This window comes from Anomalospiza imberbis, chromosome 2 (genome assembly GCF_031753505.1).
Source record: "Anomalospiza imberbis isolate Cuckoo-Finch-1a 21T00152 chromosome 2, ASM3175350v1, whole genome shotgun sequence".
NCBI lineage: Eukaryota > Metazoa > Chordata > Aves > Passeriformes > Viduidae > Anomalospiza > Anomalospiza imberbis.
The window spans coordinates 49,432,264-49,720,621 of record NC_089682.1 but is presented as its reverse complement, the minus strand read 5'-3'; the positions used below and the strand labels follow the sequence as shown (position 1 = coordinate 49,720,621).

Genomic DNA, 288,358 nt, shown 5'->3' with positions numbered 1-288,358 from the left:
CTTCTGAAGTAATGATTCTCCTAAAGCACTGGATATAATCCTGGGTTCTTCTGTTCCAGAAAGATATTGATAGGTTGGAAGATTTTCAGAGAAAAGTAACAGATGTGTTTAAGGTGCTGGAGGGACTGATTTACAGAAGGAAATTGCCAGAAATAAAAATGAACATTATATTGAAGCTTTGACCAACCCAGGATGAAAGGGAGGCTGATGTGACAACAATGTATGGGGTTTTTGAAAGGTGCAAGGCTCATTTATGGAAAGGAATTAATATGCAGGTCATCCAAGGGCTAAGATAGTAGGATGTGAAGTCATGGGTAGAAGTATCAGGAAAAAAAAAAAGAAATATAAATTATTAGTTAGCAGAGTTGCATCCCACGAGAAGCCACTGACTTATTTTAAACAAGCTTTGATAATACACTGGGGGCTGTACCAAAAGGGAAAAACCCTACATAATCAGGGAGAGAGATTTAGTAAAGTTTTCTCTTTCTAATTTCCGTGACTCAGCACCTCACTTCATAATATCTGCTGTCACAATTATCCTTTTCTTTCACTTTTTCAATTTTTTAAACTCACACGTGCCACTCAGCCAGTGGCACAATGATTTCATACATTATTCAGCAAATGGCTTCACATGTCCTACACACAAATGTCCAGTTGTCTGTCATAGGAGTTCCTTGACCATGAGGAATTACACCAAGTCTCTGGGGAGAGTGCCTGCAGTCAGATCCACCTCTTCCCATCCAACCTCTCTCTGCAAATTTGATTCAGCTTCTGGGCCCACACCATTGAAATGCTGAGTGTGCTTGGTTTGGGTTCAGTATAGAGTGCATGGCACTAAATCATCATATATTGAGTCTGGTACTGAATTTGTTCCATAATAACTCTTCTTGATACAACTCTACTGATCTTGTCTCAGTCTTTCTTGAGTTTCAATACTTTAGCTGCATGATTGAAAGCTCCCATTTTTGGGGCATAATTTCCAGAATATGAAAGTGATCCTGATATTGGCTCCTTCTCTGCTTTCAAGTCATTGCTGCATGCAATTTTTCTGTAATGTACTTTTCTAGTAATGGATTCAAGCAAACATCACTTCAGCCAAGGTAAAAATTTTGGACTGAGCAAGGTAACAGATCTGTTTATATGCAATTCCAACAAAAGCTCTTACAAAGACAGCAGTTTCTGGTATTAGCAGAGCCAGTTGTGACCTGATCTTGCAAGCTCATCCAGACTCTATGACTTTGTCCGGAGTTTTTGATACACGAGGGAATATTTCACTTCACAATCCCAGTTAAAATGAGGATCCAGTTCCTGAATGGATATTTTGAACATTCTTCCAGGAGTAAAACATCAGTAACAGTTCCAAACTCAATTCTTTATATAAGCTTTAGAAAAACACTTTAGAGAATAAATTAGTATCATTGCCTCTATATCCCCTTAAGAATTCTACTCCTTGTCCTGAATGAAAGACCAGTGATATTTTTTTCCTTCATCACACATATTTTTTAACGTGTCCCTAAAGACCTATAAATCTATTCTGTCATTTTAGTACTCTCGATTTTAAAACTTTTCTAAACTACAGTTAACCCAAATATTTCTGGTCATAATATAAGCCTGTCACTGCCTGTCTGCCTTGCTGGGGGCTTTGAAGAGTCACCCATGCCTTTGCTCTCTGCTACAATCAGAACTCATTCAATCTGCTGCCAGAGATTGTGCTTTTCTATGGTTTTTTTCATGAACTCCACTACATTCCTTTCCATTGATCCCTACATTTCTTGAGGTGCTCTGCCCAAAACTGTACAGTTGTTCTAATATTCAGCTGAAGCTCTATGGAATTCTGAATAGAGGTCAAAGTCTATTTCACTTATTCCTAGCTATACCTTCTGATACAGCATCAAATTTTTACAAAATAGTATGAATATACTCTTTTTTTCTTTTTTTTGAGTGTTTGGATCCCCAGATCTGTTCTGTAGAAATGCTACCTGTAGTGATATTTCTGAGCCTGAGTTTATTCATGGTGATGATTCCTCTCCATGTACTATCTACTTAGCCCTACTGAATTACAGTCTTTTTATAACTCCAGTTCTATCCCCCTTCTAGGGCATTCCAGATTTATCCTGTCTTCTGACACACTTGTAGGTCCACTTAGTTTGGTCACCATCTCCAGATTTTAATATACTCCATCCTAGTAGTCATTGATGAAAATATTAAGTATCACTGCATTGCAGACAAACACTTTTAAAACTCCAGAATTACAGTGTAACTTGCCCTAAAAACACTCATGTTTTCCCTCCAAATATAGCTTTCCTACCAGCTTTATTACTCTGCTCTGATATGCTCATCCATTCGGTACTCCCCTAGCTTGTTCATGTGGTCTTCCTGAGATATACCACAAAAAAATGTGTTAAACTTAAATTACATTATGTGTATATTTTCCCTAACCACAAAGGAAAAAAAATGTTATCATCTTCCTGAAATGAATGAGTTGTTTGGTATGGTTTCTGTCTAACAAATACTCACTGGCTGTTGGCTCATCTTCTTGTTTTCTTTCATGCCTTTACAGCTAGGCTGTGGGCTTCTTTCAATAATTTTCCTTCCTTCCCTTTCTATAAGGTTAGATGCTTTGTTTGCCTTTCTCCTGTCATTTGCATATGTTGTTCTCTGTGAATTATTCCTTCCTACAATCTCTTTTGTGAGTTCCTTTACATCTTTTTTTTTTTTTTTTTTGTCTGAAGATGTGATTTTTGCGTATAGACGAGAGATGTATGGCGTGGAGCATGTTCTGTGTTGAATCAATTTCTGCATGATTTTGAATAAGTAACCTTAATGGAGGTTAATATCAGCATCATAAAGCTGATTTGCCAGGATCATTCTGATTTTCCTGATATTTTTATACACTGGCTGAAACAGAAGCATTTAAAAATAACGATCTTTTAAGCCACAAGCATACTACTTCCAGATTATACTCAAGCATAGCTAAGACTCTCTAAGTGTTCTGGTATATCTGGATTCTTTCAGTGTCTGAAACAAACACAATGATTGTTTTCAGGAAAATGTAGACTCTACATTAAAGCCAACTTTCTGCAATATTTTGCTTCCAATAGTTCACTAATTTCTAGGAAGGAAATAAAAAATCCAGTAAATGGTAATAAAGCACTGCCCTTTTGACAATGAAAGTTGTCATTTCATCCCCAATGTTACTTTTATAGTTTCAAAACTTGTTCTTGGCTACATTTCAAATATTTATAGCTCTCATATAATATGTCTCAAGCAAATAGCTGGTCCTGCCAACTCTTCCACATGTGCTAAATTTTGCTATGTGAGATAGTTAAGCATGGGAGTGTTAGCAACAGCAGAGCCCCAACATTAGAAGACTACAACTTAAATCACAATGACAGACCAAAGCAACTGCTGCATGTTTCAAAGACACATGTGGAGATCTGTGCAGGACTGGAACCTTTACAAGGTGAGAAGAAAGGGAGATAATGCAAGACCACATGGAAAAAGTCCAGCATAAAGATGGGACATTGGATAAAGTGACTTCACAAATTCGTTCATGCAGTCTGTACTTAGGTTGCTGTTTATATTCCCTTTTTTTTTTCAATGGTCTAAAGTAAGCTTGTCTTCTTTCAGCATCATGAGGAACTCAGAGAAGAGCAAGCTCCATTTCTCATAAGCCACTGAGGATTTTGGAAATGACATTCAGGACAGTCAGATCTCTGAAACAGAGAAAAAGAATAAATAAATGCATTTTTCTTTCTTATACATTCTTCTGTCATTTCAAAATGGAAGTCTTTTCAGCAATCTTGGTAGTTGAAAGAAAGGAAAACAAGCAAATGGTGGAAATTTGCTTCCTGTTGATCTGGGGTGAGTTTGAGAAAGGCTAGCTGGCTGTCTCAGCTCCATGGGCTCGAGGAGAGTGGAGTTGGGTGCCTGGCCTGTCCCTGTCTCAGAGGTCTCAGTGGTGAAGTTACTGCTGCCGTCAGCACTGAAGAATCAGATCTGCACAGCTGACTGTGACTCCATCTCTTGGGGGAAATCTAATCGTTCCGTGCAAACACACTGAGCAGTTCATCACCCCTTAATCTTGCCACAGCCCCTGGCTGTGGTCTTGTTTATTGATCCATGCTGTTGACCATTTTGTCCAAACAGCTGCTGCCCTCTCTTGGGACGTGATGCAGCTTGGCCTGAGCATTGTGTGAAGGGTGGACATATCATCCTCTTTTAGCCTGGAGGTGTGTAAGCAATTGACCATAATGCACTGGTTTACTTCATCGCTGCTGAGCTCAGTGGCAGACAAGACTTTGCATACCAGCTTTGGACCTCACTTTTCTGCCTCTTTACACACCTGCACTGTCCCCTGTGTTTCCTGTGGTACCCACCTCCTTCCCTGCTGCCACCATGTCCCCTACCGTACAGGTCTGTGTGTTCTGCTGCCACAGACCTGTCTCCCTACCTCCCTGCAGCCTTTGTCACAGCTTCTCCTGCCTCCTGTTCATGGGCAGCCTTGTCTGAGATCACAAGCATGCAAGCAGAGCAGGTGTCCCCCAGATAGCCAGGCTGAGCAGGAGAGCCTCCAAACCAGCCTGAGACATATCTGCTCCTGACTGCCTGTCAGGCTGTGAGACATGCTGCCACTCAGCATGTCTCACCGTCTCCAGACCAGATGCTCTGAGTTTCTGCTTTAATTTGGTCTGAGCTGTGGTGCAACCTTTATTTTTGTGTCTATTTTTTAAGTGCTTCTTCATCCCGCTCTATGATTTTTATACACCAGTTTCTGTTTTAACCCTTAATCTACCGGTGACTGTTCTGCATGTACACTGGAGACTCCTGCAAACACACCACACCATTTTCCTGCATGCTGTTGCTTTCCTTTCTGTTAGTTTATAGTGAATTTCCATTTGCTTTCAAACCATGTCAGAGGAAAAGGAATTCCTGCAAATTTTTTAAGGCTCCTTAGTTTTATAGAAGACTAAACCTCCCTTAGATACCCAGGGACTTGAGTGAATTTAGATGAGAAAAAGGAGTCAGCTGCTTAAGGCCAAAAATCTTAAAGATGTGTAAATAACTTTAGACTAGACTAAAAAAGAGTTTTTTAAACCCATACCTCACATCACCTACAAAACTTCCAGTAGATTTTTTTAATCCCACTAGACATTCATTTTTATGTATCAACCTTCATTTATAAACCCTTCAGTTTTAAATGATCCCAGGATACTTCTGAAAATGTTTTCCTTATACTTTTTTTTACCCGATGTTTGAGGCATGGCTTTTTTTTTCCCTGCAGCTGGTGGTCTCTACAGATGTTTAATATTTCTTTGGGGGTAGAAGACTGACAAGTCTGATAACAGCAGGTTCTAACCTAGTTATTAAATGTTAACCTCTTGAGGTTAAACAATTTCTTCTGATACCATTAAAAATGTACAAGGAGTCCTAATGTACTCTCCTCACATTTTCATCACTTGTTTAAGGAGAAAAATATTGTAGTTCTTCCCACTCCAGCCACCTTGTGCAGAACAGTCAGACAAGACTTTGTGCCCTTAACTCATTTTTTCTTCCTGTTCTGACAGGACCACCTGCCAGAAAAACTCCCCAAACCATCTGCAGTTTGCAGGGATTTTAAGGTATAAGAGTCTAAGAGGGCCTATTGCAAAACACAGTAAAGCAACCTCCCTTTAGCAACACTTAGTTCAGAAAATCAGGGCCTCTTTCAATCCTTCTGCCAACAATCCCATACCAAGGTGTGCTCCATCCCTGAACTATTAACCCCTTCAGAGATTTTGGAAGAACGGCACCCTACAATGTCAAGAAGCATTACAGCTGCTTGGTCTTTATGACTGCTGAGCCAATTATCGATGTGCCTGTGTTCGGATTTATGTGTCTCCCTCAGATAGGAACAATTTAGCTTATTACTCACCCTCCCCAAAATAATATGTCTACAGACTGACATTTAATGGTACATTCACCCAGAAGAACGGATGAGATGTCCAAAGCAGTTAAAGGAAGAGACATTTTCATTTCTAATAGCAGTCAGGATATTGGGAACGGATGACGCATCCATGAGTTAAGTCAAACCTCTGGATTTTCCTGTTGCAGTCCAGACTTCTATTATAGCCTCATTGATAGTGTTCAGTAATCTCTCAATAAAGTGCACTGTATACAGTAATTGACGAGTAACCTTTCTTCAGGACAAAAATTAAGTCGATGAATAAAAGCTGGCTGTTTAGGGCTGCACACCAAGGTCTAGGGTATAGCTCCGCTATCTCTCATTTCCCTGATGCATGCAAAAGAGGGAACATCTGCAACTGCTTGGCAGGAGGGTTTTGTGACTAAAATGTTCTTTTCATGAGGGTGAGAAGCTTCTGACTTAAAAAAAACTACTTTTGCCCTTACGTAAGGGTCCCTCAATGGACTGACATCCTGTGTAGTTGCTTTGGTTTGTGCCGGGCTCCCTTCCTCCTACACAGTGGTGTCACTGCCCTCCTTCTACCATCATGGCATCATGCCAGAGCCAAGGAAATGGAGGAAGGAATGGAGGAAAGCCACATTTCCATGCCTGAGTACATGAAGGTGTCAGTGGAACATTTGTGAGCATTTTGGGCCTAGCCAGTTTATTCTCACTCACCTTGCTTCTGTACTAAGCATGTAGAGCACACATTGCCTATTTTGAATCTGCAGGACCTTGAATTAGCCTTGATATGCTGCAAAAATTGGCTTGAATTCCTTCCCTGGGATTTTCTCATTGTTCCTTTTTTAATCAAGGATGGCTTCTGTCTGTTTATCACTCAAAAAGATTGTTGTAAGCAGCAGACATCATAGCTGAGAAGAGGACTGTAACATAAACATGCTTTTTGACCAAATGTTTGAAAGATTGGAAGTCAGTGCAAAAAGTATTGCAGAAGTGTTGCTTGGCTGTCTGACAAAGTGATCACTTTTTACTGTTGCTGCAAAATTGCCATATAAGGTTACTTTAAAGTTGTGTACTACATCTAACTTTCTCTTTAAATAACCAGGACATAGGGAGAGGAAAGCTAGAGGGTGGGGAGATTGCACCAAGGCTGTCTGTAATAACATGTTTGATGATGTTTACTTTTTGCTTTTGGAAGAGGAATGAAGTGCCTTCTCTTTAGAGAGAGACAAGAAAACACTTCTTTCTAAAGTACCTGGGGCCAGGAGCAACTTCTGTTCACAAACACTGACACACCATTTCCCTTGTCTTCCGCAGGAGCTGCTCATACATCTGAACAGAGCCCCTAGGCTCTACAGGTTTGATAACTTCCCAGCCAAGGAGTGCATGTTTCTCCCTTCTCAGTTTTTATCATTTACTCACTATCCTCCAGACACATCCTTTGCTAAACTGAAAGCCTTGAGAGAAAGAACCCGTCTCTCCAAGCCCCTGCTCATGTGTGTAAAAGGCAATTATGATTCTTCCATGTGGAAGATATAATAGACATCTTCTGCCTACAGCTTGATTTGTACGCTTTGCCTAGCCTATCTGAGAAGCCAGAAATGGAGAGCGCACATTGATTGAGTTCCTGCATGGGTCTGTGCATGGGAGTCAGCACACTGTGGAGCAGAGTCCATGCTCAGCAGTGTCAGTCGCTGTTTCTAAGGGACCTTTTCCCTGCCTTCGCCCTTGTAGCTCTCTGTTGCCTAACCTCTGAATAACCATTAGCAACAGCCAGACCCTTGAATTTTCAGTAATGGAGTAGGGTATTTCTCTTAGTTGACAGTTTTAAAGGCTTCTTGCATGTCAAAGGGCTTTCTGCCAGAACCACCTGTGTGAAGGGTGGGATCAGCTGAGAGACTGAGGGCTTTCTCTACAAAAAGCCCCAGAATTACCTGACATTAATGTGGCACTGGCGTTTTGCTTCTGGCCCCAGGTACAAGTACACCTCTTTTGACATTGCTGCAGAGTTTGTCACCTACCCTACAGCTGTGCCCTGGCAGATACACATGTGAGATGCTCCTCTGTTTGACCGTCCTGCCAGTCTGTAATGTGGGAACTGCTCTTTAAACTCCTAGCATGATAAGTTCTACAGGCTATCCTGTCTACTCTCCTTGAACACAAGAGAGAAAAATTATGATCTTCACAACTCAGAGTTAAGAGCTGTAAATCATGAATGAAACCACACATAAATCTTAGGAAGCACCAAGATTTAAGAGGCACCTTAGCTTTCCCTTTTCCTGTTGTCTTTCTTAAAAGGTTTCCTGCTTAATCTTCTGCATGTCTCAGACCCTGTTCTGTGGTGTGGAATTCTCCCTGTGTACATACAAGGTCCCTAGTTTGGACATCACAGAGCCCACAGGTGCTGGAGGGGACTGGATATGATTAACAACATGGGTGCTGCTTTTCCCAGTCTCTGAACACAAAGCATTCATTGTGCCATTAATACTATATATCCTTGGGTGTAGTATGAGCCTGTACAAGTCCGTACTGCTCTGGGATTGAAGGCATAGACTAGTTTTTCAGTCTTACCACAATAATGTGTGTTCCAGCATACTTTAATACCTTCAGAATTTTGTCAACATTTCCTAGCTGGGGGATCTTTTCTGCTTCACTTGTTATCCATATGACAGTAAAATAAATAGTCCGTTGGAAGTACACAAAGATATTTTAGACTTAAAAGCTGGAATGCAAGGTTTTTTTTTTTCTTTAAGGGAACTCTTAAATTTTGTTTTAGGAGATGTGAGGTTTTGCCAATTTCTCGTTCATATTCATAGGGTACGAAGTCTGAGTAATATATGAAAAATGCAAGTATCCATGTCGCTAGGAACTGCAAGCCAAGAGTCATAGATAAGAATATAAATAAGGATCCCAGTAAAATGCTTCCATGCTGTTTAAACTCTGACATTAAGTTACTTCTAGTGAAAGATGCTGCAAAGTGAAGTTTTCCAATTTTTGGAAGAAAGAGACACAACACAGTCAGTGACAAAATAAGCCTCCTGCAGATTTTTCTTTCAGGCTGTCTTCACCAGCTGTAAAAAGCTAAAACAATATGGAGCTGAAAATCCTGTTAGACCATCAAGGCCCTTTCCCTCCACTTCTGACAGTAGTGGCAATTGTGATTCTGAATCCAGAGAGTGAAGAAAATGTTTCTTGCATGTTGGCTTATTAACAATCACCATTACAATGCAGAATCCAGAATGAGAGCCTGGTCATGTGTAAATGTGTTCAATAAACATGCAGAAAATCAGGCACTTTTTATTTTTTCCAGTGAACATTTTGTCAAGGATGCTTACAGATCTGCCTCAGACATAAAGGTCTATACAGTAAGCACAGCAAAGAAATTTTAGACGTTAAAGTTGGAATGCATAAATCCTAGTATTTTCATATTTTCTCCAAAGCAATAAGTATCCTTTCAGGGTGCTCAATAGCAGCCAGCATCAGAGTGTTCACTGAAGATTACAACACTTATAAATAAATACATGATCTCTTGGCTTTGAGGGAAGTTTGTCTGTAACCCAGGAAAGTTGCTAAGGGCCTACTGCAGGAACAAGGATTTTCTTCAGAAAATCATCCCATGAGTAGTATGAAATTATTTTTTTATTATTTCTATAATAAATATTTATTATTATAAATGGATATTTCTATTATTTTTAGATATGACTACATCCTTTCAGTAGCCTTTTTTCTCCGACTCAGTTTTGCTGAGGTCGGCAAATACAGGAATTTTCCCTTTTATCAGTCTGACAGTTATTACCTTTTTTATTTTCTCCTACTTCTTCTATTACAAGATAAAACCAAAAAAAAGGAAGCTTCTGACCTTTGTAGAGCCATCCAGTATTTTGTACACTCCTATCTGCATGGCTGCAAGGGCTAACAAATGCCTATTTAAAAATATTTATTTTTTGCTGCTGTAAAGGCAAACATCAGTCAATTTTAATGTGAATATTATATGGAAAAGTAATTCTGGTGGAACATGGCCATCAACTGGAAGAAGCTCAATGAGCTTCAATGCTCTGTATTAATTTGTTTGAATGTTGCTAAAAGAGCATTATCAGTATCATGTGTCTGAACAAGGTCTATTTAGATTGTATTTCATTTCTAGAGGTGTAGGAAAGAGCTGTCCCTTAAACTGGTTGATTTCCAGCCATGGTTTTCATGTACTGTCAGCATGTCTTGTTCTGCAAGTATATTTTGAAAGACACACCCTCAGCTGTAGCATTTGTCCATTCCTCTGAAGTACGACATTCTTAGGGAAAAAAAATTACTTCAAAAATCTTAGAGAACCCCCAGCTGGAATATATGATTAAAAGATTCTGCAAAGATATTATATCCATTAATGCTATCCCAGACTGATCCTTCTAGAAGCTAAGTATTTTTCTTCCAAATTTTGTTTATAATTTCTCTGATCTTTCTCAATAGACATTTACTCATCTGTTTCTCACCAAGAAAAGTCATACACTCAGTGTCTACCAACACCAATGACTTTCAGAAGCCATTGTCTTGTGGGTGCCGTGAAATATTCACTAGACAGCTCAAGCTATTTTCCAAATATAAATATCTGTCTGTGGATTGCTTCCAGAGGCAGATGGGGCACAAATCAAAATTCATATGAATCTTATTTAAAAAAAAATAGCCCTATAACAGAAGAGCTTGTTTGGATGAATTACAGAATAGATAAAGGAAGTTATCACTGCAAATAAAGTACTCATTAAATTAAATCTTTTTCAATTATTAAAAGAAATCCACATTAATTTACTAGGGAAAAGTTATGTGCTAAGGCACCAATTACTTTGATTTATGCATAATTGGATATAAAAGAGCAAAATAACATTGAGCTTTCAGATGTGAAAATGTATCTTAAGAACAAACTGAAGGATTCTTGGACATTTTTACAGACTAACAATAGTCAGTGCCCTTAAATTTAATCTTTAAATCATAATATCAAAAGATGCAATCTACTTCCTCGAGCTTCAGGAATCCAGCAACATGGCACATAGCTCATGCTTATCAAGGAAAAAATTGGGCATTTTCAGAGAATAATTATTGTTTGTATTTGAGACTCCTCAAATGAGGTGGAAGAAGGCAGCTGCCTTTTCTTGAGCTCAAGAATGCTGAAAGGTTACACTAGATTGCCAAGTGCCTGCACTTCTAGTTAATGATGGAGTAACAGAGAGACGTGGTGCACCAATGAAAACATTGGCATATTCTGAGGATTGAGACATCTCAATTTTACTGTATAGGAGGGAGGTGAGAGTACTGGAGGAGGGGAAAAAGGTGGGCCCTGGGCAGTGGGAAATGGGACTGGTTACTGGTATTGATCTGGGAAGCTAGGAGAGCTTATGGAAACAAGTACAAGTTCAGGATGTTCTGGTCAAAAAAGGATTACCCTTTAAGGAAATCTAATCTGTGTTTATGGGTGTATGTGCCGTGTTTAGGGGAATTTGGGTGGTGCACAGTCATCAAGAGCTGTACTAAATGTTGAGCTGTGAACACCAGAACTAGGCACCCCCAGCTTCAGTTCCTCTAGATCCCCTCTGCTCCACTCTGCAACAAAAGGAAAATGGGAAAATGGGTGGGTGTGGGGCTGTAGGCAAAGTATCAGGCAGCTAAGACTAAAAAAACTTGAATTTGTCAATCTAACAAGTACAGCCTCCAGAATAGTGCTGTATATCAGTAGAAGCATAACTGGTATCCTGCTCTCAGATAAGAACCATTTTACCATGCTTTCATAAATATATCCCCTTGAGAGGATGTGGATACTGGGTGAAAGTATCTTGGGTACTCAGATAATGGTACTGGGCCATAGTGGATGGTATCCAGTGTATGAAGCAAAACATCTATCACAGGAATTTTTATCTTGTTTAAATTATGAGAGATAATGCTAAGAATACATCGTCAGTTATTTGTCCTCTACACGTTTTTCCCAAAGCTTGCATTAACTAATTTCAGAGCCATTTTCACTTGCTTTTTAGTCCATACACGTTCAGGGCACATCTTTGGAAGGCAAAAGAATAAATTAACGGCATAATGTCAGCAGCACTGGTAGTACAGCTAGAAAGGTCAAAAATAAATAAATCCTTTCTGAGTATAATCTGCTTCATTTGGGTACTGTGTGAGTTATGAAGTTCACTTTTTGCAGAGCTCGAGAAATCTCAGACATCCTTGTGACCATCACAAAGCACAACAGGACTTTTCAGTCTGCAGGAGGGACTTGGTATCCCCAAAAGTCTTTCTTGTTCCTCTGATTATTTAGTACCTGCCAGCCCCTAGCTTAAACATTGGTGACTATAGGATGAATAACCAGAAACTGACTATTTTTCGAGGGTGACAGGGAGAGAGCAGCAGGGATTTGCTTGCATATAGTTTTCCTAACCTGTTTTCCACCATCTCAGTGTTTGGGTTATATGGTCTTTACAGACACTGTTTCAACCAAAGGTAATGACAAAAAGGAAAATAAAAGCATAACTCACGGATGGGAACTAGTCTACCACCAGCCTGCATAAACATATGTCAAGACCTGTGGCTGGGGGAGTACAGATCAACTGCTCAAATGAAATGGCTCATCCACCTACCAGTCATGGTTAGAAAGCAAAGGAGAGATCAGAGTCCCACTAAATGGAAATTATAAATGCCGTATTATGCCACAATAAAAAGCCCATACTCACCTATTCGTCAATCTTTTCCAGCAGGAATTTATATATATATATATATATATATATAGGCACATACGGGGTTTTTTGGAGTTTTTTTGGGTTTTGGTGGTTTTTTGGTTTTGTTTTTTTTGGGTTTTTTTGTCTTTGAAAGTGATAGTTGCACCAGATTTCATCACAGTCCTCATGTGGCAGCTTTCTTTGAAGCTGAGCAGAAAAATAGTATCTTCAGGGACTCTGTCTAAACTCTTTACACACATTTGTTCGAAATGAAAATGTGAACTGGCAGCAAGCCAGACTTCCCCCATCTTCTCCTGCTTTCTTTCTGACCCCCGAGAGACACCACGGATGTGTACACACACTGCACGTGGGCTTTTCCGTCCAGAATTCTGATCATCTCAGAGCTGGGCTACTGCTAGAGAGAGAAAGCCTAGGTGTTCAGCTAATCCCTGGATGGTTTTACATTTTATGGCTACTAAATTTATTCAGAATTCACCTTTCCTTTCCTAATTGCATGGCAATGTAAGCCTGTACATTTTAGGGGGTTATGTACCTCACCTTCAGAGGTGATTTGCACAGCTTCTGTTTCCTGTCATTTGCTTTACTTCTAGAGCTCAGTATAAATCCCTGCTGCAGGTCTACTCAATTATTGTGGAAGGGCCACTGAGCAGGCAGAAGCAGGAAAATTGGCCATCAATAAAAACAATAAAAATTCAGTAGAACTTTTGATGCCCTCTGCAAATCAGTGACATTGTTCTTTTTGATGTCAAACAAAAATGTGTTACCATTTACAAGATAAGCTTAGAGAACAGCTAAAAATCAAACAGAAATTTCATAGCTACCTCCTTGTCAGCTGAGAGCATCACCGAGACTGTGTTTACCAGCATATCTAGTAAGCTTGCTGCATGCAAATAGCACTTGATTTATTTCACAAGCTCCCAGATAAAGCCAGTGATCATTTGAATTGCTGTTAGCCTGAAGCATACTACAGAAGCACAGGGAGTACTCAGGAAACAAAAACTCAGGGAAATATGTGTGAAATGTAATCCTGTTACCATTCGCCACATACTGAGCTCATGTGTCATCAGCACAGGAAATGAATAAGCTATAGATCAGGAATATCCCCTGGACCTAGGAGACAAGCTGTAGATGATTTTTTATTGAGCTAACCTCATAATCTAGACAAGCTTTCAAAATGTGTAGACACTGCTCTCCTTATCCTGGCAATACTGCCCACATTTCTTTCCTTGCTTCATGTTTATTATTGTGCTTAATTGGCCAAAATGATTGACATGTTTCTGCTTCAATACAAATTCTCCTGGGTCGAGGGCTGGGGCTTAGCAAGGGGATTAGAGATAGGCCTTACTTGATGTTAATGGATTTCTGTAGAGTACAAAGCAAGCAAGGATGAAAACAATAATACTACATTTTTCTAGTGGAATCATTCCTGCTTCTTTTCTTCAGTTCTCAAAATTAAAAATGTTCTTTATATTTCCATTTTTGATGTGGCATCAAGTCTTGATCATTAATGTTTGCTGCGATGCAGTTTATAATCAGCTTGTTCATTATTTAATGGTGGACTTATTGCTTTTTTTCTCCATTCATATCGAGGAAACAATTTTTACATTAAATTTGTCACAGAAAATTTTAGTTTCTGAAGATATAATTGATCTAAGCATGTGGTGTACAAAGCAAAAAGCAGATGGGGTTGTCACCTGTGAAGAGATTGAGAACAAGTGTATTTCCCTCAAGGAATCTTCTGTCTGTATACCACTATCATGAAAATGTCCATTTTCTGTCTCAAAGCTTAAGACAAAGCTCCTGCCAAGCAATTACCTGCCTGTTTTGGAATTCACTGCCTGCTTTCTGTCTCACAGCCATACATTCCTGCAAGTGGGGCAGGAAATTCACAGGTTGGGATTGTCTAGGTGACTGACAAAACCAACACTGTGATGATACTTCATACTGCCATTATTTCTCCTTAGCAATTGAAGCTGTGACCCTCCCTGTGTTCTTAAAGGGGAAATTTCAATGGCACTATGTGGTACAGTTGCAGTACTAAATACACTTCTAGTTAAAGTCATCCTTGAGCTGAGGGTGGCTGAGCTACCTAAATCCATGGGACTTGAAGTGTAGAATTTAGTTACCAAAGATATCTGTATCTACTATGATCATCAGCAAAACCACTGTCCTAGTTCTGCTTACTGCTGTTTCCTACCCCTGCTACAGGTGCATGAGTATGGAGGTGAAGGTCTGCTACTTAAAAAGATGCCCCAAATCTTCTGAGATCTCATAATGACTACAAGCTCAAAATGTCTGTTTTTACCATGTCTTTGAGAATCCTGCTGTTGTATTTGCAATTCAAGTGAAATTCTCTTTGGCCATCTTGAGTCTGCACACATCATGTGCCAAGCAGCAAGGGGTGCTCAGGAAAGCCGGAATTTATTTTTGACATACAGCGTTATCTTAGCACAGAAATTTGAAAACACTCAAAAAGGAGTTTTTGAGTGTTTTGCACTTTTTTTCTGAAGTTCACAGTGTCAAAATCACATATGTGGCAGTGCCTCCTTCCCCCCGCTTCTGGTCATTCTTCCACTGGCTGTCACAGAGCTCTGAGACAATAATCAGCTTCCAGCTACCTTGCCTTGCAGTTCACACTTTCAGCTATGGATAAGAGCTCTGACCTTTATATTCAGAGCCTAAGGAACATCTGTAGTAACAGCTCTTTAGGGAAGGTAAACTATAGGTAGGCTAATCCCTGCTTCTGCTCCACAGGTAAGCTGCAGCCTGAGTGAGAGCTCTGTGACATGAGCATCATCCCCCCTAAAGGAGGAAGATTTGGCTGAAGAAATCCGGAGCACACCCATTCCTTGCTGTAGTTTGCTCCTCTACTGACTTTTTTTTCCTGTGTTATTGTGAAAATCGGTCGTGGGGCCTACATTACTGAGATAGAATGTTAGGGCAGGTGGCATTTAATCTGACTGAGGATGGCATGTATATCTGTTCTCTCTTCTTGTTTAAACTGTGAAGAGTCATTTGTGATTAATAGCTCTAATGGCCCTGTGATAACTATACTGCTGGGTTTTGGTGTTCCAGGAAGGTAGGGTAAGGATTATTGAGGCTTTACAGAGGAGATTAAGTGTAACCCACACTGAAGATATAGTAAAGAAAGCAAAAGCAAAAGAGAAAAAAAAAAAAAACCCAAAACAAAATACCAAACAAACAAAATCAAAAACCTTAAAGAAAAATTATTGGGAAAAAAAAGTTGGATTATTTCTTTTCATTTTGTGATTCAGGAGTGCTTAGAAAGAATACACCTTATGGTTATGCATTTTAATTCTCATTGGCAGCAAGACTAGAAACTCTCTGGAAAACACTTGTGGCCTGAACTTCACAAAATACACCAAAAAGAGTTACTAAAAGGCCTCAGAGTACTTGATAATTTAAAATTTGTCTTGGAACTGAACTTTTGTGTCATTTGATATGTCACAACTGACATGCATTTTCTTTTGCCACTGTTTCTACATTAATGTTCAAGTTACAAGCAGGGGGAATGTAGGAAGAGATGAAGGCAAACAGCCAGGAGTCCTAGTCTTTGAAATTACCCTCCCAAGAGCTTTAAGTGAAAACATGTGTAGATTTTTAAAAAATGTAAATAAATCTTTCACAACTGATCTAGAATTCTTACCCATTTTGTTCAGCTTTGCTTCTAGCCAAGAAAATGTCTACATTCTCAGTATAAACACATCCTCCTTGTCTTTAATTTTTCATAATTAAACACATTTTCCATAGTGTGTAATCCAACTGGGGCAAGTCTAGATGATTACCTTTCCATGTTGTTATAATTTGAGACCCTTGCTACAGAAAGAGGGGAGAACTCTCTGAGCATGCCCAAGTAAAACATGAACAAACACAAGACCCAAAACAGATTTTAATGTCTCTGCAGCTTGCCAACTCCTTCTATGACCCCACAGCATTTGGCTGTAACAATAAACAAGCGCAGGCACATCTGCTGCATTTGCTACAGTCCTGCATGGGCCTGGAGGAGGTGCATTCTTGCAGGTTGTGAGCAGCCCTAATGGCTGCAGTGCATATCTCTTCATTTTGAGATATGTGGGAGTGCTCCTGGAATGTCCCAAAAGAGAATGGTGGCTTGCAGATTCACCCTCAGTTTTTCCAATGATGCAGATTTTTTTCTACATTTAGGTGGCAGCCTGCATATGTCAGAATTTCCTCATAGTCTGTGACAGACAAGTCTGAATTGCCAAGGCATTTCTTGTACCTCAAGAATAGCTGACCAAGCATCCTCACAAGACTGAGGTAAAGAAAGATTAGGATGACAAGCCTTCATTTGTCTGCTTTAAAGATCTGACTTTGCTCATTGACCATGATTTGAATATGAATGGAGTTCTGGTTGAGGTTTGGAAACATGCAGCACAGACTCTTAAAATCCTGCCAGTAGCCAAGGAGAGTTGCCCTTTGCAGTTAGATAACTTCAGTGCTCAAAATTTTCAAGGAATTTCCTGTAGTAAATAGAGAAAAGTACAAATTATACTGAAAACTTGAACACAGCTGTATCTGCTTATCTTAAGTAAAACTGAGAAGTTCTCAAAGGATGCTGTTCTTTGTGTCTTTCTACATCTGGTCACCTAAACACAGTGTTGCAAAATAAATATTTCCACCAAAACCAAAAAGGATGTTTGCATCATTTCAGTGTTGTCTGAAAGCAGATCAGTTCTACAATAAGAATTTCAGAAATATCAGAAGAATTGAGTATCTCTAGAATTTTGTAAAGTCTCTCTAGTTCAAAAAGTACTCTTCTCTTTGATCTGTTTATCTTCAATTGAACAGATTCTCTGTATTGCTTTTAGCCTCCTTACTATTTAGCTCACTCTTTTTAAAACTTAATTACTTTGCTGACATAGAAGATGGTCTTGTGTGAAGAGGTCTGAGACCCATTCCCAAGTAGTTATTAATTTCAGATGTTCCTTCTTCAAAATCATGAGATATACAGTTTGTAGGATCATAATCCTCTGAGGAAAATAATGCCAGGCAATGCTCAGCACCTTAATCCTGCTAAGAAAATGAGCAGCATCCTTCAAGGGTCCTGACACAAGGAACCAGAGGCTCTACTGAGCAGAACATATGAGGGACAGAGCAAACTTAGAAAAAGCCTGCTTTCTCAAGTCTTTCACTTATTTAGGAAAACCACAACAGCACTGTATACTCTTCTAGTATATTTGTTATGTGCTTTGAAAGCACCTGCTCATCTCCACTACATGACTGAAGAGCTCTGTGACCAATGTTATAGTCACTGAAGCAAATAAGTACAAATCATGTAAACTTAGACCACCATCATTTTGAGATTATTCCATCTTTCATTTCTTATATCTTTTACAGATGATCTGTCTCCTGATATTTTCTTTTATTCTTAGTTTTACAGAGAGTTTACATCTGGAGTTTTACAGAGATTAATTTTACTGCAGACATTTCTTGATTATTTGTCCTGTCTTGTCCTGTCCTACACTAATTTCACCATGGTTCAGTGTTTCTGTTGTTCTGCTTCTGTGGAAGTTACATGGTATATAGTTATATAGCCTATTTCTAATATTCACTAGTCATGTCTTCAGAATGAAGGACTTTGCCTTCTAAATTTTGGATTATTTATGTTCTTGCTTTCTTCTCATATATCTTTTAAGGTTTCTTTAGGAAAAAGAAAAAGCATCCATGATATAAAGCTTGGCATGCTGTGGACAAACACTGGGTATAATCAGGGATTAAATTACACAGTGTTTCAAATTGAAAAAAAAAAAAAAAAAGAACCTTGTGACTAGAAAATTTACCATCCATCATGATGTCTCTGCACAACTGCAGATGTTATGTCAGTCCTATTAGCAACGCTAACATCTAGCAAGGTAGAGGCCATCTCTCTCTCACACTTGTGAGACTTGAGACCATATTTGAGATATGGCTCATATTTGATGTCCCTGTTTGCATTGCTTTCAAAATTTTCAGTGCAAACACAAGCTACAATAAATGCCTTTCTTTACATGCAGCTCCCCTTTCTACCGGACCGTGCTGCTAGGAAAGCAAACAGCCACTTCTTGCCCCGTGAAAGGGGAAAAGGCTGTTTGAGCAGCCTGTGTCTGTGTGAGAGCAAACAGGAATGACTCACCAGCTGGCCTGGGTGTGCTGTAGCAGAGGGCATGTAATCCCCCTTTGATACCTGGTGATGGATTTGAGCGAGAGAACCTCTGTAGATCCCTAGGTCATTTCACAAACAAGCAGAGCAGGTTCCACCCTTGGTGTGAGCTAAACAGGCACCTAAGTGTGCTGAAACCCAGGGGGCTTCTGCTTAGATCCCAGCACTGATCTAGCTTCCTATCATCAGTGGTTATTAAGCTAAGCACACTCTCCAGTGCAGGAGAATCCTAAACTGCTCAATGGCAGCAGGGAAAAGTGAATACCAGAGGAAGGAATGCTCTGTTGTGCCCTTCTTCTCATGTTCTTTCATTAAAATGATCTAACATCAATGACATGACACAGGGCAGGATCTAGTATGCCATTCCTAAAGTTCATTAAACCAAACTACATGAATTAGGTGATAGAATAGTCCTCTTGGCCACTGTAACTCTGATTCTACTAGCATAAGGAGACACAGTGAAAAATCAGATCCACTGATCAATATTTACTTGCTTTGCTGATCCAAAAAGACAATAAGGAAAAACATGGTGAATGTAATGGTGAAGAACAAACAGAAACTCAGGACAAATGGACATGAACAGAATATTTAAAAGTCCATCTTTGTCTGTGCAGGTGTTGGGTGTTCCCAGTTTTCATTCTGACGTGCAAACAGAAGAGTTCCCACCTCCAGCCCCACAATTGCCTCATGCTCTTTGCAGTGTCCTGGTCCCATGAAGAACCCTAAAAGAACCCTGAAAAACAGAGTCAACAACATTTGAGAAACTGGCTGATGATGTCAATAGACAGTACTAACTTTCCAGCCCAGAAGGAAATACAGGAAGATGAGTGAAAAATCAAATAAATAGAGCACAAAGACAAAGAGGGGGAAAAAACCCAAACAAACCAAATAACTCACCCACACAACAAACAAACAAGGAGTGGAGCAACAAAAACACAGAAGAAGGTGTCTGAAATCTGAAAGGCTCCAAAAGTGATATTGTTAGAGACATAAACTATGATTCTGTTTTCTTTGAAACAGAAACTTAGCAAAATCTTAAAAACTTTCCAAAACTTCTCTCCTTTCAGAAAAATTACTCGTAAGTTCCAAAAGAACACATCATGTGTTCTCTCTCTTTTTCATTTCATTTGTTAACTGTAGCTTTCTATGTTTTTTTCGTTTGCCTAAATCTTGTCTTTTCTAGCCCAATTTACTGGATTAACCTTGTTGCTCAGATAGCAAAGTTTAACTCCAAGATAAGCCTCACAAGGGGATTTATGTGAAAAATAATTTTTCAACCTCCAGAGCCTCCTCCAGCTCCGACTTAGTCATGGAGAGTCCATACCAGCTGACCTGAAAACCATCCTGGCTTGGTGCCTGACTATAACTCAGAGGTTTCTGAGCAGTGGCCAAAGGAGTCTGTCAGAAAGCAAAACATATGTAAGCTGTTTTTCTCTAAACTGTGGGGCCTTCATACTGAAGTAAGAGGTCCAGCAAACAGCAATATGGCTCATCTTCAAAGCAGGAAAGGAATAGTGTCTCATCATGCCTGAGAAATGCTGTGGCAGCAGTTATGCAGAGAATAAGTGTCAGGAATTGTGTGATTCATTGGTATCATGCTGGTCCACTCAAAAGAGCAAGCTGCTGAAATGAAGGTGACTATGAGTGAATGAAAGCTAATTTGTGTCTTGCTTACGATGGAAACAGGGGTTAGTGTTCCTCATGGTGAATTGCAATTGTTTTGCCTAGATCTGTTGTGAGTTCTGAGTGAGTGGCAACTCAAAACTGCATCACAAGCTAAAGTAATGTGGTATGCACATACCCTCTGAACAGAGAGAGACTTAGCTTTCTCAGGATTTCTCCTGAGAGAAGCTGTGAGAGAAGCAGAGAAAAGAGAATTAAAACAATTCTTATCTCATTCACTGCTCCCTGTTTATACCCATGTAGAATGTGGTATAGAGTTTGTTTACCCAAGGTGATTGCTTAATTAGATTCTAGCGATAGTTGTTTAAATTCATTGACCAATTGGATACATGTGTATAACAGGACTCTCAGGAGAGAGTCATATGTTTTCTACTTAGTTAGTTAGTGATAGTTCTTATTAGTGTAATATAGTGCAATACAGCTATAGTATAATATAGTATAATATAGTATAATAAAGTAATTAATTAACCTTCTAAAATCATTAGAGTCCTACACATCATTCTTCCCAGGCGTTGGGGGTCACTTTTATAATAAAAGTAACCTAGGATGGACATTGAAGAAAGAGCTCCCACAAAGACCAGAAACAGAAGGACACAATTATGTGGGTATGTGAATTGCACTTTTTAGCATATGAAACATCCCTGAACATCCCTGGGTTCCAGTCTTCTGCTATGTCATGACAGAGCAGCCCAGAGATGCTGATGTCAGAGAACTGGCCAATATTCTGGCTGCAGACAGTCTGATTGAAATGATGTTTGCTTAAAATTGCTAAATTTTGTAACAGGGAGGAAGCAGGACCACCTGCCATTCTGCCCAATTCCAGCATTCAGAAACCTTGAGTAGCACCTTCCCTTCCTGACACCCTCTCCTTTTTCAATCAGTCACAGGACTGACTTAACGCCATGAAAGCAGACAATTTCATTTTACAGTCTTTTTATGTGTGTTCTGGTGCTGGAGCATTTAGAACTTTCATTTCCAGGCACTGTGAGTGAGAAACATACTCCTTTAAAAATAAAGTGAGATTTTCAGGCAGTAATCTCTGTGAGGCAGCTATAGTTTTCAGAAAAAAAAATGTTCAGACTAAAAGTGCAAAGCCTGTGACTGCTCATAAATCCCTGTCTGCACTGGGCCTTATGCAATAAAGCCCCAGTCTGGCTAAGACCCCAAAACTCACAAATTTTAAGTTATAATATGGTAAAGAAATAATGCCTTTTTTTTTTTTCTCTGTTCAAGATAATCCTGCATGAGCACAGTTACCAAACTAAAGAGATCTGTCTTGAAAACCAACTAGAAAAGATATTGACTCTCCTGCACACCAGTTGCTAACTGGCATATTTCCAGGCTCTCTTTCTTTCACCAGTTAACAGAGCAATAAATGGGAGATATTTAAGATTTTAATTTCTGCTAAAACCTGACCATGTGGGAGACAGTCCTATTTTTTCAGTGATGTATTCCTTTTATGTGAAAAAGTAAGATTAAGTTAGTGCTGGAGTCTTTGCAAGATGAGTGTTCATTGGTGAGCAATTCATATTTGAAATATAAAAATACCATTAAAATATACCTTCTTAAAAAGAGCAATTGCCAAATGCTGTCTTACACATTGCCCAACCACTTTATTTAGTTTTTTGTAAATGTTGTTTATGATTTGGTCTACACTGCTGCCACAATCTCATTTGGCTGTCACTGTCACTTTAGATGATGCTGGCCTGAGCTGTCCCATTGCAGCTCACCTGAACTTCTCAAGAAGCTGTGCTCACAGCCACATCCAAGTGTGCTCAACTCGGAGATATGCCCCAGCTAGGCAGCCATGGCACAGTGCTCCTCTTGGCAAAATCAAGCCCACCTCAAGACGAAAATTCACACTTGGTTTGATGTAAGTCTTAACTCTTGAGAATTAGCAGTGGAAATTGTCTACCACTATGACTGGCTGGACATTCAGGAAGTGTCTCCAGGAAAGGCCAAGCTGTGGACGTCTGATCCATGTGCAGATATTTTTTTTTCCCAGCACAGCCATTCACATAAGGTACACAGTGCAAATGCTACACAAGGTCTCAGAGCTGAGTGTTCAGCTATTGATTCTGAGCCTTGCCTGGTTTTCTTTAGAACTACTGAACTGACAAAGACAGGCTGAAGGGTCTATCTGTCTCTTCCAAAAGTGTGTGTGTGTGCATGTCTGTGTGTGTATTTTATGGACAGGAATTTCCTGCAGAGTTTCTTATTTACTTTTGTGATGGGCACTAGGCCAGGATGACTGTCTGCCTCCAACCTAAATGGGCTTATAACGTTATCAAGCATTTTCACGATGCTTTGGGGATGAGAAAAGTGGACAGGCTGTGCAACTCCAAAGACCTCCAAAGAAGTGATGACTTGGGCAGCTCTGAGTGCCTGTATATGCTATTTGCAGGCCAAATATATATATATAGGATTGATTACTGGTTTTTCAGTGTGACAAACTTACGAGGGTAATTTTAAGAACATTTGTATGTTCCTTTGATAGGGGGAAAGATTATGTACAACTTAGTTTCTCAATTTTCCTTCCGTGCCTGAAGAGCCTGAAGCAACCCTATGGCCTGTTGCACCAATTCCCCAAATGGAAAATTTAATTTATAATGTTGTCCACAGGTCCTGACAACAGAGTTGTATCACTGAATTAAACAATGGCCTGTTCCCCAGCAGGAAAATTGATTAATAGAGAAAAGGGCCCAGAAGTAAAAGAGTATAAGTACATAGGAATCTTGCTCTCTACTCTTTGCTATTTCTTCTATCATAGGTAGATCCCCTGTACAGCAATTTTATTTTAACAAGGCATCCACTTCACCTTGGCTACACACTTACATCAATCACAAATATATAAGCATCTCCATAATGAGTTCCTGTACCTTCTTATACAGTAAATAGAAAGTAAAAGACATTTAAGAACATATTAAAGACCTGATTGAAGTAAAAAAAGAAAGTAGGAAAATTTGAAGATAATGATATGCTTACTTCACCTACAGGTCCAGAACATTATAGACATCATTTATGGTATCCACTATTGCTGTATAACATGCTACAATAAAAGAAAACACAAGATGCATTGTAGTGGCAATGGATTGATTTAATCAAAAAGTCTGAGCATTTACTCTGAATTTCATTCCCTTTGGCAATTTATAGAGAGAACATAGGGCCTCCAGCCAGCTTCTCCCTCTATGCTGTGGGTACAGAGCTGAGGCTGTCTCTTATGTATAATGCATTTTAAATATCAGATATCTGCCTACCTGTCTGCTCAGAACTGCCAAACCCAAGCACTTAAATAAAAATTGTGGTCTCTTATTGGTTCACGCACACCCCATAAAGACAACCAAGATATTAGGTTAAAGGTAACAAGTGTTTATAAATTATACTCGCTACAGACCTTCAGTCTCCAGCTGAGAGATGTGCAACCATGTCAGAAGCTGCTCTCTGCAGAGACCTGCAGTACTTGGAATTTGCTGTGAGAAAAAAGGGAGGTGAGCTGAATTTCCCAGTAAAGTTGCCTGCTTCCCATAGCTGAAGCCTAAGGAGAACTCCAAACATCATGGAAAGTCTGAAAGTCATGCTGCATTCTTCCACATCTGCAGTGCTGAAGGAAGCCCCATACATGGAAGAACCAAGAGACATGTATCTATACAACTTCTCTCCTCGCCCCCTGTGGAGCTCTGACTTTAGTTCTTTAATCTAAAATTAGAAAAAAACAACCACCCAACAAAAATTTAAAAAGGCATATAAAGAATATGTCCTGCTCTTGTATGTAGAAAGCTTAACAGCAGACAGAATTATTACTGCCATGGAAAGAACAATTTGACCACAAAAAGCTCTCATGCTAAAGGTTAGAAAAGCCTTTGTGGATTTGAATGGGGTGTGTTGAGGGAAGTCAGAAGAAGGAAGTTCCAGGTGCAAATGACTCTTGTGCTCTTACATTTCCAGTCTATTAAAAATAAGATAGTTTTCTTTCACTTCAGAAACTTAAAAGCAAGACAACACTAATATAATGGCACATTTTAACACAGGGAGTGAAAAAATAGGATTATATTCATTTTGAAAAGTCACATTTTCAAATCCTTATTTCCACTAAATTGAAAGCAAGGAGGGAAGTTAACATCTGATTTGGGTTGGCAGCTTTGCAGCCAATAAAATTTCCCTTTCCGCTACTATTTTCTAACATATCTTTTGCCCCAGAGAGTCTCTCTGTAGCAGAATGCTGGCAGCAGCAGAACCCAGAAGAAGGATCTTGGCTGTTTGCAGCAAAGGATCATTCTCATTAGGAGATGTCAGCTGCCGGCTGGCTGCTGAGATTAAAAAGAGCTGGTTCCAAAACTCAAATGCTAAGTGCCTCTTCCTCTGCTCTCCATCCTACTTCACACTGGAGCAAGGAAATTTAAGAATTAAAATGGAGGAAGAAAACTCTTCCAGTATTGATTTGTCAAATAGAGCTGAAAGCATTAACATAAACAGACAAGCATGCTTTCTCCTGCCTGGTAGCATCAAAGAAAACATTCACTGAACAATATCCTCTTTCATAATGATAGTCACTACAGTCCTCACTAATGAGTGCTGTTCCAGGAGCCACAGCTACAAAAATGTATGCATAGTTGTGATCTTGTGGCCTTTGCAAGTCTGGTTGTGACCATGACTACTCATTGTATGAACTTACATTTTTCTTTAGACCATTGAAGGAACAGGGTTAAGGTCATTATACTGAACAATAATCATGAAGAAATCATTCCAAGGGGATATGGAACCAGAGCCTCAATTACACTTAGTATTTATCTCCAAAAATATCTGCCAGTTTTTTTTTCGCCTGAAATCAAGCTATATTTGAGAACCAGATCTGAATGGCTAAGTGCTACTGGTGATGTTTTTGTGATGTATGCATTGTAGTGTGTCTGTCAGGCTTTCAGTGAGACTGCAGCTCTGCCTGAGGATGAGCCAGCTACTATATTGCAGACTTCGGGGTTTTCCTGGCTCATACCCTTTGGGGTTTTCCTGGCTCAGAGGCACACAAAGTGCATCCTGGGGCTATTTCTAAAATTACTACTTATAATATTCCTTCCCTCTGGGTCCTGTAATTGGACTGATGCTAGTAAGGTGTCTGGCTTTTCAGGAAAGTACTTCAGAAGAAAAATTCTAACATTAATTTTAGAATGTGTTTTTAATTATATTCTATTACCCACTGCCATGACCCCAGGAAGGGGTTGAGTATATGGCAAAAGAATTTTGTCCTGACTTGACTATGGGTTTATTACTTGTCAGGTAAAGGGCAAAGACTGAATTTTTATACAGCTCTTTTGAATGCCAGGTGACGAAACATACAGAAAGACATACATATAAACAAGTTTATTTTCTGTACTGCATATACCATATGCATGTGTATTTGCATCTTAAGGGAGATGTTCTGCCCTGCTAATCTGTCTCTACATGCAAAACCTAGTGCCTCCGATTTAATTCAGTGGACAGACCCAAAGGCATATAGATTTTCTTTCTGTTCCTTTCCTCCTTTCTGATACCAGTTGGAAATACAAAAAAAAAAGGGCCCTGTAAATAATTAAATTAATTATATAAAATAACCAGTCACATCTGTATTTAAGTGAGAAAAATATAAATAAGCCCAGAAAATGGAGGCATGGCTTGCCTGAGCTCCCAGGCACTCTGCTATGGTATTACATTTTTGTGAGATCCTACATCCACAAGAGGTATTTTCCCTAAACAAATCATGCAAAATAATTTTTTTTCCCCAAAATCATCATGCAGGACTTCCATGCTTCCCAACAGCTGCTGAAGATACTTTTGAGGGCCAAGTTGCTCTGGTGGTGAAAATCCTGCTGCTGGAGATTCCCAATGTGGCTTTGCATGAAGCTGCCTACAGCAGAGTAGCACCAAGGGCTGAAATTGAGCTCTGTGGCACTGTCTTTCCCTGCCATCCTCCTCTCCTTTTCCTAAGCATTCAGGGTGTGGCAGGGGAAGCTTAGTACATAGACATTGGCAACAAAGGACTAAATTGTACAGGAAACTGAAGCAGAGACAGAAATGTTCATCTGAGAGCTCCAGGTTTATCACCTGGGTTTCAGCTCTCTTGAATGAGGGATCTGACTCATTAGCCATGAGATGCCAACTCTTACAACTTCACATGCATTTCCTACAGCTGAGAGGCACAAGACATGTACAATACAATTTGGTGAACCAAGAGAGGAGGAGGGCCAGCAGTACACTGAGATTGTTGTCTCCTCAGAGACCCACCTTTCCAAAAGAGTATGGAAATGGTTCAAGCCTGTAGCGCTGAGTGCCTGGGCAAGCTAATGATGGCTCCCTTGGGAGCCTCTGATCACTCTTTCCCTCTCCCTGCCAGGTATACAGATTAAGCAGCATCCACTGTTGGGAGTGGACCTAGCAGTGTTAGGTTAATAGTTGAACTCGATAACCTTAGAGGTCTTTTCCAACCTTAATGAATCTATTATGATTCTACAAGCACTGTGGCATTATAATATAATGAGGTCAGACTTTGTGTTGCATTAAAACTGTCAGAGCACTCAAAATTGGTAACATCCCTCCTCCTTCCATTTCTCCCTGGTTGCCTCTGACCCAGCATAAAATGTATGAAATGCCTTTTCAAATTTTGGATCTAGTTGCCAAAGGAGTGACAGAGGAATTGCCCTTTATCTCACACTGTTGTTCTGAGTACACAAAATATTTTGAGGCATTCAGATAAGAGCACAATGGCAAGATAAATAGCTAGGAATCAACATAAGCACTGCCAAACCCTCATGATATGGTGGAAGCACACAGCTCCTGAGGTCCCCACTTCTTTATCAAACACTAATCCAGTACTAACATTGTCCGGAAATTTAGGGGGTGTGGAGGGAGAGGGGATGTCTGTTTTGGGAAAGGAAGGAAACTCTTCTTTGATGGATAGCTTGAAATATGACAGTTATATGACACTACCAAGATGTCTTGGATATTTGAATTGAGCAGGGAAGATGGATTATTGGTCAGGGTTTGATGAGCCAGCTATGAGTGCTTGACAGATTTGTGAACTATATGATGAAAAATGTATACTTTACAAATTTTTTTGGATTTGCTTTTCATACAGATATATATGGGGAGGGCACTTTTGAAAACTTCTGTAAATATTAATCTGTGATAGTCAACTATCAGTCCAGTCCAGTTTACTGTGATGTGAAATTTCTACTATACAATACTGGTGGCACTTGGGTTGAACTTAATTACAGGTGTGCAGCAAAAACTTTCATGCTGCTTTTCCACCATTTTGGAAATTAAGATGTTAATAATAACAATGTTATAAATAAATTTAAAGTTGAGTCTTTCCAAATTTGCAGCAGCATTTGTCCTTTAAAGAGTGTCACAATGGATATGGCTCCAAAATCAGATCTATTATAGCTCAGGGAATCTATAGTCTTCAGTTTAGCTCCTTTTATAACTACAGTTTTTAAAGTTATCACCAGATGTATGCAATTATTCAGAGTTGCTGTAAAATCAGTCTCAGGGAAAGGAATCTATTCTTACGAATGTAATTTTTTTTTACAAGATATGGAAGCAAATTTATGCTTTTAAGGTTCTATTCTTTGATTAAACTCATTGCTGACCTATTAAAGAAATTTCACTTTTTTGTTTATGTTAGGAGTTTGTGTTTGCTTAAGCCAGGGCCTCAAACTCTAGATTTTGCCAGTTTATTCACTTGGATGGTGCTCGTGTAATTGAGGTCATGATTTTGTTTCCTCACACTCAGCTCATCAGCCCTACCCAATGATTAAGCTGTTGCACTTTGTCTCAAAAACCTAATGGAATGAATTCCTTTAAAGGGGGTTTGGTAAGGAGGTTGCATATTTTTAGTCCTTGATCTAAGTTTTGCAGTTAAACCAGTGGATCTTAATTATAGAAGATTGGAAAGTATAAGGCTTGAACCTCTTTTCTTATCTAAGTTTTTCTTGATAATACCTGAAGTTGTTACACATATAGCTCTGCTCTAAAGCATTTTCCTGGAGTACTTGGAGGGTTTTCAAAGGCACTTAGGGTGGAAGGGGATAAGATATTACAAAGAGCTATTAAAAATATCCAGACATGATTATCTAAAGAGCTTCACTTGCACTAAAACGAGATTCTTCAGTACGACTATACTTCATGAACTGTTATTCACATACAAGATAAACATTACTGTACACATGTTTTCCCACTTTCCCTGGAAAAGCTCAACTAAAAGGCATGGCAGGGTCTCAAATGCTCCACAGTCTTATTACTCAGGCTGTACGAAAAAATAAAATATCAACAGAACACAAATGCTGAAAGAATGCTCTGTATTTTGCCTCCACAAACACTGTTTGACTTTCTCCTACTTTGCTGTAAAGTTCTCATGAATCTGCATTTCAGCATCGCATCCCTATGAGCTTGGCATTAAAATACACACACTTTTGAACTGTTGTGCTACATATAAACCAGACAGTATCTATCTCATAGATGTGAAGAACATAAGCAGCGTGTTTTACATACTAAAGATTGCTTATCGACTCATACGCATTTCCCCTTTCTATTTAGCACTCTAGAGTTTAATATATGGCATAAAGGCCAAATGCATTACTTTCCTTTTCAGATCAGAAGAGATAACACAAAACTTATAAAGAATGCATGAAGCTCTAAATATAGAACTGGATTTCAGCTAGTTTAATGCTGCTTCCTGTGCAATAGAAGCGTGTTTTACCTCTGGTATGCAAAAGCAATATGTACCCAGGGCTGAGATACAGCATTTAAGGGTCAAAAACTAACTGCCAGGCATTGAAAAAGCATGGAAGCACTTCACAAAGGCATTAGCTTGGCTGTTAATGGCAGCTTTACTGTTGGCTTTGACCAATATAAAAATAAAGTAGGTCTCCATGGAATATTGCAGTCAAGTGTTCAGAATCTGGTGCACTTAGAGACTTTTTAAATAAAATGACGACAATAATGAACTGTGGTTTGGTGCAGTGTAGGCAATAAACTCTATGGAGTCTGAAGCTAGCTCCCAGAAATGAGGCAACCAGAGTAAAATACAGTGACTAACTGTTACATGACCAAAGCAAAGTACCCAGGGAGTATATTCCCTCACTCCTCACACACACATTGCTGAGGGCACTCAGTAATGGGAATAATTCTAGATAGAAAGGATTCTATCATTCAAATGTCAGTGAACCAACCCAGGTATCTGCTGCAAATCAGTGCAAAACAGAAGCAAATACTTACCCCTAAATGAAAAGTACACAAAAATAACACAGAGGACAGAAAGCCAAATAGGAACAGCTGGACAGTCTGGGAAGGATTCAAAACTAGACTTTTAGGAGCTATTTTTCCCTGGGTTCCACAGGCTTGACCATAGACTTGTGGCCAATGGGTGCAACATAAATGAAATCAGAGTAACAGTAGAAAGTGAGGGCGGCAAAACACAAGACCCATCAAGGTGGTACCCAGTTAACCGCTGTCAGTTTTCACACTGGAAATAGGCATAGGAAAATACACCTTCTACTCCTGGAGAAAAGTGTGACTTTTTTCCCCAAAGAAGCTAATTTTTTAGATAATAAATCCAAAAGCACATGAAAGAAACAGAATCTCAAAATTTCAGAAGACCATTTACAGGGGTAAAAAAGGGACCGTGTGTTGCCTCACCATCCTTAGATAATGAGCTTAGGTGGTGATAAGCATCATCACCCAGACAGACCATGTCACTTTAATTCAGTAACTGGAAATTTCAGAGACAGAAATTGGAGCCTGGACTCTGAACATTGTATTCTGGCAGCTAAATGGATTTATTGTGCTTAGGAAGTCTCAGAGCTGGATTCCTTTTCATATCATTTCATGGGGACAGGGCAGTGGCTGGACTTTTGTGAACAGAAAAGGACAAAACAGGGTTTTTCACTTAAATTTCACTCTTTGCAAGCAACGCCAGCATGCCAAAAAAACTGAAGAGATGCCAAAATGAGGCTACCAAACTTCATTCTTAACAGAATTTTGGTTTAACTCAACAAGGACCAGCCCTGCTCATTGTGTTACTACAATGCCCTTTTCTTGCATTTATTGTGTTTTCCTATTCTTTCAAGGAATTTTCTCCCATGCAAGACATGTAAATTATCACAGCCATCAGATGGCAAGAGCCTCTTTCTCTGAAAAGACTTTTGCATTGGAGTAATCTTACATATGTTAATGCTCCATGGCAGTACAACCAAAGCCAGCTTAGCCAGGCCCGAGAGGGGTTAGAAAATCTAAGTACAAGGTCAGGCAAATTAAATAAAAAAAGATCAACCAACTAAAAATGTTTAGGAAAATCTGAATAGGAAAAGGGAAGTAACTGAAAGTGGCTTGCACATTTCAGACAGCAAATACCTCATGAACCTTGTCTGCAATGGTTGGGTGCCTACACAGATATCTATCCACACAGATATCCATCAACAGAGAAATCAACATTTGACTTTTACAAAGAGCACCTCTGAGACCTGCTGAGCATAATGAAAGAATTATTTCATGCACCTGAGAATATTTGTGTTTTATTTCTTGGGGCCCCCTTGCCCTATTGACAGAATTATTTGGGAGGCCTAGTGAGCAAAGGCTGCTTGGAGGTATTCTTCCACTGTGACTCAAATCAAGGAAGGACAATGCTTTCCCTCCTAACCTCACTTTCTTTTTTTCAGCAAGGGAAGAAATAGTGGAAGTGGAGTGGAAGGGGATAAGATATTACAAAGAGATATTAAAAATATCCAGACATGATTATTTAAAGAGCTTCACTTGTACTAAAATGAGATTCTTCAGTACAACTACACGTCAACCTTGATTTAAGATGCGGGACATTTCCATCAGAAAGGGAAGTCTAAAAGTAAAAGAGAACCCAACAGTGGAGTTCAAAGGAGTTAAACTCCAAGACTCAAGAGCCAACCTCCAACCATACATAATGCAGTGTCTTTCTATAGAAGCTTGCTACTTTTGACCCCTCAGTAAACATCATTCTAGCACAGAGGTGTGTGCTAGGCAGTGTAAGAGTGTGCTGTACTTAGCACAGCAACAGCAGTTACACTCTACACTATACTGCCTTGTATCTAACTGAAAAATAAAAGAGAAAACAGACCTCTTAATTTCAGAATTGGAGTGTTCATACCAATCCTCTATTTTGGTATTTTTAGATACCCTTTGGGAAACTAAAGGTGCTATTCAAGAAAAAAAGACCTTGATATACACAACTGACTGTGGCAGGCATGACATAAAGCTCAGTGGGGCAGGGAAGAAGCATCTCCAGCTGACCCATTCACCCATCAGTTTTCTGCCCCTCCATATCCCTAGAGATGTGTGTGTTCTTTGAGCACATGCCATGACCTGGCAGAGAAGTTGTTAAATACCAGCTCAGGGTAGCAACACACAGAGTAACAAAAGTCTCTTAGATTAGTAAGACTCTGTGGATGAGTGATGATGATGAACATAATTGGCAGGAGGAACCTGATTTCCTGCAAGCAAAGCATGTAAGTGAGCAACAGGGAAGGTATTCAAGTCCTGGAGTCATAAACTGTTCTTCTGGATCAAGGGAAGGATATTCTTGGTATAGACTTCAGGATAAGACAGAAATTGTATCCCACTTTCTTACATGTCCCCAGTCTTTAGATTAGATTTGGCTGCTAGCAACAATTGAGAGTGGCTGGAGATTTCTTGGCTGAAATTTTGCACTGCTTGTTAAAGGAGAAATAATGGATCTGATATTTATTGTCTGCATTCTTTTCCAGATCTAAGAACAAGTGGTTTGTTTCTTATCTGTACACAGTGACACTAACTAAAGATCAAAATATGATTTCATCTTTTTTTTTTCCATAAAATATTTTCAAAAGGTCATTCAGGTATTTTGACACATATTTCCCCCGAACTGGGCCATAACATCAAAATCATTCCTATTTTTGCAAATTTTGTCAATGTTACTTATTATTTTAAAGATAAAGATGTGTTTTGGCACTGCTGACTACAAGGCTTTGTTTAAAATAGATTTCATTGGCTTAACGGTTCATTTCTGTACTCAATCATGGAGGTGATAGGGAAAATTTTGGCAGCTCTTTACACTGAGACATTAAGTGCAATCAAGAAGTGTTTGTAGTCTTTTCAGTTGCATGAAAAAGTTCATCTTCTCCTAATCCCCTTCCTAAAAATACGAAGCTTTTTTATAGAAATCAATTATTTTCATCAATATATAAACTAGCTGAAATCCTGTTTTCTGTCAGTAAAGTGACAAAAAAGTTTTGAGCAGACCTAAGCTTTGCCTTGTGTTAAAGTGTGCCCAAAAGTTTGTTCTTACCCTTTTTTCTCACCTACCAGCTTCCCCAGGTTTCAAGAAAGCATGTGGTTTTCCTTCCCACAATAACGTGATGAATTGTGGTTGCAAACACTTGGAGCCCCCTGTGCCAGCACAGGAGGTGCTATGTGGGCCCACAGCTGCAGGGCACAGCCATAGGACTGCATGCCCTCAGCAAATGGAGGGACAAAGCTCAGCAAAAAGCACATTGCCACTGTCATCACTTTTGGAAAACCTTCCTTTGATATCTTCAGTCCTCCTTCACCGAGCCCTCTCTCTTTAGGTTATATGCAAAACAGCTGAGTCTCTTCACCTTCCTCTGCTCTGTTTTTCAGGAATAGATGCAGGCAGCATGCTCAACTCCTTTGGCTCCTGTCATGCCATTGCACTCCTGTCAAGCTGCTCCTCTGAATTCTTGCTCAGTAGTCTTTCATCAGCAATGACCTCTGCACTGCTTGAGTCAGCTAACACCTCATTTGCTTTCATGTGAAGTGCCTCCTGGACAGAGGATATGGCCAGTGGCAGGTGGGTGAACTCCTGCTCAGCACTGGTGTGCTCAGGCTGTCAGTCTGCCATACCTACCCGCACCCCATACCCCCTACATCCAACTCAGTTTGCAGGGTCTGGGCTATGTGTGTGAGAAAATGCATCATAGATGTGTGGGCAGTATAGTCTTGAGTAGAAGTGGTTTTCTCACGCTGACATTGAAGAGCTCCTTCAGCTCTGTGTATCTGGATCTTGTCATCGTGTCTTTTGAGATCCTCAGACAAAGCCATTCTTTTTTTGGCCCTCAGATCTCTCCTTTTTTCCTTCTTTCCCTATGCTTCTTCTCTTTTTAGATATGTGCTTTAGTATACAAATGTGCAGGGTACAAAATTCAGTGAAACACATCACTGAACACATCAACTTTTGGAGGGTTTATGTTTTTCCTCTCTTTCATTTGACTTCAGCAAGGTCTGAGTTTAATGTCTCTTTTATTATTTTCTGCTAGATAGAATAGCCTGGTGATTTTTAGCCTTAGGACAGACATTGTGGAGTATTTGCCATATTCACATGGTCTCTAATATCTATATTTTTAAATAATCCCTTAAACCTCATTGAGAGCCTAAAGATGCTCAGAGACAAAGACTTCAATACGGTTGTGTCTCAAACAACTTAGAACAATGCTCTGAAAATTATTTTTTATTTATATAATTTGTTTGAGATTGCAACTTGCTCTCTGGAGATGATTGAACTTTCCATTGCAGTAGACTGGAAAAGTACATGTAGTCAGCTCTGCCGAGGGAAAACAGAATTTCCAGATAATAAGGGGCAATGTACTAACTTGATTGATAGCAGCCAGCTCAGAATATGTTGGCTTTCTCTGCTACTGATTCTGCTTTTGTATTTTCTTCTTTCATTTTAATCAGTACAGTCCCTGAAGATTGTAACTGCTGTCCTCAGGAGGGGTGTTTCCTGTGGAATTCAGAATATGCAGCATTTGTTTGACCTCTGCCTTCTGTTGTACACAGTCAAGTCTCACAATTCTTGTCAGCCTTTCTTTATGGCTAATAAATTCAAATATTAGAGAAAATTATTCTTCCTTTCTGCCAGCTGGTCTTGCTTTATGCAAAGATGTTTGTGATGCCCCAAGGATTGTGCTTGCATGGATAATCCTACAGGCTTCTTGTTAGTCTTATGATAAGTATTTCCTCAGCTATAAACAACTGGCCTGCAGTGTGACACCAATCTGGCACTTCTTGAGTGTATCACACTCACTCACAGACACACACAGACACAGAGCTCTGTTTGCTGAGCACTACTGCTATCTAAACTAGTTTGTTTGTACTGTCTCTAGGTCAGATTGATAGGTTTGATATATTTCACTAATATCTCAGCTTGCTGGTTTATTCATCTCTAATTGTGTGGCTCTCAGACACAACAAAATTATCCCATTTTTCCCTCATATATATTTCTTCCTACTTCCATGTGTGAATACATTAATATTTGAAGAGTCCTCTCTCTGTTTCTTATCTGTTAGGCTTTTCTGAGAGAGTTACCTTGATTTTCTTTTGTTCAAAACCACACAGAATCAAGTTTTTTGAGGGCTCATGGCCAACATTACAAGCTCATCTGTCATGTACTTCCCATATAGTATCTTTTACAATGGCCTCAGTGTCGTGGTTTGACATGGAAGTGATTTTTCAGGAAGTTGGGTCAAACCAATCAGTGGTCAAGTTTGGATATTGGCACCTGAAGTGACCACTGAAGATAGGGATGCGCCTCTGAGAACACAGGGGGTTGAAAGCAAGAACTCCCAAGAGCTCGCTCTCTTTGGTTCCGGTCAAGGTGCTGTGCAGATCTCCCCTGCCCAGCCATGGGGCTGGGTGGGAGAGGGGGAGCCATGAGACCTGGTCGAAGTGAGCCGAGGAGTAGAAGGACTAGAACCGAGCCAGCTCCTGTAAATGGAAAAGTGGAAAGAAGCAGAGATGTCTTTGTCATTCCCCCCCCCCCCCCCCCCCAGAGGAAAAAGATAGAGAGTCCAGACGGCACCTGTAACTTTGCCAGCGCGGAGAAAGGGGGGGGGGGGGGGGGGAAAGCGCCCAGCCTTGGCCTTGAGAATCGGCTGCTGGGCAGAGATATCAGCCATCCAGGAAGTCTGAGCTTTTAACCCTTTCCTGAAAAATGAAGACTTTGTAAAATATTACTCCTCCTTGATTTAAAGTAGAAGAGAAACAGTCTGGAATCCGAGATGACGGAAGAAGAAATTCTTGAGTTGAAAGGAGATGATAGAGTGGCTTGTGGCTAGACTTTTCTTGTTAGCCGTAGACTGAACCAAATTCTCTTAACAGAAGATGCACTTAAGAAGGTGCGTTGGTGAGTCAAGAGACCTGTTTCAGTGATTACCAGCAGAAGAGTGGAGAGAACAGAAGAGAGTTGAAGAAGGTGTAGAGAAGCCCTCTATCTTCAAAGAAGAAAAAGAAGAGAAGAAGACCTCTGTTCTTGAACCCTCAGCCCCAGGAGAAAATGGGGGGGACTGTAGTCCCAAAATGAAAAACTGAACTGTTGTCTCTTTTAGTCCATGGCAAAACATCCTTAAAGGAGCCCTATGAGCAGTCTGTCCATGCACAGTGGTGAGAGCACTGTGACATGGAAAGGAGAGTGTCACCATGGCAGATTTTCTCCGGGCGGTTGCCATGTGTGACATGGAAACACAAGGGTGGCAATTGTGTTTCCTGGAGAGTCTGTGGTGCAGGAGAGACTCCTGTCTCCCTTAAAAGATTAAGTATTTAAATATCTGAAGGGTGGCAACCTGATCAGGATCCTGGGTGGTGTCTCACTGTTAAGTTTGTTTGGAAATTAGGTAGGAGGAAGAGGGTTGTTTTGGAAAGTCTTCATCCGGGATTTAGTGTTTGTAATTTTTATAGTAGTAGTAGTTTAATAAAATTCTTTTCTTTGTTACTAAGTTTGGGCCTGCTCTGCTCTATTCCTGATCACATCTCACAGCAATTATTTAAAAAGGTACATTTTCATAGAAGCGCTGGCATTGCGCCAGTGTCAAACCATGACATTCATGTGGTTCAGTATTTTAGGCAAATAAACTTCTGTGTTTGACTTATACAGAAAATGAATTAGGCCTTTTCTTCCTTGGATGCCTAGATGCATATGAAAGTCTGTACCATAATAAGTTTTCAAATATTTTTAACAATAATAATAATAATGATTTTGTTTGTTAATGTATACCCTTTTAAAAATATGATAGACTTTTTTGCATAAACTTGCTAATGAATTTAGTAGATTGTGGAAAAAAAACCAAAAAACTTCATGAGCAACCCAAAGAATGAAACCTGCCTTTCTCTGGTTTTGTTTCTCAGGGCACACTGTATCAGTTCAGACTCACTGGTGCCTGATATGGCTTGTGCTCATACTGCAACAAGAAGACATTATCAGGGAGCTCTCTATCAAACTATCTGTACGCAATAATTGAGTAGGAAGAGTGCATATCTGAGACCTCTGTCCCTTTGTCAAAAATCACCAGTTGATTTAAAAGGCAAGGCATGAGAACAAAAAAGAAGTAGACAATCTGAGTGTTTATACAATATTTCGTTGGGAAATCCAGCTTAAAAACAAGACCAAGAGAAAACACCACTGCTAAGTGTAATCTTTTATATGAGATCAAAAATATGCTTTAAGGTAAGATCTCTTGCTGGAGATTTTCACTCAGCTGGGCTAACTTGTTCATTGAATTCTCCTGTATGGATAACTTCTCTTTCACTTCTTGTCCGACTCATATTTGATAAATTGTGCAGTCTTTTAGGTAATTGACAATATGTTTATTCGTTGTCCTGCAAGCATCAAAATGATCAACTTCCATCTGAGCTGCATTTAAGAAACATTTCCCACTTCAAAGTCCCCTAGCAGCATTTTGTCCATGTTGTCAACACATTGCTCTCTCATTTAACTTCTGACCCTTCCTGTTGCCCTAAAGAGATGCTACAAAATAAATTCTCCTCAAAAAAAATTCCAGAAAGAGTTTTTTCTCTGACTGCCAGCCTAAAGATATGCCTACGCCAGGTCTTCCACTTGCCTTCTTGACATTAGTTCTGGCAGCTGTGTCTAAAAGATGCTGATATATTCAGTGTGCTGGAGGAAGGCTGCATTAAACAGAGGTGTCATACAGCCAGCAGGACATAAAGGAATGTGGCATTGCCATCTCAGTTTGGCTGAGTGTTGATTATAAAAAGCATCTAAGGAAAGCAGTAAAAAAACTTTGTTTCCTTATCACAATATACCTCAGCATAGCATTAATATTGGCACTCATGTGAAGCTGTTAAATGCTATCATTATCTGTAGAGCAGAAATGCTTTTTACTACTTTTATTAACCCTTTTAAATACAGGAAAATTATTTTTTTTAATATATCTGTGCAAAGAATTTTAATCAGAGGTTGTCAGAGAATTGAAATAAAACCCCTAGATTTTCTGTGTTGTAGCTTATAGTCTAAATACATTTAAGAGTCTAGCTAGGAAAAAATATGAACTAGGAATCTGATTAGACTCAGTGGAAAGCAATGTCATTGAGTTTTTTCCTTTCTTTCTTTCATTTTTAACAGGAAAAAAACACACCTTAGAAGCAATGAGTGCTGCATGTGTAATACATCTCTATCTCAGGACAAGGCATGCTGGAGCCGAAAAGATCTGTTAAGTGTTTAGCTCCTATCCACTTTCAGTAGGATTTGGGCATCTAGCTGAGATTTTCTCCACATATACATGACCTGACACTTATCCCTTTCTGCAAACACTCTGCTGCCCACTGCTAGTAAAGGCTGGCTCACCAAGGGCTCTTGGTATTGGATAAGAAACTTTTACAATTATATTTATTTATTTATTTATTTATTTATTTATATTATATATATATAAAATATAATATATATTTATATATATGCAATTATATTTATAGCATAAGTACAGGCTTGCACTCTACACCTCTGGGACCACATATGGAAAGAGGTTGTCTAGACAAGGAGCACGTGAGTGAAGGTGTGCACCCACTTTCTTCTGGGAACCCCAGGTAACTGCAAATTCTTCCAGCCGGCCGTGGAAATGAAGGGAAGAGAAGGAACCTATGAGAAACACTGACAGAAGTGTGGCTGTCTTCCTATTGGAAAGGAGGTGAAACATTTGTTTGCGCTTCAGAACATTTCTTTTCTTCTTGACCTAAAACCAGTGGCTTTGCTGATCAATTTAGTTGGCCAGAACAACTAGGAATAAGTCTTGTTTTGAAATAAAAGAGGAGAAAACCACCTCTTACATCTTGAGAATGCAAATTCCTCCCCACTTGCCACTGGAGAACACATGACTCATTCTTGCAGCTCTCTTGAGCCTATTGCTGCTGCACAGCTGTCGAGATCCAGAGCAATTCTAACCTTACCTGAAAGCAGAATGGATACTGAAAAATCCCTGTACTGGTACTATCTGTAAATGAGAGAACTGGGGGTATAAATCAAAGGCTTTTGACTCTCATTTCAGTGAAGCAGAAAATAGAATTGTCCAACTCTAAAACAGGAAAAGAAGAACAGCACATGGGTATAGAGAACATGGACAATAGATAAGCTTAAGGATTTAAAGAATCACTGCAGGAGCTCACACATAAGGCTTTTCAGTACACCTGTGTGTGCTTGGAGGTATATCCGGCTCCACAAGTATTCCCTGCCCCAAGATTTCAATAGAGAAAGGATGAAAATAATAGAGGGTTCAGCTATGAAGACCAAAAAATAGTGCCAAAAGAGAAGCAAATAATATTCTCTCACAATACTAATTTCTTCTGCTGCTTTTCTATCAGTCAAGAAATAGACACTTTGTACAGATTTTACCTCATTAAAAACCAGTATTGTATGAAAAATATCAAACGTGCACTTCACATTTAAAAAGTGTAAGAACAAAATCTTTCTTTTGTATTACATCAACAGTGATATTAGCTTTTAGAGCCCTGTAGAAAAGCTGAGAAGTTTTGTAAAAGCTACTTTAATACAGGTATACTGTAATACACTTGTTCTTACATACATAGCAGGAAGTATGATACTGATTCGTATGCCATCAAGATTACATTAAAGAAGTATTTTTCTTTGGCCCATGAATAGCCTCCTGATGGGCTTTTGGTAGATTATAATTAATGCTTAATAAGTCCTATCTTCACCTACATACACTCATGATAAGTTATTTTTTAATTATATTTCAGAACCTCCCAAAGAAGAATAGACAGTAAGACATGAAGTCTACCTATGCCTCCTTCGGCTTCTGAGCTCATGCTTTAACATCAGGTATTTTGAGCATTATAAATCGAGAGCTATCTTCCTTAACCCTTCAAGATAAGTGAGAATATAAATTATTAATTGGTTGTATCAGGGTCATTCATTTAATTAGTGCAGGCATATCAATTTTATTCCTACATTCTTTTTGTTCTGAAGTAAAAAAAAAAAAAAAAAAATACAAACGTACAAAGAGTATGGAACAAAACTCCAGTGTATTTGGGCATATATGCATTAGGCTTAGAAATCAAGCTCAGCTGTCCCCAAAGCCTAGGCATTGCTTCCTTACAGATTTTGTGGTAAAGGTATCCAAGAAAAAAGATACACAAGTGTCTGAACAAACTCAGGCAGAATTTCTTTCCCTTCAAATTTTATCTTTCTCAAGCATCACTTATCACCAGTGAAATATTACTTATAACTATTAAATCTGCAGCGTACTTTGAAACTCCACTGTCAGCATGAGTCATGTTTCATCAGGAAAATAGCTCAGTTCTTAATAACTGCTCAATTTGTTCCCTCATTTTTCCTTCCATTTAGAGGTTGTAGCAATACTTCTCATGAAGTCCACACATCGAGAACACAGACCGTGGAAGGGTCCCAGTAGCATGACTTTAAAATTAATTACAGGGTTCAAGATACCAGTTCTTGTAACCAGATTACTCTATGCCTTCCTCACATGATTCAGAGCATTCCTTAAAAATGTAAGGATTTCACACTTGTGAAAAAATTTAGGGGAAATTATTTATGTCTAGCCTAAATTCTCACAAGCTTCAAAAAAAAAGAAAAATAAATAAAAATTAAAGCAATGGATAATTAGGACACAAAATTCCCTGTCTTAAGGAATTTTCATTACATTTTGAAATAGCATACAAGGCAAAAGAGAAAAAAAAAAAGAGAAAATTATCAAACTGACCCTTCTTAGAACCATAGGACCATTTAGGATAGAAAAGGCTTCCAATATTGAATTCAACCATTAATCTTGATCTGATCCAGCTTTGGATCTGGCCTATAATGTTCCAGGTTATGGTGAAGGAATTTCAACTGGATGCACAAGACCATAACAAAACAGACTGTAGTTGAGTACATAAGATTACTTACAGACATCAGATTTTGTCATCTTGAGTATCAATGCCCATGATAAGGGGCTTTCTCTCTTGTTAAATAAATGTTTAAGATTCCTATTGTGACATTTTCATTTTTCTCCTGAAATTAAAATAGATGCTTGTGATTCTAAGACTGATAAGCAAGGTACTAGATGCTTCCAAAATACATTTGATAATCATTAGGCTTCACTATCAGTTGGAGGAGAATAATATTTCCAGCACACACCATAATTTTTATACTGCCTAATATCATTGTAGGATGTTCTAGGATAGGTTTTTATATTCAGTCTCTGAGGAACTGAGCTAGAAGGGCTTTTCTGGCTCACTTGTTAATACAATGGTGCTCAACCATACTGTAATGCACCTAGGGATTAATTTATTGCCATTAACAGATCCATGAGGGAAACATAGGTGGCTAGGAACAAAAATTACCTATCAGAAAAGGAGGAGTATTAAAACCTTTTTGAGTAATGAAAGGAGAAAATAGATTGTGAGTGAAACTGACAATAATGCTAGAGAAGACTGACTGTTACGGATGACTGCTGACGAGTAGTGTGATCCAGCCAGTGATGAAGGAAAACCAGACAGAGATATATCTCTGATTTAAGGGATGAAATCACCATAACACAAGAAACCTCTAGGGAGAGTAAATTTGGCTATACTGGAGTGTCTTCAACTTGTGTAACCATAAGTAAACTAAATTTAATGTAACAAGGGCAGGTATTTGTAGTACTGTAACCATGGCAGCAAAGAACTCAGAATAAAAAAGGCTCCACCTGCTAAAGGACTTGCATAAATACTTGCCATTTGGCCTCACAGAGCCCTTGACTACCATAATTACACCTCTAATAATATCTAAGCAAGAAATGTTGCACATAATAACCACAATATAAATGTTTCTTCAGATTAAACTCCCTTAAAAGGATCCAAAGGCATTTGGTGTCCCTAGCATACTTTCCATTGATTTCAGTGAACTTTGTCTCAGGCCTTTTAATGTTAAAGATGAATGTAACATATTAAATTATTGAACAGAGTACTTGGTCTTAATAAGAGCAAATTATTTCTTCAGGGTAATAAAACTGATTCAGCTGTAGTGGGATAACAGAGAAAACAGACTCAGGGAAAACTAATTAAAGCATTTTGATTACTAGAACTAAGTTTCTCCCTCCCTGAAATAAGAAATTATTTTCAGCACTTTTATAAAACATTTATTCTCATATAAAGAAGGTAATAAAAGTGATATGCTGTAGCCTTCTTCCCTAGCCAAGATCAAACTACCTACCTTCTGTGAAAGGGAGCAAATTTCCCAAAGTGTGCCTCCTGAACACAGAAAATAATTGTTTGCTATTGAAATGTGAAAGTCTATTAAATGTTGGGCTGTGATTTCTTCCCAATTAGCTTTTTCAGAGTTCTAAGGAAAAAAGAAAGACAAGGTGGATTCTCAGCCAGCAAGACAACTATTAGATTTCTATGGAACCAAGGGTCGCCAGATGATTGTGCTTTGTTCTATCAGCTGGACATTTTTCTATTAAGGAGAAAAGGATTTCTAGGAGGAATTGAAGGGCAAAGCTAGAGAAGATGAGTTGTCTTTAATTAGTAAAAGCCATTGCTGGCTCTACTGAAGGCCAGCACGCCCCAGTAATGGACACAGACCATTGCAGTAAATATGTGTGGGTACCAAGGAGGTGATTGGAGGGGTTGAGTGGGGATATTTAGACTGTGGGGGATGAATTTGGGCCAGTGAAGCTTTGGAGCCGGAACCACAGCAGTGTGTGGCAAGTCAAACAGGCAGTAGAAAGAGAAAAGCGATGTGTTTACATGATCAACAGAAATATGAAACAAGGCCCTCCCCTACAGTGACTACTGTGGGTACTTCAAGCCTTAATAGAGAGGGGTTAGATCTAAATAATCATTTATGCTGGTATTTAATTGCAGATATGTGAGAAGCCCTCTTGACATTGCCAAGCCAATTTCAAAGAGAAGAACAGATTTAAGTGCTTTGCTGGATGAGGGCCAGAGGCAGCTGAAGTTAGTAGTAAGATCACTTTGGAGAGTTCTTGTTATTTCTGAATTCTCAGAGCACCCAGACCTCTTCCTGGATAGTCTTGGGAAGGATTATCAAGGTAAAGCAGATTTAAAACATGCAGATTGAAAAACATCTGGAACAGACCTTCAGACCTTGAGACACTAGCTGAACCCCTTTGCACAGACAAGAGAGAATTTAATTTAGCTCTTAAACTGAAATTTTATATTAGACTTTCTAACAGCTTTAGGGGCTATTTGTTGCTTTAGAGGCTATTTGTTGATTGAGACTTTTAAAGCAAAATATCCAGGTAAATTTCTATTTCTCCTCATTCAAATTACTTTATAATCTTCCAGACCTTATTTTTGGGTCAGAAAAAGGACTGTGTCCAAAAAAATTTCTTCACAAACTGGATTGCAATAATAAATGCCAGCCAGGTATACCAAAGAGCCTTTTTTTTTGGATGCCATCCCTTGTTTTCAAAAGTTATTTGAAATCAATTATCATGCTGGGAAGGACTGAAAAGATGGGCTTCAGTTCAACAGAATTGGCTTCTGTGTTTTCTAATCCCTAAAAGAGAAATTTTCACCTTGGTTTTACATACCTTTCTTTCAAACTGTGCTATTTGCTTCCAGTTGCCTTAGACAATCAAGAAAATCCCACTCCAGACATGGCTGACTACAAATTTTCTACTAAATTCACAAGAGTCCAGAATTTTTTTCCAGTAGAGTTGTTTCTTAACCCCTGGGTCAAACTAATAGAAAAGGACAAATTCCTAAACTCAAACGTGGTCTGAATTGTTATGGACAATTGTTGAGAACCAAGGGCCCTTTCATCCATTCAGATTTGGAACGATGCATATTTCCAGTCTACTAATTTTTGCTACTTTAGGATATAATGCAGTGCTGGAACATCTTTTTACCACTCATATTTACTTGAAATTGTGTCAGGTCTTACTTGGTCAGAAGCAAGGACTTTGCCTTTTTTCCTTCCATTTCTTTAAAAAATAGGCTTCCCCAGGTTCTTACTGAAAATAAAGTATTCAATACAGACTTCACAAATCAATTTTGTTCATGACTTAAAGACAAGCACAGTATTTGGAGGAACGTTGTAATGCAGCACTCTCTGTTTACTCCTGCAGTTTATGAAGAGTTCAGGATATGGATGGTGCATATGCTCAAAACAAACTCTTACACAGAGAAAAATGCAGTACTCCTGTTCTCCAGTACAAATTTAGAATGTATTGAAGTCTATTGTCCATCACTGCTTAGCTGGCACTTCAGGAATTCTTAGCTAATTGACAGTGATGATTAGAAAGAATAGCATTATCTCATGTTTAGGGGAGCTACAAAATTCCAGCTTCAGCATTTCTGTGACACCTGTGTGAGAAAACACGGACAACAGATGAAGATGACTCTGGGAGCCTGCTCTGAATATCTGTATTCCGGGAAAAGGTTTTGAATTGGGTTTATCTTTTTGTCATGATGAAAAGCTGTGTGATTAGGGTGGTATTCTTACTGGGACACTATTTCTCGTTGCTTATTGCTGCAGTAGATGTTCAGTGCCCCAAAAGCAGCATGATTCATTTACTCAAAGGGATGGAAGTTGTTTTTTTTTTTTTCAGTGGGTGAATTTCCACAGGTGTCAAAACAAAAAAGCTATTTAGAAGCACTACCGAGTTTGTCAAGACATTAAAGTTAGATAAATTTTCCTGCCACAATTGCATTAATGGCGTTTTACATTAACAATTAAGTTCTATAAGAAAGAACTTGTTCTGAAGAGGTGTCCCTTTGGTGCACAAAACATTGCATCCTGCCAAAGATCCGAGTTGCAGATGCACTGGAACTCATATTCCTTCCTGACTTCTGAAGCTTGGCCATGATTTATTCCCAAGGGGCTTGGCATCTGCCAGTGTCTCTTATTGCCTTGCAAATTACAAAGTTTTCCAACAAACTTTCTTTCCTCCCTTTTAAATCTGTAAACTGTATACTATATAGACATTTATTTTAATTAGTATTTTTAATGCTTCATTTTCATTTAATTTGTTGTGTTATTTGGTTAGTATTTGCAGTGACTTTCCTTTAAAACTGTTCATTTGGAATATTTTGTTCCTCTGGAGTTAGCTTTTCCCTTCACCGCTGTGGCTCCCAGCTCATGTCTATGGATAACAACAGTGCATGTACATGTTCTCAACGCCTTGGGAGGTGAGCTTCCGGAACTTATCACCAGATCAGTGCTCCAACAGGGGTTTTTAAATGTATGCAGTCTACAACATTTCCTTCCTCACAGAGCTTCTCTAGGCCTGAATCACTTCAGTGTTTATTATCTTTAAAAAATAAGAGAATAATTATTTTTTAATTATTGAGGTTTTGGTTGAGCACTGTGAGCACTGTGCTTAATACAGAGTTTGATATATTGCAATAATTTTTGTGAGGTGTTATGCCCTACAGTGAGACATCACCTTTGAAAACATTGAAAATCTTCCCAATTTTCACAAGTTCAGAGCACTCCTGTATTCCAGCAGCTTTGGTAGAAACGCTGTGTCAGCCCTGGCCTTCCCTGCAGTCAGGAGGATTTTTAGCACAGGTTGAGTTTGGCCTATACACTTAAGCAGTATGATCAAATCACGTTCTTTTTGAGCCTAGGTAAGGATTTCAGTTCCTCTTTAATGTACTCCAGTCTGAAACATTTGTTCTTAACAACTGTGAAAAGGAGGAAATGCTCAGGAGAAAGTTGTGCTTTATGCTGGAGATGAACTTGAAGTGATCTCCTGAGATATCTTTTATTTGTACGTTAAGCAGAATGCACATTTATGGTGCTGTATAAATAATAATAATAATGCTATCACCTCTCTGTATTCTGTTTATTATAATCTGTTTATTCTGCAAAACTCATCAATGAAAGTAAAAATAACCTCACTATGTGTTTTCAGTGAAGATCCAGAGCCATTTTTATCTCATACAAACTTGTTCTTCCCCAGTTATAAGGTACTTTGTATTGAAAGCTATCAAAGGAAAACAAAACCAAAAAAATCTCAAAAACAAATATTCTGGCATCATTAAGTAACTCAGCTCCGTAAAAACACATAGCCCACATAGCCATATAATCCAGTAATGTTCTTAAGTACTCCACAATCAAATCAGTGAAGAGTTCTCCCTAAAAAATCAGAGGTGGTTAATGGCCAAAGGAATTTTAAAAATTTTAAAAATTAAGTGGAACTGTAAAACTTGAGGAATTAGTAATGATACAAGGAATCTTTTACCTATAAATCAGTGTGAAACCATGTCAGTTTTAGTAAGTAGCCACACTAGTTAGGGATTGATGGTCTACAGGGATCAACATTAAAAGGCAATAGCTACAACATTGTGGTATACAAGATATTAAAGCTATTTCCTGTACCCAACAGAGGAAATCAAGAAAGCATTCAGATATTAATGTCAGCCAGCATTTGTGAAATGAATAGGCTTGACCTCAGTCCCCCCTCTTTTCCAGCAAAAACGAGAAGCTGCAAAAAGTGTCTCCTTATTTGTGACCTTGAAATCACCAGTTCTGTGAATGATTAACTTGTACAGGAGAAGGAGGACAAGAGCACTGGTAAAAGGAAGAAATACAGAGTTGTGCAAAACTTGCCCCTCATAACAACACCCTTTCCATGGATAAACAGTTTTTTCAACCTCTTAGGCTGCCAATCCTGCTCTTTTATCACCTGCAAATATAGTAATGGCATGTAAGAAAACCTCCTGTAATAATTCAGGGAGAAAACATGAACTGACACTCTGGGCATTAATCACAGTATTTTATATTACCCTAGAATGAAAGTCACCACCTTTAGATACTTTCATACATCATGCTTCCCTGTTTAAGCCATTCACGGAGGATTTGCAACAGCTTCCTCATTCCAAGTCTCAGAAATTGCTACAAATGAAGTAATCAACATTGGAAACCCCCAACAGCACAATTTTAAAAGCAAGAACTCTACACTGCTGCAGGAGATTTTAGTGTGCTTTAATGTTGACAGACACCAGCCTCTCACTGAGCAACACATGCAAGAGCCAGGGGACACAAGTTTACTCTGGGAAGAGATGGGGATCACATGTTTTTAAATCTGGCCACACTGATAATTGAACTCCTCCAAAATAAAATACAGCAAACTATGCTGCATTAACACCTCATTTGAATACGGATCCTAAAGGCTGTATGCAAAGAGAGTTTAGCTGAAGGCATGACTTCCCCACTGCAAGCAGTCACTCGATGCAGCAACAATCCTAATGACTCCAGGAAAATTAAATTTATGTTCATCCTTGAACAGCAAAGGCCCTAAGGCATCTCTCAGGATGCTTCAGCTGTGGCTTGGGGGCGTGGAATGGCCTGAATGTGCATCTCTCAGGCTGATGGTCAGATGAGATGCTGGGCTACATCTTAGCAGAACCCCTGGCTAACTTCACCTCAGAACGACCCTTCTCAGCCCTAAAAGTTTCTTTATTGGTCAACAGTGTTTCTGAAGTCACCACCCAAATGCTGAAACAGAGTTTGTCCAGCATGGAAGATGTCTGGGCATCAGAGAGCAGTATATGTGGTGCCCTTTGAGCCAGTTCCAAGCCATCATGCCTAAAATGCTAGTGGATGGCTCTAAAACTAGATTGTATTTCCCTGGGACTAAGGGAGGTGCTGTTCCTCCTGCTGCTGTGCTCTCCGTCCAGCTGCTTCTCCAGGGTGATGGAAGAAGCTGAGTGTCACGTCCTTTTGGGTGGCAGCTTCTGCATAGTCAGTCTTCTCACACAGTGCTGGCCCTTCTTAGGTGCCACACATTTTGGGGATGCAAAGGGTTATCTGCACAAAGGGTTACACCTCACAAGCCCTGCTTGCATGCAATGCAATTGCTGACCTGCAGTGTCTTTTCTTTCTTCCCTTACTTTAACTTTATTAGCTAAACATAGCAAGACCACATCCCCCCACGTGACCGGGGCTGCTTACTGCATCTTGCAGCATCTATCCAAATTCAATACCTGCATCACTTCTGACAGCTTTTGCTGCAAAGACCTCTGTCTTTGCAGCCTTTTTGTCCCATTTAAGATCTGTCAGTCCTTTGTTTCTGTCTAGCCCTTCCTGGCCCTTAGTTGAAGTACATTATTAAAAATTCCTTGCAGACCTACATTAGTATAAATTAAGAGGTAGAGGACATTATCCTGTGTACTATGTGAATTTTTATTCAAATAATTCTATTAGCATAATTACCTTTTTCAGAAATTAAATGAATATTATTACACTTGATGTGCTACAAATTATAAAAGCAAAATTTCACTTGCAAGGTTGCACAGTTCTCAAGCAATTAGCCATATTGCACCCAGCAAACCAAAATTAAACACATAAATTAAACCAGCAGTGGGGATAATAATGTTAGAAAGGGGGTATAAACTTTTTGTGGTTTGTTCATTCTGAAGCTCCAACTAAAGAGAGTTTTGACAGAAGCAGGTCAGACAAGTGGGGTTAACAGGTTCCCTCTCACTTTTCTAACTTGCAGTGTAAAAATCTTACTTGACAGAACAATTATGTTGACTACTTTCACTAGGAATAATAGCATAATCTAAACAAGTCATATCCTTGTGTGCTCCATGTATAATCTTGCAATCTGTCCCTAATTTTTACAATACATAGCTGTTATTGACATTTTAATCAATAGGCACATTTGATCTGAACTCAGCATTCACACTTTTTTATGATTATTGAATGCCTGTCGTGCAGCTACCTACACAAAAAATATACAGCAATTTATAGACACACCTTTTATTCTGCAGATATTAATTATTAGAGCTGCCAAAATTTATCAGCATAAAGAAATATTTCCAAGATTGCTAAAGCATTTAGATGACAGCAGTAAATTAAATAGCTTGGAGAGACATGTGAATGCTACTGAATGGTCTCTAAAGGTGTCTCGCACTCACAGAGTTTGCTGAAATTCTTCTAGACCAGCTTCAACATAGGAAATGTCCTGTGTTTGAAAAATGCACATTTGTTCAACCAAATTTAGAGTTATGTCAGTCCCTCAGCTGAGGGACCCATTCTGTCCGTTACTGTGCAAGTGCTCACCATGATGATATGGAGGAGCACTCCTCTTCTGCTATCTGGCAAATTGTGGTCGACAGGGATCAAGAGCGTTTACAGCATGCTCTGCTCTCTCAATCAAATGACAATTTTCTTTGAGGCCAAGCCTGGAGTGTGCAATGGATGGCTATAAAGTCTTCAGGAGGGACAGCTGTTTAGCCTGGAGAAGACTGAGGTAGGACCTCATCAATGTCTCTATGTATCTGAAGGCAGGGTGTCAGGAAGATGGATGTGGTGGTGCCAAACAATGGGACAAGAGGCAAAGGGCAGAAACTGATGCACAGGAGTGCACAGGAATGCACCTCCACCTGAACATGAGGATGAGCTATTTCACTGTGCAGGTGACTGTGCATTGGAACAGGTTGCCCAGAGAGGCTGTGGAGTCTTCCTCAGTGGAGATACTCAAAAGTTGTCTGGGCACATTTCTGAGTAGTGTGCTCTAGAGAACCCTGCTTGAGCAGGGAGGGTGGACTAGATGACATTCGGTGACCCCTTCCAACCATTACCATTCTGTGACAGGCAAGGAAAGAGGGGTGGTGGGGTAGCCCTGTGTTTTGATTGGTCAGAGATGAGTCATGGTAGCTGAATGTTTATGTGCAGGAATCAGAGCGAAGGCCAAGAAGGCAGAAATCAGGTTGGGAGTCTGTTGTAGATCACCTAACCAGGATGAAGAGGCAGGAAAAATGTTCTATATGCAGCTGACACAGCTGGTGAGTGAGCCAAATAGGGAAGGCATCCCACTGGACCTGCTGTTTGTGAATGGGGAAGGGCTGGTTCTTGGGGCTTCTCTTGGGCATAGTAATCACAATTTTGATTCTCTGAGAAGTAAGGAGATTGGATTTCTGAAGGGCAGCCTTTGGCCTCTCTAGAAAACACTAGTTTGCAGAGTCCCTTAGCAAGCTGTCCTGAAGGGGGAAGGCGTCCAGGAAGGCAGGACAGTCTTCAAGAAGGAAATCTTAAAGGCACAAGAACAGGCTGTCCTCAAATAACAAGGCTGCCTAAACAGGAAATTTTGTCTGAAACTCAGGAAAAAAAGTGCATTTTAAAAGAAGGGACTCATGCACTTTAAAAGAAATGGCAGAGAACACGGGCGGACTACATGGATATTATGAGATTATACCAGGAGAAAATTTGAAGGATCAAACCCCAAGTAGAATTTAATCTGGCTAGTTTTGGAGAAGACAATTTTCAAATTTCTATAAATACATTAAGAACAAATGGAGGACGAAGGATAAGCACCATCCTTTATTGGCTGTAGGGGAAACATAGGGACAAAAGCTGAGGAACAGGCTGGGGTGCTTCATGTCTCCTTTACTTCAGTCTTACTATTAAAGACCAGTTGTTCTTCAGGAACCCAGCCCCGGCGAGCTGGGAGAGAAGGAAAGAGAGCAGAAGGAAGACTCCTTAAAACCAGAGGAAATGGTCAGCAATTTAACATGCCACTTAAGGCACACACAAATCTATGAGACCAGGTGGCATCCACCCAAGAGTACTGAGGGTGCTGGCTGAAAAGCCACTTTCTGTCATTTACCAGCTGTCCTGGCTAACTGGGGAGGTCCCAGTTCACCAGAAGTTAGTAAATGTAGTATTCATCTACAAGAAGGACTGGAATGAAAATCTGGGGAACCACAGTGTTGTCCACATGACCTTGGTGCTGGAGAAGATCATGAAGCAGATCATCTTGACTGCCATCACATACATGTATCAGAAAATCAGGGTATCAGGTCCAGCCAACACAGGTTTATGAAAGGAAGGTGCTCCTTGAGTAATCTGATCTCCTTTTATGACAGGCTGACCCACCTGATGGGTAAGGGAAAGGCTGTGGATGTTGTGTGCCTGAGCTCCGGCAAAGTCTTTGACACCAATTTGCACAGCATTCTCCTGGAGAAGCTGGCTGCTCAGGGCTTGAATGGGCATGCTCTTCTCTGGGTAAAAATTTGAAAAATTTGTCTGGCTGGGCTCAGAGTGGGGCATAAATGTGCTGCCTTCTGCTGGCAGATAGTCACAAGGGATCAGTACTGGGGCCAGTCTTGTTTAATATTTTTATCAATGATCTGGACTAGGGGATTGAGCACACCCTCAGTCAGTTCACAGATGACACCCAGCTGGGTGGGAACGTTGATGTGCTGGAGGACAGGAAGGCTCTGCAGAAGGATCTGGACAGGCTGGAACCGTGGGCTGAGGCCAATTGTATGATGTGCAACAAGGCCGAATGCTGCGTTCTGCACTTGGGTTGCAGCAACTCCAGGCAGGGCTACAGGAGAAGGAACTGGGCATGCTGGTCAACAGCAGCTGAACATGAGCCAGTGTGTGCTCAGGTGGCCAAGAAGGACAGAAAGCACCCTGGCCTGTATCAAAAATAATGTGACCAGCAGGACCAGGGCAATGGAACTGGTGAAGGGTCTAGAGCACAAATCTGATGAGGAGCAGCTAAGGAAGCTGTGGCTGTTTAGCCTGGAGAAAAGAAGGCTCAGGGAAGACCTTGTTGTTGTCTACAAGTACCAGAAAAGAGGTTGTAGTCAAGTGGGGGATTAGTGTGGTGCTCAAGGGACATAGTTTAGTGGTGGAGTTGGCAGTGTCTGGTTAATGATTGCACTTGATGATCTGAAATGTCTTTATTAATCTAAAAAATTCAATGATTATCATATATATTTTATATTGTTCTTCTCTGAAAAAAGAGTAAAAATTCACTCTTTTTCCTGTCTGTTTCATAGTGCTTTGAAGAGGAAGCAGATGACATGCTTACCAGGAAATGTTCTGGGGTTTGGGTAGTTTTCTAGCAGAAGCCAGGTTATTTGCTTTGGCCTGAAATATAGTGAATTGTTTGGAGGCAGGCTGCTTTAGGGACCATCTGTCTCCTCATGGTGCTGCAATACCATAGTGATATAGAAGTGATTTGCCAGTTAGGAGAGATTTCAAGAGAGAGGCCTTTGACTTGTTTTCTCCCCACTCTTCCAAATTTTAGCATGCCAGAGTTTTTGTTTATTCAGGTTCTTATGTCACACACTCTTCTTATTTTCTTTTCTCTTTGTTGGAGTGCCTGCTCTAATATCCAAGAAGGATTTGATTTAGAGGGAATCTTTTACACATTAAGTTTATGTTGTGAGTATTTGTCTAATTCATAGTAAATGGATGGAGTTTTGTATGTATTTGCAAATGCATCTGGAGAAGAGGAGTTCCTGATAAAATAAATGCAAGTGTGTTTAAAATAGGTTAAGTATTTTTGCTAGAATTGTTTTGTGAAAGAGACAAAATTCGTTCTTTCCAGTGTTAAAACTGAGCGTAGGAAGGAAGAAAAAGGAAAAATAATTCAGAATTTCTTTTAAGTTTCTCTAAATGACATTAAATCCAAGATTACACAAAGTAATTAAAACAAATTCATCCAATCACTTTTTCATTGCTTCTGTTTTCCAGCTTAAGAAGGTATGCTTTTGCAGAAAAAGAAATGAATATTTAATTTAGTCATACAGGTGTAAAGCCTTCTGGGCAAAGAGAAGTAAGATTAGTGAGTAAGACTGGCCTCAGTCAGGCCACAGGGCCTGTGCAAGAAAATGCTCAGGGAGCTCAGAATATGCCATCATTTCAAATCCCACTGAATGACTGTCACAACAAATATGAGCATTTGCAGCAACTGCACTTATTGAGCTTAGTGTTGATCTGCTTCTGCTTCAGGAGTGTGCCAGCAGGAAGAAGTGTGAGGAGATAATAAATTTGGCCTGAAAAGGGACTTTTGTAAAGCCAGGAGGAAGATGTTGAGTCTCATTAGTGTGGTGATTCCTGAAGTGCTGTATAATGGGAATAGCAATAGGGGTGTAATTTGGTTCTGACTACCCCAATTTGTTCATATCCTGAGTACATCAGCTTCCAAAATAATTAATTTAGTCCATTTCCCTTGTATTGGTGTACAAGGGGAATGATGTAGTTGTTGTGTCTACAACAGTTTATCATCTACAACACGGTATTCTCCTACCCTCCATCTACCCAGTATCAGAGATGGAGATGTATCCACTTAAATCTACCAGTCCCTCTTTTCAGCTGTGACATGTATTTTACCTTCTTAGCAGCAGTAATGCCTCCCCTGACAAATACCTCCCATCAGTGTCCTTCCATGCTTGCCTCATGAAATATTAAAAAAAAAAGAAAGAAAATAGAACAAAGACAATAGCAGTAATGTGAAATCAGAGGTGGTGCAATTTTGCTAGTGTCACATCCATCCAGACAAAATGACCAGAAATGCTCAAATCAGCCCTAAAAATTTCACTTTTCTGCAGAGCTTTATGCAAATGAAACTTGAAGACTTTTACACAGTTTTACAAAGAATCCAGCACAATGCTGTAGTTTGATCTATGCATTGAAGAAGATCAGTTTGAATGTACAAGGGTTTCTATTCCTCTCATTATTTGGAAAAGATCTCTTTAAAATCAATCTGAAAACTATATATCCACTATGTTTTTTATGATTAAAGCATTAATGGACTAGGTACCACTAGTTCAATACAGCAGGATTTCTGTGTTCCTCTAATGTTTTTTATTTATTGGGTACAATGGAGAAAGAAAAACAGTTAATGAAGGGTTATTTTGTTCTGAAATCATGCAAGGAGTCTCACTAAAACAATGAGTTCAAGTCATGTAATTAGTATTCAACAGCCATAATAAGGAAACGAAGAGGGGCAAAATAATGCATGCCATATATAGATGTTTCACAACACCTAGGTTTCAGGTATAAATCTTACCTTACATGTAGAGAAGCTGTGATATAGGGCTTATATGATTTTCTGAGGGAATTTTTGTCAGGTGCACATATTCCTGCCTTCTATTATATTGCTTTAACCACTAGACTGTGCTAAGTTAAAGATGATCATAGTCTACTGAGATTTAACTGGGCTTTTTCAATTTTTTTTTCTTTTAATAAATAAGTGGAGGGTACTTTAATGGAGTTGTTGCCGAAGGCAGCTAGAAGTGGAACAGGAATCAAGAGAGACTTTCAGAGTTAAGACAGAGGTGAAATGAAAATGAAAATATTATAACCAAAAACCTTAGATAATCATACAGTTTTTAAAATATTGGGAGAGTTGGCGAGAAGGGGAAAGTCTTCTAAAAGGTCGTCTCTAGTGGCTCCATCATCCAATGGTGGGTTATTGTCCTCAGCTTGACCCTGTGGGGGGAAGCCAGGCACACTGGGTGGGACTTGCAAATGCCTCTTGGGGTGTGACAATGTTTTTTTTGACCCATGAGGATCGTCATATTTTCTCAGAGTTTTTCAAACTTGGGAATGTGACTGAGCTATAAAGATCTAACAAGTCAGACTGAAGGTGCTGAGAAGAAAATACAAGGTATACAAAATATAAGGAACGAACTGGCACAATCTTGTTTTTAAAAGTGCCTTTACTACGCATTCTCCTTCAGGCGCTAATTGTAGAGTGGAGAATTATGATATCCTATAGTATTGCATCTGTAATTTCAGAGCAAACTGTGTTTTTATAGGAATGAAATACAATGTCTTTGACATACCCATCTTTCTTTGCCAGTTTCTGACATCAGTTTAGATTTGCATGGGAGTGAAGTGATTAAAAGCAGCAAGTGGCCTAATCATACTTCACTCAACCTTCGTAGCTCAATTCACTGCTAAGACTACATTTGAAGATCATTTCATTATTTTTCAACACTGCTGAGAAGATGGCAGAAGCATAAGTTTGTCTGAAAGAACTAGAAGAGAGTAAAACACTGCCTGTAACCTGAAAAAAGTTGTTTCAAAAGTGGTTTTGGGTGCTTTCTCAATATATAGATACAAAGGACTTTTAAAATTAGTGTCTCCAAAACAATGAAAATCCATATTATATGAATGATGGTACTCCTTTATTAGCTACTTATTCTTCTTGCAATTAACTGAGAACAACTAATCACAATGATACATCTTTTGAATAATTGACTGATTGAGGTAATGACTAGCTTTCAAATATATTTGCCACTAATTTGTAACTCACATAGGTAGAAATGTGCAGTCAAGTTGATGGCTGCTTGGAATCTGAAGAGAACACTCCTCTGTTCATGTCCGTGTCACACTGCTGCGATGAAGTAGCTTTTTAAGTGCTCCTCTAGGGAGTTTGCACATTTGCCATTTTGTCATTAGTATACTCAACTATCTTCCCTCACAGGAGATTGACTAAGGTGTGGTTGGCATCCTAAAAGGGGGAAGATACTCCTCTGTTTATCTGGCGTTTTATTCATATGCTCTCTGAATTCCCCTCTGGTAAAAGATGCCAAGTTAACAGCCTGAGTAACTGAAATTTGTGTTTGTCCAAAAACGATGGGAAAAACAGAAGTTATCTGCTTCATTCTATAGTTGGCTTTAACCTTGAATATTTTGACAGCAGACTGCTAACTTTGATAGAAAACAGAGATCCAAGGCAACAAAAAAACCCTTCACAAATTTTATCAAATAATTTTAGCCAGAAAAATAGAGAGAAATGCAGCCAAATGAAATACTGTTTACAATATTGCTTAACTATCAGAGTTTGCTTTTTCTTTTTATCAAAATGTTAGAAGATTATGAGAAAATTAAAAATAACTGGCATGAAAGACATAGAAGCATATTAATGTTCAGGTGAAATTAGGGTCTTCACCAGCACTGAGTGTTCATAAGCCTCAACATAACTAAGCCAGAAAGACAACTCCTCCAGGAGCTGACTCAAATTTCAGGTGCCCCTGCAAAGGCATCTCTGCTTCCACTGATTGTTCAGTAGGCCCATGTAGACAGGCCAGCTAAATTAGACTTGTCTCAGCTGTCTAAAATTCAATGGTGTGACCTCTAAAACCATGTCACTCTGCTTAAATTAATTAATAGAAAAAAAAAAAAAGGGGGGGGGCTGTCTCACTGAAATTGAAAAAGTATCTCTATTCAACTCTTCTTTTTTTTTTTGGAAGAAGGGGGAGAGAATGGGGGAGGGAAGAGAGGGAGGGAGGGAAGAGAGGGAGGGAAGAGAGGGAGGGAAGAGAGGGAGGGAGGGAGGGAGGGAGGGAGGGAGGGAGGGAGGGAGGGAAGGAAGGAAGGAAGGAAGGAAGGAAGGAAGGAAGGAAGGAAGGAAGGAAGGAAGGAAGGAAGGAAGGAAGGAAGGAAGGAAGGAAGGAAGGAAGGAAGGAAGGAAGGAAGGAAGGAAGGAAGGAAGGAAGGAAGGAAGGAAGGAAGGAAGGAAGGAAGGAAGGAAGGAAGGAAGGAAGGAAGGAAGGAAGGAAGGAAGGAAGGAAGGAAGGAAGGAAGGAAGGAAGGAAGGAAGGAAGGAAGGAAGGAAGGAAGGAAGGAAGGAAGGAAGGAAGGAAGGAAGGAAGGAAGGAAGGAAGGAAGGAAGGAAGGAAGGAAGGAAGGAAGGAAGGAAGGAAGGAAGGAAGGAAGGAAGGAAGGAAGGAAGGAAGGAAGGAAGGAAGGAAGGAAGGAACTTACAGCATAGTCCAAGTATTCTATTGTAATTTTAGCATGCAAAACATAATTTTTCCCCCACACACATCTAGGTTGACACCTCTGACTCTCTTACCAAAACCAAAACAGATGATGGCTGCAACATTTTCATCACCGTTGGCCTGCCATGGATATCTTCAGGCCATTAAACCTCATGTATGAAAGAATATTTTATTGTTCAAATCATGCAACATGGAACTTTGCTACAGGGCCAACCACTGTCTGGTGGGGAAAGGATCTTGTAATAGATTTCAGATTTGGATTTGCAACTACAAAGTTAGAGACTACTCTTCTGTGGGAACAGGGAAGGGAAAGTGGTATAAGTATGGGGTTATTGCTAGTCTAGAGAGAAAACCAAGCATTAACCAGGAATAACTTGGTGGTTTCCTCATTTTGGGATATCACTCCAAATTCACAACAAAAACACTACTTGAGAAACATCTAGCAAAGCTGGATGAAGAAAAAAGGCAGTTACATCTGAGACGCAGCTAATTCTCACCACTCCTCTGACTTGAATGGTATGATTGTGAACAACTAAGTGTTGACCTTGAAAGAGTTTTCATATTTGCATGGAATGCTCTGATTTGGGACTGTGGATGCACAACTTGGCCAGATGTCAGCCTGGATGGTGTGAATGTTGATTTGCTCTTTCCTGAATACAGTTACCAGGGTGGTTCCTGTGCATAGTCTCAGGGTCATGGTCAGCACTGCAGCATGGAAGGTTTGCAGGCACAGGGCTCCTGATGAAGGCAAAAGCCAATAACCCAAAAGCTGACACATAGCCCTGATCACCGCTGGCTGGTGGGACCTGCCACCAAGAGACAGATAACTTTAACTACTAACTCACCCAGACAGGACATATTGAGCCTAGGCTTTGTATGGTCTAGACTTTGTGTGTCATTTGGCACTCCTTGAGGCAAGTACAGTTTAGCCCTCACCACTCTTGTGCATTTTGCCTGCCTTTGTAATGCTGAAATAGCCTCTCTCAAAGCCCCTGGTTTGAGCAGTCTGACTAGGGGTCAATTCTGTTTTCAAAATAGAATATCCAACTTTAAAGGATCAGAGAAAAATAATAAAATCCCATCTGTCTAACCAGACACCAATCACTGTGTTATCTGAGTGCCTCAAAAATAAAGCCTGTAATACAGAACATTTGTTGCCATTTATCTCAGGAATGGTGTTTGCATATCAGTCTTTATTTCGGGATTTTGCAAATTACCTAAAGGCATTTGAGTCAAGGCACAGAGAACAAGGTGAGTAGTAATTGCAGTCATTCAGACCTCATGATACTTTTCACAACTGTCAAATAACAAAGTTAACTAATGAGATAGTCCACACCTTTGGAAAGATTCATAAAGGAAAAGGACCCTATCTTCTCTTCCTACACTAACTGCTTAGTTAACTGCCAAAAGGTTCCAGCTGACCACCACAGAAAGTCAATTCTGTGCATGTAAGAGTACCTAAAAAAAAAAAAGCCCAACCTGCCACAGAGACAATGTATAAATTCATGAGAGAGTTTAAGACCATGGATGTTGGTCGAATGCAAAGTAGGATTCAACAATAACAGACCATCCTCAGTCCTGTAACAACCCTACACCCAGAGAAAACTAATTCCACTTTTCCCTCCACATCTCTACATTGAAAATGGAGATAACAGCATTTGTTTTACTTCTTTTGACATTGGGAAGACTTTGTTTTTTTAATTGCTTTCAGAAACTTGATAGATGACACTTCTGAGTTTTAATTGATCAGAAGCACTTTTTTTCAGATAATAGGACAAAAATAATGCAAAAGCAATAGGTGGCAGAAAAGGTTTCAAGTTTGGATTAAAACTATGTAATTTGGATTAGAGGTCCGTAGGATGTAGACAACTGGGATGAGCCCTCCTGCGGGAGGTATTGCAGAAACACTTCTACTTCCAGGGTACATGCTGTACTACTGCAGAAAATTTCAGTCATTGCTCAAACACTGACCTTTTTTTGTCTCTCTCCAACTCAGTTGCACCCCAAGGGGCCAGAAGTCTAAGTGTTTTTTCAAGCAATTATACATGATTACATAGTGATGCAGGGTGACATACAATGAATGAGTGAAGACATTTGCAAAGAAGTGCTCTTATAATCCTTGTGATGGTGCACAATGGAACATTTTATCCACACTCAATCTTCATATTTCCTAAATTTACATAATACATCATAGTTGTATTATAGGCAATACGATCTATTGAATTGTGCATTAATTAGCTTGGCTTTTCTTCTAAACAGAGGTCATATAATTAATTATTAAGCAGTCAAAGGAGTCAGAGAAGTCCTTTTTATCATGTTCTGTTCTGTAATCTTGATAGTGCAATATCTTCTGGGGAGGGTGCAAGGACCAGTCTTAGAAGTAGTCAATAGGCATATTAGTATTCTCCAGGAACTACCATCGAGGTAGCTCTGGCAGCTGCGAGCCAAGGTCTAAATTAAACAAGGTCTGTATCTTCAGGGACTCTGAAGGTGTCCCATCTATTCAAAAGGGACAAGCTTCTATGATATTGATGACACCTTATATGGCAATACTGTTGAGCTCTACAAAGTAAGGACACAGGATTGGAGATATCATCATGCAAAGGAGATACATTACTTATCCTGTTGGCTTGGCTACTCAGTGAAGTAGGAAGGATAAGAAAGGAGATTAATTTATATTGCCTGACTTACCTCATATTAACTACACAGCCACATTTTCTTGTTTGTGGTACATGCAAGGTAATATTTTCCTGCTAAAAAATTTATATTCCATCGTGACCAATGGAACCTTCTTTGTAACAATTCCCCAGATGCCTGTTTCCTAGAGGCATCCTCTCACCCCTCATGGTAAACTGCCAGGGGTTGAGATTCTTTCTGGGGATTCTTCTACACCCCAAAGAGACACACATTTCAATACATTAGGAAAAAAAAGTCCCACTACAGACAGAAAATTTATGTTTTGTTCAGAAAATAAAAGAAGCAAAAAAGGACAAATCAACAACTGATTCACAATTTATGACTTGCTAAGCATTTTGCTTCATACCCATAATCTGTTTACATGAATTGCTTTAGTGTAGAAGTCAGAAAGTTAATTGCTCAATTGCAGGAACCTTAGATAAAAGCTGGTTCAGTAGCTATAATGCACTGCAGCCTACCAGAAGTCTGGAAATAAATAAGTTTATACCAAAGTCATTCTACTGCTCTCTGATGCTTCACAAGGAGCAGAAGGGTTTTGAACCAAAAAGAGCTTGTTTTACGAAAGATAATGTTCCTGGTCATAATTTATTCCAATCAAAGCTCCCAAGTAGCATAATTTCTGAGCTCTTTATTTCTCTGAGTGTCCATTTCAAGAACATCCTGAAGCTCACATCAGGTTTTTTGGAAAAAAGTGCCTGTGCTGCTCTGCTCCCCAGCCAGATTCAGCAGTGATATCCTTTAAATGCCACTACCTCACTCCTGACAGTCTATGTTTTTCTACATTCCACTAGAGTCCAGGAGCCTTTAAGATAATATCCAGAAGTGATTACATCATGTCCTTCCTTTTGCTTCCCATAAGGTGAAATGTCATCTCTATAAACCTGCACTCCCTTTTAGGCCCTTTGGGCAGCATCTCACTCACTTCCCTTCAGATCAAGGGTCTGCAGAAGTAATAACTCCCAACAGCCCTCTGCCCTTTGTCAGCTGTCATTGCAAAACTGGACAAGGGTTTTGTGGAAGCTGCAGAATGCATCCCACAAGAGCTGTATTGCTGCATGAGGCAGCGTGAAGATAGAGCCCAAGCCCAAGCAAGCTTTCTACCCTCCCTGTTGCATGGTTAGGACCTTTTTTCTTCTCTGCCCAAGAACAGCCTTTCGTGGGGACCTGTGGGATTGCTGACTGCACAGGGTGGTTTCCTGCTTCCACAGCAGCCCCTCCTTGAAACACATACTTCTCACAAGGCAAAGGCCTAAGGCCCTGTCTCTACCTGCAAGAGCTGGTAGAGGGGCCTTGGGTTACCATGTTACAAAGATGTCGCTCATATCCTCTTTGCCTTTGTAGCATGTTTGAATGGATTTAGACAATTGAGTTGTCACCTTGAGCTAGTGCATTTTTGTCCCTTTAAAAATCCCAGTCACCTCTGCCCTGGCATCAATATGATGTGCAATAACTGTATTGCAGACCTTAAAAATAACAGTCTAGGCTTGTTCATGAATGCCTTTTATGGATATTGAACTCAGAAAATAGGTAACTCTCACTTGTACCTTGCCTTTCTCTGTGGCTTCTTTGCTTTGACAGACATGTTTCCAATATCCTATTATCTTATATGTTTGTACTACAGTAAGTAGGCATAACTGATTTACCTTTTCTCTAGCATTCACTGCTTTCTATACTACCATCCTGCCCCTTATTCCTCTTTTCTTCTACACAAAGATGTGTGTTTAAAAAAAAAAGAACAAGATTATCACTGAAAACTACTGTGAATCTTTCTTCCCTTCACTGCACAGCCTCCAGCTACAAACCTTTCCTCAGCTATCTACCTACCATTTGAAGAAACCTTTCAAGCCTGGATATTTTCCTTTCTCTTCCCCAACATGAGCTCTCTGGGAACACAGAGCCACATGACTTTCCAGCACCTTCATCTTCACAGCAAGATCCCATACCAGCCCTGTGGGTGGGATGGTTTGATGGCCTTTGGCCAAGTGGAATCCACAAACAGCAAGCAGCATTGTAACAAATAAAATTGTCCATTAAATGCTTTAATCATTTTAATGGATTTTGACAAGTAAAAACCCTGAAAAATGTCCCTACCAAGTCACCAGCAAGGTCTGACAAACTGTGTGTGCCCCTCTCAAAATTGTAAACTGACTATGAGGCCACAGGTTTAAGGAGCCACGTCTCACCTGTCAGTGAGACTCTCATGATGCATATGGTCCTTCCTTCTTGTAAAAAAGAGATCTTTTTCTTGGATTTCTCCAAAGATGCAAAATTATCAAGCAGGAAGTGAAGAGGCTTAAGAGATAGAGAGGGTTATAATTATAGAATTAGTACCATCACAGATGTCTCCAAGAGCAATTGTACTTAGGAAAAAAGTTACTCAATGCACATATGAATCCTTGCTAACTCAAAAATATAATTTGTTAGGTACCAATTGTCAATAACTACTGTATGTTTGTTCTCAATTTTTATTTATTTCTTCTAACTCAGATAAATAAATCTTGCTTTGACCCTAATGCATGACTCAGTGTTCAGTACAAAAAGCAGGTTAGCAGCAGCAGTTGCCTTAGCTGGGAAGTACTCTCTCTATTTCATCACTTTTGTAGCAGTAGCTATTTGATGCCATGAAGATAAGAGAAATGCTATTCAAGAGTTCAAATGCTCCCTGTGAAACTAAAAATTAGTGCCAAAAACAGCCCCAAATTGAAGACCAGATGTCAAAAAGTCCCCTTCAAACCATATGAGGGGGTAGAAAAGAAGCAGAGGAAATGAGAGATAAGTGGATGACCTCTTCTTTCTGTGCTTTTTCACTGAATGATTCCAATAAACCTAAAGCTTTCTTTTTTTTTGAAAGTAAATAAAAAGTTACTTCAATGAAGGCCATCTCTTACAGCCACAGGATTCATTACTTTAAAAAAAAATTAAAAGTTACATCTTCCTTTTGCTAGACTATAAAGGTAAAGGAAATTAAAGTTACAGGGATTAAGCCTGCTGTGACATCTATGCATTAATTCATTCACCTCCCAGCTGAATTTCAGACATGTTGCAGGGCATGGCTCAGCATGAAACTGTGAACCCATCTGAGAAAGGGACAAAGTGGTCTCCCAACTTATTTCCTGTGGGCTAGAAAGGGCATCATCACTGCTCACAGTGACCAAAGTTGTAAATGTTAAAACCTGAGGGTGTTGGTCAATATTATATTGGCCACACTTGAATGCCTTGGTTGTTTGTTGAGCAGCTGAGGTTTAGCAGCCCCATCTAGATCCCAGCAATCTCATTGGACTCCCATGTACATCCACTTTGAGAGTGCTATTCATGTTAAAAAATGGTAATGTTAGGAGAGGAGTGGAGAAGGGATGTACAGGTTCTTGGAAGTACAGGAGGATTTCAGCTTCCCAGCAGTGACACTGGTTCTGCAGGGACCTCCACTCTGGAAGACAGGTAACTGGTAATATGGATTTCAGCATCTACCTCAATAAGCATTTAACAAAGGAAGTGATATTTATGTCACTGCATCTCCTGAAGGGTGAAAAACCTTAATGAGTTTAAAATTGGCTTAGTTAGTGAGAAATGTCTGCTCTAATGTGTTCCTCAGGTAAATGTGCCTTCTCTTAGCTCAGTGTAATTGCTTAGTCCCATGTGTTCGTATGTGTGTGTGTGTATATGCATGCTTATACATAACTAAATACATGCTTATACACAACTAAAGTAAATTGCACTCATACAGAAATAACGTCCTCTGCCCTCACAGAAACTTAAAACCATTCTATTGGTTGAGAGAAAATGAGCAAGAAATCGATAGGGTACAATTTTACACTTATGCAATCTTTTCTATTTTCAAACCTTTAAACTACATCTTTATTGGCAATGCACGTTGAAATTTCTGAAATCCTTTTATAGACAGAAAAATTCTTAAGGAGTTTTCTTCTTTTCATTTGATCCACAATACTGCACACAAAAAGAGAAAAGCAGAAATATTTCTGTGAGAACAAGGAGATGCTTCAGGCTGTGCACTCAAGAGAACCACAGCTGAGGCAGGTTTTGATTTGTCATTCTTTTCTGGCAGTGTGTTTCCTGCTTGCTGTATCTTTATGACAGGAAAGTAATGTGAAGAAAGTTTCCTACAAAACCCCTTGTCCTAGGTGACTTGGAGATCACAATATATTTTAAGACTCTTCTCAACACCAGATAGTACCTCTATTGCTTACAGTTTTGTGAGGCTACAACTATTTTGTGAAAGTATTCCCATCATTAGTGGTGGTGGTGGTGGTGGTGGTTAGTGGTTTTCTTTATTTGTGGTTAATATGATTACTCTTTATCTGAGGTTAGGGGGAAAAAAAATTATCCCCATTGGGCATTGGCGTTTTTTGTTTGTATTTTTGGAAATTTTTTTGGGGGTGATTTTGTTTGTTTGGTTTGGTTTTGGGTTTTTTTTGGTTTTGGGGGGGGTTGGTTTGGTTTTTTTTTTTTTTTTTTTTGGTTGATTGGTTGATTGGTTTTGGTTTTTTGTTTTTTGGCACATTCACCTAACCTCAAATTGAAAAGAACCCTTTTGCTCCTATTTTAAAGAAACTATGATCTTCATGTCAGGAATGTAATTTTCCCACAAAAAAAATTCCCAAATTTCACCTCATTGTAACCCATTGCAAGAGAAAAAGAGAATCTCTCAATTCATATGTGCAGGGAAAATTTAAGTAAAAGCCAAATGTTGGCCCTGTTGGACATAAACCAACCCAGGACTAAAGTGTGATTCTTGCAGTTAAGTTTCTGAAAAAAGGACTGCAGTTCAAATGTTAAAAAGAACAGAGTAAAATCTTAGATGAGTTGTTTCGTGGCGTCTCGCTGTGTTTTCCTGGTCCCCGGGCAGCTCCGGCACCTAGAGCGGTACTGCCTGTCTCCAGGACCCAGGATCACTGCGTGTTTCCGGACTCGGCTCCATGCCGATGTCCGGGTGGGGGTGCCAGCAAGTTCCTTGCCACTACAAGCAAGAGACACCAGTAAAGAGCGAAGGAACGTCTGGATTCCCCACGTGTGGAAGGCTGAAAATCCTTTATTGTCATGGGGAGCTGCGCTGAGGCCCCGCGACCCGCTCCCAGCTCACGCGTGAGGAAAAACAGCGTCAGGCACTCTGAGGTGCGGGTTTATATTGGGGATGGGGTGAGGAGACCAGGGGCCCTCCCGCCCAATGGAGGCAGGTGCCACGGCGATGACGTGGACCACGGCACCCAACGGGGACGTGACCAGGGCGGACCCCGGGCACTGGGGTGAACAGGGGATGGGCATTCAGAGTGAGGGGCACTGAACCCTCCGGGCAGGATGGGGAGTGGTCACAGTAGTGACAGCGAAAGCTCTAACAGCCAGGGACCCAGAGTGAACAGCCATGTTGGGGGGGAAAGGGGAACAGACAGAAGGGGTGCACAGGGGTACACAGATCACGGCTAGCTAACAGATCAGAACCCCTAATCTAAACCCCAAACCGCGATGCAACCTTGTTTATTGGGAAAAACATGCTTGTGAAATAGAATGGTGAGGAAACTGCAGGGTAATTCTGTGGGAAAGACACTAGGAATTTCCTTAGTCCAAACTCCTTCTGGAAGCAGGGTTAGTCAAGAAGTCGGGTGAAGCTTATCAGTGCTGTATCCATTTAGCCTCCTTCAAAACTTCCAAGGATGTAGCCTGCTCAGCCTCTCTCAGCAACCAGCTCCACAGCCTGACTGTTCTCACTGGGAAATATATTCTCTTATACCCAGGCTGATATCCATCTCCTTTCACTAAATCACCTGCCCCTTTCAGCAATGGGTCCACGTTTTTCTTGTTCATTCTTTTACTGCTAAGTAGCACAGAAGCTTGTATTGTTTTCTTTGATCTCCCTTACAAGTATGAACTCTGAACACTGTACTCCATCTGAACACTGCTTTTCTTAAACCATGCCTACACAACCAAAGTTTCTACATCCCTCCTTCAAGCCCCTTCTTGCTGTTCACCTTCTGAGTTCTGCCTTTTGCATTGCCCAGTCAGCTAATGGCCATGCCTGAACCTGGTTCCCTTCATTGTGCCTGAGAGGACACAGGGCAGCAGTCAGGGATAGGGGAAGGGGTCAGGGAGAAGGAATGGATTGGACAAGAAGTCAGGAACAGCAAAAAGCAAAGTTCCTCTAAACAGAAAGAAATTCTCTGTGTTTTATATTCTGGGTATCTGACTTCACATTCTGGAGCCTGATTTCCTGAAATGATGCGTATTCCAGCTGCAACGGAGCTCAATAGGACCTGAACTCTGTTTTAAACAGATAAAACTGAGCACACTGGAAAAATCTGGCCATAGGTGCCTCAGACTGAAAAAGGAGAATTTTGTCTGTGAATCAATAAAATAGGCCTAATAATATCTCTCATTCTCACAAGGGTCTTGTATAAATAAATGCATTCATTGCAAAGTGCTCAGCTACTACATAAGGGATGAGCTCAATAGAAAAGCCCAGGAGGCAACTGAAAATTCTGTCTTTAGAGAAGGGTTTGAATAGTGTGCAGCAAATAAGGCTTGAGTCCTCTCATCTGTGTAATATGGAGTAAACAAGAGACTGAATAACTGTTGATTAAGTGAGCAACATCCATCCTGCATGATGAATGAGGTATGGTCCTTTGGAAAAAATCTATATGCAGCTGTGTCATTAAAAACTATGCCATGATACATAAACACAGTGGAGCGGACATTTATCTCCTGATAATCATTGTAATTCTGACACTTCCCGATTTTTTGGTAAAGGGACTCTGCAATCTTAAAACGGTTCTTTTAACATAATTTCTGCACACACTTGCATTTATGTTTATTTAAAATACTGTGGTTTAATATAGCTTTGAAGTGGTCTATTTTTGGCATACAGACTTATTCCAATAATTTTGATAAATCAAGGAACACTGTCACAGTTTACATTTTTTATTTGTTGCACTAGTTCCTCCGAGTTTACACAAATCCTTCTAGCATATCAGTGATTGAAAATTAGTTTCTTCTGGGGTTTAGTAGTTCCCATATTTAATCCATTGCATCAATAATTGCATTACAAATGTATGTGTTAAGTGTGTATCTGGCATAAAACAGGCAATCCCATTAGTTAGGGAAGCTGTATTCATGTCTGCATACACAGAAAAATCCTGGGTGATGTGTTTGTTATATACACTTGTAATGAGAAAGGAAAATTGTGTTGTGGGTTGCTAGAAGGAGTTTAAATAAATTGCTTTATTGCTATAGAAGATTTCAAAAATAGCATGCTTTCTAAAGCAAGGTGTTGTATTGTGTTTTTATATCTTTGTAACAGTTCTGTAATGTTAATGTTCTGTAATGCTAACAGTTCTGTAATGCTAACCCCCCATTTTCTCCCAATGGTTCCACCCTGAGCTCTCCCGCCCCTCCTTCAATGCCATCCCTCCCTGGTGCCTTGTCCATCACACAGCTCCTAATCCCACTCCCCCAAAATCTTCCACCTTGGGCATCGAGTGAGTGGACAAAGGCCAGGGGTCCCTCCCTTAACCTTCCCCCACTGGTTTCTGTTTCTGTCTGTCCCTCTGCCTTCCACTCCCCCGAATTCCCCCATTGGGCGGTGGGCGTCCTTCCCCCTTGTCTCCGCCCCAGTACTTAAGGTGATTACAAAAGCCATGTGACTCACTTTCGGCCACAGGGACATGGAACTCAGAGCTCCCCTGAGCATACAATAAACCTGAGACTTTTCCCCGGCCATGAGTCGACTCCTTCATTATCTTCTCGGACGCCGCCTCTTCTCCATACAAGGCAGACAGCGAAGCGCTCTGTCTTAGCTGCTCCCCAAATCTGCCACAAGAGACAGGGAAGTGTCCCCCGCTGCTGACCGTGCCTCTGCCGGGCAGGCAAATCCAGGGGGGGCTTCAGAGGGAGCACAGCGGTAGCAAGGTGCAGTACTGATCTCAGAAAGGAATTTTGCTTACTTTAAGCCAAAATAATTTTTTTTTTTTAACTTCAATTTCAGTCTGGTCAGGCAGCTGCATTCAAAATGTGTCCTACTATAGAAACAGAGTAGTTTTTGGGTTACTTGCAGTCTGGCTAGGTTTAATATTACCTCTTTCTTGAAATGGCACTGTACTATCCTTGTACAACTTTCTGTTAAAAGACAACCCACTGCAGGGGATTTACCCATCAGTTCTTGGGGCAGCTGCTCTAAGCACTTTTGCTGGTTTGCAGCAAGACTTTTTACCCATTCCTATTCACAGCTGCCAAAATTAAGCAGTCTTTGTTCTGCCTACCTCTTGGGAACAAGGTAAACACACTGCCAAGCCAGCAGGAGAGCACACTGCTGCACCTGAGAGCTAACATCAGGCTCCACCAAAACTCTTCCAGAAAGAATTCAAACACCAGCCCCTAGTGTCTGCTACTGCTAATTGCCACATCATTAAAGCAAATGGGTTTCTACAACCAAAAGCAAAAGCATGTTTACAAGAAGGTAAAATGTCTGAAGACACAAATAAGCGTAATCTACAAGAAGGGCTTTAAAGTTCATACCCGGTCAAGTCTAGCATGAAGAAGAGCAGATGGTATGTCAGCACCAGAAACAGCAGCAATATTTTGGGATTAACCTGGCTTTTCTGTAACCAACAAAGTGCAGGGATTATCAGCTTTCAAGATTTTATTTTCCTGCCTGTGCTTTAGTGTCACACAATTTCACAGAAGCTGCATATGACAGACAATGCTGCTGTTTCTCCTTTGGATTTTATACTGCAATGTTATTGGAAAATTCAAGAAAGAGCTGAAGATGGCTGTCACCCTAGGACAATGTCTTAAGCTTTCCACACCATCCTTGTCATCAGACCAAGAACTTGTGCAGGCTCATGGGGGAAAGAAGCATTACATTGGTGGGGGAACAAGTATATGAATATTTTGCTGTCCTGTAACTTTTCTTGCTTGGGAGGTTTTAAGGATCCTGCCACACATTTACTGTCAGATTGAAGTCCTGCTGCTGAAGTGATCTCTACTCTCTCATTGTCCACTCGGTCACTTCCTGAAAACTGCTGTCCCTGTAGCTGAGGTGACTGCGTGGCTTTTGAGCCACCTCTTCACCATCACATTGTGCAGGGCTATATGTTGCTATGAATCAAAGCAGATTAAAATCTCCTTTAATAAGCCTGGCAGTTAAATGCATGGATTTAGGAGAAGCCCCACAGTCCATATTGCAGAGACAGATGTTTCCCAGGAAAGGGCAAGGCAGAAGCTAGAGAGGGAAACTGCCCGCCACAGTTCTATCTGCTTCTGAATGCACATCAAAGTCTTCAGTGGCATATGATGGAAACATAAAAAAAAAAGATGAGGAACCTACACAGAATAAGAAGATTCATGTGATAACCCAAGACTAATATAACCTAACCTACAAGATCCCATCCCTCCCAAGAATTATGTCACTTTTCCCAGTGACACGAATCACATAAGAAATCATTGCTTTTGTGAACAAGGAAATGTCATTTAAATCTAAGCATTTAGCCTGTTGAGGGGAGCTTCCTAGGTGTAATGAACAAAGTTTCCAGATGTTCCCCAGAGAGGCGGGCAGGGCCTTCCTAGTTCCCATGGCAACACTGGAATGACTGCTGGCTACCGATATTGAAATATTAATTAGTTAATTGCTCTGTTTTCTCTAAACTGCCTAGAGATAACCTGCCTCCCCCCCACTACACCAACACTCTGAGACTAAAATGCAAATAAGAAAACCCCCTGGGATCATGGGAGTATTTTTGGGGGGATAAAGACACCCCTAAATAAAGAACTAAACACAGTAGAGGGGGATAGACAAATGCTCTAGCCGAGGAAGAGGGGAAACACATTCCCTGATTGACTTTTGTCTTTCACCATCACATAAAAGCGACTAGACTAGAGTAGGCTGGGGCAAGTGGAGACGGAAGAGACAGAGCCCCCTGGGGCTGCCACCAGGGAAGGAGTGGGGAAAGCTGTTGTTCTGGACTTCAGCAACAGTCTCTGCACTCCATACCTCCTCACCCTTTTGGCCACCAGTTGTGCCACAGGGAAGAAGAAGGGACAGCTGCTGCTCTGGACTTCAGTGACAGACCCTGCACGCCTCCTTCCTTTCGGCCACAACTACAGGGGCGAGCTCTGTTCGGGACCCCTGCCTAGCTGATCTTTTTAATAAAGAGCTGAACATTAAAAAAGGCATTAGTCCTGTTCATTTCACTAGGGACTGGTGGAAGTTAAAACAAGGGTAAAAGCTTTGAAGGATTTTGTTTTCATTAAAACTGCAATTGATACTGGTTAGTATAAATATTCATTTCTAATTTAAAAAATAGAAACTTAAACAACAAACAGGACACAAAACAAGAAAGTGAACCAACCCCAGATAACATCTTTACTCATTCCCTTGTCTTTTGTCTGGATCAAAGTCCAGAAAATAAGGAGAAATGTTTAAGCTAGTAGGAGACAATTATAGCAGTCAAGCTTTTCCACACCTACCTTTTATGCCCTTCCTGATGTGTATTTGCCACCCAGACAAATAGCAGGCAAGATATGCCATCTATTGTTTCATTAATGATAAAGGTGGGTGGAACAGGGTCTGCTGCCTGACCCCATGACAGAGAAAAATTCCCTGTCACTACAGTGTGCTGGAAACCTTATGTCTGACAACCTGTCTTGTGCCATCACTTCCTGTAGACTCTCCTAGATGGGGGGAAGTGGGCTCCCACTAGAGCAGCACTGCAATTTGGACAGAGAGTGAGGCTCTCTCTGGGGCTTGTGGATGTGTTTCTAAGGCCAAATCCCATCCTGCTGCCAGGCCCAAATTGCTCTCCTCCATGCTGGTTTGAAGCTTTCAGCATGAGACCATTCTCTCCCAAACATAATCCAGAGATAAAAAAATAGTTTGAACTCTGCAGGTCTTTGCACGATCCAGGATCCCCTGGGCTCAGCAGAGCAAAAGGGATGGGGATCTCCCAACTGGAGCTTGCACATGCTCCAAATACCACAGGGTTTGCTATAATTTGTAATCATCACTAGCACACCAGTGCAACGCCTGATCCCTGTCAACCCTTTAGCCACATCCCACTGCCTGGGCTGCAGCAAGAAGCACCTGTGTGCACTGCAAAGACAGCTTTGGAGGTCTAGGAACCACCAATAGGCAGCCACATCCTCTGGTGCTGGGGCACCCAACCATTTGGGGAAGCTGTGTGCTGACCAGGCTGCACTACTGCTGAGATCTGCCCACCTGCCAGAAAGAGTCCTGCACGGCTGAGCAGAGGCTATTGAGATATATGCCATGGGAAACCTCTTGGTATTGTAAGGAAAGGCAGCAAAAATCCATACAGTAATGAATAGATGGTTTCAGCTTTGCTTTCTCAAGCTGTACATTCTGCCCTACGAGCTAGAGGCAATGGAAAGTAATTGGTGACTACTAGATAGAGATTTTTAGAATTGCATATAGCTTAGAAAAGCCTAAGTACTATTGATACCTTACTCTAAAAACCCACACCTTTTCTCCCCTTGCACTGTAGAGGATTCAGACAAGCAATCCTCTTATCAGGTATATTAATTCTAAAATATGGAACACATATAGCTGTAGAATTTAATATGGTTATTGGAATGGAAAATGGTGCTTCTAGAAAATACATATATTTGTTGTTGCCAGTCTGTATTACAAAACTGCATCTGGAACCCCTGTTTTTGTGGTAATGTCTGAAAGGAAGTTTTATATCTGCAATAATGAGAGACAAAGCCACATAGTTTTCAAGCTGCTTCATATTTTGCATGCCCTGTGCAGAGGTTGCTTTTAGAAGGCACTTCACCTATACCAGATGCTGCTACAGAGCAACAGCATAATGGAAATTTTATGTTCTCTGCCCCATGCTGGACCTTTCTGGCTTCTCAGCACACAGTTCAGTAAGCAAAGATAAAAACTAATAACAAAAGAGAAAATGCTTTTTTAAATTTATTTTTCCCTGATCTCTAAGGTGTCGGTGACACTCAGACACTCAGAACATACTTCCCAAATGAATAATTTCAGTCTTTATGGCTCATTCAATTTCAGTTTGCACACTGCATTTTATCCAGCTTGGGCTCTGTCAGTATAATGCAAAAAATAGCCATTCAAGACACTGGCTTTCTATTCTCCATATATGTAACATTGGCCAGAATTCAAGCCCAGAGACATAAGAGAGGCTTTTGTGCAGATATTTTTGGCTGATATTAGGAACTGCTACAATAAAGAGGGATGGAAACCATCTGCAGAAAACACACACACAGAGACAAAAGCAGTTTTACTGGTCAAGGAATCCAGGATCAATGCTTTGCTTCAGCTCTGGATATTATCAGAGCTATGCAGGAGCCAGAATTTCTGTCTCAGAGACAGTCCAGGATTTTTAATCTTTCCATATTAGATCAGAAAAGAATGTTTATTTTCAGAATCTTCCCTACAAATGTTTCTAATTAAAATGTTACTTTTTATTTTGACATTTTTCAGTTATAATTTTTAATTTAAGAGGAAAATTTGCAATGAAAACCACTCTAAAATGGAGCCAAGAGGTGTCAGTCTGATCAGCTTGTCATTTCAAAACATTAGAAAAATGATGCTTTTACAGAAAGTGAGAAGGTGGCTTCATTACTTTCCATTTTGTTCAAAGTGAAATATCATTATAATCAATATTTCCTGCAAAATGTCCCAGTTATAACAAGCGGATACTATCAAACATAAAGCCTCTTCCACAAAACATTTTTGACCATATTTGCTAAGTACTTTTCTGCACAGGAGGAATTCAGATACCTGATATCCTTTCTGTGCAATTGTTCTTATTTCTGCCTCCCTCAACCTCATTTCTTATTAAAGCCTCAGGAGGAAGCCAACTAGAAATGCTGTAAGGGAGGGGAAAAAGACCTATCAGGAGAAGCAACAGCTGACACAAAAGAAGGAAATGCCTTCTTCTTAGGGACACCACTAAAGCTAGTGAGCTGTCCCTTGCATATTCCTCACTCCCAGTGAGCTGGGGTGGCAATTGCTCTCACGGAGGCATGAGCTGAGCTGAGCTGAGCTGAGCTGATCTGGAAAGCATGAGCTGAGCCAATCTAAGCTGAGCTGAGCTTGTTATCTCATTCATGGGCAGGCTATGTTCATGGGCTCTGGAGCCAGTCTGGCTGAGCCCTGAACTTAGTTCAAATGAAATATTTAGTAGGAGACCCAAGAGGATCATATCTGCACCAGGCACAGACTCAGGCATTTTGCTCATCCCTGTGCTTGCGGTGCTCTGCCAGTGGTGGAAGCAGAGGCGCTGTGCTGATAACACATCCTGCAGGATGTGTCCAGCCAGGCTCCCTGAGACTGACAGGGAGGCCCTTCCCTGGCAAGAGGCATCAGCAGAGCTTTGAGTTCAACAAGGGCTATCTCAGCTGCCCCACAGTAATTCTGTATAGAATCAGTCCCTGCTTCACTCTGCCGAGCATCACCAGCAGCAACGCTGAAAGGGTCAGATGTTGAGAAAGTGCTGCTTAAAATTGAAACACAGGCTCAAGTCCTCATAAGAAGCATGGGAAAAATAGGCCCTACGAAATGCCCTACAAAAAAGACAACATGCTGAAATGGTCCACCTACATATATAGAACCTGAAAACAAAAATAGGAAACAATTCAAAACATTAATTTTAGAAACAATTATTTACAGAATTATTTATGTCCTAGTGAAGCAAAAGACTTAGTCCACACTTCATGAAGGTTTATGCAGAGCTTTCCTTCTGCCACTTTGTCACATGGACATTTCAGTGCCTCTTTCCTGCCCCAGTCTGCACAGGATAAAGTCCAGCACTTCTTTCCTTGCCCATGGTGCAAGCTCTTTCTTCCTCTGTGTCCAATCATACACATCTGGATGGAGGCTTAAGTCATGGTTGGATGGCAGTGAGCATGTAGCTGCTTCCAGGCTTCTTTCCCCCTTCCCCTCCCCTCTTTTCCTCACCCTGCATGAGGACTCCATAGAGTGGATCCTATATGCAGTAACATTTTTACATCAGCTGCAGTGAGGTGATGCCAGCTCAGTGATGCCTCTTGCTGCACCAGTGCTCGTCTACAGCAGCGCAGCAGTGACAGTTTCATTCAGACCCTTACCATGTAATTGCTGCTTGTGTTTTGCAACTCTATGAGTTGGTGCTGTTCTATAGTGAACCTTGAAAAATTCAGGGCAGACTTACAATTTTTTTCAACTGAAGATCCCATAGTCAGGATTCCAGGTTTGGCATTGCACTTCACAAGGGCAGTCTGACCTTAACTCTCAATTCACTCCACAAGTGTGTCAGCCTTTCAAAGCAGGGTCTCTCTGGTGTTTATTCAGAGCATGCTTTGTGCTTCTTGGTAGAACAAGAGGAGTGAGGGGTCAGCAAAATGGACAATCCAGTGCAATATTGTCTTTGGCTTTCTTTACTTTTAAGTTGAATGATTCTAGTTTCTTTTAAAACAAAACATGAGGACTGTTTCCTCCCTGTCTTGGTTTGTTTTGCAGTGTTTCAGCTCAGACTAGGACTTGGATGGTATATTACAAATACAATTTATTTATAGGAGTTAATAATGGAAGCACAGATACTTTAGGGAATAAGGTCACTACAATTAAGAATATGAGAAGCCTACAAAAGAAAATGAAACCTTACATTGCCTAAACAGTTCTAATAACAACTAGTGAGTTTCCACTAATTAAGATTACTTAATCTGCATCAGAGAGATGGTCAAAGAAAATGTATTCAGAGATAAACTGAAGAAAAAAACGGAGCAATGAATGGAAAACGAGGTCATGCTTATTTCCAAATATGCAAATAGATAAATATCTTCTGTTCTGTTCACAGAGGTGCAGTTTCTTTATCTGAGATCATTGTGAGGCTAGTAAGAGCACAAGACAATACTAAATCTCCCAGAGAAGACAAACAGATGGCCAGGCTGACTTTATTTTAATAGAACCCTTTGTATACATACACATACACACAATATATGTGTATCTGGACATGTAAAACCAACAACACTTATTTTTCACTCTACTTGCTGTTCTCATTATACAAAAATATAATTGCACAGTTAGAAGGGTGGAAATGGGAAAACAGTAATTTTTTTTTCCTTCAGCCTAATGGGATATATTATGTATGTACATTTGTAAGGATGTTGTCTGTGTAACATGCAGAATTACTTCTTCAGTCTTCAAGTAGCTTTCATGTGTCATCTTACCTGTAGTGATAATAAGCAAGTCCATATTTCTTTGCAAATCTAACAGTACTTACTGCTGTCAGTAATTAAACCCTAGACAGAAAGAACATCCGTCTCCTGCAGGACTGAACACTCATTTCCCCCCTCTAATATATTTGCCTCTCTTACCAGCCCCACACAAAACACGCCTACAAGTAGGAAAAGAAATGATCCCCTTCCAAACATGCCAATCATCTACTGTGGTTTGGCAAGGAGGCCTGAAACCATGTTGTTGTGGGAGATCTTTGGCAGAAGATTGTATTCCCAGGCTTTTCTTTTGGCTGACAATACTTCAGAATCTGAACCATGAGCTGGCTGGTTGGAGCTTTTGCTTTCCTTCCTGTCTACTCTCCACTCCATGGCCCTCCTATTACAAATAGAAAACTCCTGGCAAGCTTTGTCCAAGTACACTGCAGTCCTGGGCCTCCTTCCTCTTGGTTTGGAGGTCATGGTTTAGATATTGAACCTGGAATGGAAAAAAACCCCAGCAACATCACATAAGAAGGTTGCTGGTGGTGGTAGAAGCTTTTACAGCCAAGGCATTTCCATGATCTTGGGTGACTCTGCCAAGAGAGCAGAACCTTCTGCCCCAAGTAAAAAGCATGGAATTGCATGAGCATGCATGCTCAGCACTTCTCACAACTGAAGTCTAAGGAGTCTTGTTCTTGTTAAAACCTGCCCAGGCAGAAGCAGAGTCTGCTCTGCATGACATGCACTTCAGGATAGGATCATTCACTGCCTCTGAGCGGGAGGGAGGGGGGAAGAACACTGGGAATGGCCTAGTCATTTGGAAGTCCTGTCTTCTATTCATGGCTAATTACAGCTTCTCCTCCATGTGTAATTACCTGCAGTACCCAAGCAGTGAAGACAAAGTGACACAAGCTTTGCTATGAACTGGACAAAGTTTCCAGGACCCTTGTAGTGCTGAGGTCTGGACTACCCCATCTCCACTGTATTTCCTCCTGTGCCAGCTAGACCTAAGTCTTTGCAAGTGCACCTGCCCATTCTGGGGTCATTCCTTAAGTTACAACATATAAAATTCACAGAATTATGAACCCAAATTTCCCATTTGTTTTAATGAGATGGGACAAATGGTCCCTTGATTATACGCCTTCCATGCAAAGTTTACTTTAGACATTTTTCCTAGTGCATGCCAAATTATTTCAAAGCTTTTTCAAAAGCATAACAACCACAAAGCAAACTTGTGGTACCCTTTTAAAATTATGTTTAAATCTACGCTGCCATCCAGATGCTATAGGCAGGATTATCCACCCTTCTGCCTCCATCATTACACTAGCTTTCCTAACAAGAGCAGGGAATCAAAGGAAGCTACAATACAAAACAGCATGTCAAGCTTTTTAAAACAGGAAAAAAAAGTTATCAGGCCTTTCAGATTTTCATTATCTTTTACCACAATTAACTAAACCTCTTTCTGAGACAGATGTATTTTATCATTCAATTTCTTTAATGAAGAGTTCAAATTCACAGATTGTGCTAGTGTCAGGGACTGAAATGGGAACTTATGACTCTGTGTCTGTTTGACAAAAGCTAATTCATAGGAGTCATCTGTGTGGAAAAATAACTGCAATAATATTCATAGAACATATTGTCCATGAAGAAACTCATGGCAAATGTAGCCTGAACAAGTTTTCATCACTGCTGTTTCCTTAGAAAGACACGTCATTCCTTGAGAGGTATGTGTGGTAAGCCATGCTGAGAGCTTCAGTGCAAATGCACAGGGTACCAACAGTTCTACCAAAATACATTCTCCAGATAAAATAGAAGCTGTCATCCAGAAACACTGCCAGTGTAGATACAAAAAAACTGGTTTAATGAGGAAATCAGTGTCAGTAGAAAACAGTGATAAAAAATGAGCAAAAACATAGATACAAATGTGGAAAACGTGTATTACATCATTCTGTGTTACTGAAGTAATGATTTAGTCACAAGGGGAATAAAATGGTCAGAGCGACCAAGAGAGGAGAATTGTGCTTAAATTTAAAATGTCAGCAGTGAAAAAGAGGCATAAAAATCTGAGCCTGAAGGGACCTACATAAATGAGTGTCTGATATTTCATACATATGCTTTTTTTTTTGTAGATATCTTTATCCTTTGTGCTAATTAAAATCTTCGTTTACATGTACTTTGTCTCCCTCTTTCTCTTTGCTACTTCATTCTATTTTGTTCTTTATTTTCTCATAATCTTTTATCTTTGCAGATACCTTCTAATTAATTTTTTCCTTAAGGTCATTTTTTTCCTATCTAATGCAGAATTAATTGCCATTTGTTCTTTTTTTTCTTTCCTATCTTACCTTTTCTCTTTCTCTTCCCCCCCCCCCCACCCTGTGTTTTTCAACATTTCTCTCTCCTTTTACTGAACTCTTTTTCTGCTCTCATGTTCCCATTTTGTGGCTCCCTGTGCTTACTACCTTTCTACCACACTTCACTCTCTTTCTTACCCTATCTCCTTTATTACCAAAATTTTCACATAATTCCTTTCCATAGCCCCAGAAATGCTGACCTCTGTCTCCTCTCAGACACACTTTCCTTTCTTGGCAGCCTTTTCTTCACTAAACATGTAAAACTCTCTCCAAGGCATTACTGCTTCGTCCCAGAACCTACTCACAGTTGTGAACTCCCTTTTCACCAAATTTACTCATGCTCAGACTCATGTACTTTTCCCTACTGGCTAGAGATAGAAAAAGGTATTAAATGCCCTATCTTCTCCTATTTTAATTCCAGAATTCCAGAGCCAGGTTAGGTCCTCAGAACTGAAGATTTCCATTCTGATCATCTCAGCATCTGCTGCCTAGGCTACAAGCTCCAGACATGTTAGCCAGAACATGAGGGCAATGGGCCTCTGTCTCCTCCTCAGAGACAGGTACTCACCTGATGCCACAGGAGCTGTGGATAGACAGGACTTACTCATGCTGCTGTTGCTGTTGCATCCAAGCCCTTTGAAGGCTTCATAATCTTTGATGTATATGTCTTGGCCCAACCACTTCACAAAATAAGGACATAAGAAGTGGCAAAGTAATGAGAAGACTAAGCAATGTGTGTTGGTCCATGCCAAGGGCCTATAAAAGAGCCAGGAACTGAGTGTACCTCCGCTGCTTTGCCCTGTTCTCTTTTCTCAGCCTCCCATTCTAGGCCATTCAAACCTTCCCAGCTCTCACCATGCACTCCTGACCTTTGAACACATAAAATGTTTCCTGGTTTTCTCAGAAAGACATGTAGCACTACAATCCTGAAACACACACAGATTTCTCTGCTTGTTCCTATACACCCCTCTCTTACAGTAACTCTTCCCTCTTATCCTTTTCTTTTTCCATATTCCTCCACAGTTTTTCAGTACCACCCCAAAATCACTCACCATTTCTAGACTCCTTTTCTCACCTTCAGGTTTCTTGTACTAAGTCTAACATATTGAAACAGCTCTGCCTAGTGAAGGGAGCTCAGTGTCAGGCCAAACAGAAAAACATAGCTTGTCCTAATTCTGTGAGCACTGTGACCTCAGTAAAACTAGGCAGCTTGCTGGTAATTGCCACTAACAAGGAGAAGTGACCAGATCAGATTCAAAGGAAGAAGAGGAAAAAACTCACGGAAGTGGAGATTTGGTTTTTTTTCCTACTGACTTGGGTAGGGCTGAAAGCAGCAATATCACCAGGTGGAGGAAAATGCAAGGAAAATGCATGGCTGTGTAGATATCAGTAAGTGCTACATGTGCAGGCACCATGTGCTGAGGTCAGACTAGCACTCCCTGGCACCAGCATGCTCTCAGAGGGACCTTTTCTTTTCAGCATGGCTTTCTACACCATTTAAATATTCATTCTTACGTAGCACAGCACAAATGTGTTTCCAACCAGCTGTTTCGTAATCTAGAAGCAGCCTGTTGAATAGTCGGCGTGCAATATTTTTGTGGTTTTTCGGGACCCACCTCCTCTCACTTACTTTGCGCAGATAACAGGAAGTGCGCAGCTGCTGAAAATGTGTCTGAAAACCAAAGACCCGGAAATCCAAGGGAGTGATTAAGAAAATCCATGACAGTTTCTAACACACCTTTATTACCTCGGTAATGAATTTTGATTGATTTGATGCAAGCAGGTCATTATGAGTGTTTTTAAATCAATTTACAGCTCAGAAGTACTCGTGGAGCTAGCACAATGACAGAGCATCGTGGGACCACGTGAGGCTATGCCTGATGCACCCCATGGTCATGCTGATGTCTCACATTGCGTTTTTGGGTGGTGGCTGCTCCCTACCAGCTGGCTGCAGGAGCAGAAGCATACAATCAGAAAGGCCTATGTCTATTTTAAATGTGAAACTAATCCTATTGCCACTTTTGTAATGCTGCTAGTTTCAAGCTTTGGGTAGATGTTAAGGCAGGTATTTTAACTGGCTAGATAATACCAATATTTGCTTTCCTTGCTGCTTTTCTCTCCTTGGTGCTTTGATCTGTAGAGGACTAGTTTGTTTCATTTCAAATACTAACAGCTAAATGATCACCATGGTTTCTGGCTAATAAGGACCTGAGTCAACCAATTGACTTAGTATGTTGTTTTACTTGTCTTTTTTGCATTCTGTCTCTCTCTTTTATCTTTTTCCTGTTTTTTTTTTTTTTTTGGTTTTTCTTTGGGGGACGGGGGGAGAGGGTTTGCTTAATTCATGGGTACAAGGTTAATTCCAGCTGCTCACGTCCTCTATAGAAATCTTCATCTACAGCAATAAATCTGGCAAGATGAGGGTAAACAAAAAGAGAGCCTTGATGCAGTACATAAATCAGGACATTGGCAAACCAAGCAGGATTTGTTTGTTCTTTCTCGTTAGCATTCTTTCCCCACTAGTTCAATAGGGAATTTTAGCTGACTCTTCCTTTTGAGAGGAGACCCTCAAAGCCTTCTCTGCTGCACAGTGTCACATTACTGTTCTAGCTTTTTCAACTCTACCTATCTAAGCTAGTTTTTAAATTGTCTTGAAGGGTTCAGCAGCCTTCAAAGTCACACCTTTCACATGCACTATCTTCATGTTCATTTACACCTAAATGTCATCCTTAAGGAGAAGAGGAAATATTTGTTAGCTCAGGAAAAATATAGATATGTATGAAAGCAGTCTAAGTGCTAAATGGAACCTGGCCACAGGGGAATTGAAAGTGTGGAGGCACACTGCAGCCTACACTAAAGCAAATGCATACTTTCCTTGTTTCATTTCTACTTTTTCTGCTTATGGTTATTTTACTTTGTTACTGTTCCTTACTTACACTCTGGCAGCATCTAAAATCCAGATCAGGATGGAGGAAACTTCTGTGCAAGACTTTTGCAGTCAAAATACTAGACCTACTAGAAAATAACCTGAGGGAATACATGATGTTCTCTTAAACTTTTTCTGAAGAAGAGCTTTGAGTTTGGAGAAAAAAAAATCTTTTTCTGACACAGTAAAATTAGAGGGTTTAATTTTGTCCAGAAATAAATGCTTTGAGGCTGGGTTTCAAAATAAGTTCATATTTCAGAATAAATTACATAACATCACATGCTATAGTAGTGTAACACAAGATAAAATAAAAGGGCTCAAATTCCTGTACAGTGGTCCAGTTTTAGAAAAAAGAATAGTGTCATGCCTAACTTAACAATAAACTTTGTGTAAGTGCCCCCTTTCACTGGGGATTTTGAATTTTCAGCTCTTTCGTGTAGATTGTAATAAAATTATAAAATTAAAGCTTTCAGATATAGGGATGTAAAGTTTCTGTGTTTTAGGAAGTGGAAAATACTTTGGAATCTTGAGTGACATTTATGGATCAGGAAAAGACTATTGCAGAGTTTTAAAGGAGTTTGATGTGTTAGAGTTACAAACAGACTGATGTGCTATCTCGTGTCTTGTTTGTGGGATTAATATTTTTCTCTGATGCATATATTTGATTGGAAGAATTTCCTGCCTTGGAGATTTCATAATTACTCAGATATAAAGATTCAGCTGAAAAAAAAAAGACATTTCTAATGTTCACTCATGCCTAGCCAGAGCTTCTCACCAGCCACAGGAAGCACAGCCTCAAGAAATGTTTAACTTTTCAGTAGATAAGGGCTGAAACTCACAGTTACTGTATTTTCTTTTCAATATTTTGATTTTTCTTGCTGTATTTCAGTGACTTTGAGAGTAACAGTCAGGACAAATCAAACATAAGCCACAGCTCTTTGCCATTGCTCCTTAATAAAAGGAAACGTATCACTTGCTATTGCTTGGACCGTTTGCAGTGAGGTGTAATGAAGTGACATGAAGAGAAGAGGACAAGCAGCTACTGAATTTACACTTGAAAGACTTTATCGAAATGCTCAATTGACATCTCTAACTTCTTTCTAAACAGCATGTTTGCTGAGGCCAATGTAGGATGTTCTCTTGACTTTAATAAGTTCTGGTGAGGCTTCTCAAAATTATTGCACTGACCACCTGAGTACCCCCTGTATCTAAATGCTAATAAATACAGAAATATAATGCTGAATAAATACAGAAAATGGATGATTGCAGTGGCTATGTGAAAACAATGAGTGTGACACTTGCAAGGATATGAAATTAAAAAGACAGAAGCCAAAAAGCAAAAGCTATGTATGATGTATATTTTTCTTTAAAAAAGGTCCTATTTAAGTCTACAAAATGCTATTGTATTTTAGCTGAATTTAACAAGCAATGTGACCAAAATACTTGTTAATCTGTATTGCTCATTTTGTCTACTGTTAACAGCACCCAGAATCTAGATCTATTTAACAGCAGACAGAATTATTGATTGGGTTTGTTCTGCATTTAACACTAATAAAAAGAAAAACCAGCATTTAGAGTTCGTTATTAAAATATTCACCTATTAATGAACAAATTTAAAAAAAAGGAAATTGAAAACCTAGCCTAGACACATTAGAAATAAAGACACCTTCCTGTCTAAACAGCTTTTGGCAGATAACACTTCTTCTGCTGCTTCTTGTCTTTGATGTTCTTTCTGCTGCTGCTCTTGACAGTTTGATGACAATTTGTAGTGAATCAAACAGTTCAAAAAGAAAAAAAATCACTTAATATAATATTTCATTTTACCCAAACCAGGGTTTTTAAATTCCAAATTGAGAACTTTATAAAAGATTGCTATTCCTTCTACATAAATCAGAAAAATATTTCCAAATTACTATTTAATGGAAATTAACATTTAAAAATATTTTTAAAGGGAAAGATTTATTTAAAATGTCAGAAATAAATGTTTAGGTTTTGTCAGTATACTTGTTTTTTGTTATTGAAATGAAAAAAATACTTTCATATATTTTTGATGTCATAAAACGAGCCTCCCCTGTTACAAAGAGAAAAAAAGGAAAATATTACATTCCTCAGCAAAGTAGTCAAGTCAGCTATCAGCTGAGAGAAGTCACAGTACTGATTGATGGATGTCTTTATATTCTCACATGCAGCATGGATGTAGAGGTCATCCTTAATTACCTTCATATTCATGGCCCTGTTATCTGCAAGTTTCCTGTAGAAATTTTCAGCTGCCATTCATAGGGATTACTCCTTCTTTTCTATCTTTACAGCTGAGATGCCTGTAGTGGTCAGATAACTGGGGGTGTGTTGGGCAAGCAAGTGGAAATATGGTCAAATGTGAAAGTCTATCAGCATTACTAAGTCCTTACAGAAAAGTCTTTAAAGTTACACAGAAATCCTACATGATCAGAGGACATCGACATGCTAAATGAGGATTCATACAGAGAAACCTAAGCCTTTTTTAAAAGGCACAGTTCTGTGACCTTCAGGTTCTAAATGAGACTCTGTGGCCTTTAGGTTCTTCGTGTTCCAAATGACCTGAGGTAACTGGGATGACTCTGGAGGTCAAGGTCATTGCTGCCATGCACTAGTGCAAATAAACCAAGGTCATGGTTGAATTTAAGACAAGGTAGAAAAACAGAAAAATGGTACAAAGGTGCTCATTTCTATAAGCTTCCCTATTTCCATCCTTTGGGATGGATGTGAAGTGAATACCTGTACTGATGTGTCTACTGAATATTCACTGAATATTCAAATATGAGATTACCTATAGTGGCTAAAATGGCTGTAAGAAATAAGCAACTTTGTACCATAGAAAGGCAGTTTTCCCTTGGATTGTTTCTGAGCCTCAGCAACTGCAAATAGGTTCCAGTAAGAATTTTAAATTATCTCCAATTTTTATATGTAGTGTTTTAATAGGTTTTCAAACAATTTTAATAGATTGTAATTTAAAAATAGTTCCTCTATTCTGCTGTGGCTTAGCAAGACTGAAGGAGAGAACTGGTTGCTAAAAGATGGACTTCTGGAAAAATTTGAAATAAAACGCCAGGAAACAATATGTATACAAACAGCAGAATATTTGCCAGAGTTTTGTCATTCTTTCCCTACTGAGCTTGCAGTTTCTTGAAAGAAAGCAGATTATTTTCCCAGTTTATGCTTGGAGTGGATTTCTCATTGAAATCACACTCCAGGGTCTACAACCACAGAGATCAATTACACATGATGGACACCATAAGCCAAATCTCTCCTCCTGCAGAAAAAAAACCTTGGGCGATAGAGAAGGTGTAAAATAATAAATGGAAAGTGAGAAAAAATAAATGGTCAAGGAATAATTTCTTCTAACAATGCAGAAGTTGCCTTCACAATTCCACATAAAGGCAAACAAGGATTCTAGGAATGAAAAAAAAAACTATTTTCATCTGAAATCTTCAGTGGAAGGCAGTGTGTATTTGTTTACACTAGAGTATGTGCCATAGGCTCTTTCCAGCAACACTAGAACAAGACTGAGAATTTCTCTTTGAGGAAAATATTTATCTAAAGCATTCTATCTTATATGAAACTTCTTTTGTGGATCTTTTTATGTGCACTATGCATAAAATAATAATCCCCTTCTTCTATTGTGACCTCTCCCATTTTTCCAACATGCCAGATCAAAACTTGAGAAAATTCAGATCTCCAGTGTTCACTTTTCCCAGCTAAGCAAACTCCTCTCCCTTACAGCTATCCTGCCCACCATTCCTCTCTAGGCAGAACTGAACTGAGGCTTTCTGGTGGCTATGGCACACATTTCAAATCAGTGGAGGGCGCTTAGGAAACGAATGTCTTTCAGCCTGGGGGAAAAAGATGTGGCAAAGGCTGAGGTGTCTGGCCTAGCTCAAGAATTTATGCAGAAGCCCTGGATCAAGCCAGCCATGTGACAGTAGGGGAGATATTTAGACAAACACAAGATGGCTCCTTCTGGAAAAAATAGCATGTTAAGATTATATGAAGAACACTTTCTCTTTCCTAGAATTCTCTCTCTCTCTTTTTTTTTTCTTTTTTTTTTTTTTTTTCCCTCTTTTCATATCCCACAAGCTGCTGGCAGTGGAACTCCCCTAAGCCTTTTGGAGATGGATAGCTTCTCACCTCAACCACTCACAGCTTCAGGGAATTTGCTCAGGGAAGTACCTGAGCTCACCTCAGTGTAAACTAAATCAACATCAGCTAAATAAGTTTCTCTGCATCTTTCTTAGGGTTTGCCTTTGGAGGCTGGTATGTTGGGAGGAATAAATTAAAATGAAGCATTCAATATTCTCTAAAAAGTTACTAGATCACTTTTTCCACCTTGGCGCTTTATTAAAGGAAGGTTGCTTCTGTTCATCAGCATCAAGAAGCAGTGCACACTTAGACAGTAATACTCAGAAATCTCAGGGAAGTGGATAAATTTGCAGGGAGAAAGTGCCAAGGGAAAGTGGTCAATTCATAACACTGGCATTCAGTGTTAGTTGTTTTAATTAACTGAATGCTCAATTACCAAAACACTTTGCCTTCTATGCTAATGCTGTTTCAAATAATAGGTAAAAAAACAACAACAATAAAAATAGTCCATCTGAGGCTAGGAAGCAAACAGAGCATAAAATTTGGGATAGGAGATAGGAAAAAATCAGATATTTCTTAAGGAAATATTTCACACAGTAGCATTCATTTTCCCATAATATTATTAATAGAAGGCATAGGTGGCAGTTAAGTGTGCACCTTGTTTTTCATCATTGGTTTGGATGAACATTGTGCTGTCATTAAGCTATAATGGACTTTATCTGAGGGGTGTCTCTATATTAAATTCTAGCAAATCTCTGTATTTGTCTGCCCAGTGTTAAAAGGAGATTTCTGACTTTGAACTTTAATGTGAGGCAGTCCTTCTTAGAATTTTAAAATAATACCCACTTTTATTTTTCTTCACAGTATTTAAGCAGGTTGAATAATTTAACAAAGAGCATATTCCTCTAAATTCACTGAAATGAGGATTTTGCAAAGACAAACCCTGAAGAGGTTTCAAAACTGTCACAAACCACATGGGCATTAAAACCAGGGTATGGGTATGAAGTACAGCAGTGATGTGGCTGCCAAGGCACCTCACCTGTGGTTCACTGTGTGGTTCACTGTTTGACCACAGACAAGCCACAGCAGAAGCCTCAGTGAAACCCAGCCCCAAAGTCGGTGGGACCTGTGTAAGATTAGGCCTGAGGAGTGAAACTTCAGAGACCCTAAAGCACTCCTGCCAGACTCCAAAGATCAGCACTAACTCCATGACAGCTCCTGGGACAGTTCACTGGAGGCAGCCTGAGCTGTGCTGAGGCTTTTGGTGCTGGTACAAGTCAGGTGTAACCACAGACATCACCGTGAGCACCTGAATCGAGGTCAGGAACTCCAGCTTGAACATCAAGCACGCACCAAAATGCTGTACTGAATGAGTACCTCCAAGCTCATATTCTGCCAGCTAATAAAATAAGTAAGGGACATATGTAATTTCCTAACCATGACCCAAGTAAAAAATAAATAAATAAAAAATGCCCAAAGACAACCCACCTCCCCCAGCCTGCTTACCCAGACAGTATAATGACATGCATTCCAGCATATTTCTGCAAATCTGTTACGCAAGGACCATGTTCCCAAAAACAGCCTCTGGCTATAACGGTGCTGAAAATATGTTGTTGACTTTTTAATTAAAAAAAAAAATAGGGAAAAAACCTTATTTTTGTAAAAAAAAAAAGATCCAGGTTTTCATTTATGCAGGAATGACTTTGTTGTGTGCTATGCCCTTCAATAAAATTATAGCTTAGGTCCACAAGTGTGTGCACATTTTGAGGTCTTATATTGAATCTTATCCTTTCTTTATTTTAAAGGTATTCAACATTGTTAACAACCAGGAATGTAAATTACAGACATACACGCTCATGTACATTGCCTACCTAATTTTACAACTCTTGTTAAATGCTTTAATTATACACAATGGGTTATAAATAATAAGATAGAAATGCATCTAAATATTTTTACAGCAACACCAGAAGCTATAAAACTCCATAGAATACGAAAGGTCCTCACTGAAAAATTGGTTTCAAAATTTATAAATTAAATGTCTTTGAGCATTCAAACCCTTAGGTAGCATTGCATTTTTTCCCAACTTTTAATCCACTTTGCACCACATTAACAGAATTTTAAAAGGTCTATGGTTTAAAGTCCTTGCTGTTATGCTACTGTGCTCACATATTAAAAAACACAGTAGAAAGCTATTTCTTTTACCTAATTATGAAGAGAATTAAATTATTGTACTTCCTCGTAATAGCTCAGAACTTCCCCAAATGCACATATTTTTATTATTTGCTTGCACATTATTTATTTCTATCCTTGTGACCTTACTTTTTAAATAAATACATTCTAAACTTCTTCAAGAGTATGGAAAGAATATTTAATACAAAGCAAAGTAATTATACTCTGAAGGTTCTGAAATATAACTGAAGTGTATCCCTGGGGCTATTTCCTGATAATTAGGTATGGCATAAATAATCATGATTATTATGTTTCTGGATAGTCATCTGCCTCCAATAAAATATTGTTATCCCTGATAATGCTCAATATAAAAAACCCCACAACTAAGTGTGTTTAAACAGAATATTTTCCTGGAACTCGTGTGCAACTCAGTACACAAGCTATAAATATCTTTGATGTTGCTCTGATACATTGTGCCACTGGAATACCAATTCTTAATTTCTGAGTGCATTAAATAATATAGTCTGGCAACAAATCAAAATCCAGGAGATCACAATTACACTAAATAATTTGATGAGTTTTTCTTAAATGGGTTTGAAATATGAACTTGATTTTTCTTTTGTCCGGTTTATTAAAGATGTGACAAATTGTTTACCCATTTGTTACATCCCTCTGTTTACAGATCGACCAAGAAATAGTACAGGAATATATATGGATCACAGCTTGGGCAACGTTTTTCATGATGATTTTGTAAGTACCAACAGTGGGTTTGGATCAAAACTGAATTTTTGTTCTTTGAAAGAAAGCCAAGGCCTTTCCTGATTATGTCCAGCACCTTCCTGTAGTATTATTAATACCTTCTTGAGGCTCATCTTAAAATGCACAAGGCAGTGCCCTGCAAATGAAGTTTGGAAGTAAAAATGAAAGCTGAAGAGCATAATTAGCAGCACTTAGCAAGTGAAAAGCCAAGGCGTAGGGGTTGCTCAGAGCTTGACCTTAAGGACCAGACTTCCAGGTGAGCACTGATCCTACCCAGTGCAGCTTGGTCAGGCTCATCTCTGCCCAGCACCACACCTGGGCTGACCCCAGGCAGAGCACCAGCAAAGCCAGCCCTCAGAAGCCATCAGGCATCCTTGTCTGTCCTTGGAAGGGCAGTGTGGGAATTAGACTGTGACATGCTGTCTGGGACACGTCCAGAGACCCCTCCTTTGGAGAAAAGAGGTCTCCACCAGAAAGACAATGAGTGTCATTGATGAGAAAAACTGGTCACTGCCTGAGCTGGGCTTCCTCTGCATCATCCAGATTGGTTGTGCTCACAAAAACACAGAAAGGCCTTCAACAAGCCCAGAAAAAGAAGCAAGGGTCAATTCCACACTGATAGCCAGTTCTCCTTTCTTTCTTTGTGTTTGCTCTTTCAGCTGGGACTAAGTTTCCACCCTTTTTGGCAGGGAGATTGGGGCAGAGCCGCATTCTAGCTGAAACCAGCACAGTTGCCATGAGCAAACATGAAGATGATTGCTAATGCAGCGGGGTGATCCCTGGAGATCCACAGCTTCAGCAGGCTGGCTGCTGGATAAACAGACTCCCAAAGTTAATGCATAGGAGGTGGAGGAGGAATGAGAGGTGCTCACTTTTAAAGCAGCAATCATAACAAGCCACAAGGTAGAAGCAGAAAAGCTGGAGGGGATGGCATCTGTCATGGTGAGAAACAAAATAAGTGAACAGAATGCTCTGTTGCAAGTAAGCAGCATGAAACAGGGGAGCATATTCTTTAAATACTTCCATCTAAGAGGGCCTAAAGAGGGGAAATGAGGACTAAAAGTAGGTAAAATAATAAAATGGTCATAAAAGCCCCACCTGCCAAGAGTGTCGATAAAATGATGGGAGCAAAGGCAAAGGACATTTTCTTGGCAGCAAGAAGCACAGATGGTCAAATATAAAACACCATGGTTCTATATGGGATTTTCATCTTTGCTACATTTTCCATGAATGAATGCACAGGAAAAATTTGTACCTGGATTATGCTAGGTGTGAGCAAACTGTAGATTTGTATTCATGAATATTCTTGCCATAAAGCCATGCTAAAGTTTTTTTTAAATCCTGTGCAGCTCAGTCTAAAAGATGTATCATAGAGTAGCAATGTCCTTGGTGAAATGTCTTCATGCAAGTGGAAAAGGAAGCATAAAGAATTCTGAAGGGATTTATTTATTTTAAACCTATTTGCACTTGCCACATCTTCATGCCAGGAGTTGGATAAGATACCACCTAAGTTTGAAGCAAATCACAGAATTAGAAGGCATTACCAGTCACTCTGTCATTTGCTAGAAGGCATTCCTGTATTTAACTTACATATTTGTGTCATTGTTACTGATATAATCCCGGCTTGTGCAAATAGTCAGTGAATATGGCACAAAGTTTCTGCCAGCATTCGGTTACCAAGCTTAAGCTGAACTCTGTCCACATTCTCAATGACCATGTTCTACATGCTATTTTTAATCCTGCTTGAAAAATAATTTACGTGGCAGATGTAACCAAGATGTATAACTGTAGATGACTTCATTAACTCTGCTTCTTTTTTAAGGAGCATCTTTCAGGGACACAAGATTCCAAGGATAATGAAATACCAGCAGAATAAAGACTGGCAAAGGGACCACTGCTGCATCCTCTGAAAGTGAGGTAAAATTGGGAAATCTCTGCTGTCTTTGGGAAGTGCAGAAGGGAGTAAACCCCAGCCCCTTGGTCAGCTAGTGAGCCTAGACTTGCATCCTTACTGACTTTTTAAATGCATCCTGGCCAAAAGCCCATTGCATAACCTAATACTAAGGCAACCATGTAAAGCACATTTCAGGACTGAGCATAGAGTGAATTAAAGTGACATATAAATACAGGAATATGAACTAAAATTCATAGTTCATAATTCATGAATTATTAACTATTTAATTCATAATTCATGAATTAAAGTGACATATAAATACAGGAATATGAACTCAAAGAAAGCAAAAATGGAAATATCAAAACTTATCTCCATTCCAACTATCTATATCAATATATATCTATATCAATATCTATATCTATCTATATCTATATCTATCTATATCTATATCTATATCTAATCTATATCTATATCTATATCATCTATATCTGTATGTATATCTATATCTATCTATATCTATATCATTACCACCTTGGGCTGAATACGTTTAAGCATTGTAGATTAATTAAAAAGTTATGCACCTATGATCTGAAGCTGTCCCTTGAAGGCAGCTTGAGTTTTTTTCACTGCAGAAGTTTCCTAGATAATTTTTTCCTATGTTGTAGCTACACCCATTGGCTTGGTCAGCACATACCTCCTTCCTTCTTTGTCATGTTGTTTTGCAACACACTCCTATTTCAGCATGGGGCTGCTTCTCATTCTGCCTTAGAACACAGGTGTGTGGTAATTGGCTCCAGGAAGAAGCCAAAACATATGTTTCCCCATGGCACTAATTAATTAGGCATATGCACACTCAATACTTAATTGCTATTGTACACTCTGGCCTGTTTGATTTCTGGGAAAAAAGGTGACTTTGCACCTATCTTGATTGGAACATGCAAAAGTGAAAAGTGGTCATATTTTTTTTACAAATGAAAGAAACAAAATTTCACTAGTCACACTGTTTATTCCTAGTACACCTCTTACTTAAAAAACAGTCCTCTGCACTCTGCTTAGTACATCTTCTAATGTAACCAAGCCTCGAAGAATAAAGTATCTGTGCTCTACTTAAAAAAACTGCTGATATGACAAAGAAAAACCTCTTCCTCAGGACTACTACTCTTCTCCTGTAGCATAACAACTGCTAGTCAACCACAAGTGCTCCTAAGAATGGCTACTTTTAGTGCTTCTTACCAACAACAGGCAGAGGTTTTGCCCATTAAGGGTTTTATTTTCCATCTTACAACAGTGATAACCATTTGGAGCTTTGCCATATACTTCTCTGTGCTGATTTTTAGGTATTTATAACATTTCTATTGTACTTACTGCCATATTACCAAAGTCCCTTTCACTCATTAATCTCCCATATAAGTTGTCCCTTTGTTCATTTCTTAAATGACTTAGAAAAAGACCACAGCCTCTTAAGCAAATCTAGCAGGAAAAAAGAAATTCAAGGTAAGTTAGATATTCTTATTTTCTCATTACTTTTCCACTTTAAGTGTTCCTGAAATAGTCAGAATTATTAAAACAAATAAATAAACAAAAAAGCCACAGGGCTAAATTTTACTGTAAAAATGTATAGGTGACTGAGAATTAGGAGCTGCTGGAGGCAGTCCAATGAAGTGCCATAAAGAGGATTAAGGGACTGGAGCACCTCTGCTATGAGGAAAGGTTGGGAGAACTGGGATTGTCTAGCCCTGAAAAAAGGTGGTTCAGGAGAATCTCATCGGTGTCTACAAATACCTGAAGGGAGGGTGCAAAAAAGACAGAGCCAGGGTTTTCTCTGTGGTGCCCAGAGACAGGACAAGAGGTGTTGGAAGCAACTGGAGACACACAGGGTTCTCTCTGAACATCAGAGAATACTTTTTCCCTGTGAGGGTGACTGAGCACTGGCACAGTCACCCAGAGGAGCGGTGTAGTCTCTCTCCTTGAATGGGAAGCACAGTCCTGGGCAGCAGCCTCTGGATGACTCTGCTTGAGCAGGGAGGTGGAAGCAGGGGAGCTCCAGGGGCCCCTGCCAACCACAAGCATTGTGTGATGTCATGAACTCCATACAACCCAGGTCTGAGTGTGTCTCCAAAGACAGAATGCAGATACATTTCAAACCAGGACAAAACATTTGCATATCATTCTGGTCACTGTGTAAGCTTAGTCTGAGAGCAAAGTTCTCAACATTTTTTAAGTGATTCAGTGTAATAACTTTATTAATAAACCAGCATCAAACCAAGACTTTGAAATGAGTGGATTTGTGAATAGAAGCTTGGATAAATGGACAGAATAGCACATGAATTCAAAATAGCAAATGATCTCAAAAAATGAGGATCTGGTAGCACAGGCAAGATGGTTTACCAGCCAAGAGTTGTGGTGATTGCCTTCCTCAGCTGTCCATTTTCTTCTCTCTCAGGTTCCAATCTTCCATGTCCACACAAACCTCAGGTGCTCTCAAGGCAGTTGCTGGGTGATCCCAGTTTCTAAACCATCACAGTGAACAGGGCTCCCACTTTTCTATGAAGTTGCTATTTATACAGCTCAGAAATTGGTAGGGGGGCAAATGAATGCCCTTTTAATTAGGGAAGAATGGCCAGCTGAGGTGACTTTTTTCATACCAACAGTACTAACCTATGCCTGGGGACCTACAGAAGACTGAATTGCTTTACACAGTAGCATGGATTGTTTGCAGCAAAACCTCGTATCTCAAAGACCATATATTGCCCAATTCAGGGTTTACAAACTTGCATTTAATTTCACATTTTCTCAGAGTTTGCTACAGCACAGAAAAAAGTAATGACTATGGATCAAGGTAAGATTTTATGCTATTCCATACCATTGCACAACTGCATAAAATGAAAATTGACGGTTTCCATGTTTTCTAAACCTCAAATTGCAAGCATAACTCAATGCCTGAGCAGCTTGAGCCAGACCTAATTCCTGACAATCTCATATCTTGTCTTTTACACCTGTGCGATGAGATGAGCAAACGGGGCACTGAAGGATGCTATTTCTCTCTCACTCCTTACAGAGATGTAAATGGTTTCAACAAAGTGAAGGGCAGTGAAGACAACAATGCAAAGTCAGGGAAAATACAACAGGAATATAAACCCCTATATTCATGCAGAAGGAAAAGTGTTGAAGAGAAGCAAATCAATAGGCAAATGTACAGAAATTGCATTGGGAAAAGAAGGAAAAGAAGAGGACTGCAATTTGAAAATGACTATGTCAAAAGCTCCTTATGAGTCAGAGGGCCAAATGAAGGCCAGCAGTGAGTGGAACACCCAGTCTCTCCTCCACAACATATCACAACTGCTGTTACTGATACCTGAAATGAATGTAGCCCCTAGTATTTTTCCATAGAAAGTTGATTACAACATTTCTGAAGCTAAGGAAAAAAAAAATTGTAAACATGTTTTGTGAAATATAATCAAAACTGTTAATATCTAAAGAAGCTGTATCACAGAGAAATATTTGTAGTAAACCTGAATGTCCAAAGTGATGAGAGAGAGAGAGTTAACAATAGGCTTAAGTGATACTGACTTAATACAAAAATCCATCATCATCACGTTGGCCACACTGCCCCCTTAGTGAGCCAAGTCATAAAATCAAAGTTAAATTTTTGAAGGTGATGTGTCCTAAGAAAGTGATCTGATGAGAATTGGAAAGACTCTGGTTTCACTACACTGAAAAACTTCACTGTCTGGAATTTCATTTTATGACTCTGTCATCAGTAGGCCAATGCGTGAGATAATCAGGTTGGTGACTGATGAAAGTCTGGCAACATCAGTTCTGGCATGTCAGTTTACTGATGTCAGTTTGCAGCATGAGGATTTTAACCAGCAGACTTTTTATTAATTCTTTAATTTAATTATGCATCAAGTTTGAAGACCTCTCTGTGCATGGTTTGATTTTTCAGCAGATCTTGATTTCAATGGATTGACAGTGACCAAGCAGCTGGGCCTGGACCTCTGTGTACACTTTTCTTGTTCTTGTATTTAAAGAACCATTATAAGGACATTGGGAAAGACCTGATGTTATACAAAGAAGAAATTCAGTAGCTAGATTCAGCTGAAATGGGAGCAACTTTCTAAGTATGTTGGAAAACCTCCCTCCCAAAAAAACCCCAGACTAATCCCATATGGCCACCAATTTCTGTGGAATTTGACAGGTTTCTTTCTGATTCAACCACTTATCTTATTGCAGATTCAGAGCTTAAACACCTTTCACACTGCAAGATGACAGCAGGACACTTACTGGCTTCAAAGGGGCCAAAATTTCATGAATGACAAATGTGCTGCTCTTAACTTGATAGAAAGAACTTGCTTGATGCAAACAAATCTCTCAGCTGGACTATGCCTGGGGTATGACTGTCCTGTGGGCACACTCTGTGCAAACTTCTGTCTGAGAAAGCCACCAAAATGAAATGCCTGCTGGGAGACCACCACCCTCCCAAATTTCAGAGTTGTTAATTGGCATCTCCTCAAAGCGCTCATATTGCAACACTTTCCAAGGGGCTAAGGATCTACTCAGTTTCTGAGTGTCTCCTTGAGATACTCATTATCCCAATGCAATATAATAATGTTTTCAGGGCACTTCAGCACTGACATGAACAATAAAAATATACTCACATTCACAGAGCAAAAGATTGTAGCTGCTTATGACAGTGATGATTCAGCGCAGAATGAAAAGAGCCAGTCACCTTCTTGAGTCCATTTGCCTTGGGAGTTAATTAAGAGTCCTCAGCAGAGCAAATACATGAGGAGAAATTGATACTGAGTTTAGGATTAGGAAGATATAAACCTTTCTTACACCCTTGCTGCACTTCCTTATTCAGGTGTCCATATCAGCAGTTAAGTGCTTGGAGGCTGCAGGTGATGGATGCTTAATACAGGATTCCTTACTCTGCTGCAGGAGAGATCACAGAGGCCAAACGTTTGCTGTCTTTTACACTTATACCTCACTTTACAGAAATACAGCTCCAAATACTGCAAGGGTAACAAAGGACCAAAAAACAACTGCCTGAAGTCCTGGTTTGGGTATTTTGCAGTGTTTATTGTTTTAGTCCTTCAAACTTTCAAGTTTCATTAAAATAATACTGCCTGATGTTCAGGCAGAACTCTGACTTTATTGTTCCCCCCTTGAATCAGTCTCACAATAATTATGTGCAGAGATGCAAAGTGAAATTACTGTAGCAAAGGTGCAAATTCAACCCAGACTGAAAAGGGGCATGAAATTCAAAGTCTATAACTGAGTATATTTCGATATCAAATGCTCAGCAGGAGGTCAAGAACTTCAATATTTTGAGCACATTATGCTTTCTCGTTTTATAACTACAGTCCTGTGGTACAATATAAAAATATTGTTTTTACAAAAGCCTTCAGATTATAGTATTTGAAATGTTGCATTAACATTGAGTTAAGATTTAATAAACAGAACAAATGCATTAACTTATGAACCCCGAGGTCACAGGTTCTTCTAGAAAACACTCATATAAACTACAACTTTTTCATATATATTTGTAACAAAAATTAAAATAATTTCATATTGATATTTCTAGAATGGATAAATTGGCAAAATAAACATTCCCAAATTATCTGCTAACCTCTGATGATTGTACCAATTACCTTTTGCAGAAGTAATTAAAATAATTTTCAACCATGGAGAAAGAATATGAAATTAATTTCCATTGCATGGTCATTGAACAGAGGTAAAGTAGTTACCCTATAAAAGGATATTCTAAACATGGCAAAAATGAGAATTTGTTATCGTATGGAGCAATTTAGAATTTCTGGTATGTTAAAATGATCAATTAATGTTACATTTAGCATTTTTACACTTGCCTAGACTTGACAAACAATTTGTGGTAAACTGGCACATCATATGCTTTTGGCAGATCTCAATTGCTCTCATCATTATTTCAAAACAGAAATTATAATAATTGAAAGGAAAAAAAAAAAGAAAATTACCTTATTTCCAGTCCAAATAAAAATATATTCTTATTAACTTTATGACACAGTTGGCTGCTCTTCTCCTATGTTTATATTATTTAATCAGAAAGTTTGTCTTGCTGTTTTGGTAACTTGTGGAGATGAAAACTAGAACAGATACAATATTTTCTTTTATGTTTCTGAATAAAGTATGAGCTATTTTAATGTACATTTCCCTGACTTCTTAAACATCTGATGGAAAATAAACATTCCCACTGATCCTGGTAAGTCAGGCCACTATAATCACAGTGCCAAGTTGAACTAACTCAGTAAAGAATTTATAATAACTGTGGGGATTTGTCATATCACCATGGGCAGACAAATTTGACTCTTCCCATGAATGGGGATAGTAGCCAAGATATGAACCAGCTCAGAATTAGAAGCCATTTAATTAAAGGTAGCACAGTGCTGAACTCAAATTAGCAAGGCTTACTAAGAGGCAGCATATATTAACTTGGGCTCAGTGTGGTGATAGAGCGCTCTGCTTCCAGCCAAGTTTAAACAGGCAGTAATCTCCTAAAGCACAGTGCCATCCAGAGAAGCGAGCCAGCCAAAGAATAGGCAAGGCTGAAAGAGTTAAAAAGAAGTTCTACTACCTCTTTGCTGATGTATCACCCTTATGAAAAAAAAAAAAACAAAATCAAACAAACAAACAAAAAAACCTAAAAAAAAACCAAAACAAAACAAAAAAAAAAAAACAGAAATGCAGGCCAGTGGTTACATACAGTATTTAATATTCCATTATGGTTCCAGGTACAGCTCTTCCAAAGCAGAGCAAAGAGAATGGGTTATGGAAACCTGAAGAAAGCATCCTTTCTTTGTCCAGATGAAGTATGAAAAATTGTGGTCTTATGCTGCTTTGATATGCATGTCTGGGTATTGCCATTAAAATACTACGTATGGCTGAAATGCTTAGCAAGTAGACAATTTTAATTATCTGTTAAGTGCTGTGTAAACATCAAAAACAGCCATGATATTCCCAATTTATAAAGCTGCAAATCAAAACGACAAAATTTATTGCCACTCTAATGCAACAGGGAACTATTTAGCTCTTCATTGCTCTTCTTGATCATTCTCTTGGTTTTATTTCCTTTCATCTTCATTGCAATTTGGTTAGGGAACAACTGTATGTAGATGACACCTCTAAGGTCCTTTACTTTTCATTCAAATAAGCAATCCAAATTTGAAGCTTTATCCAAAATTTATAACTGTTTTTTTTCTAAGGGTCCTTACTATTTCTTGAATCTAGATAGCTTTAAATATTGGGACCTCTCTAGCTGGATACTCAGGTTTTGGCACACAGGAGGTTCTCTTTAGGTGAAATGGAAGACAGTAGGAAAATACAATATGAATAAGATTACATCTGTGAAGATAATACCAGAAAGAATTGTGTATATAAAGGGGTTCAATTACAGGGGAATTGTGTATATAAAGGGGTTCAATTACCTTAGTCCTCCTACTAAGGACTAAGGTAAATCAACCCAATAAAAACATTGTTATTTGGAACAATCTTGTAGTTGTGCTTTTTTAAAAATTAAAGTAAAAATTTTCCTTGGAAAATGTATGTCCAAAAAATCAAAAACCTTAGCTTCCTTTATAAATTGGATAGTAATTTTTTTACTATGACTTCTTACTATGAGTAAAGATGAGTAAATATAGGAGTCTTCTGTACCATCAGAAAGGAACTGATCAGCAGTCCCAGTAAATGTTTTTAATAAATAATTTTTATCAAAAAAAGAAATAAATAATTCAAAATAAAACTCAGGTAAATACTACTATACTATGGAATAATGAAGGGAAATTTGACAGTTCAGGGTTTGAAGTACCACATTAAAGTTTCCTTTGCACAGAGGATGGACTGGCTTAAGGAGTGGAGTTCTGCATGCTGTCAGTAAGAATGTCTTCACTGTCTTCAAATCATGTAAGATAACCTCCTGGGGGAGAGTCTGGAGAATTTTCTAGGTTTAAAATACTGCATCTTTAAAAATATAAAGCTGCACGTGGATGCATTATTTGAGAAGTAATGCATGATCACCCTGTTAAGGACTGCCATAGGTAAATGACCATAGTTATGGGTGCATGATGTACCTCAGCTTCTGAAATGTCTAACTTGTGGCTGAAAAATAGTGAAGCCATAGTATTCTAAAACATATGGTTCTTAATGTACTTAATGGACATATAGATTGTGTATATATAGGAAGCATATGTTGATGGGTACCTTCCACTATATATATATATATATATATATATATATATATGGACATACACACATAAAAATGTATGTGTAACACGGTCTTATACTGTAATAAAATTAATAAAATGAACAGGTCAGGCTAGAGAAGTACTTCTAAAGTGTTCAGCAGGAAATAATATTTAATCTTCGAGTTTTCTTTAGTATTTTGTCATTCAAATTTCTGGAGTGAAATGGAAAATATGCATCAAACTTAGATCTTTAAAAATAAACCTCATCATAGAGAATTTCATCTGTGGAATCAAATGCCTGATATTTGAATTTCCAAGGAAAAGAAAAGCAAGGATTTCACACACAGCTAGTTGCACCAAAGGAGAGCTCATAATCATTTTTCTAATAATGACACAAAGGATGCAATTTTCCTGTTTCAAAAACAATAGAAAGTTATTGAGATAGTAGGAAATTCAAAATTGCAGTTTCTTAGAAATGTAGAGTATAGCTGAGTATCCAAGACATGGAAAAGTCTAGCTGAGGAAGGTCAAGGTTTGGTGAGATGTAAATTCCCCTGAATTTCACCATTCAGTACTGCAAACATTATATTTTCTGCAGGACCATGATGCACATTAAAAAAAAAAAAAAAGGTTACTAATTATCAGCAGTAATAATTACACATTTAACAAGTTACCATTATACTTCAAAAAGTTCACACTAATGTGTGAATAATTATTGGGCTAATTAAGTATCCGATATTGCATTTACAAACAAAAATGAAACATTAATTAAGAGTGTGACAGTCTTTTTGCATTAGATAAAAGGGAAAGGTAATTTGGATAACTAATTCCTGGACTGAATTTGTTGCATGGAGCTCATAAAAAAGGAGGTAATTTTTATCCTTCCAAACATTTAGAAGCATATTTTTCCCACACAACTCTCCCTTTCCAGTGCAGTATTCAACTGTACATCCTTTTTTCCCCCCAGAGATGTAATTAAGAAGAAACATCAGGAACTCCAGAAGCCCTGAGGGCTTTCGGGGTAGATGTCTTTTGGGAGATGGAAGGGGTCTTGTGCAATGCCCCTGCATGGAGAATACATCTGCTTTTGCTGGCGGAGTTCAGAGTGCCTTGCGGTGCTTCAGGCAGCATGAGTTGACAAAATCATACAGTAGACATGGATGCCTCTCAGTGATACACAAGTGGTACACAACTGAAAACATTTAGCAGAAATCAGCTTAGGATGCAGCACGCCACAAAGAATGTCTGTGGTTACAATGGGTTACAGCTGCTTGCTGTGGTTACAGCTGGTTGCTGTTTCTGTATTAATTTTCCTCCTACCATTTCACAGGAAAAAATAAAGCCAGGTGCTGTAATAATAGTAATTTATCCATACATCCATATATCCATTTATGGTCATTTGAGCCTCAACAATGATGGACAGTAAATTTTGGGATGAAAATGAAGCCTCCCAACTCATCTGCAAATGCCTTGATTTCACAGTTTTCCATTTTTTTTAATATTTGCGTGAATTTCCTTAGTCAAGATTACTACATTTTATCAGGCACAACACTAAGTCATCTTTGCTTGAATGTCCCCCAGTTACTGGCCAGTGACAGAAAATTACACCAGCCCAAAGGACAGACTATTTCTATTATATTTTCCCATTCTTTCTTTCCAATTCATGACAGAATTCCCTTCACACTAGACAGACTGCATAGCTGGTTCTCCCATAAATCCATGAAGCCTGTGGAAAACATACCATCACTTTTGCTGTAGCTTTACAGGAGTGCCTAAAACTTCAGGAGAACTTATTTGAACAGAGATGCAAAGTAGTGTGTAAACACAGTCCTGAGGCTGCCAGACCATAGCTTACTCTTATAGCTTTGAATCAGACTGCACCTTATTACTTCTCTGTGTGCAAGACCTTGAGACAAACAACAGGATTTGCAACATTCCAGTGTGAAACTACTGTAAGTGTGCCACTGCTGTTTAACTCCTTGTACTCTGGTCCAAAAAACCCTTTAGCTATGCCATAGCCCTGAAACCCTGAATTTCATGTTGTTTTGTCGCTTCAGTATGTGCATGTTCAAAAGTCTGCTTTAAAGCCTCTTCAAAAAGTAGACTGGAAGCTTTATATTGTTTTCAATAGGAATTTGCAAGACCAATACTGAGAACACACACAGGCTTAGGTACATATATTGCACAAATCCCTGAATACACACATCCCTCTTGAACCCTTGGACCAATGTCCAGTGGAAATTTTTTCTCTCCTGCTTCTCAAAGGAAAGGGCACTGGAGAGCCATACTCTTCAATGCACTCAGGGCAACTCTGCTATGTAATAGATAAGTTAAAAAACCATCATTAACAGCTGAAATTGAACCTTTCCATACTTGTATATGCAGATTATATCCATTTTAAAAAGTAGAAATTTTAAACTAACTTGCTCTTCCTGCACCCTCCTTCCGTCTCCTGATTATTCAGTACCTGTTATGGGACCCAAAGATGATCCTGAAATTTCTCCCTTAAACCCACATTTGGGGTTGGTTGGTGGTAGCAGTTAGGGCTGCCTGAAAACAGTCTCTAGAAATGCAGAGAACCTGGAGAGAAACAAGACTGTCCATCATATAGGACCAAGAATTTGGGGGAGAAATAACAGATGCTTCTCCTGATGGAAGGGGCTTCAAAAGCTTTTTCCAATCCCTGTGAGAAATCTAAGGTCAGGTAGGGCATGGACTTCATCCCCTATATTTTTTTTTCACCTGAATACTGCCCTGCCCTTGTTTAGGAATATATTAGAGAGCTGTGGAATGAACAAATGAATGATCCCATTTTGGCAAATGCTCTAAATACATCCCTTTGGATATCCCTGAACTTTGCATCAGCCCATATTTGCTTTCATTCTGATTGGTTTGGATACACCTTTTCTATTCATATCAGTGCAACTTGACCAGAGCTTTCAAGTTAAGCATAAGCTTAAACGCTTTCCATAGGGATAGGCTTTATTAAAAAACACAGTTTAAGTGTAGATTTTTAAATGCTTTTCTCAATAATGAAATAAGCAATGTTGGAGGCATGTTACTCAATCCACTATATTTTCTTGTGCCTACATTTTAAACATATATTCCTCCACCTTTTGAACTCATCATGTCACATCTCTGTAGTTTTAAGCCAGGCTAGAGGAAATGATAGAAATGTGTTAATTGCAGTTATACTTTCTATAGCATCAAAAATATAACATCAGAATAGTTTTGGTTTTTTTTTCCCAAATAAATGCTTCAGATCAGTATGCCTTAAAATATCTATCTGTAGCAGTGACTCCTGGTTAAGGGACATTTCACTTGTCTTTCAAAGTTAAATAAATTACTGGAAGAATCATCCTCTCAATTGCAGAATGAGTCAGCAATACCTTCAGTATTTTTGGGGCCTATTTTACAGAGGTTTCTTTTGCTTAAGCCATTAGCAACTATGAAATTTATTCTCTTAATTTCACATTGTATACAGCTGATGGGAAATGTGGGCAAATGGCAGCCTTCAAGGCATTAACCCCTTCACTCCACAGGATGTTTTTTCTGCTTGAAAGAAATGTGATGATTTCAGCTTTCTTCTCCTTCTTAACTTTGCTTCCATTAGGATTGCCTGCATGAACAAGGGGCTTCAGAAACTGGCCCTTATATTGTAATGTAATCACAGATTTATTCAGTTCTGCAATCAGCCACTCATCTGTGATGATCATCTCAGTGTCCTGCCAATAGTTTCTGGAAGGCTCTGTGCTAGCTCTCTACTGATCACATAAACCACAAAAAAAAAATTACCTACATATTACTTTCCACTAGTTCAGATCTGTGTTCTGAGGGAAGAGAAAAAGAATCATAAGGAATCATAAAAAATGCTGCTTCTGAACATTAATAAAATAACCGTGCATACCATGCCCAACAAACAAGAACAAACACACTGAAAAACTGCAGATAGAAATAAAATTTTTCTGTTAAGTTAAAAAAAAAGAAAAAAAAAAACAAGAAAAAACAGAAAACGAGGGGGTGAAAAAGGCTGAAAAAGCAAGATTAGAGAAGGGAAATTGTATGTGTTTTGAAATGTGCATTTAGAAAGAAAAAAGATATCCAAAGATCAGCATCTCTTAGAACAGCCCATATACCAATGTCTAAATAGCTAATAACTGAATGTAAAAGTGTCTCCTCAATCTAATAAAAATGTACTACAGTATAAACTTTAAAACATTAACATGGAGAAGGCAAACAGAAAATCGAATATTTACTATGTCAAAGACTAACATTGCTTTCTGATGTCTGAGTCAAATATTGCTACTAATAATACTGACAGGAATATTTCCCTGGGTGTGAGTGAAGTTATTCTGAGTCAGAGTATACAGAAGAGCCAAGTTTGGCCTTTTGTCTCTTGCTTTGTGATATCCATTTCCACTGACTCCCTTGTGCTTTGGACACCTGGAAAGAGCCATGGACTCTGGCATTAGCCAATGGCCAGGACCCTCAGTTCTTTGTATGAGATTCCACAAAATCTTTTTATTTCTGGTGTGTCTACCCCCCTGGAAGTGCCACTGCTCTTTTCTTGTTCAATGGCTTGTATCTGGCACTTTCAACAAATATTGCCCTTGCTGTCTACACTTTAAAATGATAAATGCATCACCTGGAGGCTGTATCCACCAGTTCCTGTGTAATACTTCTCTCTTAAAATGTGACATAACACTTTAGAAATGGAAAATGAACATCCCAAAAGGAATTCTCAAGAGGGAAGGACATGTGCAAGTGCAACCATGCAGTGAACTAATCTTTAACCACAAAATGCCAATGTACTCTTGAAAATACTGATAGACGCTTCAATGAGGCACCAGTTAAGCAACTAAATATAAATCATACAAAGCCACCAGTGGCAGACACTCCTTGTATCTGCTCAATTGTTAATAGTTTTTCTCCAAAGTGGAGCAGTTTTCCATGGTGCTAATGAGAACTTTTGCTAGCACACCTTGCATACACTTGAAATCCAGCATCAGGGGAAGTATCAAAAGCTGCATCCACACTGCTAAAGGTACCCCCTCAGACAGCAGTGCCAAGTAATGCAATGTCTGCAAATAAGACAATGTCTGCTACAGCAGTTTTCTCCAGGTCTGAAATGTAGGACAGGCATACTCTGAGAGCACCTCACCCTCCCCAATCTTGACTTTGACATGAGAGTATCCTTTTCCTCTGCAGTGCTGGTTATCTATCACCTTGTGTACCCAGAAGAAATTTTTTACCATGGTGGGGCACAGGCATAGGTTGCCTGGAGAAGCTGTGGATGCCTCATCCCTGGAAGTGTTCAAGGCCAGACTGGACAGGACTTGGAGCAACCTGGTCTGGTGTCCCTGCCCATAGCAGGGGGGTTGAAATTGGATGATCCCTTCCAACCCAAACCATTCCACAACTGTAAGTTTTTACCCTGAAAGGTAGGATGTGGTTGAAGAATGGTGCAGTGTCAGATATTGTCCTGAAAAACACTCCCTGGGTAATCAGGATACACCCCCTCAGAATTCCCCTGGCTGCAGCACAGGTGATGAAGTCTGGCTACAACACTGGGAAGGGATGTTCCCACACCAGCGCAATGTGCTCTCTACCACGCCTGAATATAATTTGGTTCTTTCCTGAGAAGAAAACTTGCTGCAGCTGAGTACTGATTTGCTACTCAACCTGTGTTTCTAACTTCACTGAGGGACTAATATCTTGTTAGTGTGAACTAGAAACACGACAATATAATTTTCATAGATTAAGCTATGATTTTCTGCCTTAGGAGCAATTTTGGGACAAAAGAATCTAGACTGGCACTCATCCTGAAACTCCAGAAATTCCCTGCATAACAGGTTGGGCCTTCCATGCCTAGAAAAGGCCACAAAAAATCCCTTAGAAGAATTTTATAATTGCATTCACTTCTTACACAGCTAACAATGCCAGCTGGAAACTGAATTTCACATCAGTGGTCAGCAGTGCACCTCCTGAACTGAGTAGATCTGTTTTACAGCCAGGGGCACAATATGACCTATCATTATTAAAGGCCAGAAGAGGATTCAGTTCCCCTTTGTGAGCAATATTCTTCTGAATTACTGCTTCTCAGAAAGGGAGGTAGAATACTTCCAATCATTTTTAACATCCAAAGTAAATAGTAAGCTCTCATATCCAACAAAAGTTACAACAATATTTTCATTATGAATAATTCAGCCTAGTTTTCCTCAAATTACGGGATTATTATTAATTCTTAAATTCTATAAAGCCTTTCAAATTAACCCATTTTATTGCTATAAATCCAGACTTTGAAAATCTAAGTTGCATTTTACTTTACAAGTATGCCCTATGGGACAGCTCTTTAGCATATATTATCGTTTGGTGAGAGTAAATCAATATCCACTGGGCCATAATTCGTAGTAATAAATCAGATTTTACTGTGTAAGTTCAGAGGTGAATTGTATAGGAAAGTTCACAGAGATTTGAAAAGTGAAGAAAGATATAAATATATTAAAATGTAGGGCTCCTTATTATCACTTTAAAAAAGGTCTGAAATTTGGAAAACTTGCAATAATTTCTCATTATTTCTGCAGATTGCTCATAATTGGATCCAAGAATAAAGAGGAAAAAAAGTCAAGCCAGTACTTAACTTGAAGTATTAACAACACATTGTTCTATAAGCACTCAACATATCTCTTCTCGTTAAAATTATGGCAAATTGGAGCAGCAGTTCCCTTCTGAATCAACCTTCATTTCTATGTCCTTCCCTGCTGAAGACTGTTACATTTTGAAGGCACAAATGATTATTTATTTATTCCCCTATAAAATGCATGCATGATCCCAAAAGCCATAATATAAACACCCTGCAGTACCCACAAATGCAGTACTCGTTATTACAAATTATTAGATCACTTAACCTTCTTTGCCAGTTCCTTCAACAAAAAGAAAAAAAAAATCACAGTCCCCTTATACAAGCCTGAAATACAAGACAATAAAACTAATAGTAATAATAATGATATGTTTCCTTTGTCTTTTATGACACAGGAAACAAATGCCTCTTGAGTTGTATTGCAAGGATATGCACATTGCAAGTTGATACATAGCTGAGTCAGGTAGTTTGTTACCCTGTGGATGCTCAGCTCAGGTAGAAAGTGTTCACTTGCTTTTTAGGATCAGGAAAGAACTACAGGATTGAAAAGAAGGCACATTGCTCCTGTTTTGAGTCTCTCCCTTTAAGATGACAGAACTATCTCTCAGACCTTTGACTCAAAAGTCCTCTCTACCAACAGCAGGATTTTGTGGGATTTCTTTCCTTTGCCCAAATAATTCTACCTTTTCTGGAAATTGAAACAGGCAGCATCAGCCTACAGGCTGATGCCAGATCTCACTTGAGATGCTCATCTTGTCCTGACTTTGTATCTTGCTTTATCCTGTTCCTCAAACCCAGCTTCTGCTCCAGAGGTCTGTTCATTCATCTGATCTTTCCCATTACTTATTTCTGTGTCAAGGACTGTTTTCCTTCCATTTCAGTCAACGAGAGTAAGCAGCTGATTACAAAGGGAATTTCTGAGCAAGAAAAGGCAAAAGCAAAGGCATGCTCTGCATTCTGAATCATTCAAACCATGATATGAGTAACACAGTAAAATACAAAATCTCATTCTCCTGGAAAGCAATTATGATCAGAGGTAGTGTAAAAAGAATATGAATTCTGCATGCCCTCAGAAATCCTTACATTGGTGATGATCAGAGGTAGTGTAAAAAGAATATGAATTCTGCATGCCCTCAGAAATCCTTACATTGGTGATAAAATTAGATCTTCTAAGATGTCTTGATGTGAAATTACTTTATTTACTTAGGCTACCAGTCAGCTGGACTTGAGTCAGGTGAGCTCTGAAGACTTAATTTTTCAGCTCTTAACACTGAATGGAAGTAACAAATTCCTGGTAGGTGTAGATAGTATACCCCAACCCTTTTTCTCAGTCTGGTTGTCTGAGAATTCCTTGCATAAAAGGGAAGACTGTTCAAAATAAAAAGAAAGTTAACATCTTTATGTCTCAGAAAACTATACTGCAACATTATGTGGTGACATTGGAACCTGTGTCAGCTAAAACCCAATTGATTCTTGAGTTGGGTATGTTTAGGAAGAAAAAAGAGATGAAAATAGAAAACTGTGCCCTCCTTCATTGGTAAAAACTCTGTGGGGTGCTGAGTTTTTCCCAGTATTAACACCAAGTAAAACTAGATTAGAGAGTCATAAAGTTGGCTGTGATTTTTTTTGGTTGTAGCAATAAAAGTACACACATGCTCAGCACTCAAGGGCAGCAGTAACCATGATTTCATTATTTTATTGTTTCATAGTATTATTTATTACCACACCTGAGGGAGTCCAAGTGAAGACCAGTGTCTAATATGGCAACACAAACCTTCAGGATCTTACAGTATGAGAAATGTGGGTGATGTCTCTGAGTCTTTGGACTTAAATTCTGTGAGACAATCCTGTGCAACAGTGACATCTGTGGCACCTTCAACAAACATTCTTAGAAAGTGTCTCTAATTAGTCACCTTCTCTTATCTTTATTTTACTTTGAAATGGAGTAAACTTTAGGATTTGAGCACAATCTATTTTCTGTCCCCACGTGGTGCAAAATCACGTCAAAAAATAGGTAAAACAATTTTTGGAAGCCAGAAATGGAAACGTTGGCTCAGACTAATCAAACCACAATAAGGTAGGTGGCTTGATCTTCAGGAAAGAGTTGTGATAGAGGCTCTCCTTCTACCTCCTTTGTCAGGCAAAGGTAAAAGCAGCTCATTAAATAAGCTGAAAATCTTAACCTGTTCTTTCACTCCCACTCTTCCAGTACCTGCATCAAACAATTATGCAGAGACTCTAACACAGGCTATGTAACACATTCTGGGAACATACAGTAAAAGAACCTTATTAGCTATCTCCATTAGCTGAAATGAGCAGGAGCAAAATAGCTAGTAAGCTGAATTTTAGGTGTAGGGCATTACACATCCCACAGAGATAACAGAGAAAATTCACACCTCTTTTAAAAGCTGTCAGAGTGTAGGCTGGTAAAGATAATACTGTACTGGGTTGCATTAAGATCAGGTACTGTGCAAACAGAAAAGGTGGAAACTCAAGCAAAACTACAAAAGCTCAATTTATGATGCTAAACTTTGCCACAGGGTCAGATTCCTATGTCCTTGGGTAGCTGAAGAATCATAGAAGACAGCCAGCCAGGCATAGAACAGTTCATTGCAGGTGTCTTCAAACTTCCCACAGAAATCTGCACTGAACAGGGAGATTTTGGCCTCTTGATTTCTTGCACCTGTTCCTCATTTCTAGGAACAAGCAGTTACAGTCATGAAGGACCAGCCATACAGAAGCCATTCGTCCCTTCTCCATTTGCCATCTAAGAGTCACACTGAAATCCACAGGTGCCACCAGTTTCTCTCTGGATTAAAAAACAATGGAAATAAGGAATTAAAATTGGAAACAGAAGAGTGAAACTTTCCTGAAATGAACATGAGAGCTGAAAATGAAATCTTGAAAAATGCAAGATTTCAAGAACAGACATTTTTGTTTCTGTGTTTGACTGAGAAATGGAGACAAAGCAGAGAGAAGGATGCATTGGGCTGATGGCACTGGAGGCAAATCTTGGCAAAGAGAGAAGTTCTTTGCCAAGTTTAGTCTGTAACTATTGTTTATCTAGCCTTTGATGGGAAAAATCATGGAATTATTTGGGTTGAAAGGGTGTTTAAATATTACCTAGTTCCAACTCCCCTGCAATGAGCAGGGACAGGTTTCACTAGAGCAGGTTGCTCAAAATGCCAGACAACATGGCCTTGAACATTCCTAGGGATAGGGCACCCTAGACTTCTCTAGATAACCTGTGCCAGTGCCTCACCACCCTCACAGTAAAGAATTTCTTCTGAATATCTAATCTACACCAACCCTCTTTTAGTTTAAATCAAGTGTTACACTTCACACATGGGCATCTCATTACCCATGAGTAAGCAAAAGGAATTTGGCAACCTGGACAGGACTGCCACCCCTGCCAAGCCTACTGAACCCCAAAACAACTTCCCCCAGGGATTCTCAGGTATTTTAGATTTGTCTAAACTGAATTGACAATGTCAGCTGCACCATTCAAAACTGCAGAAAGCCTTACAGCATCCGGCCTTCTACCAGCATTGCAGACATGGCTTGTTCAGAAATGAATTTGAATTGAGAGTGAATTTCAGAACAGATTTTTCCTACATGGGAAATCTAAAACTTAATAAGTCAATAAGATACCAGTACTTTATTGCTAAAGGAAAACAAGGAGGGAAGGGGTGCTGTCCATATTCTTTTTTGCATAGGGGGAACTGGTAGTCTACAGACACAAGACAAGCATGGGTACTTTTGATTTTTTGCTACAGCAGCAAGTCCCTGCATACTCCTTCAACAAACAGCTTGTCTAAAATTCTATTTGACGAATGTATTCTCAAAAGTGGTCTCAGAGATTTGTTTCATCTTCATTAGGAGTTCAATAATTTTTAATAACAGATTTTGAGGGCAGGTGAAAAGGGATGGATTCTCTTGCTGACAACTATTGTTGAAAATGAATTTTAATTTGTATGTGTGTGTGGAGCCAACTCAACATGCACCAAACAGCATCTGAAACAGTTAGGAAGAAATTAAATCTCTCCATTAAGAGATCTGTACTTGTAATTTAGAAAAATATCCATTTTGACCACCTAGTATATAAAGACAGGTACAACATGGTAGCTACTAGAGTCACATTCTTGACCTAACAACTCAGGTGGAGAAAAAAACAGGATATGTTTGTTTCCCTAGACACAAATTGGCTGTAGTCTTACATATTTCTGGTTATATAGAATAGAGGTATTTTATTCTTGCCTTGTTTGTGGGACCAGATCCTCATCCCTAGCACACTTTGCAGTTGCTAGGAGATTTTTTGACTGTATAAAGCCAGAGCTGATGACCTGTCACTGTGCGTCCCTGAATTCTCTTTCCCAAGATGCAGAGAGAATTCTGACACTCTGGGACAGCAAGGCATGCATCTGGGATCCAGCTATTCCTGGCCTTTAGGCCTTTAAAGCACACCACAGATTAGACAAATTTGTTCCAGGAGCCAAAATATAGAAGGACTAGAGAGGTGAAAGAAATTTACTCGTCTGCCTAACGGAAGAGTAAGAACACTCCACAAACATGTGAAAAAAAATGTATATGGCAAATATGGATTTATTTTAGACTGCAAAGTCTACTGGCACTTTTATCATGTCTATGGAAGACCTTGACATATCTCAGTGGAGATGGTGACTATACAAACATTGAGGACAATTTTGCTTTAAATTAGTTTTCACGTGTCTTGGAAGAGCACCATGCAAAGGATGCAGAGCCACGGTTGAGCTAACTCCAGAACCAAGTTGCATTCAGTCTTTTGGGTGGTTAGGCTTATTTTCTCATGTACAGCACAAGATCTCACTTTTGAAGGGAAGTTACTGTACCTTCAGCTGATTCTTTGACAACTCTTACCAGAAGGACCAGTTTTACTGATACCAGTTCCTAAAGGCCTGGTACTGGTCTTTCACTTCATTAAATTGAAGGCATTGCTTGAAGAAATTGACCTTAATTAACTTATGATAAAGCACTACTAAATCAGAATCTGGTATCTATTCTTTGGAGATAAACAGAATTTCTCCTTGTTTTCAGGGAGAGGAAAAGGCTTTATTTTCCTTGGCTGACAATTCCAATTAAAAAGTCTACAAATCACATCAGATTAATTAATTTTTATGTGAAAGTACAAGTTTATATATTTTACTTATTAATGTATTTCATTTGCACAATTCCGGTTATAAATATTGATCTGTTTGGACCATTAACTGAAGTGCAGCTTTAAAAATAGAATAATCAAATTTAATAAAACCTAAATTTAAGAATAGCAATTTTTGTCTTTTAATACAGCAACCATCAGCTTAGCAGAAGCCAGCTGGATTGAAGTAGCAGCTATGGGGCTGTTTCCCACAGCAGCCTATGAAATAGGGATCACAAGTGTATTCTTCAGCTGTTAAGAAGAATCCTGGTTTCTTCTGCTAGTTTACTAGTGGCAAATTGGCTTAAAAGAGTCGCCATAAATAGATAACATAGGTTAGCTAGTGCAAAATGTGTTTATTAGGCTAAAAGAGAGTATTAACCTTAAATGCAATGGGATTTCCTGTCCACATCCAAAGTCACTGGTGTGGATGGTGCTTGCTGTTACGACTCTGCATTCTGTGTCATCTGAGACTTGCAGGCAGTGCACTCTGGCCTTGGTCAATCAAACCCTTAATGATCACAAGGGCACTGAAAGGTTAATCATTATCTCTCTGTTATTCTTTTGCAAGGAAGGTAGGAATCTCAGGAGTAAGAGAAGCATGCACAATGAAAAGGGGAAGGAATAAATAAATTATAGTTTTCCAGCTAAAGGTAAATCCATCTGTACATGTTGGATTTATCATGATCAGAGAAGAGTGCCTACATGAACATGATCTAGAATACACAGAATGTAGAGCGATAGCAGAGCTAAAGGTAAAACTAAGAAAGAAATAGGAGTTTGTCTAAGCTCTGTCTGCAGAAGAGGTGATATTGATGGTAATGGTTGCCAAAGAAGACTCAAGAGCTTTGTTTGTGTTTATGGATGGCTCTCATAGAACACTTTCCAGCTCACATGCGACTGGGTGAAGAAGTAAGGTAGGGCTGAAAACAACCCACGCTGTCTCTACTATGTCTGGTACATAAGGGGTGCTGGGGAGCACCCTCCAGTTACGACTCACACATCAGGCTGGTTCCAAATTTGCTTCTGAAATAGCTGAACATTCTATTTTACTTAGGCTGGGATGAGAAAACCAGATGAGTTTGAGCTTGGTTTGACCTAGCATACAGCAGATACCAAGTGGAGGCTCACAAAGTTTCCTCCTTGCTGAGCTACTGTCTCTTAAAACAATCCGATGCAAGTAAATGCTATTCAAATCAATTGTGTGCATTCACAGACAAAATTGGTTTAAAATTTATAATGTGTTGTGGCTCACCATGTTGAGAGATAACAGAACATACATTTTAAAAAACAAGCAGGTTTTCTTAAAATAATCAAACATTCAATAAAAGAGGTTTATTGCTGCCATCTTTATTTGTTAGGATGGAGAATGGACTATTTTACTCTTCTTCTTGCAAGCTAAGCAATGTTGAATAACCAAGGGAAGGATACAGGGATTTGCTTTATTATGTTTAATAATAATTTCAATTGTCTTTGAATTTATTTTAATCTTGATTTAAATGTATAATGCAGTGTATTCATCTCTGCAGTTCTTGAATTGCCCGCTTGCATAAGAAAATACACTTCAGAATATGCTTATTAAAGAACATAATGGCTTTGAGGGATTTTCAAAAGCAAAGAGACATTATAATCTTCTCTCACTCTAGTAGTTGCATATTTCAAATGTAGACAATGTTTGTTTTACAATTATTAATTATTATGGCTGCCAGATGCAAATAGAGAACAGCTTGTGCTCTTCCTATGGCTCCCTTCAAGCATTCACCATGTAAGTCATGACTGAAATAGCTAGATTAGAAAATACTAATGGCTAGCATGTGCATGATCTTTATTCCCCAAAACCCTAAAATAACTCGCAAAACACAGGCATTATTGACCTGTTGTTCTGAGGTGGAGAAGTGAAGGCAGAGACATTCAGGCAAAAGCATTTGCCTATTTGAGGTAATTCCACTTGTAGGAATTGTGCATGGAGAGTACAAAGCCTTTTCAAAGGCATTTCACCACATAGTGAAAGGACTTTCTAAAAGCTTTCAACAAGCTTCCTCTTAAAGGGCTTTTAGTAATTTTTTTTCAAAAATGCTCAAAAAAGAAAAGAAAGGAAGAGTGAGAGGACAAATTTGTCAACTATCCAGAAGAGTGGAAAGGAAAGAATGCTGTAAAAGCACACAGAAATATGGCACCGTAGTGGAGAATAACATGAAAGCCAAAATGCAGTGTCAGTAAATATGCAGTGATGCTCCAGGAGACACAATTTAACCTGATATCTGCAAGGACAGGCTCTGAACTATCTGCCCTGCATCTAGAGAGCTCCCAGTCACAGCAGTTGATTCCATAAAAACATCAGTTGGCCCAAGAAAAACACAAGGGGATGCTTGGAAATACCAGGAACCAAATAGAGATTCAGGCTGTAAATGTAATTATTTCTTTTTATAAACCCATGGTGTGCCCATACCTCAACACTGCATGCAGTTCTGACTTTCTGGCCAGAAAAGCTGTACAAGGGTGAGAAAACATTCTGATAAGGTATCACATAGACAAGAAAAATGTCCAAAGTAGAAATAAGTAGATTAAGACTCTTTTGCAGAGAGAAGAGAGAACCAAGGGTAGATGTGACACAAATTAATAGATATGTCAATAACATTGAGAAGATCATTAGGAAATTATTTGATTTTTCACAGCTCAAGAAATAGAGGCAAAAAATGACATTATCAGGTGACAGGCTGAAAACAAACAAATAAAAGAAGGCATTTTTATAAGCAGCACAATTAAACTGAAAATTTTCTTGCCCAAGATTATTCTAAATAATGTTTATTCTTACCAGTTCAAACAGCAACAGGGTCAATTCACGGAAATTATTCCACCAAGGATGATAAATCCACAAACAATGTTTATAACCAAAGATTGCTGGAAGCAGGGAGAAGATGCCAAGGAAGCACTGATATATACTTGTCCTGTTATTGTGACTTTTTCAATCATTAAGTACTTGACTTCAGTTGAAAACCAGCTACAGGTTAGATGAATCTTACCACCCCTTAAGAAAAGGCCTCAGTGGTCTGAAGAGGGCCTCCACAAATAGAACTATTTTTGCTGAGAAAGATACTTCTGTTGTTTATTGTGGTCAGTGGGCTTTCCCAAAGAAACCCAATGGATCCCAAACAGAGTTTGATGCCACAGATGATACCAACATCTATGAATGATTTCCTCTTGGGTGGAAGGATGAAATATTTGCTATGTTGAAATCAGCAGAAATTTTGGCAACTCATGCAGTAGAAGCAGGATCTCACCTCATTTTACCTGACTCCCAAGACTCAAGTCCTCCCAACATATCAGGTTTCTCCTAGTGACTGCCAGAATAGTCAACATGAAAGGACAAGAAGATTTCCAAAGTACAGAATTTTGCAACATGCTGTGCTGGTTTTGGTTGGGGTAGGCTAAATTTTCTCCACAGTAACTGGTATGGAGCTGTGCTTTGGATTTATGCTTTAAACAGTGTTGATAATGCAGACATGTTATTATTGCTGCTTTCACAGAGTGAAGACCTCTTCTGCTGCTCACACTGCTTTACCAGTGAGTGGTCTGGGGCTGCCCAAGAGGCACATAGCCAGGACAGCTGATCCCAGCTGACCCAAGGAATTTTCCCTACCGTATGGCACCATGGTCAGCATGGAAAGCTGGGAGGAGACAGAAAGGAGGACGTTTGGAGTGTTTCTTTGCAAGTCACTGCTACATGAGATGGAACCCAGCTTTCTTGGGGATGGCTGCACGCGTGCCTGCCCATGGGAAGTGCTGAATGAATCTCTTGCTTTGCTTTGCTCATGCACAGCTTTTGCTTTTGCTATGAAGCTGTCTTTATCCCAGCCCATGGGTTTTTTCACTTTTGCTCTTCCAGTTCTCTTCTGTGAGTGGGGCAGTGAGAGAGTGGTTGTGTGGTACTCAGTTGCTGGCTGGGCTTAAATCACAACACATCTCTTCAACACAAGGTGAGAGGAAGAGTTACTAAACATGACTTTATACTAAAACAGCATACAAAAATGTATGAGCACCGTGACACTGGAATTGGTCTGCTACAGTCAGTCTCATCAACACATTAGCTCTGTTTTAACATTCAGATAGCTGACGTTGAAAGCAAACCTGACTTTGCATCTTAAAGAGAAGCATGTAAAATGTTTTATAGGCTTTCACAATTTATTTGAAGATTATCATAAAGTGAGGTTTTTTTCATACCACAAAGAGTGTAAACCATAAACCTTTTAAGACTGTTGATAGTTATCACAGATTTTTTCAGAGAATGATCTGGTCTATATTTTCATCAGAGTTTAAAGCATCAGAACTTAAGTTAGAAGTCTACAGGTTGAAATGAACTGTCCTTAATTGAACAAATCCTCCCTTAAAAAAAAAAAACCTGTAGTTATATGGATTCTGCTAGCACATTTTCTTTGGCCTTTTAAAAAAACCTTTGAATCAAAAGATTATTTGATTTTTAAAAATGAACATGCTAGTGGATTTCAAAAAACACTTGATATAGTATTACTCAGGGGATGAAATATGGTGTTATGAACTAGAGAATGAGTAAACAACCTCGCATAGCAATATGCATTTACCATATTAACATTTTCTTGATCCATACAAAATCAATAAAGGAATGAATACAGAATCACACTTGTTAGGAAAACCTCTCTATAAGACAGAATTTTCTGCACATGCCTGACATGACCCCATTTACTAGTGAGAGCCATTTCAATATTTCTTCAGGAGCAGCAATATACTTAATTGTGGCTAAGCAAGATGGCTGAAACTGCTAAGATACAGAGAGATTTTTAGCCATGACGATTCATGAGGTAAACTAATCTCGTCTTGAAAAATGAATCAAATTTTTGGATTCTAAGTTTAAATCCAACAGATGAAGCTAATCCACTGAGGGTTTTAATAATAAGAAAGGGGAAATTAGATGAACCATATAGCTAAATTATAATTATATAGATAAATTATTGTAACTAGACATCTGGAAAAGCAGAGACAGTTTGCACTTGTAACAAGTTAGATCTCATGAAACCATGTAATGGAATAAAAACCTTAACAAAGAATTAAAACAAAGATGGAGGACTTTAATTGAAAACTTGATCAATTAGCACAGAGGCCATAAGAAGGAGGCAACAGAGCATGAAATTTGATTAAACTGAACCATACGTCCTACTTCATTTTCAGCGATGTTGCAAAACTGATGACCTTGAAAAGAGAAGACATTAGAAGAGAGTAAAATAGCAGTTATCACAATGCTGGCTAAAATAGAGAACTGATAATAAATATTGTACATCATGGAAGCCTTAAATTAAAATCACATACATATTCAGAATGGAGAGATGGGTAGTCATAAATTGCAATAATTGACATGCAATCCAAATTTATTACAATGGATCTAGGCAGAGGGAAAGCAAGAAAGTGCCCTAACTCCTTAAATTTGACAAACAGATCAGATCATACTCCAGCTCACTGACTGCTCAGATTATTGTTTGATAATTGGCATTATTCTACTGCATTAGGTGATCTTTTTGTAGTCAGTAAAGTAGATTAAATTCTAAAGATGCACTGAGCATCTACAGTAACACAGCACAGGAGGCACAGTGTGATTTTTCTGTTTTGACCCAAAATAAAATCAGAAAAAAGCCACTCCTTCACCCACGTCACGTGACCATAAAGCTACCAAGAGCTCCTTTTATTTGATAGGTGAAATAATAGGTGAACCTGCTACACTGCTTTGAATACAAGACTTCTTTGTTCTTACTGCAGATGGGTAAAGCTCTCCATTGCTCTTACAGACCCCTACAGCACAGGCCCACCCAGCTACAAGCCCATATTCTCATAGGATTAAATGCAAGGACTCTGACGTGTTCTTATTGCCATATAGAAGCACCAACATCAGCCCCAGCAACATGGGGTTTACATCTTGAGCTGCATTTCAGCTTTATCCCGGGTATAAACAAACAAATGATGCTTTTCTGACCTAAATCCTACTAAAACAAAGGTTCTTCTTTAGTATTTTTTAACAAATTGGACTGACAGGGAGACATTGTACAGCTTCAGGCCTTTATGTCATATGGCTATGGTGTTTTGTTTCTCTACAGTGCTCCTTAAAATTAGATTTACTGTCATGTGGCAGCTTAAGTGATTCTGAGGTGGATTTTTTTTCCAAAGTATCATGCCCTTGCAAACATGCTATGCCAGTAAGATTTGAATGAGATCATCCCAGATAGCTTTTGAGAGTCCCACTTATTGGGAATTCCAAAACAAAACAATATCAAACATATGTATCATGTGATGGTTTTGCTCTTAGTGTTCTGAGAAAAAAAATGTTATGAGTAGAAATTCCCTATAAGAAAATTGAAAAAGGTCTTTCTAGGTTAAAGAGGACTTATACCTTGCTCTACCTGTTTGTGCATACTCAGTGTAGAATAAACTGATTGCAGGAGAATAATATTAGTATCATGTCATTTTCTGCTAAGATGTCAAAAAGAAAAAAAAAAAAGAATACTTAATTTTCTGATGGCTGAAAGTGAAAGGAATTTTTGCATGGCCTGTATCAGAAGGTACTGCACTGTACTGTCTTGGAAATAAGTAAGTCAGATAAACACAATGGTTGTCGACATGCATGCTTCTTGCTTTGCTGACCTACCTCCCTCTTCAAAAAAAAGAAAGGGGAAAGCACTAGTGTAAGACTGATTTGCAGTGGTCAGGGCTCTGGCACATCCTGTCCTGGGGGACCAGAGCAAAGCACAGAGAACACTCACAACTGTGAGGAACATTTCATTTTTTCCAAATAATATGTGAGTAGTTTTGTTTTTAATCTATTCTTTTATTTTTAGCTTCCTTTTGAATGGTCCACCAATACTATTTGTGATCTCTGACATCAAATATTTTTGCCTGCAAATTTCACAATCTGAACTTTTTAGATCTTTCCTAACCCACTCTTCTCTAATTCTATGGGAAATGGAGAAAAAGGTCTGCAAACACTGGGCATTTTTTTTCATTCATTTGCTTACATTTTCCTTGGGCTGAGAGAGTACTAGCAGAGGCCCTCATTTTCCTACAAGGCTGCTGTATTTTTTTATATTCTTCTTCAACGTGTATACAAACTTCCCTTCTAAAGTAACGAAAGACACCAGTAACCAGTCAATTAGTCATATAAACACTCATCTAAACAATATCAACATACAAGAAGAAGGAGTATTATTTATGAAAACTGATTTTTATACCTTTTTTTCCAATGAAGCTTACAACATTTTGCATCAATCTGGCATCTGGGTGTCCATGGCTTTTCTTTCTTCTCTTTTTTTTTCCCTTTTCTTTATTTCATTTCTTCCTAGTGTCTGATTCCTTTCTAAATTTTATATCATGCATGAGAGGTATAATGCATTTATTCTGAGACAGTACTAGTTTCATACATTGCACTAAATGAAGTGTACTGATAAATACTGCTTTTTTTTGACAGTCAAGTGACATATGAGAATAAACATGAAATATCAGTATTAATGGGCTTCTAAGAAGGAAGTACAATCTGTTAATGCAACCATCTTACAAAAGAAAAAAGCCAAGGAAACCAAGACTTAATTTTCTAAAAGAAACAAAATGACCGAAACAGCTCAGTAATTCACATTCCTCAGAATTCACAGACACCAGGAAGAGACCACCACTGTGTTTTAAATATCCAATGCTGATGCATGGGCTGTAAGAACACAAATGGTCCAACAGTCAATTTTTAAAAGGCACTTTTCTCATCAAGCCCACACAACATCTACACTGGTCAGCAATGGCTCATAGATACAGTAGATCCCAGAAAGACGCAATAACAGCATATAAGAAAAACCTCTAGAGAAATTTCTTTGCTAGCAGGAATCACAAAATGGATAGGACATATTCAAGGCAGTTCAGCAGATGCACTGTGTCAGCACACAATGGCCACAATCATTGCCTCCACTGGCCAGGTACCTACAGAAGTTTTGCACACTCCTAACACCAGAGTATGGAGTGTGAAGCTCCTTCTTCCCTGTGTCAGGCACGAGAAGTACCTTCCTCTGCCTTCAGATAGAACCCAGAGAGGAGGAATCACCAGTATTTCCCTCCACAGGACCATACAGCCAATTATATTATTTGTTTCTTTATGGGGAACTTAAAGCAGTTTTAAGGAGTGGATGGATGCTTTCTGTGGATTACACATGCTGATTCTGATATAAAAATACCATATGGATTTTTTTAAGACACCATATGGATATTTATTAGCAATGGTAAGCTTTGACAAATATATTAAAGTTTTTATTAAGAGCAAATAGAGTGCTCTAGCCTTTTTGGGACAATAAAACTTCATGAGTCAATGGAAAACTCTTTTTCTGAGAAGAAGTCAGAAAAAGAAGCTGAGATGATAATTCTGGGAAGGCCCATTTTAACCCAAATGATTCTTTCCAAAAAGTCCTCCCACCACATAGTCCATGTTGTTGTGCATCCTGTAAAAAACACACGCAATGAACACCATATTATGTTTTTTACATCTTTTGGGATAAGCACCAGTCAACCAGTGATCACTATTATTCTCTTGCTCCAGCTCCAGTGGACTTTTGGGTCCTAAAACCTCAGTGCAGGATCACATGGAGTCAGATCAAAGATTCTCAGTCTCAAGTCTACCCCCTTTTTAGACCCCAGCTTGCCTTACTCAGGGGAAGGTTGTTGTAAACTCATTTTATTCTCTGCAAAACCCATAGAAGCAAACAAGTCTTAGAAGGGTTTTGATGCTGCAGCCAGAGCACAGGAGTTGTAGGCAGCCTGGCCCATGGTCCAGGTGGCAATGCAGATGGACAGAAAAAACATGTCTGCTTTATCAGGTAATGCAGGCCAGCAAGAGAAGATTTTTAGACATGAACAGCTGATGCCCAGGAACTGGTATCTGCATGAGCTGCACTTCAGAAATATTCAAATTACTTCTGGTCCGGCCCCATGCACTGAGCCCATTGCATCTGAAGCATGACTGGAGCATGTGTCCTGGCTTAATTTCATCCAAAAGAAATACACTTTGAATACTCTCAGACTTGTTCATGATGTGAAAGTTTGCTAGTTGTGGAGAATGGGTAGATTAACCCCAAAACCAGCCCAAAGTAAACCACAAATATGGCTCCATCCATGAAGTCTTTAGCAGAAGGGTCAGAGATTTTTCAGACAGCTCCCTGACATGAGCAGATTTGGGTATTACCTCACTAACTCCAGCAGCTTAAGGACTTCCTATTTATCAAGCCTGATTAGAGGAAAGAGGGTTTCCAAGACCTGGATATGTTGTTTTACAATTTGTACGGCATAGTTTGTGATATACAATATGATTCTAGCAATACTATTTGTGATATCTGACACCAAATTAAGAACCAATATAAATTTAGAAATGGGGCTATGTTTCACTCTTTGTTTAAATTGTGTTATTGAGTAGAATGGCATATCTTTGCTGTAAAATGTGATAAGCATGTAGGATCTCAGGTAATAAACTAAAATGAAATATGGTAAATGAGGCATTTAACCTCTTAGTTTTCTGCATTCTTTTTTTTTTTTTTTTTTTTTTTTTGTTTCAGGTATTTCCATCCCAATTTAACTTCTACTGAAGTTCAGCTTTTCTTGCCAAGTCCCCAGCAGGTTTATCAACCAACTGTTCATTGTTTTAACCAACAAATTTGTTCATTTTGCTGTTTAGTGTGGTACCACACTAATTGTTAACCTTGCAGTGTGGCTTCACTTTAACAGATAATTTACTCATCTTTTTTATTATTTCAAAATTATCAAAATTGTTTTTAAGATGCTACTTGAAACAGAGTGAGTATCATTCATGTAGATTCTTTTCAAGTGGGTACAGCAAGTCTTTTGATTTTTCTCACTTATTTTTATCCTCTGTAAGGCTTTAATTTTAGCAATTCTTATGAAAGATTCAAGAACTAGAGTTATGTTTGCAACTGCAGCTTTTAATTTATGATTCACCACTTTTGGAATACTAGACTTAAGATACCCTGCAGCTAATGTTCAGAGGTGCTCAATGTCCACAGCTGCTAGTGGCAGCTGCTTGATGCTAGTCTGTCTTGAGACTGGCAGAGGGATGGCATGTTAAACCACAAGATAATATTGCCAGTGGCCCTGTGTCAACTCTGAGGTGAGGGAATTAGAGCTAAAGAGAGGGCTGCACAAGTTGGGAAGTTATTACTGGTTTGTACACATGCCATTCCACAATCACTCTCTGTGAGAAGTTTATTAATGCCACAAATATGAATGAAGCACTTCAACCTATCTTCAAAGACATTAAGCTTTCAAAATAGCTTTGGGAGCCAAACAGCTTAGAAAGCACATTTCTAAGTAAGCTACCTCTCTCATTGCTCATAAAAATGTCTACACAAGGAGGTAGTTTGGAGTACCCAGCTTAAGGCTGGATTTACTGACAAGAAAATGTATCTGTACTCTTACTCATTATTCCATACTCTCATTCTACTAATAGCACTCTGTGTGGTACTTGTGTTTTCAAAACACATGACCAGACAAGGCCACACAAACATTTCCTTTTTTTTCCTTAGTGCAGAGTTGTGTACAACACCACACCAACTGTAATTCCATACTCTAGCTTTGCATAGCAGTAATTCTGTATAGGTGAAGACCTAAGGGAAAGAAAACAGCTTAATTGCTACATCCCTTTAGACCTGCATCTGAGCCAAGCAGAGTTTCTGATCCTGGCACATAGCCGGGAGGAATTTCATGGAGGCATGTCTCCTCTACTGCAATTAAGACCTGCCAACAGAAATGCTTTGCAGGCAGTCATCCACTGTTACTTGTTACTTTGCTTGGAGAGAACCAAGCAAAGACTTATTATGATGTAGTCTTAAGAATTCATACATGGTCAAAAGCTGTTTTACATTCAGAAATGTTGAATTAAAATAAGACGGTGCCAGTTTTCATACTCACCTTGAGAGAAAAATATAAAATTGAATCTTGTTTCACCTTTTCTTTTGATTATGTCCTATTAACACCTTATGTTTTGAAAAGTTGAAAGCATTTAGTATCATTTTTTTAATTTATCAATTTTGTTATTACCTTTTATTTATAAGGTTTCGTATTCTTTACATAATATTCTTCAGACATTTGATTCAATATAATAATACTCTGCTTCAACATTATTAAAATAAAATTGCTCACCATTCCAAAATAAAATAGATTAGTATTTCTAGTCTAACTGAGATTTTCATTGTAATTGAGAAAAAAAACACTCTTTGAAACTCCAGAATATCTTGCAGGATACTACATTCTCACTTGCTGTGCTTCTTAACAATAAATGTAAATAAGAAATACAAGCTAGTACCTGTAGAGGATGAAAAAGAAATCTTCTAAATCTCAAGTCAGGTATTTCAGTACCTTCACACTTGAGAAAGAAACTGCTAGTTAGCAAAGGTCAACACATCACATATTCATGTCAATAATCATTATATAGCTTTTCTTTCTTCTTCATTCTGTTCCAATAACATCTAAGTGCTGGATGACAATCATAACTGCAGTTTACAATTGCTTTTCATCCCAAAAGATCCTAATGTGCTTTAAAAGCCTTTATATAAATGTGGTTTGCAGAGATTATTTAATCTACCACTACTGTTCACACACCTTGAATATGAAATTTGGCAACTGTTCAACATCCTTATCACTCAGAAAAATAGAAGTGAATAGGTGAATCACAGGTCAAAACATAATCATCTACCTAAGATGAGACCAAAGCTTCAAGATTAATAATAATAATAACATAACCAGAATACAGCAAGTTAACATCTATGTCTGAGGGAATAGTCTCTATGGAGAATGATGTGGATCTTACCAAGCTCTGGGAAGTACCTTACTGTCTTTGAAATTAGTCTTTCTCCACACCCTGCCAATGCTTCTGGAAAAAGTGGAAAATTGACCAGGCTCTGGGATGCCTCTTCTCTATCATACTAGAAGAAGGACATGTAAGGACTTGTCTCACTTTGCTCTTGTGAATCACCTCTATATGATCCAGAAATTAGAGGCTTCCCCACACAGTCTGACCTTTAATAAACAGCAGCTATCAAGACAGTCTCTTTTTAATATCACTCCCTTTCATTAATGCTTTGTGCTCCACCCAGCATCTAACACCCACAGTTGGTTATACACTATCCTTTCAAAGGAATCCTAAAATCCCCTGTAACTAATTCCTAAAACTTCCAGGCTGTGATCCCTGGAGGCGGTCTTATGTGTCTAGAAATGGAAGTTGGTCATTCCATGACTTCAGAACATGGATCCAGATGCAGGACTTTGGGATCTAAGACCTTGCTGCATTCCCTCGCCTCTCACCCCTTTGCATTCAAACTTTGCTGGAATAGAATTGAAGGTGTTTAGTACAAAGGCAAATGGCAGCAGCCTGTGCATTGCACCCTCCCCTGCAGCACAGCATGAAGGCTTTACAAAGATCTTGGCAGGGTTTATAATGGTGCTACTCTTGCTACTGTGAGTCAAGAGACTGAGCCGCACTTGTGGCACACAAAATGCAGGTGGGACCTTTCCTCTCCTCTTGCCAATATGAGGTTCTGGCAATTTGCATACATGGGGCCAAATAGTTATCAGATACTCCAGTCGCACCTTCATTGCCCAGGATCTTGGCTCCAGGCCACGTCTGCTGAAAGAATTCAGAGCTCAGTGCTGCTCTCATTGCATGTATGAGCTGAGTCTGCACTGAGAGCGGGCTGAGTTGTACTTAGCTCATTGCTCATTGACATAGTCATACAACGTAAAAGAAATAATTATTTTTAAAATATTGTTAAAAATCACACCCACCTCACTTCCTTTATTTGGTGATTTAATTATTTAAAGTGCCAAGGCTTAAATGAACTACTGAGAAATGAGGTATAATTCTAGCTCGAACACCATTACTACACTGAAACTTAATGGCCCACATGCATTGTCATTCTGACACCTTTTTTTCATGCACACATAAATTTCCAAGGATACATGTTTTGAACTGGGTTGTTTTTCAGATTTGGTGGCCTTTCACATGCTCATTTTGATTTTCTATTTTATTTTTTGACAACACAACCAGGAATGTTTCAGCATTGCTTTACTATAGGGAGAGTGGGCACAAAGAGAAAATGAACTCCTATGGCTTATTTTAAAAAAAATAGTGTACCATTTTATGAGTTCTGGCACCAGGAAGACATAAAGGTAGAAAAATTACAAGTGTCTTCATTATGTGTTTTTGTGAATTAAGGTCTTAATGTATGTAGAACCTGGCTGTAAACAGTGCTCTTTAAACATTCATTGAATAAATAAAGTTTTACATAGGAATAAAGTCTTCAACACATTTGGTTAAAAATCCTGCCAAATCAATATCAGTGTTTTCAGTTATGATAAAGGTTTTAGGTTGAACAGAAATATATATTAAACCATAAGGATATCTGAGTTTTTCAGAAGAAAAAGGTTTTCAATCTGCAGAGACTCCAGGCTGCATACTTGTCCCTCATTTGTTTTAGAAAATCCTTTTTGTCTACCTTTCATTAATTTTTCAACAATAAGGTCCCCAAATACATATTAGAAATTAAATTAAAACTTTCAGTTCAGATTCTATGAATCTTGATAATTACTGGATGCCTTTTCCATTATTAGGCTTAAACATCTGATTTTTTTTTTTTCTTTTTATTTACTTTTTCTCAAAGGTGAGCTGGTAATATGTTGTATATTCAAAAATATTATTTATTAAACTTAACGGTGCACTTTGCTATGTCACATCTATTGTTGCAATGGATTATGTAGATTATGTAGATTATTTCTTTCTTTCAATTTGAAAAACAGGCACAGAGAATCAGATCTCCTTTTAAAATAACACAGTAAAAATGAGATACAAACTTAAGAGTGGTTGATTATGAGAAATAATTCCATTTGAGACTTTGCATATGATTGACATAGTCTATGCTTTGAAAAGATTTTAAAAATCTCAAGAGACAATCTCATAATGAATCATTTATTATATATATCTCATAATTCTAGAGGGGTTAAGGATGAGTGAGCATGAAAGGCAGGGACAGAGCTTTATGCATCCCATAAACACTCCTTGCAGATATTTATACATGTTGTCAAGCACCTCTGCATGAAATGCAAGAGCAAGGACACTTACCATATTTCCTAAAAAACTTCTGCTGCCTAGAAAGTGTTGTCTCTCTTGCATCTGAATCCTGCCATGACCCCAGAAGTCGAGTGGGCAAAGCACAGAGAAGACCAGCAGCACACTTGCAGAGAGCAAAGGTAAAGCCAACCTTTCTTTGTGCCAGGCAGTAACAGGCACGGGGTACAGAGCAGCCAGGCTGTAGCCCATGCACTAATTTACCTTAGGGCCAAAAGGCAAGAATGGTGTACAGGGCGCTGGAACAACCACCAGTGGTGATATGCCAGGGAATGCATATCTTTGGCTGTCTGCATGACCTGCTCTCACTAGATGTACACTTGGAGAAGTAATTCTGTTTAGCAGGGGTTTTTTTGGGGTCAAAGCACCAAAAGGCAGTTTGCATATAAATACAGAATGACCTTTTCAAGAATATTTGCCCTAAAATTTCTGTCCTTGGACCAGTTATGCATTGAGCAAAGGTTTTCTTCTGTACATCCTTAAAAGAATTCTTTAACTATTCTTTTCAGGGTCACAGAACAAAGTTCAAATGGGTTTCATTAAACATAAAAGGGAGATTTTGTAGTCAAGTTGTCTGCATACCTCTATTTACAAGCTGGCATATGAAAAGTCAGCAGGTGCCTTTTCAGAGTGACAGGCATGATACATAGCTCTTAGAGCCATCTAATACCATCATAAACACCATGTTCTACAGACTGCCAGATGACTTAGACAAAGAGCCACCATAATGACTTCCCTGGCTCTGTAATAGCTCCATTTACGATTAGTGTTAGGAGGTAGCACAGCTCAGTTTTCTGTTCAGAGCAGGTACAGTTTAGACAGGACATTGGTGTACTAAACATGCCTGAGCCACTTTGCAGAAATTCATGCTCTCATTTTACAGTGGTGGCTACTTGGATTGTTGAAGAAGACCTGCTTGAGTAGTTTTGTACCCATACATTTTGTTTGTAAAACACAGCTTAAAATTCCAGACTGTGGCTGTCAATTTGAAAATTCACCTTTTGCTATCTAAGCTGGATTGATGAGATTTAAGAGTGGATTGTTTCACCTTATGAGAGGTAAAAGTGCCAGAATTTAGTGAAGGAACTAAGTACATGTGGAACAAAGGTCTGCAGGGAACTTGGCAGGTTTTGATACAGGGAGATGAAACATTCACAGCCAACTCTTGGGGTTTTATTATTTCAGGTGGAAAAAGTATCCTGGATGATGGCAGGAACTTCTATTAAAAATGTGGTAAAATAAAGATCATAATCAATAGTAATTTTCTGCTAATAACACCATTTTGCTTGGGTTTGGTCACAGGTATAGGATCACTGAGGACACACCACAGCAGAGTTTCCCTGATGGTGTGGGACACATTAATTACCCAGCAGTACTTCCTAGTTCAGACCTGGATGTGCTGCAAACAGCCAAACATAAAAAACTTTCAACAGCAGCAGTGTTCTAAATACATCTGACACAAGTGGTGCTCAAGACAGGCAAATGCTTTAATGCCGCCGATTTTCAAAAGATCTAATTTTAAGAATTGCTTTTTTTACTGCTTTCTAGTGTAGCAATGCTTGTTACTGCTGTTTGCCCTTTAATTTAAGCAAGATACGCTGCCTCTCTTATCTTACTTCTTCCACCTCGGAATCGGGAGAAACCTGTTTCCCAAACAAGCAGAAGCCCTCACTGAAATACACAAAAAAGCATAAAATATTTCAGCTCACCAGAAATTACTAAAAGGAAACAGGAAATTGATCCTGTTTGTCTTTTTTATTTCTTTTTAATTTTCTTTTTTTACCTGATTGCTTTAGAAATGGCAAAAAATTATCTAAAAATCATCTTATCAATGTGCTTATTGTCTAGATCAAACCACAGTTACTATTATTATCATTTAAAATAGAGGAGTATGCTGAATTATTCTAATTTGGTGGCTAAAAGGTATTATCTACTGTGAAAAAAGAATGGAAAAACATGTTGAATATAATAGGCAGATCATCAAACAAAAAGAAATCTTTTTTTTCACCTAAAAATCAAAATAAGTAAACAAACCCACACATTTAAAAAATAAATACAATAAGCACACAAGTGTTCGGAAAAAACTGGCTCTTTCCTAGTAACACAATGGAAGACATTAAAAATAGATAGAAACAATAATGAGAACATTTCTATTTGTGTTACATGAGATTACCATCTCTGTGTGTGCACAGACTACAAGATATTTCAGGTACCTTAAGCCAAGCATTTAATCATGTGAAAGTACAAACAGCATATTTCAAAATACCATGCAGGAAGAGAGGACACCTACATTTTTTAATCTCTTTTTCTCACCACTGAAGAATGGAAAGCATTACACAGAATGGGAACAACCTGTGCCAAATTGACATTAAAATATGGTAACTGGTTATTTCACAACTCCAGAAAGCCACAGTTTGGTACTTTCTGTGACCTTGAGTTAGATTTTCTATATATACTGCTTTAGTGACTTACATGGGTACTTAAGCAGAGCTCAGGAAAGAAATTAACTTCTTTTTTCCTGAGCAAACATTCACCCTGATCTTTCCCACCTGGAAGGTCCTCTCCTGTGATCTTTAGGCACACTGACTGCTGTTTCTGTATATTTCTGTACTCATGTGCATGAGGCTACAAAGAGTTTGAGACTCTAGAACTGAGAGCACTTGTGTAAGAGGGAAAATACAGCCACACACACACAAACACTGCCACTGAAGATTTGCATAAAATTATTCAGGTGCAGAAACCCTAGATGCTTTCCCTAAAATAGCTCTCAGCATATTTTAGGGACTTTTCTTTAGGGACTTTTCACCTTGTGGATGTAATTCCTTAATTAATTACTTCATCTTCTGTCTGCAATCCTCCAAACCTTTCTGCAGATCTGTTATAATACAGTTACATATTCATGTGATTCAAGCTTTGTCTCAGTCAAATGTGTATTTTATTCATGGTATGGATTCTAATCACAGTTCTCTTGAAGTACGAGCTCATCAACACACCTAGCCAACACAGGTAGATGCTTACTTAAAAAAGATATGTAGCAATGACCTTGACGTTTCAAAGAAACACATATTTAAATGTTTACCCCTTTAAAAGTAACTCTGCCTAGCTGTGCAGATGCTGCACTTCATTCATAATTAAGGTAAGTTTTTACTTCCTTAATGGAGGTAAAGATATTTAAGCTTTTCTGCACTGACTAAGATAGAGGCAGTCCCTACATCAGTGGTGAAGGCTGCATCTCAAGATTTGGGTGTGCAGTCCATGGCACACAGGAAGTATGTGTCCAGTAAACAAGTTACTGAACAGGCACTCGGTGCCTGTTCAGTAAAGGTTTAATGTCCACGTCTGTGGCAACTAAGAGGCTGATCTCCCAGGTCTTCTGGAAGCACAGTTGCAAAACAAGTTTATGTATGTACCCATTTAGCTGGGAACCTTTGTGCAAAAGGAGGCCTCTGAGCAGCCATCAGCCTACATGGGCATGCAGGTGCAGACGTGGAGGCATCCAGCAAGTACAAACACCAAGTGTGAAACCAAGAGGTGCACAGCAATCTTTTCAGGCTGAAGTTTCAGTATGGAGAAGATGGAACGAGAAAGATTTTCAAGATGACCAAATGAGACATTGTAGGAACAAGAACTAGTATTTAACAATATTAAATATTCCCTTCTAGTAACCTAGTTGTACATATTACCTTCAGCCCTGTGCTGTCCAGATGCTGGATGACTTTTAAGGAAATAATGATTTCCCCTGCATCTTTTCTTCTGCTTCTTGGTTTTGAGATTTGGAAAGATGTGATGTTGCTGGAAAGTTTAATCAAAGGAACAAACATGTCCGACAGATCTCACTGGACTGATATTCTAATTGCTTGCTAAAGTTTTGCAAGTCACATAAAACAGTATCCTCTTTTGTGTCTTGAGATTAGAAACTTCACTACTGTGACAGAAATTCTTATAAAAAAATGATGCTTGTAGAGAAAGATGTGCTTACTTGAGTAGCTTTGGCAGCCAGTGTGATTTGGCTGCTACGAAACTAATGTGAATGTCACAGATTTGGCTACATTCCCTGCTCTTTTGTGAATTTGTCCAAAAATTATCACTCAGTCTAGTAGTCTTGTTTTGTTTCCTCAGTGGTGCCATGGTTTGGACTGTCCACACATGACTTTGAACACTACATAATACAGTGGGTCCCTATTACAGCTAAAAGGAAAAAAAAAAGGCAAATCCTCAGTACGCTTTTGAACATAAGGCAGAAATCTTTAAGTTAATTCTGTATTCAGTGGGGAACCAATGGAGAACAGAGCACTAGGGAAATGAGTTTCCTATGTCTCTGAATAGACAAGTTGCTGCATTCTATCATCTTGGGCTGTTTTCTGTCTGAGTAGCTGTATTTCCAGATAATGAGGTGCAATTTCTCCAAAGCAGCTTTAAATCCTGCTGCATATGATTAAACGTTTCAATGTTTATCATTTTCTTGCTTGTGTTCTGCCAAAAAAAAAAAAAAAAAAAAAAAAAAAACAAAAAAAAAAAAAAAAACAAAAAAAAAAACCCAGAAGCACAATAACAGGGAGTTGATTGGAAAGATATTGGGGACTATCAGAGGCCTCAGAAAAAAGTTAAAATTCCTAAATATGGTAATACCTACAGCTTGCTAAAAGCAGCAATTTTGTGGCATTTACTTTACTGCACCTTTTTCATTAAAGAAAAAATTAGGGGAGTTAAACTTTAATGCATTTTTGTCTGTGTTGACAATTCAGATGGGTCTTGGGATTTATTTGTGTGTTTTTTTATTTATTTCTTCTTAATTGAATTATAAATGGTCACAGAGCCAATTCAGTCTCAAAAGTCTGTAATTTAATGATGTTCTGAACCTCTTTCTGAAAGTTACCCACAGAGGACCTGTACTGAGAAAGATGCCACCTTCTCTTTTTGTGGTGTAATTAAACTTTACCTGGCTATTAATACATTAATTTACAATGTCTTCCTATAATTTAAATGAAATGCGAAAATATACGATCTTTGATTAATTTTCAGGAAGCTGTATCAATATAATTTAGGAAATTAAATGTTGCCTTCAGACAGCTGTTATTAAAACCATCCCCCTTTGCTTTCCCTCCTTTTTCACCAAAAATTTTATATTTTGCATAACTGAGAAACCACCCATATTTTGCCAGTGTCTCATAGCTAATATACCATGACACTATACTGGGCATGTCCTCACAAATGCAACAAATGCAGAGCAACATCTCTTTATTGGTGTGTTCTTATTCTTTCTTCTGTTTATTCAAATACAGCCAGATTGGCACATATCAAAAATAAAAATCCATCATTAAGTGCTGATAAGGTCTATGGCAAAGCAGCACAGCTTTGCCCTGTCAGTGTTACCTCATTTATTGACTATGTCATGTGCTATGTCATGTGGACTAGGAGACAGAAAACAGGCTCTGAACCGTTAGTAAGAATGCAGCCTTTGGGGCTTTCACCTCTGAAGAAAGTATAATACCCCTGGAGAATACCAGCATGGAAGGGATTTCTGGTACAGTAAGGCATAGCAGATGTGACAGCACTCAAAGAAAAATGTTTTCTCTCATGAAGCCCCGCTGACACAGTCATGCTTTGGACTGCTCCTGTAAGAACATTTTCAGGGGCGGGTGAACTTTAAAAGCAAACTGTCAAAGCCGCAAGGCTATGCTACATTAATTCAACTGAATTTAAATATGAGAGAGGACACTTCAAAATACCAAAATATTTACAGCCTCATTACACTGAAAATAGCTGCAATTTTTATGTTCTTGAGTTTTGAGGTGCTTTAAAAAGTTTTCTCCTATAACTTGGGGCTTCTATGCAGTAGAAGGAAAACAGCATCAAAAGAATGAGTGTCTGGGTCAAGACAAAGCCATAATTCCCAAGCTGTTGGAAGGAAAAGAGATGAAGACAGAACTAGGTCAGAGACCCAGCATTACAGCTCTGCAGATTTGCTTCTGGTGCTCTTTTTGGTATCCAGGGAACAGGGAGAAGCCTTGTGCTCACCTCCAACAACAGGTGCTGCCCCAGCCTATCAACCACCAATCTTCAGTTCATTTAAAGCTGCAGCTGTCCTGATTTTGCAGCATTCTGCTACAGGCAAAGCTATCAGAAGGTCATCACCACAGGAATGCTCAGAGCAATCTGCTATTTCAGGCAACTGTTTTTGCCTATACCTACAGACACTCCAGAATTCACGTGTTAGTGAGAAATGGTTTCCAAATACAGAAATGCCAAACTGGTGGCCACCAAAACTACTGGAATGAATAACTGTTTGCTGGATGGGATAACGCACTACCTTGCTATTCTTAACTGGTCTTATTTTTTTAATTCAGCTCTAGGCAGCTTTGAAACAGAATAAAAATGAAGACAGAACACGGTTGGAAGAAAATGATCAGCATAAACTAAGTAAATAGTAAAATCAAATTGCAATCATAGGGTACAAAATAGGAGTTTTACACAAGACCAAGAAAGAGGAGAACAAGGGAGTAAAGATTCTAATTATATTGGTTATTAAGGGTATCTGAAAACATGACAAAGGCAGAGGACAGAAAGATTAGTTTATACCTCAGATAACTTACATTTCAAACGGTACTGAAAACCCTAAAAAGGTTTTGAAAATGGAGAAGAAAATTCTTTATTTAAAAAATAATGCAGGTGAGACTAAATACTTGCATGACTATAAAAGATGGGTATCCAAAGTTGTTTGCGGAGTTCAAAACCTTGCCATATCTGTCAGTTGCATGTAACAACTGTTTAGGAGTTTTAAAATTGAGCAAATGGAAAAACTCATGGAATATTACAGATTATGTAGATTTAGCATTTCAGAACTTCTAGAAAAAACTAAGACTTGTCTAGGAACCCTTCATATTTTTAATTACCCTTTTGGTCTCGTGGATGAGATCAATGTCAGTAGAATTATGGAAGTACTTATAGAGGTACAGTCACTGTGAACCAGACTTGAAGCTATTGGGAGTGACAGAAGTTAAGCCATAAACAGTCACTCCTTTATATTCAGAATATGTATTTAGTGAATCACCATCTATGTCTTACTTCTAAGTCACAAAACACTTCCACATACTTTATGTTACTTTGCGCAGCAAGCAGAATCATACTAAGCCCTGCTCAATTCCCCTGCGTCCATCTCTCACCTGCTACAGTAACGTGCAGTGATTCTTTATCTGCCCTGTCAACCCCACATATTACCTCTGCCTGAGACTGAAGTTTCCCCAGTCCCTTAGGAATAGCAGATGTGTCTGCAACATTAATATGACACAGAGTACATCTAGATGTAAGTGAAATACCAGCCTGACATGTTCCTCCAGTCTCCAGATCACCTTCTAAAAAGTTTTTATATAACCTTGTGAGGTCATTTCAAAGCACTGTTGAAAATTAAAGGATGCTTGTACCCAAGCTGAAAGTAAGTACCCTCAGAAATACACACATTTTAGAAGAAAGCCCGCTTGATTAGAGCCAACCCAAGGACATTATGTTTAATCCAATGAGGGCATTTTTGCCTATTTACTTTTATAGGTGATTTGTCCTTTACCATTTAAGTTAGCAACAGTACCCACAAGTAGAAATTAATAAATTCTCATTCTGAACCTGTGGAAAGACTAAGCAGAATTTTGCAAAGGTTGTGTGTTTACAGAAGACCAAATTAATGCAAGAGTTATACGCACCATAACAAAGAAGACCTAAAAGGATAGATGGATGAACTGAACAATGACAATGGGACACTGAAATCTCCAGCAGTGAACAAAAGCAATACTTTTGAGAATTCTTTTTAAATTAGGTGCCTGAAGTTAAGCACCCACATTCATATGTAGGCAGTGATGTGAGTGATTTGAGTTATGAAGGACTCAGGCAACCCCTGCTCACACTGGAACCACTCATCAAAAATCGGGTCATACACTTCTCAGCCTACATATAGATTTAATGCCTAAATTAGGAAGGAAATTTTGGAAGCCTTGAGTTCTGAATCTTAAAAACACTAGAAAACTTTAACATAAACATGATATTAAGTCCTCGTATATGGTAAATCAGCATAGCCCTATTGGCATAATGAAAAAGCATTGATATTTTAATGAGCTGAAGATCTGGCTTAACAGTCTCCTGTGGCATTTGTGTGTCCATGTATGGATAATATCTCTGTATTGGCAGGGAGAGCTGGACAGAAACAAAGGAACAGTCCCAGCAAGCAGGAGTTACGTGTTCAAGCCAAGATCTACATCCAATCTGCTGTGCTATGTTGCACACATCACTTTGTAATTCTGAGTATTTTCCCAAACAAAACTTCACTTCTATGTACCTGTTTAGACTGTAAAAGTCCTCTTGCTGTGTGTCACACAATGCTGAGCAGAAACAGATTCTTAGCTCAGTTTTAGCCCTCACCTGTTATTCCAAACACTATCAATATTAAATATATCTGAATTTATAAAACCAGCCCAGACTCTCTGACTTGGCTGTATAAAATCTGCCCCTGACTCAGCAAAGAAAAAATACACCTGACAAGCCTTGATTCTGCATCTGCCTAGGTTTGCACAGACTCCATGTAATGGATGTAACTGCACATGAAATGTTACAATGACAATAAATACACATAAATCTACTGAACTGATGTGCATTCATTCAGACCTGATTAATGATGCCCTCAAGAGCAGCACCAAGCTTCATTTTCATCCTTAAAGGTGAAAAGCAACAGTTTTAAAGGACATGAAGCAAAACAGAGGATCATTTCTCTTCCAAGCCCTTAAGAAATATTTCCAGCATGATTCTGCCCATCAATACAAAAGCACTGCATGGCAGCCAGAGCTCCAGGAGGTAAAAAACACCTTCAGCTCCACCACAGAAGGGACAGGAGATTATTCTCTGCACCGTGGTAGTAAAGGTGCTATCCAGTACCTGAGCAGAGACTTACAGGGGAACACCACACCCCTGACAGCTACCCTGGAGCACCTCCACAGTAAAGTGAGCAGCTCTGCCCTTCAGCCTCATACAGCCAGGCAGGAAATCTCCAAAAGTTCTGAACCAGAGCTGGCTTTCATCCAGACAATGCAAAGGAACACAAGCTCTGATCTGCCTGTGCCCATTCATGAAGGCATGGCTAAAGAAATGCCATGCACCCAACAGTCAGTTTGGGAATCAGCCTTAAGAACTCCTGTACCCCATCCTGTTCCCACACCAGCATCTCTCTCTGCTAATCACATGCAAGTTCATGTTGCCAGGGTTATTTAAATGGGCTGAATTTGTTCTCCAAGTATTTAATAAATATTGCCTGCTGGCATAAAAGGGATTGAAGAGCTGGAGTTCTGAAAGAGCCAAATATCCCTTTTGGCACCTTTGCTCTAATGATGCAACTGTGTCTGTCAGTCTCTGCCAGTCTCAGCAGACTGGCATTAAAGTGACACTTTGCACAGGAAAAAGGAAATAAACAGATTATGCTCTATCTGATGCATAAACATTGGGATTTTATTAAAACCCACCAAATGCAACTTCAAACAGCAGTGCATTGTATTCTGTGATTCATTTGCAAACCATTGGCCAAGCAATAAAATCTGTCGTTGTGAAGTATTTTTATTTTAAATAATATGTGGAAATAGATTTATACTTGTATTTTTCTGGGAGGACAAAGGAGTTCTGATAATTAGGCTACCTAGTTAATTACTAATCCTCTTCAAATATGGCTAATAATCTGGTTTGTCAACATAGCTTAATAGAGATGGAAATGAAGTGTGTCTGATTTTCTTAGCCACAGTACTTTCAGAAATGGTGGTGGTGTTTTTCCTCCCTTTTCCTACTGAGAAGTAGATGTACCATAGGTCATGGCAAGATCCTGGGCTCAAGCACAGCTAAGTTTTGATGTTGAGCACTGTTAGCCTTCCTGGCTTCTCCCTGCCGTGGTCCATACCCTTGTGAGGTAATTGCAATATTAACTCCAGCAATAAATATTAATTAAGTTCAGTTTTTAAATTCCTCATTGTTACATAATCTCATAAAATAAAAACAAGCACAAGCAACCACTAAATGTTGACTACTTGCTATTCAAGGGACTTTATAACATGGCAGATTTTTAACCTTTGTTCAAGAGACAGCTTTGGAGATTTTCAACATGACAAATAACTCAATTTTTTCAGTGCACAGTGTTTTTGATAGAAGACTGACCCTCAGTCATGTCTCTTTTCTGGTCTAAAGGGCAGTGCAATGGGCTAGGACCCAGGTGACTTTTGCCCTACTTTCCCCATTTTAATATCACCCTTGAGGTATATCACTTCTGCATGCTGTGGTCACCATCTGCAAAATTCAGGTAGAGCTAAAAAATTCCTTTGTGAAGGAATGGAATTAACCCAAAATTGCCCCCTCCAAATTGCTACAGAGAAGTTAGGTCCTATTACCTACATTGAAAAAAAAAATTGAGTCAACATTTTTGTTCTAACAATATCATGGAAAGACTAATTATTCTCCAACATACACATATGCATTCATTTTACCAAAAAAATAAGTATACTATAAAGACCCCTTAGGTACCTTTAAGGAATCAGACGGAAGATAAAATTAAATACTGTCTAATGAATAGTCTTCTTTCATCATTATTAGATTCTCAGAAATATCATCCTAAGCTTGTTTTCTCTTTTTATGTTCTTCTAACTCTGCACATTTAATTGGCATTAAGGATAAAATTTCACAGACCTAACTTGCAGTCTTCAATGGATGAAGCTGAGTACCTTTATTACAGTTTAATAAATTGTAATTATTCAAGATAAATAATTAAATAACTATTGTCATGTAACTCCCTGCTAACCATTACACAATGATGCTTTCTGACAAAATTTCAACTTATTACTAAAACATATAGCCCTTCTTCAGGCAAAGGTAATATTTCTGACTAATATTTCTAATTATAATTTTAAGATAAAACCTTTTTTTTTTCCTAAGAAATGCTATCTTTCATTTGAACAAAACACTCTGAAGCTGCATCCACTTGTTTTGCACTGTTTTGCATTTGTTAATGAATAGAGTAGAGAAGTATTACACACTTACTCTGAGGCAACTGAAGTCTTGGACGGTGCTTTACATGGAGACATGCAGAAACCAACCAACACCCATGAGCATGGTTATGGACATCTGGGACTGGCCTTCAGAATTCTCCATCAGAGTTAGCACTTTCATGCCAAAGACTCATTCTGCAGCAGCTTCCTGGTGGGAGATGTGTAATTCCACACCGAGTACAGTGCATGAGTTTTCTTCAATATTACAAACTCATTTGAACCTGCATGTCTAACTTCCCTTCAAATTAACACTTGAAACGTCCATCAAAACATGTTATAATTTTATGAAACTCCAGTGCAATCCAATTACTCACTGGCATGTTTCATCTCACTCTCCATCTCCTATTTTTAATATTTCATTTTGGAATACAAATGCAGACATTTATACATTGTGTAGTCCCATGACTGCAGTATTGCTATTGATTTCTTATGTGACAAACCAAACACATAACTCAGCAGGATCTGGGCTGGTGTAATGATTCCTGAAAAAATCCACTTTCCCCTTTATTAAGAATGTTAGGGGAAATAGCCTGGTAGTTATATACAGGATACATTAAAACTGGAAAATAAGGCTCACTCAGCTACAGCTTTGTTTCTATTGCTAAGCTGTCTTCTCTTCAGCCAGAACCTTATTTGGAACTCCTTTTGGGGGTCTGCAAGAGACCAGCCAGAATCTGGGGAATCCTCACTATTCAAATTTATCATTTTCGCTGGAGGTAAGCAGAAACTACTGAGGTGCCATATCAAAACCAACCAACCAACCAATCAACCAGTACATCACCATCAACAACAAACCAACACAAAATGAAAAAAACCTCCAAGTCACCAAAACCTAGCGATATCACCTGCTTTGTTTCCTCCTGTCTCTGTCCTGACACTTTTTTTAATAGACCAGGATGCTTCTTTCTTTTTCATGATGGCAGTTATTGTTTCATTATAATCTTGCTGCTCTCCCAGCAACTTGCTTAATGTAAGCACATTTTAACTTTAAGTTCTTTGTGTTCAAGATGAAGCAAACTGTTACAGATGCTCTAAATATGGTTAAATAAATAATTTTTACAGTATTTTCATTATTTGTCCTGAGGCATTGTAACATCTCAGACTGCCAAAACACGAGTGAGGTCTCAAGGTTCCATTCATATCAATGAGAAATAAAATGGGATTTAACAAAGGTAAAAAGATTAGCTTGAAACCTTTCTAGTAAAAGAATCATTTGGATGATAAAGAGATGTGAACTGGGAATTCCTACAAGAGATAACTGAAGAAAGGAATGCTTTATCAAAGGCAATTTTTCTTCTACTTTATAAGAGGCTGGAAAAAACAAACTCAAGTATGCTTTAAAGTGAACATCCTATGACCTGTGATGTGAGTTTTATTGTGTTCTTATTCAATTGAAATGTCCTTCAGAATAGGCAAGATCTGGATTTCTTTAAATGTAAAACAAGCAAGCAAACAAACAAAGCATTGAACCCAGACTTCTTTACACAAGGACAAGAGGGTGATGTTCGTCTTTAAGCAAAGAACAAAGGACAAAGGGATGGGAAGGAAATATTTACCTGTATTCCAATGAACATCGAACATGTGACACATCAAAAGCCTGTAGATTTTTAAAGGAATTGTAGAATTCATTGAGAGCTTTTAATTGGATATACTGAGAGCATTACACATTTCTTGAGAACACGGTAATTGCATATGTAAATGTTCTGAAGTGCATTGCCATGAGGCATGCCCTCTGCATGTCCAGCCAGAAGGCAAGAAATACTGGCCAGAGCACCCTTTAGTATGGTGGTTTGGAAACCACACTGTGCACCTGGTGATCAGTAAAGCTCAGGGTCTGAATGGAAATACCCTGCTCCACTTTCAAGATCTTCCAATATTGTAGGACATAACACAGTACACACTAAGGAAAAAGCAAACTGAGTTCTCATGCCGCTTTCATAACTTCCAGGTGGAAAAAGACCAGAGCCTCTTTCCTAGGGCTTTTCTTAGAACAAACACAGATGTCTGGCACAAAATGTACATTTGTGTTTGTAGTGGATGCCAAGCTGAAGCTCAGCTTTTCTTGATTTCTCTTCAGCCATTCATCATACGGATGGTCAAGTAATTTCTCTCTCAAGAGCTCCTTTATCAGTTTAAGAACACCTGACGTCCGTTCAGCCCACAGATCCAGGAGGGGACAAAAGTGCAGACAGAGATGCCTGCAATTTACAGGCTGAGCCCCACATAGCCCTCATGCACAATGGGCAACTGAGCCTCCAACACCTCCAGGCACAGAGCCGGGCCGCTGGCCTTCAGCACCCCAATTTGAGTCACACCGAGTGCAGCAGCAATGAAATCAGCACTCGAGTGGCTCCTGCTGCCTTCACAAGTGGGCGTGCCCATGGTCACCTAAGTCATGTGCCAAACGCTTTTGTTGTCTGAACTGAAAACTGCAGCAAGAGAAGGAATATTTAGGGATGAGAGCACCTGAAAAAAAAATGTGTGGAAGCAGCACCTACCACTAAATTTTGTTCTGCTACTTGCAGTCCTGCTGTTAAAAAAGACATAATTTTAACTTTTGGCAAATTAATGTGAATAGAACTAAGAATTCCTGAAGCATTTCTATATTCCCAAGTGAAGGCTGCTATATTTAATTTATTTTGACAAATTTTGTAAGCAATTACAATTACAAACAATTTCCAGATTCTGAAGTCATAAGCAAAATGCCTAAAAAATTTGCATCTTCATTTTCAAAAAAAATCAAAGGCTACATGCTGTATTTCAATATAGCAGACACCCCAAGAAATTTACTGTATGTCTGTATCAGGCTTAACTAGAAGTTACTGTTAAGCACTAAGGATTGAAATAAAAGCCTACAGAGCATTTACTTGCAATAAAATGTAACCAAAAAATATAATAATGCTACCTTTTACTTATCTATATTATTCACAGATCAACAGCTGTGTTAACAATGTCAAAGAAGTAATTTGAAGAAATCTTTAATTAAAAATTCCTAAACATATAGAAAATAGTAAAATAACTTTCCTAACATTTTATTAAAAGCTCCAAGTAAATTGATAGATTGAAATCCAGTTAAATATCTAAGCAGACTGTAAAAGCCACTACACACTTTAATAAAGGTGTCACCAAAATAGTGTAATACTCTGCAATATTTCAGCATATCTTGATTGCAAAATGTCTGAGCTCTTCCCACAACTCTGTGGAGAGTCAAAAACTCACACTTCCATCCTTTCCTTCATATTAAAAATCCACCCAGATAAATTGATTTTGAATAAAATCCCAGAAATTCTTCTGAAAAGGATTGAATATTATGGGGAATTGCAGACAAAATTGAAGATAATTGATTTTTATGCATGGAAATTTAAATTAAGGCAGTTCATGTTTAGAGTGACAGAATAGAATTGTGCCTTTTGAGTTAACACATTGCAAAATTCAGCTCTGATTAAATTCAGATTTATATAAGGGGCTAGCCTAAGATGGCCTTTTGGGGGATAAAGCAAAACTGAAGTTTGTCACAACATTTCACATCCTCTCACATATGAAAACCTGTGCTGGCAATTACAAAAGCAAGAATTTTGCTTGAAGATTGTTTCCTGCTTCCTATTCCTTCTGATTTTTGTGGGAGTTTTAATATTATATATACAAGAATAAAAAAAAATGGAAATAATTTTCCCCAAAAAAGCTCAGACTGTGTTACATCATTTCAAAGTCCATTTTCCAGCCTTCATTGTGTGAAAATAAAGAATTCCAGGTAAAAATATAAAACTGTGGACTACAACAGAGGGTGACTGAATCCCTAAAACACCACTGTATTTGGACTATGGGAAAAAAAAATTATCAGAGCAAAAACATCACAGACTAGGGAAGCACTAGACTAGAGATAGTCAAGTTACATCTATCCCCCAGTCAATTACCATTAGATAAAATATTGTCACCTTTTTATATTGCTATACTTTTCTAGAACATTGTGCTGGTTTGCAATGTAACGTCTTGGTTAGTGGAGAAAAGGGCAGGAATTTTATGGATAATTCAATGGAATGAGGTAAATCTAAAATACTCTCTAAGAGCTGTGTGTCAGGATGTGCTGGTGCACTTCTAGTCCATGAGAAATGATACCATGGTTCCTTCTCTTGTTGTATCTTCAGACTGAAGAATAACAATTTGGGCTTTTTTCGGCTTAAAAAAAAAAAAAAAAAAAAAAGTAAAAGATAATAATACATTAATAGAACAGTAGCACAAGCGTACCAAAATACTTAATTTATTCAAGTCTTTATTAAATACAAACACACAATAATATAAAAGTGAGCACAAAGCAATGTAGAATCAGAATGTTAATATTAAAAGAAAATACAGCAAAAATATTCCCAAAGGAAAAACACAAAATGTATTTTTCATTCAGAACATTGATTAAACTGCTTTCCCCAACAAAATATTTTTATTCATTCCCATAAATATTTGAAATAGTCCACCTCAAAATATTTTAACTACTGCTAAGAGTAAATGTACATTTGAAAGCTAAAGCAACATGCTGGCTTGCTATACTTATTTTATATAAAAGAAAGCATCCTTGCCAGCAACTTATTTCTTACTCTAACTCTTTCTGGAATGTGACTTGTCCAGCAAAGCATAACAGCAGAGCTTTGAAGCAGAAGGAAAGAGAGGAGCGAAAAATACAAAAATAGTTCGAAAGCACAGAAAATATGATACAAAAGCCAATGGTACAATATCTGCACAATCCAGAGGATCAACAAGGCATAGAAATATTTTCTTGTGGTGCAGGGGTGAGCTGGAAGCAATTAGGGAAAAACAACCCCTCAGTGCTACTTACAAATGTGAAGCAACAGTCAGGACTAAAGCACAGTGAATTGGCGCCTGCCACAGCTGCCATTTCCAAAGTGCTGCTCCAACAGCGGTTTGTGGAAGGAAGCCTAAGAGGGATAAATGTCTGCAGGAGCCCCAGGGACATGCAACTTCTCTACAGACATTAAAAATAGCAGGGCAAATGCCTGCTCTGACAACACGGCTAGAGGAAAGGTCCTTGGTCCCAAGTAAGTTACAAACGGATACTAAAAGCCTGAGAAGCCCCTTAAAGTCTCACCCTGGGCCAGCCAGGCAGAACCCACAGGCTTCTTGGCTAGAAGCTGAATGTTGATGAGCAAAACCAAGAAGAGGGATATAGTTTGGGGATAAAGCAGAAAATGAATTTGCTGAATAGAAAGCTGTGCCTGGCTTCCTTAATCCTCGCAGGTTGGGAGTAATTGCAGTGATTCCATAAAGCTCAGTCACAGAGGGCACAGTGGTTAGATGGTCATGTCTTTGGCAGGCAGTGGTTCATATTAATAATGTTCCAGGCTTTCAAAAGTAGCCTGTATGTCTAAATCAGTTACTTCCTGCAGCCCTTGTGTGCAGTAAGCAAGCAATACTATCTCTTTTCTGAGATAAGGAAACCAGAAGGAACTGAAATCATTACAACAGGAATGTGAAGTGTACAGGGCAAGGGTCCCATATTTCTTTTGTTTAGAGTTGTGCTTTGAAGAATTTCTCCAGCCTGTTTCTCTTTCTCCTTTTATGTTACTCATTGTTATCTCTTCAGATTTCAAAGAGTGAGTTAAGCACCAGAAAATGTGCAGAGCTGCTGAAAAGCAACTAAAAAGGGCTCTGTAAGCCTTAAGAGTCCTACAAGGGCTTCGCTACAAGAGATGTATTTCATGCTTTGGCCCTGCCATTTAAAAAGGTCATTGGATGATATTTGCAAAGAAAAACATGAAAATTATGCAAAATGCAAGCTTTTATTTAGAATTAAGATTGATACTCAAACATGTACCTAGACTAGCTGCAATGTTGAATAAAACATTCAACACTGACAGTGATTTGATAATTGACATCATTTTGTCCATGAAAAATATTAAACTTGTTCTATTCATCTTCAAAATTACTTAAAGGGAGGCAATTTATTAATGAGGACAGTCTCTGTGGCTAGCCCAGGATAATATTTTCCAGGGGGTTTCCCAGGTTTTTAGGATGTGTTTGCAACTTGGGGCCAAAGATCTTTCCACTAGTCTCCTAGAAGGAAGCAAGATGTGTGCTCTCTGAGGGGTCTAAGAAGACCTACTCCTTCATTTCTGAGCAGCATGATTTGCTCAGCATTCCCACTGGACACACCCATGCTTGCAGTTTGTCCAAGGGTATCTTTACTAAAAAGCACAGTGGATGAAATTCCAGCTCTACTGATGCTCATGGCAAAAACTCCCAAGTATTTTGCTTAAATTTGTCTGGTATAAATGTCCTGAGCCACACTACAATTTTGGTCATTATTTGGAGGAAAAAAATCAAAATCTGCACAATAATCTTTGTGACCAGATGGGAAAACTATTACACTACAGGAAATACATCTGGTATGGGGTGTCTATGCATGCAGTCTGTAATTCAGGGGCATTATAGAATAATCCTATATACTGTACAGATATATGAACTAGTACAAAAGTAATCCAACTGTGGTAGTACAGGCATCTACCCAGTCGAGGGAGTTTAAAAGTAACTAAGATTTCTGTGTGCTTTGTACATTATGCAGTGAAGCCATTTCCTCACTGACAAAAAATATTTACATTAAACCCCTTTTATGATATGTAAGCTTAATTATAATGCAAACATAATCTTATGTTACAACAAAGATTTCTAATTGGATGTTGTAAGAAGGACTTCTTATACTGATTTACTACAAATTCACTCCTCCTCTTCTTAGTATCTGTTCTGTGCTGGCAAGTATTTTTAAAGCAATAGAATTTACTAAAAATGTCTCTCAGCACAGCATTATTTCTACTTTAAGTCAGAGACCTACAGAAAGAGTTGAAAGATGAGGACATATTCCATACTTTGACAAAAAGCCATGCTAAAAGTATTGATAAAACAATAGGAGAAAAATAAATCAAGAAATATCTCCAAAGTCTAGCATATAGGGTGCTTCACTGTTACAACACAATATAAAAGAGAGAGTTGGTACAGAGCCCAATTATTGCCTTGAGTGCAGTACCAGTATTGCTCATGACTTTGAAGAATTTTTTGATTTTTCCAGTAAGTTCGTAAAGCTCATGTAGGCTGCCTAAGAACTGATAAAGAACTTCACTTTCTGAGGCAAAAAGTGATGTCTGCATTAGAAACAGCTGTGTTAGAAGGCTCTGACAGATTCCTGTTGTCCCAAGGGTCATTTCTTGGTGAGGTACATTTGTTCTTATCACTAAAATGCTGCAGGCAGAATCCTCAGCTGGCACAGATGCTTTGTGCAGACTTGTCAGGGAGCAGCCTGGACATCCTAACCAAAATTTATGTCCTAATTTCAGGGGAACTATGCCATAAGCAGGCACTTCCCCACAGTGTGGCTCTGGAATCTTCTAGCCCAGAAGAGTGCTTGAGCTTCAGAAAGTGTCTATAAATCCAAGCAACCAGCTTGAGTGTGTATGTTATTTAGGAGAACCCCAGAGGAGTTAATGTCAGAGGGATCCTTTCTTGGTGTCCTGATTTTGTACATAATCTTCTAATCTTTGATGGCACTAACTCCTGAAAATAGGAAGGACTGCTCCTTTGAGCTGCTGCTGACAAAGGACAAAATGTGGCCATGGCACATCACAGAAACAGGGCCACCAGTGCTGACAGGAATCACAGACTCTGTAGACTCAGTAGGCAGCATTTGAACCATAAGTACAAACACTTAGCATTAAATGGAGCGGGGTGCAAAGGGGAGGAGTTCAAAGAGGCAAGGCACGTAGGTAGAGACTCAAGGATTTCTGAATATCTGTCTATGAATTGACTTATGTAAAACCTCTGGAAGGGCTAAATAAGCATTCAATATCAATATTTCTGCAGCTATCGCCTGGAATATCTGCATTCCCATTTTGGTTCTGACACTGATTACCTTTGTGCCCTTGCCAAGACAATTAGCAGTACCAAGTTATACCACCTGGATTCATGCCACAGAGGTCCTTATTCTGCAAACATAGAAGGCTTGCAACCTGCTTTAATATTTTCACTCATAAAAGTAAGACATTATAAAAATAATATATATCCTTTTTGCTCTCACTTGGGTTATGAGATTTAAGGTTTTTCCAGTTCTTTGAAAATGTAGATTGACACTGAAATCAAGTATTTTTTTATAAGTTGTTTATATGCCAAAAAGGCAGCATGATTATCAGAGATATTCTGCAAGATGATCTATTGCCTCATCTTAATGTAGTTTTTCTTAACGAGGTGTAGATTATTGTGTATAACTGAGTGTTGGAGGAGGAAACATGGTGGGAATATTTTGGGTACTTCTATATCCAGTAGATCATAAGCCAAGACGGATATTCTTCTAGAAAGCAGAGTCTTCCTCCTTGTACAGGTCCCACCACTTTGGTACCTCTCATTCCAACAACCCTGCATTTACACCATCACCTCTACTTTTACCTCACTAATGTACTACTGTACCTTAAGCAGTAAGAAAGAGATACAGATTTTAAGAGATTTGAATAACATCACTTAAACTGCAATGATTCTCCTGAATACCAGAGGCAGTGTAACCTTTCTGGAGCAACATTCTCTGCTGGGGATGATGCGTACATGCAAGCAAACAAGAGAAAATGTTTATTTTTCCCTATAATGTACATTTGGACAGCCTAGTTCCTGCTAGCTTGTGTGCTTCTGAAATATTATTTTCAGATATCCACATTGAGGATAAGCCCCTGAAATGTTAGTTCAGATGGTCATTAACAAAACCACGTGATCCCTCACATAAACTCGAAACTGCTAGCATTGAGAGAATCTCAGAGAGCACCTAAATCACTGCTTTGTGAGGAAAAGCAGGAATAATGGGTTCAGCAACAGCTAGACAAGTTGGCTGCCAAATGTCCCTGCCATCCCCAACCAATCCTATTGCCCAAGTTCCTCTGTCAGAGGCCTCCTCACCTGTCCTTAGTACACTCAGGAAACCTTTTCACATGATTTTGCATGTACATGCACTTTCATATGCACTTTAGGTTCTTTCAAAAATAGTCAGAAATTCTTCCAAGTCACAGGTCTGTGCCAAATTCAACATGGTTGAAGACCATGGACATAATGTAGGAGACTGGGTAAATTGATATTAAAGTATTTACTACTAACTGTACAAGAAGTGCATGTAGCCAAAATAAGGGAAGAGCACACCATGGTGAATGTATAGGAGATTAAGTTCTAGGCTGGAAAACCTGGGGTTTTTTTTGCTTTGTCCATATGCATGAAATATTCCATATGTAGAAATAGAGCTTGGAAGAGTCCCTTTCAATCTGACTTCAGTACTACTCAAACTCTCTTAATATAATGTTTTAGAACTTTTTATTATTTTTGTAAAAAGAACCTTGCTTCCCTTGTGCAATTGCCATGAGATTGCAAGACAGAGTTGCTATTACAACAGGTATCAGATTTAAAGAGCTAGACATCAATGTTATAGAAGAAAGCATTATCTCTATGCACAAATGTATGCATACATAGGGATATGTGGTAAGGTGTAAGTGTGCGTACATATATTTATCTGTATATATTTCTGGTTTTGTATACATGCCTCCCTCATCCTGCCATCAGAATGGCAGAAGGCAAATTTGAGGCTTATTTCAAAATAAAATAAATTGCCTCCTGGCAATTCCATTTTCAAAATGTTTCAGTAAATTGTTTTGTTAAGAGTAACACAATTTTCATCTCACCTAATCATTATTCGTCTAAACAGTGTTTTCCATTTAAAGATACATTGCTTTATACTACTAAGTTTTGCTGATTTATAAACTTCACTGCCCCTAAACTAGCAATATTGCAGAGCATGCTGATTACATTACTAGATTGGTGTTCTAGGTTGACTGTATGATGCTTTTATCCCCAATTGTCTGTCCTGTTTATGATGAATAATAAGTTTTGCACCTTTAAGACTTGTTCCAGGAGTGAAGGGGGGGAGAAGAAGTGCAGAGTTTGTTTCCAGAAACTGCACTCATTCCTCCACATTCCTCTCCTGGACTGTGTTGTCTGCGGACGGACAGACAGCGAGACAGAGCTCTCCTTTGCTTTTTAGTTAGTTTTAGCTAGCTGAGGCAAAGAAGCTCCCTGGACTGTGGCTTTTCCTTTTCTTTGGACCTGCTCAAACCTGCTCTGGACTGAACACCCAGAAGTGCACCGGCAGCTCGCACCTATGGCCCAGGCCGCCGCGGCATTTCCAGCGCCGGAGGGACTGAGAAGAGACTGAGTGAGCCGAGCTGCAGCTTTGGGGGTGGGGGGGAAGATTTTTCTGAGTTTGTCCCTCTTTTAGAGTGACAAGAAGTTTTTAATGTTTAATACTGTTTAGGTTTTCTTGTTTAATAAACATTTTTTTCCACTTTTCTCCAAGGAAATATTTTTTTTCCAAACCAGCTGTGGGGTAGGGGCCAATTGAATCTGCTTTCTAGAGGAACCCCTTTAGGGGTACTCTCCCAATTTTGCCCTGAACCAAGACAATTAGATGAGACTGTGCCTGAACTTCTTTCTGAAAAAGGGGTCTGAGCTACAAGGCTGTATTGTCCTCATCATGAGCGAAAACAAGGACACAAATAACACAGGTATTACATATTTATGTAAATTTTAAAAATCTTGCTTACTTAAAATTTGTGTAAAATGCATGGATTGCTTAAAATTACCTCTCCAGTAAGACTTCTAATTTAATTTTTAAATTTATGTTTTTTTCCTTCCAAGATACCAGGAAAGCAAGACTTTCAGTAAGGGAACACTGCTCTTGAACACTTTCTGTGTTAACTGACAGGTGTTCACTGACTGTGGTACATTGCTTTCAATCCAGCAAAGGAAAACACAGTTACCATTACTTCCCTGAGTCAAACAAACATCCACGGAAGGGATCAAGACTCTACACCCCCACTTCCCCAGAACAAGAACCAGGGCCAGATATGTGCATTACATTAATTGTGCAGGATGGGGCACTAACTCTTATTCCAAAGGCCCTTCTTTCATCCTGCAACTACATCAAAGTAGAATTGCAAGAGAGCACAGAAAAGCACAATTCAGAAACACATGGACTCTATTCTCAAATTCAAAGGCAGATGCAAATTACAAGCAGTGAAAAATAGGAAGTGCTGCATTCAGCTTTTTGCCCTAGAACACCATGGAGTAAACTTCCAACCACAGCAAGTGTAGTACATAGGATTGTGGTTTCATGAAAGGCTGGCTCCAGCCTTCTGCAATAGTTTGAACTGAGCTCTTAGTCAGATGTGATATCTGCAGACTCTGTAAATTCTGTGGATGAGGTAATATGGGTACAACTATGAAGAAAAAAATCCGTATTCATTTTTCTTTTCCCCTGCTGCTATTTTGTCTGTTTTACAAGATTTATTCCCCCCATACAATTGTAAAGTATTGAAATTCCTAACAAACAGGATGTCTTGGTAAATATAGTAGAGTAATATACTGACTATGAACCTTAAAGATTATTATAATTAATGTGCTAATAGTTACATAAATAATATTAATAATGATGATGCATATATATTTATTTAACCCAAACTGGCAGCTCTGGACTCTGTCAAGCACAGAGCAGAGTCTTCATCTCTTCTCCTACCTATATTTGCAAAGATCATTTCATTGTACTTCATCACAAAATTTTTGGAAGCACTTTTTTTCCTGCTCAGGTGAAAAAAAAAAAGTTTTAGTAGAATATCTGAGGGATTCATCCAAATCCTTGACTATATATTCCTAAAAAAGCCAGATATTTCACCTAAATCAAAGATTACATAATGCAAACCACAGTCCTTGTCTATCTAGAGTCTACTGACCCTAGATAGGAAGCAGCAATGGAATATAGCATTTTCAGTAAAAAACCTTCCACATACTATCTCGTTCTGCCACAGTTATTCTGTGGTACACCTTTCAGCTGAACAGTGGGTGTGAGGTGCCTTCGACATGAATTTACAGGCATAGTCAGAATGCTGTAAGCATTTCTGACATGGTTTGTATTTCCTTTATTCTTTCTCCTTTTTTTCCCTGGGATAGCTTGAGCCGTCATTGTCATTCATAGCATCTAGCAGCTTCCAGTCTGACATAAAATCATTCTTTGCCAATACAAAATATCTGCTGGTCATGATGCATGCTGTTTCTTATCTCTGAAATTGTGAACATGTGTTTCAGATATACACAGCCATACCCTGCTATCTTTTAAGGGTAAGTTTCCGAAAAGTGCAATGGATAACAGGTCAATGGAGAGAATTTTTTTTTTTTCATAATAATAAAACTGTTGTAGTAAAGAGAAGATGCATTCAGGCACTTAATACACACAGATATGAACAGTACATTGTATTATGAAATCTTTCCCACTCATGTGCCATTAACATTAACCAGAAACATAAGATATTAAAGGCTTATATGCAAAAGGATGTTGCTGCAAACCACACTCTAGACACCCACACAGTTCTAGAAACATCAGTGTGATAAACAAACAGCATTGAAACAGGAAAAGTATTGCACTATATTCAGGAGTATCTGTTTTGTCAGAATGTTATTCATGTAAATATTTTATAAAAACAAGAAATACTTATATCAAAATATATAGGAAAAAACATAAACACATAGTTTACAGTAAAATGTCATCTCTGTGTAAAGGTGGTTCTGGGATGCCTGCTGCTGCTTATCAGACTTTCTTCAATATGACTAGGCAACTCAGGGAAATTTTTTACATAAAATGGGTGGTATAAGGGTGAAAGATGGAAAATCAGGGTGATAATGATGGCTAGCAGGGCAGAGGATGAAGCAGCTGACAATGGAAAACCAAGACAGTAGGCAGACAGTACAGATAGCAAATACTTACTTTGTGTGCATAGATTTAATGTCCATGTGCATATATATATATATGTGTATATATATATCTTCAAGTGAAAGGAGTAATCTCAGATTTAAGGTATCATAAGCATTAATGATAAAATACATGTTCTTTACTGTATTTATGTAGCTAGATATAGATAAAGATATTCACATTTATAAGCCTTCTATGAGCCTTCTAAGATGCATATAACTGTTTCTGCCCTGGAATGCTTAAAAATAAGTGAATGGCAATTGCACTTCGGTAGTGTATTCTACCAGAGAAATTAAAACTGAACTTGTCCATCAGGGAAAAAAGCAGCTGCGACATTATTTACATCATGCCTCAGGTGGAAATCACCTGCACGATTTCCAAGAGTCAGAAAATTTCTCAGTGATTTATTCGTTAATAATATCTATTTGAGTTAAAATCTATTTTCCTATTGGTAATCTGAAATTTTATTCTACCTTCTTTGGAATACCGATACAGTAACGAAGAGTTTGGAATAACAGAATGTGCAATAATTGAACTCTGAGACTATAAGTGTTATTAGGAAGTCTTGAAAAGATTTTTAACTTCTCTCAATTAGAATAAAACTTAGCAACTTCTTCTTCCAGAGATTTCAGCTACAGATGCAGAAGTGATAGAGAGGTATCATCATTTCTGTCCTAAAATGTTTTTGCTGTCCTCCCTTAAAAGTGTATGTTGATTTAAAGTTCTTTTCCCTCACAAAATCTTTATGGTAGCTAGCTAGCATAGCTTTCAGATTTTATCTTGCCATATGTTTTAAGTTGTGTGCTTCAGTCTGCATCTGCTGAGAATCTGCTATGGTAGGGCTACAACATCAACTCACAACAATTGGGACTACAGTCTTTATAATAATTACTCTCTGCAGCTGTTGAAATCAGAATCTCGAAAAAAAGGCATTTAAAAACTGTATTCTCTTCCCCCCTCTCTTTCTTTAATTTTTATCTAAGGCAAAAACAAGCACATCTTGATGGGACTTTCGGAATTAAAAGATAGAAGCAGATTTTTTTCAAGGTATAATATAAAGACACGTTGCTTTACAGTATGGAATAAAGTTACATCTGTCTTTAACCATGATAGGTGATTTAGAGAAAATCTCACGTGGAAAAAAAAGTTGTAGTACAATACATCTTAGACATTAGAATTCTCACTTGAAAATGACATCAACTAAGTTCTGCTTTTCAAGAAAAATTTGCTGGTTGTCATAAACTGAAGAATTTATTAACAGCTAAAACCATAACAATCTTAAGCTTGCTTCTTTTATGGTTTATGAAGGCATTGCCAACCTCTTTATCTTAACAGCTAGACAGCAAAAACAAAATCAACCTGTCTTTCCAGTAAATATATTCAAGCACCTGCATGCCGTTAGATGTGGCATCACTACAATGATTCAGAAGCTATAAAGAAACATATTTACAGTATCAAGGAAGAGTTTGGTCCTGTAGTTAAGGTAGAACTGCTTGTTTAGAGTAATTCATTCACAATCTAAGTACAGTAGACATTTTTATCTGTTCTAGTAGTGTTATATTAAAACTTCTGTAATTAAAATACTATACTCATAGGATTATAACAAGGTTCAGTTGTAAGTGGCCTCAGGAAGTCAAACACAGGATCTCTGTTGAGGGCAGACCATGTTGCTCACAATTTAGTCTAGCCAGGTCTTGAAATCCCTCAAAGACAGAGACAGAACATCCTTGTTTTGCAATCTGTTCCACTGCCTTACTGTCCTCATGGGGAAAAAGTTTTTCTTGTATCCAGTTTGAACCTCTCTTGTTTAGACTTCTGTCCACTACCTCAGTGCTCCACCACTAGGAACCTGGCTTCAACATCTTGATCACCTCCTCTCTTCTCCATATAAATCTGCTATTATGTTTTCCCAGATGCTCTCTTCTCCAGACGGAACAAGTCCTCGAGTAATAATGTAAAAGCAAAAAGTTTTTATGTACATATGAATATAGCAGCAGCAAGTGCATGTAGTGTTATTACTGCTGCTAAAACACAACCAAAAGTTATTCCTTTGTTAAATGGGAAAAAGAATGTTTCTGCCCCAAATGATTGAAAGTGCAGATTTTCAAAGCTGTGTAAGGAAGGTGATTTCTATTAGATTTGGAGGAAGCCAAATACCTAGACAGCTTCAGATATTCAGCCATAACACCGTAAACAAAACCACTTTATGGTCACCACAGCTGGCGCCCTTAAAGGTTCAGCAAACACAGGAACTTACTGCAAGCATTTGAGCAGTCACATCTGGAATACTTTCAAATCTACAATGAGCATATGCATAAATATTTTCAGATTATTAGCTAAAGAAAGATGGTGCAAGAAAAAAAAGAAAACTGGAAAGCGACAAATACAGGGACAAAGGGTGAATATGTGATGCTCAGAAGCATATTTTTATAATAAACCCAGCTATTTTCTTTTTTAATGTGTTAACAAGTTGCCAAAAAAATCTCCCTACTGTGATGGTGAGAAACTTCATTTCAAAATTTCATCTAAATCAAGAAACAATGTCAACACTTCTGTGGCTGCACTGTGCTAAAAAAATACACAAGGTAAATTGCTCTGGAGGAGTCTTCATCCATCCATGAGAACTGAATCTCAGTTCTTCTGTTTGTCTGGAGTTCAGGAGATTAATTCTGTCCTTTGGCAATACATTAGCAATGGCTCTAAGCTTCTCTTTTTAATGAGTTCCTCAATACTGCTGAAATCCACCCCTTTCCTTTGTGCATCACAAGATTCAAATTATTATAACAGTTGCTATAGCAGCATTGCAAAACTTCTTCAAATAAAAAATAAGCTTTTTAGTTTATTTTTTTGATCTACCTAGTGATTTCCTCTCCTTTTACAATGATGCTGATTTTGGTGGGGATTTATTCCATTCTCAGATATGCATCAGAAGAATCTAGAATGTTCAGAAAGGTCTCTTTCTGCTACTTTTGTGCTATAAATTTAAGAATTAATAACTAGGAAATAACTGTAAAGTATTTCTAAGTAATAAAATGCTATATCCTCATTTTATGAACATTAATGACAATTTTAAAAATAGTGAGGTTTAATCTGCCTAGGCAGACTCTAACATAACAATTCTGTTACCTAATTACATCATGATTACCTACAAATTCAGCCAACCTACACATCTGTATGTGGATAAAATTACTCATTTTCTGCAGAACTTGCAGATTATTAAATTATTAAACTCCTTAAATTATTAAACTACTACTTGTTTAAAATTTTGGAGTATGAAAGACCTGCTGAAGAGAAGCAGATGTGCTGCTACTGTAAGGGTTAAAAGGTAGACCATTAAAGAATGTATTCTGATAATAAAATTCACCTGAACTGAGTTTAAAAGGAATTATAAACATTTTATTTCTGCTTTTTTAAGAAGTGCTGTGCAATTTTCTCTCTCTCTAAATACATACATCTCTATCAGTGTGAACAATGTACTAGGATCATAAGCAAAAGTATATCTATCAAACTAGTGGTTTTCATTCTTAGCCAACTTCAGAAAAGCACTTGGAAGTGCACTAGGTCTGACCTGTGCACTAAATCCAAGGAGCATCAGCTGCAAAAAATGTATACAAATACTTGCAAGAATAGAAGAACTTGATTCTACTATGCTGGTAGACTTTCCAGGGCTCATTGTTGCTCTTTACAGTCTTCCAAATTTTCCACAGGAGCCCATGGTTAAGGCACAGAAGTTGTGCAAGGGGGCTGCTGCAGTTTTCCTGTTTTAATGAATGGGTCTCCAATTCTTAAAGCAATATATCAATCAAGTATTTAAATAACTATAAGATTCTGCATTTGTTTTCAGGGACAGGATGAAGGTGGTGATTATATGAAGCAAGTCTTTTTCAAGGTTACTTCTCCCTACTCTCCCTGTGTTTTCCCTCTAACTGAATGTAGACTGGAAGCACATGAAGAATCATAAATTATGGGTAACAACTTTAATTCATAGCCCTCATAACTGAGAGCCCTCAGTAATCTGTACTTACTCTCCTATGCACCAGCAAACAAGCTATAAATCTTCTGAATGTTGTTACTAATATGCTTCTCTTTTCCAGCAATCACAAGCAATGTCTCAAAAAAATAGTTGCCTTATTCACTCCCACAGTATTGTGAAACCATGGATTTAGCATTAGTGGAGAGTTCAAACACAGTTTCAATCTCAATGAAAATAGGAAGTTTTAGTTGGTTACTAGGGTGCAGAGTCATCTAAATCCTTTGCTTTGCTTAAACTCAAACTATTTTCTTCCAAATAGAAGTTAATAGCATATGAAAATTGGTAGGGAAATGAAACTAAAAATGAATACTGGATCAAATTCTTTGCATCCTAATTAAGCCATAATCTCATTTAACAGGAAATTTACTTGGTTAAAACCCAGCAAAATACAGCCATTATCTGGGGAGTATGGGAGGCACGCTGAGCAACCCTGCACAACAAGAAAACTCCATTGAAAATTGCTTGTGACCTGCCAACAACACTGCCTAAAGGAACTCTCTCGAAAGGAAGTGAATTCCACTTGGACTGCTAGAAACAGCAACTTGCCACCAAGAGGAACATGGCTGAAGGAAACCAATTCTGGTATGCCATTCTGCAATAGCAATGGCTGGCACTAGCTGGCAATGAAGATATATTACACATTCTTCAAAAAAGCCATTGCCCTGAATCAGTCAAGACTGTTCTTTCACTTTAAAGACAAACATGATGGACTTAAGTGAGTGCATAAACAATTTTTCAGGTCAGCAGTAATTCATGTAAAAATACTGGTGTCTCTTGACAATGCAGGAAAGTTTTAATATAAATAAATGACAAGTAAAAAAATCTCAATTTCATATTGAGATATAAAGTATAAACTCCACAATAGCCTGTTTATTACGATCAGCATGCATATGTTGCACAAGAGTGTTAGGACCCCTCAAACAGGACACTGGAGTAAATTTGAATAAGAAAAATGAATTAGCTCTGGCCAGAAATTATGCAAAGATTAGCTTAGTAAGCAAAGTATTATGCTTAACATTTTTTTCCCTCAAACTTACTATACTAAAATAAAGGAGTTGTAAATTTAGGAATAAAAAGGACCAAAAACAAGAATGTGAGTTAGCAGACATACAATATGTGTCTGCAACTGTTTCTCACTACTATTCAGCCTCCTACCAATGATTCAGCAACTGAATCCTTTTTCCAACTTGTTAAAGTGGATTAGTTCTGAAGCTAATGTACTGTTGTTCAGAAGGCAAAGGTATTTCCAAACTTATTTCCAGTCTACTAATTCCCATATACACATATACATACAATCATGTGCAGGCACTGCTGCTGTGTTCTATGTGGTCAAACAGTAGGAATCATCAGTAACAGCAGCTGATCTGCATGGGGAACATGACATCCTTCTGAAAAATCAAGACCCAATTCCTACAGCCACAAACAGCCTCAACACTCTGAACCACACCGAGTCACATCATTCCATCCATTTTTTCCCATGAATGTTCCATAAGGATGACAGTACTGCTCATATTCTGATCAGAACTTAGGGCCTCCTGATGAAAAGTTCATTAAAACAGGTAATTATAATGCCTATTACATTAACTGTAGTGGTCACCCAACTACCAGTACAAGAAAAGTACCTTTGCCCCCCATGGTTTCCACATAGCTTTGTCTAGCTTCAGTTTATTTGCAGTTAAATAACATCTCCTGTGGATTGCATAGGTAAGATCCCAAGGATGTTTTCATAAAAAAAAAAAAAAAAAAAAAAAAAAAAAAAGACCTAATCATAATTTATTTCATTGCACACAGATGCAAATCATATTCACATTTAACCAACATTATCTAAAACTTCAGGTTTCAGCAGGACTGAGCTTCAGTAATGTCTTTGAACAAATACCTTGATCTGCTGTCACAGGAGGATAATGCACCCATTGCAAAGCCCCTGTGCCAATATATTAGCTCTCTTTCTGTATTCTCTGGCTCTGCCTTCTCCCTGCTCTTCATTCTGGTCCTTGTGGTTGTCAGCTATTGAAATAAAAAAGACCACAGTGTATGACTTGAATGCAAAGGAGATAAATCAACATGCTGCCTGCCTCCTAACAATATCATTTTCCAGAATATCCATGGCTTCCACAAAGGCTTCACATATACTTTGGGAAGGACATGAAGGATTCAGTACCAAGAGGCACTGGATTATAAAAATTCTCAAATTCAGACTTCTGAACATTCCTCAAAGAACTGAAGTGGCCCACTTTAAGAGTTTCTCTCAAGGATAGCTTATTCTCAAGCAACATTCCGAGGAAAACCCAAGATGTTATAGATTACAGGGCATTACTAGCATTCATGGGACAGTGTAGCTGTTTCTGAGTCTTTTATATACTACTTGTTGATTCAGGAATTCAATCCCCTTCATCCCCTTCCTCAGTTTTCCAATTAAACACAATATAAATAATGATACTGACATTCTTCCTTAAAGTGCTGTTGGAACTGTGCATGATGAGCATTTCACAGAAGCTGCCTCTAAGTCCTATTATTCTCCTATTTTTTTTTTATTTAAGACCCACTTAGCTATAAGTGATATAGATGCCATCTCTAAGAACTTCTTAAGACCTCAGAATTTGGTTCATACAATACAAGAATTACATGGCTGTGCCGTTCTCCATGTCATCAAGTACCATTTCACAATACAACATTAATTTAGTAGGAGCTCAATTATAGGCTCAAATCCTCCTGGTTGCCTTTTAGGGCGTTCTGCTTTTCAAGGGGCTCATCTCTCTCAAAAGAGATATGATTTGCAAAAACAGAAAAGCTCATGATGCATGCAAAATTAGTTGCAGTGGTTCAAAAGAAAGTGGAGACCTGTCTGCCTAACAGCAGCATTCACTTCAGTAATCTTCATTTATGCCTCTCTAAAACCTCACCCCCATTCTCAGAAACCTGAAATTTCATTCACTGCTGCGCTGTTTCATTGAAGCGAATTTTAATTTCCTTCCCATCTTACCCACAAAAGGACTTACAAAATGTCTACACTCTCTTCCCATTTCCAACTTCTCTTTCTTTTGATTTGACCTTTTATCTATGTGAGAAAGCAACAAGGCTGAAAAATTTATACTTAAAGGATGGGTGAGTGAATATGAGCAAGGTGCAGAGAACTGTGATTAATGCATCCAATTTTTTTTTTGTTTAAATAGATTTTACAACAGTCTTACAAAAGAACAGCAGGGGAAAAGTTTAGTTTGAGGACCAAATGGTTCTTCAGCATACACCTTAAACTTAACAAACACCCTTATACAGATGCATCTTCTTATCTTGAACTACATATTGAATATACAATTTTGTGGTGAACAAGTGGCACAACCACTATTTTATGTGTGTCATTATCTATTAATAAAGTGACACAAAGCCTGTTTACTCATCATGACTGTGTAACATCTTTAGCATACAGTGAATTTTAAAAAGTACAAAACAGAAGATAAATTCAAACAATGGGTCAGAAGCAATTCTGTAAGGAACAAGTCCTGGTGTAGGTTAACCCTGAAAGGCAGCTCAGAGCCCCCCAGCCACTTGCTTACTCCCCACAATGGGATAGGTGAGAGAATCAGAAGGCTAAGAGCAAAAAACTTTTAGGTTGAGATAAAGACAGTTTAACAGGGAAAGTAAAAGCCATGCATGTAAGCAAAGCAAAACAAGGAATTAATTCACTACATCCCATGGGCAGGACGGTGTTCAGCCATTCCTAGGAAATTGGGGACCCATCATTTGTAATGGTGATTTGGGAATACAAACACTATCGTTCCAAACATGGGATGAAGCAGAAACATCTTGTCTGTGAGACATGGGACACTGTTTGACAATGAGAGAATAGGGTGAACAGCAAGTCTGCAAATAAATTAAAACTCTGGGTAGCAGGGTCAAGGGAATAAATTGCCCTCTGAAAAAATTTATAGACTTAAAAAGTTAGATCAAATGAAATCCAGAAAAGTAGAGAGATCTTGATAATTCTGCCCTAAGCAAAACAGGTAGACTGTCCTTCTTGTTACTAACTGCAAACTTTCAGAACACTAATGGCAGGAAGTTTGAACCATTTTAACTGTCATTCCCAACTAGGAACCATTAAACACATCCTGACAGAATGAAAATCTGACCTTGAAATCTACAATCTGCTTGCAAATCCACCTCTTGCAGAGTGTGATCCTGAGACAGCTGATAACAATTGTCTTCCAGCCTTTGAGTTGAAGACTGCTACTAAATAGATTACCAAAATATCAGTTATCCATCCTTATCAGAAATTCTCAGCACTCTGTATGAAAAAAACAAAGCCCTTGCAGCACTGCTTCTATAATTCACTGATTATTTTAGCCAGTGGAAACATATGGGGCAGCTACTAGAGTGAGCCTTTCTCACAAGGATGCACCAGTAATTGGTATTACCTTCTAAATTGTGACTCAGCACTGGTGTCTAATCTAACAACTTGTGGTTACATCTTCTGCCAACATAAAACGACATAAATCACCTTTCCAAAGACATCTCTATGGTTTATTGAAGGTAATTACAAGTTTATTTTTATGAAAATACATCTCCTACTATAATTTCTGCAAATCAATTTTTTTTCAAGTTTGTTTTGGTTTTTTTTCTACAATTTTTTGCTTTAACATAAAAAAAGAAATGTATACAACAGTGTAATGTATTCAACTGAGCCAGAATGATGTACAAGAATAACATTTTCTTTTCCTTCAAAGCACACTTTAGTCATCCTATCTAGTTCATCTGTAAACTACCTGTAGCAGGAGCTCTTCCTTGTTCCAGAGCAGCAAAGCTTTTTGAAAAGAGTCCAAACACTTCAGAGCCTTTTGCTCTAATGCAACATACATATTATATAATGATCATAATTCTAATTCTCTAAATCCATGTGCTAACCCTCCACATCTTCAAGTATGTTGGCAATTTTCTGCTGATTTAATTAAACTCTCTGTTTTCAACAGTTCCAATCACTGTGTCCTTTTCAAGGGCACACCTTGTAAAGGTATCACCTTCTGAGAAACCAGCATTACATACATAAGGGAGATATTCCAATAATTTTCACCTGAGTAGTGCTGCAATCCAAAGAGTCTGATCTTGAAAACCTTTCAATCTTCAAGCATTTAAAAATATAATTTTTACAAATCTAACCTTGAAACAGGTATCCAGTTAAATGAGAGATGATCAAGTACATTTTTTCCAGGGATCTAACAAGACATGGCTCTGAGGAACACACGATCAACTGGTGGCCTTTTTATCCCTTGAAGCAGGCATATTCTTGCCTTGGGTAGCTAGCAGACTGGGAAAAAGCAATTCCTTTCATTTTCTTAGGAATTGCTCTTCCTAATCTACAAGTGCTGATGTAGCACAACTGGGGGCAGACACACTGCAATAAAGGTTGCAAGGAAGAAATTTCAATGCTGGAACACAGACAGTGGATTCATTTTAATGGTTCTGCATATGGCTACATTAAAAAAAAAAAAAAGCATAATTGATTTCCTGCTGACCCTCTCTTTCAAGTTAATGAATGAAAGCTGCATATGTTAAAAGTCATGCAGCATGAGAAAGTCTGCTACTACCATGAAGAGTCTAAAGAAAAACTGATTAGTAGGGTCTGAGGCAATATCTGTCACACAAGAAAACTGCACAGCTTTGGGATGTGCAGAATCCAGTGTCCTAGCATTGAAAACCAGTGTGAACCTGGTATTAACTCTCTATTTTAATCCTCCCTTCCCAATTCTCATTTTATTGCCGTCTCTCATTTTCTCATTTGTCATTTATTATTTGCATCTCTCAAAGAAGCAGTACTTCGAAGGATCTGAACTCAGCATATGGGACACCTGCTCTACTCAACACTAACTCATCATTCTTCAACATTTGATCAAGGTTCTTTGGTTCACTCAAGACAAAAAGGGAAGAAAATTGCTCCTGCAGAAGAGGTAACAAATTTCCTTGGTCCAAGTAAGTTCTGAGCAGGCATGAAAGGCTCTGAGCTTCGTCCTCTCCATCTTCCACAGAGACCTACAGGTTTGCTCAATTTTCACTGATTTTCATCAGCCACAAGCAGATCTAAAACCAAGTGGTCTCCAGGTAGATAAGGAGCAGACTCTGTTCCATATCTTGCACTCAAACTTTCTATAAAATATGCCTCACTTCTTTCCATCCTTGCTTTCACTGCTGTTCTCATAATGCAAAGGAGAAAATTCCCAACATGCTGTGAATGAGTTACCTACACTTTTCTCCCCTTGGCTAACTTTGAAAATTAAACATGAGCACACTAACTAGTACAGGCAGGAGCTTTTCACTGAATTGACTACCAGTCATGCTTCTGATGTTTACATTTGTTTTTATTACCTTTCTCTAATCAACAGAAATATAAACAGAGTAGTTTCAGTTTGGGAGGTTGAGAATGAAATCTCAGGAACTCTGAATTCTTTCTTTTAATTACCATTGGTTATTCAAACAGATTAGGAAACCTGTTCATATATCTAGGGTTCAGTATCTTGTCCAATGTCACAGGCTGCCAAGCACTTAATGATCAAATTAAGCAAGAAATCCTCAAATGAAAGGCAGGACAAAGGTGAAAGCTATTTGAGTGCCTACCTTATAAAATGCCATGATTTAATGTTGCGATAATGAGTGGCAGCATGCAGCAGGGATAGGAGGCGGCTCTGGCCAGAGCGGGCCTCCATTCCCCTCTGTTGCTCTATGAGCATGCTGTCTGCACTTGCTTTGGCAATGTGAGTAGAACTGGGAAACACAGGCCCAGATTTGGAAGCTGGGGAAGATTATGACAAAGCTGACCTTGCAAGAATCCAGCCAGCCCAAGTCCCAGCCACAAGTGATATCAAGAAAACAGATGGGGAACTGCTTCCTGGTGAGATGGTGCCAACACCAACTACACTGCACTCCTTAGTGAACAGCCCTGTGGAAAGGGTCCTCAGCCCAAGAAGCAAGTTCACAAGCCAGGGCTTGGCTGAACCCCTCTGAGAACTATGTTCTGCACCACTTGAGACTCAGGAAAATCCATCCTGCACACAGGCAGGCCAGCTGTGGGTAAGTGTAAGGAGTTCATCCAGCAGAGCAGAGAAGCTCAGTGACATCCTAGTAAATCACACGACACTCTGCTCTTTCTTGCTCCTTCACAGCACGCCAACATTGCAAACCAGATGCTGCAGAACTGCTTGCAGGATACTTCTGGCAGAATGCAACGTGTCTTGTCAAGGATGCTACTTAGTACAGGAGGCCCATCAGATCCTATATTATTAAGGTATTTTCCTGTTACAGTCAGGGACTATCAAGGACTAAAAAGCACAAAAAGTGAAAGAATTTGGTTTCATGGACACTGAGAAAAGGGGAAACAGTCTAACCATTTAGCAATGCTAATAATTTTATTCTTTGTATTATAGCTATTTTACTTCAATATATTATCAGTGCTAATCTTCACAATTGTGTATCCCACTGGATACCAGAAAAATAATTCTTCACCCTCATAAGTGGCTTTTGTAATGAAAAAAAAAAAAAAAAAGAGTCCTGAAATCTGAAAACTGCTTACTTTTACCTACCTCAAACCTTTACGAAAAAGGCAGAGAAAAATGTCATTGAGCCTTCACAAAAGGCGAGTAGGTGACCAGGAAAGTTAATATATACTGATCCAACCTAAAGAACCAACCTAAAGAATTGGATTTATGCACTTCTCAATCACCATCTATTTATGCACTTTTCAACCACCATCATCTAATGCAAATCTTGTCTATTTTGTGCATAAAACCTGCTTATAGTCTAAAAATTTTATTTTCTTCATATTTGTTTTTAAGGCAGATCACAAACTTTTAAAAACAACCAGATAGTCTACAAACTCCTTATTCTCATGTTCCATTTGTATTTTATGAAAATTTCATCTCATCTGAAAGCATTCTGGGTATTTTGTATATAACACAAATGTAATGTTATTTTAATGAATGTTTGTACAGTGCTGTTCTTTTATTTAAATTATGTAAAAAACAAGTGCACTGGACATGGGTAATAGGAAAATAAGTTTTTTTTCAGGAGTTTAATTGCTATGTTGATGACTGTAATAGCAACACTGGCAGGCACTTGCTAATGTTCTTCAATAGTATGATTTTTGCAGTGAAGAAATACTGAAAATGTTGATTTAAAGTATTCTTACTGTAATTTGTCAGGTTTTTTTTATTTATTCCATATATATGGGTCTTGTTTTCTTAGGTCAAAGACAGCCAAATTTGCAGATACCTGCAGAAACCCCAGTTAAGTAGGCTACCTTCTTTGCTACTATTGGTCACAGTTCACTTTTGTGCCAGCTCTGTTTTTTTGACCATTTTCTATGTGTCCTGCATGTTCTGTTTAAAATACTTTACAACCTAGAGTTGTAGTTGACCATGTACAGCTGATCCACTTCAGAAGGACTTTGCTGCCAGTTATCCCCACGTGCCGATGCTGAGCAATGCAAAATAATTCCTGACAGACACAAGCGTTCATCTACCACAGCTTCTAGTGCAATCAAGCAAAATCAGTGAAAGACTCTGTTTGACTTCAACATGCTTTGACTGACATGATTTGCAGGGTCTGGTGTTTAAAGGTATTCAAGGAGCCTGAGGGGGCTAGAAGCACTTTGTGGATTTCTCAAGAGTCATAAAACATGAGCCAAGTCCCAGCTGATTCACCAAAAATTCCTGTGTCTATGTTGTAACCAGTAGTATGGATTACATATATGCTTAACCCTTGGTGTTAGATAATGTTGAATCACGTTTTAACACAAATGACAATAATCTAAACCCATACAAGTCTCTTCTGAATAGACACCTTTACCCCAGCAATGCCCAGCCAAATTAAGAGAATCACATTTGCAGAAATGCAGGTCTGGACATTGCATTCAGTGCTTGTCTTACAAATCAAGGGCAGTTTCAACAACAGGTCTCCACTTTGCAGATTGTATTTTGAGTGCTGAGCCAAACCAGCCCTCAAAAGTTTCCTTGAAACAATATTAACAGTCACTATTAGCAACAGATTAAATTATCAGGAAGATTGTGCTCTATTAAACACTATTCTCTACTATTCCTGCTAGAAATTGACTTCCAAAGTGTTTTATATACCTGTTGTAAAAGGGAAATGATGTTTCAGTTTAACAAAAACTCTTTGTTTTTATGCACAACCATTATTAACGGATTACTTTCAATCCAATTTGTCACATAAATAGAAAATTAAGGTTTGATAGGATTAAGCATTTAACAATGTATTATTATTGTTATTGCATTTTAAAAACAGTTATTTTCTACAGATTTTTTGTAGTAGTAATTGTTTTATCTTCTTCAAAATAAATGTTTATTTTAGACTTTAAAGCCAGGCAGTTGCTGTTTTTCCAACAGATCGGTGCCTCACTCAAACTCCCATAAACTTCAATAGGAAGAGGAGCATGGCCCAAGAAAATAATCTGTAGAAAAACAAATCTATGTTCTATCAACCTAATAGACATTAAAAGAATTAATTCTAAGTCTCAGAACTGAGGATAGCCATAATGACATAGCATATAAAAATATCTTTAATAATTATCTTAACAATTTCTAATCACATTTAAAATCCTGTAAAGTTATCAAAACACTTAAGCAATCTGAGCTTAAGATATTTTCTATTTACTCAAAATTCAAAGTGCTCCTTTCATGTGAAAGGTAGAAACAGCTTTGAAGATAAATGACAAAGGAGTGAGGGAAACCCGAAACAAATCACACTTCTGATTAAAGTATTATGTCATTAATGTAATCTCTCACATTTCTCATATTCCTTACAGACTTTAGGCAACACATTCACAGCAAAATAGTCCTCAAATAATTTTTCACAGTACTATCTTGAGCATAAATTGTAAAATTACCCTGTATGTTTTGCCTGCCTGAAATGTATAGTTCTATAGCTTGCCTTCTAGTCGCTGCACCATGCCATTGGAAATTATTTACTATACTCAGAAAGACTTCCTTATCCCTCTTCCCAGTGAGAGAGAACATATACTATTCATTATGCTGATGCAAATGAGGCAGCAGTTATCATCTGCTTTGAAAACAAGGTACTTGGGCATTATTTAATTCCCTAAACCAGCAAACCATGTGTTTCCATTTATACAAATTGATCTAACTATTGCCATGCTGGAAAAAAAAAATAGCAAACAGATAATAAATGCAGAGTGAATTCTGGCTTATAAGCCTTTTCTTATGTTTATTTTCACTTAGAGCATTTTTAGAGTTGGCTTTTTCTGTCTTTTTTTTGCCAGAATTTTACTCAATTCAACAAGCTCACCTATATCGATGCAGGAGACAGGATTAGGCCCTTAGTTTGTAATGGAGCTCAAGTTGTTGCAAAATCAGCACATACTATCAAAAGCTCTAGAAATTAAAAAAAATATATAGGAATAAAAGTTTGAATTCTGTTAGTCAATCATATCAGTGTAATTCTATTGAGAGCCTCTCTCAAGATTTTTGAGGAGGTCTCCAGGTCTGACAGCAAGAGAAATATTAAATTTACCTACTAAAGATTACCCTAATAATGATTACCCTACTTCTAAACATGCAAGGGAAAAAAAAAAAAACCACCAAAACATGGAATGGGAAACACTAATTTGCTTCAACAAGAAAAAAAAAAATTACTGATCTTAAAAGTAGTATTGTTTTAATTTGCTTAGTAATCTGACCATAAAGAGAAATCTGCTGAGAAAATCAAGGACGACAGACCTCTGCTGAACAGTAAGCCTAGAAAGTCAAGTATTTTAAAAACTGATTGCATGGCATGCCTTACGCAATATGAAAGATACTAATATGGAAAAACAGAAGGACTTTTTGAAGTGAAGACAATAATTTAGACTTAAAGTTCTAAAAGCCAAATATTCCTTACCCCGCTTTACAAAAAACAAGCACAATATGCAAAAAAGTACACAGGCTGTGCTTTTCTAAACATACTCTGTATCACTGTAATGTTTAAGTATTTATAGCTGTTAGCCATCAAGAAAATTGTTTTGAGAACAGCACAACAGACTGGCTAAGTTTGTCTTTCATTTTCCAGAGTTTTGGGGAAGTTCCCGTCCAAGAATTCAAATCATCACATGGTGAAGTGAGATAGAGCACTTGACACTTCAGATTTCACTACTAGAAAGTCCCTCTGGAGAGACTAAACTATGTGCATTATTTGTATTTCAGATTTTGGACACCAGGTTTACTTCACATGACTGCATGGGCTACGTGTTGGTCATGCAGAACTGTTAGCTGAGAAACTTGCTGTGTGGCTTCAGCGTGCTTATTTCCCTCTCAGTGAAACAGCACTGCTTACTCAGACCGAAACCGGAGGAGAATAGAGCACTGTGCATGAAAGCACTGCTTCTGGATTACATTACTTTGATGAGGAATCTTTTTGACCTTTAGGGCAGCCGACATCCACAAGTGACGAAAGATCGCTCTTCACCCTGCAGTGCATTTCTTCATACACCCAGAGTGCTGTGAGCTTCCCTACTTTTATCCAATCCTCTGCTTTATCAAATAAATCAGATTAAACTGTTTGTTATTGTCTTTGCTCTTTTTTTTTTCTTTTTTTTTTTTTTTTTTTTTTTTTTTAATTTTTTTATTTTGGCTCAGAAGAGGCACCATCATGTTTCTATACACAAAGCAGAACGGGCATTGTCATTATTATTTCGTTATTTTTTAGCTTTGGATTTGCAGTACTCGTAACCAACATACATCCTGAACACAGCACCAGAAAATAGCACATGCACCGAGCAGAGGCAAAGCAGGAGTAGGTGAAGGGGGTATCGGCTTGTCCCGCATGCCCGTCAGCCCTGGCGCCTTCACAGCGCCGCCCCGGAGGCAGCGGCACATCCTGGGGCAGGGGCCGGCACATCCCGGGGCAGGGGCCGGCACATCCCGGGCGGCAGGGGAGGCTGCACCGAGCGGGGCGGCGGTGGGGCTCCCCGCGCGGGGCTCCCCCCGCCTGCGCTCCGCGTTCCGGGATGGGCGAGGGCTGGGCCAGCCCCGCCGCCGCCCGGCTCCACCTCTCCCGCCGCAGCACTCAGTCCTGGAGCGCCGCTCGGCTGCCAGAAGTGAGCCGCCACCTGCTCCGGTGCGGAGTCGTTCTTCACTGCGCGCCGAGAGGGAGAGCAGCCGCCCCGCCGCCCGCGCCCGGGAAGTTACCGCTGCTCCCGCCGCCGGGGGAAAGCCGCCGCTGCTTCTTCCAGGCCTCGGCGAGGGAGAAGTCACCGCCGCGCTCCGGTGCGAGAGGGAAGAACCCCCGCGGGCGCGCCGCCCCGCTCCGCCGCCGCCTCCCGGTCCCGCCGCGGGCAGGCGGGATGATGAAGCCCCCCGCCGCCGCCGCCGCCTGCGCCTCCTGCCGCCGCCGCCCGCTGCCGCCCCTGCTCTGCCTCCTGCTCGCAGCTCTCTGCCTGCCCCCAGGTAAGCTCCTGCCCGCGGGAAGCGGTGGCCACGGCCGCGCCGTCCCGGCCGCGGGTAACTTGGCGGAGATGAGGCCGGAGCGCAGGTGGCGGGTGCCCGCCCGCAGCTCACCGGAGCTCCCCAGAGCTCCCCAGCACCTACCGCGGGCTCCCTGCTCGCCGGGGGTCGCTCCCGACCGGTGGTGCCCGCCGCATCCCGCTGCGCTTCTGGAGGAGAGCGGTCCTCTTCTGCCCTCCGAGGATGCGCCGGCTGATGCCGTCTCTCCTGTGGGAAAGGCAGGAGCTGCCCCAGTGGTAAGAGGGATCGAGAGGCGCTGGTCTCCTCTTTCCCCGTTGGGAGCGGCCGTGGGGTGCCTCCAGGGCGTTGTCAGCGGCCCACGGGCAGCGCTGCCCCCGCGGGAGCGACAGCCGAGCCCCGGTGCGCTGCCGCTTTCACTTCCAGGCTAAGAGGCACGTCTGCGCGGCGAGCCTCCTGCAACTTCGGCGCTACAGCCGCTTCTCCCCTCCGCGCCTTCAGTGCCGCCCGTGGCCGTGCCGGCAGCCCGCGGGACCGGCGGCCTCCCGCCGCTTTCCGCTGACGGTGGGAGCCCGGGGAGCGCGGCCGGCGTGGTGCCTCCCGCAGGTAGGTAGGCCGCTGTCGGTGGCCCGTGCTCGGGCAGCCCGCTGGGGCAGCGCGGGTGTCGCGGCCGGGGGCAGCGCTGCGTGCCTGAGGCTTCTCCGGTGGATCGAGGCCGCGTGGGTAACTTCGCTTCCCCTCGCCGCCCGTGAAAGCACTCCTGAGCGAGGCGCTAGGGAAGTAGAAAGGCGCAGAGAGTGCTAAATATCCTAATTGTTCTGGGAATATTTTGGCAATGAAGTGTTTGTAGGCTTTGTTTTGTAAATATTGAGCGTGAAAGTGAAGTCTGAGGGAAAAGCTGTGAAGTGAGGAGTTCTGTATTCAGCGCGGGGACCGTCTCATTATTCTTTTAGAAAGAGCGTCAGCCTGTGGTAAAATTTTGTATTGCTTTAAGAAATGGCTTTGCCTTTATGTGTCTTTGCTACAACGGAGGGTTTGCAGAAGTGTTGGAACTGGTGGTGGTTTTTCATTCCTGGCCTCTGCCTGGTTGTTACGTGCTCTCTAGTTAACCATTTACAGCCAGTATGCTCTTGGTGAAATGGAAGAGAAGAGCAGACCTCTTTCACTAGGTGCATTTATACTTGTGTTTTACAAGCTCCAAGTAGAAAACTGAAAACTAGCTATAACAGTAAAGGAAGCTTGCTGAATCTGTAATTTCAAATAGAATAGTAAAAAAGCTCCAGACGGAATCAACAGCAATATTGGAACCGTAAGCAGTGTGTCAGACTGTGCTGCTTGGCTTTTGCTTTGACAAATACAGGGTATAATCACTGTCGGACACAATAAATACCAGTCCCGGTGCCAGAGCTTACAAAGAATACTGGTTGCTGTGATACAGAGAAAGTCTTCAGGAAAGATTCTTCATTTTAGGAAATCTTGAAGGCATGTGGATTATCAGAGGGATAAGCACCTCAGTTTCTAAGAAGCAAGATTTGGCCCCTGTGGAGAGATTTAGCCGAGTAAATACAAACTATCTTGGTCATTGTGTGACTGGTTACATTTTCCATTTGAAGAAAATGTGAAACCATAAAATATTTTATCTCAGAGGTTGTGTTGATGGAGCTCTATAAAAAATGTCACTTGACTACCAATCTTAATAGGCTGTCAGCAAAACCATGTAACTTAACTTGTTCTTTCTGCTCTTCATTCCTTCCTTGCCTCATCAAGGAGAAGTTCAGGCTAACTGTAAGGAAATATGTGTGGGGAGAAACCAGCTCCACCTCAGCTTAGAAACTTTCCCTGCAGTACTGAAAATGGCTGGAAAGCCCAGTAGTAGATTTAAGCCTCTAGTTCTCTGTTCATTCTGAGGAATATAAAAGATACTTACATGCAAAAATACCTATAAAAAGGTATTGCTGTAGTTTTACTGGTTCTTCCCCCTTGCTATCTCAGCTATTTTAGATGATAGCTAGTTTGATATCATCTAAACAAATTATGGATGTATTACTCTATCATGGTGCTTGGCTTTTGGGAGTTCCATTTGAGCTTTGGGTATGGAAAGCAATAGATGAGCTATTAAAAGTTTATGTGCCTCAATTGTAAATATCTCTGGCAATATTGAAGATGAACTAGAGATCCTTATGAGAAAACTTGGTTTTGTTTCTTCACAGAATAAACTGCCTAGGAAGATACCCATCTTAAAAAGAGAGAGAGGGTCCAAGTACACATTTGGCACTAAGAGACTGACTCTAGGTCAGACTAAGTGAGAAAATGGATTATAATCTCATCACTAGAGGAATGGCTGTATGTGAAAAGAAAGTCAACTCTTAATCAGGACCTAATTATGACCTTTCCCCCTCCCCCTGCTTTCTGGTGGATTATAACAATGAAGCTCATAGTCTCTCCTTTTATTGCTAGACTCGTTACATGTTGCCAATATTGCCTAAACCTAGTGAGACTGAAACATGTAATCTTATTCGTGATACAAATTGTGTTCTCACTTCTGACTGTGTTTTTTCCCTGGTATATCTGGCGTGACTTTGAGCTAGGGAAACTGGATTTCTGTATTAAGATCTGGAGTTCACACGGGTTTTCTGAAACTGAAGTCAGAAAGCATCTGCACCATGTGTGTATGCTTCAGTGTGCCATGTATTTGTGGTCTAGTGTACAGGAAACCAGATTTTCTTGTGCTGTCCGCTCTACTGTTGTGTTTGTAGCATTGAGAAGGCATAGGGCAACAACAGAAATCATCCAGGTATGTAAATACTTGAAATTTCAGCCAGGTGATTTTTATTGAAGAAAATATATGTTGTTAGTTCATAAAATAAATATATGTCACAAGTCATATTTAATTTCAGGATATTTTATTTTCACTTTCCAACCTGTGTAAGAGTAATCCCCTTTCTTGCCATACCATCCATTCTCCTTCCTGAAAGTAACCTGGGTTATTAAAATTATTTTCCCTGGGTTTATATATTATCTTTGTAGTATAATTCATTTGTTGTCTTACTTCCAGCAGAAATTTTTGGGGAACAGAATCTTTAAATATTTATGCAAGAAGATACATAAAGAGGAAAATAGGAGAAGTGTTTTACATAATGCAAATTACATCTGTATGATCAGGCTAAAACTGTGTTCACTATTTTCTTGCAAGTATCTTACTTCTACAGTGGGGTTTATTGTCTTAAGATTTAAAGAGTGCTCACTGCAGATGTCCATGGTATCATACCTGATTCCATATGAGATCCTTCTGAGCCATATGAAAACAAACATTTCTGTAGTAGCAATAACTTTAATATAGCTGCTCATACGTAACACACAATTGTGGGCTTTTTTAAGTTCCTACTAGAGGATTTTCTGGAGAGTATTTTTTGGTCAAAGTGGTTTTGGACTTCTTGGGTGAAAAAAGAGCAGGTTGCTAGTAGGAAACTGATTACAGAGGAGCTCCACCTCTCTGTGTGCACTTTGAACCTAATAACACTGGGAAGACTGAATGGGCTTATTTTCTAGGCTGTAATTTGTAATTGGATCTCCTAACACTAGATTATCAATGTTCAGTCTTCCCTTCTTGTGATCGGTACTCTGTGACCATAATATGATGATCACAGATAAGCTGGCCCAAGGTCTGATTTCCAGTGGTTATTCCACTGCTGTTTCACACACGGGAGTTCTGTAACTTTTTAATACTACCATGATGATTGTTGAAACAGTTTTTCCACATCTCTAATAGTATGGTGTCATAGTATGGTCTTGGTTAGTTCTGCCAGCTCTGATAGGAGGCTAGACTTTACATATTGATTTTTACCATATCTAAAACCCTACAATCTTCAGGCTTTCTCTTCAGTGCTACTCAAGGTTCCTCTGGGTTGGCTGGTGTGCTTCTTCATCTGGTAATAGAGTCATTTTTATTTAAAAATGTGTGTAAACTGCAAGGTCACATTTGTAAGACAATTGAGGACCTGTTGCAATATCCTGATTTCTCTCAAGTTCTTCTGTCTTCAAGAAAAATAGTTATGCTTCCATTCACTGATGCTCAGATGAGAAGACTCCTAAAGAACTGTAAATGCTGTAGGGTGATAATTAGAAATTACTTAAGCAGAACGTGATTTTTCCAGGAAAACCTGAATATTAACAACTCTCCTTGAGTGTTATCTTCCCAGAAGACAAGGTTTTGACTTACATGTTCTTTATCTTGGTATATTTTCTTTAATGGGGACAGGAAGAATATTAAAGGAGGCTGTACATTTCTGCCTCTAATACACTAGAAAATGGATCTCATAATTTAGAGAGGAGATTAAAATGCACCCTTTTATTCTGACAATCCACTACTGACAGTGACCAGATCAAGTGTCTTCCTTCCCTCCCCCCCCCCCTCTGGTTTTGTCTCCTTTGTCTTTCCCAGTGTATTTTATCGAGGATGGCTTGAATAACAAACATTCCTACACCAGTGGATGTTAATATACTGCTCCACAGTGTTGGCTCTTTTGAGGAATTTCTGCCTAGCTTAAGATCAAATTGCTTTTTTTATCATGGATATAGGTCTCCTGAATGGGAAATAAATATTTGCTTATTAAAACACTGCTGCTTCTTCTGAAGTAGTATTTTTATTGTTGATAATAAATGTGCTTCTTTTGGGAGGTAAAAAATGGGAGAAAGTTATAAAAGAGCATAGAGAGCAAGACAGAGCACCTGCAGGGTATGATTTTTAGAGGTTATCAGGGGTTAGAACAGTTCTGTAATGTTTGGGTAGAAAGTATTCAAAGTGGTTTCAACAGCAATGGAAATACTAAGCTGTTCCCTTGGTAAGAAGTAAACAGTGCAGTTGGTGATTTAATAAGTATTTCAGCAGTCTGTATATCCATATATTTTGTTTAGGTTGTACTCTCTACAGTTAACCCCTGTTGTGAAGAAAAACTTCAAAAGCTCGAACTGCACTTGTGTGTTGTGGTTTGTGCTGTGGTAGCACCATCTACATTATGCCCTGGCATTGTTAATCATGGGCGTTGGGCACAGCAGTTTGGGACCTGATGGAAAACTCTCAAACAGCAGCCAAGGATAGCAGAAGTCCCCAGGGCTGGAACCCTGGCAGGCAGTGACATTTTGGCATGTGTCACGGGCTCTGTGTGGTGGTTGTCCCCTTCCCTTAGCTGTCTCTTGCATACAGTGTACATGATGGGTCCCAGCTGCCCAGGCTGGAAGGTTTTAGGTTTTTATTAGAACATTGATTCTGACCGCATTGGCATCTTTAAAGCTTTGAAGAGATATTGGCAGCTAATTCAACAGAGGGAGCTCTGCTACCTTACTGTTAGAAGCAGCACGTCTCAGCTTTTCCCAGACCTCTGGCTTCAGCCAGAAAGTTATATTAAAAGTCTTTGTTTCTTCACAGTGTTTTGTGGTACTAGGCTTTGTTACTGAAAACATCTGACTTTCATCATAGGCTTCCTGTTGCACGAAGGGGAAGGAAGGACAAATCCAAATCACATAACAGGCAAATTCCAAAAGATGGCTCAATTAGAGATAGTTCTCTTTTGCTGCAAGGCTTTGGGTGTTTCAGATGGATGCACTACAGAATCAGGTTTTTAAGTGACACTTTCTTGTCTAGGGAAGCAGCTGGAAGAGATTCATGAAGAAGCCCAAAAAGAATTAGAATAAATATTTCCAGGGTATTTCTAGGGATCAAATGGCCAAGAGTGGTGTGGCATGAAATAGGCTACAAACAGGATAAGGAAATGATTGTACCGGACTTACTGCTGGGGTGAAAGACAGTTAGAACTTCCAGTAAAATGTTAGGTAGGGCATTTGTTTAAAAAAGTCTGGGTTTTTGGTATGTTCTTCCAGGATTTTTTTTAAAAGAAAAGTGGAATATGTATGCCATTCTGTAAATGTGGTGATTGTGAAAGAAGCCAGCTTAGGTGTATGCTTTTAAATCCTTCCATGTCTTTAACACAGAAAAGCATACATACAGAAAGCTGATAACTGCTCTGTAAACTTAGGGCTTTATATTTTTCTTGAATACATTCATTATTAAAATAGTATTCCTGATCAGATGATTTTGAAACTAATTATGAAGTCCCAATAAATAACAGGACTTCTAAAAAGTATTCTTTGAGTCACCTTCAAGTAAGCTTGTAATGAACTTAGCATTATTCTTCAATTAGATGAATCCTGGACAAATGCCATTTATCATTTAGCTTGCTGCAGAAATTACATTTTTTAAAATCCATTTTTCTCAATTTAACTAAAAAAAATATCCATAGACATTGGAGAACAAAATAGATGTAGCTTGTGTACAGCTTGATTTAAGTGTGATGTTTTATATACAACTGATTTATTTCATGATTTTGTTGATTTGGCTTTTTAATGTGAATTTTTGGTGGGGTGGTTTTTTTTTTTTTTTTTTTTTTTTTTTTTTGCTTGTTATTGTTAGAAAATGCAACCATTTATTTTTTGAGAACTCACGGTTGAGCTGAGTGAATTTTTCATGCTGACAGGAAGAATTCCTAAGGCTCCTGTTTTTGAGGGTTGGCACAGTTTATCTCTGGGGAGGAATGGTAAGTGTTCACTTAAGAGTCTGTAACTGGATACCATACAGAGAATACATGGGTTGAAATACACTTAAAATGGGCAATTGAAGGCAACTATGAGATCTCAAAATTATTTGTGAGATGCTGTTTCATTTAATTGCAGATTCTGAATTATTTTTCAGCTGATGAGATAGCTGGAGTATTAATGTATGCATTTATCCCTTTTGGCATGGAATTTTATTTTGTGAAATGTACAAAGCAGCATGTGTTTAGCAAAGTGGATTCTGTGACTCATCCAGATAAAATCATGGTTTGTTGATTTATTCTAGTTGTTCTGGAGATTAGAGATGAACTCAGTGGCCTTTACCTACAAAACTACATGTGGAACGGGGAAAGGAAAAATGGAATATTCAGACAGGATTTGGGAAACTGCAGTGTAGCCATGTAACTTCAGAAAAGGGAAGAATGCTGAATCAATTTCTTCATTCTTGATACAGCACATCAAATATTTGCATACGGAGAGGATGATAGGGCATGTATTATTTTAACATCCACACAGGGACACCCCAGTATGCGATTTGCTTTCTAAAACTGGGGAAGGTGGAAATTTCTGACACTTGACAGCAAAGTAGTGCCCTGACAACTGGTGATGTAAATCCAGAAAACATTTGCATCTTACACTTGACAGCTTTAAAGGTTAGCAAGGGGATAATTTTTCTAAACATAATTAATGACTGAGATCTTTTGTCAAGTATCTTTAATATTACTCTTCAGTTTTCAAACTGCTTCACAACTTGCTGTTAATCTTGAAACTGGCCTGCACACAGAAGCAATAAGAAAATCAGTGTTATGAGTGTCCTGGCAGCTTCCAGTTTGAGTGAATTATGTATCTTACTGTTATTTTTCTGCAAGAACTTAGTAATGCAGAGCTTTACAGTTAGTAAAGTAATTCTAGTAATTATGGTTTATAATGGAGCCCTGTGGTTTGAAACAGTCACCAATGTATGAGTAAATAATGACAACTGCTTTGTGTTGCATAAATTTATATTTTGCACTTTTTTCCCCTGATATTTTTTTGTTTTGTTAAATATTTAAATATTTGTTAAATATTTAAAACTTTCAGAAAATGGTTTGCTCCAGTAGTTTAGCTCTTGACATGGTTTCTGTAACAGGACTTTTGGAGGATGACTGTTCTATAGTTCAGTTTTACCTGGAACATCACACTGCTGTTGAATGATGCAACATGTTCTGTTTCAGCTTTGAAGTTGAAGTCCTTTATCTCCAAGATTTAATCCCAGTTAATGTGAGGTGCTCCACAGCAGCAAATTCCAAATATGAATCTTGGAGTGGGCTTTCTGAAAGTTAACCTGCAGACTTGGTAAGGATCAGATTCTGGTATTTCGTCCAGACTCCCTTGTGGCTGTGGGTCATTTCTTGTCACTTTAAGTACCCTGGGATGTTAAATCCAAAACTTCTGCACAGCTTCTGGGGGCAGCAGGGGGAGTAGTCTAAAACTTTTGAGATGGTAGGATATAAGTGGTATGTTGCAAAGGTGGATATAGAGGCAGGTTAACCATTTTTTAGTAGATTGACGGAATATTTTGGCATCTTCTATGCACGTTAACATAATGTGTTGCTGCTCTCTAAGTCCTTTCCTTATCTCAAAAGAGATTTAAGCCCTTAGTATCTGCAGCCAGAAGGAAGGCAAGCTTTCTGGCCTGTGTGTAAAACTGATGGTGTATCAGACGGGCAAAAGAGGCGCTTTGTGTCTGCCTGAGAGCCAAAGGGACAGAAGCAGGGAAATGAGAATTGTGGTTTTTTTGGAGGTCTTGTGGGAATGGGAATGTAGCTGGGTATTGGGGCATGCTGGCATCGTTAGGCTCTGCAGAGCCTGCTGGCTGTCATCATCCTGCAAAGGGGGCCTTGGAGGGCTGCTGCAGCCACCAGGGCAGCACAGCTCAGCCTGGGGATCTCGGGAGTTCCTCTTGGACAGCATGCAGCTGAAGAGCCAGCTGGCAGGAATTCTCCTGTAGTGGTGGTCACCTGTAGGTCCATGATGGCTGTTTCATTTCTGCTATGTAAGAGGGGAAAGATGTTTATTCCTCCCAAGCATGAGAAATTCCCACCTTTCACTGGGGGCGTGCTTACTCTCTGACCTACTGCAGAGATGTGTCTGCTTACTTTAGAAATACTTCTGTTCTGAATGGTGCATGAAGCCCTCTGTGGGTCAATTTTTAATCATTATGTCCATCTGCAAGTACAGCAGTGATAAGGAAAGATGGACTTCAGCACACGCAGTATGCTCACAATCTTTGGCTCTCTTTCCATTGCATCAGTGGCACAGGGCATAGAGGAATGAATAACACAGTGTGTTTCTGTAGTGAATGCTGAATGGATGAGTATGGGCTGCCAGCAGCTTTATCCAGAAGGAAGGGGGTGTTGGGAGGAGTGATATTTGCATCCAGAAGAGGAGAGGCAGGTGAATAGTTTCTAGCTAGAATGCTCAGTCCAGTTTTTTTTAAATGTGGGAGTAGTTTTGAAGACTGATGTTGATGGCTCAGTCCAAGAGGTTGTTAATTTTTCTGGGCAGAAGTAATGCATTCAGACTGTTTCTCAAAATGATTTATTCTTATAGTTTTACTTATGGTTATTCCAGAAGGCCATATATGAAGTTCACACTGGAAGTTTTGTGTATGTATAAAAATTTAGCCCTCTTGGTATGATAGGATGCCTTATTTTCAGTGTGGATTATAATTCACAAAAGTGACATCCATAGCTTGCTTTTACTTGTGTTTCAACTGATTTCTAGTCTTCCTGTGAGGAAGCATCAACGATTGTTCTGGAAGGCTTTTCATCTAAGTGTGAGAGAGCAGAGTGCTGAGCATGTAGGGACCTTGACTCCTTTTGAGGAGACTCTCTTCATGCAATAGAGAATTCATGTGTTTTGTTTTGGTTTTTTGGTTTTGTTTTGTTTTGTTTTTGTTTGTTTGTTTTTTGTTGTTGTTTTTTTGTTTTGTTTTGTTTTGTTTTTTTGACATACCATACAGTACAGATTTTTTTTTCATAACCACAGAAGAAAGTTGGTGGTTCACAGACTGCAAGTTCTGTGACAGTGTGATAAACGCTACATAAAACTTGTGGGACCTTGTTATTTTAAAATAGAAACTTAAAAGGGAATATTTCAATGAAAACCTTGATTTTTTTAAATTTTTTTTTTTGGTAAAACTTTTCATAATGTTTGAAAATATTTTTTAGCTGGCTTTTAAGTCACTTCTAGTTATGTTTTTTGCATTTTCTTTTCCTTCTTCAGAGCTGAACTGTTACTCTGTCTTTAGGGAGGGATAGCTACTGCAAAACCAGAAGTTTTATTGGGGCTTAATTAGAGGTGTGAGGTAATGACCTAAATCATCCACCTGCTAATAAAATGCTAAGCTCTGCAGTTTTCCATTGTCTTCCTCAACAGCAACTTGAAAGTTAAAAAAAAAAAAAAATACAAAGTCCAGAGTTTCTTTAATTCCCTGTGGTCAGGGAACACTGACTGTGGATTCAGGGTTGGATGGAGGTTTTTTTGGTTTTTTTTTGGTTTGTTGTTTTGTTGTGTTGGGTTTTTTTGTTTTGTTTTGTTTTTAAAATATAATTTAATGGAAGAGGAAATTGATGGTTGTTCTCTGAAAGAAGTGGCACTATATGCCAGGCTTTTCAAACAATGATAGTTGTAGAAGCTGTTGTGAACTGGCACTGACAGTGGCTTAGGAGAACCACTTTCCCCTTGGACATATCAGCCCTCTTGCGTTGTTAAGTCAGGGTGGAAGTACTACAGCATGCATTTCATCTGAAAGGATTTGAAAGGTTTCTGGTACTTTAGTGGTGAAAATATTATTTATGTTTCTTATGGCATTTGCTTGAGCTGTACTTCAAACATAATGGACACTTCATGGCCTTTGGCTGCTTGGTAATGCTTTAGTTGCCAACTGCAAGGCTGGATAATTTTGTATGGTCTAATTCTGCATTGGATGCACAACATTGGTAATTTCTATCACCCACAAACTGTTGGTGAGTCTGGAATGCTTAATCTTGTGCAGATTATATTTGCAGGTATACCAGATGAATTACATGTTGAAGAGCTCTCCCAGTGTCAGGGTGACCGAACTTTGCCATTCAAGGCTTGGAACAGAGAGATTGTCTGGAGATCAGATCTGGAATAACGCATGTCCAGGTCAGAAAGCTCGGGGAGGTCCCATTTGCATCAGAAGTAGCAATTCCTGTGAGACACTGTTTCTTCCCTCTGTTGCAGAAGGGACTAGGTTGAGTGTTTTGTGACTCTGGAGGGAGCCTGACCATGACCAGCTGTACCACCAGCTACTGCTGCAGCTGAGGAGCATCTGTGTCTGTGATTTAGCCTTGGATTGGACCCTTGTGTGGCTCTAACTATGCCTTCTAGGTGCTATATTTTGTATATTGCTGCATGTGATCTTTTCTACTGATAATACACGAGTGGAGGTTTAAAATTTCATATAGTGAGTTGGAAGGTAAAGCTGATCCTTACTGCCATTTTATTTGGAGGGGAGTCTGAACCTGACTTCTCAAAATTAGAGGAAAGGGAAAAAATGCAAAGATTACTTAAATTCTTACCCACCAATTTTTATTCTTTTGGCAGCTGAAATTTAAGAGAAAAGGTCTGGATTTCTGGTTTAACGAAAGCAAAATAACATAAGAGAGGCAGTTTTGATTTATAAATACCATTTGAACATCAAAAGATATTTGATAACATTTCAGGCTGAGAAATAGAAAATACTTTTTTTGCTAGCATATTGTTTGCTTAACTTCACTGTGTTATTGACATAGTATGCCTCTATGTTTTGTAGGCTTTGGAGAGTGAAGGCTTTAGAGGTGAAAACAATTAAAGCTGGAGTATCTAGGATTGCAACAGCAGCACTTTGGATCTTTGACAGGGTGTATCAATGTGCATACTTAAAAGTTCACTTTTCTGCCACTGTTCTGTAAACAAATATTTATGACTGGAGCCTTTATAGACGGGAGAGAGAAGTTTGCAGTCAGTAATGGTGATCGGGCCAAGGACACAGATCGGCATCTCTGCAGAGTGGCAGACCCAAATTAAAGGCAAAGAACTTACTTCCAGCATGTTCAACCAGGTATATCCCCACAGCCTGTGAAAAGAAATACTACAGGAAAATAATGGAAAGGGGTCCACCACGGAGACTGGGAAGGATGCAGTGTTATTTGGGAAGCTGGGACCAGAGAGCATGGGGACAGGAGGAGCTGTAGCTGGCATGTGTGGGGCTAGCGGGTCGTGTGGGTGGGTTTTTGGAGGACAGTCAGCTGAGTCTGAGGGGAGCCCAGCTTTTGGATCTGGCTTGTCACATGCCCTGCTGCTGCAGAGACAGTGGGAAGGGATGTTGGTTGAAGAGCCTGGGGTGGGAGAGCAGGCAGGCCATGTCAGGAGGAAGGAAGCAGAGGGCCCTGGCACAACCAACGTGTGCTGCCTCTTCCCCTTGCGTGGGTGGGGGAGGAAGCCCTCTGCACAGAAACGGCAGCTGGATTTCGGCTTGCGAGTGAAACAAGTTGTGACAGGAGAGCAGAAAGCATTCTGGAATGTGGTGGGGTTGAGGAGAGACCTCGATCAGAGTATTTTGAGGAAGAGGAGCAGGGGCAAACCCAATTTCAAGACAGGCAGTGCCTGGCCGCCCCTGTCTGTGTCTCCACATGCTCACCTGGGGTTGACATTCACACCCTGTCCTTTCACCTGCGGTAATTCAGCAGGATGTCCCTCTCGGTAAAGATCCTGTTACTGCCATGTCACCCTGTTCGTCTTTTGTCAGCCACACAGTTCAGTGTTATTTCCTGTCTCAGGAAGCCATCTCTGCTTCCCACAGGGACTTGGCAAAGCTGACACATTCTTGCCCTGGGCATATGTGGCCTGTGCTCCTAGGGCAACCACCTGGACTAACACAGCCTTTCTAGACAGCCTCCCTTCTCCACCTAGGAGTCAGAACAGATAAACTGAAAAGCTCTTCATACTGACAGTCTTTTTGAGGGTAGGGAAAAGCCCTGAATATTTTCTTTTAGGCATCGTAAGAGACTAGGTACATGAGGTAATATGGTAATATGCCAGGGAAAGGGTGTCATGAGCTGAGCATAATCGCTGGGTGACATAAATGTCTGTGTCTGTCCTGTTGGGCCATCAGATGTTCTGTGGAGTGGCTATTTAAATCTATTTAAATACTCAAATAATTTCAAAGCTGAGTGTTCTCACAGTGTGTTTTTACCAATTCTGAAGAAATGTAACATTAGTTATTTAATAAAGATATTGTAATACAGTGTATGACGCACTGCTGCTGAAATTGCAACAGTCAGCCATTTTCCTGGTCTAAGCCTGTTTATGCTGTGTGTGGAATGAGGTAGGGAGAAGCAGCCTGTGGTAGTTGACAGGTGCTGTAAACCTCAACCAGCAGCTTTGCTTGGTCAAGAAATACAGAAATTAAGCTAACACAGTAGTTTTGCTTCATCATCCAGCATGTGTTTGAATACCCAGCTTTGAAATTCTTTGAGTATTTAAAAAGATTCATAAGGACCTAATTTTTAGAATAGAAATATCAGGACCCATGCAGAGAGGGGACATGGGAAGATACAGTAAACCAAAAGTGATGGTGTAGAGGCTTTTAACATGCTGGATACTGTCTTTGAGTCACAGTGTCTTTCTGCTCCTTGCAGAGCATGTTGAGCTATCATGACTTGCAGAGAAATAGCTCCCGTAGGGGATTGATCTAGTTCAGTCTTCCCAAGTCTGAAGTAAGTTCACCTCTTTGACTGACTTTTTAAAGCCTCCATTTTTAAATTCCACACACATGATTTTCCCATCTATAAAATAGAATATATAAGAATGGATACGTTTTTTGTGCCTGTCAGCAGGGAATAGGCAGCTTACTAAGCTTTCTTGAGTGCAATTTTAAATGGAGAAAATGCTTCTATATAAACTGAGATTGTCTCATCACAATATTTTTATGATAGTTAATTAAAATGTGAGAAAATCCTTCACAGCAGATTTGCAGTTTTGTGATTTTTATGAGACTTAAAATGAGAGATCTATTTTTATAGTTACGCCTTCTTATTAGTTTCGGGATTAGTATATGTTTAAATGCATGGCTGTCAAATCCTGTAATGATTACTTGTTTATTTTGCAGTGTAGACTAATTCAGTTATGGTCCCATTCATGTGTTGTTTGTGTCTCACTTTTCAATGAGATACTGTAGTGCTTTATTGTTATTGCTGTTTAAATTAAGCTCCCAGGTTAGTTTTAATTTCAGCTTTTATTTAAGTTTCAGTGAGGCATATTTTATTAGATTGTTGTGAATAGGGATCATTTAGGTTGTTCTAGCTCCTGGATATCCATTTTCATTATGCTGGAAGATTGTAAAATGTGAGTGAAGGATAACTGTGACTAGCTGTAGGAGACTTAAATACTTAAAAAGTTGTCTAGACATAAATAAAATCCTGTAAAATCTTGGCTCTCACTGCATGCAACTGTGATAGGAAGAAAGACCTATAGAAAATTTGCTGAGATAAAGTGGGAGTTATTGAAGACTAGCATGTGCTCTGTTCCCTTTGCATGGACAGGAATGTCAGTGGAAGATTGATCTCTAGACATGGTGCTTTCTACTTGAACTTGTGCTCAGTCTAAAGAAAGAATGGGCTTAAACAAAATTTTTTTGTCTTTCTTTAACCATGCCTACAATAGCATGACACCGCGACTCTTTTAATCACAGGCTCATCTGTCATCTCAAATAACACCTAGGAGTTCTACACAGAATTTCTCAATCTAGGACCAATTCAGGCAGAAGTGAATGTGATGAGGATTCAAAGTCCTTTGCCTTGACCTATTTGTGTGAGTGACCATGGGGAGAGACTTGTGCTCTAGGCCAGCAGGTGATTATGCAGAGGAGTAAAGAAGGCTGCTCTTTTCTCCCTTTGGGTCATTAAACACAAGCTTATGGGGTTTTGGAACAACCTAGAGAGGAAATACATCAGATAAGTATTAGGTAGAATTCTCAGGGCTAACTGTCCAACAGACTTTGCTCAAAGAATATAATGCATGTTTCCCCAATGCTTCTACAGCAGCCCAGGTGTGAGCATAGATGTGCATATAGTGAACAGACTGCACTGTCAAAAGCAGAGCAAGGGAGAGGAGGAAGGGAGAATTGTTATGCTGCCAGGGATGCACATGCTGATGAGAGCTATGTTTATATTAGCAAACTATTCTGATACAGCTAATTAATCAGAATTTGTCTACCAAACTATGCCTTGGAGATACAGAAACACAGGATTATGAATTTTGCTGGATTTCTGTGACGGATCTTCTTGGGAGACTTGTGGAACAATGACTAATGATTGCTTCTGACTCCTAGATTTCCTCCCAGAAAAGTAGTAACTTAAGATAACCTTGCATCTCATTTTATCTCAGGCCATTTACCCAGTAATAACACTAAATATACTGAAGTAGTCCACATCATTTTTTTAATGGCAATTTGAGTTCAGTCTTTATTCACAGAGGGGAAAGTAGGCCGTGAGACAAAATGTTGAATAAAATACCAGTGTTTCACATACAGACTTTCATACCAGTGCAATTGGTTGCATACTGAAAGGGAGAATCAATTACATAGCTGCCACTTATCAGAAGTTAGCAAATAGTAAATGCAGTTTCATTTTTATAAGCAATTACCTAGCCCTGAAACTTGTTAGCAAAGGTTAGGAGCTGTAATAATTTTCATTGAATGCCTACACATTATCTCAATGTGTTTCTACATGCTGCATTTTAGAGAGATGAGGGAGAAATGTTTTTTTCCTGAAATCTTTTAAACTGGCTTCCAAAAGATGAGGGACAAGCCCTTCAGTTTCTAAGCTCAATTTACATTCATCCCACAACAAAGAGGATGATGTGTGCTTTCTCATTAGTCAAACACCTTTTTTTCACTTATAAGCATATGTTACTTTACTTTCAGCTTTGTGAGTTTAAAGAATGCTTGAATCCTTGCGTGGTTAGTTCAGACACATCATTGTTCAGAATTTACAGATAAGTGGGAGAGTAACAAAAGATAACTTTCTTTTTTTGTGATTTTATTTTCCTCCAATGTTCTCAACAAGGAACTGAAATTCTTTGTGTGCAGAAGTTATTTGTGCTGGTGACAGGCTGTGAGTGCATTATGCCATTAAATTGTCAGTCTTCCAGGCCTGCTAGCCCAGTGTTTGCTGTTTATATGCAATCTTTGATGTTCTTATTTTTGGGGTACCTCCTTTATTTTTGTTCAAATGTTCTATAATTGATGTTTGATTATTGATTCCTCTATGATGGTTTTTCTGGAGGCTCATGCAGGCTTTGATTCTGGTTTTTTGCTGGATGGCATCATATCCTGTCAGAGTTGCATACCTCTGCATTGCTTACTTCACTGAAATATTTTTTTAAAAATATTTTGTCCAATATAATCGTTGGGTGTTATTTTTCTTTTCTTTTTGTTTAAAGTTTCTAGTATCTGCAACTGCAGCTATCAAAAATGGCTGGATCAAGTTGCTCTCCTAGACAGGTTATGCCCAGTCAGATATTTGGTTTACTTGTATTTTTTGGTTACCTTGCTCAAGATAAAATTAATTTGTGGTGAAACTGGGTGTCTTGTACATTTTCTTTGTTTATTTCTCCATGAACAGGGTGAAATCTGCTGAAATTGCTAAGCATTACTAGTTGAGTTTTTGTTCATTTTTAATTTAAGAAAAAACATTAGTGGTCTGTGTTAATTTTATAGTTATTTAACACAACCATTTGTTATTTCTTGTTCAAGGCTAGCTTTTGTACACCAGTTAGTTTCTGAATCATAATGTATCACAGGCATCCTTTTTTTACAAAGAGCATTTAATTGGCATTGGTCAGGCTGTCATTAACTGCATTTTCTGTTTCAGTGTTATCTTTTTGTTAATTGACTTAGTTTCCTGACTGCACCTCTGTTTTTAAAAGTGGTAGATAACGTTTGAATCTCTGGCAATGTGCAGTAATTTTAAGTTTGTAGAATTTTCTTCTTGTCTTCTTCCCAGGACCTCACTGAGAAGCTCAACTGCCAGCTGCAACTTGCAGCAGCAGTGAAAATGAAAGAATTTCTTAGGTACACTTGATATCTTTATTTAACTCAGAAATCTTTATTTAACTGGAAGCAATGCTAAGAATATCAACCTCCTCTGGCCTGTCTGGCATGATTCTCCTTCAGGCCTTGATATCTATGTTCAGTGGGGCCATTTTTCTGTTCTCCAGTATCATGCATCTTCTCAAGTTGCCCCAAATTCTGCACAAATTAGGGAATCCAGATCACACAGATGGTTTAAGCAACTCTTCCATGATTGCAGAGCAGGTGTCTTCTGGCAGTGATATTCTGGGGTGCTAAGTGTGCCTAGGGCTGTGCAATGATCCTGGAATGAGCACAGAATCCTGGTGTGGAAGGATGTAGCTGTGGTGATGTGCTAGGAGCTGATTTATGGTGGTGCTGCTCAGTTGCATTGTCAACAAGGCAATTTTCCTTCTAGTTTTGTTGCTATCTTGTGGAACATCAGCTCAGAGATACGTGAGCTGTTCAAAAGGGGGTGGAGACCTGCAAGACTCTTTCTCAAAGTCCTGTGTGGACAGGAGAGGCACGTAAAAGTGAGCTCTGCCCTTTGCAGAGATGAGAGGAGAGTGAAATCGTGGTTTGTTGCCATCACCAGCTCATCCTAGCCCCTTGGGGTTCTCCCTCTAGCAAATGCTGCTGCTGCACCTGAGGCAGTGCTGCTGCAGGGTGCCTGGGGGAGCAGTGGCTGCCTGGCTTGCTTCTGGCCAGGAATAGTCAGTGGAACTCATTCCTGTCATCCTCTAAATTGTCAGGATGAAAGAATTTAGGAGCCTGGGAAGGACTCTGTTACTGCATGAAAGGAGAAATGGGATGGAGATGGAAAAGCTAAGTGAAAGGTAAAGGAAAAGAAAAGCAGAGGGAATGAGGGCTGTTGCCAAATCCATTTTGTAAGTTAAAAAAAAAAAAAAACCCAGCAACAACAAAAACAAAACAAAAAAAACCCCAACCCTTTTACTGACATGAAATAATAAAGCCCAGGAATGGTTTCTTTGCTTTTTATTTTATATTTTGCTCAGCTTATAAAAATGATATAATTGTACTTCATTTATGTCTATCAATAATTGAGTCTGTAATTAAGGCTTTTATTGCCAATAAACCCTTGTGATTCTGTGTGTAGTGAATATTATTAAAGCCCATTTTTCATTATAAATTACTCCTGTTGATCTGGTATTAAAGTGGTATTTTTTAATTTTAAAATAAGGACATAAAGCATTTAATTGGCAATTTTCTTTTTTTTTTTTTTCCCTTGGGAACACAGAATAGAAGAAAGCAATGCAACTGAGATGATGATCCAAACACTGCCATCTGAATTTTTTTGTCTCAATAAGAAAGCATAGAATTATTTTATTTTTCAAACTTTAATATGGGCCTTGGGCAGGGCTGACTGAATGTGTTTTAAATTCTCTGTTGCTACATTCCAGTTCTTTGTTTTGCTTTATTTCTCAAAAGCTATGTGAGTTCAAATGCCAGGAAAATAAACTGTAGCAGAGGTTTTCATAAGCTGGTGCCTGCAGATTAACATGTACTTCTGCAGATGCCTTTTTTCTTTGTGCTTTGTGTCCAGTTACTGCACTGTAGAAACATCCTACAGAAGGAATTTATAGTGGTGTGAGCGGATCACTGTATTTTCATATAATGTGACTGATTTCCTTAAAATAAGGAAATAAAGATACTGCTTACTTATTTGATGTTACTGCCTGCATTTTAATATTGGGAATACAAGTTAGATAATGTTTTGAACTGAAACTTGATGAAGGAGAGCATACTGTGCTGTACAGCAATGGTTTTTGCACCAGCATGGGCTGTTTCTCAACATCCTGAACATTTTTCCTCCTGCCAAAAATTTTTCCTCCTGCTTTGAAAATTTGTCTTTAACAGCAGATCTGTACTACAGATTTTTTTGCTCTTTTCCACAGTTTGAGGAAACTGGTGCCTGACTGTTTTTTTCATTTTCCTCTCCTTTATTCCTTTTCTCCTTCCCAGTCCCCGACAGTCTTGGCTGTTTTATTCCCACTTCAGTACAGCTCTCATATTCCCCTGCCTCATCAGCCAAGGTAATGAAGAGGCACACCAGACTACTCTCAGGGTGCAGTTTCTAGCTAATTGTATGCTCTTGAATTGTCCTCTTAAGAGAATTATTTCCAAGATGGACTATATGTCCCTTTGTAGCTGGTTTCAAAAACACTTTTGGGTGTTGAAGCACTAAGGCAGCTGTCCAGTATCTTCTCTGGCTTTAATTTATTTACATGCTGTGAAAGTAAAGCATCCTGATTCACCTTCATCCTGATTCACACCTCATCAGTTGGAAGGTCACTTTAGCAGCTCTTCCAATCAAGTTGTCTGTATGAGTAAAAGAGAATTTTTTTTCCTCAGATTTTTATTGGACTAATGCTGAAGTCTCTCATGTCCCTTGGGCAGTTGCTGTAAAATGTCAGGAAGTGAAGAAAAACAGTGATTTCAGCATGTAATGTACTATTCTTTCAAAACTCCTTTGATGTCAAATTGCAGGGCTTGTTTAGTGTAGCAGTGGTGTCCTTAGTGGAAGCTAGGTGATGTGTAGCTTCTGTCAACAGAAATCAAATCTCCTATCCTGCTGAGGTTTTGCTTGCTTTGTCTTAATTTCTTTTGCTCATCTTAGAAAACATCTAAATTTTTTCAGCAGTGTGAATTTTCAAGGTGGAATAACTCATACATAGGGGTTGGTTAAGTTTTGCTATTGTGAATAGACAAACTTCTTTGTTTTTACTATTATTAAATGTGCTAAATAAACAGGGAAGACCCTGATTATTCCTAATGCTGACAAACTAATTCTGTGTTGTTACAAGGTGGCAGTTTTGCCACTGACATCCCTGTGACCCAATATCCACTGAGTGTGTATGTAACTTCTTTACTGAAACATCAAACTTGTGAAGTTCTATACTGGTATATTTTAAACACAAAATTACCTGAAATTATATGTTTTTACTCTCTTCTAGTCTGATGTGAAATCTCTCCTCTAGGATTTTTAGTGCTTAGAGCAGAAAGCAGAATAGCCTACCTGCTCTAATACATGCAAGAACATGTCTTGGTGGCTGTAAAAGCTTGGTGTGTTTGTGTAAGATTCTGTAAGATTGATTGCTGTACTTCACTTTTGAGTTCCTGTTTTAGTTTTGCCCTTCAGAAGTTTTACTAGGATAGTTTGTAAGTGCCAATATTGTGCATTAAGTAGGTGTGTTAGATAGACTTAGGTGCCATGTTCTTTATTTATGTTTGCAAGTTGCACTAAATATTGTTGGGGAAAAAATATAAAACTAAGTACAAGAGACCTTTATGAATCATTGTATGCTTTCAGAACTGTTATGCTTAGCTTAATGCACACTTTAATTCTCCAGAAAGCACCCCAGTGAAAGACACAGTGCAACAAACTAAATATCTTTCTTCTCTCCTCTTCAAATCTCATCTGTCACAGCACTGCAATTGTTTCTGCTGTTTTTTTAATGCCAGAAAGGTGTGAGCAGATCATGAAGCTATGGGAAAATTGCAAATTATTTTACAGAAGTTTTGTGTTAAAAGGACAGAAGAAAGGAGGAGGATGTTGATGCAAATAAATGAAGTATGGAGGACAGGAGAAGATACCTAAAAAGAAAGTATGTTCTTGAAACTGCTACTTACATAAATAGAAATTTATAGGCTAAAGGTATATCTAACTGTTCAACAGGAAATCCGGACCATATAAAACTCTTCCATCAGAGTACAATTTATTAAAACTTGTATTTAGTGTGGAGTTGAGTTTATTTGTATTCTGTTTGGAGTTGATGATGATGGGCTAAGTGGAAGGCTGTGCTTACCTGTTTAATCTTTACCCAGGTCTATGGATAGATTTTTAGATTATGTAAAGCTAAACTTAGGCTCATAGTGGATCATCAGATATGATCCACTTCAATTCTGTAATGAACTCTATCTTTGCTTTTCTATTTTAGGTATAACCTTTGATCCTGAAATTCTGCCAAACTGTAACATTAGACTACAGGTCAGCTGAGACTACAAAGTCCTTTAAGTTCAATGTCTGAGTAACACTGTAAACAGGAGTGAGATGAGTATATGTGTGTGATGGGAAGAGGTGTATTTAATTTGTTTTTTTGATTTGGGTGCCCTTTCTGAAACAAAATGACCTGATACCTGTATGCTTCCAACACAAGATCAAAGCATCTTTTTGGGGATCTAGTGAAACATACTGACCTCTGAACACTTGGCACTGGACAAGATTCACAGATTTTTATGAGGGCAAGAATGGATTACGTAAGCTACTGCATTAGCAAGGCTTGTTTGTGTCAAGGCACACAATCCTGGCTCTGCTGTCCGTCACTGGGTTTACAATGGATCAGTAGTGCTGATGCACGCAGCTGTAAAATATGGTTTGAGGAGGATGAGAAGTATTCCCTGCAGAAGGCTAGCTTTCTCTGAACCAGCATGTTGGATTTGCAGGGCTAGGTTTTGGTATTGGTGGAGCCAAAGGGGTGGCTTCTGTGAGAAGATGCCAGAACCACCCTCTCCCTTGTCCCATACAGCCATGGAGTACATCAGCAACAGTGGCAGTACCTCTGGAATAATGTATTTAAGGAGGGGGAAGAATCTGCACAGTGGAGATTCAGCAGGAGAGAAGTGAATATGTGACAGAAACAGCTTTGCAGACACCAAGGGCAGAGAAGGAGGGCCAAGAGGTGCTCCAGGCATGGGAGCTGAGGTTGCCCTGCAGCCCATGGTGTGACAGCTGTGCCTCTGCAGCCCACAGAAGTCTATGGTGAAGCAGAGATCCATCTGCAGTCTGTGGAGATCCCCATAGCAGAGGAGAGCCCAAAGGAGGTTGGGACCCTGTGGGAGGCCCACACTGGAGCAGGTTTGCTGGCAGGACTTGTTACCCTGTGGGGGATTCACAGTGGAGCAGTCTGTTCCTGAAGGACTGCACCCCATGGAAGGGACCCACCCTGGAGAAGTTTGTGAAAACCTGTGTGAATGTCTCACATACAGAAGTTCATGAAAAACTGTTTCCTGTGGGATGGAGCAGGGGAAAAGTGTGCAGAGTCCCTCCCTTAAGGAGGAAGGAGCAACAGAAATAACTGGACATTTCCCTTCCCCCTGTGCCACTGTGGGGATAGGTAGAGAATTCAGGAGTAAAGTTAAGGCCAAAAAGAAGGGAAGGGGGGGGGGGCAAGGTGTTTTAAGATTTGTTCTTATTTTCTTGTTATCCTACTCTGATTTGACTTGCAATACTTTAGATTAACTTTCCTCAAATCAAGTCTGTTTTGCCTGTGGAGGCAACTGGTGAGTGATTTCTCTCTGTCCTCATTTCAACCCCTAGCCCTTCAGTTGTATTTTCTCTCTCCAGCTGGGCTGGGGGGTGACCTGCTATCCAGGGAAGGTGAGCCCACCACAACCAGACACATAACCTGTGGGAAGGAACTGCCTGGTCTTGAGCTGTGGGCATCTGGCACAAAAATTTGGAGATGTGGGTTGCACTTCTGAGTGGTTGGAGCCCTTGAGTGTGGTGTTTACCTTCCAGGGTGGGTCAATGTGTAGAATTGCTGGAAGCTGATCAGTCCTGTGCATGGAACAAGTCTTTTTACTTGGGTATCTGCAGGAGTAATTATTCAAAGAGCCTCAAGTCTTAATTAGTTGAAATTTGTAAGGGTTATAGAAGCTAAAGGCATGAAGTGCTTTTAAGTCAAGTAAAAGGTGTCATGGTTCAGATGAACAATTTCTTCTATCCTTTAATCTACCTGTGGTCATGCAGGAATACCAGTCTGAGATCATATCTCCAGGTTGATGTCTGCAGTTACAGTTCTTTCACTCAGAGGAAAAGCCTTCAAAAAAAGTGATTAAAATTGTCATTTTGGTCTCTTAAAGTTGAAAAAAAAATCCCAGAGCTCCTATTAGTCTATTTTATTTGGTTTGTTTTAATTTGTCATATACCTAACCATGAAGTTTAATCTGCATGTACCTCACCAGGGTCGTTGTTCTGTCTAGATTAAAATGTAAATATAAGTACAGAAAAGCATCTATATTAAGAATTCAGTGACTGTCTTTTTATAATTGAATTTGTGTCTCAGACTGGGCACTTGTGCTTTAACTAGTTTAATTTGCATTTGAATGAGTAAGTAGAAACTTTGAACTGGATGCTCAACTGCAAAATGGTATGCAGGTACAATCTTCCTTGCTGTAGCCTCCAGACACAATTAAAAGTCCAAGCTCTAGTTTTCTTATTAAAAAATAAGGTTTGGATTTAAAAAAAATATTGTTGGGGTTTGTTAGTTCATTTCTGTACCAAAATCAAATCTAGAATTACCAGACTTTAATTAGGACTTTGTTTCAGGAGTGTTGGAGAAGTCCAGCACTTTTTGCACTGAACAGTAACAGTTTTGATATGCTGGTGGTCTTTTAAATCACATCTGGTAAGAGATGTGGTTTAAACAGAGTTGATGCATTGACAAGCCCAAATCTGCAAAATCAAATTAGTTTAAATTTACTCCAACTGAGCAAAAGAAATATTCCTGTATATATTTAGAACATGTAGGAGAAGATTTGTAATTTAGGAGTTCATTTAATACCACTTTTATGGAGAGGAACCTTAGAGTTTGGCAACACTAGCATTAGTGCTAAGAAATTGCAGGTGGGAGATGCAGGCAAATAAGTATTTGCTATTAAACCAACTTATTAAATGCTGAAAAAGCTGTGGTGTGTCACTCCTAAAACATCACTTCAGAAACATTTCTGAAAGAAAGTAAGGATGAAGGACAGGAGTGGGGCAGGAGAAGGCAGAGTGTGAAGTATGACCAAAGGTGCATCTGCATGGTCCCAGGCTGGTGGTGCATCCCCAGTGCTGAATGAAGAAGTGTGAGGGTACCGGGCACATCTGGTGCTCCTGGAGCCTTCTAAGGCTTCTGCCTCAAGTGCTGGGCTTACAGCATGCTGTTATAGGCCCAATAACCTCAGCAGGGACAAATCCTTTTTTTAAGGAAGAAAATTATAAAAACACAAGGAGAGCAGAGAGGATGCAGAGGATTAGAGGAAATCTTTGGGAGATCTATATTAAATGTATAAGAGGTTAGGCAGCTAGAGGCTATTTATTCCCTATAGGGGAATTTGTTCAAAAATTCAGCAGACTGGAAAATTGAGGTAGGCTCAGAGGAATCTTGCATTTCCAGTTCAGGTATTAACAGCTTATTTTAGGCTAAAGGGCATTGCACATTTGGGTGAAGAGAGTGGTTTATGCCCACACTGGAATTTTCTTTGGGAGGATTTATAGTGATGTTACTAAGACAGAGATGTACATTTAAGACTGGAAGGGGCATCTTGGATCACCAAGTCCATGCCCACATAGTTGCAGATGATAATGTGAATTCCACTTATTAATTGATTGACTCCCTTTAAAAACTGTTTTCTATCATTGCTTCACCTTGTCAGAATGAAAAAGCCTCACCTTGTCAGAATGCAGTAATAATATATGTGGCATTATTTGAACCGTAGCTGCTTAAACACTTCTATCTGTAATATGTTTAGATAATAGTCTCTCTTAGTCTTCCCTCATGTGATAGATTCTTTTTTCTTGCAAGTAAACAATCTTTTTACTTGTTCAAGTAAAATCAAGTTTTGAAAATACTTTTAACAGCAATGAGCTGTTGAGGTGAGGCTTCACTGTGGTTGTTGTACAGTGACATAAATACTTTGTCCTCAGGTATAATTCAGTTTTTGTTTCTGTTGAGCCGTCAGACCATAGTTGCTGTGTCATTATCTGTCATACTGGTGTACTTGAGCAGCACTTGTGAGATGTTCAGGAGAGCTTGGATTTTTATAACTTTTGTCCCATTTCTATTATTCTAATCCTAAGGCAATCCCAGATCTTCTTATGTGGTGTTCTCCTTTGTTCTGATGGCAACATCGTAGCATCTCTCCACTCTGCTCAGCCCGTCAGTGTTCATCTTTGTCAAAATTTGCTTTGCAAATGAACACAGTGACAGAGGGAGCAGAGCTGTTGACTTAGTTATGAGCTGTAATGTGTCATTGTCTCGACTAAAGCTGTGATAATTGACACAGTGTTTTCTCCACCTCTTAATTTTAGAAGGTTAGTTTATTCATCTGGTATCAGATTCTAAGTACAGATATGGTGGGGTTTTTGGAACAAAATATTATATTAGTGGAGAAAATTACTGAACTGTCAAAATGTAGTGAATAGAGCAAGATGGATGTGGATAGAAAACTTGATGGATATTTTTTAAGGCATATGAAATTGTTGGACTTCATTCTACAGACTTAGTCATATCTGTTTATACATGATTTTCTTATAGCTGTGCAGACCTGAACTAGTTCAGATGATGCTGTTTATACTCTATTCATCATCAGAATTTTCTTTTTCTGTTAGTTTTCATGCGTACAAGAATATATTCATCATCTACACCTGATTGAGAGGAACAATCCAAACAAGGATGTCTTGGATCTTAGAATCAATACCTAACAAGTTAGGACACAGTTTATCTCACTGTCCTTGATGTTGCAGTGTCCAATGTGACCCAGACCCCTCATTGTTTGTTTTTTTTTTTTGTTTGTATTTTCCCTGTTACCTCCTGTTCATTGAAAATAGAAGGATTCACATAGATGGAGGTACAAAGTTTGGGGAAGTTTTTTGAGACCTACAACATAAAGGAACTTTGAAGGTAAATGTGTAACCACTTTTTATTGCATTTCAAAAGTAGGCCATAATTTAATTGCTCTGACTGTATTATTGAAAGTAATTTTTTTATGTTTTAAATTATCAGTTGCATTAAGAGATGAAAATAACTGTTTTATGGAGTGTAAACTCAGTAGAAAAAGTAATGTAGTGGGAGACAAAAGAGGTAGATGAGAAAGAAAGGTATGTGAGAACAATGAAAAATACCACATGAAAAGTCAGTATGATGTGGTTTCCTATGTTCTCTTATCAGTGTCAGATCTCCTGATTTCAAGCATAGATCACAGCATTTTTGTAAGACAGGTAGACAGGATCTAAGTAATCTGGAAAGTTTGATTCCTTGCAAACTTCTGAATTGAGTGAAGAAACCAAAACTGGTATTTCCAGTGTGTCTGTAACTGTTCTGGGAGAAGACATGGGATTCTTTTCTCACACATCCGACTTTTCCCAACACACACTTAATAAATTGTTGCTTTGCTGGTGAGTAACTAGACCCTAAGGGAGCAGAGCAGTGAAGTACTAGTGAGAGAGAGGGTGGCTGCATGACTGACAGGAAGGAGGCTGGACTGGAAGATGCTCAGTACCTGAGAGGCTACATTCTCTCTTTTTTGTTGTTGTTGGGTTTTTCTTAGGTTGTTTTTTTTTGTTGTTGTTGTTGTTGTTGTTTTTTTGGTTTTTTGTTTTTTTTTTTTTTCCCACAAATGTAAGGCTACAAGCATTGCAGTATCTGCTTATCTTTTAAGGAAAGGAAATATTTGAGACAGTGAAAGACAGAAAAAGACACTGGAAGAATATAGATTCCCAACTAGCATATTGTGAGTAGAATGATCCTACTTTGCTCTGATATTCTGTATTTTCACCAGTTACTTTGTCCTCAGTATTACTGAAAGCAAGCAGTCATTTTTCAGAGTGCCAGTAAAGCAATGCCCTGCTATTTCTCACTTAGCTGCAGGAAAGGTTGCTCATTTAATATACATGTGAACCAAAACAAATAGGTAGTTCAAAACAGCCAGGGTCTGCTCCTTTATAATTAGGAAATCAATGGTTTTCTGTTTCTTAACATGCATCATCTCTTGCTACTGCCTACACAGTGTAAATGCAGTAATGAAATGAAAATGAAGGAGGGAAGATATTTCTGCCCTCTATTTTTTTTATATTTTTTATATTTTTTTATATTTTTTATATTTCCTGTCCACTAATAGATTTTATTAAGGAATATGCATAATTCTTTGGAATTATTAAGGAATATGCATAATACTTTGGAATTATGTACTGCCTACACAGTGTAAATGCAGTAATGAAATGAAAATGAAGGAGGGAAGATATTTCTTCCCTCTATTTTGTTTATATTTTTATATTTTTTTATATTTTTTATATTTCCTGTCCACTAATAGATTTTATTAAGGAATATGCATAATTCTTTGGAATTATGCACAGGTGGACTTAGCTTCCAAAAATGACATTGTAATGAGACTCATGCTAGCTTCAGGTTTGCCTGACTGTAACTTAGGGCAAAATATTTGTTATCATGAATTATTTCTACTAACTGTTAGCTGACTCTGGCTGTTTTAGTGGCATAATAAATTACAGAGGAAGTTGTTTCTTTGGTATTTACAACAAAAAACCCAAAACACAAACCCTCAAGAAATAACAAACCCAAACAACTAACCTAAGCCCAAGCAATGCTGTAACAAGGTGGCTGTAAGGCTTCCTGCTCTGGAGATTAATGTTTGACTTTGGAGTTAGCAATCAAAACTCTTGTTTTTTCATAGCAATGTGGAAGATAAAAAAGATAAATAGAATGTCTTGCTTTTGTATTCATCTCTCCCCAGCTGAAGGAAACTGGTGGCAAGATGATAAAATTCAAAGCAGCCAAAGATGATTGGTCCTGCTGAAATCTCATCCTCCTTGCTTATGAAAGGTAGTTTCTTGCAATGGCAGACAATGACACCCTATGCATGTAGTATTTCTCTTAAGACAGAGGACATGTGGTATTGAAGTGCAAAACTGGTTTATTGTGGTTTGTTTATTCAATTTAGTGGGTTTTGCTGGCTGGGTATGGTTTTCTGTTTTTTACATAATAAAGACAAATCCAAAGATAAATCTGAAAAAATGTAAAAGTATTTTTAAAACTGATATATTGACTTTCCTGGGAAGTGGTAAATATCACTCTTCATGAGTAAAAATTATACAGCAGGATGGATGTTTTTGTTCTTCCCACTAACAGTTTAAGAAAAGTATCAGATTAAGCTATCAAGAAAAAATATCCTAAATCTCTATATTTTACGTTCGGACATTAGTCTATAATATGATCTTTTCAGTTTTTGGAGCTAGCTGATAAATTTAGTTGCAATATATTTTCTTACACTGTAGCAAATATTCAAGGGATAATGGGAAGGCAGGATATATAGTGAAATCACATCTGGTTGTAAAGTTAGTGTAATATTAATGTGCCAAATATCCAAAACTATGTTAAGATCCTAAAATCATATAATTGTTTGGCTTGGAAAGGACCTCAAAGGTCATATAACCCCAACCCCCTTGCCATGGGCAGGACATCTTCCAGTAGACCAGGTTGCTCAGAGCTCCATCCAGCCTAATCTGGAACTCTTCCAGGGATGGGGCATCCACAGCTTCTCCAGGCAACCTGTGCCAGGACCTCAGTAAAGAACCATCACAGTAAAGAACCCAAATATTTCAGTTTGAAGGCATTTCCCCTTGTCCCATCACTGCATGTCCTTGTGAAAGGTCCCTCTCAGCACTCTTGTAGAGTATTGTGAGGCTGCTGTAAGGTCTTCCCAGAGCCTTCTCTCCTCCAAGCTGAACAGGCCCAGCTCTCTCAGCCTGTCTTGGTAGGAGATTTGCTCCAGCCCTCTGATCACATGGCTTAAAATAATCTCTGAAGTGGAGTTTAAAAAATGAAGGGCTAAAACTGGACATCTTTTGTGTTTAATATGATTGCAAGTTTGTTTTTTTTTTTACTCGGATACTGAGATTATTTAATTGTGTTGTTGTGGTTGTGTGGGCAGAGACTGTTAAAAGTATAAAGAGCTGTCTTACTGCCTTCTTCCTACTGCCACCTTGTGTGGGAGGAACATGGAAGGAGAGGACAGAGATGTATGAGAGAGAACAGATGTATGTTCCCATAAAGAAATGTGTTTTGACCTAAAGAATGAACATTTCATTGTAGCCAGTGTTAGATTAACAGATTGCTGTGGTTTTCTGATCTATTGGTTCAGTGTCAGTGAATTTTTTTGGCTTTACTCTATAAACAAAGACCTTTTGGAAGTCTAGCCCACAGTTGTGTTAGAAAAAATGCCTGTTAATTTCTTCTGTTCTCTTCTCCGTGGTTATGCAAAAGCTAATTTTTGGATGCTGTTACAAACCAATGAAGCAATGGGAGGATATTTCTTTCTCTGCCATCTGAAAGTTGCGAAAAAAGCTTTTCACAAAATCAGAAACCCCACTAAGATCTTTTTGCAGACTTCAAATTCAGGAATTTTTTAGATTACTTTTTGAAGGTCCAAAGAGGTAATCTTCAGAATATAGGTTGGATTTTTTTCACACAGTTGGGTAGCAGAAGAAATATGTCGTATAAAGGTCATGTCAGGATCAAGAGCATTAGACTGTTTTTTATCAGAAGTGTGAAGTTTTAATAGCCCTTTTAAAAGCTATTGTGAAGCACTGTTCATATTCTACAAAGGTTAAGTTTTATAGCTTGCTAAAAATGGTGTATGCTTAGGTTATAAATGCATTTTGAATTCTCTAGTACCATCCTAGCGTGATAAAATTGGAATGGGTCTTTTCTGACCAATAACCAAAACAGTGGAATGCATTTCTTTTTCTCAGTAGACAGTTTCTCCTCTTTTATTATAAAAGGAGAATTTTTTTTTTAAATAGAGAAAATGGCCACTGGTGTGTGGATATGTCAAGTATACTGTGTGCTATTAATTAAATCATTTCAAGCCTTAAAAATCAGTCAGTGAAAAATCATGAGGGAGGAGAAGGTTACAGGCATCCACTGGCAGCCTTCTGGCAGACTTGTGGTGTGATCCCTCAACATCTGTATCAGACTGGACAGGGATTGCAGTGGCCAGTTCTGTCTGATGAATGACTTTAAAATTATCAAGGCGTGGAAAAAGTCACATAACATCTTGCTAAGAAGGAGATACTTGTGTATCTCTGCAGTTCCATGAGTGTTTTCAGTCTGAGGATGTCACATCTTTGTGTGCTCTTGCAGGGGGATTCATCTAAGCATGACCTTGTGACCTTGGACAAATAAAAGGAATTCTGATTTTCACCAAAGCTTCTTATTTAAGTAATGAACATAAGGACTTGTTTTTTTTTGTTTGTTTTTTTTTTTTTAACTACACACCAGTGAACCATCAGTCTGATTCTAGTTACTTTTGCCATTATTTCTAGTATTTTTCTTAGCACATATATATACAAGATATACAAGTGAAACTGAGACTGACAAAAGAGCCTGCTGGCTTTCTTGGACAGAATGTGCTGAAAGCCAAAACAATTCTGTTGTATTTCTTTGAGGTTTTGGTTTTTCATTGGGCCTTTTTGTTTGGTTTTGGTTTTTGGGTTTTGTTTTTTTTTTTTTTTTCAAAGAAGGAGAGAGGTAATGCAAATAATAGTTCTGACAACCCTGAAGAGCCTTTGTGATCTAACATGCTTTGTCCCTATTGTTCTAGTGTATCCATGTAGCTACAAGTTGCTCTGCTTCTCTAAGGCTATGCAGCAATATGAGGTTGAGTGCAAACAGTTATGAGTGATTAAAAATAAAATCTCATCTATGTGCACAATGCTTAATTTGATTAGGAAAATTTTTCTTGGAAATGTTCCCCTCAGAATGTCATCAGTCTTCATTTAGTAGTCAGTGTTGTTGCCTGCCTTGCAGCATGTACAGCTGTGTGGCTGATGGTGACTACTGCAGAGCTTATTAGCCCTTCTGATAGGCAGGATAGCAGTAAATGACAGGGATTTTTTTCTTTTTTCTTTCTTTTTTTTTTTTTTTTTATCTCTGAACACGAGTGTGTCTAGAATCTGGCAAATTTTGTGGCAGAGACCAAGAGATGAACATTTTCTCTTACTTTGAAGCAGCTTTTCTGGCACAAAAACCTGGCAGCTTTTGTGTCCTCTATTGGCTCAAATCAGGAGGGCTGGAGCAAAATATGCCTAGTGGGGGATGTCGCCTGTAACACAGAAATAGGGAAGCAAACTCTCAAATACTGTTACTGGGCTTCCCACACAATAAAATGTTACTCTTTTTCCCCTCTAACTTTTGTATCCTAAGCAGATTTTCAAATTAATTTTGCAAGCTGTAAATAAATTTAGGATCCTGCCACATATTGAGAACACTCCACAAGAACAAAAACAGAAGCAAAACCACCATGTAAACAGGGTCTGACTTTCTGAAAAGGATCTCTGAATTTTTACTGTAGCTACAAATGGCTGTGAGTAACCATCTATTTGAATTGGTTGTGTGTTTCTAACAATAGATCTTTTCTCTTTCATGGTAACCATAGTGAAATGCCATTCAACTTTACTTGACTTCACAAGAAGCCTGGCATAGAACTTTAAATGGCTAAGCTATTTGTTTAATCTTAAGACTGGAGAAAAACTAAAATTCCTAGTTAGTGGTATGTTTTGTGATGCAGAACTTGCTCAGGAAATTCTTGTCAACTTCTTAATGATTTGAGTTCATGCAAGTTAGCATGATGAAATTTTAAATATATATTCATATTCTGCTTTGAGCAGAGTCTGAGTTCATTTCTATGTAATATCAGAAATGAGAATTATTGCATAATGGGCTATTCCAAGCACTGGGAGGGAACTTTCCTAGTTTGGAATTTTCACATGTCTGTGTTTAGTTACTATAATATTGTGTGATAGCAGTTGGCTATTCACAAGTATATAAAAGTGTATGGTTTGTTAAGAAAGACAGGTAAGAAGATTTGGGGCTTTTTCCCCCCATATTATTCAAATTAAAGTAGGCCTGAAAGTTCTCAATGTTGGATAAAGCTGTGAATCTGTTTTTGTGATTCCCTTGTTAAAAAGTGTACAGTAATTAGTAGAGCTACCAAGAGAAGCACTCAAACAAGATAACATTAAACTGGAAGCATTAAACAGGTAGAGGCAGTAATATGTAAGCTGAGTGCTGGAACATGCTAGCAATTTTATATAATTCTAAAAATGAGGAGTCACAGATTAAGTTTTGGGTTGCTTAGCTCTTTTGATGCTTAGGAGTTTTCAGTCTCAGCCCAGAGAAGATTTTGCATTTCTGGTTTTTTTTTTAATTATGATGTAAAAACTGTCATGTACTAAAAAGTGTAGTACAGTTATTATCAAGTATCTAAAAACTGGGGGGGGGGGGGAAAGTCTCTTAAGCCTGTAAATCTGCTCCATATTAATTTATGCCAAGTCTAGAAGTTTGATAAGTCAGATTTATGGGAATACACAAAGGATAAAGCGGTCTTGCTAAGATGTTCACTGCTGCACTGACAAAGCAGCAATTTAAATTGCAAAGAAATTGTGCAGGTTTTGTTTATGGTTTATTACCAAAAAAAAAAAAGTTCAGTGGGTCTACAATTCCCAATTTTTTCTTTATTAACTCTTTCCATCCCAAGTCTGAACCAACCAGAGCTGCAGCTAATTCTTGTTCACATAAAACTCAAAGACCCAGATGGATCATACTTTTATGAGTAAAAATCTGTAAGATCATAATCTTTTCTTCTTTTTTCTGCAAATGGGATTAAAGCATTCATGTGAAGAAGGGTTTTAATGATTTTTAGTCTCAAAGACGAAATATTTGAGCTCTGTCATGCAGAATTTCCTCATCTTTTTTATTCACCTCCTTTTGTTAGAGGTGTAGTGTCTCCTACTGTGTTCCTGCTTTTCCCACCTGATCCCCATTAGGGTTATTGCTGTAATCTGTAGTCCCCCTGCCTCCCTTCTGTGTCCACATCCATACTAGTCAAGCAGAAGGGCAGGGGGTAGAGCATGGAGTGTACATCCACCAGCTAAACATCCTGTTAGGAGCAAAGCCAGGCTGGTGGAGCTGTGCCTGAATTGTGCCTGTGCTTTGCTGAAGCACGTGTGAAGCTGCCTAAGGGTCTGTGGGAATGGGGAGCCTCTGGCCCTGTCCTGCTTTGCTCCCTGGGGCAGACATCTGAATACAAAGATACGAGCTTGTGTGTTTGTAGTGGCGACATTTGGCTTTTTTGTTGGGTTTTTTGGCTTGTACAACCCCATCAGTATACAGTCCTGTGAACATTAAAAAAAAAAAGAAAAAGGAAAAAAGAATAAGACAAAGTTGAAATCTCTAAGGGTGTAAACAACACAGTTTGCTCACAAACGTGCCTCTTATCTAGGGCATTTAGGAGATTTGTAAAAGTTTCCTTGATCAAGAGAAGTTTCTCATTCACTAATACGTTGTTCAAAATTGAAATGAAATAAATTCTATTGGCAGCAGGAGGATTTTTGTCATGATTTCAGTCCTCCATTGCAGAAGATGCCATGTTGTTTGGATTTTTCTGCACTTCTTGTTTGTTTACGAGTTATTTTACAAATTGCATATGCCTTCTAGCTTGTAATGGGAGTCTAGTATCAGCATTAGAAGAATGGGAAGGGAGCAAAAAAGCTAAAGACGCTTGATGATTTTCTGTTTTCCCTGACAGTAGCCCTACTGCTTGGACAGAAGGCAACTGAAACGGTGCACTTAAATGCTGTGTGTTTTTAGCATTGTGTTAAAAGCTTTTGCACAAGAGCAATGTCCTGATCACCTATCTGGAGTTCAGATGGTTACTTTCTGAGGAATACATGCTATATAGGTGTAATTAGAGCACTTGAACACTTGCACAGGTGCGATGTAGTGATGACTCAGTAAGTAAAACTCTGAAGTTAATTTTATGTTCAAAGGGTATTTTAACTAAATTTCATAGCAAGTTGTATAATTAGATCTTTTGTTGCAGGAGGAAGGTTATGGGGTTAGTTCTAGGTTTACAGTACACTGAATTCAATAATTTTACATTTCAGGTCATTTTTGGTTAATGAAAAGCAAAAATCTTTTGCTCACCAGTATCTTTTTCCTTAATAACTCTCTTGTCTTTATGATACATAATTTATTAAAAACACCCACAGATACGGTCTTTTGAAAATTCAGCATGGAAATGTCAAAACTTAAATGCTTTAGCATAAACAGCCTTCCACAAAATTCTTCCTCCTGATCCATGTAAATGTCATCATGAATGTTTCTCAGATGTAGTATTTGGGCTTTGCCATTGAAGGCTGTTAAGAAGTTATGGCTTTGTTGGAGAAGAATGACAACTTCATTGCTGTTCCTTGAGGGAGGATTGTGAGGAGCCTCTGTGTACTGTTAAGATTGTTGAGATTACTTATGCGGTGTGCCTTGTGTTGATTCTTAAATACCATTGCCATCTTCTTAATACAAACCTCTAAGCAGGGGATTCTTTGACCTACTTTTTTTTTTTTTTTTCCTGATTATATGCTACAGGGATAATAAACTTTTCAGATATTAAATGTAGAGCAGCTTAACACTTACTGCACATCTCTCACTCATGCATCCTAAAATAGGCACTGAACTTGTTTCTTGTCCAGGCGGTTTTGCTGGAGAATTTGTGTCAGGTCAAGATAAACAGGTCAAGAGCTCAGGGTCATTGTCTACCCCAGAACAGTAAAAATATATGGAGATTTGCAGTTGTCTGTATCAAATGTACTCATTCAATTGTTTCACTATATTTTTTTCTGGAAGTGCAATGGCCTCTAGGAAATAAGCCCTTAAAAAGTGCTTTGAAACCACTGAGTGTCACTAGGTGTTTGAAATAGAAATGAGCCCTATCTGACACATTTTCCAGGGTGGTACTAACAGAGGAAAGAGCTCTTCTCTTAACTTAGTCTCCTGACTGCAGGTGTTCCCTTCAGCAGTACCTGGGTGTAATTTGCTGAAGCCATGAACTCTTACCCAAGTGTTTTGGGATGGTATTGATTTGGCATATATGCTAGGAGAACTTCTATCAGCTATATACTTATAGAGGTTTCCTAAAGACCTTAGGTTGTGTGAGTAGTTGGAATGTTTGCCTCCAGTTACTTTTAGTCTTGGAAATACTATATGACAAAGTAGGTTGAAAGCTATGTGAGGGAATTGTGTTGCAACACCGTGTCATGGAAAAGGGGGGAGAAGGTGGTAGAGAATTTTATTAGTCACAGAAATCTGGAAGATAATTAACAATGAACTGGAATAAAAATTGCTATATGATTAAAGGAAGAAGTATTTGCTTACTATGGAATTAGCTTACCTTTCTGTGTCAAAACTGAGTAAACCAGTTAAACTCGCAATACAGTAGAGACTAAATCCTAGTATATGAGAAAAAATAAGGATAATCTCTGAATCTATACTTTTAGGAAACATACAGTGAGATCCATTTTTTTGATGGTTGAGGATTGATATATTTCTGTTTTAAGAGTGATAGCCACTCAACAGCTTTCACAAGTAGCTGTTGCCTGCCTGTTGATTTATCCAGTGAATGAATGATAACACTTATTGAAGGTCCAGTGCCTGCTTTAGCATGTTGCTTGTATGTGTAGCACATGTAGAACAGGTGCTTCAGGTTCAAGTTTGATCTAAAACTTCATGAGGGGACACTTGCTGTCATCTAACATTTGGAAGCCCAGGGTGCTGGAGAGATCTGTGTTTACATGTGTTAAACAGTGGGTTTAAGAGTTCCTGGTTGGAGAAATGTTGATGGTACATGAGCATGAGGTGAATATTTACAGGGTTGGTAAATATGTGAATTAAGATCAATATTCTTGAGACGTTCCCACTGTTCTTTTTTGCTGGGTGGAAATTGTTTCTGAAGGAAAAAAACTATTGTACATTTAAAGATTCTTATGAAAATTAGCCTTCCAAAGGACAACTCTCAAATGTTATGTAATTAACCACTTTTGGAAACAAGGACAGACAGATTTTTGAATGTATAATTTACACTTATGTAACAGAATCCATAAATCAGGAGATAAGGGATGGGTTGGTTTGTTCTTGATTGATTGTAATTTCAACCAGATTTCAAAAAAACAAAAAAAGGTTAAAGAGAAATTCTAATGGTAATTTTAACATGGAAAAAATAGATGGTACTAGTATGAAAATCATGACTTTTAACAATGCAAATTGACTGAATCTTAATATTACAATTTTAGTGGTAGCATCAATCAACTTTTGACCTTCTCTTTTATTTCATGCTGGTCAACCCTTTTGGAGGCTATTATATTTTCATCTCACCTGAACAGCTTCAAAGAGTAGTTATCTCAGGATGGAGGAGGATGAGCATGCCAGAACTGTCAGATCTCATGCACACCAACTTGATGGAAAAAGGGAATTTCATGATTGGCTGTGGATCCTGTTGCAAGCAGTCAAATGTGTGTAATTAGAGGACATGGGATTACCTGGCACAATATGCTTGAGCCTCTTGTCTTACACCATTCTCATGTTAGGAAGTCCTTTAAAGGTAGTTTAATGTAGATGGGAAATGGGGCTGTTTAATTACAGAAGGAAAGTTTGATCTGTCTCCCTCATAGCTGGGAAGTAATTTAATAGCAGATTTGGTTGTGGTCATACTGGATAGGTATAAGGGGCTTATAACAAAAGTGTAGTACAGAACAAGAATAAACATTTGTACTTGGACTGCTGACTATATTAAGAGCAGATTAACAAAGGGCTCTGCCCACTAAAGTGGCTAATAAAACTTTGTATGGCACAGTGAAAGTTCTGCAGGAAGCACCAGGGAATGACTTGCTCAGTAATTGTGGCCTTTTGTGACACACAGTTTTTTTCTTTAATTTTTATTCTTTTTTTTTTCTTCTTTTTCAGAGGAGAGAGGTGGACAGTGAACACAAAAGAGGCAGAGTCTGTTCATTGGCTTCTTGGTATGAATCAGATAGAATTGGCATATCTGGGAGGGGAACTGATGACATTTCTGCAGGAGACAAAGTTGTTTTCATTGACTTGGGGGGAAAAAGAGTCATTCCAGAATTTCCTTCTTTCAGAAACCTTCCTGTGGCTTTTCCTTCAAAAAACCTCCCTAACACTGAATAAACTTGTCCCAGTGCTTGCAAAGAAATGTTTTATTTTGTGTTATATATATGGATAACATAGGAACTATGGAGTGAGGACACACTTTAGTATTCATCTCTTGATATGGAGAAATGAGTTACATGATAGATTTAGAGGAGGCCATGAAAATAGCCTTATGAGATGAAGAAGTATTGCAGTCTGGGGCTGGAAATTCGTACATAGAAGCAAAGATCTCTGAAATGAGAAATTTGCCATTAGATCTGAGAAATGTGAATAAGAGGAAGAGCTGTTGATCATCTCCAGGTGTAAATTTTTTCCTCAAAAAGGGCTGTAGTATTTAGAGTAGCTTGCTTGCTTTTTCTTAATGATGGTTAGCAGCTGTTTGCATGCTGAACTTCAGCCCTTGGAGACATGCATAGGAACCAGTAGCACTCAGAAATACATGATAAATGATTGTGGTGTGGTTGCCTATGTGATGACTATGCATAAAGAAGGATTTATATGTTTCACTTCCAGGGAAAACAGCCCTAATAGCCAGCTGGGAAAATACAGTAAGTGATCCTGATCATCCTCCCCAGTGTTTATTCAGGTTGAAGACTGCTGTATGGCAGGCAACCAGTTAAAAGTAAAACTATAAATAATTGTGTTAATCAGTGTATAATATATCTTTGTATTTGTTTATTGCCTTGGGTACTTGATTAGGCAGCTCTACCATACAATTAATCAGTAACTTTCAGTGTTAACTTCACAGCGCTCTTTAATTAATCAGTTGTGTTGCAGAGGCTCTGCTGGCTTGGAAAGCCAGGAACTGTGCCATGCAAACACTTTTGTTAATGTCAAGTGAAGGTTGAGTTATGCTTTTTTTTTTTTTTTTTTTTTTTTTTTTTTTTTTTTTTTTTTTTTTAGCTTAATTGAACTAATCAGCTTTTCGGGGTCTAGGTACAAGTTCTATAGGCAATTGTAAACACTGGACAAGAAACATGGAAATGATGTCATGTAAATGTTGTGAAGGTTTTGTGCCTTAATCATTATCATAAGTCTTTTCAAGTGACTGATAATGACATGTTTATATACCAATACAGCTATGTGTAGCTAGTGTGTACAGCTAGTAGTTGTGTGTTTCATTCAGAAGGACAATGGGAGGGCTAATTTTTGCCTTTTCTAAACACAGAAAAGCCACCTGCACATCAAGTGTAGAAGGGTTTCATCTTGGCACTGCAGATATAAACACAGGTACTGATGCATTTTGGATATCCGATTATATCATAGACTCAGAATGGTATGGATTGGAAGGGACCTTAGAGATCATCTCATTGCAACCCCTTGCTGTGGACAGGGAGACCTTCCGTGAGACACGCTGCTCAAAGAATCATCCATTGATCGCTTCCAGGGATGGAAGGAGATTCTGAAGTTCTTCTACAGGTGTTCAGGAGAGCATGAAGAGGCAGGTTCTAGTTCTGGGATTTTTCAAAGAAGCTGTTTGTCAAAGTTAAACCTTGGCTCACCTACAAAGTTATTCAGGCTCTCAAAATAGCATAAATGTAACAAACACTCATTTTAACAGTAGCAAGTCTTGGTTATTTGTAACAGTTGTGTGAACTTGAAAATTGTTTATTTCAGTCTTAATACTTTGAATTTAGTTACATTTATGAAGATTGTATGAATGACGTACCAGTGGAAGAGCTGTTTATACATGTTTGTGGTTTTGTGAGAGCACCAAAAGAAAGAGCAGGATGAGGAATGTAAGAACAGCCTGTCTTGCTAACAACAGATACAGTTTGAGTAGTCTGAGACACAACTATTACCTGGACACCATTCCATGTAGTAACATTGAAGAACATATGGTTTATGTCAAGACCAGAAGGCTTGTCTTCTGCTGAGACCGCAACATAGATGAATACTCAGAACACAGTGTCTTCTGCTGGCAACAGGATGATGACGACACGATTGCAGAGTATCATCTATATGATTTTTTTCTTCTTGTGATCTCATGAGGGAAAAACAAACATATTTCAAACAAACAAGGAGAAATGGCCAGCAAACAGCAACCTATCCCAAGATTTATGAAGACTGAAGTAAGCAACACTTGGAAGCAAAGGACAATGTCATAACAAGTGTTGCCTCAACTGTTTACGTGACAATGATAACACAGGATGTTTCATTGGAATCAGTGTGGCACACAAGGTATGTTGGCCAGACCACTTGGACACACGGGCTTATGTGGGATTGCAAGAGTGTGGGTCGATGAAATCTTTGAGAAAATAGATCAGGTTGAATTAACTTGGAGATATGCTAAATAAATATCACATCCCCTTTCCACAGAGCTCTCTTAGAAAAATTTTCTGATTATATTTGCCAAGGGCAGTCTCTCCCAGAAAGTCCAACTCAAGACTTGCTACTGTTCATCTTGACCTTGTTGGTTAGAATATAGTGGTTAACATGTATAGAAAAGTCAACATGTTCATCTGCAGGCAGAAGAAAGGCAATACAATGCTGTTTGAAAAGAGACTATCTCATACCTCCCTTCTGCCTTCTGAAACTCCTGAAGGCTTGAGGTCATATGCACAATAACCCTGACCCACATCCAAGGAGAAGCATCCAGATGAATTAATTTATTTGAAGGGGAAGAAATTAAATTAAGTATGGGCTTCCTTATAGTCCTTTTCTCTGTTAAATGAGAAAATTGTGAGTACTGAAGAACCTTGAGGCTGGTGGCTGTGTATCAACTCCAAAGATATTTTCAGGCTCGGCTGATGGATGGACATGTACACAGCTCACCATGTTTACATAAGGTCTTTTTCCATAGGACACCAGTCTCCATACATGACAGTGTTTATTGTAGATGAGCAAAACCTATTGTGGCTTTCATCCAGCAGGATGTTAGATGGGTATTCTTCACAGGAGGAGAATGAGAAATAACCAGTACCGACAAATGCCAGACTGAGAACTGAAACAGTGAATAGGTGGTATTGCAAAATCAATGCAACTCCCCTACAGAATAATATAGAGGGGTTGTCTGTCCTCATCCTAGCAGACAGTCATCTACATCAGATACAGCTGAATATGTTAAATGGAAGCCTCATCCAAAAAAAAGTATCAAGCATGACACTGCTAAAAAAGACTGATATTACTTCTTCTGCCTGACAGTTAGGTTGGGCTGCTTGGTCTCTGTCACACAAAAAACCTGCTGTCTAGACTTGGGGGTGGGGGGAAGCCTTTTGCTAATAGCAAAAGTGGTTATAGAGTACTTTATAAGAGTGAGAGAAATAGTCCCTTTAGTCTTTCTCATTCAAAAGTGCTGTTTATTAAAAAGAATTGGGCAAGTTTTATATTTTTTCTTTGAAGTTCAGCATGACCTACAAAACTACCATATATCCAAATTCAGGCAGAGGATTTCCTCTGCCAATATTTGTGTCCTCAAGTGTATAGTTCTCTAATACTGGCTGAAATGCTGCAAAATAGGCATTTTTATTCATTGCACGCATAGAATGACTTTAGTCATTCTATCTAGTTTACATAGATAGTCATTTAGTCATTTTATCTAGTCTACATAGATAAACTAAGTAAAAAGAGCTAAAATAGTGATGAGAGTATTTTTCAGCTAGAGTTCTATTTTCCTGTGCTTTGCTATAAGCTTCAATACAGAACTATTTCTTAGCCTGAAGTTCATATTACAGTATCTTTCTAATAGTTAGAATAATCTCCAGACATTGAAATGCTTATTATTGCCATAAGTCTGGGTACAGTGACCACTGGTATCAAATGCAACTCTGTATCTAAATTCTTGCTGTCCCAAGTTTATGACTGAGCAAAGTAGGTAAACCAAATCATTTGAGTATTAAGAGACTTCAAAGTCTAGAGGCAGTTTAAATGCATTTTTTCACAAAATCCATCATTTATACCAGACTTAATACCTTAAAATTATAGAATTGCTTTTGAAATGGACTTAGAATTACTTTTTTTGTTAACACTTACACTAATGGGCCAGCTAGGGGTAAAATTTTCCTGATCTTTGTAGCTCCTGAACAAGTAGAAAATGGTGGTAAAATCAATGACTGAATCAACCATGAAATGATGGAGCTCAGGATTGTGAGGGGATTTCAAGTTACCTGGAAAGTTCTTCATACTGATACTTTCCTTCCCTCCTTTGAGCATTCTGCCTGTTAGTCAGCAAAAAAAGTAGGTAGATCAGAAGTGAGCTTCATTTCGAGTTGACAGTACTAGGGATGTGGGAGCACCAGCAGGCTGCAAAGGAGGGATTCAGAATTGTTGCCGTGGCACACAGTGATTGTGTTAGGAAAGCCAAGGCTCACCTGGAGCTGAAAGTGGAAAGGGACATTGAGGACCACAAGGCAATCTTCTGCCACTGGATGGGCAGTAAAAGAATAAGCAAGGAAAATGCTGGCCTGCTGCTGAACAGGACAGATTGAGTGACAGTGTACACAGATAAGAACTCCTCAAGCAGCTCAAGTCAGCAGAACCTTCTTTCCCTGAGTTTTCACTGGGATCTCCCAGGGGTCTCAATAGATGAACTGCCCACAAGCTGGCAGTGTGCCCTTGAAGCAGAGAGCGGATGCTGTCTGGGGCTGCATTAATAGGAGGAGAACACCAGATCAAGTGAAGCAGCTACTCCCTTGAACTGGTATTCCTAGAACACATTGGGAATACTGCTCCTGATTTTTTGGCCTGTAGATAAAAGACAGATGTGGGTAAACTGGAGCAGTTGTAGTGAGGAGCCTGCCATAGAGAAGAGGCTTTTATGATTCTATGATCTGCCTACATAAAGCCTTGAGGAGTGTCATTCAATCTTATGACTAACTCTGGTTTGATCAGAGGAGCTGGGCTAGAGACCTCTTGGGATCCTGTTTAACTTTAATTACTCTGGGATGATTCTGTGAAATAGGTCACTCTCTGGATTATTGTCTTTCCTTTGTTTCCCTTCCTCAATCATAGTCTTGGTACTGGATATGCCTGAAGATTGCTTGAAATGTATCATAAGAGAAAAAAAAGATCTTTTGATACCCTGGTTGGGGGGCTTGTCCAACAGTGAATTGTGTTTGAAAACTAGGTGTTAGTAGTGAAATGTGATAGGCTTGGAGTTGGTCTGAACTGTCAGGTTCTATCCCTAATGGTAGCTTGTTAGCAATAGTCAATCCTAGCACAATTAATTGGTTTCCTTACTTATTTGGGAAATGTATTGTGTTCCCCTCTGACTTTTCTCTCCTCCCATGCTTAACTACAAAGGCCTTTGTCACAGCATACCTTTCTTGTTGACACAAAATAGCAGGAATCTAATACCATGTACTTGGTAGGCTGTATGTCACCAGCATTAGATACTAGACATGCTGATGCCAAACCAACTAACAAAATCATTTATCAGATAATGTCAAGGGTTTTCCTGCCTTTGCTTGACCACTTTGAAGTGATGTAATAGGCTCTGCTGACTTCTTGTTATCAGGGGACACACAATACGATACCTGGTTTTTGTAGCCAAACCTCCAAGGGTCTCTGTGCTGACCTGTAATGTGGCTCTTGAATTCTCAAATACAGACAAGTCCACTTCCATAAAAAGGCAGTTTAGTATGAATGACACATACAGAGCATTAAATTTCCCATTCAGCATTCCCCCACCCCATTTATGAAGAATCATTTCTCAATTGTGTGTTTTTCAGAGCAGTGACTTTGGCCAGGTTTCTTCAATCGTTTAATGCAGACAAAGTGGGCAACTCATGCATGCTGTGTATACTTTGGTAACACAGTTGTGTTTTGTCAGGAGAATGCTCTAAATAGTTGATCTTTACTCAGTGTGGCCTCTATTTTATATGTGAATGTGTAGTTGTGATATTGCTCCTATCCAGCAATGAGTTCTTTGAATCTCACTCCAGCAACTTTGTATGAAAACATCAATATAAGGAAAATCATAAAGGTCTTTTGATAAATTTAGTCTGCAAGGATCTTTAAAAACCTTTACTTTCACTGAAAAATAAATCACCTAAGTATTTTTATCGAAATAAGCAATTATGTTGGCAGGTATTGTGTGCTTTGACCTTCTAAGGAGGAAAAAAAAGTGTGCTGAAGTGCCTGGTTCCTTGCTGGCTGGCTTTTTTTTTTTTCCTCTGGGTTCATGACCAGAGACTTCTGTTCTTGCACTTTGTCTTGAGGCAACAATTATTTAGAGGGCATAGGTTAAAAGTCTGTCTGCTAGAAAGCTTTACAAATATTATTTACAAATCTGTAGTTTTTTGGTTGTTCAATTTTCACTCCTGAAACTTTTGATATTTTGCGATCTTTCTGAGAAGCTGATGACAATTATAATTAGAAATATAATCACTAAAGACAATAGTATTCAGCATTCTCTAAATATGCCATTCTTTTTTACCTTATTGTTCAGCGGTATTTGAGGAAATTCAGTATTTCAGTTGCTTAATCTCACTCTTATCTGAATTCAACATCAAAATAAGGCACCAAGTGTCTTGCTTCATTGCTAAACATCTGCTCAAGCTGGATCATGATGATTTTGAACAACTGGAGCAAGATTTCCTGAGAACTCTGCAGCGTAAATTGGAAAACTAATTTGGCACCATAAATGGATTAATTGCCACATGGGCATGTATTGTCCAGAGTCTTCCACCAGCCTTACTTTCAGAGATCTGTAGTTTATCGTGAATATGTAAGCTGTGTTCTCAAGTTCCTGGCCTTTGATCTAGGCAGTATGTGATTAGTTAACTTAGGTTAACTAAGTATTCTGGAATTGTCGCTCTGGTGACATGGGATGTCATTTTTTCATTCTGAAATGAAGTTTCACACACTCTGGGCTGATTAATTAGGACCGTTTAGAAAGCAATGAGTGACTTACTCTATTTGAAACAGAGTGTGAAGTTAAAGAACCTGATAACTGCTGAAACTAATGCCGAGTGGTCAGGCCCCATTATCCTCACCTTAAAAATGTCAGTCTGTGAAGTAACTTCCTTGGCACTTAGCTTTTCTAATTACTAGAGAGTCACCATTTGCATTCCTCTTCCAGCTACTTTGGAAATGGGCAAAGCTGGGGATGCCTAGGCTGCCAAGAGCTTCTGTCTCCTCTTGGTGCAGAGCCTGGCACTCACAAGTGCCACTTCAGCTGCACCTCCCTTTCTACTTGCTTGTCCCACTGGTGGCAGGTCAATGACCCGAGATATCTGTCAGGATGGAGACCCTGCACATAACCACCTTGAAATGAGGGCTGATATGACTTTGAAGTGTTCCATGTTTGGTTGCCGAGTTCATTACTCTGCATTAAATCTGCATTAAGCAGTTAATTTTTCTCTTTTTACTTTGTCCAGCTTTTGTACTTGAAAAACAGAAATGGTAATACTCCTTTTTCTAGGTAGCTTATGTAGATGTAGCAAAAATGTCTGTAAACTCATTAATTTTAAAAAATTCTTTATTATTTCAAAATAAAATTTTATTACGTATATCTCAAATACATGAGGGTCCTTACGTTTGCAAATTTTTATATTTTCAGCTTTTTTACAGTACACTGGTACATGTTTTGCAATTAATTTCAAATGGCAAAAGGTTGAAAAGGCAATTTTTTCCCCTTTGTCAGCTACTTCATTTTCTCCAGCATAGCTGAAACCAGTGTAGCACATGTATTACCTTGTCTACTGGATTTATAAAGCAGGATATAATTAAGATGAATCTCTCCAAAGCCAGTTTCTAGATCAGGTGAAACTTCTGGCCTTGTCCTCTGCTTTGAATGTGTGTATGTACTTTCGGTGGGTGCAACAGAGATATCCACAGAAAACTTAGTGTCTTTCATTTTGTTCAGAGTGTCTAGTTTTGTGCCTGGGGAGGGCAGAGTGCAGGAGGAAGAGGGCAGGTGGCCAGGTGAGCTGTTTGGTTTTTTCTTGCCTTTCCCACTCTAATCTTGGAAACTTTATGATGAAGTAGTACAGCCTGGGATCCTCTGAAGAGAAGAGACAGCAGGTAAATCAGTATGCTATTAAGGGCTGGAAGACAAGGCAGGAAAGACAGGACTCTCTGCTGAAGTGCTTGATGCTTCTGTGACCTATTGCTTTTCCTTTATCCCCTCGCCAGTAGAGCTGGGAGGGTGAATACTTCCTACCAGAAACAGGCAGGATTAGTTATGCTTTGAAGTTCACCAGCAGGAGACCTTCAGGGCTTTCTGACAGCTGCTCTTGGAGCATTTATTCATTCAGGTTGTCCTGCATGAGAAAAGTAATCCCTGTTGGTGAGCCAGTAAGTATGCACTCTTAATTTGCTTTTTGGAATCTCTGAGGGAGCAACCAATACACTTAAAAGTGCCCCCAAATTATTTTTTAAGTTGTTCTATAAAGTTAGATGACTTTTAGTCCAGAGTTCTTATGACATGAGAAGACAGCTGTGTTCCAAGTCTCTGTAGAGTAGTCTCTTCCCTCCTCTGATTTCCTTTAGCATTTCCCATGGTACTGGAGTTGAAGGGCAGGGAGTGGCAGAGGTAGCCCCTGGTGTTTTGGCTCTCATTTTATGTTCCAAAGCATGTTATCTCGAGTTTGAAATAAAATGTTTAATTTTGATGACCATAAAGAATCGACTTAAAACAGTTATCTATACAACAAAAAATAAAAGCCTATTCAAACCTACTGTATTCCAGTCTGTCAGCCTTTGTGACTATCTTCTGTTCTATACTCAAGAGATTTGCCCAAAAGCACAGAAGAAAAAGCCAGCTCCCCTTTGTGTACCTAACCCTTCTGGGAGATACTTCTCTTATTGCTGCGCCTCATCTCCTGAATTTAGAGTCTGAATATGGCAGTGGAAGCAATCCAAGGTAAAGTCACACCATAAAACCTTTACAGTCTGTTGTCATGTACCTTACAAAGACAGCTTTCATACTGACTGCAGAAGGGATGTAAAACATGCCTTGTAACAAGGATTTGTTTGCTCTTGGCTTACACACAATTCTCACAAAATGACTGCAAAGATTTAGGGAAGAATGAAATAAAACTCTGGAGGTAGTACATGTCCAGAGAACTTTAATATAGTATGTTGATATAATCTGCACCAACTCTGCTCTTTTCCAACCTTGATTCTTGCATGGTAGTACAGATTATACTGTAAAGAATCCTACTCAATTGGTATTTCTTTTGCTGTAGGAAGAAAATGCAGACATAGGTCAGGATGTATTAAATCCATTTTCATGTCATCAATATTATTTTCTGCCATCAGAATTAGCAACACATGGTACCACATAAGTTATCCATGGTTGTAGAGGAGACACAACAATAATTTCTATTTGTTAGTTTTGTGATCTCACAAAAAAAAAAAAAAAAAAAAAAAAAAAGAATGGCAGCGTTTATCCTTCGCTGTGGAGGGCCATATACTGGTTAATAAAGTCTGTATTTACCTATAACAGTGACAGCAGTCAGTCTGTGCAGATACATGAGAAAATGAAATCCCTGTACATGTCCTCCAGATCAGTAGATACCAGCTAATTTCCCTGTTCAGTGGAGCAGATAGGTATACATCCAAATATCTAATACCAATATCCTGAGGAGGTGGAATAGCTGGATAGCCAGAATTGCAGGTCCTTTCCCCCATCATTTCTCCCTAAAGGGCAAAGGATTCAAGTAATACTGGTTCACTGGTGAAGCAAAAGTGCTCAGGTGTGTTAGCACAGTCTGCAGCAAAGGACATATTACAATCAACGATGGCATGTTTAAAATTTGCAACTAGAAGTTTCTTGGCTGGGTCTCAAAGCAAGTTCCCTCAGCTCTTCATTACTGTGAAAGAAAAGCTCATCCTTCGTGATTCTGACAGAAGGCTTCCTTGACGAAATGCCAGGACATTTAAAAAATTATGGGCATCAGAAAGTGAGTTTAGATCATCAAGAGAAAATCATGTTTAAATCATAAACAGCCAACAGCTCTGTAAAAGATAAGGAGTAGCAGCTTAAAATGCTTAAGGGAGAGCATGGAGAGGATCACTGTGCTGCTTGGGATGGTAGCTAGAAATAAGTAGATAAATATTTGTCTGTGTTGTGGCTACTCTCGACAAAATATTCCTAGATAAATTTTGTCTGAAAACAAAGGAGAAAAATGTTGGATTCTTCCCTTGAAACAGAAACTCTGTGTCTTTCCTGTGAATTATTGTATCTTTCTACCTCTCATTTTTCCTTGTGTTGGAGAGCACAAAGTAGGAGAAAGGATTAACAAAAATGTCCTATCTTTCTTTTCATGTGAGCAGACATGAAAAATCAGCTCACAATTTCTTAATTGTTGCAGTCTTAAAACTATAAACAGTTTTTTTTTCTCTTATATATATATTTGCTTATTTTAAGGGTCAAAAAAGTTCACTAAGGAATCGGTTTGCTAGTTGCTAACAAGAAAACTATTTCAAATCCTAGTTATTATTAGTTGAAGCTATTAAATTAACTTGAAGAAGTAATATAAACCATTGTGTGCTTTTTTAAATCTTGGTGATTTATGGTAATGATGATATCATTTGAAAATTATATAGGTTTTTAATTGAGATATCCAGAGAATCTCTATATGTAGTTTGCTCAATATCAATGTCTCTATGAAATAAAGTTTCATACATTGGTGTCATTGTTACATCCTGTAAACATTTTGAATATTTTATTACCAGAGACTAGATTAAATGCCTGTGCAATGTTCTCTCTGTATGCAGTGTCTGGGAAATATCTTCTAATTTTTGGGGAAAGAAATCAATCACTTATAACTGTGAAAAGTAATGCTCTCAACACCGATCTATTACATGATTTTGCAAATATTGTTTTTTTTCTCTAGTTCTATAACTTTAAAAATATTGGTACTGCTTGGAGCAAGTTAATGCCAGCATTTTTATTAGAAAACCTTTACTTTTTGTCTGCAAAAATTGTAAAATATTGAAACTGCTTATTCAGCATGTAGTCTTGCAAACCAATGACTGCAAAATCATGAATATTTGTACCAGTGTGATAGAAATGAGGATGCTTTGTTTTTGCAACCATATGAATAAAATCTTGATAAATACCTGAACAGTCCTTGAGGCTCCATTATGCTATATCATTATTTTATGTGTTGGGACTTCCTCAGGTATCCAAAGTCACTTACCTATGGGAGGAGATTTTTGCACATGTAGACCTGCAGCAGTGGCCAGCATGGATTTGCTGGGTATCCCTGCTCCCTGGGGAGGACTACTGGTAGCTTTCTTTGGGTTTATAAATGTTCCAGTCCAAGGCAGAGCTGGAGCAGTTGCAAGCTTATGCACAGAATATTTGACTGTTAGCTTCCGTTGATAACTTCCTTAAAAATACTATTGGCTGGTTGGAATTTTTATTCCTCAAATATTTTGAGTACAATAATCACAGGGGTTTATCTGACCACTTGGGCAGGTGTACATCTGAGTCAGCTGACTAAACAGTATCTGCTGCCAGTCAAGTCATGATTCACTGTGAGGAAGACTATTCTTTGTTAGCTCCCTTGAAATGCCTTTTTCCCTCATCTGAGCATAAAGGTGATGCTGAAGTGGCATAAAAACCCACACTGAATGTAATTACAGTTAGGTGAAATCTACTTTACCTGAGTTTACTGCTTTATTAATTTTTCTTCAAGTCAGAGAATGGCTGTAGATGGTTCTGTTGGGGGTAACAAAAATTCAGTGAGATAAATATCCTGAGTTTATGACTTTAGGACTGTGTTTTTATAAGAAATGCTTGGTAAGCTTTACGTCAGCATACAAAAAATCAGTCAAATTTTTGAAAAGCATACTTAGCCCTGATAATACTTACCTTTAGAAGGAAAGAAGTGAGAGTTACTGAGGAGCTGAAATGGAAATTTTACAGCATGGATAAATAAGCCAGGAGTAGTAGTAGTAGTAGTGTATTCAGCTGCATTTTTTGGTAGGTTTTCTGTATGCTTCAGATACTGGTAGAAGCAAATTTTACTCAGCTCAAGGACTGTTCATGAATCAAAATTAATTTGTATGCTAACAAACAAAGAGGATTTTGACATTACTATGACATATGGGCAACAACATTCAGAAAGCCCTACATAATAAACCACAGTTTGGAGAGATATACAAAAGATACTGGTCTTGATAATTGTCTAAGAAAACAAAGAATTTTTTAATGGCTTATAGTACCAAAAGTCTCTTTACAGATTAGGAAGCTTAAGATCCACAGAGTATTTTGTGACTTAATAGAGTCAGAAGGAACTAGGACTCTTGATTTTTTTCAGTGTTCTTTGAATTTTTTTTTATGTCATGCAAAACAGTTTTGATGAGCCATGTTAATTTTGTGTTGTCCTGGTTTAGGACAAATTAGGGGAAAATCTCCAAAGGAGCCCCTTAAAGGAAACAAACCTCCACAACTCCTCCCCCCTCCCCACCACCGGGTTCGGGAGGAATTTCCTCGGAGGAAAAGTGGAAAAAATTTGTTTATTAAGCAAGAACAAAAAAACACTGCCCAACACAAGAAAAACAGCCCGAGATGACAACAAACGTTTTCACCAGTCCAAGAGAGGCCAAACGGCTTGGGCAGTCTGCTGAGGAGGGTGCTGAGCTTCTCTGTAGTGCAGACTCCGGAGGAGTTCCTTGACGTTCCCAAATCGAGGTCCGAAGCAGGTCCGATGTCTTCAGGGAAGGGGAGGAAGGAAGGAAGGGAAAAACAAAAATAGAAAAATGGCAAAATAAGGCAAGCAAAGAAAAAACAAAAAAAGCAAGAGAACAGAGCAAGCAAAGCAGGCCTAAAGCTAGCAGCAGCAAGGCAGAGCAGGCAGCCGGGGGAGGGACACGGCTATAGACAAAACAAACTGAGAGCACGGGAACGGGAATACACGATTGGGATACAAAGCATGAAAATATCCTGTCACCCCAGGACATGTGTAAAAAGTGTTTGGTATGGAATCCCTTCCAATTCAGTTAAAAATTTATCAGTTTAAGTTTTTTTCTATCTAACCTCTTGTTATACAGTTGTGTCTGCTTCCTCACCTTTATACTGTTGCTTCTTTTTTTTTTTTTCCTCAGTATTATGCTTCTTTCAGTGATACTTTATGAGAGGAACCTTGACTAACAAGAACAGCAAATTTCAGAACTGTCTAGAGTGACATTACTTAAATAGTAAATCAGCAATTTTTTCCTTCATAATTGTTTTGGTGATGTGTTTCCCTTGATTTGTTGCACTTTATGTTACAGGAAAAGTTACTTCTTAACATTTCCCTATACACTTGCAATGGTACAGATCATCTCCTTTCTGCATATGTTCTAGAGAATGATTTCTTTGATGATCAGCTGTTAAGTTCTTGACTTCGTGTTTTGGCTGCAGAGTCTATTTCTTTTGCTTCCCTGCATTGGATGCAGAATAGTTAATCACAGCCTCAAGAGATGAAGTGCCCTCTCAGCAGCTCTCAACAGCTCAGTCTTTTGGAGACTGGTGGTCCAGGCATATCTAACAATACTGTTGTAATTCTTCCTAACAAGTAGGTGGTGATCCTGGTTTCCCACTAAAAGACTTTGATAAAATCCACAGAGTTGGCTACTGAAAGGGCAAATAGCACCTATTTTAGCAATCAGTTGCAGAGTTCAGAGCAGGCAAGAAGCCTTCTTCCACAACTTGATGTCACATTTCTTTCTCTTCTTTTTTTCTTAAAATACTCCTTTTAATAAAGCCCACATTCAGAGGATCATTCTTCCCTGTGGTCTTAATCTGATATTGAGTTTCTTAATGGAAGCACCCTTTGAGCCTTCCAGTTTTGATTGATTGTAATTCTTTGTCCAAATGCCTCTCCTGTAGTTATCTGTTCTGCACAGAGAGTTAAGAGTTTCAGATCTTTCCTTATTCTTAGGAGACAAATTTTCCTCCTTCTTCCACCTATTCTTTTTTCAGTGTCCCAGGATTCAGCTGAAAACTTAATTTGCCCTTCAGTTAATCACGGCTCTGTTCTGCTTCCTTTCTCATCAATATCCAGCACATCTTAGCTGATTAGGGCATTGTTAAAACAGATTAACCTTAGCTGTAGATCAAGGACCTAAAATGTTTGCTGTGGTCCTCAAGGGAGAGCCTTACAAGTTTAAAAAAACAACCTGTCCACTTCCGTTAATGGCAGGATGCTTCTTGAACAAACTTTGGGATTGACAAAACCTTAATTGAATTGCTTAAATTCTCAGGTGTGGATCTGATCCAGCACTCACTGAAGCTGATTGATATCAGCAAGATTTAGACAGACCCAAGTCCAACACAAATGAGGTATTCTAGTACTGTCACACAATAATTACAAAACAGCTCAGCAGCTTCTTTCTGTCTCTAGCTGGAAAACAGTATTGTGGCCGGGGTTTTACACCAGATGGCAACTGGAATACAAGGTCTGTAGGATGCTTTGGTAAAGTCTCTGGAACTGCATTTTTTATTGTTTGCTAATGTCATGTTATTACAAAACTCTAGAGGATATTGGATTATTTGGATAATAGACCTAGAGGATATTGGGTGATTTTGGAGCCACTTTTTAATTTTGCATTTGCTTTCTGTTTTGAAATTGTATTAGAAGTGATCATTCCTTGAAGGAAAAATTAATATGAAAATCAGTCAAAATGAAAGTGTTCTTCTTACACTTGTTACCTAATTTGAAGAGGATTAGATAAAAATGTAGTATTTCACTGTAAATAGTTAAGAACTGGCTTGACAGGGCTATGCATAACCTGATCTGGACTCTCCTTTAAACAGAAGGTTGCACTGGATGATTTCCAAAACCCCTTCAACTCAGACTTTGTTATGAGTCTGTGATTCTGCAGGATGTTCAAGGGCACGGTGAGTACACACCTGCCCAAAGCTGGCTATTCCTAAAGATGTATTTTTGGCTGACTTTCTGCTCGTGCTGATCTGTATTCCCACCTTCTCTAAAATCCCATATAAAACAAAGCTATAAGTGATTAACACCAGAAAACTAGGAGTTCTGCTTCTGTACTTGGCAAGAGCAAGCATTTTAGAGCACAATGCTGTTTGCATTTTAGGCCTGAAGGTAATGAGTGGAAAACCAAAGGAGGACTGGGAGCATTAATGGAGGTCCTGAGACGTGACAGGACATCCCACTAAGCAGAGTAAAGAAGTAATTTGTTACTTTCTTCCTTTGAAAAACTGTTTGCTGGTCCTTTTAGTGTGACATAGAAGATTTCACACGTGCTTAACAGCAAAAAAACCCAAAATGTATTTACACAGTTCACCTTTATAGCACTCAGTTTTTAGAGTGCCATGAGATTATGTAGGAAGAACTGGCGTTAGTGAAAAAGCACCTGGCTTGGGTCTGTGATGAGTCCCCTGTGCAGCTTTTCCCCACAAAATGTCCTGTCACATGTTTCTTGGAGGAGACAAGTCCAAGCCAGGTTGGTTTCCAGCTGGGGAAATGCAGACTGAGTTACATCCTGAACTTTTATTTTATATACAAGAAGAGGGAACGCTTGGTGCCCTACACTTCTCTGCAACTGGGCAGGAAAGGAGAAAAGAGGGAGGGAAATGTGGGGATTGCAGCTATCAGCAACTTGTGTTGTGGATCCTGTTATAGTTGGGGATTTGCCTGTTGACACTTTATAAAAACTGGGGAAAATGCTTTTAATTTACAGCACATATGTCTGTTTGACATATATCTAAGGGCCCGTGCTCTTCAAGTGGCTCTGTTTAGCATGCTTTCCAAGACGAGGGGTCTAAATTCCTGGAGCAAACTGAAGAAATCCACTGACAAGGTTAAACTAAAATTTAAATACCTTATTACAAATCCTTGTTCAAAAGTTTTGATTCAAAAAAAATACATTTCTAAAGGTGTAGAAGGATTTTGGTTGTTTTCCTCTTAGGATATCTTCAGAGATGTCTTCAAATAACAAGAAAAAAATTGTTTCTTTGACAACTTACAGCTCTGAATTAGCTGAGTTGGGATAGATTTGGGATATTAGGTGTTTGATTTGTTGGGGTTTTTAATCTCCAAATATATAATTGTAGTTCTGATACGATTAATAGAGCATTTTATAGATTTGTATGAGATTACAGAATTTCACTTACCCATAATAACAGCATTTTGAGGGGATCTCATGCTGTGTAGAGCCTTAATAATCTTAAGAAGCAGTGCAATTCGTTGTGCTTAGCCTTGGGATACCAACCTGGATATCTTCTCAGGGTTGTGACTAAGGGGCAATTCAGGAAATCAGATTTCTCCATTATATGTCACCTTGATCACCCAAAAAGCAATACTGACTCTCTAAATGCATGTTAATATCTGTGCTGTCTTGGTCATACAGAAATACATCTCTGATTAACTTTTTTGCGAAGGACCTTAATTTATAAATGTTCTGCAATAATTTTTAACTGAAGTATATTTTGCTTATCAAGGTCTACTGTTCTGTAGTTTCTGCTACCTTTATTTCTTCCTCCCTATTAAAAATAATAAGGTTGCTGCCCAGGAGCAGCTTTATCAGCTATACAATTTTCAGATGAAAAACATGAGGTTATGTGGTAAGTGGTGAGTGTTCAGACCTGTGGAGCAAACAGTACATCTCTTGCTGATGGCTGATCATCCTGCACCAGTGGATGCAGACTCTGCTTCCTTCCTCATGCTTCATTATTCATCATCCTTGGTAGGAGCATCCATGGGGATTTGCTAACAGAACTTACAGGGAAATGTCATTTTTGTAAGGCAGACGTGGAAAAGCATGAAATAGCTGTTTTTCTTAGTGTCTGCTTTGTCTGGACTCCTCCAGAGCTGGCCTTTATTGTGTTCACAGAGCTTGTGGCTGCGAGCCCAGGACTTAACAGGTTTTAAGATCTCTTGAATATGCGAAATGTTCTGTCCCTAGGAAGGCAGCTGTCCTTGCTCTTAGCCCCCTTCATCTCCTGCTTTTTCACCATTTAAAACAGGCCAACCAAGATACCACAGCAATGGCATATTTGCAATTGAATTCCAGGGTTAATTGTACTGGAGAAGGTGATTGCAGTCTCTGGCCCTTTTTTAGAGATGGGTCTGCCCCTTTCTGCAATTTCAGGCTGAGATTTGAGAAAGATCATCTTAAAGAGTGGGGTTTCCAGGTTTCTGTGTGCAGCTGAGGCTGCTGGTGAGCAGCAGGTGTGACCTGTTCTGCAGTGGCATTCCCAGCTCCACAGTCCAGCTTCTCACCTCCAAAATGCATCAGTGTCTGCTCACTGGATTCTACTTCCCGTGGTTTCTTTGAGGGCAGGGAAGTGGGGAGAAGGAGTGGAAGAATAAATCTTTTGCCTTTCATTTTGTGCCTCTGCCTTGCTTGTTTTGCAAGGGTTGGTGGCAGTCTGCCTCCCTGTGCAGCACCTGGTACAGTGCAGGCTGAGTCTTCAGGTTGCTTCATGCCATGGTAATGGAAGCCCAAACAATGCCAACATTTGAAATGCAGAGAGAAATTGTGGTATCTGAGCAGTATGGAGGATTGCAAATTGTTATACCAGATAAAAATATGCTGACATCACTAAAATCAAGTATATTAGATGTGTGTTTTAATAGTTTCTGCACTGACTGCTTTTTGCTGTCGCATAATTTTTGAACAGAAAATAGAAAGTGAAAAGGAGTAATTCTGGTATTTGCACACAGTGATTTTGGGTGTAGTGGAATAGCAAGTTCTTAGGACTGATCCCTGTGCTGTACTGGACAAGTTACAGTCTTGCTATCTCTTCTCAATTTTCTGACAGGCAGCAGAGCCAAATTAAATTGTTTTTAGAACATGAGGTTAATACCCAAGAGACCTGGAGTTGCATTTGTAATACAATGTATTATGGGTTTAATTTTCTAAGTAGCCGTGCCTCCAAGTGACACTTAAAAGCAGCAGTTTAAAGCTGCTTCTTCCCACATTATGTTTCATGAAAAACAAGCTGAAAGCAAAATCTGTTTTGTTTTTCCAAAACAGAAAATGGTGGTTTTGTTTTCACAGTTGGGTGCCAAATGATAACAATTTTTTTTTTATTCATGCAATTAAACCTGGAGGTTAGAATCTCAGAAGCACTTTATAAGTTTGTATTTCAACTTACAATACATATAGAATGTCTTAAAGCCTCATTTGAAAAATTATTACTCTGTTCAGTTTATTTATTCCTCAGATATATAAGGCTGGTGTGTCATAAAAGCCCACAAAAGGCTCACAAAGGTGTTGCTATCAGACTAATTTCAGAATTTTCTGTGGAAATTGCTGTATTTTTATACTAACTGTGCATTGAGAAGGGTTATTTTGCAATGCCTGTAGAAGCTGGATTAAACAGCAGGTTTTGTGGTTACTTCAGAGGCAGCTACTCTCGTAGTAACTATCCCTAGAGTGGAAATGCAGGTCAGCCAAGGGAGCAGCGCATGCCCTGTAATCCAGTAACAAAGTGTTTGGCAAAACTCGATGTGCCTCGGTGGACTTCTGAGCTGTTCTGCCTTAAACCTGATTGTGTTAGCCTGTTTGGGCAAAAGTCAGCAAAATCATTTAGATCTCTGAGTTTCTTGTGAAACAAAGAATTCATTAGCCTGAAAGGGACTCAACAAAAAGAGTCCTTTGAGTTGCTTGGGTAAGACTGAAGGCAGGAGAAACCTTTGGGCAAAATTGTGTTGTTTTTGTCAGGGTTTCTTTTGCTCCCAAAGGATGTGGGCATTAACAGGTCGTTTACTGTGTGAGTTTGAAACCCAGCCTGTTTTAGAGTTAGTTTTGATCTTCGAGGATGTTATAGGACAGGTTCAGCCTACTTCCTGATCTGTAGGTAAAGCCAGCATTCATTAACCAGTTATCTACATGCACCGTATACATCAGAGGAAAGCATCAGATAAGAGAACTGCTGTCCAGCTTCCATCTGCCTACTTGGGCACCTGGGTTAGATACGAATGTGCTTAAATCAAGGAAGGAAACAGCCACAGGAAGGCAGTCATTGCTTTGAATTGCTGCCCTATTTAGGCTTTATGGTGCCTTGAGCTAAGGAAACTCTAATGATATAGAAAATACAGTAATTGTTTTGTGTTAATGAAATACAAGTATTTGCCTTTAAATCAGAACAGCTTGTCATCATTTATTATGTCCCTTCAGCATTTAACCAAGCAGAGTTTAAAACTACATATTTAATGAAAACCTGAACTGCATATCAGTAGTCAGGTGTTGGATCATTTAACTATACTCACAAAATCTTTTTTTTTTTTTTTTTTACACAATGTAATATTATCTCATCAAAAAATACTATAGAGCTGGTTAAAGGTTTGAAAGCAATTTGCCTGATGCACAAAGTTTAATTTTTTGGTGGCAGAACAAGAATACAAGTGTCCTTGTGCTTCATTTAGAGCTTTAGCCAGAAGACCTTTCTTTCTCTAATACTCATAGGTTGGTTGTGGCTTTCTATTGATATTTTGCTTGTTACTCTAGATATAGAACATATAATTTTCCTAGCAGTAAATTATTCAAATTGAGATATTTGGTTTATATAAAGTCTTGCACCCTGCTTTACATGAAAACTGACAGGTGTGTTTAAGAGAATAAATTTAGATGAAGCATGAAAGATAATGCTATGTTGGTTGACTGGCTTGAGCAGGGATGGAAGCAAGGGCATAGAGATTAGAAATAATTAGCTTTTAGTGTTTTTTACTGGTGGCCAAAACAAAAATTTCCACTGTGATTTAAAAAATATACATGATGACATTAAAAATGTAGAGCCAGATCTTATTTGCTCTAGTATGAACCCAGAATAACTTTTAAATTTCAGTGATCTATGCAGCTGCAGCTGAAATCAGAACCCAAGCCACAGCTCTTGCATTTCATCTTCTCTTCATGTACTTAAAGGGAACCTGAATGCTGAAATCTCCAGAAATTGTAATGAATTCACTAACTTGGAAAGGGGGGTGGGCAGGGCATAGTAGTTATTTTTCTTTTATTTGATGTTTCAGTAATATATGACTGCGAGATTGAAAAGAAGATTTAGTGAAATCTGTCTACATTTATAATGTGAATGAGCATAGACATAAACAGGTGTGTAGATACCCTACATGTAACCCACTTTCTGTTTCCAGAAACCTGAAATGTAAAATATCCATCTAATTTCTTTTTCATTTGAGTCCATATAACAGTTTCTTAGTATTTTGAAAAGTCCCATCTTCATCTGCTAACTTGAGTATTTAGTATTGTTTTATTTGTCCTTCAATATCTTACAGGAATATGGAGGTGAAAGAATAATGCAGAGATTGAATCCTAATAGATGAAAGATTTAACATCTTGGTAGGTTTCTGCTTTGCTATATATAGGGTTCTGCAGAACTGTGTAAAATTCTTAGGAAATTAGAATTTCCACTTGCCAGACTGGTTGCATTGGAAGAGCTGAACTGGATCCCTTCTCTTGCTTTAGACCGGTTGGCAGGGAGAGAAAAAGTCATAACCTGGTCACAAATGTGGTTTTTCAACAGTAGCAAAAGCAGGATACAGAATACACCTAGGTGGTGTTAGGTTTCTAGCCCATAAGCACTGAAATGTGCCAAAATTTCAAGTTTGAGGTTTTTGAGTTTTTTGTTGTTTTGGGGGGTATTTGTTTGTATGTTTGTGATTTTAACAGGAAAGTGATCATCTAAAATTTTGTAACCATGGAAGAAAGTCTCTGTTTAATGTATTTAAATAATTAAAAATTTAGGAATATATCATATATATGTGAAATGTTGAACTTATTATTTGCAATGTACCTTTAAAACCAGATGCGTAAGCTCCAGCTCGTGTCAGATATAAACTTTAAAATTATACCTCAAAAAATTGATAACTACAATTTCTCAAAAAGATTGTACATGCACTTATCTTTTAACTCCAAGTGTAAATATTATAATCAGAAATATTTTTAGTTAGCTATCAGCAATCAAAGTGTTACTATTTGGCCTGAAATACCCAGTGTGATGCTAATAATTTCTAGTTGAACTTTCTTTTGGCTTTGTTTTTGTTTTTGGTTTTTTTTTTTTTTTTGTTTGTTTGTTTTTTTTTTCTAGGAATAATGAGTGTTTTAACAAAATTTCACATGTATACAATTTATTTCAGAAAAACAAGTTGGTAATGGAAATAGTTTTATACACTTGTTGAAAAGCAACTGCTATCACAGAAGAATATAAACTCTGTTTAAGATGGCATGTTCTGTGTAAACAATGAAAATAAGAAATGCTGTATTCTGTGCTCAGTGGAAGACAAACCACAAGTTAAAGTGATGGACCATAATTCTAAGGAAAGAAATATTGCAAAGACCGAGATTTTTTCTTAGTGTGAAATACTAACGCATGAAGTGTAGACATTTAAAAAAACCCAACAATTTACCTGGAATCAAACAGCCGTAGGACTTAAGACACCTGCTTAAATGTGTTCTTCACAAAAATTACAGTGTAAAGTTAGGTAGAAAAGAAAACTCAGTGTTATCCTGAATGTATGGCTTCTTTGGATAGAACAGAGCCAAAGGGCTGCTTGTTAAAATATGATTCACTTCTCTACAGTGGCTGTTTCCACAAGACAAGAATAGGATTGTTTCTTTGATAGATGAATAGAAGTAATACAGAAGAGGCAAGAAAGCAGGTGTGTCAGCACATAGCAAGTGTCCTTCTGAAAACAGCTAAGTCCAAGGTTTAACCTATCATTAGGTTTTATGCTTTGATTAATCTGAACAGTGAAATCTGGTGAAAAATACAGAGTAAGGAGTTTTTTAGTAATTATTCCCTAGCATGTGTTTCTGTTATGATAAGTGACTAAGCATAGCAATTCTGGCTGTGATGGAAAACAGGGAAAAGTCTGTCCTTGATTTGCATCTGACTGCAGCAGCTGGCATAGGTGTATCCAGCTAGGTGTGCCAAAACCAGCTGGTATAACTATTATTTTACTAAATAGATGCTCTCTGTCTTTGGAGGGGTCTATTGATTGCCAAAAGGTTTGATTTTTTTTCTCTTTATAAATTTAACAAACTTAGTGATTTTTGAAAAATAAACAGATGAATTCAAAGATGTATTCATTGTCTGTAAGACAGTGCAGCTTTCCTCCTGTTACAGAGGCTTATACAGGCTGAGGTTTGTAAGCAGTGTAGGTGTATATTCTGATACTATTTTTTGTTTGAGTGATAAATTGATGTTTAAGATGAGATAGATGATAAAGTACCTCATGAGTACTTTAGTGCCCTGAAATACCATTTGAACCAGTTTCATTGTCCAGCTCTAATAGTGTGATATATGGAAGCTCTCTAAGCATAGAAAGTATGGGGTTTTGTTTTACAGAATTTTGAAGGCATTGAGTATTACTTTCACTTAAAACCTGTAATCTTAAAAGATGCAGATGTGAAGACTTGAGAGGATAAAGTTAAGTGCTGACATTGAGAGAGCTTTTCTGTCCCCTCTCTCCCTCCCCTCTGCTGGAAAGGGAAGCCAAGTTTGAACAAGCCACACCAAATTGCATAAACTTGGTTTATAGCATTGGAGGGCGAGGTGACAATAACAAATACAGCTTTCAAAAGCACGTCTGGTCCATGGTGTAAACTGCACTAGGTAATCCTACTGGGATGGAGGGGAGAGAAGACAGTGTGCAAAGCATGCTTAGAGACAAATATACTAGCACTGTTAATGCAGCTGATTTTATTTCCTGGTGCCACCACTTTGACACTTAACTGGTGTCATGTCCATGCTTTTGTAGAGTGTTATTTTTGGCACAGTTAGATTTTGTTGCATGAAGATGTTGTAACCTGCTCTGTTGCATGTATTTGTAGTGGTCAACCCTCCAAGACTGTGGTACCCAGCAAATCCACCTGCATTTGTGTTCTGCATTTAACTTCTTGGAGCTGCAGGTAGATAACCTCAATTACCAAGAGTGCACAGTTTGTGTAGCTTGGGCCTTGGAATATTACCTCCAAAGCAAAAGAACAAAACTAAGTAGCTGAAGCTCCTAATCATGAAGCAGGAGAAATTCTGCATTGCTGTTTAAGCTGCACTTTAATTTATCTGACATGTATGCCAAAGGCCAGCAGTCTGGAGTTTTTGTTAAATCTTCATCATTTGCCCACAGTAGCTTGGTTTTGTCTTTTTCTTCTGAATGTTCCCTCTGGATTGACTGTTCTTATCACTTGTGTGCTCTCAAGTGGTGTTTTAAAAGTCCTTATTTTCTTTGCCGTGTCAAAGAAAACTAAAAGCAGAATTGCTGCATCTGCCTCTGCTAGCAGATTGACACTTTGTGCTTCAGGTTCCCATAGTTTGTAAGGAAAAGTACCTTAATGCTTCAAATTCAAATGTAAATCTTTTCTTACTCAAGAACATTGTCAGTAACAGTGGAAAAATTATCCTCAGAGATTTCTGAGGTAGAATATGAGCAAATCAAACATATTTAATCTTTTTTGGAAGGGATTGTAAGTTTTGTTTAGGTCTGCTTTGGCTCAGAATGGTTTGAGTTGGGCTCCACCCCCATTTTTCTTTCAGAGCTTTGCAGAGCTAAGGGGAGAAGGGAAAGGTTCTTAAGACATTGACAGGGAAATAGGCAGCTCTGAGTCTGCAGCTTTGAGTGCCTGCTGGGGGCAGGACTAATGAAAAAAGCATCACCATTTTTTCATTGCTTATTTTTAGCAGAGCCCCTGCTCCCTGGTGGATATTTTAATAGTAGCTCATAAAGATTAGGAATAGTTATTTTTCATCTGTAACTTTTTCCTAACACAAACAGAATTGTATTGACAATTAAAATGAGATACTGCTTGGCTACAAGCTCTCTGTGCTTTTGTCTTGTATTTACTAGCTGATGTAACTCTGTGTTTTGTTTGCTGGGTTTTATACAGAGAGGTATGTCTTGGTGTGCATTGGTACAAAATTAGTGTTTTCTTACAACTCTTCTCTCTGTCAAGACTCTAAAGTGAAAAAAAGAAACAGTATTGAATGCAACACCAATGATCTGCACTGGCGATGTTTAGGTGTACTAGTAATAATGTGTCTCTCAGTCCACTCTCCTGAAACATCCCTTAGTTAATTTTAATGTCTCTCTTCATTCTTATTAATACACTTTGGTGTTCTCTATTCTGCTGCCACATTGTATTACACGTACTTACACATGAAATCCGTTTTGCTCTTTTATCACCTCTGGCTCTTTTCCAGAACAAGGATTGTCTCTACATGTCCACTTCTGTTTTTGCTGACACTTGCTTCAGAATTTTTTCCCTCATAAATTATGGAGTTTTTTTTTTTCTTTTCATAGCATAGCATTTAATCAGGATTTCTATCTCATATTCAAAATACTCTGAACTGTTCATTGTTATGATGTCAGCACCTTTTTCCTCATATTTTTTTGTATTAACACAGTTGCAAAAGTATCTTGACAACTTTTAAAATTTTTTTAAGAGAATGTTGCACAATGTCAGGTTTTATACTTTTAATAGGTGTACCTAAATTACATAATGTGTTATCTTCTAGGGGACTCAAATGTTCTTTCACAGAAATGGATTAAAGTCTGTGGTGTCTCAAATTGGACTTGTTTTACCCCGACAGTTTTAGAAGATACCTAAGCAGAAATCTTTACATTTATCAAGACCTAGATTTATTACAATCTCTAAAATAATTTACAGTGTGTTTCATGAGCTTTAAAATGTGAATGAATTTTAAAAGCTATGCTTTTTGACTGTTAAAAAATAGTTCAATCTTTGCAGTCACAAGTCATTAATGTTGAATGAGAATAAAGATTTTAAGCCATTTTAACATGAAGTGTGTTCTTTTCACAATTCCCTACATTATCTTAACAAAATGAATGAGCTTTCATTAGGAAAAAAGTAAAAAGTACAAGATTAAAGTTGATGAGCTAAATCAAGGTGTCCTGCTTGGTTGATTTAAATCCGTGATTAAAATCAGTGGTTTGATTTAAATCAATCCACTGTTCTTTCAGCCAGTCTGAAATGAACTGTTCTTCATTTCCTGCCTAATTAGAATTGCTTCTGTAAGATTAGTTAGGACTGTGCTTTGATACAGAAAATCTGCTGCATGCTCTGAATTGCCTGAATTTTGGTTTTGGGGGATGAAGACTTTTTTTCCTCCTGTTTTCCTGCTTTCCAAATAATAGTTTTAATGAAGTGAGACTACTCCTAGAACAGTATACCTCTATCCCTTAATGGCTGGAGATAGAAAACCAGGTCTACAACTACAGCTCATCTTGTTATGAATCATTTCAGCTGATGACTTGCTCAGATAGCAGGGCAGGGGTTGATGCTCAGTTGTGTCCTCCTGCCATCTCTCCATTATCCTGGGACTCGTGTTCCCAGATGCCTGCTACCGCAGAGCCTGGTCTGTTCAGCTTGGGGCAGGTTATGCTCAGCCACAGAAATGACTGAATAGAAAGGTGTGGAGATGGAACCAAGGAAATGAGGGGCAGTAGACCTAATAATGGCTGTTTTTCCCATGGCTTCATGCCCATCAGTGTGTCTACAAACAAAGTTGGTGGAAGGTCCTGTGGAAACTTGTCTCCTCTGTGCAGACTTCTTCACAGGGTGGATGCTCTGGTAACCTGTCAGTTTAAGCTTTTTTTGCAGTCTTTTTCTCACCTGCTCACAATCTTTTATTTATTTATTAATTTTCTCCTCTTCCCTGTCTTCACAACATTTTTGATGTGAAGTACTTATTACATTCCTGTGAAACTTGAGTGGAAATTGTCAGCTTCTTAACTCATCTTGCTGTGGGGGTACCTGTGAGCAACAGGCACACAAGCTTCATTTTCCTTTGCTGTAAAGAAAAGCCTGTAACACAGCTGTAAGGAAGGTTTATCATACTAAAACCCGTAGTCCAGGGTTCTTTAGGCCCACAGAAGCAACCTATGATAAAGTACTTTGTACTCTGAAGTGTAACTAAATAGCAATTTCTGTTTGTAGCTATAGCATCCATCCTGAAATATGAAGTGATTTCATCCTGGTGTGAATCCAGGACAAAACCAGTCTATTATACCACATGGCCCATTAGCAGATCTGTTCAGAAAAGCCCTTAGTTGTTGATTTAATTACTTTGGTTGTTCTGGAAAACAAGTCACAGAAAGGATGGTCTTTTGTAGCAAAGCCTTGGAAAACCAGCTCAGAGTATTCCTCCTGTCAAATGCTGCCTGCCAGGTCTTTGCAAGTCATGAGACCTTTGTGCTGCACTTTGTCCTACAGAGGAAAAAGGGTTTCAATAAGGTTCTTTTCCTTTGATTTTCTTTCTTTGTGTACATGGTTGGTTAAGAAAAAGATTACCATATACTCTGGATCTTTGGCATGCCCTATTATGTTGAGATACAGGGGAGGCACAGTGACAAATATGAAACATTACTTTATTAGTGATGTGCCGAGAAGATTTCTTGAAAAAAATACTACTGCCAGTTCTGAAAGCTGAAGAATTTATCTTTATGGTGAAAATGAAAAATGTGTAAAAGCTTGCTTGTACTTCAAACAAGAAAATAATGCTTTATTGACTAGAATATAATTTAAAACATGTTATGGGAATTTGCACTTTTCTAAAGAAGGAGCCGCCAAATCAAATTAACTTTGAATTCAAGAAAACTCTTGTTGAGGGATTCAGACAAGCCATATGGTACTCTCTTGCAAACATCAAAGCAAGGGAAAGTATTGTGTGGGCTTTTATCACATTTTAGTCATTTTGAGAAGAAAAAATGTTTAATATTTTTATGCGTACAATTTATATTGCAATTTAATGAGACAGAAATTACATGTACCTAAGATAAATCTAGATAATGAAGACCTACTCAGATGCATTCAACTTGATTTAAAGTGCCTTGTTTTGATTTTAAAGCACTTAATATATTGAGGGTTTTGTTTTTCTTAATGGCTATGATGGATATTATCTTATGCTGGACTCATTTCAATGCTGTAGCAGCCAGTTTCAGGTGTTTATATGGACTGTCTAGAGAGGAAAAATAATACTTGCAGCAGCTGTTGGTGCACAGAAGGTGAGTTCAGGTGTGAAGCTTCTCCTAGGGACTTTCTGGTATTTCACCCTCAAAGCAGAGTCATGATTCTTATTAAACAGTACTTCAGGATAATGCTAAGGGTTTAAAATGGAACATAACTCTTCAGCCTGGTGGTCTGTCACCCAGTTTAAAGCTGCTTTGTGCCAACTGTTTGTCACTGCTTCTCCCCATCTAAGCTCTGCCACAGCAGGCAGCTCTCCACACTGCTTGTCTGGGGGCATCTTCTGTGCTGCTCTAAGACAAGGGTTAAAGCAGTTATGTCCAGGAGTAAGTGCTTTGAGATTTTCTGGTGAGTACAAGGATCTGTAAATGAAGAGTTTAGGTTTTCTATTGACTGTTTTTAACAGGTACTTTTAAAGTACCTGAACCCTGTTTCCAAAGGTCCAGGTTCACAGTGCTTCGGTGCAAAAGCTGTGGGCTCCTGTTCAAAGGTCTCCATGCTGCTTTCCAGAAGGGGGAATGACTGGGGACCAGCTGGTGAGCAGGGGCTGTACTGATACTCCCAATACCCAGGGAGTCTCAAAACCCAGCCCTTCACTCTTGTTCACCCCATCCCTGGAAGTGTTCAAAGCCAGGCTAGACAGGGCTTTGAGCAACCTGGCCTGAGGGAAGGTGACCCTGCCCATGGCATGGGGGTTGGAACTAGAAGATCTTGAAGGTCCCTTCCATCCCAAACCATTCTGTGGTTCTGTGGCTTGGTTTAGGCTGTGAGCATCTGTTTTTCAGTGTGAATTTACATATCAAATGCATTTATGAAAAAGAAAAACATATTAAAAAAAGTTCAACTAATGAGCCTAAAAAGCTGATTTGTACCTTTGAGAAGCTAAAGGCAGCTACTCTTTTGCTGGAGGGTGACATGGGTTGATCTAGGGTTTTGTTTCTGTATGTGGTGGGGCTGGGTTGGGGTAGATTGTTTGTTTGCTTGTTTTTCATGGCCTTATTAAGACCAACCTGATATACCATAGATTCCTACTGTGCACACAACCCATCCACATGTGCCATGGCATCCCTCCCTTTGGTCAGACATTCTGACACTGACACTTCTGCAAAGACCCTCATCTGTTACAAAAGGCAACTTCTAAAGAATAAAACTTCCCAAAGTCACTTTTATCTTCACTGTGCAACACTTGTTTCCCATTAATTTAGAGAAAAAAGGCTTGTTGTCAGTATTGGGGCATTATAAACATATATCATCCTGTGTGCTGTTCAGACATGGTCAAAGCTCACATAAATATTCTCTAGCCTTGGTACTTTAGGAAGGGCACCAGATGGTGGTCCAGAAAGAGGGAAGAAAAAAAAAAAGTATTTCAGAACTATAAACTGGTTTTCAGGTTGTCTTTAGAATCATTATATATAGGAGCATTTTAAAAAAATATTTATGCTAGTTAGTGCATGTTTTTACAGAAGCTGGAGATTATTAAAGATGTTCTGCATCCTCAAAGAAGGCAGAGAAAGTTTTTTTCTTTGGGGGTCAGATTCTTTGACCCACTGAGCCATCCTACCCCTCCTCCAGATGGTCAGAGATGGTTTGGAGTAGCTGTAAGATTGTTTTTGCCTTTCAGCAATGTTTTTTGCCAGGTACCTAGCATGGTTTTATTCCTCTTGGTACAGACTGGTGGACTGGGAGGGCTGTGGGTAATGGGTGCTGTAGGAGTCCCCTCGGGCATGATGGCTTTATCTCCACAGCACAGCAGGAGAGCTTGCAATGACTGACTGACTCAGGGATGCTTTCAGCTGAGCAAGAGCTGAAGCAGTCCCACACAAACCCCATATGAATGCTGTTCCTCTGCAGGAAACACAACAGTGCTCTTAGGAGAGAAGTAAGGTACCTCTCACTTCACAGTACTGCAGCATAAAGGTGCACATGAAAGCTCTGCTCTTCAGGACAGGATCCCTGCTTCAGCCAAGAGTTGCACTAGCTTGTGTGCTTTGCCCACATATAGCCTAGATATAACCTTGTCTTCACTGGGTGCAAAATGGTCATTCTCTGAGTACATAATTAGTGTCAAAAAATTGATAACTGCCACTGTACAGGTAAAAGCTGCTGCTACAAATCAAAATAACAACTCAGGAGACCCATCCTCTTTGTTCCTGTTCAGGGACAAGTGGTGATATGGGCAGCAGCAGCAGCACCTAGACAGGAAAATTGGTAATTGTGGCCCACGTGTCGGTCAAAATAAGATGTTCAAATGTACTTAAAAATGCAGTTGGGTATTAGGGCAGTTTACAGGAGCATGATACACTGTAGTGGCTGTCATGCTGACTAAAACACAGCTGCCTTGTCTGCAGAGCTTCTGACAGGTATACAGAGGAAGCAGTGACTTTCACACCAAGATGGGTGTTTACAGAGAGTTTCAGTGACAGCATAAGTGTAGCCACTCTGCACTGAAAGCTGTGCATCTGAGGTGGGCTACTCTGCAGGAGGTGGTGTTTACTTGGCCATTCAGATCAAAATCTGAAATTACAAGTACCAGAGCCTGTGCAGTTGCTATCATTTCTGATACTGCTGTTTAGTGTACTGGACTGTGTTGACGTGAGGTGTGTGCAGAAAACACATTCCCTAAAGCCAGCCTAGTGTATTACCTGGGCAGTCAAAGTTTCTATCTTCCTACAAACCACATAGCAGGTTTTATTAGTGGCATAGGCACAAACCTGGAGTTGGTGAGGGGGTTCCATTGAGCTGGTGTTATGCTCTGGAAATAGTAGTGACTCCATGGGGCTCCTAAGGTGGTCTACATTAGGTTGGTCTGGGCTGGATCCCTGAGAAATCATTTGATTGTGTCTCTGTAATATCTTACAAATGGGGTCCTGGACTTTCAGGACGTTACCACAAGATTTATTATAGTAGGGGGAAGACTAGTCAACACAATAGTTTTCTAGTAGTTATGCTGATGTCTCATGCCTTCATCCTCATGCTGTGGCACTACTTGTTCTTGAAGGTAAATATCTGCATAAATATTTGAAAGATTAAACTTCTTTATGGCTTCTTTTTTCACACACTGAAAGTAACTCCCTTTTTGGGTCAACATACAGGCTTTGCAATGTATCCTGCTGTTTTTAAACTTTTCAGCAGCACTGTATTTGCAGAAGGCAATAACTAGGTATTAAAATTCTAGGAAGTAACTCCTATATTAATTTAAAGCATTAATAGGAATCATGCTTTGCATTTTCTAACCTTTCATTGTTTTCTCCAGAAGGCAGCTGAGACTTACAGCAAGTTCTTCAATAACTGGACAGTACCTATATCTTCCAATGTTATATTATATTGGAAATTCACCATAAGCTGTGACTGCATCCAGATTCTGTTGTTTTGAGCTGCTGTTTTGTGCTCCTCTCCAGCATTGTTTTCTATAGGCAGCATTATATTAATGGTTTGGTTGTTTTTTTTTTTTTTGTAAAAAAAATGAACAATTCATGCAAAGCAGAGAAGTGATAGCACATCAGATGCTAGTCTGTATATGCACACAGAAATGTAAATTCATATGAGGTGGAAGTAGAACGTGATACTTGGTAGCATTTCCCCCTCACACATGTCAGTGATATCCACAAATGGACATGATGGGCACTGAAGTCACACCAGCCTTAGATATCTCCATATACATGTGTCTGCATTTCTCCATTGAATAAGAGTCTGTGTAAACTTTTTTTTATATATTTGGTTTTATAGATTGCTTGCAACTTTTGCTCCTGGCACACCTGTGAGCTTTGAGCATACTGGTTAAGAAAGGTAGGCAAAGAAAAATTTTCAGAAATTAAGGTGTTGATTTCTGCTGCTGGTGAAAGTGCACATCTGCTTCAGATCATCCTCCTAAGGCAGGAGGCTGTTGCCTATACCAAAGCTGGCTGCAGGCATCCATGAAATTTAAAAAACTGTCTGTGAGGAGCCCATTAAATCTAAGAGAGCCACGGAGGGGCTCTCAGTCACTTATTTTAGCATAAACCATAAGGATTTATAGCATTAGACTTTCAATGAGCTTTTCCCCTTCCACACCTCTGTTGTTGTGCTATCAGTGAAATGATAGCTCTTGTTTCCAGGTAACAAAGACCTGTGGATGATTTGGTGAGGCTACATTCATCTCATCTGCTTGCTCTGTCCTCTCCCTTATCAGTAGGGAAAGCAGCTGGAAAAAAGACAGAGCAGCCAAAAGCCTGTTGTCAGCTGCAGAGTGTCTGTGCAGCAGGTTCTCTAGAAAGCATGTACAGCTTTTCTCACCCACTCAGTGTCATGGAAGGATAAATCCGTCCTTCATTTGTGCCCTCTGAAGTTGTATCTTCTGTAAAGCTTTAGCCTTTTTGTTTGTTTGTTTGGGTTCTTTGTTTTGAGGTGATTAGCCCATGGTTTTCACCACAGGTAAATGAAGCTCATTCACTGAAAAAAATATTCTGTACACATTATACCCATTACGGTCACAAGTTATTATTTTCTCTGTCATGAAGTCTAGCTGATTTCTTTGGGAATAACTGCTAAAGCCAGCAAGCAGCAGGTCTGGTAAGTGTGACTGCAGTAAGGCAAGTGTGGCAGGACATCGTTTGTTAATTAGCTGTGGACCCTACAGCCTTGATGAAGGGCAGGGGAGAAAACCACTTTTCTGTGATACACAGTATTGGATGTGCAATTTTGGATGCCCATCTTGGCAGAGTGTCAGAGCCTTGTGCCCTTCTGCGAGTCCCCAATCAAACTTACATACACCGAATATTTTACTTCTTACTTATTGTAGTGTATAGGAATACAGCTGAATCTTTTGCAAGTTTTTCAGAGCACTGATAAAGAGAAACAAGAAATTATGGCTTCTTCTCACAGGGTCTTGTCTGCTTGCTGAGAACACTGTTTGTTGCAGAGGTGAGTATGGACAGCAGATAGTGAGCTTATGGCAGAGGCTGGGCTTACCTTAGGGTAGTTTTGCATGAGTAAAGAAAGGTCCAAGTGGGTGTGCAGATAATGGAGAGAGGCACGTTTGCAGATCTGGAACAGTCAATAGGAGAGATCTGGCCTTATCCTGTGTTTTAGGATTCCTTGACAGAGCAGATAATGATTTGAAGTAGAGGGTCAACAGGGATGATTAAAAAAATTTACATTGCTGGAACCTGTCAGGCACTAATTTTCAACTTGGAAAAACCTTAGATGAGTGGAAGGAAAGTGCCTGTTGCTTCTGACTGTGGGCAGAAAGGACACAACTCACAGGAGGAAAGTGGTTAGAGGAGAAGGAAAGTTGTTTGCTGTTGAGTTTATTTTGCATAGGAGAACTTCGGTGGCATTAATTTAACTATATCATTTTTTTCTAACTTTTTTGTGTTACTTGCCTTTTTTTTTCCCTAATTCCTAATTTTTTGTCTGCTGCATTTATTACTTTTAACTAGAGTGATCTTTTTCTTTAACTAGAGTGATATTTTTCTTCCCTCATACTTTGCAATATTATTTGTTTTATGGTACTTTGATTTTGCTCTTGAGTCTCATTCAAGCTTAAATAAGTATACAAAATATATACATCTTTTGGAAAGTTCGTATTTTGTAAAATGTAAACTGTTACAAAGCTTCCACTAGCAAGAAGTTCAGTATAATCTACACTGTCAATATCAAGTTATGAAGAAACAAGAGGGAAAATTTTTTTTTAATATGCTGTCTATTGACTTTTTTAATAGGAAAAAAGGGATTCATGGAAGAACATAATGGTGATTTTTAGGCAATTGTTTTTGAGCTGCAGGTTTTATTTGACTTAGAAGACACTTTTAAGTCCCTTGAAATTATTGGATACATACCAGCATTGCTGACTAGCAAAATGAGAAAATAAAAACCAATTTGAATAGTTTTAATAAACAGAGAAGTTCTTTAGGCATGCAAGTGCGAAGCATATCAGAAGTATGCTTCAGGAGCAGCCAGGGGCTAACCTCAGAAACAGTGAGAAGTTTCACCAAACCACAAAGGCTTTGTTGATCCCATTTTGCCTAATTAGATATACCCTTTAAAGTAAAAATTCTTTGCAGTATTGACTCAGAAAGTGTTCTCTGAGTCACATTTGCTTCTCATCTCTTGGCAGATAACTTGTATCATCAGACTTTAGTAAGCTATAAGTCACTTCCCTGGCAGATGTGCCTGACCACTCATAAAAAAAATCACACCATATGTCGGTAACTATTTTGAAAAAATATTCTCAAATTTTTAATGTGTTAAAAAAAAATCGATCATAATTCCTTTAGTCATGGCTACATCTCGAGCAGAAGTATTTGTAAGAAGATACGTCAGCGATTTTATCTCTTCCTCTGAATTATGAGAACTATCCTAAGCAATGTTTTGTAAAATATTGCACAAAAGTAAATCATTAACTGCAGTCTTTCAGTTGCAGCACTGGCTGTGGGAAAGAACTTTTTTCCTACTGTATGGTGCTCATAAAAGTCATAGCTGACTTTTCTGATGCTGACCCAAATTTGTCAATGTTGGGCATGTCTTTTCATGTGGCTTGGCCTGGATCATGTGGAAATGTTGTCTTTGTTAGCATTATACTAGTTAAAGCATTTATTAAGTAGTTGTGTGTTCCTTAAGTCTAATTTGTAAATACGTGATTGAAATTACACTGAATTTTTTTTCTATTTACAGCAACATTGCTATATATGTAACTTCTTTTAAATCTGTAAGATTTACTCAAAGGACTTGAAAATTTAAATCTGCAAATATGACTGATTTGGGATTAACACTGAATCCAGAAACAGGGTTAGATAATTCTGAGCCAAAACCTAGGGCTTCCATAAAATAGTGTGATTAGAAGGCCACTGAACTCACAGGTGATCTTCTGGAGTGGTGGTTTGGGAAAATAAGCTTAGGTCTTTCTCTTTGGAAGGAAAATCTTGCTGTAACAAAGCCCATGTGCTACAAAGGCATTGGTGGATTTCATGGGTTTTCCTTGCAGCTCTTCAGCAGATTTTGGAGCCTTCCTGATTTAAAAGTGAGAGGATTAAAAAGTGGAGCTTTTCTGGTCCCATTTCAGAGCTGTTGGACTTAGCAGTTTCCTTTGTCTTCATGGAGCTGGGCATTGGAGCGAGGCTGAGGTGGTACAGTAGGAAGCTTGATTTGCTGACGCAAGTAGTTCATTTTGCAGTAGCATTTTGCATCAGTTACTGAGCTTTGAACTGCTCATTTAGTCTCCAGCTTTGCAGAGGCTAATGCTAGGAACAGCTCTTTTATGTCATTTGAAAGCTGTGCTGACTTGAAAGCAGTATCTGTTTTACTTTAAATGACAATGATAATGCATTTTATGATGGTCATTCGACTTTTAAAGGAGTATGACTATGTGCAAATTTCTTTTGCATACCTATCAAAAATTCTAGAAACTTTCGGTGATTATGATCTGGAAAATGTCATGGTTATTGTTTTATATGTAATATTTGAAGTTACTAAGCTAACAAAAGATTATTAGTCATCATTATTTAGATGCAATTTAGGTGTCTGAGTGCATTCAAAATGAAAAGCTTTTTTTCTGTATGTTCTCCAGCATAGTGCTTTAGCAATGAGGATGATAGAAGATGTTCAGAGAAATGCTCAGTGTGAACCTCCCTGGGGTAAAGCTTGCAGTGATGATAATCGCTGTAAACTATGCACTGTAGTATCCACTACAATACCATCTGCTCTTGGAAGGACATAACTTGTTAAGACCTCTGCCTTGCAGAGAAATTTCCCTCAATCTTCCTGAAAGCTTCTGCTAAAGTAGTTTCAAATCAGGTTACATGTAAATCATACAGAAAATGAGTGTAGAGGTGGAAAGCTGTTTTCTGGTTTGGGAAGTGGGAAAAATAGTGACCAAAATACTGAAACAGCTGGATATTTTGAGATCTTGGAACAGAAGTGGCTCTCAGTAAAATAAAAAAATAGTGCAGTCGTCCGGTTTATGAATAGGCACACAACACTCAGAACTCTATATGGTCACCATGTAGGACTTTGAAAACTGTGGTCAAAATACTCCATAGGATTTTGGACCTAAACTTATGGAGGTTTAGCCTGGAACCCCCACTTAAGGTTACGTAGAAACCAAACAATATGTGTGTCTAGGGAAACTGTCCATCTCTGCCATTCAAGACAGGCTGAACTATAGAGGAAAGAGCCAGTGAGAAGCATGCAATGACCTCAGTCCTCTTGAAGAAGTGGGCTGAGGATTTCTTCATTGATTTAGGTGGTAGAGCCTGTGTAGGCTTGGTCAGATGGGACAAGTTATCTCAGCTAGGTTCTTTCTAATTATAGCTCATTTCTTTGTAGTAATAAGGAAAACACTGTTTTATATGGTATTAGAAAGGCATAATTGTTATATTCATAAGAAAGATGGTTTCTAAAGAGCTGACATGTTTCCTTCAGGATTTTTTTCCTCATTCATGGTGAAAAACTGTGTTTTAAACACACTTAATGCTTGTGTAGGGTAATGATAGCTGAATTCTGCTGTCATTTAATGCCTACTCTTTGATGCTTTTAGTCTCACTTTAGCTTAAATACCCTGCCTGTTTCATGGTGTGTACTGTCCAGTGCCTTAATGTTGTCAGGTGCCAAGGCCTATTTCTCTAGCCTGCTCAAGTACTTGCCAAAAATCAGTGTTAAGCACACAAGTGCTCCTGTATGTGTGAGTTTGGCTGCTTGTGTCACTGGAGTTAAGGTAGTGTTTATCTGACAAGCTTGTCAAAAGCAGTTCAGCATCTTCCAGAGTCTTCTTCCCCTTCTCCCCCCTCCAAAAACCCCCAAACAAACCAAAAACAGTCCCAAATGCACAAGTTAATTTCACAGCTACAAGGAGCTCAAGTTAGCAGTGTGTATTCTGAAGGGTAATTGCTGTCTGTTCCATCAGTGCTTATAAGTTGAAAAAGATTTTTTTTTCCTTTGGTGTTAAAATTGCCTGTGTTCTAATATTATTCAGGGTTAAAACTAATTGAAGGATTACTGTGATAAAGCATAAGAAACCCTTCAGCAAGTTCTGTTATTTTGCTTTAAAAATGTTTGGTATATTAAATACTGATGTATAAGTTTATGTACAATTAGTTTCCCTCTTGGATACTTTTGATTCTTTGTAACTAATGGTCCTTTTGATGAGCTAGTTGCCGTTGTGTGGGTTTATTTCACTGTTTGAACAGGTGGAGATAAGAAAATATACTGTTTATATAATCTGTATCAGATAACATATCCACAAACATATGCACCTTTGTTTTTAATCATATTTGTACGGTGAAGATAATGGCTGTTTGAATTTACTTGGAAGTGTTCGCCCTGCTTTCCTACTTTCATGCCCAGCATACAAATGATCATACCCACCTAGCTGAAATAAGGGATGTCTTACATGTGGGATTTGATAACATGAGCCTTTTTTTTGCTTGCTTTAACAAGTATTTTGACATCCTGAAGCGTATCTTGTGTTTTCTGTGCTATGTCAGAAAATTAATGAGCGCTGTGTGAGCTGTGCACAGGACTGCCTGTGGTAGCTCATGTGAAGAGGCTTGTTTTCAGCAGAGCAGGCTGGATCACAAGGACAAGCTTGTTGGGAAAACAGCAGCTGGACCTCTGTTATAGAGATGTGCAGATTCAAGGCTGGGTGATATTTGACTCCCTGGCTGTTGTGGCTCAGGAAAAAAAAATATATATTTATGGGTTTTGTTGTGTTTTTCAACTGATTTTATCAGGCACAGTGGTGAAATAAAAGGTGCATGACATGTTTGCTGCATACAGTCTTCTTCTGCTATTGTGAAATTCTTGAAAGCCGACTAAATGACTTACTGGAAAAGCGACTTTGCCAGGCAATGAAAAGAGAGGGAGAAGGAGTAGTTAAAAGTTGAGCCCTACCTGAGGAGTCCATGCAGCACAGAAAGCAGCTCTGGAGAGAAGATAATTTGGTAGACACAGGGTTGAACAGGAGCCAGTGATGTACCCTTGCACAAAGATGGCTAATGAGATTCTGAGCTGCATTAGGGGAAGTACTGCCATCAGAGTGGGAGTGGGAGGTGATCCTTCCTCTCTGCTCAGTGCTGGTGAGGCCACAGCTGGAGCAGTATTTCCCTTTCTGAGCCCTGTAGTATGAGAGACATGAGCATACTGGAGAGAGTCCAGGGAAGGGCCACTGGATCACATCTCCTATAGGAAAAAGCTGAGAGAACTGGGACTGCTCAGCCCGGAGAGGGTAAGGCTCAGGGGAGTGTCCCCAGTATGTACAAATACCTGAAGGGAGGGTACAAAGGAAACGTAGACAGAATCTTCTCAGTGATACCCAGTGACAAGACAAGATGCAGTGGATACAATCTGAAGCACAATCTTTTACTCTGAACATCGGGAAACACTTTTTTCCTGTGAGGGTGACTGAGCACTGGCACAAGCTGCTCAGGGAGGCTGTGGTGTCTTCTTCTTTGCAGATGTGCAAAAGCCATCTGGATGGGGTTCTGGATGACTGTATGTCAGGGCTGTAGATTGCCCTGCTTGAGCAGGGTGGTTGGACCAGTTGCCTCCAGACATCCCTTCCAATCTCAATCAGTCTGATTTTGTAAACTCTCTTAATTCTTTTTTCTCCAAATAGTGTTTTTAATTAAATGAAAAATACTTTCCCATGGCTTTAAGGCATTATCAAGTATCAACAGCTGGGACAGTAAACACCTGCTGTCAAGTCTTGTCACATCCAAAGCAGGACATTTTTCTTCTAATATATTTTTTATTGTCCCAACACCTAGCTCTCATTCATATACTGCTTTGTCTTTACAAAAAAAAAAAAATACTTTTAATAAAAGCATATTCAATGAGGAGTGATTAAGCTGGTGAAGGATGTAGAGAATGAGTCCTGTGATGAGTGACTGAGGGAACTGAGCTGTTTAGTCTGGAAACTAGGAGACTTATCACTCTCCACAGCCACCTAAAAGGAAATTGTAGTGAGATGGGAGTCGAGAAATGGCCTTAGGTTGCAGCAGGGGACATTTAGATTGGCTGTTAGGAAAAATATGTTCACCAAGAGGATTGTCATGCCCTGTAATGGGCTGCCCAGGAAAGTGGTTGAGTCACCATCCCTGGAGGTCTTTAAAAGATGTAGGGACATAGTTGAGTGGTGGGCCTGGCAGCATTAGTTTTACAGTTGGACTCAATAACCTAAAGGATCTTTTCCAACCTAAATGGTTCTGTTATTCTAAAAGGTGACATCCCAATCTTAAGAACATGTAATGGTTTTGTGAAACACTGATGTTTCCTAAAAAAATAATTTAGGTCAGTAGCAGCTATTTATGCTGGTACCTAAGACGGTGCCCAGTAGGTATGCCTATATAGCTGAAATCCCTTTAGGAAGTGCAGGGCAGAAAGAAAAATAGCAAACAACTTAATAAAATATTTATTTCATGAGGCAAAGCTTTATAACCTCACAGATTATATTTAGTACAAGCTAGTCTGGGCTACCTGGAGAAAAGATGTGAGGGCTAATGCCTGGAGTAAAGATTTGGAGTCTTAATCCTAATGTAGAGTTTCCAAAATAGTTAGCTACAGTTTCTGAGATAGGTGCTAAATAGACATAATAACTCTTGAGTTTGGACACTGCCATTGCAGAAGCTGCTAATTGACCTCCCCTGCTTCATGCTGCTGATTGCTGCAAAGAACCATAGCAGCCAACGTGTCCTGCTGTTCTCTAGTAATGAGACTTTGCTCCTTGAGTCCAGAAAGTGTAATAAAAAGCAGCACTGCTGAACCTACCAGGACAGAAGCATCAGCAGTAAAAAATTAAGTGCAAAAGAAAATACAGGACACCTTTGTAGATGTGAAACACCATTTAAATCAGTGGATGCCAAGGTACAGAGGGAGGTTCAGCTCCCCAGACTTCCACTGCTCTGGAAGGAAGCCCTGCTGTGCAGAGGGGTCCTGGGCAGTAGCTGTGCTAGTCAGCTCTCACATGCAGGCCTGTATTCTCACATGGAGCTTGCATCTAGAGGGTGTTTGAACAGCTCTTCTTCTGTTTTACATTTGTCCCAAAAATACTACTCCTAAGGACTTAGAAAGTGTGTTTGTGGCAAGAAGTTGTTTCAGTATTGCAAACGGGAGGTAGAGGTGGAAAACATGGCTGCTTTTGTTATTTCCTTGAAGAAACATCAGCTTCCTAATCTCTTTTTTTCTTTTAACTCACCTTCTATGCATTCCTCCCATATGATCCTGTTGATTTAAAAATAATAATTGATCTAAAGTATGACCTGCCTCAAACTTTTGGTGAGGATCTAAACTAACTGCACCTTCTCTGCATTTAAGCTTCTGTTCAAGATTTTTTGGTTTGTCCCTTGAAGTTGTGGGTACTGTTTTGTTCTTGCCTTGTGAAACACAGGCAGAGAGCAGGACAAAGAAGGATGCAAGTTAGCACTGTCATAGGGACATGGAAAGTACTCCAGTTAAAAGCATCAATAGCTATGTCATCTCAATTTACCAGTGTCCTGCTGGGATCTTTCTCTGAGCCATCAAACCTCATGAAGCTTCTGCTTTCTTCCTATGTTCTATTCCATGTGGAAAGGTTTCATCTGGCTCAGAGTTTCTTCAGCACTGGATCAAAGAGAGGGAAATGAAATAAATCTCAGCCTTCTCAAGCCTCTTTTGGATGTAAAGAAATGGAAGGAAAGTGATACAGGTGTAGTTCAGACCTAGCAGGCAGAGCTGCTCTCGGTGTACGTGAAACAAAATCCTGCCTTTGAATTAGTGGTGCTATTCACAGCACTAGCTCAGTTTTAGAAGACAACACCTGAAAATCACGTAGGGAAGCTGGCTGAGCTCTTAATTAGCTACAGAAAGGTGCACCAGAAATAGAGCAAGGCAGGACATGATGTCCGGTGACGTAGTGTTATTCCCTGCGGTCACCTTTGCTCCCTCCTGCAGAGTTAATGAGAAATGAGGGCCCTGACATTGACCCTGCACTGTGTTAGGGCATGGGCAATTTGTTATGTGTTTGTAGATCCTGCTTTCATTTTCGTCTTCTTAGAATGAGCTGGAAATTATGTAAAGAGGCGTGATAATATGATGGTTGATGGTAAGCACTGTTATATCATCAAGCAATGATTTTCTTCTCTTCTTCATCCCACCATTTTACAAACATGTCTAATAGCAATAGAAAGAAGAATTTCTAATTCTGTTGAAGTGTTTTTTTGTTTTTTTCTTAAATGTGTAGGTTGGTAAGGTCATTTTGTGGAGATTACTGCAGTTACTGTGGTGAAAGTTTGAAGTTATTAAATTAATTTAAACTCCTTCAATGTGCTAGATCTGTTGCTACAGAAATGGGACAAGAATATTTTGCAGGAGGACTTTTTGTATTCTTGCAAGGACTGTTTCAAAGTAAAGGACTGGTTCTATGTTAACAAGCTCATAGAAAACTGTTAGATTTTAGTATAGGCAGAATTTATGGAAAGTCATGAATTTGTCCATTTTAAGAAATGCCTTTCAGCTGAAAGAGTTCTAAAATCAGAGGTCAGTCTTTCCCTTTATCAGGCCATTCATTAATTACCTACTCTGAATGTTGTAGAGTTTGTCCAGAAACATATTCCTTCACCCTCATGAGGCTGTTTGTCGAGTCTTCAGTAGTGTATACTTGCTACCTTAGCAGTTCTGCAGGGGCTAAATGGATGTCTAGAAGAGAGCAGCATTTCAGATCCTAGGGGATCATTTTGTTTTCCTCTAACGACAGGGAATATTTCCCCTAATACCAAAGAGTATCTCCTATTCGAGGAGCAGTTTTTGGTTTTCCATGTGATGCCAAATACCATTACAGATTTCAAATTACTAAATGACACTTAGCTGGAATTCAAACAGGTACTAACCCATTTACTAATTGAATATATATTTGCAAGTCTTTTGTAATTTTGTTCCCAAGGGAGAGAACAAAAAAAGGACAAAAAGGACAGCTTTTTCTAGTTCTAGTAAAAAAAAAAAGAAAATTAGGATTGCCCCCCTCCTGGTGATCAGAATGAAGATGAGTGCAAGAGAGGGCCAAGGGAACAGTTTCTTCCAGCTTTGAATTTTACTTCCATTTATAGCTTGATATTATAAAACATTGCTTCTGTTTCCATGAAATTGAAGTTATCTGATGTCTTTAAAAATTTTATTTTAAGTTTAAAAGATTGCTCTTACTTAGCACCACCTAGTGGAATGACTGCTATTGTCATTTAGGCAGCAACTGGTCTCCATGAACCATATAGAAAATTAGAGCATCCAGTCCTTACAGTGTGAATAATGCATCTAAAGCATGTTTGTGACTAATTAAGTAACAGAATCAAAAGTGTGAAGGGAAGAAAGTTTATGATAAATGAGGGTAGTGGTGCCTGTTATCTCCTGTGTTCCTTTAGTACACTAAGCTCCAGCCTGTTTTTCTGCCTTAACCATGTGGTGCCATCCAGGTTGTAGCTTCTCTAAGGAAAGATTTTGCAATACTGTTTCTTTGTGTAATATCATACAGCACAAGCCCCACAGCCTCATTTGTCACTCTGATACAGTGATAAATACAAGCTGATGTTAACAGTGAGCTCTGAAGTCTTCTCCCAAGAAAAATCCTCTAGGATCTTTCTAGTTTAAATTGCAGGCAAGGAATTCAATGTTTGGCTCTTTGAAAAGGCATGATTTTCTTTCAAACAAAAATCCCTTGGAAAAATCTCCCTATTGAGTGCAGCTATGCACTCTATAGAATTGTCAGGTCCTCCAGGCAGAGGCCTTAGGACTTTGGAAAAGCAAAGGGCTCTGTGGCTCATGTCTTTTGGGGTGCATGTTTCTTTTTCTAGCTATAGAAAGGAAGGGCTGAATCTCCTGAAAAAATAATGTTTCTATAAGGAATGGATGAGTCTCCTCAGAAACACCTGGATACACCCCCAGCATCTTATTTCACTCTCTTAAATACAGTTCCTTTAGCAGCAAACCCTTAAGCTATAGTTGCAAATGGAGAGACAGCAAAGGGGGAGATCCTGAATCTCTGGGCAAAGAATGTGACAGAAGTTGCAGATGTGTGGCTGAGAGCAGGCAGGCAGCACGCTCTCTGGGCAAGCACTAGAGGCAAAATCTCTCTCCAGCGCAAGGAGCAGCAAACGAGGCAGCTGAGGAAAGGAAGAGCAAAGTTGCATTGTAGCAAATGCACCAAGTTGTAGCATCTTCCCCTTTAAGCTTCCTTGCATTTCAGCACTCATCACTTTATGGTATGTTGGTTTTGTGCAATTCACATGTTTTGGACAATGAAAATAAGTGGGTCTGTTTTATTCTGTAAATTCATTTGCATTAGCACAATAACATTGTGCTGAGGTTTCCGAGAAAGCTGTTCTTAAATAATTCATTGAAGCATTTCACTTCATTTTTCCAAAATCTAAATGTGCAGACTAGTTTTTCTTGGTTTTTTTTTTTCCCCAGGTTTTAGGGAACATATTTTAAAATCACCATTCCATTTTCTGTCATCATTTCCTATGTTTTAAATGTTATGCAGCAGTGTCATGGTTTGACACTGGCGCAATGCCAGTGCCCCCATGAAAATATACTTTTCTAAATAATTGCTGTGAGATGTGATCAGGAACAGAGCAGAGCAGGCCCATCTTAGTAACAAAGGAAAGAACTTTATTAAACTACTACTACTAGAAAAACTACAAACACTAAATCCTGGATGAAGACTTTCTAAAACACCCCTCCTCCTCCCACCTAATTTCTAAACAAACTTAACAGTGAGACACCACCCAGGACCTTGATCAAGCTGCTACCCTTCAAATATTCAAATACTCAATCTTTCAAGGGAGACAGGAGTCTCTCCTGTGCCACAGACTCCCCAGGAAACACAATTGCCACCCTTGTGTTTCCATGTCACACATGGCAACCGCCCGGAGAAAATCTGCCATGGTGACACTCTCCTTTCCATGTCACAGTGCTCTCACCGCCGTGCATGGACAGACTGCTCACAGGGCTCTTTTAAGGATGCTTTGCCATGGACCAAAAGAGACAACAGTTCAGTTTCTCATTTTGGGACTACAGTCCCCCCCATTTTCCCCTGGGGCTGAGGGTTCAAGAACAGAGGTCTTCTTCTCCTCTTCTTCTTCCTTGAAGATAGAGGGCTTCTCCACACCTTCTCTCTACTCCTCTGCTGGTAATCACTGAAACAGGTCTCCTGGCACACCAACGCACCACCCTAATTGCAGCTTCTGTTAGGAAAATTTGGTTCAGTCTATGGCTAACAAGAGAAGTCCAGCCACAAGCCACTCCATCATCTCCTTCCAACTCGAGAATTTCTTCTTCCATCATCTCGGATCCCAGACTGTCTCTCTTCTACTTCAAATCAAGGAGGAGTAATATTTTACAAAGCCTTCATTTCTCAGGAAAGGGTTAAAAGCTCAGACTCCCTGGACGGCTGATATCTCTGCCCAGCAGCCGATTCCCAAGGCCAAGGCTGGGCGCCCCCCCCCCCCCCCTTCTCCTTCTCCTCCGCGCCGGCAAAGTTACAGGTGCCGTCCGGACTCTCTATCTCTTCCCTCTGGGGGTGGGAATGACAAAGGCATCTCCTCTTCTCTCCACCCTTCCGTCCACAGGAGCTGGCTCGGTTCCAGTCCCTCTACCCCTCAGCTCACCTCGACCAGGCCTCATGGCTCCCCTTCCCCCACCCAGCCCCATGGCTGGGCAGGGGAGATCTGCACAGCACCCCGACCGGAACCAAAGAGAGCGAGCTCTTGGGAGTTCTTGCTTTTAACCCCCTGTGTTCTCAGAGGCGTATCCCTATCTTCAGTGGTCACTTCAGGTGCCAATATCCAAACTTGACCACTGATTGGTTTGACCCAACTTCCTGAAAAAAAAAAAAAAATCACTTCCATGTCAAACCACGACAAGCAGTCAGAGTATAATTTCTTTACTGGCTTCCTCACAATATTGTGTTGCAATGCAACCTCTCCAGGCTGTTTTTTCAGATGAAGAAAATAAAGGTTTAGGGATTTTCCCTTTGTACATTTTAAGTTTGTGACAGTCCTGATTGTAGTGTAGATATTCATCTGATTGAGCAGGTCATGTACAGTTCTGTTTGGAAGTCCACTTGACTCCCATTGACTCTGGCAGGAAACATGGTCTAAAAAGATCATAACATTCACTTAACAAATTTAGTGACAGGAATTCTGTTTTGTTATAGGTTTGAGGGTAAATCCAACATGCCGGAAAATAACCATTTGCAAAGGAGATGCTGTTAAAATAGGTGTGAACCAAATATTAGCTAGCATATGGGAATTCAAGAAAACACTTAAAATTGTTTTCTCTGTTTCTCCTCTAGCTCTGGGATTGTACACAGTAAATGCAATATATGGAGACACTATTTCTATGCCTTGTCCTCTAGAAGTACCAGATGGTCTTATGTTTGGAAAATGGAAATATGTAAGTATATATTATCTTTATATTTATTAGAGCTGTTATTAGATGATGTGTATTTTTTGTGTGTGCGTGAGAGAGATTTTAAGTTTCCAAACAATAGGATTTCTGCCTCATATATGAAGCCATTTATTCCTGTGTTTGTAAGACTGCAAGATTCCAAGCTGTATAATTTCTGCCAAGTACAAATTAGAGGTCTGAGGAGTTAATCTCATTGTTCAAGAGAAATAATTATTCCAGAGTTCTCTACCAACCTGTATTAGAGATCTGGCATGTTATCCCGTTGTGTCTTGCTCACTTGACAGAGCCATCAGGGTACATTGGAACATTTTGAAGTCGGCTGCCTGAAGCAGAGCATGCTTCATCCCTGGGAAAAAGCACTGTCCCTGACTTTGGTTGATCTGACAGTCACTGGGATCTCTTTCAGGCTTTGTTTTGCTCAATGCATTGCAGAGAAAAGAGCAGAGCTGACCTTGGGAGCACTGCTGGTGGTTTCACTCTGCCATTTCTGGCAGGGAACAGGGGTAAAAACATGGGTGCCCTCTAGGTGTGCTGGTCAGCCTGCAGTGGGAACACGACAGGATGAGCTTCTCCTGTATATGATTGCTATCCCAGGTCACAAGGAGGATCAGCATATCAAAGTAAAGGAAACCTGGAAGCATATCTGGATAAAAATGCTGGGATACCACACCCCTTCTGCTTATCAGACTGTATTGAGATAAATGGTTTTCCTGCCTCTGTGAAGTTCATCTAAATTTTCTCTTCTCCAACCAAATGTACCTGCAATAATAGATAATTTCTAGTGGATTTAAAATTATGTAGTTCTCTCTCTCTTTTTGCAAATGGCATCCACCAGCCTATTTTTACAGATGAATGATCTGCCAGTGGTGGGAGCAGTCCTATTCTCCCTTAGCTCCTTCCTTTTGATCTTCAGGTTTGCAGCTTTTGCAGCCCACATCCACTCAATAGTTCTTTTCCTGCAAACGCTTTTCAGGAAATGAAGTCAGAAGTTGGGAAGAATGTTTCCCCAAAAAGGGACAGTAAAACTGTTTCATGAGCATTCAGAAGATGGAGTGCCTACATTTTGCAGTATCTTTTTCAGCCTACTGACTTTTCTTGGGAAGACACAAGTCCATCTCTCTGAAGATGCAAGGATTTTCTAAAAAAACTAAATGCATTATCTCTTTACATTGCATTTGGATTGTCTGTGTTGGACAAGCAGCAAGTGGAGATGTTGCAGCTTCTTCTAAATGGAAAGGAACACGAAACCTAACATACAAAGAAGCCTCTCTAAGTTGCTATCGTATGAAATTTTTGACAGCCCACACAACCAAGGGAAAGTGATACCTTTTCTCCCAGGACAGCTCACAGCATGGCAACAGAGAGGGTTGGATTAGGTTATTAGTCAAGTGAACATTTCATTGGAAGAAGGATGAACTCTGTTTTCTTCTCTACTGCCTTGTGAGGAGCAATTTGTTCTTGGTGGGAACCTGGAGGCACTTGGAGACTCGCACCATGGCAGTTGTTGCTCACTTCAATGTCTACCTGTATGTACTTGCAGCTGGGCTGGCTACAGGAGTTAGGAGCTCTTTTGCACTTGACAGCCAGCTTCTTGTCAAGACTATCAAGTCAAGACAGTGTTTTTTGTTTGACAAACATTAGACAAATCCCAGACTTAAAAGTAGAAGAGGGAGAAAGACTGTAAGGGAATTTAAACTTCACAACCAGCTGAGGCCTCCTGCTCCCTGCCCAGCTCTGACACCACTCATCACAGCATCGTCATGCCTTTGTGGGCTCTGCAGTCCAGCTGAGGTGTTGTGCCGAGAACACTACTAACATCAGTGCTGCAAGATATAAGGAATAAAAGAGAATCAAAACCTTCTCCAGCACCTGGCATAATACTGAACATAAAGATAGAATCAGTGTTTCACCTCTCTTTAAGTAAAGGCAGACAGTGTCTGTCCCTGTTCTGAGCATGTGCTTGTGTAAGGAGGAAGGAATCTAATCCTGTAGAACTGCACCTGTAACTTTGTCTCTCATAAAAAAGATATATTTTTTTTAATATGAGGGATTTGTGCAAGGCTGTCAACTTTGTATTCCTTCTTAGGATGACAACTGCATAAGGAGAATGTCTAGAAACCAATACTTTGCAGATTAACAATATTTGATTGTATGTATATTCCCATCTACAAGCTCTTGGGTCCTTTAAAGACAAAGGCAAAAAAGAACTAATTTAGAATAAAATAGAAAGTTTTGCCTGATTAAATCCTGCATTTGAAATGAAGTCTAAAAATCCCAAATAAACAATGGGAATATGTAAAACAATAATGAAAAAAAGGAAATTGAAGCTGTTGAGACTAGTTCACACATGCTTCATTTTCAAATACCTTTTCATACAGACAGTGGCAACTGCTGCCGAAACCACCAGCTTTTATCAGAGAAAGCCCTTTGCTATGCTGAGATTGAGCCAAAGGATTGAAATAATTTCTACTGATGATACTCTCAGTGTGTACTGTGGCAATCTTAAACTAGCTCTTATTACACTGAATTTCTTCTATTTACAGCAGAAATCAGGAAAAAAAGCCATCTGATAGTTTGCAGATTTTTTTTAATTATAGGTTTGTACAAATTGCAAATGTTCAGGTACTTTTAAATGAGTGTTTATGCAAAATAGAGGTGTTTATCCTTTTATTATAGGAAATGCCAAATGGATCTCCAGTATTTATTGCCTTCAGATCATCAACAAAAAAAAATGTACAGTATGATGATGTACCAGACTACAAAGACAGGTTGAGTCTCTCAGAAAACTATACATTATCCATCAAGAATGCAAGAATCAGTGATGAAAAGAGATTTGTATGTATGCTAGTTACAGAAGATGATGTTTCCGAAGAGCCGACGATAGTCAAAGTTTTCAGTAAGTAAATCTAGCTGTTACTACCATTAACATTCATCAGCATCTGAATCATAAATTACAGAAACTTTTGTTTAAGGCAGGATTAAAGCCAAGAAAGTAAGTTTGGCTCAGTAAATTACTAAGACTAGAAAATTTCTGCAGCTTTCAAAAATGTAATCTACTGGTGGCATTTATGTAACAGGACTGCCTGAACTTGCAGTTTATTCATGATAAGTGCTGGTTCAAAGAGAATTTTAGGCTTTTATAATGACTCACTTATGTGATGTCATTTGGCCTTGGAAATGAAAAATGTAAAATTAGCATTGATTATTTTCCATTTGTTCTCTGAGCAAATTTTTCTGCAGGAGGGAAGCATTAAGCGTGTGCGGTCTGTAGGATTATTTCAGGAGGGAGGTTTAAAGTGGCTCTGAGCCTCTACTGTGCAACAGCACAAACTGTGAGGGAGAGAGCAAGCGGCTGGAAAATGATCCACCAGCCTTAAATGCTTGTTTTGTCCCCTGCTGAATGGTAAGAAGGAGGAGTACCTGTCTGTCATTCTCTCCTAGAACACAGCAAGGTCCATTAGTGTTTGCTATCACTACAGCTCGATGGCAAGGCTAGTCTGCAGTGCAAACCCCAGGCCTGTGAGGCACAGCCCAGCTCAGAGCTCACACAGGATCAGGGACAAGCCTGGTCCCCTCCTGGTACTGATTCAGAGCAGGAGTGTAATCCATCAAACCCTGAGTCAGCCTGGGGGGGCATCCATTGTGGCTTTTTAGGGACACAGGGCTGTGACTGCAGTGTCTTATCTTCCTTAGCTTCATGTTTTTATATGGCTTTTGGCCTTTGTTGCTCTTCAGGCACAGATTTATACAGTCAGAGTAAGTCTGTTGTGGGAACATGGTTACTGAGGGTATGGGAAGTTTCAAAGAGATCACACTATGTTTGAAAAACACAAATTCATGTTTTGGAAGGGCAGCCTTTTACTTCTCTCAGGTAGAAGATGTCAGGGAGTCCTCAATGATATCTGAGCTGTCAGTCACATGAATGAGTTTAAAGCTAGATTAGGAGCCAATAGTAATTCCCTCATTTCACTTTCAATTTGACTGCAAGAACAATTGAATTAATGACAACAGGGAGGAGTGTGCTTAGAGCATGCATAGCAAACACAGTGCTTCAAAGGAAATGATAAAGAATTATCATGTTTACTTATTGCACAGTAGTAACTATGTACATGAGGCAGTGGTATATGGTAAAATGAAACACTAACTGCTTGAATTACTGTGTACTCTACTAAGCATTAACACAATGCTAACTCAGCCATGGAGCACAGCTTGTCTGGTTTATGCTGCGCATTAATTCTAATAGAGAAAGCTTCTATTTACTAAGGAAGATAAGAGGGGAGGATGCCATGCATGCAATATGGCCAACTTAGCGCTGCAAGGAAAATTATCTTTGTGTTTTTTTTCATTTTGCGCTCACAACTTTATTTACGGCTCTCTTAACTTTTCTTTGCATTTAATTTTCTTGAGTCTGGTTTGTAAGTTCTCATTTTTAGTTGCTTGCTTGCTTGCTTTAATTGCAGAAGAATTAAGAGTAGCTGACAAGCTTCATTTATTTAATGAGGGGAGTTTCTAACTCATGGAGCCACAGGTACAGAGTGAGGCTGCTGCAGTGTGATCCTCATAAACTAGAATCTCATGCACCTGAAACGCAGCTGCATCCCAGAAGCCATGACTCATGCTGGATTTTGCTGGAGCATGTTCCGTCCTCAGCTGCGTTACCTGGTTATCTCAGGACTAAGGAGCTGAAATGGCTCATTGTGCAGGTACCACCTGCTAGTCCCTCTCACTGACTACTCAAACAAGCACTACCAGCTTTCCAGTTGGATCCCATCAGCAACTTTTTTGTGGAATTAAACGGCCAGTTTCCAAAGCAGGGAAGCCCAGCAGATGGGAGCTGCTGTCCTGCTGCACTGGCACTTGGTTTTTGTAGGCAGTGAACTCTTTTTTCCTCTATTGTGAGGCCTATATAGAGTTGTAAAGTACTCTGGCAAGCTCTTAAACTGAGAGATAAGCAGTGTGCTGAAGTTGCAAACCCACCAAAGTGGAGTTTGCTGTAAAGTTTAATTTTTTTTCCTCACTTCAGACGCTGAGCTGGTAAATGCCAAGTGAATGTTTTACAATGAATTACCTTGGTGCACGTGCAGCGGTTGTGGGGATCTGGCAGCAGGTGCTTCCTCTCGGAGGCTGCTCGCAGAGACCAGGTGGCAGTGTCTCAACTGGAATACCTGCTCAGTCACAGGGCATTCAAAGTGGGGAGAGCCCTACACAGCAGCTGCAGAGCAAGGGGGCTTCCCTTCCCCTCAAAGGATCACTGCAGGGCAGGGGCATCCAACACACCAAAAGCAGGGTCTTCTCTATCCTGTCCAAGGGGAGATGAGAGACAAAAAGAAGCAAAGCTGAGGTGGAGGAAGGTGTCATGGCTTGATCAGCTGCTGACTGGAACAGGCAGGCAACAACCCCTTTTTATGGGACCCAAAAATCTCACCCAGAAGGTCTGTTAATGGTTTTGTAAAACCATGTTTTCTTGAATTGACATGAAAATATTTTGTCCTTGATAGGTTCTTATATGGAAAAGATCCACCTTTTTCCTTTAAAGCTAACAAAAGAAAAATAAGAATGTGTATATTTCCTAAAAAAATATCTTTATTAGTGCTTTGAAGAAAATATGACAATCTTAGTGTATAGCTTTGTGTCCTTTGTTTATTTATTTTTTTTTTAACCTCAAGCAAAGTTATTTGAAAAATGTCAGATGAATAGCTTCTTTTATTCACTTTCATTTCCCTTTTGACCTGATTTTGTTCCATCCTGGGGTGGTCATTCAAGTGAAGAGTATTTGTGCATTTGCACATAAACACGCACACAGATGAAATGGATTATTGGGAAAACATGCAGGCTTGCTACCTCTGTGACAAAAGGAGCTCTGCATCTGCACATCAGTCACTTCAGCAGTGTGTTGGCAAGACAGTGGTGAAGTTCACTTAGGGCTGGGATTACCGACATACATGTGGTATTTCATAGGAAGCTTGATTGGGGGAAAGGGTTCTGTTAAGCTGTCATGGTTAAGAATGTTTCAGTCTGTAAAAGTATGCTTGTTTAAGCAGTACAAATAGGGTGTAGAGCCTTTCCTTGACTGTATAGACATTGATTTATTTTTTTCCCTTCACTCTTCTCCTCTTCTTTTAAAATTGTGGGGAAAATTGTCTCTTTTGGAGAGAAAAATTTGCATTCTGGGCTTCAAGCCAAACTGTTTTAACAGACAAGGTATATAGTCCCTAGAAAGTAGTATTTTATGATGGAAACACTGATAGATCCTCCACTTTGGTGAGCTAAGAGATCCATCTACCATAATAAAAGTAAGTAAGAAGACTAACTGGCGCTGGAAAAAAAGTTTATTTTTTTTAAGAGAGTCATAACTAATACAGAATCAGTTAAAATAATTACACTTTTCTCTATCATCTGAATTTCTTAAATGTCATAATCCCAGTTAGGAAAAATAAACATTAGAAGAATGATTAGGTTGAACTTGTTCCTTTATAATGTTGACAGCTCAGCTAGAGTAATATCTGCAGGAAAGCTGCTTTTTTGTTGCTACAGTTTCTGTCCTACTGGCTCCTTCTCCAGCATGTGTATCCTATAAATCAATAGATCAGATCAGGTTCTCTTTTCCTGGGTGGTGAACTAGTCTGTCTGGCTAAAAGATGTATTGTCCAAGTACATGGAATTCATTATGGAAGGTGTGACACATTTGAAGTGAGAATTTGTTCTTGTTTTTTTTTGCTAATACTGAAATAGAAATACCTCACCATTTATTCTTTTAATGGGAAAATGTAGGTAAGACTGTATCAGGCTAGATTATTCTGTCTTATTTCAAAAGTCCACATATTTTTAGTATTTTTATGTTTTTCAAACAGCTGTTTGTGCTCCCTTCACCAGTACTTTTATCTTATTTATGTTTTAGAACAACCCTCTCAACCAGAAATCTTACATCAAGCAAACCTCTTAGAAACAGAGAAGCTACAAATGGTAAGAGCAGCATTCTCCCTCACAGTTATGTTCCCAACAGCTGCCTGAAGTCCCTTTACAGTCCAGACAGAGGTGATGGCTCCGAGGGGTGAATGAACACTTGCCTTTGAGTCTATAGCCAGGCTGAGCACAGATCTGTAGTGGCCTTGCCACTCCTCTATTTACTCCTGCCTGATCTGCAAACAAGGGCCACCCTGATCTTAGACCCACCACCCTCTTCCAAATTGTACCTCACTGATTTGATATGCCTTATTTAAGAAAAGCAGTTGAGGTTAAGCATTTGAACTTCCTAGAACTTTTGACCCAAAATGGCGTAAGTAAAAGCAGAATTCTGTCAGAGCCTAGTGGAGAAAGCAAGTGGCTAATTCCTGCCTGTTTTGCAGCTTGGGGAGTGCGTTTCAAGGGACAGTTATCCCGAGGGCAATGTCACGTGGTACAAAAACGGGAGAGTGCTACAGCCTCTGGATGATGGTATGTTCTGGTGTCCCTGGATCCACATATGGGTGTATGCATGAAGAGTTTATAAGGGTTGCTCTGCCTTATTCTAATGTATTCTTCCTTTGAGAAAAACTGCTCATATGGAAAGATACAGCTGGAAGGAGATGTTCAGGCCTTTCAGAGTATCCAAGCTACACCACATAATCTTTCTCTTTTAGTTCCAGTTTTAAATGCACATCATGGGGAGGAGAATTGCCTTTATTAATGCTATCACAAAGCTATTTTTGAGCTTATGTAACTAATAGAAACCTGTATCTAATTTCCAACTTCTTACCAGATACTAACTGTCTCAGTTTCTTACCTGTCCAATATTGTGTTTTGGAACACACAGATCATCATCTTATACAACTATTTATTTTCCAGGATATGTAAGAATAACTATTTTTTTTCCTTCTTTTCAATTTTGACAGATCAATAAGGCTACCATATTTTTTCTTCCTTATAAATTAGAGGATACTTAAAAATAAGTTTTATCCTAATTTTTTTGCCATCATTTTTGAGGCTTTCTTTCTGTCTTACAAATTGGGCTGATTTGTATTAAAAACCTCACCAGTTTGCAACTAGCTTTTTGCTTGTATTTGATTTAAAATATTAGGTAGGTTAGAAGTTGTTGTAGGTAAAATGTTCCTGGTATACTTCAGTGATAAATACTAAAGAAAAAGTGTAAAATTTCTTGGGTAATGTTTCGTGTATGTTTGCAGCCTGGTCTCAAATGCAGAACAGGCAACCACATACAGGAAAAAGGTTTCAAATTCTGTCTGTGTGATACTGAAACTTTATTTCCTTTTCAGTTGTGGTCATAAATTTGCAAAAGGTTGTGGACAGAACAACCGGACTCTTCACCCTGATGTCATCTCTTCAGTACATGCCAACAAAGGAAGATGTAAATGCCAAGTTCTCTTGCATTGTGACTTATTATGGACCATCTGGCCAGAAAACAATGCAGTCTGAACCAGTTGTCTTCGATGTTCACTGTAAGTTATCAAAAAGCATCTTTTGCTGTACAAAGTCTACCTCCAGGGCAGGGGAAAGCAAAATCAGAAACAGTTTACAAAGTTAGTGAGTGCTTGGCTATTGAAATGGTTTCTTCAAAACTGATTTGCATCAAGAAGGTCTGAGTACCTTGCCAAGGTGATTTTTATTATCTTCAGATTTACCTGAGAATTCATTTTTCCTAGCAGTGGATACTGAATATCAAGATTTCATTGACAAGAGAAAAGTGATAGCCATAAAAAACTACAGGGAAATAGGCTTCTGAGAATTTTAAGAGAAATTATAGTGGTTGATAAAAGTGATTCTGTGCCCCCTAAAATATGCAGTAAATACACATACAGTTTTTAGTAAACTCAAATATTTTTCATCTTTTCAGAGTCAGCACCAAGCAGTTAATGCTGGCTGTCTACCTTTCACAAAGCTGGTGAAACCTTGCAGCTGTAAGATGCTGTGTTTTACATTTAAAATGTATCATTTGAATATTGGTAGACTTTTAAGTAAAGAATTTGTGCAAACAATTGCTTCTAACTGGACTGAATTCTAAAGCAGCTTCCTTACTGTGTTACTGACAGCTGTAGAAATCATAATGTTCCTTTGAATAAATAAAACAGGCTGTTGGCAAGGAAAGATCAGAGAAGGTGGCAGCACCTAGAGACCAGGGGAAGAGACACTTCAAAGTCATGTAAAATGGCACTTCTGAAGGACTGTAGAAGGCAGCAGGTCACAGCAGGATGTAGAGGAACAGGAGACAGACAATATGTCCAGTCGAGTGTTACCTCTCTGCACACTTCTAATACCACTTCATCTTATAAAAGATGAGTCCCTGTTTTGGGAATGATAGGGTCTAAGTATACAGTCCAGCATCTGTGCCTTAACAATGTGTTGTATGACAACTGTGTAATCCAGCTGCAAACAAAGAAAATAAGGCATTCAATTTCTCCAAGTAGTGTGAGTGCACCACTGCCTTGAAAACAAAAGCCATGGGCTGGAAGCACCATGTGTGTTCTGCCTAGACAATTGTTGCTTTTCCTCTACAGATAGAGTTTGATGAGCCACAGGGTAGGGGACCAGTTTTGACTGTGATCAAATAAAACCAAGCTGCTTGGAGCAGCTGATCTTTGGTTTCATCTGAAGTCAGAGTTGTCTTTTTATCAGCTCTTGCTCCAGAGTGACAACCAGCAGAACTAAAGGAGAGGAAAACCTCTGGGACAGCTGTTATCCATGGGAATACCATAGGCGTTTCCAGCCTGTAGACACCTATCCCATCACTTTAAAGCTAGAGGCATTTCTTTTTTTTTTTTTTTTTTTTTTTTTGGTTTTGCTTTAAAAACCTGGGTACCAAATTTCATCATGGTTTTTTCTGTCATTTGTGGAGCCCCATGACCATTAATAACTCCTGCTGTGCATGGCAGATGTTCCCAGGAAATAAAGCATTTGTTGCTATTACTTGCCAGGAGATGCTGTGCTGTCCTCATTTCTCCTCTGCTTTCATGCATTAGGGCCATTTCACCTGTTGAGGGTAAGGCTGTTCCTGATTTCTGTGCTGTGTGTACTACATGCACTTGCATGTAAGAACTAGCCAATATGAAGGGAAAAGAAGTCTGCATGGCCCTGGGATGGTCACTGGCCATGTGTAGTGTTCCCTCTGTATAAAGATTTAATGTTTGATAAACTAGCTCTTCTAGTCCTGGTCTAGTAACACACAATTTAAATAATTCCAGCAGTGTGTTGCTAATTAGCATGTACTGGGAGGCAGGCACATTCTTCAGTACTGAAGAGGCCTCAGGTATGAACTCTGGATTTAGAGTGTGGAGTTACCCAGTTTTCTTTCTGACTATTTTCGTCTGCTGTAACTTCAGTTCCTTACTCTGCTGTAACTTCAGTTCCTTACTCTACTCTGCATCTCCAAATGAATTTGTGAAATTCTTCATTAATGGATGTCCAAGCTTCAAGAGATGCATTCATGACTGCTGTGATAATGACCCATCAGATTTGATTTTGCTTTTTTAGTTTATTTCAGTGTTCCTAATTAGTTTCTCAGTAATTGTGGTTTTTTTAAATGAGTCAAATATAATGCAGATTAAAAAATGGCAGACTACAACTCTTAAGAAATGGAAGTCTTTCAGCCTTTTTTAATTTTAGATTGACAATCAAAGGTATGATATTTTGTGTCTCTAAAGCAATAGAACAAAATCATAAAGACCTGCTACTCATTCCTTGCAACTTATCTATTTCTCCTAAAGAAATGGGGAGAGCATGATTAAAATTATACCTTCAGAAGATTTTTTTAAAGATATATCTATTCAGTCAGGATCTAAGAAATATTTGTTTGTTTATTTTATCTTTTGAGTTGAGTTAGTGCAGTCTTTAGTACTCAAGTGTTTAATAGCTAGCTCACATCCTGGAAGGAGCCAGCCACTGTAACCTAGTTTGAGAAGAAGAGTGAATTAGCTCTTGTTGTGTTGGATGTTACTTGGATTAGAATAATTTAGCTCAGCTAGCAGCAGTTATGTGCTTGCTTTTGCAGCTGCAAAAGGAAGCTACTGAAAGCAAGGAGTACTAGGAGAGAACTCTTGGAGCTGGACACTTATATAGTATCTCAGATATTTAATTATCTAGGCTCCAGTTATGTAGGGTTCTGCTCAGCATTAATCAGTGTAAAAAGATAATGTTTGTCAGGCAGGGTTCCCAGTCATGTCCTGTTATCAGGCGTCTGTGTTGTTATGGATAAACTGCTTTACATAACAGATTAGAGTCAAGGATACTTCACACTCAAGCTGCTTCCAGCATTGGTGTTTTCCTGGAAATGGCACAGTGGCTGGGGTAGCTCTGGGATAGCAGCATTCATTTACTAAAAGGCTGCCTTTGGTGCTAGCACTTGGAATTTTGCTGTTGTAGAAAGCAGAATCTTAGATTTGCAAAGTCACCAGGTGAGATAAGCCAAGTCAGGCATGTGTGCCACTGATGTGCCTTCACCAGGCTGCTCCTGTTTCTTAGTGAAAGCAGGGGAGTATATTATTCATACCAATCTCCATTCTGCATGGCACTGGACACCATCTGCCTGTTCTCAGGCTGCATCTTCCTCAGAAGAATGACCTCTTCATCTTAGACAGCAGTTAAAGTAGACTTTACTTCTGTATGTTTGGGGTTTTTCTCTAGCTTAGCAAATTAAATTAAAATTTGCTTCTGGTTGATTACAGTAGATAGAAGGGTAGGATATTTCTAGAGAAAAGACTGGTGGTTTGCAAGAATGTAACTTTTGTTTAATTGTGTCCATTTTTAATGCCCTTCTGCTTATATCTGCAGTGAAAAACATGTTCTAAAGTCTTTCTCTTTATTAATTCCTCCCATTTCAGTCTCAAGACAAAGCCTAAGCAATTCCAGGATTATCTAGACATTCTTTATGATAATTTTACCTTAACATAAACTTGACAGAAGGAAAGATGTGTTGCAGTAGCCCCTGAAACTGAGTTTTTTTGGCCCAGCAGCTACCAAGAAGGTCATGCATGGCATTCCTGGCCAGCTATCTCTTTGCATCTGTTGTATTCCACACCAGCAGTTATGCTGGACTTCCTTTTTCCAAGCAGACAAAGTTGTACTTCTGCTCTGAAGGTACTGAGGTAGAAGCTTGTTTGGCCATGTGTGGTGGTTCCATGGGAAGGGAGCCAAGGCTCTGAAGGAGGGAGGCTGTGGCAGGCTGGAATCCAGCCCCTGTCCTGTCCTGGGGAGGGTGAGGGGCTGGGCTGTGTCAGGGCTCTCAGTGCAGTTCCTGGCACTGAGAAATCCCACCACAGGACACAGACATGAGGAATGCCTAAAGGGTTGGGAGGGCTGTAGAGCACACGCTTCACTAAACACACAAAATCACCTGTCAGCCAGGGCTTTCTCTGCTGTGGAGACTTTTTTAGTGTCTAATAAGGTGCACTGTGCTGTATCTTAATGCAAGACTGACATCTTTGATGGAATTTCATTTATCCTTTGACATTAAAATAGTGAGAGTTATCTGCCCATATTATTTTAATTTAGTTCATTTTACTTTGTTTTTTAAAATTATATTTAGGCCTCTACTTAGAAAGAATAGCATCTGCTGAAGAATACTCTGCTTTAAAAAAGATTATGAAAGTAAAATGTAAGTTATAGTTCAACTTCAGTAAACATGACAGAAGTATGTTACATTTACTGTTCTTTTGACTGTGTTAAGGGCTCTATTATGTTCACCAAACTTGTCTTTCTGAAAGCCTGTACTGATCAGCATATAGAATAGGCTGAGCATAGCTGCTTAGTTCATATTTATTTCTTTTTAATGCCAGAAGGCTGTTATCTAGTACTAATGCATGGCATTGAGAGCTTCAGTTTTTTTTTCTGATTGCTGCAGTCCTCCAAATAGGGAATTTCACAGAGGACAAGTTAATCCCTCATAATGAAATCACACCATGAAATGGTTCATACTAATCAGGATTTCTTTTGCCTTAAAGCACATGGCATAGTTGTAATCATTGCTGTTTCAGTTACAGGTATTTTGGAGAAGAAGAATTAATTTTATGTTGCACGAGTTCTTTGCACTTAATTGGCAAGTATATAGAAAGTGTGATTAACTTTAAGTTCTTTTATAAAAAGATCTACACATGCAAATATTTTCAGCTGCAGGATAATAAAATTGCATTTTCTTGGGCAATGAATATCATATGTATAGTGTTGCTGTGCAGTTACACTGAAGCTATTAAATATGTACATTATTTTCACAGACCCAACAGAGAAGGTGACTATTCAAGTGCTGCCACAAAGTAGTACCATTAAAGAGGGCGATAACATCACTCTGAAGTGCTCAGGAAATGGCAACCCTCCTCCACAAGAGTTCCTGTTTTACGTTCCAGTAAGTCCTACCTTGCTGTCGCTGCCTAGTGAAATATTCTGTATCATTCCTTCCTGCAGACATTGTTACATGTCAGTGTCTACATGGTTTTGTGACAAATGAAGAAAGGAATTAGATGCAACAAACACTGAAGATAGACATTGACCATTATATCATGCTCTGAGAACACCTCATCTCAGTTGGCAAAATATTTTTGAAAAAATCTCTCCTTCCCCCCAGTCCACCCAAATTTTTCAGGAGTTTAGACCTACTAAAAATTAAAAGGCTTTATTTAATCATCAGGTATTTTAATAAACAATTTTGATTACAGCAGTTTAGCATCTTGAAGTAAACCATTTCATCTGTTATCATAACACAGATCCAGCAGTGAAAGTACAGCAAATTAATTCAGCTATTTTTTGGACTTTCACAGATTAATCTTTGTGCAATTTCTTTTTTTCTTTTAATTGTTTGTGGCATAACAACAGAAAAAATAATGTGTGTGACAGCACAGAAGAACAAATCTGTAAAATGCTTAAGACACAGACTGAGAAAAATAAAGGCTTTGTTACCATTAATCTTCTTAGCACTGGTGAAATCCACAGACAGATGTGGCTTTATATTCTAAGACTCCTGGTCCCTGTTCCCATGTCCTGCTTCCCAGTCCTGTTTTATATGCCTTATTTGTTCCTGCTGCAGCTCAGAGCAGAGCTGTTCTTGCAAGAAGCCAAAAGAAGTGGTATCATTTCAGATATTTCAAAACCAGCATGTCACCCTCTGAACATAATCATCATCATCTACTCTGGACTCCTGGCATGTTTGAATTGCTGGAGAGAGTAAGGGAGCTAGGAGCTGAAGTCCTTATCTCAGAACAGCCATTTAGATTCAGTGAGTCATCCTAGAAATTCACTAAATGCCAGTGAAAAAGTGTCTGGTATCTCTCCTTGCTCCACTAGCACAGTGAGTGAGTTAAACACCCAAGTTTGTCTTATCTTCGGGCTCCCTGCTGCCTGGTACTGGTCCTTTCTCTCAAGGAGAGCTGCAGTGGGTGATCTCTTTGAAAGGCTCACAGGTATTATAAATCTCTTTCTGGATTCAGAGATAGGAATTAAGGTATCATTTTATGCTGGTTTCAAAGCTATCTAAGTCAGCAATCAGGGAGAAACTGGGGAACTGGACAGCCATAAAGCAACATTTGCTGGCTAATTCAAAACACCAGTGTGCTTGTGCTGTTCAAAAATGTGCAATGCAGTACAATTCAGTTCATGATTTGTCCTAAACTGAATATATCAGAATCAGATTTAGAAACACTGTTTTGTTTTTTTGATTTCTGCAGTATGTGTTAGTAGACTGGCTTTTTCTGCTAAATGTTTCAAATTTTGTATTGTAACACCCTTTTAAAATGAGTTAGTCATTCAATTAAAAGAGTACGCTCTTGATTGTAGTTGTTTTTTTAAAATAATGTTATAATGCAGGAAGTAAATGTTAGTTTAACTAATAGGTAATTACATTTCAATGATGCCGTGTCTATACGTGTTTCGGAGTATTTCACCATCCTTATAATTAAAAAAAAATCCTCAACAAAAATTAGTAGGTATAGCAGGCCCAGGTACAGTAAATGTCTTGTTTTCCACCTGCAGGGAGAAACAGAAGGTATGAGAAGCTCAGATACTTACATAATGACAGATGTGAGACGAAATGCAACAGGAGAATACAAGTGCTCTCTGACCGACAAAAGCATGATGGACTCAACCACCATCACTGTGCACTGTAAGTCATTGCATTTTGCACTCCTAGGTAGGACACAAACTGATTTTGGACTTCCTGGGATGGTTTCTCTGCTTTGTGTATGCAGCTTAGTGCAGTTACCTACAGATGAAGCGTTGGTTTGAAGGCATGTCCAGCCATTCCTATTTATTCTAATGTATTTCTGTTTGAAAATCTTGACTTTCTCAATTCATTGGCTAGATAGTTTTACTTCATGTAGCTTTGGATAGTATATGGTTCTACTACACTGTCACATAGGGTGAGAATTTTGTTATTTTATCTTTTGCTCATGTGAACATATATAGGGCAAATTACTCTCTTTCAGCTGTGCCTTAGAATGTACACAAACATGGAAGCTAATCCACAGGAATATAACTGAAGCTCATTCTTCATAGTCAAGCTCCCATTCCCTCAATGAGGTTAACATGTAAGGAGCCTTGAAAAGAAGCTTAGGAAGCCGTTATGCTCACGTAGGAAAAGTTGCTGCTTTTCCAAGGATCGTGAGAGCTACAGAGCTCAGTAAATTTTCTTTAGCTGGATACTGTTTAGTCACACTATCAGCAACACTTCAAAACCAGCCATTGAACTGGTTGAACCGTTGAAGCAATAGTTGCTTTTAATCTCTTTATGCAGAAGATAAGAGCAGGAACTCTTTCAAACTCTGCTATACTATCACAGGCTGTTAAATAAAACTCAAGCCGGGGTAGATGTTTTCTCCTAAAAACATTGGTTGTCTGTAGTCTTCACAGTATCATCAACAGTTGACAGGTTCAGAGGAATCTGAAGGATAAAGAAGTTTAAAGGCTTCCACTGTAGTTATACTTTACATTAAAACAAACTTCATGTTTCTATACTTGGTTTTGAATTTTTTTTTCTTGGAAGAGGTACAATACATGCATAATATATTGGTGATTAATGATTAATTAACTACACATGATTAATTACACTATTATATTTAAAGAATATTTTGGCTTTAATAATATCATCTGTTGTTACCCTGCTTACCTGTTCTGTTTGCCAAGAGTTGAGCAGGTAAAACCTGAAAAGGGCTCTGTGCTGCTGCCTGTTCACTGCAGGATAGCAAAGGTAGCTTTGCTCTGGTATAACCAACCCTTTAATTTCTCTCCAAGTGGATTGCATGTCTACTTTTACTTTCATAAATAATTACTCTAAAAATGTCTTCCTCAGCTCCAAGTTGCTTTTAACAAGCCAGTTTTCCTGTCTCTTCTATTTTGTCTGCACACACAAAGAGCTTTACTATGCCAGAGAAACATGTAATTTCTAGACATGAGTCTTCCCAGTGCTAGCAGCTAATGCAGCTACTCAGAACTCAGAACTCAGAGCTGCACTGATCACCCTACTACTTCACTTTACTCAGGGTTCATTTTTTCTTGTTTTGTTTTTCCAAAACACCTCTATCTGCAATAAAGCTTTTTTTTTTTTTTTTTTTTTTTTTTTTTTTTTTTTTTTTTTTTTTTTATGAGGCGCAGTGACCTGGAATAGTTCTGTAATTCCTGAATGTCCAGACCATGCCTCGTCTTTAAGGTACTTCAGTATTTTGCTGGTATGAAATAAAATATCATACCATAATCCTCAATTTTTTTTTTTTTTGGTAGAGAATACCAAGCTCCCTTTTTCAAGTTAATTGTAAATTATGAGACTCACGGAATGCTGAAAATTGACATTAAAGCACCAGAGTTACCTGTAATGCTTAGGGAAATCATTTATAAAGGAAATTGAGGGGGGATGAAAGATTCCCTGCCTTATCCATAAAGGACAGACTGTATAACCTGAGCTCTTGCCCTTCAGAGCAGGATCTGTGCATCCAAGGTCCCAGTTTAAAGTCCAGCAGAACTGAGTGCTCGTGGTTGGCATGATTTTTCCCTCTACAGAGGCAGCAACAGAACAGGATTGATGTTGTGGGTTTGGGGTTTTTCACACAAGGTTGTAAATTGTCTGCCAGCTCTGTACCTTCAGTGAATTTGCCCAGGGTCAGATGAGCAAAACTGGCAGGCAGAGGACCAGGGCAAAAGCTGTTTACAGCCACTTACAGAGCTGTAGAAGCACACCCTGAGTGAGGCAAGGAAAGCACCCAGCAGTAGAGGACAGGTATATCTTCCCTGAGCTAATAAAGAAGCAGTTCTTTCAAGCCACAGTGCCCTTTCATTATCTGTTGCTGTGGGGGTTGGAGCAGCTTGGCCCAGTGTTGGTTTTCCTGCCCACGGCAGAGGAGTTGGAAGCAGAGGATCCTTTAGGTCTCTCCTAGCCCAAACATTCTATGATTCTGTAATTGTTTCTGCACATAAAACCTAGTGTGGAGTAAGTAGGTCTGTGGAACTTCCTCTTTGTGATGTTTTCCTTTCTGCTAAAATGCATTCTGCAAACCATCCAGTAAATTAAAGGTCTTAGGAGTATGGCATTTGTATTTCTCTATAGATATTTTTATAGCCTTGTCTTGACTTGTCTTGTCTTTCAGTAAAGCCTTGAAAATACAGGTGAAATCACCTTTTGAATGTTGCATGGAAAAATCTATTCTCAAGATAGTAGGAGAAGTTTCCAGTTGACTGCTAGTTTATTTATGGAGTTCAGACAGCAAACAAGTGCCTGCATAGTTTTCCCAATTGCAGCACAGTATTCCATCAGAGGCCTTCTTTAAATGCTGAGAGTCTGTCCTAGATGTGCCACAGCTTCCAAACTGAAATATGTGCTCCAGTCTTGCCCACTTTAATTCCATACCTCCCTCACATGATACGGCGATACATGCAGAATGCACTATTTGTCTCTTCCTGCCCTACTTGGTATGCAAAGACAGCACTGAAATCAATGCAAGACTTCAAATGAGACCACATTAAGAGTTAGCATATATTGAAAAATGGTGCCTGATGAGGAGCTTGTTTCTGAAGAACATTTCAAAGCCAAACGAGAAATGTACAGAAAATTCTCACAGAAGAAATTTTTATTTTAATGGAGACAAAAATTTAATTTTGGTAGTCTTCTATATGCAAGAAATGTTTTCTCCTCATACTTCTGTACCAAAGAGAGATTCTTTACTAAGTAGAGAGGTAAAGGTAACTGCATCACATTTCTTTGTGAACCTTACAGATAAACTGGCAGAAAATTAAGCTAAATCAAGTTGCTCATGTAGAACTCCTAGAGGGGTTCCTATGTTAAACAGTAGCTGAATTCTGTCTTGCCTTATAAGTCATACAAATACTGCTCTGAGTCATGTAGCTCACCTCATACACTGTACATTTTCCTGTGTGGGAGGGATTGTAGTCCCAGTTACACCACACAAAGGGGCCAGCAGGGCACTCATTCACAGATGAAAGTACAGTTCTGACCTCTCAGAAAAGACACTGGGCTTGTAACACAGATAATCATGCTGCAGACCCATAGTACAGGCTGAACCCTAGCTATTTCCTCAAGTCCTACCTTTAATTACAATGGTGTTTGTTCCCAGAGTAACCACTGAATGAAGCCACTAGTAAAGTTCACTGTTTTGTTAAGAAAAACTCACTTTCCTCTACTGTGATTTTTGTCTCAAGCTTTTTTTAAGCTCTGCTTAAAAGCCAAAAGGAGACTTTGCAGCGCTTTTCCAGCAAGTACTATATTTGAGATGAAGTAATGTGTGCTTTTGACTGCATGTGTTTGTGTATGTGCACATCTGTGATAGTCATTCAATCAGGCAGCTTGGCTTACAAGCAAGGCACTGTCAGCGGGGAGGCAAAATAAATATTGGCAAGCTCTGCTTTTCTTCCACTGTAGGATTAATTTTTTTTTAAAATGACCAGCCCACCAAATCCTTAAACTAAGAAAAATCCAGAGCAGTGTTTCCTGATGTTTCTGTTACTGGCTCTCACCCTGCCTTGTGTTAAACACAGCTGTCGCTGACTGCAAATTCCCTTGAGCTTAAATATGTCAGGCAGAGCTTGGACTTTTTTTTGAGGTACAAAAGTGGCATTTTAAGTTACAAATGAGAAAAAATAAAGGACTTCATATGCAGTTCTCCAAACCTGTAATTTAGACTTCTCACCCCTTCAGTACGTATCATATGTCTCATACACCCTCTTTGACCTTCTTCATCTCCTTCAGATTCTGAGGGTAAAAATCTTCTAGTTTTATCACACAAAAGAAAGGTAGCCCTTGACCTGCCTTTTTCTCCAGAATTACCATTTAGGGTAACCTGTCCCCACCTGCACTAGTCATCCCCTGAAGATGCATTTCTACCTGGCCCATAGCAAGCTACCCTCACAGCATTCTGTGCTTCTCTTTCTGAGATGCACATACTGTTATGTAAAGTACTTCTTCAGTTTCTTGTGCCTACAGTGTCATTCTTTCAGCAGAACAAGGTGAAAAAATTGTATCCATTTGTCTAGTGATTAGTGAGGTTTTGCTTTTCTTTTTAGCCTATAATTACAGCAAAAATATGAATGTTCTGCAATGCCTGTTTTAGAATAATTCTCTCATCTCCCTTCCTTGTAAAATTGACTTGAATTTTATTGAAGAAATGAAATCTTGAATTTAATGAGTGCAATTAGTGACATTTTCTTTGCTTGATAAGCCTCTGAACTGGGCCAGGCTTTCTGAGATTAACTTTTAACAAATGTTCTTTCTATCCCAGATCTGGATTTGCAGCTTACTCCTAGTGGAGAAGTCACAAAACAGATTGGAGAGGCCCTGCCTGTGTCATGCACAATTTCTTCTAGTAGAAATGCAACTGTGTTTTGGATAAAGGTCAGTAATTCATCTATTTCACACTCCATCTGGGTGTTCACCTCTTCATAATACTGCTGCTACTTCAGTGTTCTGGAAGGAAGGAAGAAAGTTGTTCATTGGGCTTTTTAAATAATATTGTTAAAATAGGTCTTAAGCATGTGGTTAAAATGAGATCTACTCACATTGGTGGCTGAAAATCAGTTACTGTAATTTTCAGCTCAGCTTCCAAATGCAGAGAATTAAAGCATATTGTAACACAAATACAACTTCTGTGAAATGTTCTATACAAGGCCCTTTGAGAATAAGGTTCTTCTAAGAAGAAAAGCCCATTTGGGGGAATTTTAGTGTATTTTGTCAGAGGTGTGCTTGGTCTTGGTTCTGATAAACATAACAAAAGGGCAAGGGTTGAAAGATTAGATGGTGAAAAATGTCGCTATTAAAGAAGATGGCTTTATACAAAACCTGTAGTGCTGGAAATTTATAGTAATGATGTTTGATGGTTGTTTATGAGCATATGTTGATCTCATAAGCCTGGCCTAGAGGACTTGTGTCTCAAATGTTTTATCACTCATGATCTCTACCAACCTACTAGAAAAGCTCAGAGCTAATAATTGATCCCATCTATGCTCTTGATTTAAAAGCAAAATTGTTCAAGAAAGAGATGGCTTCTATAAATCTCCAGCAGTTTCCACTTTTCATGCTGGATATTCAAATATACTTATTAATGGGGAAACAGCTTAAAAAAGTGAGGCTCTAATTTTCCAAAGCATGTGAAAACTTCTGTTGATAGTAGTCATTAAGGGATTAATGTATTGTGAGTCCATCTCTGTCGTTTCTAACTCCTGACTTTATCAGGACAATACCAGAATGCAAACAAGTCCATCATTTTCAAGTCTTCAGTATCAAGATGCTGGAAACTATGTCTGTGAAACTACTCTACAGGAGGTCGAAGGATTGAGGAAAAGACAGACACTTAAACTTATTGTGGAAGGTAAGCAAGCAGATAGTTATGATTATTAATTGTTCTTTCAAAATAAAATGATTAACTGTAATATTGTTCTTGTAGGAAAACCTCAGATCAAAATGACCAAGAAAACCAACACAAATAAAATGTCTAAAACAATTATCTGCCACGTGGAAGGTTTCCCCAAACCAGCAGTGCAGTGGACAGTTACGGGCAGCGGAAGCATCCTAAACAAAGCAAGTATCTTTCTAATTTATTCACCAAAATCTAGGGTATAGGAAGTGCAGATTAAAATCAAGGAACATTTTTGAGGTAGTGAGATTGAAGGAAAGTCTTTTTCATTATCTAAGGGAAGGTTAAGTGGTAGCTGTAGCTACATGGTGCTTACTTGGATGATTTTTTTATGATAAAACCTTTTTGAATAGAGCAGGTGAAGGTAGAGGAGATCCACTGGCTACAAGCTGAAGCTGAAAGGAAAAAGAAAAGGTTACAAATGAAATATGCATTTTTAAAATGAAGGTACTAAGTTGTTTTATCTGGGTAATGTGTTGATTTTGCCATTGCATAAAGAATTTGCAAATAATGATGGAATTGTAGAACTTACATTAGAAAGCAAATGGGTACTTGATGTAGGCATTAACTGAGTGAAATGTAATGAAATTTGGCATGTGTGAATCAGAAGTTACATTCACTATAGTTCCTTATGTGCTTTGCAGCTTTTATCCTAGTATTTATGTTTTTGTATGTTTCTCACTGGAAACAGAACGATTATGCATTCATCCTGAGGGATAAATAAGAAGTCGTATATAGCAGGGAAAATACCTGGAAAATATGCAAACTGAAGTATTTTTATATGGATTACCAAATCCCATGAAAAGTATTGCCAGATTTTGCCTTAGCAGGAAAAATAAATGAGACCTCTCTACAGTCAGTGGCTGAAGGACAATGTACAGTGCTCCTGTAGATTCCATTTCATTCCATTAGGTTTTGCTTTGAGCCTACAGAAATTATGTGTAGCTGGCAAAATTTGTCCATTTACTTGTAGGTATAGGACAGGAATTTTTTTGAAGCTATATAAATGATTGCAAATAATTTTCTCTGGGTGTTGCATTAATCCAAGAATGATGTGCAGCAAATTTAAGGAACAACACATCAATATTACAGTACAGATACTATAGGTGCTACTAGACACACGTAGCTAGGCAAAATAATGCTTAGTGTGGAAATAACTTGGAAAGCTGGAAACAGGAAAACTTGGACCAATTCTTCCCCTTATAATGACATAAATGAGAAACAGCAAGATAGAAAAAATTATGCCTTAGAAATCTGAAATTTTTTTAAGAATTTTTTTCACTTGGAATATTTTTTAAATACATGAATTAAAATCAAATACAGAATGTTGTTAACTTTTTCAGAAAAAAACACTTTTTTATCACTGTCTTACAGTGGACACTATACTATCTATAACTAGATATTTTGGCCAACTTTTTCTTTCAAATATTCACATTATCATTTAATAAAGCAATGTAGTATTTCTCTTGCTATTGTTTGGAAAACTGAAATGTTAGTTGAAAGTTATTTCTCTCTGAACATTTTCAATGTGTAATGCAAGTGATGCATGTATCGTTCTTTGTGTTTTTAAAGGAGACTAATCTTCATTTTTCACCTTTTCAGACAGAGGAGACAAAATATGTTAATGGGAAATTTTCCAGTAAAATTGTAATTGCTCCTGAGGAAAATGTAACTTTAACTTGCATTGCAGAAAATGAGCTAGAAAGGACTGTGACCTCCATGAACGTCTCTGCTAGTGAGTGTCCTCTAAAGATAAATTCCTTAAAGTTACAGTTTCTCATAAAGTTCCCATACATCACACTAAAATGAAGAGTAGGTCTGCATAGTAATGTTAATATTAAGATATTTAACCTTTTTGTCTTAAGTCAAGCAATTGTAAATCCACTCTGGATCAGTAGTACATAAAACTTATTGATAGCTTTCTACAATAACTAATTTAGTCTTCATTACTTTCTTGGCTAGCTACAAAAGTAAACAATATTAGAAAATAATAGTACAACATAATAATACAAAATACTGCAAAGTAACACTTTATTTACTAGACAGAGATATTTATTTATTAAAATATTAACAATATCTCTTAATCTCTAAATTACAGTTTATTATTAATAGTATGACTTGACTCACAACAGAAATCAGCCCTACTGGGCTTTAATCATATATCATGATGAAAGGTAGTGAGAAGTTTTGGAAAGGTAGCACAGAAATTCTCCATCAGAAATATTTCTGACTTGAATATTACAGGTTTAGAGTAAGATTCTTCTAATGGATATAGTATAGTTACAAAGGAAAGGCTTCTATTTAAAGATGGGATTAAATATCTTGTTTGGAAAACACTGTTCCAGTTTTTGTCATTGCTGTAATTAGGTAATTAAAGGTGGTTTTAGGTCTGTGTTGTCTTTAATTAAATTTTAACATTTTTCATTTCAGTAAGTATTCCAGAATATGATGAGCCAGAGGATAGAAATGGTATGGATGGTTTCCTCTGTATTTTTTTATTCCTTTTTTTTTTTTTTTTTTTTTACTTTCTAATCCCTTTTTCTGTTTCTGGTAAAATTCTTTAGAAATGTTATAATGCTTTACTTTATCATAGGTCACCTCATTAACTTTTATTTTTTGCTTCAGATGACAATAGTGAAAAGGTTAATGACCAGGCAAAGCTAATAGTGGGAATTGTGGTCGGTCTTCTGCTGGTTGCTCTGATTGCAGGTGTTGTCTACTGGCTCTATGTGAAGAAATCAAAGTAAGAATTTTTTGAAAACTTTATACTAAGCTGGAAAAAGAACACTGACAAGAAGATATGTATGTTTACTTGTTTTCCTTCCTCTACAGCATTCCAGTTTTCTGGAGTGGGGAAAAGCTGTCACAGTAGGTGCACTTGATAGCAAAAGGAAACTTGGTACCTCTGATTGGCTTGTCCTAATGCTTAATGGGACTCATCTCCTGGAGGTGGGGTTCTAAGATTTTCATAGATCATAATAGTAATGAGGTCTTGTTTCCTGACAGCCAAGTCTGTGCTGACTCTGTGCATTTAATATAGTACTCAATGGTGGAACTTGATGTGTGGAAGTCTGGCTGTTGTGGCGCTAGAAACTGCCTTCATTTAGAAATTGGTTACCTTGTTTGCTTTAAAAAAGGAATAACATACAGAATAAGACTCAACCATCTCAGGGAGAAGAGAGATCCTTAATTGTTTTGTTCATGTGTACTTTGAGATTTCTGAAATAAAATTGGTAAAAACAGAGCTTCTGTTGCTGAAATATCTAGAGCTCTCATCCCAATCCAGGTTTTAGACATCATAAGCATAGAACAGCATTTTCCATTTTCAAGTTTCTTCCTTGTCACAGAAGCTCACTTCAGAAAATAAATGGGAAGGTGTCAAGAAGTGACTGTGTTTCTCCATCCTTTTGAAGCTGGCTATTACTGTGTGCCCCACTTGGTCTTTCCCCCATACCTTTGTCTCCAGGGAGAACTGAGGGCAGTCAGAAGCAGGCTTGTTTTCTGACAGCTCTCAGAGCTGCTTCTGAGCAGGGGAGGTTAAGTGGCTGTGCATAACCTGCTCCAATCAGTACAGGTGTAAAAGCAATCTTAAAGTTCAATTGGTTTTAGTATGATCTTCCATTAAAATTGTATCAAATGAAATCTAAAATATACCAGTGGTATTTTACTATGAACAAATGTTTTTCCACTGATGTGAAAGTACAACAAGGAATTCTCCATCTGCTAAGAAATGCTCTTTTTTTTGGGATAATACATAATGACTTTGGCTCAACCATAACTGATCAGGTTTTCAAGTTTTCCAAATATAGAATTGTTATAAATTACCCATGAACAGAACGATGTTCAGATACTATTGAGAGTTTTTTGGTTTTTTTCCAAAGCTTATGCTTTTTTTGGGAAAAAAATTAAAAGTAACAACACAGTGCTCTTCCTCCCACACTTTGCTACTGTTGCAATAATGTCTAGCATAACTTTGTCATGCCTTTTCAAATGTGTGAATGTGGAGCCATGAAAGTGTGGTACACTGCTTTGAGTTTCTTTGGATGAGGGGGTTTGAGTATAACAAGGGCAGAGAAGGTAAAATATCTCTTCTTGCACTTTTGAGTAGTGTGGGGAGAGCTGACAGGAATTGTAGAATATAGCATGAGATGAATTTATGAATTACAACAACTTTTTCTGCTTCAAAGATAGGATATGGCATAATCTAAATGGCCACCACTTCTTTTCCTCATGTTCAGCTTCTCTTCCTAAAGCTGAGAGGAAAAATTAGAACTAGAATTGATTAGACAGGGTCACTGGAAAAAAAAATCCTTTATAGTTAAACAGTAATCTCTGTATTTGACACATGGTTGCTGGCTTCCAAAGCCCTTAATTAATGTATCATCATTGATGATTTCCCGTTCTCTGTGTATTTTTAAATTGATCTGTTGTTATCCTCCCTGCTTTCTTAACACACTTGCAGGAGCAAGCAGAATGTCAGTACCTATTCTGGCAAAGTTTTCATTGTGAATCATAGCCTAGAAATCAAAGTAGACCTTGCAAAAAGCAACTTACACCTCTGGACACAACCCCCCCATCTTCATCCAGGCCAGCAGGTAGTAGTTATTTTTTGAACCCGCCCTTGACCAATAACTCACCTAATCTCTATCCCCAAAGTGACGCCAAAGGAAAGTCTGAGAAGGCAGCAGCACAGAACTTTCCAAGTCTGCCGAGGCAAGAAAAACATTACTTTTTTTGTTATTGGTGTTGTGGTTTGTATAATCTTCTATTGTCTTGTCATCCACACTGAGTAGGGATTATAGCCTTGGAATATATTCACAATAAATCACTTGTACAGTTACTCACTGCCTCAGCTTCACTTGATGGAAAAGCTGATTATTTCCACATATTCTTTTCAGTGTGAATATTGTCCCATAAATCAGAGACTCATCTGTATTCCACATCCTGCAACCAGCCTTCTCTTGAATAAAGAGTTGAGCCTACCTACCCCAGCATGCCTTGTTTCTCCTTCACCTGAGCAGAAGGCCAAACACTTGTTCTCTGCAGATTTCTCCTTTTTCCAAAAAGGATGCTGTAAACAAATCTGTACCAAACAGAATATAACTTAGCACTTCAGAATCTTTCTAAAATTTTTGTGTCGAGCGTCATTTGAGATTGCAGGACACCCATATTAGGTAAATGCTTCATATATGAAATTTTCATCTTGCCAGAAACAGCTGAGGGTACAGCAGAAATAAAATATTCAGAAAGGAAATAGTGCACTCAGTACCCTGTTCCCTGCTCTCTAGTCATGGAAGTTGGCATGTAGTTGGATCTTGGCCCCATTTTTATCCCTGGAGTTGGGAGGTGCCCAAATCTCATCACATGAGGCTAGATCAAGGTTAAAGTGGTTCAACATCCAGCAAAGGAAACTTCAGCTGGTCCAGCTGAATCACAGCAGCAGTCTTAAAGTTGTTCACACTCAGAGCACATCAAACTCTTGAAATGTTTCTTAGGTCACAGTAATGACAAAGGTTACTGGCATCTCTGAAACTGAGCACTTGAAGCATAACAATTCTGGTTTTCTGATACTTTATAGCAAACAAGCATATGAGGTAGATGTGGTGGGCCAAATATGTAAGAAACTCACTATGTTTTCAACAAGACTTACTATTTGTATTTGTTTTCACTCAGTTCCCTTTCAGAGAAAAGACATAGTTACTAAACATCTCTGAAAGTGTCAGCTCATAACACAAATCTAATAAAAAATAATACAAATTAAAAACGATCAACCATTTCTTGATGACTGGAATATTTTTCTAATATCTCTGTGGTTTTTCCTACTGATGGACATTTGAAAATAATTGGAGCAAGTGGAAGGTAAGATTGGAGTAAATAAGGAGGTTGCAGCTAGTCCAGATTGGGATGTATAAAACCATTAGCTCCTAGAAAATCATCTGCAACAGTGCAGTTGAGTATAGCTTTAATGAAATCTGTGGCTCTTGCTTCATTATCACAAGGCTGGGTAGCAAGGACAAACAGCACTGCATACTTCCACCCTTAAATGGTGTTGAGGACAAGGCCTAGACTTGTGAGATTAAAAGATATCAGAAATTAAAACCCTACAGCCATCTTTGGGTCACCTATATGCAGTCTGTATTTACACTACAGCAGGCAAAACAGTTATCATGGAAAATGGTCTTCATATTACAAACAATGCTATGAACAGTACATGAACAAGAGCCATGAAAATAGTGGCCTCACAGCACACACACTCCAAAGAATGCTAAAAATCTCACATTGGTACTACTTACAGAGAGATTTTGATTAGGATTCCCTGAGGATAATTATTTTCCTGAAGAGCAAGCATAGATAAATATTACATACGAGTCATAATTTTATCAAGAGCCCAGAATGTTCCATGATTTACAAATTAATTTAAGGGGGGGTGGGAGGAAAGAAGAGTTGAGTGAGTAAACTCATATTTATACAACCAACTTCTTGCTCTTCTAAACAACACTATCAAGCATGTGGGATTTTTTTGTGGAGCTGCAGATAATGACAGTATGAGATTGCTCCAGGTCTGGATAAAGTGGGCTGTCTTCCCTTTTGCGTAAATCCTTGGGAATATTTCTGTAAGTTCAGACTCTATTGCTCAGCTACTCAGATATTATGAGGAAGATCTGGAGTTGCAGATGGAGCAAGCTAATGCACAAAAAAAGTAAGGAACAACTGTTGTTGAATGTTAAGCTGGAAAAGGACCATTTGTCCTGTGCCCAAAGTCACCTCAGGAAGTGAGGGAACGCAATTTTTGAGACATTTCTGTTACAAACCCAAGCCACATCTGTCAAGCCCTGGGGACTGGTGTTGTGCCTGGGTGGCTGCTACTCTGCTGTTGGCAAAGCACTGCCTGTGCACCACACCTCCATGCAAAATAACTCCTGCATCTCTTAATGACACTGTTTAGATAGCACAAAAAGAGGCTGCAGTATTGTTTGTGCTGAGGTGGTGATTCTGCCTCGATAATGGTATTTGGGGAACAAAAAAGCAGGTCAGCAGGATCACTGAACCATCATAAATAAACAGCTGCATTTCAGTCTCAGGCATTGAGAATCAAAATCCATCTGATTGTCAGACATGAAAAACTGCTGCTGCTCTCATTTCAAGCAAGTGGTTTGTAACATCCTCCGAAAGAGTTCTGGAGCACCTGCCTCTTTCAGTTAGTGTTGCCCTTTAAGTCTCCCATTTTTGCTCAGTGTGGCTTTAGGAAAATAAAGGTGACATTTACTTTGACTGAATATAGATCTAAAATAGATTACTTTAAAAATCAAAATCTGATCACATTGCAGAATCTCCTGACGTTAGTCATTGAATACTTTTAACCTAATCAAAGACCAGACAGCTTTCTCTACTGTTAAGTGTCAGGTCATGTGAGATTCAGTCTGATTTGGGCACTGTAAAACTGGTGATGAGAAGCCAAAAAAAAGGATCCCAGTGAGCCATGCCAGTAGTCTATCCAGTCTCCAGGAGCAGACATTAGCAGTTATATGAGGACAGATATGCATGGTACTGCTTTCTCATATCCAACTCACTTCAGGTCAGGTAAATGCCTGAGTCCAGATTATTTCAGCTTTTCATCTCTTCCCCCATTGTCTCCAATTTTGTGACAATTATTTATGGAAAAGACTCATTAGCCACATAACAAGCCAAATTATGTGCTCAACCTAAACCAAACATGTTTTAAATTATAAACTTTTTAATTTTCAATGGATTTTTTTGAGGGGTGGTTTCTTTTTTGTTAAGATTAAAGAGATTTGTGAAAGGTTGTTAAGCTCACAGAAGGTCAGTCTCTACCAAAGCATTGAATTTCCTTCTTCATTGCATTTCATATCCTTCCCTTTTATTGATGTAATGTGTTTCAGGTTTTGAATACCAAAAAAAAAAAAATAGATGTTACTGCACAATAGAAATTTGCCACTGTAGAACAAGTTACTTTGTCATACTATCTCAGCACTTTTAAAATTTAATTTGCCTGCAATGAAGAGGAGCTCAGATCTTTGCAGTAAATGGGTTTTCAGCATGATACCTTCCTGTCAGTCACACAAATATAACAGAGGCACCCTAAACCAACAGCAAAAGATAATGCAGCTTTAAAACATCTAAACTTATGGCCCTTCAGGAAATAACCTCCTCTAAAACCGAAAAGATTTTAGAGTGGTCCCTTTCAGTGTAGCCTGTGGGATTTGGTATCCAGAATCCCATCCTCCCCGGGCACTCCACCTCGAGCTGGAGAGCAGCATTTCAGCAGCACTCCCAGAGGTGGGCAGGGGTGAGGTGCATTTGCACTGCCCCAGGAGCTCTTCAGAGACAAGGACTAAGCTTCCCTGCCTCAGCAAGGTCCTTAGCCCAGGGCACAAGTGGTGTTCAGCCGCTCTCCCGGCCTTTGCTCAGATGGAGGATGTGCACAGGAGCACCCTTCTAGCAATAATCCCACCGGTGCGGTGCAGTCCGCGCATTCCTGCATGGTGTCAGCGTGCCATGTCCCACTCCTCAGCCTGTGTCTTCACTGTACCTTGCGAGTCAGTGTCTCTCTGGGTCTGTACCCTGAAGCAAGGGTGAGCATATGCATCAGTCTGTCGCAGCAGACTGTACTTTTCTGTAGGGGAAACAAATTATCTGTTGAGAAAATGCGGATACGATAATCTGCTTTGACACAAGGGATTTACTTTGTCCCACTCAAACACATTTGCCCATTTACATTTTTAAAATTGGGGCCTTCAAAATGTTATCACAGCAGTGCAGGAATCTTTCACCTTGGCAGGCAGTGAGGCTTCTCACAGATTAAATGAATGGCATAGTGGTTTTATTGTGCTAAACTAAACTAAGCACTTAACTTACTAATTCATAACCACTACTTGCATTAAGGAAGACCTGCTATTTTAAATGAGGCATACCTCTTTCCCCCCCACCCCCCAAACATTTACACAATCTTATCTTTACGCAAATCTTGTCAGTCATAGCTAACACAGACCTACAAGCCAGGGTGAGATTTTTTTCAGTGGTGCCAGAATTTTCATTAATTTCTTCACGTTTAAAGAGCTTATATTTGGCGCGGGCTCTGAAAGTCATTTACTACAAATACACAAACGATTGCCGTGTTGATCAAGATATTTTAGCCACACTTGTAACGTTTTAGTATGCCTTAAAGAAGACTCACGTTTATTGAAACAAGCTGCACAATTATTTGTCAAGAAACATGGATCTCCACAACTGGTTTAACCTTACTAAATGTCTGCTAGCTCAGAATAATTCTGAATTCCTCAAGAGGTAGATCAAGCACACCGAGCCCTGCTGCAATACTTCCTGTGGTACCCACAGCAGTGGGGGATCTGGTGTTACTGGCCTATTTACAGACATATGCAAACTTGTTGCTCTGCTCAGAACAGAACTGTCAAAATTTTCTGTTCACTGTGAGGGGAGGAGGCAGTGTCATTAATATGAGTATGGAACAAATTGCTGTAGGCGTGCAAAAATGACCTTCCTTTACATTATAGGACAGCATCAAAACATGTAGACAAAGATCTTGGAAATATAGAAGAAAACAAAAAACTAGAGGAAAACAATCATAAATCTGAAACTTAAGAGAAAATGTGTCAGTCATCATTCCAGGTAAGTGTTTTATATTACAGTATTAAAATCTCTTTGTCTACCATTTCTCTCTGGTGATCAAAGCTCTAGCTTAATCTGATACCTTCCAGAGGTGAGGCAGTGGGGTCATTTTGTGGTGTAGTTTTAGGACAGACAGACTCAAGCTTTTGGCCAGTTAAGAATTCAGAGATGCACATACAAATATAAAAAGAAGTCTGACATTCAGATGGAACTTAATACTTGGCTTTATGGTAATGCATATGTTCGAGGAAATGACAATACAAATTTGTATAATGTACACTGTGCACGTGTATGTATGTGTTTATATGAAGAGTATGTTTAGATAGAGTTCAGAAGGTTTCAAGTTATGACTTGAAATGTTTACGGGAACTTCTTCCCTTACTGAAAGCAACAGTTTCCAAATCTTTGGTCACTTTTTTCATCATTAATGCAAAGGTTATGAAACTTCCTTCCCTTAGAACAAAACAATTCTCTTAGTCTAGATTTCAACACCTGTGCTATGATCAGTTTTAGCCTGGAAAGAGACACTGTGCCTTACATTAGTAAGAGGTTTGAAAGTTTCCCCTGCTGGATCTGTATGAAGTAAACGGTTTACAAATGATCCGGCAGATGCCGAAGTTCTGTTGGGAATTACAGGAGCACTGCAGAGCACCAAGAGCACCACCCTGTGCTCACACATATATACACCACTGCTGCGCCTCTCCTAGTACCCAAAGGAGAGGCTTAGACCATTTTTCTGGCCAGTTTAGCTCATTTAAAATTAACACTGTGTTAACACAAGAGTCTGGAAACCAACTAACCATAGAGAGGTTTGTTAAGCTAATCATCAAATATTCTTAAAAATGAGAGTATTACATATTCAGGGGTGCTTGCATTGTAAGCTCCTCCACAGGAAAGCTGTAGACAACCCTGATTTTCAGTGATCTTAAGTAAATAGCACTGGATACCTTCTTGAGGTAGCAGGGGTTTAAAGCATATGGAAATATGTGGAATTATGATATTTCATATTTACATAACAAGGTTTCTTCTTTAAATGAATGCAACTGTCAATAATTTCAATATGTCAGTATTGTCTGGAATTTTCTAATTCAAACCACAAGTTTTGTGTTAAATATTTAGAATGTAATGGATTACTTAGAGCATTTACGCAGTATATCAAGAGATGCAGCATTGCTGTAGGCACTTTACCAGCAATATCACTGTTTTACTAGTTTGGAAAAGGGAATTGGGAATACTGAAATTATGTCCTAGGAAAGATTTAAAGTCAATTGACTTGGAAAACAAGTCAATTTGGATTTTGAAAAAGTTGCAGCATAAACATCTTGTGTGCCTTTGGTGCAATCATCTTCTCCATATTCCTTCAGATCAGTAGATCTGCATAACCCATTACTTACCAGACAAACTTACTGGATTTACTGGGAACAATAGTGCAACAGTGATTCTTGTCATGAAAGAAAGCATTTACATCACTGAGCTGCAGAAGAAAGTAATTTTCTCATAGCTGTTTATTTACAGCATAGATACTGAGTAGTTAGGATGGTTAACACATTTAAAAATATTTAACTGGCTTTATCTTTCATATTTTCAGAGAATACATATAGACCAATTGAAGCATGAACATGGATTGTATTTAAACATATACAAAGAAGTGACAGCTATTCATGGTTCAAGCATTAAGCAGATCATACTACCAGGTTTTCAAAGGATTTTAGACACAATTATCTCAAGCTAAAAAACCCCACAAACTAATTTTGGCAACAGCCATGATAATAGGTCACCATGTTGTGTTCTGTTTGAAATATTTTTTGTAAATGTCTGCACTAAAGATTTCTTTTTGTTTGCCTTTATGTAAATTTTTTACGTAACTATTTTTATACACTGTAAGGCTTTGTTCTGGGAGTTGCTGTTAATCTGGCATATAGTGTAATGGTTTTATTTCAATTGTTTTTATGACACCCTTTGAGCAGGTACATGTCTGATTCTGGTTGTAATCAGTGAAGCCTCTGCTTTGTAGCAAGTACCCAGAGTGTAAGATTGTCTTAAAGGAAAATGTCAAACTCCTTTTTCATTCTTTGAAATCATGGTAAAGCAGAATGGTGACAGCTGTGACAAAGAATGAACTATATTGTTAATGAAAGGGAACACTTAAAAAACCATGCAAAGCTAAACAAGCTAGAAAGGGAATAAAGAGTTTCCCTGAAGAACTCTGGGTATTGAGTAAGGAACACTGTGAAAAATTCCTAGCCTACATACAGCTGGTGGCTAAAAAATCCTTTTCTTCTAGAGTAAGAATGTATTTTATTGATGGTTATCAGTAGTCTTTCATGTTAGCATTAGGATAAGGTACTGGAATTCTGGATTAATTTTGAGTCTTTTATGTTATTCACTGCCTTAAAGTACTGTACCTTTTCTTCTTTTCAGAGAGATACCAGTCAGAATTGGAAACTTTTTTAAAAAGTGATCATATCAAAGCTGCATTTTTTCCCACAAAAATAGAATATATATATATATATATATATATAGTGTGTGTGTGTTTTTGTTAACTATGCTACAGATATAGAAGGCACCTTGAGATAATTTTAGTGTTTTTAACTGGTACCTAATTTATCAAACAGTACATATAATTGTAACAATGAAATGTCTATGTATCTTTAGTTACATTCAAGTTTGCAACTTTATAAACATGTTTTTTGCTTGAGGGAATTTTTAGAATGGTACTTGATAAGAAAAGGTTTTAGGGTGAATGGCCAATAGAAAATTGTACCTGAGGGAGATAAGTTTCATCTTATCTGGAAAGTTAGTTTCTGGAAGAAGGTAACAGGCAGCTCTGATGGAGAGGAACAGTAAGCAGAACATCAGGTTTCCATTTACAAATATCCAGGGGAAAAGTAAGTTTTTACAGGCTGGTAGGCAAAAATAAATAAATAAATAAATAAAAGAAAAAGATGGACACTAGGAAATGTATTTTGCCACTTTTGCATTATTTAGGGGGCAGAAAACACTGTTACTTGTAAATTTGTAAAATGTTAAATGTCAGGGCAGTAGTGACTGATGTCTTAATAAAAGCTTCCTGTAGTGCATTGGCATGGATTAAATACATAAGGTCCTATAAACTCTATGCTGTATAAAATATTAGAGGGAAATCCTGTAATATGCCTCTAAACTTTAATTTGTTACTGTTTTATTCGGCAAAAAGAAAAAACAAATTATAATCTTGGTCAATATTTAAACCAAAGTAAAATGGGGGAAAAAACCAAAGTAATTTGTTTTGCGTGGCTAAGCCATTCTGTTATCTCTGTAAATATTATGATTTTTTTTCTTTTTAGAATTTTGTTTAAAAAATTCTAAAATTTTTAAACACCCGTTTTTCCAAAATAAAATGTGAACACAGAAAACATTACTTAATATATAAATATATCTTTTTCTTTTGGTGCAAGAACACTGCCAAGCGATACACGTTTTTTAAAAGAAAAAAAAAATCAGTGGGCATGACACTGAATGGGAAAAGTTGTACCAGACTCCTGTGAAGGAGTGTGCATCTACCGCCTCTCTTTGTTTATATCACCACAAATAATTCTTAAATACAGAGAGGAATCTTCCAAAGATAGGGAAAACTCCAAAGGGAAAGCATAGGGAAGGGCTGAAAATTTTCATACCACTGTCAGGGGAATATAGGGCAAACGAGAAGAAAAAAAGTCCTTCAACTTTCACAGCTACAGAAAAAGGAATATAAACAACTCCTCGCCTTTCGGGATTCTGCTTGGTCTCCTATGCACTTTAAATCGTCAGTCCAAGGAGCTGGGTTTTTCACTGCTCCGAGTTCACTATAGGCAAGTTTCAAGAACCAAGAGTGCAAAAGAATTAATGTTTCTATCCATGCCTAAACAACAATAAAACTGAAGTATGTCTTCACTGGTTGTGTGAAATATCAGTTTACAAGAACACGTGTGAGCCCGAGGGAAGGCGCTTACCAAGAGCTCAAGCTGCTGCTGCTGCTGCCTGTGTTCCTGCAAATACACCCCTGTGGAGTCTGGCTGGCGGGAAGGGTCATGGGGTGATGGGTGTGGGTTTGTGGGGCTTCTCCTGGTCCACAGCACCTGGCGACTACAAGCACTTTCTCAGCACAAGCTGGCGCACTAAACCTTGCCAAAGCTCGTCATGCAGGTCTCTGCTTGGGACCCGGACAAATAATTACTCTAGCAGTGAATCTGGGGGGGGCCTGTTTAAATCTGAGTGAGGACACCACAAGAGTTCAACCTCAGTTTACTACACACAGGAAGAAAAACAAATCGCTGCTCACAAATGGTTTAAAAACATGAGAGGAGGCAGTAGAGGAGAGCCCATCCTCTTGCTTTACAGTCAGGAAATAATGTAATTAGTGGTGTCTGTTCATGGCTGTGCAGGAAACTGCCACTGAGCTAGGAACAAACCAGGGGGTTTCACTGCATGCGGCAAAGGCAGTATCCAGCAAAAATACCAACGGGCTTCCCAAGCAACTCTGGGAGTCCTCTGAAGCAATAATATCAAAGCTATAGCTGTGCTGCAGTAGATATGAGCTACAGAAATGTGATAATGATGTGGCCACAAGGTGAAGCCTTCTGTAAAGAAAGGAAAAAAACATAATTGGGGTCAGCACTATAAAAGGAAAAGCATCAGGGACATTTTGTACTGGTTCTGTGTACTACAGACCAGCCTCTGCTGGAGGGCTTTACTGCACCTACCGCTGCTGTGCTGCTGGGGCTGGCAGCTGCTCAGAGCCCAAGCAAGGGACAGTGCTGACCCTGATGCTGGCCAAGGGAACAAACCATCCCCACCTAATTTTCTGGGTATTTCCAGGATTTGTCAGCATCAACCCAGATGGTTTAGGCAATATGTTACACCTTTTCTGGACACAGTTTTCATCCTGACACAAATAGGTCACTCTAAATTCTATATTGATTATTATTTGAACATTACTAGATATTAATGTGAGTTTTATCTATATTAGTACCAGTCCACAATGACATACAAAGAATGAATAAATCTAAATTTGTTGTCTTTTTTTTTAGTTATAAATTTTGTCAGGGAACATCCAATATTCACCTAATAGCCTCACTGGTGGCTGTTCCAGTGAAATCTGATTTACTTGTAGTACCACATGTAGCTGGATACCCTGTTGACTTCATATTTAGACAGCCATATGTCTGTAATTATCTCAACTAAGATTAAGCAGTGACATATGAAATGAGATCATGACCTCCTGTGTCAACCACATCTGTGCAAATGTTTTCTGTGTTTCCTTTTGACAAGAATGCATCTGCATTCTGGTGTCTGTTTCCAATAATTGCCCAATACAGCATTTTCAGGCAGGTTTCTCCTCCAGGCAGAAGGAGCCAGAGGAACACAGGAGGTACATAACTTCCAGTTATGTGCTTCTAACCCCTGAAGGGTTCCCAAGCTCTTCTGGAAAAGGATAACCTCCTCAGGCTGGCATAACTCAGTGCAGAGCAAGGCTCACTTCAGCCCTCTCTCCTGGTGGTCTGTCAGGGAGGGAGGGCATTGTAGGAAGGGAGTCAGGCAGGCTGCAAACAAACCAAGCAGCCAACCCCCCACATACACCCCTTGCCTGTGTACACTTCATTTGTAATGCAGCTCACATGTTCAGCAAAGATTTGCTGCATTTCAAGTTATTAGAGAATCAGAAACTAAGCCTATTACTTATTATCAAATTATGGCAAAGCCATTTTCTAAAATAAGACTAATTCCATCCATTCAGCCACTCACAAGTCTTAAAATGTCTTGTAATTCATATATTTTTCTCATTTTCATTCTAAATAGAGACATTTATTCTCTTAGTAGGGAGGCATTCACTTTGATGTAGTAATGAATTTCAGCTTTAAAATGTATAGCCTGACAAATTATTAGGATTTTTTTTTCTTAGTGAGGAAACAGTAACGTACCTCTGTCAACACTCACCCTCCCCTTGTTTCCCCCCAAATATTTTGCCTCTTCTCACGCTTCACCTGGTGTTACAGCCAAGGCCTCTGTCAGAGTCTGTTCCCTGTGCTGGTGCTCCTTGCCACATCTCCTGTTCAGTACACATTGATTCTCTGCTGCTCTCGCCATCAGTTCTTCATTTGCAGGACATCCAGTAAATACCAGCAATTTAACACAACTATAGACATTAACTAGACTGTGAAACAGGAAAAAATGGTAGAAACATATCAGCACTTCCTGTGCTTGGGCTTCTATGTGGTCGCATCTATATTTCTGGAGTCCCCTGGAGCTTCCCTATTTTGAGAAAATTGCACAAAAATCTAACCCACACTCTAAAGGCTCAACTGTAATACCATTAACATATGTCCATGCACACTGCTGTGCCTTTTTTTTCTTGTCTAACCCTTATCCTGTCACTCATAGCATTAAAAATAATGTTAAATAGATATCATTAGGTACTGGAATGCCAGCAGAAGTCTTAGGTTTAAGAATGTGATCTTTTTTCCTATATTCAGTCCATGTAGTTGTGATGCAAGGATTTATTGCATGAAACACAGCCCTTGACTTGAGAGAGCAGAGGGAAGAACATCCTATTGCTCTAAAAACTAACAAATGAAATAATATTTAAATATAGTGACCTACATCCATCTAGTTTTTCTAGTGAAAAGGAGTCCCTCTTTCAATACAAACCTATGTTCAATTTCATTCAGATATATTCTACAATATAATAATAGACTAATTATAGAGGGATATAGGAATGTAGTAATGTAGCAATAATTATATAATAAGTTAGATAATAAAGCTTATATTAAAAGAGACCAACAACAAACCCAGAATAATGCTTCCCTCAGATCAAAATCAAATCATCCTAATCCATTCTCTCCCCTGCCCCTTGAGATTCTCACCAGAGGAGTTAAGTGACCGAATGGGCACATCTCTGATGTCAGTTTGATTTCTCCAGAGTTAGAAAGCAACTACAAATTCAGGTTGTGTTGTAAGTGTTCAATAATGTCTACATACCAGATCAAGAGTTTTCATTAATATCTGCATCTGTCACAAGAAGAGCTATTCTAGCATGGACAACAAAATACATTTAAAAGGAAGAACATATAATTGAATCTAAATTCAGGAAATGAAATTAATTAAAGACTCAAATAAAACCCTCATAATAGACAAAATATCTTCACAAATTTGATTTTGTTCATGTTGATTTAAAAGCTTTCTCTGGTTTTATTATTCCAAATAAAGAAAGATAACACTAATTTCCATGTATTTAGGGAAGTAAACACACATAACAAACACAACTGCCCAAACTGGGTGCACTTACTAAACAGAAAGAAACAGGATATGGAAATCATCTCAGACAGACTTTCTGATAAAATTAAAGCTTGCAAGATTAGCAGTGTGTGGAATAATCAGGCTTTTTTGCCAAGTGCAGTATCTATTCTAAGTGCAATGTCTTTCTTCCCCCACTCACTGTACTTGAAATAATCCACTGGGCAGTGCAGTCCAGGTTTGCTGTTTCTCTTCTGCACAGCACTGCATCGCAGGTTTTCCTAATCCAAACCACATCAGGAACAACAGTTGAAAAGCAGAATTTTTCACTGAAATTTTTACACATATTCAAGGCAGGGATAAGCAATAGAAGTTTAGCAAAAAAAGTCATCAGTAGTCAGAAGCTTTTGAGAAACTTGTATTTGTGGACCACCTCCTCTCACTCTGCCTCTGACTGAAAAATCAATTGTTTGGTCCTTCAAAAAGTGGTGTGGGAGAAAAGAGAAGAGTGAAACTGCCAGCAAATAAGAGCATAACTCACCAAAAGTTACCTTGAATGAAAGCTAAATATTTTTCCAAGTGCAAATCTTCAAAAAAAAAAAAAAAGGCAAAAAAAGAATGTGAGGTGGGAATGTTGCAGTGGTCAGCAGCATCCTCCAAGGATGCAGCCCTTAGACAGGAGCACTACTCCATCCTAATGCTTTCTCTACTGCTGTCCCTAGAGCACTTACTCAAACATGTGCTCTCACCTCATTATGTATATGTTTCTCTGTACTAACCTGAGCTAAAAGGTGCTAACAGCTATCACCAAAAGGGATCTGGGGCTCACAGAAGGCAGAGCAATCCTTTACGAAGCTGCTACCCTTAGTGATCGTCTTGAGCTCTAGCAGAGGAAGCCACCAAAACTTTCCATGTAGCTCCAGAGAGGGAACAACCAACAGTATTGGGCAGAGGTAAATTAAACAATTAACAAATCCATCTAATTCCAGTTGCAGCAGGATGGAAATGCTGAAAGGAACTTCAGTCATTGCAGAAGGCATGCAGAATGTAGGCATTAGGCAGTTTGCATTTGCTCACAGAGTTTTAAGGAAGGTCTAATGGCTGAACCAGCAGTAGCTGCTGGAGCAGGACTGGCTGAAGCACTAATCCAACTTCAACCTAGCAGCAGGTACCAAGAGAATTTTTAAATATCTGCATTTCTTCAATCAATACAATTCAGCTAAAAGATGAGCTGAGAGGAAAAAAAAAAAACTTCCATGGAAATAATTAGACTGGACAGGATAAGTGTCTACAAATCTAAGAGATAGGGTAACTAAACCCAAATAGCTCAACTTCCTCAATATACATAGTACTACCTTTATTGTAATAAAAACACAAGTGTAACAAGTAATCCAGCATAAAAATGCTTTATTCAGCATTCCTAATAAATCCACTTGAAATATGAGGCATGGCCATTTGTTGCTGGCTGGGCACAGGGCAGAGATATGGCCAAAGAAACAGTGATCATGGCTGTGATAAACAGCAAAGGTGGCAGAATTTCTAAGGGGGAAAACAGCTTCTGCTTCCACCATCCTGAAAAGAATTTTGGTGTGAAGGTATCACAAATAGCGCCCCAATTGTGTATTCCTGATGTTCATCTACATTGGGAAAACTCTAAATTCTGTCTAATTCAGAAACTTGCACATCAGGACAGAGGTAGCAAGAGAGGATCTGTCAGGAACCAGGGAACTAAGAGGGAACAAATAATGAAATTATTCATAAGGCATTAAAGCTGACTCAAAATCATTAGAAAACAGTCAAAGGAAATTAAATTTTCCCCCCAAAAAATTAAATAATGTTTCACAGGAAGAAGAAGTAAAAGGCTACTCAGAAAAAAAAAAAAAAAATCCTGTCTGCAATGACAGCTACTAAATATCCAGAAAGATTTGAAAAGATGATCATAAAGTTCCAAACAAAAATGTGCCAACCCTCCTGTTCCAAAACAGGAACCATAAGCTGAAACTAGCTTAATCAAAAATATTTTACGTGGGCATTTGAAAGATCAGGACAATTTTGACCATGTAGGAACTAATGAGCTAAAAATGGGAATGAAAGAACTTTTACATGAAATACATCACCTTGAGGATTGCAGATTACTATGGAAGACAGTCTAAATGCAAGAGCAACCAGACTTGTGTTTAACATGTTTACAACACTTTCTTGTCACTTTGGGTTCCATAGAGACGCAGCCATCCAAGGTCCAGTTTCAGAAGAATCACATGCTGGGTTGTTGCCTCAGGGCCTGACTCTCCTCCTTTTTATTGCAGGCTTGAGATAGAACTGATAGGGACTGTAATTCTTACTCATTAATCAACCTATTAGTAATAAATAATAAAACAGTTTAATTAACTAATAAACAAACTGTGTCCAATTTACATTATTTCGCTTGCTATTAAACACAGCTACAAAGCTACCATTTATCAATGCTAAATCCTATATACATAACTATTACTGAACTAGACATCACCTTCCCTTCCCACAGCATTTAACATTAAGGTGCAAGTTATCCCTCTTGGCTCTGCCTCCCCCTACACCAGTCCTTTCCAAAGTAGGCCTGGCAGGCAGGCGAGTGAGTTGTCCGAAGGGTTCCTTCTGGCATCATGGTGGCCTTAGGCCAGTAGGACAGCTACAGTAACATCTGTAAAAGCTCATACTCTTACTGCTGGAAAATCTGCCCTCCTTTGTTTTTTACTTGATTTTTATCTTGCTTTCCATTTCTCCACTTCTGAACATTTTCTTGTTCCTCTTATAGCTCCTTTCCTCTAGCCATTCTCTGTCACTAGAGGACACAAGGAAAAACGACGCACCACAGCTCTGGTCACAATGAAGAGACTAATTTATTTCTTCTGACTCCAATTATTTGTAGTTCTCAAAAGGTGCCAGTGGATTGGAGGGTGAACGTGCCACCTCTCCAACAGCACTGGACAAACTACCAGTCTGTCAGATTTCTCCGCCTCTATGAAAGAATGCAAAACAATAGGTTGTTTACAGAAATTTGTGAGAGAAAGTTCTCTACAAGAATGTAAACTCAGAAGGCTTTAGAAAATCCTAAGAAATCAGGGCGACAATTCTCCTCCCAAATTAATGTGCTTCTGATTACTGCTTCTCCACTGGTCCAAGTGCTGCTACATCTGTACCCAAATTCAACGGGTTCAATAACAGTAATGAAGCAATCTCAGCTTCACTCATACAGTTCCCTAACTGAGGGGGACCTGACAAGACAAACTCCCCTACAGCTGCCTGGTTAGTTTTAGCTTACCTGCCCTCTAAGACAGATCACTCCATATGGGAGTCTTGATACCACTACCTGCATTCAGTTAAGTACAAGCACTTCCCTGTCATCTGCATGAGTAGTGTGCATGTGACAGCAACTTGTCACTGAGTTTCTGTTCACATCATCACCATCGTGCTCCCTCTTAGCTGATGGATTGCAGTGCATTGCCCTTCAGACAATCTACAGCTTTCCTGCAGACACATTAGAATCCAAGACCTAGCATTCCAGCAGGACATCTGCTCGCCCCCTGCCCATCGGTTAACTAAAAGTGATCTGATGGAGGACAAAATCCATAGAGGTTATGCTGAAATGAATCATTTGTATAGTAGACAGAGGTAGCCTGGCTATAATGTAGGACAGAAGATGTCTTTGTTTAAATCCACTGTGCTGAAGTTCAAAGATGTAGAGGAAACACTGCTTTGTTCCCATCCCCTTGCCCCCCAGATAAAGTTGAAAAGCATCATTAATGATGGTGGTGATGATGGCAGCAGAGCAAAGCACTGCTTAAGGACAGCATCTAAAAAGTGTCCCCAGTGTCTGAAGTAATAAGCAGAAGCAAAGCTTGCTGCTCTGGACTGAAAGTAAAGTGCACCCCTCACACTGCTCGTGTCTGAGGCCAAGAGAAGCATCCTCCAAGGGAGCAATTGTCCTGCTCCTACATATCTGGGGCAGGGGAGCATTTTAGGCACAACCTAAAACACCACACTGAACTTTAATGGGGGTCTGACTATAGACAGTTAACTTCATTAGCCACAAAGATCAAGGAATCACCACAGATACCCTCAGATACCATTCTGATCTCTAATCATTCTTGACAGCAGGTGGAATTTTATGTGTCTCTCTTCCCTCAAGTCAGAGATCATTTCCTCCCAGCACAGTTCTCGGTGCCTGGAGAACACAGCAGCATTAATAGGTTTCATTTCCCCCTACTGATGCTGAACAGCCTATGATTAATCACACTGTCACTGGATCCTATCCTGATGAGAAAAGTAGGCTAAGCATTATTTATATTTCTAAATGTTAGGGATTTACAATATGGTTTTAACAGTTGGTACGCTGATTTTCTGTGACACTGGTTTGTATGACAAAACAGCAATGGTTAAGTATGTGAAGATCTGCTGGCCATTTCTCAGAGCTGGCTGAAAGTAGCCAGGCTCAATAAAAAATTTACAAGAAATATATATTTTCTCCTTCTAAAATCTGTTCTCAGTAAGAACCCAAATACCATTAGGGTGATTGGAATGATAATTGCAGGTCACATCATGTTGGCAGTTTCTCCTTGCACACAGTGAGCCCACTCACAAGGTGTGGGTGACATGATCTCAATGCTTTCCAGTAAAAAGGGTCACTTGTCAGAATTGTTCAGAACTTTTCAGTGTTGAACTGGGCTATTCTGCAAATAAAGCCTTGTAAAACAGTGAGTTCAGAGCCCCTCAGCAGGACATCTGCCCTTCCAACTGCTCACCTCAGGCAAATGACAGCAATCTACTGGTATTTTCCCAACATGCAAGTTTCACCTTATTCATTAAAGTTAGAGATTTCCCTACTCCCTTATCATTATTTTTTGTAACTACATGATTTGGTAGCCTTCTGCCTGACTTTTTACAGTGTCCCAGTGCATATCCTGTGATACTCAGCAGCTGCTCAAAGCCCTGTATCCTGGTCAGAACCTCATGAGGAAGTCAGACACTAACTATAATTCTATTAACAGTTCCTTATTGAAAGCAGAATGTCAGACTCAAGCTAATCTGTTCTGTTGACACAACAAGCTTCAAACTCCTGGCTTACTCTTTCCTAATCAGAAGCCTAATCAAATTTTACTTGTTGATATGACCTGATTATTAACTGGCCCAGAAAGGAAACATTTTTCTCCCCTAGTTAGTCAAGCCAGGACCCTCCCCAGCTCACTGTCTAAATCCAGACACTGGCAAGTGGTGGTACAGCCCTGCTGTCTTGTTTTGCTGGGCTGGGGTTTTGTCACCTCTGAAATAAAGGGTAAAACCGGCCACAAATGAGGGAAAAGTCCAGCAAACACCATGCTTGTGGAAAGTCAAGGGGACCTCCATAGATGGCACACTGAGCATCTCCCACATCAGTCCCAATGTCTGATGGAGCTGCAGGCTTCCCTCCCAGGAGCCTGTCAGAGGCATGTGCTAGACCACAGCCTGCTCTTCCAACCACCTTCTCCCATGAGACAAGCCTGTGACTGCTTCCCCTGAGTCTGGCAGCTGTTCCCCCAGATGTGCTTCCCCCTGCTCCACTGCCTCTCCCTGCTCTGAGGGGCCCTGGAGGGCAGGCAGCCGTGGCTTTGCACTGCAGGAGATTGGCTCCCAGGGGATTGCCGGGGGCAGGGACAAGGAGGAAACCTTGCACAGAAAGGCTCTGATGGGAAGATGGGAGGGAACGCCTCAGCAGACACATCAGCGAGCCAAGGGATGCAGGTGACAAAGAGCAAAGGAGGGGAAAATGTGCTTCAGAAAATAAAGGAACGATCTGAAACCGCCAAAGCAGGAAATGAGAGGAGAGAGATCTTAGAAAGCAAAGAGCAGACTAAACATGCAAATTCTGACTAGAAAGAAAATAGAGGCTAGTGGAAGAGAAAGCAGCACAGGACAGCACAAAGAAAGAGCAGCAAACCATCAGCAACGCTGTGAAACGCAACTGAGAAAGGATAGACTGCTCTGCAAAGATCAGAAAAGGAATCATGACTCAGGAAGAGATTAAAACCTTGCTTGAAGTCTGGGAAAGATGACAGATTAACATCCCAACACTTTGTCATGTTTTGTACAACTACGAAATAAATAAATATTCTGCACTAAAAATATACACTAGATTTGTGGATGCAAGCATTACATATTATATCACAAAAATTGTAGGGTGAAACATTACAATAAAAATAAAATGGGGAGGGAAGCATGAAACAGAGGAAAAAAAAAAGCCTGGTGAATTTTACCTTATGCTTGAGTTTCCATTGGCAAGCACTCAGAATGGATAAGTGACTTCCTGGCCCTCCTCTTGGGACAATGCTACTATTTGGAGACTGGGGAGGGAGGAGAAGGGCTTCCAACATTTCTGAAAAATGTGCACCTCTTCAGAGCACAATCACTCAAGGAGAGTGTCTCAAACGAGACACGAGACAGAATTGTGGAAACACACAGACAAGTACAATTCCAGCCAAGAAAGAAGACAAACCACTGACAGAGTTAAAAGCTTAATGGTCTCAACACAGCATCGAAGCTTTGTGCAGACAAGGGATTTCTGCACTTAAAGCCACTTAAAGAGCTGGCCAGCTACTTCAGGCTGCACAAACAGCAAGGGAAAGCTAATGAACAGCTGTTAATGAGACACTTGCTCACTGTGGAAGACAGAAGGGGCAAGAAAGAAGTGGAGTGTTTCTGTCACCGAATGTCCCTGGGCAACAAAAACGGTAAAGGAGGAGAGAGTTCACAGTGTAACATGTCAGGATCTTGAAGAGATGGGCACAGGCTCTTGGCAGTGGTACTTAGGCTGCAATAGCCAGGAAGGGTGGGAAGATAGGATTTCAAAATTTCTGAGGAAAATCTTAATAACAGAGAAATCATAATAAGC

General features: G+C 38.9%; 1 protein-coding gene across 3 annotated transcripts; it reads left to right on the top strand.

Annotated features, from left to right (window-relative positions):
- Positions 1 to 162,567: 162,567 nt before the first annotated feature.
- ALCAM (activated leukocyte cell adhesion molecule) lies at positions 162,568 to 278,118 on the top strand. Of its 3 annotated transcripts, XM_068180858.1 has the most exons (16): positions 162,573 to 162,934; positions 243,618 to 243,718; positions 246,410 to 246,629; positions 250,632 to 250,696; positions 251,080 to 251,167; positions 251,986 to 252,168; positions 256,933 to 257,060; positions 258,680 to 258,809; positions 263,428 to 263,540; positions 264,378 to 264,513; positions 264,589 to 264,726; positions 266,165 to 266,293; positions 266,989 to 267,027; positions 267,184 to 267,301; positions 274,092 to 274,206; positions 275,795 to 278,118. In XM_068180858.1, exons 1-15 carry the CDS (start codon positions 162,832 to 162,834, stop codon positions 274,177 to 274,179), a joined length of 1,779 nt encoding a protein of 592 aa, XP_068036959.1. In that variant the 5' UTR covers positions 162,573 to 162,831; the 3' UTR covers positions 274,180 to 274,206; positions 275,795 to 278,118. The 3 variants fall into 3 exon arrangements, with proteins under 3 accessions (XP_068036958.1, XP_068036960.1, XP_068036959.1); XM_068180857.1 differs by lacking the exons at positions 274,092 to 274,206; positions 275,795 to 278,118 and adding an exon at positions 269,215 to 269,556 and having other exon boundaries at positions 162,568 to 162,934; XM_068180859.1 differs by lacking the exons at positions 274,092 to 274,206; positions 275,795 to 278,118 and adding an exon at positions 267,391 to 268,207 and having other exon boundaries at positions 162,569 to 162,934.
- The last annotated feature ends 10,240 nt before the right edge of the window (positions 278,119 to 288,358 follow it).

Coding starts and splice junctions, on each gene's coding strand:
- ALCAM (XM_068180857.1), top strand. CDS start 162,832: ATGATGAAGCCCCCCGCCGCCGCCGCCGCCTGCGCCTCCTGCCGCCGC. Junction 243,719..246,409: donor TGTTTGGAAAATGGAAATAT/GTAAGTATATAT, acceptor CTTTTATTATAG/GAAATGCCAAATGGATCTCC. Junction 267,028..267,183: donor TGAGCCAGAGGATAGAAATG/GTATGGATGGTT, acceptor TTTTTGCTTCAG/ATGACAATAGTGAAAAGGTT.